The 288358-nt window shown below is 39.0% G+C and overlaps 7 protein-coding genes, 1 non-coding gene and 1 pseudogene across 17 annotated transcripts; 5 read left to right on the plus strand and 4 right to left on the minus strand.

Annotated features, from left to right (window-relative positions):
• The first annotated feature begins 43764 nt into the window (after positions 1-43764).
• Positions 43765-71332, plus strand: MIS18BP1 (MIS18 binding protein 1). Its single transcript, XM_087729089.1, has 17 exons — positions 43765-43853; positions 46529-47142; positions 48718-48849; positions 49882-50297; positions 51471-51562; positions 52741-52871; positions 53762-53852; positions 56709-56860; positions 58143-58309; positions 60814-60922; positions 65048-65933; positions 66266-66432; positions 67055-67197; positions 68218-68363; positions 68786-68870; positions 69540-69597; positions 70701-71332. The coding sequence occupies exons 2-17, from the start codon at positions 46575-46577 to the stop codon at positions 70790-70792; spliced, it is 3435 nt and encodes a 1144-aa protein (XP_087585215.1). The 5' UTR covers positions 43765-43853; positions 46529-46574; the 3' UTR covers positions 70793-71332.
• Positions 71333-77090: 5758 nt separating this feature from the next.
• Positions 77091-122276, minus strand: FANCM (FA complementation group M). Its single transcript, XM_087729100.1, has 23 exons — positions 121790-122276; positions 119455-119627; positions 116957-117034; positions 116139-116297; positions 112920-113051; positions 111440-111572; positions 109669-109785; positions 109068-109166; positions 107874-108058; positions 105832-106038; positions 103910-104141; positions 100905-101062; positions 99513-99665; positions 92453-94280; positions 90659-90735; positions 90497-90562; positions 88415-88549; positions 85209-85362; positions 84336-84442; positions 82028-82549; positions 80349-80700; positions 78009-78300; positions 77091-77302 (listed from the first exon to the last, which is right to left on the minus strand). The coding sequence occupies exons 1-23, from the start codon at positions 122274-122276 to the stop codon at positions 77188-77190; spliced, it is 5961 nt and encodes a 1986-aa protein (XP_087585226.1). The 3' UTR covers positions 77091-77187.
• A 1412-nt stretch (positions 122277-123688) lies between these two features.
• FKBP3 (FKBP prolyl isomerase 3) lies at positions 123689-131433 on the plus strand. The gene is made up of 7 exons (XM_087729144.1): positions 123689-123905; positions 125227-125328; positions 127596-127703; positions 128488-128623; positions 129174-129241; positions 129855-129952; positions 131218-131433. Exons 1-7 carry the CDS (start codon positions 123804-123806, stop codon positions 131270-131272), a joined length of 669 nt encoding a protein of 222 aa, XP_087585270.1. The 5' UTR covers positions 123689-123803; the 3' UTR covers positions 131273-131433.
• Positions 131434-131966: 533 nt separating this feature from the next.
• Positions 131967-156696, minus strand: PRPF39 (pre-mRNA processing factor 39). 4 transcript variants are annotated; one of them, XM_087729114.1, is made up of 15 exons: positions 156531-156696; positions 153425-153788; positions 150771-150896; positions 149994-150112; positions 149254-149421; positions 145947-146115; positions 144481-144588; positions 142056-142220; positions 141608-141734; positions 138410-138678; positions 135115-135299; positions 134755-134829; positions 133420-133525; positions 132850-132972; positions 131967-132670 (listed from the first exon to the last, which is right to left on the minus strand). In XM_087729114.1, exons 2-14 carry the CDS (start codon positions 153752-153754, stop codon positions 132892-132894), a joined length of 2028 nt encoding a protein of 675 aa, XP_087585240.1. In that variant the 5' UTR covers positions 153755-153788; positions 156531-156696; the 3' UTR covers positions 131967-132670; positions 132850-132891. The 4 variants fall into 4 exon arrangements, with proteins under 4 accessions (XP_087585240.1, XP_087585247.1, XP_013915414.1 ...); XM_087729121.1 differs by lacking the exon at positions 156531-156696 and adding an exon at positions 155594-156056; XM_014059939.2 differs by lacking the exon at positions 132850-132972 and having other exon boundaries at positions 156531-156694.
• On the minus strand, positions 138286-138369 carry LOC148049794 (small nucleolar RNA SNORD127). Its single transcript, XR_015695299.1, has one exon. It is a non-coding gene; the product is annotated as a small nucleolar RNA SNORD127 (small nucleolar RNA).
• A 2529-nt stretch (positions 156697-159225) lies between the features above and the next one.
• TOGARAM1 (TOG array regulator of axonemal microtubules 1) lies at positions 159226-196779 on the minus strand. Of its 6 annotated transcripts, none has more exons than XM_087729164.1 (22): positions 195501-196775; positions 191810-191861; positions 189903-190037; positions 188747-189043; positions 186797-187059; positions 186158-186390; positions 184979-185079; positions 184092-184259; positions 183198-183296; positions 182429-182604; positions 181209-181365; positions 180053-180130; positions 179186-179339; positions 178406-178511; positions 173919-174154; positions 172050-172208; positions 171044-171170; positions 170223-170338; positions 169117-169306; positions 166831-167050; positions 162420-162506; positions 159226-160388 (listed from the first exon to the last, which is right to left on the minus strand). In XM_087729164.1, the coding sequence occupies exons 1-22, from the start codon at positions 196632-196634 to the stop codon at positions 160135-160137; spliced, it is 4542 nt and encodes a 1513-aa protein (XP_087585290.1). In that variant the 5' UTR covers positions 196635-196775; the 3' UTR covers positions 159226-160134. The 6 variants fall into 6 exon arrangements, with proteins under 6 accessions (XP_087585290.1, XP_087585281.1, XP_087585296.1 ...); XM_087729155.1 differs by having other exon boundaries at positions 179186-179345; XM_087729170.1 differs by lacking the exon at positions 162420-162506 and having other exon boundaries at positions 179186-179345; positions 195501-196779.
• LOC148049795 (uncharacterized) lies at positions 163196-164913 on the plus strand (annotated as a pseudogene).
• A 522-nt stretch (positions 196780-197301) lies between the features above and the next one.
• Positions 197302-212872, plus strand: KLHL28 (kelch like family member 28). Its single transcript, XM_014059951.2, has 5 exons — positions 197302-197405; positions 199488-200386; positions 202605-203048; positions 206018-206226; positions 208489-212872. Exons 2-5 carry the CDS (start codon positions 199488-199490, stop codon positions 208650-208652), a joined length of 1716 nt encoding a protein of 571 aa, XP_013915426.1. The 5' UTR covers positions 197302-197405; the 3' UTR covers positions 208653-212872.
• A 6594-nt stretch (positions 212873-219466) lies between these two features.
• Positions 219467-233713, plus strand: TMX1 (thioredoxin related transmembrane protein 1). Of its 2 annotated transcripts, XR_015698472.1 has the most exons (9): positions 219467-219702; positions 221396-221511; positions 223639-223684; positions 226844-226972; positions 228485-228530; positions 228674-228775; positions 228864-228933; positions 230600-230828; positions 230986-233713. XR_015698472.1 is itself a non-coding variant. In XM_087729210.1 (8 exons), exons 1-8 carry the CDS (start codon positions 219512-219514, stop codon positions 230764-230766), a joined length of 867 nt encoding a protein of 288 aa, XP_087585336.1. In that variant the 5' UTR covers positions 219468-219511; the 3' UTR covers positions 230767-233713. The 2 variants fall into 2 exon arrangements, 1 of the variants encoding a protein (XP_087585336.1); XM_087729210.1 differs by having other exon boundaries at positions 219468-219702; positions 230600-233713.
• Positions 233714-288358: the final 54645 nt, after the last annotated feature.

Here is a 288358-nt window from a genome sequence, read left to right on the forward strand (position 1 = left end):
GTCATACTGACTATTAAATCGTGTCAATAAACTCAGTTTTTGATGGGCTTTCGAATGGTGTATGAATTATTTGTGTTGTTATTACAAGTGTTGCTGTGACCCCCTAGGAAAAGGTTATGCCCCGCCCTGTATGTATATATGTATATATGTATATATGTATATAGGTATATAGGTATATAGGTATATAGGTATATAGGTATATAGGTATATAGGTATATAGGTATATAGGTATATAGGTATATAGGTATATAGGTATATAGGTATATAGGTATATGCTTATATATATTACCCAAGACTAGGATTACATCCCTAATAGAAGTCACAACAACTAAACATTTAGCATGGTTATAAGAGACCGAGGGCTCTCTGTCAAAGCTAAATTGAAATGCTATCCACCAATCCTTGAGAAAGTCCATCTCTCTCTGCCTCAGCAATAGAATGATAGACAAAGTATGACATTGGATCCATTGAAAAGAGAGGGAGAGAGAGAATATGAGGGAAAATGCTACTTTAAAATCTGAACAAGTTCTGTAAATACAACTTGGTTGTCTCTGGTAAAGTCTGAAAACCAGATGAAAATGACTTTTTATGGTTAGCAAAAAAAAAAGTGTTTCTAGGTGCCATGGTTAAGTGCAAATGAGGAAAGGTCCTTGGGTACATTTTAGATAGCCTCAGACTTAAAACTGTTTAAAATAATTCAATTCATCTTGGAAAATGAAGCCCTGAGAGAAAAGATAATCTACAAAGCTAAATATAGTTTCTGTCAAAAACCTCCCTCAATATAGGTAATCCTCGAGTTGTGACCACAATTGAGTCCAACGTTTCTGTTCCTAAGTGAGTCTTAGCGCCTCCATGAGCCTCCGTGACGCTCCAGCTGCTCAGCGGAGCATTGCGCAGGCGCTGTACATGCCATGCACGTGTGCATGTGTGGAAGCGCTGAAGACTTGAAAGGAGCTTGGGCAGGCGGGTGGGCCCTCCGGAGCACTGTACCGGAACCATATCCAGTGCTCCAGACAGGCTCCGGTACGCCCATACTGGGGCGTATCTCCTGCAACCCACCACTGGTTTTGCCCCATTTTATAGCCTTTTTTTAACACAGTTGTTAAGTGAATCACTGCCTTTGTTTTTTATATATATATAATTTTTTAAAAATATTCTACTATTAATTTAACTAGTGCTTAATAAACATCGCGTTGTCTGGGTGATTTTGTTTGCTTAACAATACAAATTATGTTCCTAATCTTTACATCTTTTTTCCAGCCATTGATTAAAAAACCCATATTTGGTATTATTCTTATTATCTTCTTTCTGCTTAAGCTTCAATGTAAGTCTGTCCATTTCTGCACTTGTTAAGTTAGTAATAAAGTTGTTAAGTTAATCTGGCTTCCCCATTAATTTTCCTTGGCAGAAGGTCACAAAAAGTGATCCCATAAACCCCTGGGACACTGCAACCATCATAAATATGAGTCAGTTGCCAATTGTCTGAATTTTGATCACGTGACTGTGGGGATGCTGCAATGATGATAAGTATGAAAAATGGTCCCAAGTCATTTTTTTCACTGCCGTTGTAACTTCGAATGGTCTCTAAACAAACTGTTGTAAGTCGAGGACTCCCTGTATTATGTTGCAATAAAAGAAAAAGTGAAGCTTGTTGCCAGATGTGAGTTGACAACTTTTTGATAAGGGATGATGAGCTTCATTATATTACAGAACCTCACCATAAATCCTCCCCCAGGTTTCCCCCCTTTTTGTTTTTCCTAATTTCTTCTCTGTCATTGAATTTAGTTTCTATTCCTCCGATCTGTGCAGCAGACAGAAATTCCAATAATTAATACACCTCCCTCCAATCACAACGCACATTTCCAAAGGAAATTGATGCCATATTTGTGTTGCAAAATCTGCTGGAGTGATGTGCTAAAGGTTTTAGAACCAGACATCATGCACAAGCAGCAAGAATAAATGTGTTGCTTGGTTCTGTATTAATTTTTCACCTAATTTTCATTCCCCCCAGGAGATCAGATTCGTATCATTCACTGTTACCCTGTTTCAGAGAACAGGAAGAGTCTTGTCCTATGACTCGTGTCAAATTCTTTGCAATTCTATTTATAACACTTCTGAAATTCCAGCTGCTTTCCGATTGCCTGTTTTGTGTTAACTGGTTTTTCTGAAATCCACAAAGAAAACACATGGACCTGTAGCACAAAGTCATTTACAGCCATTAAACATGAACCGGCACACTTTAGATTTATTCATGATGTCAAAATATGCATGTTTTCGATTACCTGAGTTCATACAACAGACTCCGTTCTAAAGCTGGTTAAGCAAATCACTATTTACATAACATGCTAAGTCCAAACCAATAAATCATATGTTCGGTTCCAATATGCTCTATCATAATGCTTAATCATAAACTGTCCAAATCCATTTTAGCCTAATTTAATGTATTCTGTAAATTCATCACCGTGTACGGTACGTATATGTATGTATGTGTGTATATATTATATACATATACATATACACATATACATATATGGCACTAAGGGCAATTACTTCTTATATATTATTAATGTAATTATGGCACCTGATAATTAAATAAATCATTCTAGACCACCTACTGACTCTTATTCTTGCAAAAATATTGAATCAGGAAAGCAGAATCATATTGAGAACAGTTTTTCCCCCTAGGGGACAGTAAAGGTTCCACATATATAACACAGGCTGAGGGAAACTTGCTAGAGGCACTATGTGAGCATTACTACAGGAAATATCAATAATCTGATGTCAATTTCCACTTCCAATAACAGAACTCAAATCCTAGAACTTGGTAGACAGATTGTAGATGACTTGGGCTCATATTACTACTGGTAAATGTCAGGTCTGCTGATGTCTGCTTTCTGAGGTAACCTGAGGTAATCTAAAAAAACACATCCAAAAGTACTAATTCTAGCTTTATTGTAAGAATATATTAATAGAATCTTGCAAGTCCTAAGCACATCTCCCTTCCCCTCCTCTTTGCAACCCAAGAAATTAGAAAAAAGTTCCTTCTGAGATGTTGGCTACCCCCAATCCTTCTACAAGCTCAGCTGCTGCTTGTCTGACCATAGTCTAATCTGCAGTTCTTGCATGTCCTCATTTTGTAATAAACTTGGTTGTTAACGAATAGGTGGCCATAGCATATATTACTGAAAGTTGGTTGGGTAAAAGCGGTGATATTGCCCTCTTGGAAATCTGTTCAGCTAGTTTTCAGAACTGGCAGCAACCATGAGGTCAGGATCAAGGTAGTAATGTTAATCTTACAGAATGGCTTATTTATACCATTGTATAATGAGATATGAGTACCTGCATATTAAGTTAAAGGGAAAAGATAAGGCAAATATTCTGGTGAATCAACCAACCTGCTATGCAGGTTAGCATGTTGCATGGTCTGTTAGTTTTTGTTAACTTATAGTTTGAATTAGTCATACTCCCCAAATGGGTTAATACAGATTAAGTATATTATGTGAAGGCTCTTATGTCACCTAAAACCTTCAAATGTAAGGGGCTGGACAGGACCTTTGAGATCACACTGCAATCCTCTGCCTAGTGTCCTGGTAACTCATTCCTACATTTTTTGACCTAGTCTATAATTTCTATTTGACAACAATTTTAGTGATAAGTCTTTTGCTCCCCTAGTGAAATAGTCAAAATAGTTCCTTGCTTATATTGCTTTTTTTCTGCGAGTAATCAACAGTAGCTCCCTGTAAATTCATATCTCGGAATCAGTCATAACAACTTAACGGCAACATGGTGAAGCATCATTTTGAGCTAAGAATGTCATAACACCTGACCTTGAGTTGCTGCTAATGAAAATGAACTAGTTTAAGGAAGCGGCCAACTGGAAAGCTGCAACTATAATTTTCTGAAGATGCTGAAGATATAAGGCCTCAGGGGTAATCTTTTTGTCAGTTTCTGGGGTATAATTAACTGTCTTAACCATGATTAATAGATTTCAGATTCCAGAGGGACACCAAATTTCTTTTAGATGTCATGTTTTCAGAAGAGTAGATGTCTGCTTGAAAGGGGAAAAACACCTTCAAACAAAACCCACCAAAGTTATATTAGTTTGTTTCCTTTCTGTAAACAAAAACATATTCTGTACAATGTGAAGTGAAGCAGAACCAAACTTCTATGAGTCTGGATGCCAGATGTCCTGTGAAGGACCTTCTTTTAACTGCTATTAAGTTTCTTGTAGGGAAGAAGGGCCATGAATGTAAATAAAATAAAAAAATCTTTTGAGCTGTTCAAATGTAGGGCTTTGAATTTCTGTGGTAACAAAACAGAATTGTGACTTTCTCCTGAAAACAAAAGAAATTACTTCCAAATGCAGAGAGGTCCAGCTTCCTCATGCATGTAGGCTCTTGTCTCAGGTAGAATTGCAATTGTCAAAGAACTATAGTTTTTCCTTTCCTGAAACAGCACTTTTATATAACCAAAGCTCCTCCATTATATGCATACAGGTCTTGGCCTTTAGGGAAACTGCTTATGACAGGTAAAATGGACAAGGTTCAGATCTTCAATCCAGCTGAAGGCTATCATAGTGCAGAACTAGCTAACACATTGAAAATCAACTAGCTAACCTACTAAACGTACACATTAAACAGTTTGACAATTGTGTGACTTGTAGCTTTTCCATAAAAAATGAGGCTTTCCTATATGCCTGTCCTGATAGTGGGACTGGGGTGTTACCTATCCCACTGAGACAACCAATGGAAGCAAGCAGATTTAACTTGATAGGGGTAGGTGCTTCGAATTAGTTACCTCCTTACTTAATGATTTTATTGTCTGTGAAGATGGAATAGACATCTCACCTGTAAAATGTGTTAAACTGCAACTCTTAAGTCCCCATTTCAATCAATACACTCATTGGTTTGTTGGCTAGAGAACATGGGAGTTGTTATCCTGTACATCTAGAGCAGGGCTGTCAAACTCCCAGCCTGCAGCCTGTAGCAAATTATCCCGTGGTGAGTTGGCTATGACGAGTTGGCCATAGCGAGTTGGCTGCAGTGAATTGTCATAGACCCCATTGGAAGGGTTTAAACAGATGCTGAGTGGTGGATTCTTGCACTGGACAGAGGGTTGGGCTAAGCTAACTCCAATATCCTTCCAATTTATACATTCTATGATTCTATCAATGACTGTTGAAATTTGGCAAATTTTCCCATAGTGAGTTGACCATGGTGAGTAACTGTGGTGAGTTGGCCATCATGAGTTGCGGGGAGTTGTCATAGACCAGGGGTGGTATTCATTTACCCTCCCTACCGGTTCACAAATGTGAGCACATGCACCACCTTCATGCATACGAACAACCTTCCATGCATGCGCTTTTGGTGAAAAAAGGGCCTAAATGGGATGCCGTAGAGCCGGGGCAGGTGGGCAGGGCCACCCAAGATTTCCACTACTGGTTCGGACGAACCAGTCCAAATTGGTAGAATATCACCTCTGTCATAGACCCATGTGGATTACTAGGGCAGCCACAAAACAGGACAGCCTAATGTAAGCCTCATCATACCATTGCAATGCAAGCTCCACCCTTTGTAGAATGTTGCAATGTTGGATGCACACCCATAGATTGTAGCATGGCAGCACACTTCTACTTTCATCTTCTTGACAAAAGCAACAGGAGCCTGTGGACAGTTGTAAACCTGTATTGTATAGGAAAGGTGAGGAGTCAGATATGTTCCTCTGTGTCTCCAGATAACAGGACTGTAAATGTCACTCTACTGATACCTGGACAATGACCAGACTGGGGCCAATAGTCATCTCTGTTCTCAGACAGGAGGGATCCCAACGCTTTATTTGGCCATTATGTATTTTAACATATTGAGAGCACATCAAGGACACGATCCCAAAATATCTATCATAAGCAGAGTTTACCCAGTTTGTTCACAAATTGCAATCGTTTTACGGGAAGTAAGCTAGTGCTACTCCTTGTTACAGTTCTAGTCTGTTCCCTATTACTATAGCCTCCCTATTTTTTTTTCTAGCCAGGTAAGAATAATTCCAAGCAAAACACGAATTTCTAGCTACCTACAATTTTAAGTTTATATTACATATTATATTATACATACACGCAATGCTGGTAGGTGGAATTAATTTATGGCATATGAGTTTCCCATTAATTTATGGTTACTTTTAAAAAGTAAAGTTAAGAGGATTTGCAAGCAGCAAATGTGTCATTCCCAGATACCTTGGTAACTAGGGGCACCCACCCTGAAGCTCTAGAGATGACTTTTAAGCAAAAAGTCATGACTTTTAAGCAAAAAGTCAGCATCCTTCCCCCAGGCTGCCTACCATCTTTGTTTTTAGCTTTTCTGTTTAATTGTTCTAATTTTAATTGGTTTTCAGCAGTTTCCAACTTTTTATTATATTGTAAGCCATCCAGAGTCACTATATCACTGATATAGGCAGTATAGACATTTTACATAAATAAATCCTCCCTGCAAATTTCTGTTTGACATGGAATTTTAAACTATAGTTACTTACTAACTACGTACTTGCTGTAGTTTTATTTGTTTATAGTGTTTATCTCACATTTTCACTGGTTAAAAAAAAACGGAAGCAAAGTGGGATACACATGTTGCATGAATAACTATGTTAAAAGCAAAAGGAAAACACCTCCAGTGGGATCCAGTTTGATTCCAAAAAGCTAGGGAGAAGCAGAAAACGAATGGAAGCAGGCTGCCTTAGAACTAGGACATTGGGATGGGGAAGCAATTTTATCATCCTGAAGTCAGGAAGTATAAAACTGTGTGTATTTTCTGATTCCCTACACACAAATGTGTACACACACACACACACACACACACACACACACACACACACACACACACACACACTTATATAAGAATATAAGCACAGAAACAATGACCTACTGGATTGGACCTCTGGCAATCTAGATCAAAAGACTGTTCCCATTGTTTTCAACCAACTGCACAAAGAATTCACTAGTCTCACAGCAGGTGGCCTTCAAAGACTGTCCCATTGCCATCCAGGCTAATAACCATTGTTTGTTAGTTAGTTAGTTTATATCCCGTCTATCGTTTGCACAAATAATCCAAGGAGCCAAGCATATCGAACACATATCCAACCCTCCTCTGATTTTTCCCACAATCACCACCCTGTGAGGTGAATTGGGCTGAGTGAGTGTGATTGGCCCAAGGTCACCCAGCTGGCATTCATGCCTAAGGTGGGACTTGAACTCACCGTTTCTTGCTTTCTAGTTTGGGTCTTAACTATTAGAGAAACTGGTTATGCCTATGATTTTCATGAATTAGTCCAACTATTTTTGAAGCCATTCAAGATGGTAACAGGCACCACAACTTGTAGTACAGTTTTCGCCCTCCCAGAGGCTCAAGGAAAACCTCCAGAGCCTGGTGAAGGCGAAAATGCCCCCCCCCCATGGTGCAGGAGGCTGACTAGGCCATGCCCACTGTGGCCACGTCCACCCAGCAACTAGGCAGAGAATCCGTTGCTGAAATTTTTGAAGCCCACCCACGATTTCAATCATGTCTCCCTTCATTTGTCTTTTTCTTCTAGACAAGAAAGCCCCAAATATATTTCTTCATTGAGGAGCTGTTCCAGTCGCTTGATCATCTGACATGCTGTTGTCACATCAGCCCTTTCTAGATATGAGCCAGACTTCTAAATCTGGATCCTCAAAACTCATTTCCTTGTACCTTGTTTTCATCAAGATTGTGTCAGAAAATTTCTTCTCTAGCAAAGACAGTTTATTCCAAAACTCCGATAATATGCTAGGATAACAGATGGGCAGTGCAATAGGCTGAACCTTACATTACACAAACCTAATAGATTTTGGGTTTGAACACAGCCAGCAATCGTCCAAAATATCTAATTCTTTTCTATTACCTTCTCGGAGACTGAATTAGGACATTCTGTATGCAAAATTAATGCTTTAGCGTTATAATGCTGTCCTTCTCCATACAAATGATCTTTAGTAGGGCTTCCATTTTAAAGTTAATACAAAATACTCACTATATGCAGCCAGAAAAATCTTTTTTGTTTCTGTTTTAATTTTCTGTGGTGAAAAGTTCAATGTCTTTGAAAAGCTGACATATCATATTGTATGAATGTTGACTGATCCTAATTTCAGTCATTTTCCATTGTCTCAATGAATTTTCTTCTCTAGAGGTTAAGTGTTTTGAGCTTTCTCTTTTGTTTTTCTCTCTACAAGCCTTTAAATAAAAACATTTGCTGGAGGTGTTGTTTTTTTTTAAACCAACTACCGAACAGGCATTCATAGAATCCAAAGTTCTACCCCATGTCATTCATCACACATCAAGATGAAACTGGAAAAACTTCCAATTAAGAATCATTGTATTTTATGCTGCATGGAATCTGTGATGAATGAAAAATGTATTGTAACACAATACCCTGTGAATAAAAGCAGCTTAAGAAAATGTTGTAGGCTGAGGATATTAATTTTACTCTCAGTCTACTCTAAAAAATAAGTCACCAAACAAGGGAAAACAAAAATAAATTTTTGATCATGAAGAGATGAACAGGATCTTGGTGTCCTAATGGACAATCACTTTTTAATATGAGCCCGATCTGCTGCAGCTGCCAAAAAAAACCCTAGTCCTAGGCTGCATAAACAGAGAGATAGAATCAAGATCACGTGAAGTGTTGCTACCATTTATAATGCATTGGTAAGACCACACTTGGAATATTGCATCCAGTTTTGGTCACCACAATATAAAAAAGATGTTGAGAATCTAGAACAGGGGTGTCAAACTCAAAACTTCGTCTTAGAAATTCCAATGGTTAAGTTCATAAATATAGCAGAGAGGAAAATCTTCTGGACATACTGTAGGTATATATGCTTTTTCTCAGGCATTAGAGACTAGATGTGTAAAATCCTTTTTTGGTTGTTTGGTTACGTTGTTTGGTGACCATTTTATACTTTTTATTTCTTTGTTACATTGTTTATTTTTCCTTTTTATTGATGGCTTATTTTTTTATGCTATACATTGTCCAGAGTCACATTGTTAGAGTTTGTGTAGTGTTGTAAATTATATAAATAAAAATGCAAACCTATAAACTATTTTTATAGCCCTGTAAATTCCTGAAGAGGCCGGGACCAAACTTTCTATCTCTACTAAAGAATAATGGGATGCAAAGTACCCATTTCATTCATTTCAAATTTGGCTAAGAAAATTTAGTGGCACAAATTAATCATTACCTCTTACCTGCAATCCACAAGGAGTGTAGTGGCATATTGATAGAGAGAGTTCAGAATTTACTCTGTGTCCCTTCTTTATCTCTATCATTCTGATCATTCTTTGTCCATGGGATTGCTAATTTCAAATTACTTTCTTCAGCCTTTTTTTCTCCAGGCATAAATGCATAGAGCCAATGTGCCCTGATTCTCTTCTTGGTACAATATAGCTCCGTGATGACAAACCTATGGCACGCATGCCCAAAGTGGCACATGGAGCCATGTCGCCTGGTGCACATGGTGTCAGCCGTTCCTCTTCCGGGTTTCTGGAGCGCATATGTGCATGATGATCAGCTGGCCTTCGTGCATGGGGCAGTGCTGGAAACTAGAAGAGCCGGTCTTCTATTTTCCAGCATGAACATGCATGCCAGCCAGCTGATCGTCACGTGTGCATACACACCAGTAACTGGAAGACTAGCTGGCCAGTGTGCGTAAACTGGAAGTTCAATTTCTAGCAGTCGCATGCCCTCTGGACAGCTCCCCTTCTGTATTGCATTCCAGACGAGTGTGTGCACTGATACAACTGGTTAGGCACTAGGTTTAACATAACCCTGCAATATATTACCTTAAAATTACATTCCTTTCTTGGACCATTATAAAATTGTTTCATTAAGCATTGTTCAGGTCAGATTCTCACTCCCACCCAAATACATATATTTTAGTTATTTAAAACATTTGTACAGCTGCCCTTCTTAAAACTAATTCTGGCTATTTTATAAAGCAATGCTGTATATACAATTATAAAGCCAACAACAATAAAAGTAGAAAAAAAGAAAAATCTGATGCCATCACTGTGCTTCCCAAATGCAATCCACATTCTCATTTCACCCTGACATCACCCTTGTATACTGTATGGAAATCATGTACCAAATAAGTGTATGAGGGATAATTTCATATACAAATAGATGCACAGTTTAATGCATTCCTACAATAATGCAGAAATCCAACAGAATAGTCACACAGATCCAAAACTGATAGGTTTGTTCATTCCAATCTGTCTTATTATCATAATAACAAATAGCAATATATTATTTTAAAAATTCTGTTCCAGCACATGTCTCTACCGCAAAAGAAGATACAGTCAAGAATTGCCTGACTGCTTAATTGGTTTTTTCTCTATGAGTTCACCTGGATTACTGCCAACTCAATCAAAAATTGAGGGTTTTTTTTTTGGCACCATCAGTACTATTGCCCTTAAAGTACAGAAAGTCCTGTAGAATATTATATTTTATCACACTTGGTTTGGAAAGCTTTTCTGGTAGGCAAATCTTGTCCCTGTCAATGAGATGACTTTATTCAACTAAAAATAGAGCTTTTGAGGTATATTTTACACAAAGTTGGGTACCAACTCTGACTTGTTAAAAATGAATTTAGGCAGAAATGACTGCCTTCTCCATTTCTGGAGATCTCTCTAACCTCTGAGCTCTGATTGAAAAACTGTAAGTTAACGCATTCATATATTACAAGTGGAGATCTAGAACAGTGTCTTTCAAACTTTCCACCAGTGCACCATTAAATAAACATTTAGAAAATGATGGAACCACTAAGAATAGTGGAACCATTATCCAGAGACATGGGAAATTCCATTTCATTTGATGTGTTCAAACAAGCTAGATAGCATCTGTCAAGGATGCTTTCATTTGGATTTCTGTAGTGACTAGAGCAGGGATGTCAAACAGGCGGCCCGCGGGTCGGATGTGTCACATGCAGGCCATGCCCACCCCAGTTCCGCAAACGTCACGTGACGACAACATGATGCCATGAGTTTGACATCCGTGGAATAGAGAGTTGGATCCAGCCACCTAAATGAGCACCTGCAACTCCATGATTCTCTTTCTGAACTGCAGATTTCCCACTGTGAGATATATCAGATAGAAGCATTGGGACAGTCATAGCTTAGAGCAGTGTTTGTCAACCTCAGCAATTTTAAGAGATGCGGACTTCCACTCCCACAATGGCTGGGGGCTTCTGGGAGTTGAAATCCACACCTATCAAAGTTGCTGAGATTGAGAAACATTAGCTTAGAGAGCTATTAATTCCCCTTCTCTTGATGGCATCCATGCTGCAGGTAGATGGAGATCAAAAAAGTTAAGATGGGAGTCACACCAATATAAGTGAAGCCCTTCCTCTCTTTTTTATATATGTGTCAACATTGCATACACATACACATTTCACTCATGCAGTCACAATGACAATCTTGGGGATAGATAGATAGATGATAGATAGATGATAGATAGATAGATGGATGGATAGATAGATAGATAGATAGATAGATAGATAGGTGTAAGTGTATGTGTGTGAGTGACGTGCGGTGAGCTACATGGCCGGTGAGGCAAGCGTGAAAGCCCCGCCAAAGCCCCGCCACAGCATCTGCCATAGAGCAGGTCCTGGTCCCGCTCTATGGCGAACGCGGCGCCGGGACTTTAAAGTCCTGCCGCCGGGCCCTGCCGCCACTTTAAAGGCTCGCTTGCTCGCTGGGAGGCGCAGAGAAGAGCGCGAAGCCCAGCAAACACAGGAATGCAAAAATGAATGCAAGGGGAGCGAAGGAAACTGCCTGGGTCTCTGCTCCCTGCCTCACCTTTCTGGAGCCGCCAAAAACTTTAGATTCTGGTGGTGGTACTGGTTTCCTGCCACTTTGGCATCCCTGAAAGGCGACTCTGCATTCTCCCTTTCCTTCGGCCCTCCTCTCTTCAAAAGCCCCCCCCCCCCCAGCAGCTATATTCATGGCTGGCCCAGAAGGCATGCCGGCACTTTAAAGTGCATGCCGCCTCAGCCCTCCATAGAGCAAAACATGCCCTGGTTTGTGGCCGGGAGGCACGCTGGCACTTTAAAATGCATGCCGCCGCTCCGGCCATACAGCCAGGACATGTTTTGCTCTATGGCGGGCTGAGGCCGCATGGCTTTAAAAAATAAAAAATAAAAATAAATGTGCCAGCCCGCGCGACAGCAGAGGCGCGTAACACACACACACACACACACACACACAATAAAAACAAATTACAATTACTTACATTACAAATAATTTTGAATCCCCCCCTCCCTCCGTCCGATCCACATACCTTTTCCAGCTGTGGATTTCAACTCTCCTCTTGTCCGCCCGCCATGATGAAAGTGTAAAAAATTAAATAAAAAAGCAACTTATTTAGGCAAGGCTGCAAGGCATGATTTGCTGCTCCCAGATCAGGAGGCGGGAGAATCACGTGCCTCCTTTGCATAAGTAATTTTTTGCCTTTAACCCTTGCTTAACTCTGAGCTAGGGTTAAAAGGCGAAAAATTACTTATGCAAAGGAGGCCCATAGTTCTCTTGCCTCCCCTACAATTAGCACTAAGCAGACTCAGAGTCACTGTGACTCTGGAGTCTGGCAGCAACTACCTTGGCCTTTTTAATTATTTTAAAATTTCTTTTCTTTTCCTCATGACACTGGTGAGGCCCTGCCTCCCCTGACTGCATGTCCCTGGTGTTTGTGTATTCTTCTTACCCCCCCCCCCATGATTGTTACTAACTCTCCTGCTTTACATTATAGATCAGGGATGGGCAATTTATTTTCCCAAGGGGTCACATGAGAAATTGGGTCCAACACATTACTTTGAAGGTATATAGGTATGTATGCAAACACATATGTACATTAAAAAAAGCATCCACCTTCAAAATAGAAGTAATGCAGTTGTATTGCATGCATGGAGTACACTTATTTACATTTGATTTCTAATTTCCATTTGTCCTCATGTGGACCAGACATTATGCCATCAAGAGAAAGGGAATTATATGGCCCAAGTCCCTCCCATCATGATCTTGCTTCCTCCTCTTTGTTCCCAGGATCTATTAAACATTCCATAACATTTGGCAACTTTATGCTGTTCAGAGATTTTTGGATTATAGTTTTCACAGCCCCCTTGCCATTGGCTATATACCAGTGAAAAATGATAGGATTTGAAGGCCAAAATATCTTGAAGTCATTTGTTTTCTTATGTCTGCATTAAAACCACTCATATTTTCTTTTCTCAGTAGAACAGTGCATTCAAATTATAAAACAAATGCCCCATAATGAAGCAGCAAGCCATGTTGGGGGAGGGGGGAGCCTTTTGCCAGCCAAAACTATGTGGTAAGTTACAAGCATTTTACAGGAAAAAAAATTACTGTGTCCAATGCGCATTTTCCCCACTTACAAAAAAAAAATGAGATGCGAATATTTTAGTACCTCATTTTTGCAATTTAAACAAGGAGGCCATAAAAAATATGAATTAGCGTTGTTAGGTAAGCTCCTCATTGGGAGAGCAAGTGCGTACAGCAAAGCGTTGTGAGAGTTGTGTCGGAGAACACACAAACCAGCATACAGAGACACTGCAGTTTAAATAGGCTTTTACTTTTGTGGAAATAGAGGTATCAGAGTCCATAAAACAGTCCAAGTCATATACGGATAAGACAGTCAATCATCAATGTCTTTCAGTTAAGGGATAATCCAAATAACATAATCCATAATCATACAAATAGTTCAGTACTCAAAGTTTGCTAGCAGTTGCAAAACTTACAGTAGCTCATGGCACTTTCTAACAGCCAGCTTCCAAACCACTCAGATCAGATCAGCCCAGCATCTAACAAACAGAGAGCTAACAGTCATTCTGGCTCCCTCTTATGGCTGATTGAGGAAAACAGCAATCAATCACATTTTACAGTATGCTTTAAAGAAACAGGTACAACATTGTTACATGATTTATATATTGCCAACCCAACCGTTAGATTATATTCCTAACAAGCGTCATCCAATTCAGTATGAAGCTAAATCTTTCCCCAACCAGATAGCATTTCCATATTTCAACCCATAAAATGTAAGCAATCAACCAACACAATAAAGACAATGCCACAAATTATTCTTCCCCTTGCCCATTTTATGACCTACGCAGATTTTTTTTCCTTTTGCACACCTTGAAATTTGTATGAGTAAGCAATAAATCAGAATAATCCAAGAAAATATACTGCCAAATCATTGTACTCATCGTTATAAAGCTAGTAAGTTGGTCACATAGAAGAATCCAAAAAGCCAGAAATAATGAGGGTGCCAAACAAATCTCTTCCAGCCCCCACTATTGCAACAATGTGGAAGGAGTACAAATTGGTGCTGTTCAGCTGTGAGTCTTATCTTTTACTTATGGTAACTCATTTATTTCCAGTAATCACTGCTGAGCAGTTAGGTTGTTTTCCAAGAGGAAACTCTGGCTGAAGCCACAATAATGGAACATTAATTCATGCCTTATTTGAAGCCCCTGGTCACCTTTCCATCCAGGTCAGCATCAAAGATAGCCACTGCCAAATTCTTTTAGAAAAGTTATTCTCCAAGTTATGTCTTTCAGCTGATTTGCCAAAAAAGCCAATACAGTCCTAGGCTGCATTAACAGAGGGATAGAATTAAGATCATGTGAAATGTTTATACCATTCTATAATGCATTGGTAAGACCATACTTGAAATACTGCATCCAGTTTTGGTTGACACAATTTAAAGAAGATGTAGACACTCTGGAAAGAATGCATAGAAGAGCAACAAAGATGATTAGGGAACTGAAGACTAAAATATACAATGAACAGTTGCTGGAATTGATAGTTGCTGGAATTCATGCCACAATTGTTAAAGATAAAGGTTCCCCCCACACATATGTGCTAGTTGTTCCTGACTCTAGGGGGCAGTGCTCATCCCCATTTCAAAGCCAAAGAGCCAACACTGTCTGAAGATATCTCCATGGTCATGTGGCAGACATGACTAAACACTGAAGGAGCATGGAACGCTGTTACCTTCCCACAAAGTGGTCCCTATTTTTCTACTTGCATTTTTACATGCTTTCGAACTGCTAGGTTGGCAGAAGCTGGGACAAGTAATGGGACCTCATTCCACAATTGTTAATAAGAGACCAAAAAAAGTCTAGATAGTGAACATGGCAGTACCTGAAAACAGAACAGAAAGGAAAAATGTGGAGAAAATCACAAAATACAAAGACCTTCAAATAGAAGTAGAATGGCAAAAGAAAGCAAAGATAGTACGAGTATTAATAGGTGCTTTCCCAACTCCAAAACATCTGGGGCATCACTTGAACACCATCAGCATTGACTCTAGAAAGAGTACAGAGAAGAGTAACAAAGATGATTAGGGGATTGGAGGCTAAAACATATAAAGAACAGTTGCTGGAACTGTGTATGCCTAGTCTTATGAAAAGAAGGACTAGGGATTACATGATGATAGCAGTGTTTCAATATTTAAGGGGCTGCAGGGGTGGGTTGCTAATCCCGTTCCAACTGGTTCGTCTTAGCGCCTGCGCGATGCTCCAGCTGCTCGTGGAGACTCGCGCAGACGCTGTATGTGCCATCCAGCTGCTTGCGGAGAATCGCGCAGGCGCTGTATGTGCCATGCGCCTGCGTTGAAGCGCAGAAGCCTTCAAAGACCGGTAAGGAGCGCGGGCGGGCGGGGGGGCCCTTCGCCGTTCCCGGAAGTTACTTACTTCCGGGTTCGCCGACCAACCGGTTCGTGGGGACCGCCGCGAACCGGTTGAAACCCACCCCTGAAGGGCTGCCACAAAGAAGAGGAAGTCAAGCTATTCTCCAAAGCACTTGAGGGTAGGTCAAGAAGCAATGGATGGAAACTAATCAAGGAGAGAACCAACCTGGAACTAAGGAGACATTTCCTGACAGAACAATTCATCATTGGAAGGACTTGCCTCTGGAAATTGTGGTTGCTGCAACACTGGAAGTTTTTAAGAAGAGAAATGGCATAGGGTTTCCTGCCTGAGCAAGTGTTTGGACTAGAAGATCTCCAAGGCCCTTTCCAACTTTCTTTTATTCTGCTCTGATTTGGATGAAAGCTTCTAGCATGTCAAATCACTCCATTGGCTGGGAATTCTTAGAGCTGTGATCTAAGACCTACTACAAGAGCTAGAATTCCTTAGAGAATAATTTATCAAAGTAATTCTTTCCCAGTTGACACTTGACCCACTCACAGTATTCATAATTTTAATCCACAATGGTCATGGTAGATGAAATTATGGGCTTTGTCCACATATCTGAAAGGTATCAGATTGGGAAAGGATTTTATAACATTTAAAAAAAAACCCACAGTAATGTCACATACAAATCTCTTTCTTCACATTGGAATCTGGATTTCAGGATCCTACAAGGGAATATTATTGCTAGCATTACAAACTGCAGACATTTGTGCTCTGCTTATTTTTGTTTTCTGCTGTCCATGACTAAACTTCTAAAGGTAAAGGTTTCCCTTGAACATATGTGCTAGTTGTTCCCGACTCTAGGGGGTGGTGCTCATCTCCGTTTCAAAGCCGAAGAGCCAGCGCTGTCCGAAGACGTCTCTGTGGTCATGTGGCTGACATGACTAAATGCTGAAGGTGCACAGAACACTGTTACCTTCCCACCAAAGGTGGTCCCTATTTTTCTACTTGCATTTTTACGTGCTTTCGAACTGCTAGGTTGGCAGAAGCTGGGACAAGTAATGAGAGCTCACTCTGTTATGCGGCACAAGAGATTCTAACCACTAAACTGCCGACCTTCCTGATCAACAAGCTCAGTGTCTTAGCTATTGAGCTACCACGTCCCCATGACGAAACCTCTACACCACAGTTAATTTACTTGGTTAAAAACTAAGGGCAGCTTTTGAAATGGGTAGCTTTACATAACATTTTCTTCAGGTTGCCACTCTATCGTAGCCTTCTCCATTCTAGTGACTCAAAGTCTGCTAATTCCCCATAATCCCCCACCTAAAATGACTGTTGTTTTGGGAATCCTGGGACTCCTACTGCTCAGAGTCTAATTGAAATGGGCAATGAGCCCTGAAAATAAATAAACAAATACACCTGGATGGTACCAATTTAGGGAGCACTCACTGGGCTATGATGTATTTACAAGCAGCTGTTCCTCCAGGTGACTTCTAAAAATCCATTCTTTTTCAAAGTGATATGGTTCTGCTGGTTGGTAAAGAAGCCAACCGACAAAGTGAGAAGTGACTTTCTCCAATCATCAGAGCCTCTGCCAGGATAGGCCAATAAAGAATATGCATCATGATATCATGCTACAAACTGCATTATATCTTGCAAGCCATACTGCAGCACAGATATAAAGGGCAGAGCTTGTGCCATGACATCATGACACATAAGTGAACTGTTAATACTGCTTTATAATGCTTTGGTAAAGCCACACTCGGAATACTGCATTCAGTTTTGGTCGCCACGATGTAGAAAAGATGTGGAGACTCTAGAAAGAGTACAGAGAAGAGCAACAAAGATGATTAGGGGACTGGAGGTTAAAACATATGAAGAACGGTTGCAGGAACTGGGTATGTCTAGTTTAATGAAAAGAAGGACTAGGGGAGACATGATAGCAGTATTCCAATATCTCAGGGGCTGCCACAAAGAAGAAGGAGTCAAACTATTAAGTCACCTGAGGGCAGAACAAGAAGCAATGGGTGGAAACTAATCAAGGAGAGAAGGAATTTAGAACTAAGGAGAAATTTCCTGACAGTTAGAACAATTAATCAGTGGAACAGCTTGCCTCCAGAAGTTGTGAATGCCCCAACACTGGAAGTTTTTAAGAAGATGTTGGATAGCCATTTGTCTGAAATGGTATAGGGTTTCCTGCCTAGGCAGAGGGTTGGACTAGAAGACCTCCAAGGTCCCTTGCAACTCTGCTATTGTATTGTATTGTATTGCATTCAGTGGTGGGTTTCAAAAATTTTTGGAACCTCTTCTGTAGGTGTGGCCTGCTTTCCAGGTCCACTGGTGGAACCTCTTCTAACCGGTTTAGTAGATTTGATGAACCAGTTCTACTGAATAGGTGCGAACTGGTAGGAACCCACCTCTGATTGCATTGCATTGCATTGCATTGCATTGTATTGTATTGTAATTTGGCCTTCGGTGGCATGGTGTTTAGGATTGGAAACCCATACCATCATGGAAAGAACTGGGGTAGCTTAAAGGTTTAACATATTGACACTTGGATCACTAAGACAGGATACTGGGACTGGCTTAAATTTGTCCTTAACTGTTCCAGTGCTGAAACAGTGTTTTCCCTGTTAAGAAGCCAACAAAACATTGGTAATAATCTGATTATGATTATTAACAATGTGCTTCATCCATTATTTTATAGTGGTGGTATTAGGCAATCCCCTGGAGTCGTCACCCCAGCTCAGCTCCACTGCGCATGCGTGTGCCTCTTGATTGGCAGCTGATTTTCAGGTCAGTGCCACACATGCGTGGGGTTGGGGTACATGTGGGAGACGTACATGAAAGGGCGGGGAGGCAGGGAACCTGTGTGCATGCATGGGGGCGTGGGAGGGCAGTACCCCCCCCTGCCCATTTTTGGTCCCAGGAGGCTATAGGGAGGCCTGCTAGGCCCAAAACAGGGCATGGGAGGTTTGCATACATATGCATGGGGGGGGGGAGCACAAGTGGTTGCATGCTCATTCATGGGGGATGGAGAGAGTATGGGGGGTGTCACATGTGCATGCACAGGGAGAGGTGCATGGGTGGTGTCCTGCACTCATTGCATTATTGGTGTGTGTGTGTGTGTGTGTGTGTGTGTGTGTGTGCGCGCACGCGCTGTCGCACACTTTCGGCACGCGATGACAAAAAGGTTAGCCATCACTGCCCTAGGATGGGGTCGGCAAACTTAAACATTCAAATAGGCATTTGGACCTGTTTCCCACAGAAAAGAAAACACCGGGAGCCACAAAGATCCTAACCGGAAGCCCCTTGTTCAATTCTGGAGATGACCGGAAGTTCAGTTCCCCCACCATAGTATCTACCCCTAGAGCGGCATACTTTTTCCTCTGCCTGTCATAACCGAAAGCCCTATCAATTGTGGAGACAACTGGAAAATTCTCCCCTTGCCGTCTTCTCCTGGCGCACTGTACTTCTCTCCCCCCCACATCGGAAGCTCCTCTCAAAATTGTGGCACCAACTGGTGATGGAGCTGCAGTAGAGGGAGGAAAGAGCCACGTGTGGCTCCAGAGCTGCAGTTTGCTGACCCCTGCCCTAGGGCAACCTTGGTGGGGAAACTTGGCCTTTTATGACTCGTAGACTTTAACCCCAGAATTTCTGGGCCAGCATGTGACCAAGCTTGGGGTGTCAGGCAGAGTGAAAATGATGAGATAAAGCTGTCTTTCCTCTTTGCTTTTCTTTTTTTAAAGGCTGCTTTGTAACTGCAAGTTTAGTGCTCTTCCAAAAGACCACCAAACCCTTCGTAGCTTTTTAAGAATGAGTTTAGCACACTTTTGGAAAAGCATGGTGCCTGTGTTCAAAGCAGCCAACACAACTGCTAACAGGTTACCTAGAGGCTTGTCCACTCTGTAAAATAGCAAAGTCATCTCATGCATCCCCTCACCAATGCTTGTCCAGTTGTTGATTGCGTTTGTAATAAGATTTCCTCCAGATCTGCCCCCAGAGACGTGGCAGGTAAAGTAATCTTTCCCCACCTCTCCTTTGCTCCTTTGCCAAGGTGGCGCAGTGGTTAAATGCAGCGCTGCAGGCTACTGCTAGATCAGCAGTTCAGCGGTTCAAACCTCACCGGCTCAGGGTTGACTCAGCCTTCCATCCTTCCGAGGTGGGTAAAATGAGGACCCAGATTGTTGGGGGCAATATGCTGACTCTCTGTAAACCGCTTAGAGAGGGCTGAAAGCCCTATGAAGCGGTATATAAGTCCACTGCTATTGCTATTGCTTGCCATCTCTCTCAACTTCAAAGCTGATACCCAGGCTGGGAGAAGTGATGGGCAAAGGGATGAGCTTTGACTGATGGCTGTGATTGGTGAATGGCTGATGGCAATAAAAGAATGAAAAGATAGTACATGGATAACACCATTCTCTATGTGGGAAATGATACCATCCTCTGGTTACACAAGAATAGAAGGGATTGGGATTAACAACAGAACAGGGATAGGCAACCCTTTATGATGTATGGACTTCAACTCCCGGAGTTCTTGAGCCAGCAGGAATTATTGAAATTAAACTCCAGAGATCGTAAAGAGGCCATGGTTGTCCACCTCTGTAATAGGGGCACAAAATCTATGTTGATGGTATAATTTTGGCAGTCACACAAATGGGAGCCATGGAGAAGAATTCTTAGTGTGCTTTGCGAACTTAGCTAGTTTGATTAGTTTATGATTCAGTATACTACTATATGACTCATATTATGGATTTTTAGTTACTAAATGAGGTGAGCTCTGAGAGCCCAGCCTGTATCCAAAAATTGTAATCACACATACATACATACATACAGAGAGGGGGGGGAGGGAGGGAGGGAGGAATCTTTCTTCTGACTAGAGAAAAGATGTATGTCTCTGTCTTTATTGTATTTAGATAAAATATGAAGAATTTGCACAAATAAAGTATTAGAAGCTATATAGAAAAATGTGTATATGGAGGGGGTTATACATTTGCAGGAAATATACATACCAAATTCATTTGAAAGCTACTGTATTTACGATATTTTTGGGGGGAGTTCTTTCTTTAAAATGAGTCTTGAAGAAATAAGAACACATAGAAAAATCTATAAATACATGCAATACTGACACAGACCAAGCTTTCTACTGATTCATACATGCCCATTCCCGCACTTGATTGGATACCAGAGTCCCCAGTCATGAATATTAGAAGCAACTTAATTTGGATGATTGAATATGATTACAGAGCTTGGTTTTACTCAGGGAGGAATATGAGAGACACAGCCCAGAGCAGAGGAAATTCTGATGCAAAGGAATTCAACTGGACGTCAGAGAATAAATACGTCTAGTAGCTATGGCAACTCACACAGAGGTTATCCATTTCTCTTCTTGCCCTATTCATGCTTTTCAAGCAGCTGCCATCAAAGGATCATTATTAAGGCTGCCAGATCTGGGCTGCAAAAATCCTGATGACAACAGAATTTTTGAAATCTTTTTGGTGCCCTCTACCGTGTTTCCCCAAAAATAAGACAGGGTCTTATTTTCTTTTGACCCCCAAAATAAGTGCTTGGCCTTATTATTTTTGAGGTGCAGAAGGCGGCGAGCATGGTCATCTCGTGGCTGCTGCTGTGTTGCAATATTTTTGGGGATTGCTTATTTTAAGGGGACGGCTTATTTTAGCACATGCGCTCAAAAGTCCAATTGGGCTTATTATCCGGGGAGGTCTTATTTTTGAGGAAACAGGGTAGTTTTCATTTGGATTTTTGCACCCTATATTCGGCAGTCTTAATTACTGTCCATAAATCATTTCCAGTTATTGCTAATACAGCTTGAGAAATAATTCCATTACAAGATGTTCAAATTGTTTGTCAAGACTCAGAATGAATTGGACTTTAAGCCAGGCAATTACAACAAGAACTTTTGAATATGAATCTGCCTAGTGTCCATAGCTCAAAGCTGGAATACCCGCTCCGCATACAGGGATCCCAGATTCCAGTTGGGATCAGCTCATCGTCTTTTTAGTTTAAATGAAAATGAAAAAAATTGTTGAACTACCATCAGCTCAGTAAACAACAAGGGATACTGGGACTTGTAGTACAGAAGTGCCCTGGAGATTACAGGTTTCCCATTCTGACTTAAAATTAGACATTTTTAGATACTAGATGGGTACCCATGCTCCGCTACAAAACTGCTATATTTTTCAGAGTATATGACACTCAGAGTATAAAACGCACCTTAGTTTTTGGGGAGGAAAATAAGAAGAAAAAAATGCTGCCTCTGCTTACCAGCATCCATGGTATTCAGCTGACACAGGGTGACAAGGTCAGCCAATGAATAGGCATAGCAACTGAGTCAGCCAATGAGGGCTATTTGGACTCTGAAATTTGCTGTGTGAACAACAAGGAGACAGGAAGGAGCCTGGCTTAGCCTAGAACTGAAAGTGAAACTGCTTGTATTTTGCTTGCATTTACTGCTACCTTGGAAAACTTGCTTTTGGTAATGTATTGTATATTATTATTATTATTTTTAATCCTGCTGAATCAGTTTCTTGAGTGTGCTTTCTGAATGTGATTACCGCTGCAAACTCTGACCAGCCAGGTCAGCTTCAGCACTTATTGCAGCCTGATTCATCACAGCTGATTGACTGCCAGAATGCCCCCCCCCAATCAGCTGTTCCAGGCTCCAGGGATTGCCACAGACCATCACTGCTTCCATGCCTCGTGTTTTTGGCCTCGGGGTGGGGTGGTGGTGGTCTACATTCAGTATATAAGACACATCCAAATTTTCACCCTCTTTTTGGGGTGAAAAGGTGCATCTTATACTTGCCCCACAGAAGCATCCCCTATCCTATCCCCTTCTCTCCCTCAGGCTTGCCCCACAGAAACCTGTCCCACCCTATCCCCCTTCTCTCCCTTAGGCTTACCCAACAGATGGTTCCCCTATCTTATATCCTTCTCTCCCTCAGGCTTGCCCCACAGAGGCTTTATGGTTTTGGAGATTTCATGATGATGAGTGAGTGGTATTTTGCTATATATATAGATTTATATATAGTATATTGTCCAAACCCAGGTGAAGCATTTAATCTGAGGCTAATTTCCATTTCTGGCCTGGAGACTGTAAGATAAATCTGTAATCGAAAACTCACTCTAGCACAAAGTATCAATGTCAAGAAACATATAAAATAACTGTAATCTTTCAACGTTTTTAGGGAAATTACATAGTGCCAGAAAAATTGATAGCTGAAGGAAATCATATTGATACTTTACAATTAGGTCACTTTGAGATCACCTTTGCAAATGAATCAAAGTTGGATATAGAATTTTTGTTTTTGTTTTTCTTCTTCAAAGCTGGCAGCACAGTGGCTCAGTGGTTAAGACACTGGGCTTGTCGGCTGGAAAGCAAGCATCCCAAGGTCAGGGCCCGAACTCCATGCAATAGGGTGAGCTCCCATCCTCGCCCCAGTTCCTGCCAACCTAGCAGTTTGAAAGCATGCAAATCAAATAGATAAACAGGTAACCACTTTGGTGGGAAGATAACAACACTCCGTCATGTCATGCTGGCACATGACTGCGGAAATGTCTTTGGACAGCAGCCGCCCAATGGCAGTAAAACGGAGCATTGCCCCCTATAGTCGGCAACAACTAGCGGAGTAAAGTCTGCAGGGACTCCTTTACCTTACTTTTTACTTCTTCAAAGCCACTGATATTTGGCTTAGTCCAGAAAACCCTAGAGAATCTGTAGCACAAACAGAATGAGGGAAAGGAAGGCCTCTTTCATTTTAACATCAAGTCATCCAAAATGCTTGACTGCATATTGCTATGAAATAATGGCAGACAGAAGACTCTCAGATAGTGACCAAACAGAGAAGGGAAAACTTACTGCAACTGTTCTACTGAAACTGAAAACTTTCTGCATTTAATTAAACAGAGACGGAAATTCAACTGTAAAAGTTGTAAAAGAAAACAAGAGAGGGTGAGAAGTATCAATAAAGGAGAATGTTTGTAGCACAGGGTTGAAATGAGGGCTCCTTGGTGCTCTCTGAGCTTGTTTGTTTTCTTGCAGATGTTTCATTATGACTAGACTACCAGTGATGATGTTACCTAGGGTGATGAAACAACTGCAAGAAAGAAAGCAAACTCAGAGAGCACCAAGAACCCCTCAGGGTGAGAAGTATTATACTATGATTGTCCAAGAGAAAAATGTAACCATGCTAGTTGGTTATAGATTTTTATACATCTCAGAGACAGGTTACTTAATGCTGATCATCACAGCCCAGCAGAGGTTGGACTCAGTACCATACATCAGCATTTCAAACAAATAAAACACTTTACTGTAAAGCTTGCTTTAATAACATTGTTCACACAACATGTTAGACCATTGGTGGGTTTGCTGAAATACCCTGAACTATAAACTATCCAGTCCCTTTCTAGCTTTATCCAGCATCTTGTGAGAATTGAGAAATTACTGTGAGTCATTTCCGGTTTAGTTTGCATTGCCACACACCTCTCTGTCCAGATTAGAGCAAGCATACATGCTACTCAGTTCAAAATATAGCTTGATGTTTGTTCTTAAATACTGGCTAACTTCAGAGCACTGGGATAAAGGGCAGACCAAACACAAGGATAGAGAAACAGAGGTGAATATGCAAGAATTTAAATTATTCTTATTTCTCTAGATCAAGGCTGTCAAACTCATGGCACAAGGGGACAGATGCGTCACACCCACACCCAGTTTAGCGAAGGGGGGGGAAGTCACACTATGTCATGTGATACCGCCATGAGTTTGACACCCCTGCTTTAAATCTATCAATACATAGAAATTTTCGGAGCCAGCAGAAACAATACTATGGGCAATTACCAGGAAGTTCCAAATGAGATGTTGCTTTTGTTATTCCAGCTTTAACTCTTAGAATAGGGATAGCAAGCAGGATTCCTCCTCTGTTCTGCATCATGACATAAATCAGTGTTTCTCAAACTTGGCAACTTGAAGAGGTGTGAACTTCAACTCCCAGAATTCCCCAGTCAGCAAGTGGGGAATAGCACTGACATAACAATCGACATGAACAATTTGGTGAGTGTGATATGTCCCTCAGTGACATCCTCAGCCTTATTACTGAAAATGACAATTTCAGTTTCTTCCTTCACCTAAAAGGATCTAAATGCCCACTTTTTTAATTAGCATTGTTAATTTAGTTGGTGGTATGATATCCTGTAAATTAGATTTGGATAATCAAGGAAAGCTTACTTTTAATTAGATAAAAATCCAGGAATGAAGGTCTGTCTCTTATCTATTATAAAACAATTCTGCCACTTTGAAAAGGATTATCCTTTTTTGTTGGAGTAGAGTTTGGGTTAATTCCATCTTCAGTTACCATTGTTAAAAGACTGCTAATTAATACCAGTTTTTGCACCCTTCTAGGATTATTCAAAATTTTCATTCCATTCATAGGGTGTTTTTTTTAAAAAATGTGCAAATGAGTTTATTTGCCATCAAAACCAAGCAAATGTTATGTTTGAATGAGCTTGTCATTTTGTTCAGTTCCTTAAAGTTGCTTTGTTGATAAGAAACCATAATTCCATTACTTATATATTGCCACGATTAACACTGTCCTTTATTGATTTCATCAAATTTATGGAGCTGCCCAACTCAACGAACTGGGGAGCTTGCAATAAAAACAGCTAATATAAAATTCCATAATAAGTTAGCAAGAGCAGATAAAAATGTCAGGATAACAATCTTCCCAAGTAATGTAAATAATATTTATATGGGATATTTTGATATTGGCTTTTCAAAGCAAGGGAAGAGAAGAGTCCAGCTGAGTGGGCTTTCCTCCTTCTTTGTTGTGGTCAAAATACGAAACATCTAAAAATCATGATAGACATGGAAGAATCCTCAAGTTCTTTTTAGTTGTAGAAACTGTCCTGTATCAAATATTAAAAAGGTATATTTCAGTGCACACAATTCCTATTTTGGTTTGTGTCTTATCTGTGTACTTTCCATTATGCTATCTTATTTGGGGGTTAAAAACAAAACAAAACAGAAAACAAGAAAAAAAATAGAGCAAGATCAAATCTGGTTTGGTAACCAGGCCAGAGTTTCAGCTGAGTTTCAGACTCATACTGAAGTCCATCTTCAGAGAACTTCTCTCTACTGGATATGTGCTTTGGGCTATTCTGTGAGTATTTATGTGGTGCCTTCCTATTGTTCAATCGGTGTGTTGATGGTTGGCGGATTGGCTGTTGTTTCCTTGTGCTGCCAAGCCCTGCGCTCCTAAGTACCTGATAAGCTGATGATAAATCAGCACTCCTGTTGACTGATAAGGGGCCCATTTCCCAGGCTTTAATCATATCCTTGGCTATCTTTGTACCTGCCTGGCTAACAATCTTAGTAGCTGCAAAACTGAATGTATGTCTTTGTTCATTGCAATGTGAGGCTACCAACAAGTTTGGGTCTCCTTGTCTGACTGCTCGCTTGTGTTCTTGCAATCTAGTTTCCGCCCCATCTGTTCTACACAATCACAGGTGCAATCCATGTAACATTATCTTGGTGTAGGAAGTCAGCACCCACCCCTCTCCCAGGAAATATTAAAAGGGCAGAATATTTCCCCTAAAAGAGAGGCAGAAACCAATCCCCCCCACCTTTGTCAATGGGCCATTAAGACCTGAACCAGTCTATTCGACATAACAAAGATCTATCCCCTTCAGTTCCAGGATGATGGGATTAAGACATGGTCCTCAGGACATGATAGGATTAGTCCTCTATCCATCTAGCAACAGAACTCACCACATGGCACTGGGGCGATTACATCAAGATTCAACCAGGCTTGGGACACAGACAGCCTACAAAGTTAGTTAAGACCCCTGCCCCCTGCCCCCTGCCGCCAATGGGATACATTTCTTGGACAGGAACTGTTTAACATTGAATATTCTAGTCCCCAGTATGGTCATAAGTTGATACCTGTAGGATGCAACTGGTATTCCTGTTAGGAAGTTCTAGAATAGGGAAACTGTCCCAGGTTCTTCTATGTACAGTATACCTACATCAGTGGACTCCAAAGCCCAAGAGAGCCACCACAACAACACAGGTCCCTAGGCCTGACCATTTAATGTTTTAAAATACTATGTAGGGAACAAAGTGCCCTATATGTACAAAAAGTGTAAAGACTAATTATATAAGGCAACAGCATATATTAAACTAATAAGAAATGGACATGTATTATGCATATTTATAACTAGAATAGAATAGAATAACAGACTTGGAAGTTAAAGCATTTTTTTCCTGCCTATTCGCCCGAACCAACAGGAAAAAATGCTTTAAAAAGTTTAAAAAAAAAAAAAGCTTCTGGCAATCACGCAGCTCACTTTTTGCTTTTTAAAGCATTTTTTTCCCTGCCAGTTCAAGATAATAGGCACGAAAAAAATGTTTTAAAAAGTGAAAAGAGTTGGCCACGCCCACTCAGTCACATGACCCACCACCACCAAGCCACGCCCACAGAACTGGTGGCAAAAAAAATAGATTTCACCACTGGCCTCAACATCTTTTTTGCATCGTGGCGACCAAAACTGAACGCAGTATACAGTTACTATTATTGAGCAAGGTACCACATATACTGTACCTATGTGTTTTGTTTCACTTGCCTAAGTGTAGAACCTTACTTTTTTCACCATTGAATTTCATTTTAATAACTAACATAACCATCACAATGCTGCTCTTCCTTTTATTTATTTGAATGAATTAAACATATTTCTATAGATAGCAAATAAAAGACTCTCAGAGGCTTACCCGAATTTGAAACATCTCTGATAAAAAAGATTAAACAGCACAAAGTGCAATAATATTGTGAGACAGATCATACAACCAATTGCTGCTGAATAAAAAAAAATATTTCTCTTTATATGTTGGCTCATTGAACATAGAATTGTAATACCACAACCCTGGGCTCCCACAAAATGCTGAACTACCAACACTTACCCAGTGCCCTTTTAGTCTAGTGTCACTTGTTGTGTAAACCCATCTTTTAGTATTATGAAAATTATGTAGATCCCAGACAGTGTCTTTCTAATCCTCAAAATTTGAAGATGAATAGGAAAGGGATCCAACTAGGAAAGGAGAAGATCTCCATCTAGTGGTGGCAATGCAAAATATCTCCTTCCACTCTACCCATTAGCTTGCTGCAAATGAAAATACTTTTTATGGCACTGTATATTATGCACTCCATTCTTTGCTTTAATACTCCTTTGAGATCCGTATCCCCTTTTTTCTTTCTTTCTCGTTTCCAATTATACACAAATAACATGCACATAGCAGATTGGAATAAGGGACCCTTCCTCATTCTACAGCCATTCCTTCAGCCGCTTGAAGAAATGTGGCAAATGTGTGGAGGAGGGAAAGGCACTTTTACAGTTGGGAGAGGAAAAGCACTGGAGTAAAAAAACAAAATAGAGAGGAACAGGTGTCATGTCAATAGGCAGATCCTGGCTTCCCTAAAATATTTTTCCCCTTTTTTAGCAGTAGCAATAATACTTAGACTTACATACTGCTTCAGGGTGCTTTACAGCCCTTTTTAAGTAGTTTACAGAGTCAGCCTATTGCCCCCAACAATCTGGGTCCTGATTTTACTGACCTTAGAAGGATGGAAGGTTTGAGCAGGTCGGGATCGAAGGAATCAAACTCCTGGCAGTGTGAGCAGAGTTAGTCTGCAACAGGGACATGCAGTCAGGGGAGGCAGAGCCTCACCACTGTCATGAAAAGGAAAAAAAAATGTAAAAGGAAAAAGGCTGAGCTAGTTGCTGCCAGAGTCACAGTGGATGACTCTGCTTAGTATTTAACTGTTTAAAAAAGCCTCTAAAAAAGTGCCCTCTACAGGAGGAGGCAGGAGAACAAGATGCCTCATCTAGTCTGACTTTATGATCACTCGAGCAGAGCTAAGCAAGGGTTAAAAGTCAAAAAATTCCTGATGTAGATGAGGCACGTGGTTCTCCTGCCTCCTATAGACGGCATTTTTTTAGAGGATTTTTTAAACAGTTAAGCAAAGTCATCCACACGGTGACTCTGGCCGCAACTAGCTCAGCCTGATCTCAGCTCTTGCCTTTTTCCTTTTACATTTTTTTTCTTTTCATGATGGCAGGCAAGAGCAGAGTTGAAATCCTCTGTGAAACAGCTGGAAAAGGTACGTGTGTCGGTCGGAGGGAGGGGAAGGAATTCAAACTTCATCCTCAAGTGTAATCCCTCCCCAAGTGTAGTTTGATTGCATGCAGAGCTACGTTGCCTTCTCTCTCTCTCTCTCTCTCTCATACACACACACACGCACACACACACGCACGCGCGCGCACACACACACACACACACACACCCCTGGATAAAAGTATATAAGCCCAGCTTCACTGATTACAAGTTTGAAAAAGCAACGTGGCTCCACCTGCAATCAAAGGCTCGGATCGGAAGGCAGCAGGGGAATGGGGGGTATGGTAGAGGAGCTGCTTTCAAGCCATTGGAAAATATATCCAATCCAACTTCTGTGTTTGTGTTTGTTTGAGAGTGAGTGAGAGAGGGATCCAACTTCTCTGTGTGCGTGTGTCTGTTTGAGAGAAGGGGGAGGGAGGGAGAGAGGGAGGAAGGAGGGGGAGGGAGAAGAAAAAGTATGAAGGAAAACTTTTTTGCAAAGGAGAAAAACAAATGCTGTCGCTTTAAATTGGAACTGAGCATGCCTGGCTGTGGAATTCTGGGAGTTGAAGTCCACAAGTCTAAAAAAATTTGAAACCCCTGTGTCAGTGCCTCACCAGCCATAAACCTCACAGCACGTCACTGGTCTGCAATTACTGCATTCTAACCACCACGGCTCTTATTGCAACAGCACCTAGACTTATATACTGCTTCATAGTGTTTTACAGCATTCTCTAAGTGGTTTACAAATATCAGCATCTTGCCCCCAACAATCTGGGTCCTCATTTTACCAACCTCAGAAGGCTGAGGCAAGCTTGAGCTGGTGAGGATCAAACTCCTGGCAGCGAGCTGAATTAGCCTGCAATACCGCATTCTAACCTCTTTGTCTTCAAGATAGTCTGGACAGGTCTCTGAAATTTTCTTGGCAAAATTTCAGAAGTGGATTGTCATTATCTCCTTCCTAGAGGGGTGAGACTAACTATCCCAAGATCATCCAGCTAGCTTTGTGCCTAAGGCAGGGAAGAGGTGGGTTCCTACCAGTTCGCACCTATTTGGTAGAACCGGTTCGTCAAATCTACCGAACTGGTTAGAAGAGGTTCCACCAGTGGACCTGGAAAGCAGGCCACACCTACAGAAGAGGTTCCAAAAATTTTTGAAACCCACCACTGGTCCTTGGATATGATTATTCTACACTATCATGCTCATATTTATAAAACTCAGTGCCTCTGTGAAAGGTAAGGATGACTACTGCGTTTGTGGTGCAATCAGAACATTGCATGTGTTGAAGTTGTTTTAACGCAAACCAAAGATGCCTTTTAAAAAACAAGTTTACATCATATTCTTCTGCATGCCAATGCTGTGTGTGAAGTAATTTAAGGTGGTTCTGACAAGTGTCGTCGGCATCTTCATATCCGGTCACATGGGAGGCAAGCCACTCCCATCCGGTCACATGGGCGACAAGTCACTCCCACAAAGGAGGCCACACCCACAGAGTAGATTCGAACAATTTTTGAAACCCACCACTGAGGCAGGGCTACAGTTTCCCTGTTTTTACCCTGGTACTTTAGCCATTATACCAAACTGGTCCTCTTCCCAGCATTTAGGAGGGTTTTTTTTATTTTTCTTTATTATTTTAACTAAGTTTTAAAGCAGTTGAAATGAACTCATGAAGAAAGAAAATAATTTTACCAGGGGCTACCATCCATGTTACTGTAATGAAACTTACACCTTTCTGACATCTATTGTCAGAAAATTTCTTAAGTTAATGCTGTACTTTGTCTCAAGAAATAGCCGTAAAAGTATTCCAGGGCAGCATAAAGTGATGTCTTCAATATATTCCAAAATGCCTGTCGCTGAAAAAGAGAGTGAGCTCTTATTTTTTTTCCTGTAAATTGGGCTTATTTGTGATGTGAAGCAATCAGATGCAAATTGTGATTGTGCTTATAAGAACTCTTGCCCGAAGTCTCACAGATAAGATCAAAGCAAAGAACTTTATAAAGTTCTGATTATTAAAAGATTTAAATCTATTAACGGATTGATTTAAAATGTCTGAATACTGCTGCCTTCCTCTATGTGTGTGTGTGTGTGTGTGTGTGTGTGTGTGTGTGTTTAGGCTAAATTCCTGGGAGGGATGAATGAAGTACATTAGGAGTGCATGCCAAGGCTATATATATTTACAGCAGAGTCACCTAAGAAGTGAAGGTCATTTCAGGCACCCAACTAAAACAAGCATTCATCTACCGGTGTTTTGGCAAAAAGTGATGGAGGAAGATGATGGGGGCAGATGATCACTTAATGACAAGTTATTCATACTGTGTGGAAGAAGGTAATGACAAGGGGTTCTTAGTACTCTCTGAGCCAGGTTGCTTCCTTACAGAACATTTAAGTTACTGGAATGGAATGCAGTCAGTAAACAAAAAGTGTGTGTTTTGTACACTCTCCTTAATTTCACATGAGTAAATAATGCATCCAATACAGATTAGAGTCCTATATGAAATAGCAATAGCAATAGCAGTTAGACTTATATACCGCTTCATAGGGCTTTCAGCCCTCTCTAAGCGGTTTACAGAGTCAGCATATCGCCCCCACAGTCTGGGTCCTCATTTCACCCACCTCGGAAGGATGGAAGGCTGAGTCAACCTTGAGCCGGTGAGATTAGAACCGCTGAACTGCAGATAACAGTCAGCTGAAGTGGCTGCAGTACAGCACTCTAACCACTGCACCACCTCGGCTCAAACAGAGATGCCAGATGTTCAAGCTAGCTTCAGAACAGGCCAAGGAATGTGAGGCATTATTTTTGATGGACACTCAATAACTGAGAAAGTCAAAGAATAGTAAAAAGAAGGAATCGATTATAGAAAGGCTTTCCGTTGTGTTGATCATATCAAGCTGTGGAATGTGCTCAGAAAAATAGGAATCCCAGAACATCTCATTGTCCTCATGAGAAACTTATATACAGGTCAGGAAGCATGGGGAAACAGAGCGGTTCCAGGTTGTCCAAGGAGTGCAGCAAGAGAATGGGTAGAGGGCTGTTAGAGGGCGCCTGTCTCTTCCAGTGAACTGATCAGTCTAATATTAGAAGAAATGTCCTTCTGGGTTCACTTCCAAGTGGGGGAGAAAGACATTGGAAACATGGTAGCTGCTGAAAGATGGTTTTAATGGTGAACAGGATCACATGACTTGAAGATCTTGGGAGAAGAAAAAAAGAGAAGAGATGCTAAGAGATGTCTGGGTTTTATGCCCTCTCTGGACTTTTGAATTTGAGCTTGTATTCTGATTGATTGTCAGACTCCCATGAGGCCATGCAGGAGTAACTTTGTAGGTTGTGCTTTGAGTCCCAAGTTTGGTTGACTCTTGCTGGGTGATGATGTAATGAAAGGGCTTTGGGATTCCTATTATGGCTCTGCCTGAAGGCGGTAGATCTTTGTTATGTAGAATAGAATGGCTCAGGCCTTAATGGCCCACTGACAAAGCAGTGTGGTGGTGGTGAGTTTCTACCTCTTTTTTAGGAAAAATATTCTGCCCTTTTTAATGTTTCCTAAAATATTTCATTTTTCTAGGAGAGGGGTGGGTGCTAACCTCTTACAGTAAGATAAAAATAGATGGAACTTAAAGCAATGGAACAGTTCCAGAGGCCTGTATGAAATCTGAGTGTTCTTTATTATTTTTTAAACAACCGTGTTTGGTCCCAAACGTGTTTTTTCAACCCACAAGATTGCAGAACGAGTCTTCCCTCTCATCCTACACCCGAGCTACAGATATTCTCCACTAAAAGTCTTTGCCTGGCACTGTGATTTGAGTTCTACTACTTAAATGTTTTACTTCAATAGGGCTTCAAATGGAGCAAATACATTTGACTAACAAGTTTGAATAATCTACTAAAGTGAATTCAACGGAACAGTCTGTCATTAGTCTGTCATAAGAGCTAGAGGCATGGCTGGCATTCCCTACAGTGTAATTTAATCTTGTTCTTGGCGGCTAATTATATGAACAAACATATCTTCCATTAACTCTGCCCGATAAACTGCTTTGGGTGGATACCATCTGTAAGACAGGAGGCAAAATCCTACTTATTTTTTCTCTTTTACAAAAGAAAAATAGCTATGTATGCATACTGTATATGTATAAGCATGTGGTGCAGTGTCTTGTTGATAGTCCATTATTCTATTTATTCCCTTGAAGTCCAAGGGGATAAATAGAACAATGGTAAAACTATAATAGAACCAGAAAAAGTATCTGTGCAATTGCAATATTTAAGCCACAATTTTTAGATGCATTCAGGAACTAACCATTTATGAAGGTTAAAATAATATGACTTACACTCAGTTACGGCTAATGACCGGAAAATAAGTATAACTGGTTCCTTTCATTGACCAAGCAATAAGGCCAAGGCTGTACTGCAGAGTGGGACATATTTTGAACTTGGCTGATCAAAAGCCTGGAACGTGTTGTTTTTATCAGTCCATTAATGTTTAGAACTGTTAAGGACTTATACAATAAACTTGTTTAATTAGGCTTAAAACAAAGCCATTCAAGCATATACATAGATGTCTCCAGTTCACAGAGGGGTTAGAAAATTTTATATAGCTGAACACAAATGCTTGAGAAATCCCACATTTGAATGCCAGTTTTAACCTCTGTGTGAACCTATACTTTCATATCTCTGTTCAAGTATCCTTTCTGCATTATCATCATATCTGATATGGCCGTATTTTCCAGGAAGGAAGGCAGCCTTGAATTTAAGGTAACCTTCACCGGAAATAAGTAAGATCAAATTAAAAATATATGCATGTACCTGTGTGTATGTGTATGCATGTACCCATGTATGTGTGTATGTGTATGTATGTATGTATGTATGTATGTATACACATGTGCGCACACGCGTGCGCGCACACACACACACACACACACACACACACACACACACACCAGAGGTGATATTCAGCTGACCAGTTCTGGAGAACCAGTAGTGGAAATTTTGAGTACCGTATTTTTCAGAGTATAAGTCACACCGGAGTATAAGTCGCAACATGATTTTGAAGAGGTAAATTAAAAAAAAAAGATTTTGCACTCTGCAGGCCTCCCAAACCCTGTGCATGCCTCGTTTTTTGCAAAAAGGGGGGGCATTCAGAGCTTTGGGAGGCTTGTAGAGTGCTCGTGGGGGTTCGGGGAGCAAAAACGAGCAAAAAATGGGCCGTTTTTGACAAAACAAAATGGGGCATGCAGAGGCTTTGGGAGGCTTGTAGAGTGCTCCTGGGGGCTGGGGGGGGGAGAGCAAAAACGGCTTGTTTTTTGCTCATTTTTGCCCTCCCCAGCCCCCGGGAGCACTTTTCAAGCCTCCCAAACCCTCTACACGTCCATTTTTGCAAAGGGGGCGGGATTTTGGTAGGCCAAAATTGCTGTATTCAGTGTATAAAACGCACTCAGATTTTCACCCTCTTTTTGGGGGGGAAAAGGTGTGTCTTATACTCTGAAAAATTTGGTAGTTTGGAGAACCGGTAAATAACACCTCTGACTGGCCCCGCCCCCATCTATTCTCTGCCTCCTGAGACCCAGCTGATCAAGAGGAAATGGGGATTTTGCAGTAATTTTCCCCTGGAGTGGGGTGGGAATGAAGGTTTTACAGTATCCTTCCCCTGCCTCACACACAAAGCCATGCCATGCCCACAGAACCGATAGTAAAAAAAAAATTTGAATCCCCCCCACACACACACCAAATCATAGGATCATGATTTGTACTTTTACTTCTGACTTCTCCATTAATTTTGCTTGTTGGCTGTGAAGTTCACAATTGGTGATCATGTGACTGTAGAAAGCTGTCGTAATCACAAATGTGGACTAGTTGTGAAGCCACTGAATGGTAATCACATGACCATGGAATACTGCAAGAGCCATAAATACAAGAATTGGTCACAAATGTGTTTTTCTTTTTTTTTTTCACCTATTGTAATTTTGAATGGTTGCTAAACAAGGCAGTTGGTAAGCAAGGACTATCTGTAAATAAATAAATAAATGATTGCCCATACACAAATTTAACTGGGATGGTATAAGTCTCCTCCTTTGAACAGGGGGTTCAACTAGAAGACCTCCAAAGGCCCTTCAAGCTCTATGCAATCACACACAATTGTGCAAACCCCAAAGAAGGAAAGACTATGGGCATCTCATTCAGCAAGCATAAACAGTACATACTGTATTTACTCTGTAATATGTCTCATTGATTTCACTAACCCTTAGTCTTCAATAATCACATTAAGGAGTTATAGTCCTGATCTCTGTGTATACTATGTGCATTCTCCTATCTTTTCCCTCCCTGTCTACTGCAGATTGTTTTTGTCCATTTAAATCTTCATTAATGTGAGAATCTTGATTTCCACCCCCACCCACCCTCACAAGTTCTTATTTGCATGGCCAGCTTCCATAGGTACCAGCAATCAAACAGGGAAACTGTTTTAATTAGATAAATTGACTTTCTCTTTCTCCCTTCTTCCCCTTTTTATTCCGATTAACACAAATGTATGTGGATAAATAAACCAGTAAATAGTTGCACAGCTATTTGCACAATGGTAGCAAATGGAACTGAAACTCCAAACAGGTTGAACAGATAGTAATTTCTAACAAACTTATATTGTCGAAGTCTTTCGAGTGAGATAGTATCCATTCATTCTGAATTCCTATGTGTGCAAACAGATTACACTGACTGATTGTGTGTCAAGTTGGGTTTTTTTTATTCTTAGCAAACACAGAGTTTTTCTCCGTGACGTCTGACCCTAATCTGGTCTTTGAGGTTTTTCCAACAGTGGACTCACTGTCACTGTAACTGGGTTAATCCACCTTATGGCTTGTCATCCTCTTTTTCCCTTTCCTTTCACTTTTCCTAGCATTACAGCCTTTTCCAGAGAACTAGGTCTTCACATAATGTGTCCAAAGAAGAATAATTAAACAGATTGCATAGGTTTCTGAAATTGAGTTTTCATTCAGAGATGAGCAAGCGTCCTGGGAAATACCATGCGGCATCTCTTCACTCAGCAATATTTAAATGTTTGTCTGTCATCTGCACCTCTATAACTGTCTGGTTTGGTTCTGCAACCCAGACTTCAGATGATAATTAGAACTGCAGAAAAAACAACTATTGCTAACCTGCATTCCACTGGCAACCTGCACACTGCACGAGTCAAAAAGAGGGCTGTGAAAATATTTACAGACCCCTCGCATCCTGGACATAAATTGTTTCAACTCCTACCCTCAAAACGACACTATAGAGCACTGCACACCAAGACAACTAGACACAAGAACAGTTTTTTTGTGAACGCCATCACTCTGCTAAACAAATAATTCCCTCACCACTGTCAAACTATTCACTAAGACTGCATTACTATTACTATTAGTCTTCTCATCATTCCTATCACCCATCTCTTCCCACTTATGACTACATGACTGTAATTTTGTTGCTTGTATCATTATGATTTATATTGATATTGTTTCCTGATTGCTTATTTATACCCTATGACTATCATTAAGTGTTGTGCATATGATTCTTGATGAATGTATCTAGTCTTTTTATGAGAGCTCATGCACCAAAGACAAATTCCTTGTGTGCCCAATCATACTTGGCAATAAAGAATTATATTCTATACCATATTGGGCAAAATGCATAAATAAAATGAGAGTACAGATTTCTGTATCCCTTGTAAATTAGCATAATCATTTTACAGTCACATATATATTAAAGATATTCTATTCTATTTTGTAAGATTTCAGAAGAATGAAGCTTTTTAATATTTCCAAGCAAGGGTTGAGATTTTGGCATTAAGCTTAAAGATTTATACCCTTTTTCATAAAAAAAGCCATTTGTTTGATATATACAGTCAAGCTATCATGTGCTATCAAGTTATTTTTGACTCCTTGTAACAGCCACAGTAGTTAATAAACTATTGTTTGTGGTTTAGTACAATGGGTGAAGCCAGCTTTAAAACAAACTACAGGTAGTCCTTGACTTACAACCCCAATTGAGCCCAAGTTTTCTTTTTTTTTCTTTTTTTTAAAATATATTTTATTCATTTTTCACATTCCATTTGCAATCACTTATATACAGGGTATTTGCTATAAGAAAAGGAAAAAAAAGGAAATAAAACGAACAAATAAAAAGGAAACACAACTCATCATTCACAACCCCACCTAACCCTTCCATCCTCCATACACCCCATCTACCCCCTCCAACTTTCCTTTCTCCCTCTAACACTCCCCTCCTACTTCCCTTTCCCCTCAAGCCTTCCTTCTCCCCTTACTCCCCACACACCCTCCTTACATTCCCCTTGCTCCTTCCTTACTCCTCCCTCTTCTTTCCCTCTACCTCCCTCCTTGGTGTATGCCTTTATTCGAGTGTTGTTTGATCTGATAAAAGTAAAATGAACCAAGGAAAAAAAAAATAAAAGAAAAAAAGAACCACCGTATATAAATACATTCTTGTTCTTATTAAGACTATGTTAACACCCCCCCCCACAAATCCCCATCCCTGATCCTCCCGACTTCCCAGGGCCCACACCTGGCACTACCTTCTGTCTAAAATATCTTGTATACATATGGGTTAAAAAATAAAAGTAATATGTCAAAAGAAAGAAAAACAGAAAAAAAGAAGAAAGAAAAGAAAAGAGAAAAGAAAAAAAAGAGGGGAAAAAAAAGAAACCACTCTTTGTGTTGATCTCAGCCCCCCATCTTTATCTATGCTTAAATAGTATAGATCATTCTATCTATATTTTATTCTCGTCTCTTACTTCTTTGCTATTTACCCCAACCTTCTATAGACTCTCCCATTCCTCTTCCTAAACCTTATGATCCCTTCCGATAAAATTTAAGCAACGTGGTTCATGCCACATATTCAAATATTACTTTACAGAAGAGTAATCAAACTTTCCCTTCTAGTAAAATTTAAACAGCGTAAATGATCTTTCTTAACCTCCTTTTCAAACAGTAATTCAAAATAATCTAACCAAGCTTCCCCTTCTTAGTAAAGTTAAGCAGCGTAGATCAATTATTACTTTACACAGAAATCAATTTCTATCTTGAGATAATTCCAACTGACTTTCTCTTCTAATAGGATTTAAATAACGTAGTTCATTCCACATGCATTTTACCCTCATCCCTTACTTGTCTGATATTTACCACTATCAAATTTATGCTAACATTTGTTTAAAATCTAACTCAAAGCAATTTCAACCAACTTTCCCTTCTAATAAAAGTTAAATAGCATGGATCATTCCACATATTCAAATAATACTTTCAGCAAGAGTCAGTTAACCTTCTGTTTTAAAGTAATCCCTTCTAACAAAGTTTAAACAACATAAATCATTCCGCATTCTTTTTACACCTATCTTAAGATAATCCCAACCGGCTTTCTCTTCTATTAAGCTTTAAACAACGTAAATCATTCCACATATATTTTACCCTCATCCCTTGCTTGTCTGATGTTTACCACTATCAAATTTATGCTGACATTAATTTAAAAACTAGCTCAAAGTAGTTTCACCCAACTTTCCCTTCTAATAAGAATTAGTCCGCTTTTTCTACCGGAGAGAGGTCTCAAACCCCCATTCAGTCCTCAACTTTGGCGAATATTTTGAAATGTCTAAATTCTCGATCTCCGTTTTTCTGCTTCTCCGAGGGAGGAAAGGCTACCCCCTCCATCTTGCAGCCACATGGCCTGCCGCTTGCCTTCTCCTTCCGCTTGTCTCTCCTCTCTTCCAAGTGAGTCAGGAAGTCCCGCCTTCAAAATCCTACAATAGAAATCCCGAGCCTCCGAAACAGAGTTCAGACGAAATCTTTGATTCTCAAATGTAACCGTGATGCCGGCAGGGGCCTCCCATCTGTATCGAATCTGTTGACTCCTAAGCTCTTTAGTTAAAAAGGTGTAGTCCCTTCTTGCTTTCAACATCTGGAAAGGTATATCTTTGAAGACAATCAGGTCCTGGTCATCAACTCGGAGACTGTTATTATGAAACTTTTGCACAATCGCGTTTCTAGATTCTTTTGTAGAGAAATGTATAATTATGTCCCTCGGGAGCTGTCGCTGTTCCGCTATCAATGAGTTCTGGCGATAGATTTTCCGAATCTGCCAATCAAAGTTAAGTCCCGGGCTTCCCACCGCATGGCTAAAGGCTTCAGCAAAGGTCTGTTTCAGATTCTCTTGCTCCTTTTCACGGAATCCTCTGACTCTTATTGCAAATGCCTTCCTATTAAAATTTATCATCATAAGCTGTTCTTCAGTGTCCCTAATTTTTTGTTGTAAAATTTGAATATTGGTAGTCAAATTAAAATTAGCCTTCTCCAAACTTTCCAATTTGTTCTCTATTTCAGCAGAATAATCTGACAGGACAGACACGGCTGCAAACGTATTCGCCTTCATTTGATTAACTTTAGACTTTAAATCATCATATAGTTCCAATACAAATTCCTTAATTTCTTGTTTAAAATCATTAAACATTTTAAAGAGATATTCCTGTGTTAAAAATTCTCCAGTAGAAGGCATAGGAGACAAAGGTTGTGGTTCCAGTAAAAATTCTTTAAATTCTTTAGACACATTTGTAGCAAGGCGCTTCTTTGACCTGGGTGCCATAATAAATAAACAAGTAGGCAGCGCTTTGCTCCCCTCTGTTTCCAAAGAAGAATGGTTTATTTTGTTAAGGAGCGGTCTGCAGGAAGGTAAAACCGGCTAAGTACATCCACTATCAATCATCCACGGAGAGAAATCGCCATTTTGAAGTCCATTTAGACAAAGAAGTCTCTAAGACAAATGGTGCTGGTATTTAAGATAGTAATAAAAGCATAAATCTCACAGGAGTGGGACCCGCCCATATCAATTCTAGCTTGAAAAAACTTTGTTTTGTCCTGGGGGGGGCTAGCCTGTCTGGGGCTGCCAAAAAAAAAAAGGCAGCTGAGAAGAACTGGCTGGAGATAAAAGCTCCGCTCCGGCTGGATCTAATCTCTATCCACAGCCAAAAAAAGAAAAAGGCTGTGGCTTACGAATAGACCCTAGCCTACAGAGCTACTCCCTGCCCCTTTCTTAGCCAAAAAGGGGTGCTATCTATGATCTTATTTAGATATACAGACCAGATCTCTGAGGAGCTCGGTGGAGCCCTCCTCGGCAACAGGCCACGCCCCCAGGAAGTCCCCCCAATTGAGCCCAAGTTTTCTGTTGATACGTGAGACCTTTGTTAAGGGAATTTTACCCCATTTAAAAACCTTTCTTGCCTCAGTTGTTAAGATGTTAATCAGTGCAGTTGTTAAGTTAGTGACACAGTTGTTAAGTGAATCTGGCTTTCCCACTGACTTTGCTTGTCAGAAGGTTGCAAAAGATCAGTGGTTCCCAAACTTGGCAACTTTAAGACTTGTGGACTTCAACTCCCAGAGTTCTCCAGCAGAAGAGCTAGCTGGAGAATTCTGGGAGTTGAAGTCCACAAGTCTTAAAGTTGCCAAGTTTGGGAACCACTGCAAAAGATGATCACATTGTTCTTCTTCTAAAATAGCCAACGAAACCCCCTTCCAAAAGTAAGGAAAAAGTTCCCCTTGACAAGATCCTCCCATTAATAGGAAATCACCCAGAGCAGTTTTTGCATAAGCCAAAGCCCCTGTGAGTGGAAAATTTCTACCCATTCATAAAAGCGAATACTCTCTATGAATGGAAACTCAGTAACTGGACAGTTCCTAAACAAAAGCATTGCCACTTGCAGCCTTTTCATAGGCAAAGTGCTGCTGGCTACAGCCAGCACAGAGATACAAAACTTAATAGATTCCACCATGGTGTCTGGTCTATCTCAGAGGAAGAAAGGAGTGGGGGAGCTATAAAGAAGACTCATTTAAAGAGACAGAGTGCAGGAGGAATGGAAAATCCACCCTTGAGAATTAAAGTTAATTTGGAAAATTTTATAAGCCCAGGACAACATTATTATTTCATCACTGACATTCAGAGTCTAAAGGTGCCAAAATATCTTTGTCTGGATTTGCTTATGAAAACATTTGGTAAATTTATCCAACGAATGGCTACTGGACTGAGGAAATCTCGTTGTTGGAGGGACACAGGCTGACAGATGGGAGAATACAACTTAAAATTAGCTAAATCTGATTACTTCAATTTGTAATAGATATAGCTGAATAATGACTGATATGGATAGCAATATATATAATTTGGAACTGGCTGATAGATTGATGAATACAATTGAAAACTAGTTAAACCTAATTGCTTTTTCTTGTAACAGATATAGCTGAATAATAATTGATATTGATAGTAATGTATATAATGTGGAGTTGATATGATAACTAACAATTGGATATGAGAAAACATCTTTAGATCATACATAAAGAGTATTAACTACAATAATTATCACTATTAAAAAACTAAATAAAATACATACAATCAAATGTTAATCAATACTGGGAAAATGTTATGATATATGATATAATTAAATATTATGGATGTTCAGCTAAAATAGGATATGAGGATTTGATGATAATAGAGGATTTTACAAATAAGTAAATGAATTGTCAGCATGTGTTATGGATTATTTCTTTAGCATAGCTAAGGATGAAGGATAGTTAAATAACCATAGGTAATTAAAACTGGAGGTATAATGATGTTGATATGGTAAATATTCGAGTTAAGATATTTGAATTAATATGAATCAACGGAAGAGAAGCACCAAAGCATGTTGTAACCAGTTGATATACTTCTTTTTTTTTTAATAGACACCTGTGTTTTGTTTTGTTTTCCTGCCTTGTCTCTTGTCGTTTTTGTCTTTTTTGTATTATTTACTATTTTTTATTTTAATTTTTATTTTCTATTTGTCCTTTTTTCTTTTTCTTCTTTTTTTTGATTTTTTTTCCTTTCCCACCGGTGTGGGCAGGTATTGTTCAAGATTATTACTCTTACCAATATTTCTAAATAATAATTACAGTTAAATGAAAATGGATATATAATAATGCTTGAGTTAATATGAGTTATGCTGGTTGACTGTGGAGGAGATGTACCAAAACTTATCTGTAATTGATTGATACATTTTCTACAGATGTAAAGAAAGATGTTGTAAACTAAAATTAAAAAACATTTATTAAAAAAAAACTTAATAGATTAAGCATATAAAGACAGTGCCACTCAAATTTGTATCCCCCTCCACCCTCAAGGACAGGGCATGACCTCCCAGCCACAAATGAAACCAAGCCATCACAATTAGAATAAGCAAAGACATACAATTAAAACCCAACAAGCCCAGAAATTTCAATCACACAGCCCCCAAACAATATAAAAGTCTGTTCACTCACCAGACTAGCTGGCCAGCTGTCTCAGAACTGATTGCTATGTCACTTCGCTTCCTCAAGAAATGGAAACCTCCTTTCCAATTACAGTTTGACTCCAAATTCATTGCCTCCTGCGTCTTTCTCCTGGCTTGGAACCGGACCAGATTTTTTTTCCAACAGTCACAAATATCAATCAGTTGCCAAGGATCTGAATATTGATCATGTGGCTCATGGAGATGCTGCAACGGTTGTGTGAAAAATAGTCATAAGTCACTTTTTTTCAGTGCCTTTGTAACTTTGAACTGTCACTAAATGAAGTGTTGAAAGTGGAGGACTACCTTTATGCTTAATGAGATGGATGAGTCAAACAGAGATTGAAGAAATAACAAACACCCCAGGTACAAAGCAGATAAAAGTTTCTTAGGACACACTTCCTGAAGCTAAAAATTTAGTGTCTAGGAAATAGGGGCAGCATCATATTGCATAATAGCAGCCCTAGGAACTCTGCAAAGAATATATCTATATGTATTACTGAAATGTTATAGGAATGTTTATGCACAGATACAATGACCCAAATGGAGGGTATTGGTAGCTCAGGTTGAAATGAGTGGTCTTTGGTGCTTTCTGGGCTTGGTTGTTTTCTTGCATCATTACTCAAATGATGATATTGCCTAGTTTAGGTAGTAGCAATAGCATTTAGACTTATCCCAAAGGTGCATTTTTCAAGAGGCAAGTGGACTTTCTGCTTTTTCTTTGAATATGTTTTGCTTCTCATCCAAGAAGCCACTTCAGCTTTTCTTGGATGAGCTGAAGAAGCTTCTTGGATGAGAAGTGAAAAGTTTTCAAAGAGAAACCAGAAAGTCCACTTGCCTCTTGAAAAAAGCACCTTTGACCTGGATGTCTGAGAATCTCCATTGACATTTAGACATATATACGTTTCATAGTGCTTTTACAGCCCTGTCTAAGCTGTTTACAGAGTCAGCACATTGCCCACAACAATCCGGGTCCTCAACGAATAAAACGACAGCAACAAAACAACCAACTTCAGAGAACTGCCAAGATACAATGCACAATTGTTGCAATATTGACAATATGATCTTTTCACCACAGGCGAATCGCGTTGTAAATGAAATTAATAGTGAACTAACGGATAACGAACAAGCTATACATAGGTCTCAACTAACTGGATATAACATTGGTGAAAGTAATGTTATAACAGAAAATATATCATTGGTGGGGATTACAGGCTGCTGTTCGTTTGTTCCTTGCGGACTAGGCGCTGTATTTTCTTTTTTAAAGGTTCGCCCGCTACGTCATCCTAAAGGAACTGTCCTCCACCTGTCAATCTTTGCCGGCTTCCAAAATGTTCCCCCAAGCCAAGCGCCGCGGCGACGTTTGATGACGTCCTCAGGTTTTCCGCGCTCGTCGACCAATCAGCGGCAGGGTGGGCGGCGCGCGAGAAATTCGAACAGCGTGGCCGTTGACGTCTGCGCTGCGAACCGAGGGACTGCCGAACGAACGAAGGGAGGGAGGGACGGGCGGAGGGAGAGAAGGTGGGAGGGGGGGATAGCTACTCGGTGAGGGAGGGGGCTTTGTGAGTAGGGGAATCTTTTGCTTGCACTGCAACGGAAGCAGTTTTTCTCCCCGAGCTTCGAATGAGAACGCTGCTATTTCCATTAGGGTATTGGCGGGATAAATCCTCTGGTGGGTTCTGTTTAAAAATTGTTATTTCAACCTATTTTTTTATTTCCTCCGTTTGGGGCTGGTTAAGGTAAGGAGTCGAAACCTTCGCAAGTCTGCGGGGCGCCAGGTTTGGGGATAGCGATTTTAGGGCAGCCCCCTGAAAAGTAGGAGCCTCTTTCTGCCTTGGTTAGATTTGGGGGCGCTTCCACCTGTCACGTAGAGATCAGGCTGCCCAGCTATATGGCAGGGATATTCATCCTCCTTTGAGATGTTATCCACCCACTGTAGGATGAAGGCCTCTTCTGCATGTTTCCAACCCATCCGGTCCTGGGCTTTTCTTTGCCAATTGAGCCCACAATACTTGCTGATGTGGATCCATCTTGTTTTTGGTCTCTTGGCATCTCTCTCCCTGGTTGCTTATGTTGACACTCCAGAAAAAGCACAGAGAAGAGCAAGAAAGATGACTAGGGGATTGGAGGCTAAAACATACAATGAACGGGTTTACAGGAACTGGGAATGGCTAGTCTGGTGAAGAGAAGTACCAGGGGAAACATGATGGCAGCGTTTCAATATTTCAGGGCTGCCACAAAGGGTTTGTGTGTCAAATTGCAAATTACAAATTACAACTCTACAAAGCACCCGAATGCCAGACAAGGAATAATGAATGGATGGAGACTGATCAAGGAAAGATTCAGCCTAGAAATAAGTAATTTTCTGACAGAACACTCACAGCTTGACTTGAGAAGTTGTGGGAGCTTCATCACTGGAAGCTTGCAAAAAAAAAGACTGGACTGGACTGTCAGAAATGGTGTAGGGTCTTCTGTTTGGGTGGGTGGGGGGTTGGGCTAGATGACCTATAAGGTCCCTCCCAACTCTATTACTCTGTTCTGATGCTTTTTATCAAGTGGAATCCATTCTATGCCTTGATCCAGCTGCCATCAGTTCTTGCTATGTAACCAGCCAATTTCCATTTCCATTCTTTTACTCTTGATGACATTGTATATTTTCATTTGTTCTGTAATCCATGTGTGGGTCTTTCTATCTTGCCTTATGATGCTGAGCATATATCTTTTCATGGCTCTTTGCATCACTCATAGCTTTTGCATCGATTGTAAGGTTATTGTCCATGTTTTAGAAAACTGATTGAAAACTTTTCAGGCATAAGGGGAGGTAGTTGAAAATTATGCTTAGGGGCAGGAATATTGTAATCCATCAGTTTCTCTAGAGAGCATTTATTTTGGGAAGGTAGTTGCGAAGTACTGTACTTGCAACTTGACATCTGATGCAAATATGTTAAGTTTGCGGTTTTGTGTCATAATGTGTTTATCTTGTCATTCCTGCTCAATTTCTGCTCAATTTCTTTGCCAGTTCCAACCAAAGACAGGTAGTCCTTGATTTACAATTGAGCCCAAGATTTCTGTTGTTAAGTCAGACATTTGTTAAGTGAGTTTTGCCCCATTTTACAGCCTTTTTTGCCACAGTTGTTAAGTGAACCACCACAGTTGTTAAGTTAGTAGCAAGGTTGTTAAGTGAATCTGGCTTCCCCATTGATTTTCCTTGTCAACAGGTTGCAAAAGGTGATCTCATAACTTTGGGACACAGCAACAGTCATAAGTATGAGTCAGTTGCCAAGCATCTGAAGTTTGACCATGAGGATGCTATAAAGGTCATAAAAACGGTCATAAGTCACTTTTTTTCAGTACAGTTGTAACTTTGAATGGTCACTAAATGAACTGTTGTAAGCCAAGGACTACCTGTATGGCTCCACCCATTTAGTGGACTCACCTTCTCAAAAATTTTTATATCTCATCCTAAAAAGGAACAAACATGATACCGCTCTTGCTCTGTGGAAGAACTGCAGCTTTGGTGCGGCCTCTTTGTATAAGGAGGTATTTTAGCCTAGCATAGACAAATATCAGAAGAAAAATGGTAGAGCTCAGAAAAGCCTATGTCTTTTAATTTAATTCCTTACTTTGAAAAAGTGCCATGAGTTTCCTCCTGATTTTTTAAGTAATTTTCAGTAACTTTGAAATAAATATAATTAACTTCATTTGGGTTTGCTAAAGTGCCTGATGATTTGTTTATGCTGGTAAAGTACAAATATCTGTTACTTTTCTTGAATTTTGCAGACAAAATTAGTATTCTTTACATCATGGGCACCCAACATTTTGGCTTGTGTGGGCTGCATTGAGTGAAGAGGAATTTTTTGGACTGCATATAAAATATATAATATAATTAATGTATATAAAAGTTTACAAACTTGTGGGGCCACATTACTAGCTCTCCATGGGCCTCATGTTGGACATGCCAATGTTACATCATACATTATATATTCAACACTTCTATGGACTGATTGCTGACTCATATAATTCTGGTGCAATTTCTATGATGCAATAGCCTTAAATTATCAGAAAGAAAATGTCCTTTAATATTTTATAATTAAATTTTCAAAATTCCACTAGGGATTTAAATTGTATATAGTGTTACATAAAGTGTCATTATATGGTATTATATGTCATTTATAATTTAAGTATTAAATAATTTAGGGAATTTAAATGCATTTAGTATGGGGTATCACAGAGTTTGTGTTATACCTTTTTTAAATAAAAATGTAAAAATTGAAATTTATATTTGCAGATATAAGACATTTTTTAGTTTAAAAAAGCATGTATTATAAAGAGATTTTGTTTTTGCAGATGCTGTATTTTTTGAAAATTGAAGAATTTTAACAGGAAAGAAAAAATGTCATTGAAAGCAGTTTCTTTACAAAGTATCCCTGGTGGTACACCTTTAAAGGATTTTGTAAAATTCCAGGGGAATTGTACTTTGAAGTCAGCTAAAATTCCTCCTTCAATGGTTCTTAGTTGCCATAATGTTTGCTCGGGCCAAGAGACTAAAGGCATAGAGGTTTTCCAATCCACTTTAATATCTAGCAATACGCATATACAAGAATTCTTTGACATCAGTGAAATAAAAGCATCTGAAGGAATGCTGGGAAGGATTTCTTCATGTCAGAAAACTAAACATATGTCAAGGAGTGCCGTTCAAAAACGTAAAGCTTGTGAACCATTATCCCATGAATCTCCAGCAAAAATCTTCTCAAGAATGAAACAAAAAGCAGCTCTTGTCAAAGAAAAAAACAAGCCTCCAGAAGCTAAGTTGTTGGACACAAAGTGTACCGCAGATTATATTCTTACTCCTGAAAGGCAACCTGCTTTTCTACCAAGTTCAGAAAAAATACCAATAGTTGAAGATAAACAAAAGACAAAGCTAGATGAGGATTTTCTTGAAGAATCCAATGTAAAAACAGGTTGGTTATATAATTTCTTCCAAATTTCTTCTAGTACATACTTACATGCTTGAGATACAATTACAAAAATAACTCTAGGGCTTCTATCCAGCAATGATAAAAATTGGCCAGCCTGCCCCCTGCCTTATTAATTTAGACTCCCCTTCAGGATTGATTGATTGAATTTATATGCCACTCATCTCACTGTTCGGGGTGATTCTGGGTTGCTAACAATATAGTAAGAAAATTACAAAAGGTTACATACAGAGTAAAAGATAATGAGTTTAGAGCGGAGCAAAGGTGGTGCCTTCTCTGGTCACTGTACCAGCCACTTCCAGTATATACCATATTTTTGGGACTATAAGACACACTCCCCCCTCCCCAAAAGGGGTGGAAATGTTTGTGCGTCTTATAGAGCAAATGTTGCCAAAGCCCCGCCAACCCTAAGGCCCCCACCCTTCGGCTTCTGCCTCCCAGCAATTTGCCTCCTTACAGCAAACAGCCTAGTCAGCTTCAGCACAGCCTGATTTAGCACGAGTAGCTGATAGGCGGTTGGTTCTCCCCCTTCCCCCAAATACCACCAATCAGCTGTTCCAGGCTGCAGGGATCGTCAGAACTGTCACCGCCTATCGCCACTGCCACCTGTTGCCGCCTCCGCTTGGCCCATTTTCAGCCTCCAAGCGTCATGTTTTTGGCCCGTTCCAGGTGGCAGGGATATGCAGTGGCGATGGGTGATGACGGTGCAGATGGGTGGTGGTGATCCCTGCAACCTGGAACATCTGATTGGTGGTATTCCGGGAGGCAGAGCCACCTGCCAATCAGCTGCTCATGCTAAATCAGGCTGTGCTGAAGTTGACCTTGCTGTTTGCTGCAAGGAGGCAAATTGCTGGGAGGCAGAGGCAGATTTTTTTTTCCCCTCCCCAAAAGCTAAGTATGTCTTATAGTCTGAAAAATACGGTAGCTTCTCCATCAGGGACCAACACCAACTGGCAGAACCAGATGTTAAGGCTCTTCCTAAAGGTTCGAAAGGTGGTAGTTGATCTCATCTCCAGTGGCAAGATGTTCCAGATGGGCCATGGCAGAAAAGTCTCCTCTAGACTTCTAGAATTTCCACTAGCTGAATTTCCTTGACTGATGGGGTCTATGCTCTTTGCCAGAACAAGTGGGTGGGTCAATCCCCTTTGAGCAAGTTGGTTCCTCAGATACCTTGGACCCATTCCATAAAGAGTTTTAAAGGGGATGACCAACACCAATATTTTTGAATACACTGTTTTTCCCATTACATTTATTGCCTATTGCTTTTTTCTCCAACTTTCTCTTATTGTTCATTTTTATATGCATAAACCATGCAAGAGTTCCTTTAAACCACACTTGAATCATAGCAGCCAAGAAAGAGTAATGAGATAACCATATAATTAATTAATTGTCAAATTATGTATTGGGCACTCCTGAGTACATCTGAACTTCCTCACTTGTCTGTCATGTTAGTTGTATTGTATTTTGCCATGCACATATTAAATTCCGTGTTTTCTAAAAGGTTATTTTTCAATCTACCAGGTATCGAAAACTATTTATCAGTGGGTTTTGTCCTTTCAGTTTCAGTGACAGATTTTACTGCAGTGAACAAAACTACATGTACTACAGTAATATGTCCTCTACTTCTGGAATCCCCCAACAAGTTCTTCTCCCGGGTAAAACAGAGGTTACAGAAAGATTGGTTGCCAAAAGGTAATACTTTTCTTAGGTGATGAGAAGTTTTGCATATATTTTTGTCTTGAAATTCTGTCTTCAATTTTTCTACCTTTATAATTCACTTTATAATATTCTTGTAAAAGATGGAATATTCTGTTTATAATGACTAAACTTAGATAGCACATTGCCAAATAATTTGCAGTTGCTTTTATTCATTTACTCATCATTTGCCTTTAGTTTTTTTCAAACCTTTGCCCCATATTATTCTGGTATTGATTTTTACCTTATTTCATTTTGATTTATTTCATATTTAACGTTTTGTACCCCTTTTCTTGTTTGTAAGCCACCCAGAGTTGCTTGTAAGTGAGATAGATTGCATATAAATAAGTAAACAGAAATAGTTTTCAAATAGCATGTGCACCATTCAGCAAGTTCTTTGTTATTGATGCACACATACATTAACACACACACACAATAGCTATCTCTCTCTCTCATCATCGTATCATTTTATTAAGACATAGGTAAAAGAAAAATGTAAAGAAACATTAGGAAGAAAATAAAATAGTTAAACAAAATAGTAAACAAATTGCAGGTTTTATAACGGTTATAAACAAACTCATTATTACTCCTCCCTCTTGATATTACAGAAATATATTTAACCCCTTATTAAACCGTTTTTCAAATTGCTTTGCTTTGCTTTTTTCTATTATCAGCAAAATCTCTATTAAAAAGTATTTGTGGTTCTGTCCTTTACCAAATAACTTGGTTTTGCCATTTCTGCCAATTCTGGCATCTTCACAATCCATTCCACAATTTTGGGTGCTTCAGTATGCCTCCATCTTCATAATAATTATGTTGCAGTTACCATGTATAAAATTAGTTTTCCATCAGACTATTCTAGTTGGCTATCTATACATCTTAATGAAAAGAGTTCTGTCTTGTTATTGAGAAGAAGTTATTGTCTAAGAAGTTAGCATAATAATAACTCATCCTGAAACAATAGTTATCAAAAGAATATTTCCTCTAGGAGATGTTTCACAATTTAAAATGTCTCGTCTTTATCTACAGCAAAGCAACCTTTAATCACATCCCGCCCAGCAAAACAACTTAATAATCTTAATGAAGAATACGTAAGTACTACTGTTAGCCAGAAAGAGAAGAATATTGTGGAATCTGCTGAATTGGCTAGTGAGACTTTTACAATAATATCTAATCCTCCGATTGTGAGCGATGATCATGTTAAATCTAGAGAATTCGTGAAGAAAAGAGCATTTGGAAAACTTCTTCAAGATAAAGCAGTGGTGACTCCATCCAAATATATATGTGACCAAAAGGCAGGAGAAAATTTAAGTGTTTCGCCACAAAATCCTTCCCAACACCTGTGTGATACAATTTTTGCTACTCCAAAAGCCCATATACCAAGGAAACGACAGCCTGCTACCAAGGGGCTCTTGGAGGAACCTGACACAGGCACAAATGAAAAGGTAAAATCTTTTATTTTATTTTATCCATTTTTATCTTGACTGGCTTGAAAAACTGCACACCAGCTAGTCAATCACGATTAAACATAAAGAGGGCACCACAACTATCTTTTCTTGAGTTACAATTTGTTTTCCTTACTACATCAGAATGGTTAATCAGTATGGGTCATAAATGGTTCACCAGGATATTTTCTGTAGTTACTTCATTGAAAAATTGAAATGAGTAGACTTGCACAAAACTTCAGGTTCTGATTCAAAAAGGTATTTTTTAGTGTTGTAGCAAATGAGTAAGCAACTGTTTTGCTATTCTAAAATAGCTGCTTTTCTTGGCATCACCTGGCAGCTGTGGACAATAGATTACATTCTCAGCCCTAATTGCAGCTTAATTTAGCTTATCATTTATTTTCATGTTGCTCTTTTAGATGATATTTTTTAGAAGAATAATTTTGAAGAACCATACATTTTGAAAAAGCTCTCTTTAAATAAATATACTTTTTTTAAAAAATCCTGGAAACTACTAGCATCTTATTTACATTTATTTATGTATATTTTTTTATTAATAGACCGCCCATCTCCCTAAAAGAGGCAAGTCCATTTGTTTGTACCACTGTGAAGATCAGAGATCAAATAAATGATTCAGAGACATGCTATGTCCTTGCAATTTTTATTTAAAAAAATAATATCTGTTTTCTTTAAAGATGGTTTAAAATTTCTGTAATATAATAATGGAATTTTTATTTCTTTCAGAATCTCAGAACAATTTAAGAAACTTTTAGAAATTCAAAAAAAAAATCTGTAAACTTCAAGATTTTCCTGGATTCAGTCCTTACATTGGGATTGCTTATAATACTAACAAGATACATAAACAGGCACCCATGGCATTGTGCATCATTCTCTACAAATATTTCCTTGAGTGGTATAACATATATGTTAGGAAGGGTACATTAGCTATTAAAACTAGCTATGAAAGTTCTTTTCTTCATAAATTCAGAATAAAATATTTAGGTTCAAATCATAAAACATGGGCACAGTTTGAATTTAAATAGTGATCACAAATATAAGGAAGAAGTATGAATCTGAGAATGTCATTGAACTGTCGGTATACATTGTATGATTTTGCAGTCAGGTGCAAACCAATAATGGCAGAAATTATATTCCCTATTTTTTCTAATTTAGTTCTCAAAGAAAAAAGATGTGATATATCTCAATGAATGGGGAATCAGAGTGATCAATGACAATACTGCTGTGTGTCTGGAAGGAATACGGAGGCAAGTGACTGCTTTTCAGTTTTGTTCAAATATGTCTGCATGGTTTGTTTGGATAGTCCTTGCATTAGTCTTGTATTGAATTGATATTAGTATTGAATTATTTTATTGGATTCATTTCCATAAGTTTGAAGTTTATCTCTGAGGAGTGTAGAGCAATTTAAAAGAAAAATTATAAATACAGACGATCTCTCAAACAAAAAACAAAGGAAAGCAAAAAAAGCAAACTTAAATGGAGCAGTTGTTATGCCATAAATTTAGCAGTGGACAGCTTTGTTAAAATGAAAACTTCAGTTTGGATTGATTCCTTGATCTTATTTTCCAGGTAATGCAGGTAGTCCTTGAGTTACGAATGGAATGGAGCCTACCTATTCCGTTAGTAACACAAGTATTTGTGAAAGTGAATCTAGTACCTTGAACAAGATCACTCCCTCCTTTTGCCCACGCATTCACTAATCGAATGCGAGGCTCCTTAAGTGCACAAGAGGTATTTTGGGATGGGGAAGGCCAGGGGGTGGTCGACTGATGGAACAGGCCACCTGCCTAAGACCATCCAAGGCCTCTCTGACCCACTGAAATACTCATGCTACCCACAATTGCTTTACCCCCACCCAATCTGTTGCACCGGGTCACTTACCATGTGAAGATCCAGCAAGTAGTCTTATCTCCAGCCTTTCAGCCATATGCCTTCCTCTGCAGCTCCGTTTAGGCCTCTGGAGTCCTACCCTGGCACATCCGCCCTTCAGAAGCTTCATTTCAGCCTGCAACGTGCCAGGTGAAGTCCCCAGAGGTCCGAACGGAGGGACTGAAGCTTCCAAGAGTAAATTGAATATATTCCACATATTACCTACATCTTGAATAGACTGGTATATTTATCAAAATTTATTCGGTCTCATCCATCTTGTACCAGTTAAATAGAACAATTAACAAAGGCTTTAAGTCCTTTATAACAAATTCAAAAAAAAATGCCTGCAAATATTTCTTCATAAGGAAATTACTTGACAAGTCTGTTATTATCCACATAGTAAGATACACAATTCAAAATATAAAACACGTACATTGGGAAGTGAGTGAAATAAATTATAATGGGCTCGTGTTAATTTTCAAGCTGGGATCTTAAGGAAGTATAATGGTGAGATGAATTCTTTTCCAATTATGATACTATGTCCTTTTTATTTTAGAGATATGGATAATATCTTCTGGCATAGCAATGTAATTGTAGAACGCATTGCACGCAATCAAGTCAAAACCTTGACAGGAAATATCTACATGTTAGAAGGGCCTATTGATGCAGTTAATATGAAGAAAGGAGGTAAGAGAAAAGGAAAACCACAGGGGCAGCCTGGAATTTTTATAGGCTTCTTGTGAAAATGGCTTCTACCTTGCTGCTTCTTTTCCAACTGTTTATGCCGGCCTATTACCCAAAATACTGAAACTACGGGTACTTTATTACTTCCAGTTCCCTTCTGGTATTCAGTGATATGTCTGATCTGTGCTTGTCATATAAGGTTTAAAACTATACCACATTGCTAAATATTAATTTGTTTCAAATGATAGCTTGAATAAGTAATAGTGCAGGAAGAATATATATCTTTAATATATATGTGACTGTAAAATGATTATTCTAATTTACAAGGGATACAGAAATCTGTACTCTTAATTTTATTTATGCATTTTGCCCAATATGATATAGAATAGAATTCTTTATTGGCCAAGTGTGATTGGACACACAAGGAATTTGTCTTGGTGCATATTGCTCTCAGTGTACATAAAAGAAAAGATACTTTCATCAAGAATCATAAGGTACCACACTTAATGATAGTCATAGGTTACAAATAAGCTGCTTTTCATGTTTATATGCACCCTCCTCTCAAAATATTATTTTTCTTTTTTCAATTTAACTTAATGCTGATTGTATGATAGCATCAGCTTGAGTAGAACCTTTGATGTCATAATTTCCGCAATGCATAATTTCCCTCTATCTAGAAGTTTCCAGGATAACATTTGCATAAAAATAAAGCATTACAAAAAGTGAGAGAGGGTATAATACAGATTTAAGTTATTTAGGAATTTTCCTAAAATTCTGTAGTCCTGTAAGATTATCCCTGTTTTGATCTCCTCCAGTGGTTTGAAAAATGGGTATAAGAAGCACCCTTTTAAAACATAACAACTGTCCAAAGGCTATACCTTTGTTTCAAACAGGAATACCACCTACATTCATAAAGAAGTTTGGGAGAGGAATCCCAATAAATTGGAAAAGGCTTGTTGATGATTTGCTTCGTTATATGAAAAGGTCAGGGTCAGTAAAAAATATTTATGTTTTTGAGTCGTTGTGATAGCTGTGATTGTTGGTAAGAATTTTTCAATCAAAATATTTAAGACATTTTTAAAAAACTGTCTGCAACATTTATTTATACTTTGCATTTAGTCTATAGGAGCAGGATGGCTCGTTTAAATAGGGTGTAATTAGGGTGCTGGATTGAAGGTTAGCAAGCCCACGTTTGAAACCCAAGTGCTGGGGTGGGTTGAGCTCCTGACCGTCACTCCAGCTTTTGCCAGGGACATGAAAGGAGCCCCCCAACTGGGTGTCCCCAGGGTAATAGTGATATCAAAGTGAAACTAGAGTCTTGGATTTTAAGAGAGCTAATTGCAATAAACTTAGCAAGAGCTTGGGAAAAATTCCATGGATGAGAATCCTCAAGGGGAAAACAACTCAAGAAGCTTGGGAAATTTTGAAAAATGAGATTACAAAAGCCCAGTCTAGCACAATACCAATGAAGAAGAGAAATAACAGCTCCCAAAAGAAACCAGTATGGCTGCATAAAAAACTCTCTGACAAATTGAAAGACAAAAAAGATAAGTATAAAAAGTGGAAAGAGGGGGACATAACTAAGGCAGAATATCAGCAAATAGCCCGAGCATGTAAAGATGAAGTGAGGAAAGCTAAGGCTCACAATGAAGAAAGATACAAAAGTAAAAAATAACAAAAAAAGCTTCTTCCAACATGTTAAAAACAAGAAAAAAGTTGAGGAAACAATTGGCCCATTGCTGGGAGAAAGTGGCAAGCAACGGAGAAAGCAGAACTATTTAACTCATGTTTTGCATCTGTCTTTACACAAAGGGATAAAACAGTCCAACCTATCAAAAACAGAACCACAAAAATCAGATTAGGAACACAAGTTGAAATAGGGAAGAAAATGGTAAGTGAGCACCTGTCTACCCTAGACGAATTCAAATCACTAGGACCGGATGGATTACATCCCAGGGTTCTGAAGGAACTGGCAGACGAGATCTCAGAACCACAACTATATCTTTCAGAGATCCTGGAGCACCGGGGAACTGCTATAGGACTGGAAAAGAGCTGATGTGGTTCCCATCTTCAAAAAAGGAAAAAAAAAATAGATCCAGGAAACTATAGACCTATCAGCCTGACCAGGAAAGATTCTGGAAAAGATAATCAAGCAATGAATTAGCAAACACCTAGAAGCAAACAAAATAATAGCCAAAAGCCAACATGGGTTTGCCAAAAACAGATCATGCCAGACTAATCTTATTGCATTCTTTGAAAATGTGACAAAATTAGTGGACAAGAGGAATGCCGTTGATATAGTTTACTTGGACTTCAGTAAAGCATTTGATAAGGTGGACCATAACCTACTACTAGATAAAGTAGAAGAATTTAGGCAACAAAAACGAAATGCACAGATACAGTATAGGTGGTACCTTGCTCAACAGTAGTAACTGAAAGGGATCTTGGAGTCCTAGTGGACAACCATTTAAATATGAGCCAGCAGTGTGCAGCAGCTGACAAAAAAGCCAACACAATTCTAGGCTGCATAAACAGAGGGATAGAATCAAGATCACGTGAAGTGTTAATACCACTTTATAATGCCATGGTAAGGCCACACTTGAAATACTGCATTCAGTTTTGGTCGCCACAATGTAGAAAAGATGTGGACACTCTAGAAAGAGTGCAGAGAAGAGCAAGAAAGATGATTAGGGGACTAGAGACTAAAACATATGAAGAGCGTTTGCAGGAACTGGGTATGTCTACTTTAATAGAAAGAAGGACTAGGGGAGACATGACAACAGTATTCCAATATCTCAGGGGTTGCCACAAAGAAGAGGGAGTAAAACTATTTCCCAAGGCACCTGAGGGTAGAACAAGAAGCAATGGGTGGAAACTAATCAAGCAGAGAAGCAACTTAAAACTGAGGATGAATTTCCTGACAGTCAGAACAATTAATCAGTGGAACAGCTTGCCTCCAGAAGTTGTGAATGCCCCAACACTGGAAGTCTTTAAGAAGATGTTGGATAGCCATTTGTCTGAAACGGTGTAGGGTTTCCTGCCTAGGCAGGGGGTTGGACTAGAAGACCTCCAAGGTCCCTTCCAACTCTGCTATTGTATTGTATCGTATTGTATTGTATCACCGGCTAATCCTTTCAAGTCAGAAATGCTTCAATGCTTCTGACACCAGTGCAATGCAATTTAGTCTATGACCTCATTTGCTATGTACTAATTTTATCCTCTTTGTTCTCTTGATTAAATTTCTAGAGTATTTCTATTGACAGTTCCTCAAATTGCAATCAATAATGCCTCATGGAAAGACTGGTTATCCATGTCTCTTTGAAATAAGAATAAAAATAAACCACCTTATACTTTCCCCCCCCTTTTCTCTCTTTTTATCTGTATTCACCATTTTTTCTTAGATGTGAATTATTTTACTGTTGTATAGAATTCTTCCATAAAAGTTTAAAAAAAGAAAGAAAAAAGAAAGAAAATTCCACTTGAAAAGTTTATATCCTGGTTTTGCATCCAAAAGTTTAGAAAACTGCCTTCTCTAGCTACTTTAGGCAGAGACCTAGGAAACAAAGATGGTTCTCTATGGAGAGATGGGTGAAAGCAGGGCTTGGAGTTATTGGAATTGTCATTTTCTGTTGAAGACAGCCTTCTAGAACAATTGGGGTTCTGGATAAGTATGTCAGGCTTCACCTAATTCCTTGTATGTGATCTAAGTAAACTATTTCAGAAAAGAGCTGCTACAGCAGCATAATTACTGCTCCCAGCATTTAAATATTTTAAAGAAATTATGAAATGTGCTTAAAAGATTTAGGCAATTAATACTTATGCAAAACTTTAAATCTTTAGGAAAGAAGAAAGAGCATTTCCTGTAAGTGGTGATAGTGAAGAAATAAACGAATGCACAGAAGAATTGGATCTGCCCCAAAATATTGAGAAAAAATATATAACAAGAAATACCACTTATGATGTACTACCTCTTCAAAATGATACAATATATGGTATGCATGTTATTTTCTTTGTTTGGGGAAGATTTTGGTCTTTTCAAAAAATACCATTGTATTTATGATGTTCCTAACCCTAGTAATTTCCTATGAAATTTACTTTTGTTCATAATAGGAAACAGTAATAGAAATTGTGAACACTTACAACCAGATTTTTGTATGTGATGACAATGCATGCTGGACTGAGAATAATACTGGCATAGCTGTACAAGAGAAGTTTACCTAAATGAGATAGTAGCAGCCAGTGATCTTTGTAGTGGTTTTTGTTTCTCTTCCTCAGTCACATTTGCTTAGTAACCATTTCACTTCCAATTTAACAGATTGGTTGCTGAATGAAGAAAGAGTGTATCAGCTCAATTAATCCATTAACCCTGTTAATATTATGTTCCATAAACAATGATGAGAATGTATTCCATGGGTTGTGAAAGAGCTACCATGTTTCCCCGAAAATAAGGCCTATCCCAAAAATAAGCCCTCCACGCACTTCGTCCCATCGTCTGGTTATACAAGGTGGGACGAGGCACCTGTGTAAAATGAAGCTCGGGTGGGGGTGGAGCTGCCCCACGCGTCCCACACCCACTTACCTTAGGACCACCACAGCCAGACCTCCCACGCCCTGGCATCTGTCGTGCCACTGCCCAACTTCTGTGGCCACTTGTAGCCAGATGCAAGGTGATGCATTGCGCCATTGCCGCCAATCACATGCACAACAACGTCATGTGCCACACAGCCTCCTTCATTGAGTGGCAGCACTGGCACAATGAGCCACATAGCTTCTGGCCGCAAGCAGCCACAGAAGAGTCGGACAGCGGCACAATAGTTGTCGGGGCATGGGAGGCCTAGAAGCAGTGGTCCTAATTTAAGCAGGTAAGACATCTCCTGAAAATAAGACCTGGTGCTTATTGGCCAAAAGAAAATAAGACTGGATCTTATTTTCGGGGAAACATGGTATATCTAGATTAACCTAATGTTCAAATGCAGGTAAGTTATATGGCAGGGAACAGCCTTTCATATTAAATGTTTTTTTTTTTAAAAAAAAAAACAACCCAAAATATTTCCATTACCAATAACTGTTGCTTCTATAGACTCCAGTTATCTTAAGCTAATAAAAGTTGACTAAAGAGAATTACATGCTCAGTAGGGCTACTTCATCTTTTCCTTGGATCATTTATGAGGGTGCTTCTAGCTTTATGTTTACATTTACAGTCAATTTACCTTGATACACAGGTAGAAATTTGTTGTTGCTGAAGAATATTTTTGTTTATGTTTTCCTTGATAGATATGCAGATGAAAACCACTGATTTACAGAATGACAGTGAGAGAAGCTTCACCCGTAGTGGGCGGCTTATTAAGCCACCCATGCAGTACTGGTGTGGGGAACGGATACATCTAGACCAGGCATTAAATATCACTATAAACAAAGGAGGCGCCAACTACTTAACACCTGTAAGATTTCTTTTCTTCTCACCATATGTAAATTATTATTCTGGAGCGATGATAGTGATAGAAATTTTAAGCAGGTGCTTATAGATATTTTGGATTCCTACAAGTTGAAAGTATTATGGATTGAAAATTCCACTGTGTGTACAATTTAACTTGAAAATAATTGTACTTTCCCTGAGCTTAAAGGAATAATCTGTTGAGTAATCTATAGGTGGCAACTGGACTTCATTGGTTTTTTTCCTCTATAATGTTTTGCTTCTCATCCAAGAAGCTTCTTCAGTTCTGACTGAACTGAATGGAGCGGAGAATGGACTGATTTATATTCTTTGCCGCCATCTGATTGTTAACACACTCTGAAGGTTGTCATTAGCTCTCTGAGAGTCCTTGAGGCCACTTGGGATTTACCTGTATCCTCAGGGTCACTTGAATCAGAGTGCAAAAGGGTATGGAACCTTCGTGGGACTGTTGAAAGGACAGTGTTGCAGGCAGGAGATAGGTGGTGTTATATCCCTTCCCTTCTGTTGAGAGACGGCTGCCCAATTTTAACATTGATGGCCTCTTTCAAACCGGTGGGCCTCTCTCCCCAGAATGTGAATTTTGTTGTCTTCAAAAGAGTGACCTTTGTCTTTCAAATGCAGGTGGACTGCTGAATCTGGTCATAAATGCATACATAATAGGATAGCAACATTCAGAACATATTATGTTAGTTGTGTCTCAATTATACATTTGGTTTTAGAATTTCTAGTTTAAGAATGCTGGGTTTGAACTTTAAGGAATACAAGTTTTGCTTTGTTATTATTTTTAACTAAACCACAATTCTTTCTTAGTTTGCTTCTTCCACTTGGCTCCAGAAGGCTGAACCATTCTTGCATGACATCAAATGACCTAAATATTTCATAGTTATTATCTGTAATAGAGATGATTTGGGTTTCAAACATTCCCTGATACTTTTGAAATCTGATTCTTCTGAGAAATGTTCTAATTCTGTACAAAAATAATAATAATAATAATAATACACCAGCCGCGCATAATACACCAGACATCACACTGGTTGAGAAAAATAAGGTTACAATCATAGACATCGCAATGCCAGGTGATAGCAGGGTCGACGAGAAGGAATATGAAAAAAATCACAAAATACCAGGACTTAAAAATCAAAATTCAACGAATTTTGGCACAAAACAGCAGTAGTAATTCCAGTGGCAATTGGCACACTGGGTGCTATTCCAAAAGCACTGGAATTACATTTAAAACAGTTAAAAATTGACAAAATCACCATCAGCCAAATGCAAAAAGCCGCACTGCTTGGATGTGCACGCATATTACGAAAATACGTTACGACGTCCTAGCCCCCTGGGTGGGGCCCGACTAGTAACCAATGCCAAATCCGGCGAAACAACTGGCCGCTGTGATACAATTGTATAATAATATAAAATAATGCTAGAATATTTCTGATGCATACAAAGGATAGAAAGTTTTGACTTGAAACATTTTGAGCACTTCTCTCTGTAGACATTAGGAGCCTGACCAGGAAGAGTTTTGCAGTAGTGGGCCCACATTTATAGCATGATTTCCTCAGTAAATTTGGGAAGGAGGGATTGGAATTTTAAAGAGAAAACAATAACATTACTAAATTGCTAATTCTATTGAACTGTTGAAGGAACTTATAACTTCTGAGGGTTTTTTTGTTGTTGTTATTTCTGATGCTAATTTCAGTAGTGTTATTTTTTTAAAATAATTTCTGATATTGTTATTTTGAAATCTTTTATATTTAAAGTAGCAACTGTTACCTGAAAGATACTCTATATTCAGATTTTTAAAAAATTACAGTGCATAAGGCTTGAACTTAAATGAACTGAGAGTGTAACTTCAAATCCTTAAATCATAAAGCTGGAAAAACCATTTAACCCTTTGACCCTAATCTCCCCCTAAATTCAAGAAATGAAAATAAAATTTATACCTGAAGGGATCCAGTAAAGGGAAGACCAAAGGTTATTTTTTTAAAGAAAATTCCAAAGTGTTACTTTAGGGAGTTGGTATAACAGTCAGTTAGAAAATGTGTTCCTGTAAGAATTTACTTTATAGGTTAAGGCAGGGGTCTGCAGCCTGTTTTCCAAACAGGAAAACTGGTGGGCAAGCACATGCAAAACCACCCCCTCCCCACCCCCCAACACCTCCGCCGGTCCGCTGAGCTGGAAAAGTTGGGGAACGCTGGGTTAAGAATCTTACACTGTAAATGGTTGTGGCCATTTAAGTGAAACAACCTCAAGTAGTTGAAGATTGCCTGTCTATAATTACCCAATTGTCTTTTCTCAAGGCCAAATCTTTCCTTGCGAGACAACTTCTATGCCCTGATAATCCTCATTGCATTTCTTGCAATCTGTTCCAATTTGTCTGAATCCTTTTGAAAGGATAGTATTAAGAAAAGGAACACAGTCCTGAAGGTGCAGGATAAAATCGCATTTTTGAAATTATGTTTGTTTATATTAGTTCTTTTGTTCCTCAAGTCAATGAGCAGCCTGCCCCCTGTGAAGAGGCGGACTAACAAGCGTCCAAAGAAAAATGGTGAGATCCCTTTCAAAGATCATAAAGAAGTGCCTTTGAACCAAGCAAAAGGTAGAGAATATTTTAATTCACTTTATTCTTGAAATTATTGATTCAAAAATTCTAATGCTGAACAGGCTCCTTCACCTTTATTTGAGGACATGGTGACTAATGGACTAAACCCATGTTAAGGTCATAAGCGCTATTAGGTTGCAAAATATTTTTCTTCAGGTCAGGTAAGTACATGATCAGAAAGATCAACAGGTGGGCAGGAAGTGTGTGTATTAGTCTTCTTTATTTTTTTTACTTATTATCACATTTTAAAATAGTCTTCCTCCCTCGCGGGGATTCTGAGGCAGTATACAATAAAATATTTAAATATGTATAGATAGCAACTTTCCCCTTCCAATTTTATAAGGCATGACTTGTACTTTTCCATGTATATATTACAACAAAGCTGCAGTAGTTTACAATATTAATGCTGCATGAGCTGCTCTTGATTGCATTAAATGAAAGAAATGTCCCAAAATATTTCTCGTCTTCTCCCTTTCTGCTCTAAGACAAAAAAAGTCAGTTGGATTACCAAGATTCAGGAAGTGTTGTAAAATTATTTTTGCTCTTCCTTTCTCTTCAAAAGAGCCCCAATCATCATATAAATAAAAATTAGACAGTTAAATTATTGTAAAGTAAAACGTTCATTCATTCATTCATTGTAGGATGAAGGCATGGTTCCAACCATTGCGGTCTTCAGGTTTCCTTTGCTAGTTTGGCCTGTAATACTTGCTGATGTTGTCACTCCATCTTCTTTTAGGTCTCTTGTGGAAGCTTTTTATCAAGTGAGATCCATTCTATGACTGCCTTAGTCCACTGCCATCAGTTCTTCTTGCCCTATGACCAGCCCATTTCCATTTCAATTCTTTTATTCTCTTGATGATACTTTCGTTTGTTCTGTCATTCATGTGTGAGTCTTTCTATCTTGTTTTGTGGTGCCAAGCATATCTCTTTCCATTGCACCACTCATAGCTTTTGAATTGATTATGAGGTTATTGTCCATGTTTCACTGGCATATGTTAGAGCAGGTAGTACACACTGACAGAAAACTTTTCAGGCATAGGGGGAGGTTCTTGACAATTATGCTTAGAGTAGGAATATTGTAACCTGATAATACATCATTTTTCTCTGGAGAGCATTTATTTTGGAAAGGTAGTTGCAAAGTACTGTACTTGCGACTTGATGTCTGATGCAACCATATAAGTTTGCGGATTTGTGTCATAATAAGTTTATGTAGTTATTCCTGCTCAATTTCTGGTCACCTGTATCTTTGCCAGTTCCAGCCATAGCCAGGCAGTCCTCAACTTACAATTGAGCTGAAGATTTCTGTTGTTAAGTGAGTTTTGCCCCATTTTACGATCTTTCTTGCCACAGTTGTTAAGTGAATCACCACAGTTGATAAGTTAGTAACATACTGTATTTTTCGGAGTATATGACACACCCTTTTCCCTCAAAAAAGGAGCTGAAAATCTGGATGTGTCTTATACACTGAATACAGCATTTTTTTGCCTCCCGAAATCCCGTCCCTTCACCAAAATGGCCGTGCATAGCTTTTAGGAGGCTTTCAGAGTGCTCCTGGGGGCTGGGGAGGGCAGAAATGAGTGAAAAATGGGCCTTTTTTGCTCACACCCCCCCCCCAGCACTCTGAAAGCCCTTCATGGTATTGGACGTGGGTACTTGAGAGACCGCCTGCTGCCAATTGCCTCCAACAGACCTATTAGAACCCACAGATTAGGTCTCCTCCGAATTCCATCTACTGGCCAATGCTGTTTGGCTACCACCCGGAGGAGGGCCTTCTCTGTGGCTGCTCCGGCCCTCTGGAACGAGCTCCCCGTGGAGATTCGGACTATCACCACCCTTCAGCTTTCCGCAAAGCCCTTAAAACCTGGCTGTTCCGACAGGCCTGGGGCTGATGAATTCCCCGCCCCCGCTCGAATTGTGTGGTTGTTGATTGTTTTTAAATTGTTGTAGTTGTTTGTCCGTTGTCTTTCCTCCTGTTTGTATTCCCCCCTGCCCTTACTTTGGTTTGTGAGCCACCCTGAGTCCCTCTGGGAATAAGGCGGCATAGAAATGCAATGAACCAAACCAAACCAAAACTCTACAAGCCTTCTAAAGGCTATTCATGCCCCCTTGTTTTTTGGGGGAAAAAATAGGCCCGTTTTCAGGAAGTTTGCAGTGTGCAAAAACTTTTTTTTTTTAATTTGCCTCTTCAAACCTTGGTGTGTCTTACACTCTGAAAAATACAGTAGTTGTTAAGTGTATCTGACTTCTCCAGTGACTTTGTTTGTCAGAAGGTTGCAAAGATGATCACATCACCTTGGGATACAGCAATGGTCACAAAACTGATCAAAAACTTCTCAGTCATAGGGGGATGATGTTCTTGAAAATTATGCTTAACTTGCCAATGCCTGCCAACCACATTTAACATGCCATTCAATTTCCTGTTATTGTATCACCTTCCATTGAGATCCATTGGCCATAAATGTAAAACATAAAAACATTAAGCAGAGTATTAAAACTGAGAGCCAAACTATATTAAAAAAGCTGTAAGAAGATGTTCCATATGAAAATTTCTAAGATGGGATGAGTAATCTGCAGTTGTTTTAATGCTGAATTCTTAATACCCAGAAGCCCCCGCTAATATATATAATGATGGGAGATGATAACCATTATTAACAACTAGTAGAACATAGATTCCCAGCTCTATAGAATGTTTAGCTCACCTTTATCAGTGTGGCCCAAACTGCAGATCTGTCCTCTTTCAGAAGGACAGTGTTGGTGCAAGGGAATTGTGGAGAATTCCCCCTTCCCCAGCTCCAACTGCTCTAGTACTTAGTAATACAACAGGGTACAGCAAACTGGGATTGGAAATGCAGTGCCCACAGTCTGCAGTTCTCTTGATGATGTGTCGATTCTTCATAGTTTTAAGTGCAAGCTGTTGCATTTCGATGGCCAGGGCTATGCAGGGATAGGGTTTATCCCCTGTCTTCCCAAACTGGCTACACTAATCTTGATGTGGCATTAAATTAACCTTTCTCCTTGTACTGAACCTTGATCTAAAAAGCCATCTCCTCATCTTCATGGTCGGTCCCAACAACTGTTTCACTCCATATATCAATTTGTGCACACATTGGATTTGATGCTCTGTTTAGATTGATTTGGTAATCCAAAAGTGAGGAGCCCTGCATGTTAGGACAGATTACCCCTTGGTCAATTGGTGCAAGCCACAACAAAATATGGTAAAAATGATCCGGGCCAGGTAACTGATGAGTAATGGGTTTGAAAGGGATGGTAACTGACATTAAATCAAGACAAAGCAGTGATGCTGTTGGTAAATAGGAAAGTAGACTCAGAGATTGAAATGATCATTTTGGATAGAGTTGCAATGCCTTGAAACAGCATAGTTCAGAGTCTGGGCATACTCTGTGATCCTGAGCACTTACTGGACATGGCTGTCATGAGAAGGGTTTCTATACATTTACACATTACATGCCTGTGCAATCCTTATTGTACCAGGCACATTTCACATCATTTTCTACAACTTGGTGATCATGATATGACTATACAAAATACTTCCTGTAGGCTAGGCTTGCAAATTGTCTGGAAGTGCAAATGATGTTATATAGGATGATTTTGCTACTAACCAATGAAAGATACAGGGATCATTTACCTGTATTGAAAAGATACGCAGTGGTTGCACAATTTCAACTGTTGGGGCTTAAAGAAAAGATTGCCCTTATTTTACAAATTTGTCTCAGCCCTGTTTTCAGTCCTTCAGGAGTGGTTGTTTTGAAAATGCCCCCTCTATTTAATGCCCCCTGCCCCCCTTTTTGGCATGTAAGAGGATTTTCTCATGTTCCAATAGTAAGGATCACATTCCCTTGGAGCTGATTTTTGCTCCCTCTGTTAGTATTTTTAAAAGACACACATCTTTTGTTATGCTTTCAAAGGTTAATTTTAGTGCAGTATTTTGTATTTATTTTTACTTTTTAAAATGTTATACTTTGCTTTTGCTGTTTAAATCCTGTCAGCTGCCTTGAATACCTGCAGAATAGAAAGGTGAAGAAGAAATTAATTCTATTAACAAATTATTTCATTGATTTAGAACCTAAGCTAACTTGTATTTCCAAAACTAATTTTTACTAGGAAAAATTAATATGAAATCTAAGAATATAACCAGGAAAACCAAATGTAAATTGAAGCGACAGTCACAACACCTTATTTCAGACCCTGAAGAAAATGACACTGAATTCATCATTAAAGATGTTCACAAGAAGGAAGCCACTGTTATGCTGACACCTCTGAGAAAGAAAATAATGCAAGAAAAGCAGCACTCCAATAGCAGGCCCAGAAATGAGCAAAATGTGACTAAGGATTGTGGAAACATCACTTGCTGTGAAATAAACTTGGTTGATGTAGAATCAGACACTTTGAACTGCACGTTAAATTTGTTGAAACAACATCAACAAATTGAGAAAGTTGTGGAAAATGTTCCTTGCACAGATGAGGATGAATCTAATGAAGATATCCCATGTATTAAAAGGAAAATACGGCCTCCTTTCAAAAGAGAAATGTTCAACAAGGAATGTAATAATACACAAGGACCATCCCATGAGCAAAAAAGTACAGAGAATTGCGTAGCACCTTCTCAGAGCCAAAAGACAAAAAGTTCTTACTTTGTCCAGGAGGACTTGCTGGAAGTACTAAGTAACAAGAGTTCGTCTCCTGACTTGGATACCAGTTCTAAGCTAGAGAAAAGGAATAGACAAAAGTCACAGAAGGGGTTCAAGAGAGCCAGAAAGAATGCTCTTGCATCAGACACCGAAAGTGAAAACAGCATAGAGGCATTCCCTGTGGAAGAAAGTAAGATAACAATACCTACCAAGAGAACTAATGGTCGCATTTCAACTAGTCCAAAAGCCTTGCCTGTGGCTAGAAAGCCACACAAACAGAGCAAGTTAAGGAATGCTGCGAAGTCTCTTCCAGACACTGATGAAAACTGGACTGAAGAAGAAGTAGAAAAGATGTACAGGCAAGTAGGGATGGTCGGACCATAATTTTCCCTTATGCTGTAAGACGCTGTCTGTAAAGGTGTGACTTAACAGAGCTTTTCTAATGCAAGGATAACAATATCTGATTCCATATTAGTCAACAAAATGATTTGTAAGCTTTCTTTTTCTACTCTCCTACCCAATCCTGCAAATGACTTTCCTCCTACACAACTCCCAACATTTTCTTCTGCAAATTCCTGATCTTTTTTTCTTCTACCACCCTTTTTAGATTCTATTTAGTGTCTAACTTTCATACCATCAGCACCAAAGTTATAACATAATGTGGTTCACCCAGTGCTTCATATTTTTATAGGGCAGTGGCATCTTTTCCCAAATACAAAAGTGGTTTCTGGATGGCTGTGGCAAAGTCTGTGGGAACACGATCGGCTGAAGAATGCCAAGAAAAATACATGGCAGACCACGATGGGAAGAAATGTGTCCGAAAGAAGACCACCAAGCCTGGGAAAAAGGAAGAAAGAGGTACCTGACCTCTTCCATGCAAAGCCAGACACATGTCAAGGTTCTTGTTCTGGGGGCATGGAAGGGTAGGAGTCTGGGTAGACTTTCAGCAAAAGCATAACATTTTTCTTATTTGTCTAGGGCAGTGTTTCTCAACCTTGGCAACTTGAAGTCCACAGGACTTCAAGTTGTCAAGGTTGAGAAACACTGGTCTAGGGGTGCCCTTGAATTTTGCAAAATTAGGCAAGCACTTTTCTGTTTTAAGATGAATAAAGGCTTTTTTTTTTTTTTTTTGAATCTGTACCTGAGAATATTGGGATAACTTTTCAGAATTTTGGGGCAGATACCGAAGTAATAATAGGATGCTTATGTGTTATTTTTGTTCACTAATTGGAAAAAAAGTGACTGTGTACAAACTAATTCTGTCTTTAAAATGGTTTGATGAAGCTGTTTGTGTATGGTGTTGTTTAAAGTTAGTGTGGGGAGTGAAGAACAATTCCAATCCCAAAAATTCAGATTAAGGAAAGTAACAGGTTTTTTTTTTAAAGTGGCTTCTAACCTTTGCCTACAATTTCCATCCTCTTGCCAAAAAAGAAAAAAGAAAAAGAATGTCCATGTAAGTTTGTATCATTCTTGCTGATAGATAGGGGGACACAACAACAGCCGTTGGCAAAGGTGGGAACCCTGAAAAGGATACAGCAGATGCGGAAATTCCTTGAAGAGATGCCCAAGGATAACCACGATGACATCTTTACTTCCACACCTTTCCAAAATAGGATCACAAAAGTAAATATCATATCTGTTGTTTATATTAGAATATTTCTACCAGGGTTCCATCAGATAGGATGCTAGAAATGTTCAAAACAAAGATGGAAAGTTGTTTTCCTTTTCCTGGGATCTAACGGTGTGAAATAAACTCATTCTTGATTTTGTGCTGGTCTTCAGAAATACATTTATAGAATCGTGGCTTATGTCTAGATCTTGAGATTAGTCCAAAATGTATGTAACAGACATTCCCTAAATATCTGGTATCCATTGGGATTCTAGTTATTGCAGAGAGTTGCAAGTACACTGTTAGTTGTGGGTAATTAATAGAACAAAGTACAAAAGGAAGAAAATATAGAAAGAGTTATACCAACCCTATTACTTTACTCTGCTTTTCTAAGTGTTATTTATACGTGAACCATTCTCTGGAACTCAGTCCATCTGTAGCAGCAAACTGTTTGCCCTTTGAGAGATTTTTTTTTAAAAAAACTAAGATTTTAAGTTTTAAAAAATAGTTTTTTACTTTAATAGTATAGACCAGTGGTTCCCAAACTTGGCAACTTTAAGACTTGTGGACTTCAACTCCCAGAGCTGGCTGGAGAATTCTGGGAGTTGAAGTCCACAAGTCTTAAAGTTGCCAAGTTTGGGAACCACTGGTATAGACCTATTACATTAGGCATCTGCCTTTTCCATTTGCTTATCCTTTACTCAACTTTCTATCGGCTTCTGAGTCTTTTCCCCTTAAAAATCTTCACAACCTCGAAACTCTCTTAACAGCTTTACAATCATTACCCTACCTATGTGATTCATCCTATTGGTAAGGCCCACATCATCTATTAAAACTATGTTACTTTCACCTAACTAACTAAAAATTCTATCACAGCTTTAATTATGGATAATTTATAATAAATGCCTCATCTTCTAATTGCGAAAAAAAAGGCATGAAGGCAACATGAGAAAGATGCTCTTGGATGGGGATAATATAGTAAACTTACAGCAAACACCTTCTCTTTCTGGGGATAACCAAGATATGATCTGTAGTTGCCACAGTTCTGCGTGGCCCCAGAGGAAGATATTTTCCAGTTGAAAGAAAGTCAACCTATTACACCTGCGTCAGCTATTTTCCCCTGGTTGAAGACACCCCAATGTGACCACCTCACCCCTGGCATGCTGGAACCTCCGGATAGGTAGGTACTGTGGATGGATTCTATTCATTATTTTGAACGGCAAAAGCGACTGCCTTTTTATGAGCAGAACTCATTCTAGGTTCACTGAAGTCACTGCTGACAAGTGTGTAAAATTCACACATAAATATACGGTTCCAACAATAAGGATAGGACTGAGTCAAGCAACAAGGAAGTTGGATTATGTGGGCATTTCAGCATTCTGGAATGTGCTTTTTGGGGATGGGGGCAAGCACAGGAAGAGAAATAGAAAAAAGGAAGAGAAAAGAAGGATAGCGAGCAATAGATTCTTGGGACGGTGTTAAGACTAAACAGCGTGTGCTGCTACAGCCTGACAACAAGCAAAGATGTTGCTTCTTGGGAATAAGTAAGTGAGACACATTCACATATACAGATTCTCCATTTAAATTGTCTTTTTATTTTAGGGAAAGCTGTGATAAACATGTCTTCCACTTGCAAAAACTTATCAAAGGCAAGGAACGCACGTGGCTGAATGTAAAGAAGAAATCGGTAATGCCTTACCTTCATTTAGCACATATGAAGACAGATATCGTGCATCTTTAAAAAAATAATTCATGCATTTTCCTTCTCTCTGAAGGGATCTAAAGCTATTCATAGGACCTGGTTATTTTCTCAGTAACAATACTCTTTTCCCCCTGAACAAATAAAAATAGTTGTCAAATCCACTTCAGAAGCAAACAGCTTTATGAACAGCTAAAAATGGAAAACACCCCCCCCCCCAAAAAAAAAAATTTTTTTTATGAGACATGAAGCTGTCAGGACCAAGAGCCAACTAAGTTTCTTAATGAGCCTCCTCAGGTTCTTTGTGGTTCTGAGGTGTGTTGAACCACAAATGCCCTTGTTCTAAAGGACAATTCCTAAAGCCATTTTCCAGTAACAAGCTGCTATTTTCTATTTAGTCACAGCCTTGCCTTGAAAAAATAATTCTTGGCTGGTTACGCATTGACTAACCTAATGTCGAAATTTCCTCTGCCTGCATATAGTGCCTAGGAAAGTAGCACGACAGGATTACAGAGCTGGAACATAAAATGCGTATTCCATGGCTTTATCGAATCTAAACTGCAGTCTAGTGTTCTTAGCTGGCTTGTTTGTTTTGCCACGAAGCTTTTCTACAAGCTCTTTGCTTGCGGAAAGTAATGTATCTTTTGTTTCCATCAGGCTGCGACAGTGTTCACTACTCCCATGTCTCGAAGAACAAATGTCTTTAATTTTGAAGGTAGGCCTGTTTCACTTGCTTTATACGATGTTGTCAGGATTTAGGATTAGACTTGTGAGTCCCCAGTATGGCGCCATCAATGCAGTTAGTCCTCGATTTACAGTTATTCATTCAGTGACTGTTCAACATTATAATAGCATGGAACAAAGTGACTTACAACTAGTCCTTGAACTTATGACTGCCACAACATCCCCAGGGTCACGTCTGAGTGCTTGGCAACCGATATTTATTGTAATTGCAGCATCCTGGGTCATGTGATCATTGTCACCTTCCCGGGCAGCTTCCAACAAGCAAAATTAATGAGGAAAAAGCCAGATTCATTCAACAACTATGTCATTCGCTTAACATCCGCTGTGATTCACTTCACCACCATGGCAAAAAAGTTGAAATTGATTGTGGCTCACTTTCACAACGGATCACTCCTTGCTTAGCAATGGACGTACAGGCCCCCTATTGTGGTCATCAGAGGACGTTGTGTCAAACGGAGGTCTGGAAATTGTAGTCTACAAAGGAAGCCATCTGTTGCATATATGAGCGACATTGCAGTATGCAGTAATGAACATGGCATGTTTCAGGATTTGTAATTTTGAAAGTATTTTCTTCCGCACCATTTGCAAACCTTAACATGAAGCCAGCAGACAAAGCAGCTCATGAGGTTTGATGACTGCAGAGTTAAGAATTAGTTCCAGATTTAGGCACCCAATTTTACTACCTGTATTTTCCCTGAGTATATTTCCCAGGGTGGGAAATCTCAATTTTAAATGCAGATATTCAGAAATTGAAATCCATAATTATGAACGCTTGAGTGCCCCACACCAATTACAGAGGTAATCTGGTCCTGTGGACATTAAAATAATTTCTGTATAATTGTTAAAAGGTAAATTAACCAGTCCCGACTCCTGGGATTGTGAATACCTATGCATATGGTTTGCCAGTCTCTTTTTAACTTAGTTGGTTTGGGGTGGGTTTTCATGCAATATAGAATTTCTCTCCAAGACCAGTTCAGCTTTTCATGTTGACTATAAGATTGTATCTGAGGATGGTATTATATGGGACCATTTTGGATACTATCATCCCTGGGTTTTTTTCTCACTTTACTATAGATGTAGGAACTTCTACTGGAGTGAGGAATCTATTTGAAGTGGAAGAAGAAATGCAGTCTGATGAAGAGAATGATGTGTATTTTTCCACATAGGCACCTGATGAAGGTTCCAACTCCATAGCTCCGGATGTTTTTAAAGTACTGTGAACAGTTGAGTTTTGATTCCAGCCTGTTTTGAGTTGACTTAAGTTGTTCCAAAGCTCTGTACTATCAAGTGTTCAGAATAGAGAAAAATCTACCACACACACTTAGCTTTCTTTTTTAGAAGATACGATGCAGAGATTATGTAAAGAGGTAGCTGTGGTAATTACCTTTTTTAGTGGAAGTAAAATAATGTTTTCTAGAAGTTAATTGTACGATAAATGTCAAGAGTATTGTTTGTAATACCAAAGAACCTATATTTTCTGTTCCAACAGCAGTGCTTATGTATTTTTGTATTAAACTTACTTGCTTAGTACCTTTTAAATGTTTTTGACTGTAATTTGGCAATTACAGTGTAACTGAATACATAAAATATAACTAAAATGTGTATTAGCCCACTCTATGGTTAGTTTATGTTTGGTCTGTTGTGTGAACCAAGACCAACGAGTTCAATAAATCTGGAGTAATACATTATGTAAACACAGCTACTCTATCAATGTATAAACTAGTAGTATTACATTTTTAACTATTTAGAGAAGACTAAAGTAATAAAATAACTGTTCTGGACTTTCTATTTAAGGGAATAAGATTTTCTGAAATTCTGCCCTTTCTAAGTCAGTAATATTTATTACATATTTTATAACACACTGATAACACTCACCAGCAACTGCATAGATATTACAATTTTTTAAAAACACTTCAAAAAACTATACAGTACAAACTGAGCCATTGTCACTGCAGGCAATGGATAAGGAGGAGGGGAAATAATAGAAGAATCAATTCTCATTATTTTTTTTTCTCATGGTAGCTCTACTGAAAATAATTTTACTGTGCTGTATTTATTAATGAATATTACTGCTGGAAATCAGTATACATTTAATACCTGTGGTTGGCTATCATAGAAGTTATTTCAAGTACATAACTAACTTTCTTACATGATAAAGAAAAACGTTTAGTGATAAAAGTAGGACCAACCCTTCCAAATGTTTCACTACCAGGCTAGGTAAAATATTCTAAAATGTTGTGATGGGTCAGCTGTATATAATCTTATCACAAGATTCAAGAAATGACTCACTGATGACCCCTCACAAGACCCTCATTTGACACACTCACACCTGAACCCCTTATAAACAATAGCAATAGCAGTAGACTTATATACCGCTTCATAGGGCTTTCAGCCCTCTCTAAGCGGTTTACAGAGAGTCAGCATATTGCCCCCAACAATCCGGGTCCTCATTTTACCCACCTCGGAAGGATGGAAGGGTGAGTCAACCCTGAGCCGGTGAGATTTGAACCGCTGAACTGCTGATCTAGCAGTAGCCTGCAGTGCTGCATTTAACCACTGCGCCACCTTGGCTCTTAAAACTGACATCCCCTAAACTCTGCTGAAGATGTTACCTAACCAACGCACAAGCTGGAAGAATGAACCTTCATCCTCGTTTTGGGCTTGTGATCACGAGAGCTACCACCTGGAGTTACACTGACAGCATCGAGGATCCTGTCAAATCTCATCAGGTTCAACAGGACCAAACTGTTCCCAGATAATCACTGGGAACACTCACTAAGGCCACTCCACAGGCATCTCTAATGGACCTTTCGCTCATTTGGATTCTTACTGAAGTCTATAGAGTGAAATCTTGAATGTACAAAATCTTTTAGAGAATGCATTAAGTAACCCTGCATATTTGCTTACATTCCCAAACCTACAACGGATACTTTAAGAGCTTTAAAGGAATGTCCTTTATCACTTTTGGAACAAGTTCTGGCTGAGCTAGCAATATTTACTATTAATGGCTGTAATAGTTCACTGACCCGGTAATTACAGATTGCTTCTAGGCAGTTTTTACAGTAAAATCAATGTTTTTTTAAAAACCTAAGGGATAGAAAAACACAAGTTAGAAGCAGCTTTCACTACACTTCATAACAGACCAGATGCACAGCTCAATTTATTTCTACTTACTGAGAAAATTGCTTGTGGTTTTCCTAATTTCTTTGTTCTATCTTTTCTGTTCCTACTAATGTTATCTTAATGAGAATTTCAATAAGGCATTCGATGGCTAGCTCTTCTCCGCACACTGGAAAGAGACCTTGGGAAAAGAAATATGCAAAATACTGAGTTTGCAATTTACTCCTCAAGCCGCCAGTAATGAGAAAGGATCTATGGGAAGGAAATCATGTCTTGCTGCCATCCGCTCTTCCCACCACTAATAAGGGCAAATGGTTAAAAACTACCTTTTAAGTTGTTGGCTGCTGTTTCCTTGTGCAGGACAAAAGATATTGCAATGGATTCAAATACAGAATAAAATGTGCCAGAAGTGCCAGCCTATTCAGATGAACATCCCTTCCAGATGCCAGAGATCTTACAACTAAACAAAGGAAGGCATGTCCCAGGAAAATGTTGCAGGATCCAATCTGGGTTGGTCACTGGGACCAGTGTCTTCTGAGCTTTCAGACTTGTGCTGGAGGACATCCTAAGGGAACTTCACTGTGGGCTTTGGGCTGTTCTGTGTGTGGTGTTTATAGGGTGCCTGTTGTGTGCAGCTTTATAGATGTAGATTGGGGAGTTGATGAATGGCTATTAAGTTGTTGGCTGTTGTTTCCTTGTGCTGTCAAGCCCTTGCCTCCTAAGAACTTGATAAACTGCGGGCAGCCTCACATTGTAATAAACAAGGACATACATTCTATTTTGCAGCTACTAACATTGTTGGATGAACAGGCACAAAAAGAGCCAGGGAAATGATTGAAACCTGGGAAACAGGCCCCTTGTCAATCAACAGGAGTGCTAATTTACCCCCCAGCTTAACAAATATGAGGCAAGGGCTTGACAGCACAAGGAAACTAGCCAACAACTTAATAGCCAGCCATCAACTTCCCAATCTACAACTAAAAACCACACACAAGTACCATATAAATACCATACACAGAACAGCCCAAGCCCAGAGAAGCTCCCTAAGGATTGGCCCCAGCACCAGTCTGAAAGTTGGGAAGACAAAACCTCTGGTCCCAGTGACTGATCCAGATTAGATCCTGCTTCTTAATTAAATAACAAAAAAATCTTCACCTTAAAAGAGGTTGCTGCTTCCATCTGGATGCTGAATAAGCAGAAACCACAACAGCAGGGTGCCTGTCTCAGAAGGAAACCCAACTAAGTTTGCTTTCTTGGAATTCCTAGAGGACAGGCGGGGTGCTTTCAAAAGACAAAGACCAGACTTACCCAAAGGGCTTCTAGTGGAGGGCTCACCATGGCTTCCTTTCTTCTCCTTGAAGAAATAAACTTTACCTTTTTCAAGTACCGTATTTTTCAGACTATAAGATGCTCTCGGTTATAAGACGCACATTAACTTTTAAGAGGAGGAAAACAAGGGGAAAAATATCTGCCTCTGCGGATCGTTTGCGGCTGCCACAGACTGTTCGCTGTGACCCGTTGGCCACCGCTGTAGACCATTCGCCACAGCCTGTTCACCACTGATCGGCGCCTAGAGCAGCTGATCGGTACCACACCAACCCCCTCCCCCACCGCAATATTTGCGTAGACATTACCACCCACTTTGGGGGGCGGTGCGTCTTATAGTCCCAAAAATATGGTAATTCCCTCTGTTCTTTATTCTGAGCTTGGAAACAAACTTGGAAAGATTTTTTTCTAACAGATCCAGTGCGAGTTTTTGTTCAGCCTTGAAACAAAAAAAAAAAAAAAAAAATCCCACTCAAATACAAAACATTGCAATTTACATTGTTTCAGATATTTTAGCCTGGCTTGATTAATTTGTTTTCAAACACTTTCCAAACCAAATGCATAAGTTCTGAGAGGAAGAAATGGGTGAGCGTTCGAGATAAGAGCTCATATGCCACATTGGAGAATCTTTTTGGATGCTGCTGCTCAAGCATGAGTGAAGACTATAGACCCAAATGGGCCTTGAGGAGACTAATGGATTATTGGCAAGGTAACTGTTACATGACTATCCCTACTCCATCCTGCCTCCCATAATCTATTTAGTACACGGTATTTAAAGTCAAGCAATATTCTGACTGGTTAAGAAGAAAGCTTTAATTTCCCTTCTGCTTGCTTTTCACCCACCTTACAATTCTCTATCTTCTCAAAATAGTCACCATCTCTCCAAATGTTATTTTCAGATTCAGCTTTGGAAGAACTGTCTGAAAGTCTAGGGGGCCTTCTGTGGAAAATTGTTCCACAGAAGAGTGAGCGTTATTGAGAAGGAGAGAGTCTTAGCAGAGGTTCTCATTGGATGAGTAAAGTCAACTTGGAGAAGTGGGGCTAAGAGATAACCATACCCCAAATGCCCCAAACTGCAAATGCAGCTCCTATTCGCAGTGTGACATGAGCAAAACTAGGTGCATTCATAACTAGATAGGCACTGCAAAAAAACTTAGATGCAGTGATCCACACTCTCAATCCTTACAATGAGACCAAATGGATTTTTACTGTCAATGGTACAAAAGCATCTGAGGGATCCACCAAGACTTGAAGGATTACATTCCCTTTTTCGGTCCCAAAAGGTGCCTTTTCAGGAGGCAACTGGACTTCCTTGTTTTTTCTTTGAAGACATTTCGCTTCTCATCCAAGAAGCTTCTTTAGCTCTGGCAGGATAGTGTGTAGTTGGATGAGTTGAAGAAGCTTCTTGGATGAGAAGCAAAACGTCTTCAAAGAAAAAACAAGGAAGTCCATTTGCCTCCTGAAAAAGCACCTTTGGGACAACTATGACCTGGATGACTGAGAATCTCTACAGACTTTTTAGCTATACAATTCCCTTTTCCAAGTCTTGCCAAATGAAGGTATGTTCCAGCCGCTCAAGATTTAAAGTCAACCACCACAAGCTGTCCCACTATTTTATTCTGTTTATAGACCATGAACCATCCTATACATGTACGTATATTCTGGCTATGATGTTCATGGCCTATGTTGGTCTATTGTTGCTGACTTGTTGCTGAGTGTACTTCCTTAGTTCGCAATGGGAATTTTAGAAATGCATGTAAAAAAAAAATGAACTTGCTGACTTAAGATGATTGGTCGTATGTTTAGTACCCCTATCTATTTCTGTAGCTTTGGGAGAAAAGCAAGGGGATTCCCACTCTTATAAAGATCATTCAATGGTCTGAAGTTTGTTCTGCTGGAACACTCAAAATGTTTCCAAAGAAATTCTGAATGAATCTGTTTTATTCCACCTTTAAAATCAAACCTTTTGATGCCCATGCTATGCAGATTGCAGACATAAGGCAAGCGATCCTTTGCAACATGCATGAGTAAAGCACTTTTGCTCAAAACCCACAGCCACGTTAACCAACCACAGCCAAAGTTCAGCATAGCTGCTTCAACGCGAGCTGCACTGGCTACTGAGCGGTCTCCGGATATGCTTCAAAGTGCTAGTCGTAACTTATAAAGCCCTTCATGGTATTGGACCTGGGTACTTGAGAGACCGCCTGCTGCCAATTACCTCCCAAAGACCCGTTAGATCACACAGGGTCAGCCTCCTCTGGGTTCCGTCCACCAGCCAATGCCACCTGGCTACTACCCGGGGGAGGGCCTTCTCTGTGGCAGCTCCGGCCCTTTGGAACGAACTCCCCGCGGAGATTCGGACCCTCACCTCTCTCCAGGCCTTCCGGAAAGCCATCAAAACCTGACTGTGCTGGCAGGCCTGGGGTTGATGAGTTCCCCTCCCCTCTCGACTTGTATGGTTGTATGATTCTTGTTTATTTTAATCACGTGTATTGTGCTTTATGCTCCCTTTTCCCCCTTTGAGTTGTTCGCTGCCCTGAGTCTCTCCCGGAGAAGGGCGGCATACAAATAAACTAAATCTGAATCTGAATGTCTTTTTCCTTGGTTGTTTCCATATCCTTCCAGACCGTACGGCTACTAGTCTATTTCAACATTTCAAGGAGTGCTTCATTGACATGAATGTAGAACTTCAAAGTAAAACAACTGGAAGAACACCTAATATACACCCCAAAACAAGAGACAGTTCTGTGCATTTGACAAATTCTAACAATCCCCCTTTCTTTGAACATCTTCCTCTCCAATTATCTACAGCTGGAACAGGAGGACTACATACATGGATGGTTTTCAGAGTGTCAAACCTTTATCCTTTCACTGTGAAAAACAGCTGCCTTTAGAAGCAAGAGAAAGTGGAAAGATGTTTTTCTCTTCTCACACCAATGGAGTAAGGAACCTGTATCAAGGAAAGACACACTTGCTGCTTCTATGAAGGAACAAGACAACTTGCAATAGAGAAACGCGTTTTGTTTGAAGTTTTATTTACATATCTTACACTGAAGGAATGTAGTAATAAAGTGCTTCTTTTTAAAAGAGATGCCCCACTTAGGTTTATAGAGAGTCACGTGACAATCGTGGGCAACATCTGAGTGTCAAAGGTATAGTGGAGGTAGCGGTACACTTCCTCTGCTTTCTGCTGATTGACCCGAGTGCGGCCTGCCATCTCCTTTGGGGTACTGAAAAGGAAGAAGGAAAGGAGTGCTTCTCATTAAGGCACTAGTTGTAACCAGGATTCTTCAGCCAAAATACAAAGGGAAAGAATATGAAAATTACTAGAACAGACGGGATAATCAGAGAGGCTTCAAAAGGTCATAATGGTACTACCTACCTGTGTGGTTGGCTTAAATATTCTTGTCCTATAAATTCTTGTCACTACCTTTATTGATATTAACTCAATTTAAATTTAATTTATATGGTCACCCTTCCTGACTCTGGATGGGAAATAAAACAACGTACAAAATAACATCAAAATGAATGACATACAATCTCTCTAAGCTATGAGATCAACCTCATGCTTGAGCAGGGGGCTGTTCTAGAAGACATCTAAGGTCCCTTCCAGCTCTATTCTGATTCTAATGATAAATCCAACTGAAAATATTCAACTAGACTTTTAGAGAATCACTTTTTTTTTTAACACAACAGGTCCTAAATACAGTATCATTGGATTAATCATAAACTGTCAGATTAGAAGTTTGAAGTGGGGGGGAGGAGGAGGAGGAGGAAAAAAAGAAGGAAGAAGAAGGAGAAATGGCTTTTACCATGACAGTTCTATAAAGCCGTCAGATTAGAAAGTAAAAAACAAAATGTAGGCCACTGTAACCAATCTATCTGCTTGTATCCAACAAAGGGTCGAGATCAGAACAATCAAAGGGGAAACTGTACCTGTTTGCCATCTCTTTTAAAGAACCAAAATGGTGGCACAAGGCCAGAGCCAAGGTATAGCTGACGCAGGGAATGCTCAAATAGAAACGGAAAACATCCCGTCGGGGTCCCTCCACTTCTGTTGGCACCTGGATGGCTGCGTTCTTCCGCTGTTCCACCAAAGCTAGTTCCTTTAGCAAGTCAGCCGTTTCCACTTGGCAGGCACTGAAGAGCACTTTGATTCCTGCCTGAATGAATGCTGATAAGATGCCATCATAGTGCTTGGTTCTGTGGAACACTTTCCACGTCTCTCCTGTAAGATTGAAAAACAAAAGTTCATCATTTCCATGATGGCACAACACTCTGATACAGGAACAAGCTAATGATATTTTACCCTAGTCTTTTCTGCAGGCCCAGTTCCTGTGATTAGTTTATAGTTCAGTTTATTATGTGAGTACATAAAACCTGAGTTGAGTAAACCACGGTGAAGCAAAAATATATAAAAGAAGGAGCAACAGTAAAGGTAAAGGTTCCCCTCACACATATGTGCTAGTCATTCCTGACTCTAGGGAGCAGTGCTCATCTCTGTTTCAAAGCTGAAGAGCCAGCGCTGTCTGAAGACGTCTCCGTGGTCATGTGGCTGGCATGACTAAATGACGAAGGTGTATGGAACGATGTTACCTTCCCACCAAAGTGGTCCCTATTTTTCAACTTGCGTTTTTTAAATGCTTTCGAACTGCTAGGTTGGCAGAAGCTGGGACAAGTAACGGGAGCTCACTCCATTACATGGCACTAGGGATTTGAACTGCCAAACTGCCGACTTTTCTGATTGACAAGCTCAGAGTCTTAGCGACTGAGCTACCACGTCCCAAAATCAAATCAGATCTCAAACCAAATCTTATTACAGCCTGAAGCCCATAATATCAGTGAGGTAAAACCTATATGCACATACGCACGCACCCCAGAGGTGGTCACCTGGTTCAGACCGGTTCACCAGAACCGGTAGTGGAAATCCTGGGTGGCCCCGCCCAACTTCCCCGGCTCTATGCCGTCCTATTTAGGCACATTTTCAAGCCAAAGCACATGCACAGAAGGCAGAGCACGTGCATGGACGCACGTGCTCACATTTACGAACCGATAGCAAAAGTAAGTGAATACCAACCCTGGCACAATCACACACATACACATGTAGGTATCTGTGTGCGTATACACTAATAGTAAAATATAATGTAAGATATATAACAAACAACAAAATCAGAATACAAAGTAGTGGAGACAATAATGGTAAAGTAAAATACAAGTAGATAGACAAAAGTCAAAATCTTCACCTACAAACAAAGTGAGAACAAAGTGAGAGCAGCTTGGGAGAATATGAGACTCCCTATTAAACTCTGAATGTCTGAGTAAAATTTCTTTCACAGCTTTAAAAATGATCAGGTATGATAGAAAAGGCACATCTCTAATGTTAAAATATTTCAAAAATGATAAGACTGACACAGAAAAGGTCCTTCCTCTGATCCACAATCTGCTCCTCTCAGAACAACAGAATGAAAGAGTTGGAAGGGACCTTGGAGGTCTTCTAGAATCTAAATCAATCCCCTGCTCAGGCAGGAAACCCTATACCATTTCAGACAAATGATTGTCCGATTTCTTCTTAAAAACGTTCAGTGTCAGAGCATTCACAACTTCTAGAGGCAACTTATTCCACTGATTAAGTGTTCTGTCAGAAATTTCTCCTTGGTTCTAGGTTGCTTCTCTCTTTGATTAGTTTCCATCTGTTGCTTCTTGTCCTGCCTTCCAGGTGCCTTGGAGAATAGCTTGACTCCCTCTTCTTTGTGGCAGTCCCTGAGGTATTAGAACACTGCTATCATCTCTCCCCTAGTCCTTCTTTTCATTAAACTAGACATACCCAGTTCCTGCAACAGTTCTTCATATGTTTTAGTCTCCAGTCCCCTAATCTTTGTTGCTCTTCTCTGTACTCTTTCTAGAGTCTCCACATCTTTTTTACATCGTGGCGACCAAAACTGAATGCAGTATTCCAAGTGTGGCCTTACTAAGGCATTATAAAGTGGCATTAACACTTCACGGGATCTTGATTCTGTCCCTTTGTTAATGCAGCCTAGAACTGTGTTGGCTTTTTTGGTAGCTGCTGCACACTGCTGTCTTAAAGAGGCAGGACCGTGATGTAATTCTCTTGTTCCTTCCCAGTTTGTAATTCTGTTTCTAGTCCCACCTTCACCTCCTTGTGAAATACAGCTTTTGTTTCCTATTTAGCTATGAATCTCATAACCAGTACAGCTAAAAAGTCCACCTGAAGAGCCTCTGAATGTCAGAGGGAGAACTACCAGACAAGATACCCACCTGTCCTAACTCTTTCCTTCTCCACAATTATACAGATCCTATCAAACTTGTTCTTCAGCTGTTGCATCCTCTGGACCATTTTACTCTGATGTGTACTGTTGACCAATTCTGCCTGGCACTTCCTTTCCACCGCCAGACGGTTGCTGACAATATAATCACAGGAACCGAGAGAACAAATCTCAACCTTCACTCCGTGAACAGTTTTCAGGGTTGAAATAACTTCCGGCCCGGAGGAGATCTCATGGTTATCCACCAGAATGCACAGAGGTGCTTGGTTCTTTGAATTCCTTAGAGTCCAAGAGGAGGAGGAAGAGGAAGAGAGTCCAGGAGGGTTCTCCAAAAATGTTTCCGACTGCGAAGATCATAACACTGTATCAGTCAGCAGGCAAATAGAACAGCAAATATCTAAAGAAACTGGGGAACAATCTTTTAATATTTGTACCGTGTCAAAGTACCATATTTTTTGGACTATAAGACACACCTGAGCATAAGACGCACTAAGATTTTGAAGAGGTAAATTTTTAAAAAAGGTTTTTGCACTCTGCAGACCTCCCAAACCCTCTGCATGCCCTGTTTCTTGTGAAAAACAGGGAATGCAGAGTTTGAGAGGGCTGCAAAGTGCTCCTGGGGGCTGGCAAAAAACGGCCCATTTTTTGCTTTTTTGCCCTCCCCAGCCCTCAGGAGCACTTTATAGGCTTCCCAAACCCTCTGCGCATCCATTTTTGCAAAAAACGGGATGCACAGGGGCAGGGTTTTGGGAGGCCAAAAATGCTGTATTCAATGTATAAGACACACCCAGATTTTCACCCTCTTTTTGGGGGTGGGGAAGGGTGTGCCTTATACTCCAAAAATACCGTAACTATTTCCTGCAGAGTTACATAGAAAACGCAGGTCACAGTTGTCTATGGATATTTCTCAATCATGGTTGTCCCAAAGGTGCTTTTTCCAAATTTTAAAATTTAAAAATGCAGTTTCCAATTACTGATTAAAGAGACATTATTGGAAAAACTGTTGGGATGTTGGGAAGAAAAAAATATGGAAAAATGGCATTTTTAAATTTAAAAGATGGCTATTTTATAATGTTGCTATGGAAGAAATGTTTAGCCATCTCTTTAAAGTTTTATGTCCATATATGCTCATTTTATTAAATGCCAGGATAACCTACTTCTGTAATCTCATAGAGCCACACGATTGGAACAGGTCTTATAGCTTCAGCTTGAACAAAACCAATTAAGAATAGTTCACCAATTATTGGATAACCGTCTCGGCCTAAATTCTTACTGTTAGAAAATCTCCCCTACTTCAATTGGAATTTGCCTTCCTGAATTTAAATCTGTTATTCTGTGTTCTGGAACAAGAGAGAACAATTTTTGATCTTCATTTTGCGACATGCTTTCAGGTACATGATTCTACTGTACCCCTCAGTCATCTTTTCTCAAGGCTAAAGTTATCTATTTATTGCAAAATGAATCGACAAACTTCTCCGACCCAGCACAGTATGCTAATATAAGCAGAATTAGCAAAGGAGAGGAAAACTATAAAATCTTTTAATGAAGATTCTCAAGGGAAATGTGGCAAAGGCTTAAACTAATCATTTTTAAAGGTTTCTCCTGACTCCTTAATTCCACTATTCCAAGCTATCAACACACAAAAAGCAGTAATTTAAAAAACAGTCTTACCTTCGGCATAATCTGGAACTGTTCACCCACAAGCTCTGATTTGCACTGATATTTGCTTTGAAGATGAAAATTTGATTGTTCTGGCAAACAAGCTTTTGGTTCCAAGCGTACCTGAGCATGGCTTTCTTGGGGTTTTAGAACTGAGCATTTTTGGGGCAGAGTCCGGTCCTTAGTTAAGGAAATAGCATTAGAATCCTTATCAACTTTAACACCGACTCGTGATTTCATCTGCTCTCCCTTTTTATCCGTTTCCTCATCTTCACTAGATCCGTTAAGGATACGAACCCTGGTTAACCTCTTTGGGGCTAATGGAGTTGCTGTTTTCTGCTTCACCTGGCCTGCTTTCATTTTTTTCCTTTTACGGGTTTGGTACTGTTTTCTCCCGTTCACAAAGCTTTCTTCCCCTAAAAGGTCAAAATTGATGCACACATCTTCATCACTGGAATTGCTTTTGGGGTTATCCTCTTCATTGTCCTCAACACAGAAGCTGTCCTCTACGTAGCATTCATCTTGCTCTGGAATCTGAGAAGAAAGAAGGCAAATCCTGACAAATCCCTCTGCCTCATGAAAGAAAGAAGCAAAAATAACAGCTATAATTACATTATCCATAATACCCTGTTTCCCTGAAAATAAGACCTTCCTGAATAATAAGCCCAATGGGGCTTTTGAGCACATGCACTAATAAGTCCTCCTCCGAAAATAAGCCATCCCCGAAAATATTGCAACACAGCAGCAGCCATGAGGTGACCACGCTCGCCACTTCCTGCACCTAAAAAATAATAAGACCTCCCCGAAAATAAGGCCAAGTGCTTATGGGGGGGGGGAAGTAAGATCCTGTCTTATTTTTGGGGAAACACAGTATTTAGTTATACTGGCCATTATTGTTAAGAGTTCGTTGCAGAAAATCACTTCCAGAAAGCACACACAGATAACTGATTCAACTGGATTCATTAACTTCTTTATATACATATTAACACATGAAGATAAATGTACAATACCAATATAGGTTTTCTCCAATGCAGTAGTAGTTACAAGCAAACACAGGCAGCAGAACAGCACAGAGGAGTTTTTAGTTTCGAGTTCAGAGCAGACAAAGAAACTAGTTTCAGTTTCAGTTTCAGTTCTCAGCACAGACTCAGATCTGTTTAAGCTCACATTGGCTGACTTGGTTGCTATGCCTATTCATTGGCTGACCTTGTTACCATGTCTCTCCCAGTCATGAATATTCTAGCAATTACTGATCCAAATTCAGAGTTTTGGCGCTTAAACCCCCTCCCCTCCCCTTAAAAATCTGCCTGATTTCATTATGCATCCAAAAATACATTAAGATCTTCAACATAAAACCTTTTCTTGATGTCTGGCTTATCTTCTTAATAGTTAGACATCTCTCATGATGGAACTTGTGCCTTTATCCCACTTTGTTGACTTTTGACAGCTTAAAAAAAGAACTATTTTTCCCTAGTGCTTATGCGCTTTTATCTAGCTTTTGTCTGATTTCACAAACTTAAACAGAGAGAACCCCAGTTAATACTTGGATGGGAGGCGCTAAGGATGTGTCCACAAAGTCATCAACAATTGAAGGTGAAGGATCTTACTTTGCATATGTCAGGCTTTCTGCCAATTGTCTAAAACTAAGAACCAGATGATTCTTACTTTTCTTTAGCAATATTTACTACGATGGAAGAGGTAGCGGCACAAAAATATAAGCACGTAAGGTAATTTCAGTTGCTTCATTTTAGCACCAGTTTATCTCCAGGTATATTACAGAACAGATTTTTTGGTTCTCTTGCTTGCAGCCTTCCTAATATCTGATGAGGAGGCATTTCTCTTCGCTGATAACATGGAAGATTGTAACCCCTGATGTTCTTAGAAATATTGTATTGGAAATAACCAGCACTTTGAGGTAAGCCAGAAGTCTATTGGCAACCAATACAACAACTGCAGTGTCCCCATGGTCCGTTCCACAAGCAGGTTTCTGCTGCTATCAACCTGGTCACTCTATTTTATACTTGCTGTAGCTTCCTATTAATCTTTAAAACCTCCTGTGTTTGTAATAATAAGGGGTGCTACTTACCACTGACAGGTTTTGGCAGCTCAGGTAGGATTGAAAAAAACAATTCTTAAAATATTCTCACTTGTGATAGTTGCATTTGGATTGTTTTAGCTTTTTAATTAAGTATACCCCCGCTCTGATAATGTTCCTTAAAATAAAATAATACCTAGGCATTTCAAAGCATTTGCAGGTTCAGACTAATCTGTGACGTGGTTCCATTTATTACAGTATCACTTTCTTTGCTTGACTTTTTACCTGTGAGAAAACAGTTATAGGATTGAATTCTTTATGCACCATCTTATACTTGTTGCCAACAGCTGGACTGCGTACAGATTTCAGATAAACTGCCTGCATCTCAGATTCTAGGCAGAGAAAGAAAATAAACTGTCAGACAAAAAAGTAACTGAGAACGCACTCAATCTTGAATCTAAACATTTTGTTTGTCATATAAAAGCTGTAACCTTTAGAAAAAAATGCCTTATAGCTCCATTACAACCTTCAATGCACAAGTATCTCTGTGGGATTCTGGAAGGGAAACAGGGGTGTCAGACTCAATTTCATTGAGGGATGCATCAGGGTTGTGTTTGACCTTGGGGGGGGGAGTGGCCGGGAGGGCATCCAGCTCAACATTACTCATGTCAGGGGGCACCTGTGGTGACCCAGGTGGGGCTGGGAGGATCCACTTTGGCTAGTAGTGTGTTTTGCTAGCACTCTGCCAGCGAAAACGAATCGTAGGGGTTGATGCGTGTGGCCCTCCCGAGCTCTTTTTTCCCTGGCAGAGGCACAGCGGACCGGCCCTTCCCTGTTTCCAAGGTGGCCACGTGGGCCAGATCTATGCAACCATGAATTTGGCACCCCTGGTCTAGCAGATGAAGAGCAGCTTGTTTCCAAGGAAAGTAGCATCTTCAGGTATCGGAGAGAGGAATTATCAAGAACGTAATGGAAAATTTAACTCCCCTACCCGCACACACACATATAGACACTGCTATTTCAAAGTTAAAAACTAGGAGCAGAAATGGAAATATTTTATTCATATCTTATCTAAGAAAGTTATTTATCGGACTACAGATAAGTTCAAGCAGAATACCAACTGACTGATGGGAGGGGGAGACAATTTTCTCTGCATACCATTTAAATCTTGAGCGATCTGCGTCTCATCATCAAGAAACTGAACAAGGGACGAACTCAACTCATCTTCTGATTTTATACTCTCATCAGACGAAATGTCCACTCCATCTTCAGAAAGTTCTGCCTCCTCATCTATAAAGTGCTTGGCTAAATTCTACAGGATGGAAAAGCAAATTTTGGATACAAATCCATTTCAAAGAATTCACTTGCAGTAAACTATAATAATGGAAGATTGACCAAAAAATGGTCAGCTGGTACTAAGGATCTGGTTCCTAGGGGATTGTAGCAAATCACAGAGGAGGCCATACTCTAGCTGTTGATTCATGGATCATTCTTGGGATCCACTAGGTTTTTAAAGTGATTCAACTTCCAGCTGTCAAAGCTTTAAATTACTAAAATAGAATATATATTCATCAAAAGGAAAACAGGATTCTGACTGCTTAACATATATTACAATACTGCGCTATACAAAATTAATTGGACAGTTGGTTACTATATCAATATGTTAACTGCAGAAAATGTTCAGGTGCTAACCTGAATGGATTAAGCTAGTTTTCTATTTTTTTATTTTGCAAAAGTGGGAAATTTGACTCATTGGCTAGCTCCATTTGTATTAAAACACCTTTCCCCAGACATATATTCATTTATTAAGAAGTTGTGAATGCCCCAACAGTCTTGAAGAATATGTTGGATCGCCATTTGTCTGAAACGGTATAGGGTTTTCTGCCTAGGCAGGGGGTTGGACTAGAAGACCTCCAAGGTCCCTTCCAACTCTACTATTGTATTGTATTGTATTATTCATAATATGCTGAAAATGTTAGCCTGTTCCTGATTTCGTATGGCTTTTTTTAAAAAAAAGTAATCTTTATTAGTTATACACTTTTTAAGAGTAAAACATACAAATACAAATACAATTTTAAACATACAACCCCCCTCCCCCCCCACAGTGACAGTCATTCACAGCCCAACTTTTTTTTCCTTCCTCATTGTTTAGTCTCTAAGCCGCATCTTCTCATTACAAAATTCAGGGATCTATTACAATACCCATGTTCACTTTTAGTTCCCATTGTTAACAACTGCTATTTAACTTTCCCCATTTTAAGTCCCTGCTGTTCTCCTTGTCGCCCACATATACCATAGGTTCCAGCTAAGATAGTGTTCCGTTTCTCCTATGTCCCTCAGCCAACCCATCATTCTGTCCATTTCTGCACATTCATAGATCTTTTTAATTATGGCATCTTCCGACGGTATGGTAGTAGATTTCCAAAATTGTGCATAAGTTATTCTTGCAGCCACAATTATATGTACTTTACTCATGTTTTCTGGTTTTATGCTTAATAAAAAATTCTCGGGTTTCCATTCCATGCTTGCCCCAGTAACCTCTTTTAGCCATTTTTGAATCCTTCTCCAGTATTTCGTGGCCTCAGTACAACACCACCAAATATGGTAGAATGTGCTGTCCCTTCTTCCGCATTTCCAACATAGTGGAGATAACCCAGGAAACATTTTGGCTAACCTCATTGGGGGGAAGTGCCATCTATAAACCATCTTGTATATGTTTTCTTTAAATGCTGTAGATATTGTAAGTTTGATAGTCTTACTATATAGATCCCACCATTTGCCCATTTCAATCTCATAGCCAAAGTTTCTCTCCCATGCTATTAGAAGGCTTTTATCCATCTCTTCTTTAGCATCTTGACAGGTCAAAAATTGATAAATATTCGATAACATTTATTTATCTCCGCCAAGCAAAATCTTATCTAGCCCCTGAGGGTTTGGGTAGATCCCAAACCGTACCTTATCGCTTTTAAACCTGTTTCTAACCTGTAAATATTCCCACCATTTCAGATTCCTGCTCTGCTGCTCTAATTCCATCTTTGTTTTCATGTTGCCATCTTCTGTCATAATGTCTTTATATGTTATGTTTCTTGTCCAATTAAATACACTGGGATGCGTTAAGGCCTCTAACGGTGCCAACCAGCACGGAACTCTAAGATAGTATTTTTTCCTCATCTTTCCCCAGACCCCCATCAAAATCTTCCGAATATAATGTCCCATGAAGTACCTATGGGGGGTATCTCTTTCTTGCCAGAGGGAGGCATGCCATCCCTGGGGGAGGTCATGTCCCTCTATAGCCAATAGGCGCCTTCTACTCAACGTCATCCAATCCTTCACCCATGTCATAATTGCTGCATTATAATATGCTTCCCAGTTGGGTACTCCGAAGCCTCCCAGTTCTTTACGTTTTTGCAACATTTGGGCTTTAATTCGTGCTTTCTTGCCTTGCCATATAAATCGAGCCACTATTGTCTCCAAAGATTTTTTAAAAAAATTGTCCAAGTTAGTTGGTGCCGTTTGAAACAGAAACAAAAATTTCGGTAATACATGTGTCTTAACTGTCGCAATCCTGCCCATCAAAGACAGTTGTTTACCACTCCAATTAGTCATATCCTTAGATACCTGTTGTAGCAATTTCATATAATTATCTACCTTGATAGAGGAACATCTCTCTGTGAGCCAAATTCCCAAGTATTGTATTTTATGGGCCATATTAATCCCTAACAGGCTTTGTACTTCCCTTTTCTGGTTCAAAGTCATATTCTTAATTAACAGTTTTGTCTTCTCATTATTTATACGTAGCCCCGCTATCCTACTGTACTCCTCTATTTTACGTAAAAGTTGTATCCCAGAAGCCATAGGATCCTCCAGAATAAAAACAAGGTCGTCAGCAAAAGCCTGGACCTTAAATTCCTGAGCTTTAGCTCGTAACCCTTTAATTTGTGTATCACTATTCTAAGAAGGGGTTCTAATGTAAGGATAAACAATAGGGGGGATAACGGGCATCCTTGTCTTGTGCCTTTACCAATCTCAATATCACCCGCCTCTTCTCCATTTACCAATAATGTCGCAATTTGTCGTACATAAATTGCCCGAACTGCATTTAAGAAGTTTTCTGATTTCGTATGGCTTAATTGTCTGGCTGGCAAGAACTTTCTCTTGATTATAAATTTGGTAAAAAAAAAAAATTGTTTGCTGTCTCAATCACCAAAATAACTACAAAGGGACTCTTGCTAACCAAACATGTTCATTCTGAATATGCATATGATTCTAAAGGGGTTTTAATGTTACCAACTCAAAGGCGAAATATAGTAAGAAAAAGATATTCACATCAGATAAATCATCTTAATTAATTGTAACCTCCTTACCTTGATCAGAGGTTTATCTACTTGCTTCTGCCTTTTCGTATCTTGAACCGGTTTCTTGATATAATTCTTTCTGTCCTGCAACACTGGGTTTGATTTCTGTTTGAAATCTGTGCTTTCATCACTAGAGACATCTGACTACAATGTAACATAATTGTTGATTAAAATTAGAACAAAATTAGCATTTCCATTATAAATGGAAAATTAGCGTTTCTACTATAAATGCATATAGTGAAGCAGACAGGTTTAAAAATTAAAAATTTCAGATGAAATTTTTCAGATGAACTGGAATTCTTATTAGGACTTATGGAAATTAAAGTAGAAAAGGCTCATTGGCAATTAGTTTTATACAAATAGTCCTTGACTCACATCCATTTTTATCAGCATTTCCAAATTATGATGGTACTAAAAAAAAAACCCCTCTTCCCCAGTCCTTGGATCTATAACTATTTCAGTACCCCTGTGATTATGTGATCAAAATTCAGCTGACGTGTATTTATGACAGTTACAGCTTCCTGGGGTCCTGTGTGTCAACTTGTAAAGCATTTCCATATCTGTTATTGAGTTGTCATAGGGGGAAAGGTGGGACGGGGAGAGCATTCCATGCATACCTTTGGCTAGAGTCGGATCTGATTACTACAGCATCTCGTTGGATAATGTGATTTATGACAGAGCGGGGGGCAAAGTTCAGCCGTAATTTATGTGAAGTCAGATCTGACTGCAATGGGGCATTGCCAAAATGTTGTTCCTAATAAATGACTGGATTTCTTTTGAAACTTGGCTCAAAGCACTTTGTGACAAGTCAATGGGGGAAGGCAGGTTCACTTCACAACCTTGTTACTAATTTAACAACTGCAGTGATTCACTTAACAAACAGGCCAGGAAAATTCATAAAATGGGGCAAAACGTAATCCATTTCTCACTTAGCAATATAAATTTTGGGCTGAATTGTGATCGTAAGTTGAGGACTGCAGCAAGGTTATTATACATACATAAAAGGAAGACTACAAAAACACAGGTAATGGAGAGGATGAATTCTGAAGATGGCTGAGTTTGCAGAATTGGTTAAATTGACTTGTTTGATTGAAGCGGGAACTACAATTACTTTTTATGAAATACCAGAAATGCTTTATTGACTTTTTGCTGAAAATGGATAAGAATAAACTGCTGGTTTTGGAATTTATTGAGTGTAAAGCTTTGTTTATGGGGAGAATGAAATTATGATATGGAATATGGGATGCTGGGGACGGTAATTGCTATGCTTCTAACTGAAGATCAAAAGTCATTCTTTAGATATCTTCCTTTTTGTTATTCTTCACTGTTTCTTTCTACTCTTTTAACATCATCTTCTATTTCATCCATAGTTTTTAAAATCCTTGTAAAATCTTTTAATAAAAACATATTTTTAAAGGGTATCCTTTTCCTATCTTCGAGTCCATATCCCCCCTCATACTGAAGCTAAAAGAAATGATAGAAAGATTTCAGACAATCTATATTATAATAAGGTATTTAGATCAAAGGTCTGATATGGTATGAAATAACTTTCAACCTTGTGAATATATTTTTCCCTATACAGCAAAGGGATGTGTGATTTGGGGAGGCAAGGGGGGATGGGCTTTGGGTCAATTTTGACTCTTGGCAACTTCCTGGACAAATCCATAAACTTTTCATGGCAACATTTCAGAAATGGTTTATCTTCTTCCTGGGGCTGAGAGAATGATGGCCTTTGTATATGAGGTAGGACTAGAACTCTCAAGTCTCCTGGTTTCTCATCTGATGACTTTACACCAAATTGGCTCCGGTTTGACCTTGAATAGACCTTGCATATTTAAAACATACACTAAATAAATTCTTATGAGTTAGCAAATGAAACAATCCCGCCAAGCTGATGGAGAAACAATCCTGCAAATAGCTGATACTATTTAATTTTATTTGGATATGAGTATTCAAGCCAAATTCAGTAACACATGTTTTAGGCACATTCTTTCTACAGTAGTGGTGTAGGGTCTCCTGCTTGGGCGGGGAGTTGGACTACGACCTACAAGGTCCCTTCCAACTCTGTTAATCTGAAACAAAGAAACTTACGGCAATGAATGGACGTTTCCGTTTCTTGACAGCATGAATTGGTGACTCAATGTCACAGTCACTAACCTAAGAAAGAATGAATAACAAGAGTATCCATTAAGAAGTCCCAGAGAGGAACATTTGAGTTACTTAAAGCTGCTGAAGTGTAACTAAATTACTCACATCAGAAGTGCTCAAAATTTTTGTTTTTCTCTTTTTTCTGTTAAGAAAAGAAAACTCTTCCTTTTCACTGCTGTTCCCTACAGTGAAGAATTAATAAGAAGAATCTGAATTTTTCAGCATACAATGAACTTGTTGGTTAGATTTAAAAAAATATACATTTCAACTTCTAAAAATAAGTAAGGCGATTTCTTGTTTGCAAGAAATTCTCTAAAAACGCAAAGTTCATCCTAGTTAAGCTGGAACTGAAGCTTAAATGTTAAGGTATGATGAATTAATAGCTGGCCAGCTGCTGTAAGTCTGTAATCCAAGATGATGACAGGAGGATGAGTCAGCACAGTTACTGCCACTTTAAGAAGTTGTATATATAAGGGAGGCCACGTGAGAGCATCTCTCTCTCTTTCTCTCTCCTCCTGTATCTCTCTCCACATGTTCTATCTCCATTGTGGTTCCCCATGTATAGGTGAAGATTGCTTGCTTGGTTGGTATTTGCCTAACACGTGTATGTATGTATATATTAATCTTGCATATAAACCACTGTTTGAAAGACACAACCTCTGTGTACTGTATTTGCTCCTGGGTTGTCTCAAAATAGTAGTCACTATTATATTACTCTGGCATTAAATTAAAACAATATTTTCCATCATGGGAACACATAAACTAGCTCTGTTGAACAAAAAGCCATATCCAACTAGCTGAATTTCTGTATTTTCTTTCTCATCTAGCTTCCCTAATCAAGTGCACTATTCTTTCTTTTGAGGAAATAAAAAAATATACCAAGAATTCAGTCTGATATAATATTTCAAAAGAGCAAATCAAATTTTGGTTATCAATCTTAGGACGGCTTTAAAATATTTCCAAGATTCATTACTTTACCTATAAATGCTTTTGTGTTCATTTAAATGTACAAACGCAGTAACTGTACATCCAGGAAAACTGCAATAGTAAATAAAGGGATCTTATATATTCTCACATAAAGAAGATACACCATTGGAAATTAGGATCATTTTAGCTAAAGGTAAAGGACCCCCAACACATACGTGCTAGTCATTCCCAACTCTAGGGAATGGTACTCATCTCGGTTTCTATGCCGAGGAGTCAGCACTGTTCGAAGATGTCTCCATGGTCAAGTGGCTGGCATGACTAAATGGTGAAGGGGCACAGAGCTCTGTTATCTTCCCACCAAAGTGGTTCCTATTTTTCTACTTGCATTTTTTACGTGCTTTCGAACTGCTAGGTTGCCAGAAGCTGGGACAAGTAACGGGAGCTCACTCCGTTACATGGCATTAGGGATTCAAACTGCTGAACTGCCGACCTTCTGATTGACAAGCTCGGCGTCTTAGCCACCGCATCCCTCAATTTTTTAGCTAACATAACAGTAAACATTTACAAGTTTTATCATATCATGATTACATTTGCTACAAGTTGATCCTTAGTTTCATTACAGACCATCTAAAAGCCTAGCAGATGCTGAGCTTAAAACAGAATGAAATAATGAGAACCATTCAATATCCCAAAAGACAAGTTGCTCGGTCACTAGTTTCGTTATGTCTCCTAAAGCAGGGGTGTCAAACTTGCGGCAGATGCATCCCCGCCCCCGCCCAGTTTAGCAAAGGGGAAAAAACTCCCGATCTGTCACATGATGACGCTGTGATGACGCAAGTTTGACACCCCTGTCCTAAAGAGTGCAGTTTCTCAAAGATATAGCTGCATAATTGTTCTTACACACACATTTGTGCATTTGAAAATCAGCAGAAAGCCTGCTAAAATAATTTAGGTTTTCATTTTCAGTCTTACCAGGTTCAGGGGATGGAAGATCCTTTACTCCAAAAGATGATTTTGCCAAGACTTTAACTATGCTGGTCTTTGCTTTTCTTGAAACTCTCATATGTGAGCTTTCTTGATTATTTCTAGAGCAAGAAGTTCTCATATGTATCATTTGTCCACCTGTTGGTGTGGAACACACGGTTTTTACATGGTTTGGTGACTGGTAAAATCTCGGAGTTGCTGGTGTGAAAGGAGATGCCAAAGAAATGGCAGGGTCAATGGCTGCCAGACCAGGATTGTGGTTTTGCATGTTTAACGGTGTAGAAGATTTAGTCACATTATTAAAACATTCATTACTGGAATATTTATTTACCAAACTACTATTTGAGAGAGAGGCTTCAACCCTGTTGGAATGACCAGTTGCAGGGCTCCCTTTATTTTTCAAGGGGTTCATCTGCTCGAAGGCATCATCTTCTGACTCTTGAAAAGAAAATCCAAGATCAAAGTTAACAGAGAACATATCCTCAGAAGCATTATATAGCTGCTCATAATCTTGGGGATTTCCTTTGTTTCCATGATCAAGATCACCAGAGACTTCTGCTTCATCTCTATGTGGTGTCAATGATGTTATGCGATTTGTATTGCGAACATAAGCAAGTTGGTCAGGAAAACGCCATTCAGGAGTTCTTGGTTTGTTACTCTGCGTGTTGCCTTGACTACACAAGGCAGGTAATTCTGAAGGTGCCCCCATTTTTTCAACTGGTGGATGACTGCTCTGTGCATGATTTCCCAATAAATGTATAGAACAATCTTCCTCAGGGTTTGCGTTTTTTCCAGATGGTTTGAATGTTTTCCCGCAGCTTTTACCATTATTCTTTTTCAAAGAATTCAGCATTGGACTATCGTTTACTTTTGGCCATTTCTCCCCTTGAATTCCATTCTGTTCTTCAGTTTCAACTTCAAAAATGTCATCCCAGCTAACATCATTCATACTGCTAAGGAAAGTATCTGGAATGCAATTTGCTTCCAAAGGACAGTTATCCACTGAAGACAATTTACGGGGATTTAAGAGTTCGCAGCTGTTCTGAGGTAAAATGGACACATTCTTGAAGCATACACTTTTCTCTGGAATATTGTCTTTAGATTTGCTGGAAACACACCGCTGTAAAGTGCCAAGCGCCAAGTCTTCATTCACCCTCTTTTCCTCAGAAGCAAACCATTCATCCAGAGATGGCGGAGACTGTGACAGAAGTCTTGCTACCTCCGTCTGGATGTCTTTTTCACGGGAAAAGTTCTCATCAGCACTTGTTTCAGAAAATCTAAACAAATCAGTTTCTGGCACTGGTAGATAAAATAAAGATGAAAGATACGAATCATCTGCAAAACAGCCATAGCCAGAATCCACACACTGCCCGTTTTGTATACAATTTTCAGGAGCAGGATGAATTATTTTTGTCATAGCTTTTTCAGGATTGACACAAGCCCTCCCTTGAATACTTGTGTTGAGGGTTGCATCCATAGTTTCTTGATTCTCATCTGCCAAACTTTTCTGTTCTGTAGCTTCAAGAAATGGTGATAGGTTTGTTGAAAAACAATCTGAAGTGCTGCCATCCTTTTTCGCATGAACTGCAGTTTCTACATCAGTCACCTGAGGTCTTTTCGAGGATTTAAAATTGGCCACTTTAAACAGTGACATATATTCTGCATCAAACTCCTGTAAGGAATATTTTTCTTTTGCTGTAGCTGCTGCTTTTTTCCCAGTCATGGTGTCACATCTTTTGCTGGTCTGAACATTTGATGCATGAACATCTTCCCAATGAAAATAAGGTTGAATTTCCAGCTCATAACCACATACTCCCTAGTTAAGAGAATAAAGAAAGAATCCTCTTTAATTCTGAAATTTACAGTTGCATTCTTTAACTTCCACATTATTGGTATTCACTAAATTGCTGTTATTTTACAGAATGGAATTTGATAGAAAAAAGGAAGACTATGGTTCATTCAATGAACCCACTATCATTTTAGCTAATTAGTTTGAAATTCAAAGCTAATGCTATCAACTTGAGCATGCTGATTTGCTTTTTCTGTTTGAATGTCACAAATCAGAATAGAAATGGAGAAGTTGCATCATGTTACACTAATAAAAGTACATGTAGTCCCTGAATTACGACCATAAGGTACCCTGTCCATTAAAGTAAGTTATAAGGGTCTTATGCAGCTAAGCATAAGACCTTTACAACTTATCCAGCCAAGGATGAGATTTTCCAAATATTAATTGCAGCGATTTCAAATAAGCAGGAAATTATAACCATGGAGGAGTTTTAATATACAAATATTTTGGAGATGATTTTTGCCCAGCATGGACCTTCAGAAAAATTGCAAACTTGTGTTGTTCACAAGTTTCTGTTTTAGAAGCTAAATTTTAAGTAAATCAGATACTCTTTGATTTAATCTTAACCAGTAGGAAGGAATTAACTGTATTGTTACCATATTCTCATAACATTTTCAGGTCTTAATATGTACATTAACATCAAAAAGAACTTTCCATGATTTAAGATTCCTAAATGCACATAAGTTAACAGATCAGGTAAAGTTATAAAAAGGCAACTCTCTGAAAGAGGAATACTCAAATTTCACATCAATTAGCATAACCCCAGACTTGTTGAGAGTCGGACGAGATATGCACAAAAATGTAAAATCACAGCTGCCAGTTCTGGTGTTGGCCTTCGTACACATCAATTTGTTCCCAAGAACCTAGCTAGGAAGTCATATTGTATCAGCATAGTGCATGTGTGGATCCAAGCAGTGTGGGATTTTGTAATAGATGTACATTTTAAAAATTATTTTCTAAATTATTATTATTCAAAATGTCTCAATAAATCTCTATAAATAGTACAAAAAAAAAACTCTTTCAAGTTTAGTTTGACTCTAGATTACTAAACAGATGTAACCATGCACTATGGAATTAGTTTGCTATTTTCTCCACCCACACACCAAATCCATCCATTATCTATCTATTATCTATCTATCTATCTATCTATCTATCTATCTATCTATCTATCTATCTATCTATCTATCTATCATCTATTAATCTAGTTACCAAGTTTGAAATGTCATGATAATCTCCAGCTACTAACCAGGATAAAACCTGCTTAGTTATTTGAGTTCAGACAAAGCCCATCAGGTGTTGCTGCCTCCTGAATTAGACTGACAAGATTTATTTTCTTAGCTGTCCAGGAAACAACTTAATGTTCCATGGTAAGATCATTCCTACATTTTTTTGGATTGCAGTACTTCATTTTTTTAAAAAAAACCTTTTTAGAAACATTTATGCTTATTTCCCAAAATGGTTTAAAATAACAGAAAATGTAAAACTTCACAGTCGCCTCCATCAGCTTGTAAATTATATAAGAAATTTTTCTGTCTGTTCATTTAAATAATGAAAGTGATCTTAATTAGTCATCAATGAAATGTGTGTCTGCTAGAAAATGGAAATCTGTTTAGTTCCTCACAGTTTATTTCCATTACTAAGTTAACTATATATATATTCCCTATGATTGAATCACAATGAATGAATCATAATATATGAATCACACAATGAAAGGCAGTGTATGTTCATGTTCAAAATCAAAGTTTAGGTCAATTTTTCTACATAATAGTATATATTAATCTGAGCTGCTGGAGATATAGTCGGATGAGGGTCTGACATTTAGCATTATTGAGATTTAAATCAAAGAAATATGGGAGCATGAGAATAGCGGAAATCAAAAGTACAATATACAGCAAAGACACATTAGAAGTAGAATTCAATATTCATTTTTAGAGGTGCTATACAATGTAATTAAACACATGCCTAAGGCTTATAGAACCATAGAAAAAGAAAGTTGGGAAGGGACCGATCATCCAATCTCCTGTTCATTACTGGCATCCAAATTCTGTCAGGTATCTATCTAGTTTCTACTTCAACACGTCCAACAAAGGATCCCTCAAGGTAAATAGTTCCACTATCAAAACTGCTCTTAGGTTTTCCTAACATTGAGCTGGGAGCTGCCCCCTACAGCTATATATCATTCTATAGCCTTCTATAGAGTATAATAGAAAACAGAGATGTCATCGTCTCACAGAAATCTCCTTCGTGCACTTGAAGTGTTGTATGTCCTCTCAAACTCTCCACCAGGCTACCTCTACCCAGTTCCCTCATTTTCTCATAAGACTTAGATCTAATCCTTACATCAGTCTCACTGACCTTTTTATCTGTTCCAATTTGCCTGAATTCTCCTTAAAGCATGGTGCCCTGGACACAGTATATGAGGTCACGTCTGACTAATGCAGAACAGAATGAACTATTAGAACCCTGAAACTCAATACTTCTATTGATGCAGTTGAATATTGTATTGGTTTTTTTTTTCTTTTGAAATTATTTAGATTGATTTCAGCTACATACGTGGATTTTCATACAATCTCAAGCCAGATGTCCCATGTCGTGTTTCTAGATTTATTTTGCATTAATAACTTTGCCTTGAACAACTCCACTAAATTTCATTCTAGTACTTTCAGTGTACTTCTATAACCTAATTCTATTAAAAGAATAATTACTTTGAGTTTTGCATCAGCTGTAAATTTTATGAGTGCTGTTCCCCAAGCCATCATGAAAATCGTTAAGGAGTACCAGTCACAGGACAAAATACTAAGTACACCACATCCTCATTCTAGTTCAATAAAGAATTGGTAATCTTCACTATGCTTCCAGAAATAAATCTTGACAAGGTCCAGTACTTATTGTATCTGCTGTTTACTGTGAAATCCCCATGTCACTGACAGCACTTTTACTGTAATATTTGCTTATATTAGAGATTCAGATTCAACAGTACTGAATCTATCTGACTAAAGGAAAATAAATACTCACAAAACATTCTCTCATTTAGGGCCATTCTTTTTTTATTATTATTTTTATAATTGCTGCTGTAACAGTGCTATATTCACACCCCTGGACATTCTGCAGCATCTTTTGGAGATTAACTATGAAACCTTGCACAGCTCTGTTTTCTTTTTTTTTACAACATTGTGTCTGATTTAACAACTATAATTCAGCTTAAACATTTCCAGACAGAAAGTATACCATGTTCTAACTCATACCTTTATTGTGTTCTTTTTCCTAAGCACCAGGAAATGACCAGGAAGAAATTTCATCCTAGTTTTCTTTTCTTAACTAACTGTTAACTTGTGAGTAGAAACTTCTTCTTAGGGGCATGGAAGTGCATTCCCAGTTTTATGCAAGTTCTAGAACCTATATCCTAAGACCATCACAAAACTTAACCAGCACTGGAGATTTTAAAGAAGAGATTGGACAACCATTTGTCTGAAATTGTACAGGGTTTCCTGCTTGAGCAAGGGGTTGGACTAGAAGAATTCCCAGGTCCCTTCCAACTCTGTTATTCCGTTAACTAAAAATCAGAACATTGGCAAATGGCAAATAATAAAAGTGGACACACGGACAAAAGAAAAGTCTAACAACTTGGAGAAAAATATATTAGAGGTGTCTTTTATTCAAGGTACTTTCCTAAACTTTAATCCTAAAAAAATGCTTCTTTCTTTCTTTTTATTTTTTTTTCTTCTTTTTGGCAATTTGTTTATTGTCATTATCTTGAAGTGCTAATTGCATTGCAGTTTTGGTAACACTGAAATTCACAAAGTATAGAAGTGTTGTGGCTTTTTTTAGGAAACTATTTTCCCCATTCTCATCCACAATGTAATTAACAACTAGTTAAAAGTCAATGAGTAACTTTATGAGTCATTATCTGAAAAGTCAAATTAATTTCTAGTGAAAAAATTAGCTATCTGAAAACTTTGACTAAGCAATGAGATCAGGCAAAATAATAAGCTTTTAATAGGTTTCTTAACATCTTTTTAAAGAGAGGGCGTAATCTTCTTTGGTTTATTGTGTTGAATAAGAGATTCATAGAGAAATACAAAGTAACACATGCTTTCAGCATATTGTCTATTCCAGAATCCTATGTCACAAACAGAATCCTATGTCACAAATCAATTTAAATAACTAGTAAAAAGACTTGATTTAAATCAACATGATTTAAATCAATTTTTAAAGAGCAACTGTCATCTCTGTCCCTCAGCGGCTCCTCCTCTGACCCACTGTTGACTCACCGACAGTCCCATCATAACAGGCGCTGCCAGGATGGGTCTGACATGACATGTACCCTCTAATAATATATTTATAAGCTGCTTAGGAGGTTTCACTTTCATTTTTACTGCTTGCCCTTCCTCCTCACACTTAGAGCCTGCTGGTACAGATGCATTTCTCTTCAAACAATAATGCAGTTTGTAGTGTGCATAGATTTGCAAAACAATGGGATAAAGGAATATTCCTGAACTTTGTTTTATGATTTATCTCATGGTTACTGTGAAATTGTGTGAATGCTTCAATGCAGTGCATGTTATCTCAGTTTGCAGAGCTTGGATTCATTGAATGAGTTTACCAAAAATGTAAACATTGCAGAATATACAGCCTCATGCTACATAACTAAGCTCCTGTTCATGCTGAATAAACTAAATTATTAATGTATACTAAATAGAAAACTATCTTTAGATAGATTTTTACTCAAATAAATTTGAGGAAAGAGGGAAAAAATAGGAAACTAACAAAGAGAAGAAGAAAGATCAAGAAACTACAAAACAAACACAAAATTGCAGAATTAACAAGAAATGGAAATACAAGATAGTAGACTGTAGATAAAAATAGTATGAAATAAGAAACATAAGATGATCAAATGTATATAAAGGATAGGTATGGAATTAATAGAAAAGATATGTAAAATATGTATATATAGAGATAAATATAGTTAAATAAGATATATATGTATAGGTAAAAGGAAACGCAATGGATAAGTAAAAATGTATGTGCTGCAAAGACGATATTACTGTATAAACAAAATTAAAAATTAAAAAAATAAATTTGATTTTAAAAAAATCTGATTTAAATTTTTTATCCACCCTGGTCACAACCCAATAAAATGCACGTGGGAGCTTACAAAGGAGATAAAGGCTCTCCAGAATAGAAAACCGTTTTACCCACCTCTTCATGTCTCATTTGCTCTATCATTTCCATGACACTAATGAAGTGGAAGCAACGATCAGAATGATCCACCAGATAGGTAGGGAAAGGCCGGTTCTGCCAGACTGCCCATTCTGTCAGCGACAGTTCATGAACTTCTTCAGTTTCCAATTCCTAAGATTTCAAAACACAAAGAAAATAGAATGCTACCAATGCCAGTTGCAGCTCAGGCTTGTCAAAAGAGTAATCCAAATTAAAGATAAAGTTATCTTAGAACTAATTTAGAACTGAGGAGTTCGTGATGGCGCAGTGGTTAGAATGCAGTACTGCAGGCTAAGACGCTGCTCACTGCCAGGGGTTTGATCCTGACAGGCTCAAGGTTAACTCAGCCTTCCATTCATATAAGTCTAAGTGCTGTTGCTATTAGAAAATAATATTAACTTATTTATGAGAAAAAAATGTGGTTTTTTTCATACAATAAGCAAGCCTTTTATTTTTAGCACCAATTTACTAGTTAACAAACTGAGAATGTTGAAGCATTTGTTTCTCATATTCCACAATATTTCTAATTTTACACATATAAATCACAGCCTTGGTTTATTTAGTTATAGCAGCCATATCATTCCTCCCTGTTTTGTGCCTTTCAGTAAGTCTTGATTCTTAATTCCTGCTGTTTCCTTGGCAAGATTTTTGAAAGTGTCTGGCTGCTTTTTTTTCTGAGAGAATGACTGGCCCAAAGTCGGCCAGCTGGTTTCATGTGTAAGGTGAGAGTAGAACTCATAGTTTATGACCTGCTGCCTTAACCACTATGATAAATTCTTCTGAATTCTTTCATTGGCCTATTACAAAAAGCAGTATATTTGTAGGAAATTCTGATTTGTTAGACGGGAATCAATATTTACTATAGAGATCTACAATGGAATATTTATATATTTTTACAAGTGCTTTGTAAGCACTCTCTTGTGTAAATTAAATTTTAATTTATTTTCAAGATGAATATCTATACAAACTTTCCCCAATAAGTGCACTTCAAATATTTAAGAATTCTTAGCAATGACCATGCTGGCTGTGAATTCTAAGAGCTGAAGTCTACATAAAATGGACAACATTCAAATAAAAGAAGGATCAGATATAATCTATTAAGGATCACGTCTGATATATTTGATTGCCACAATTTATTGCCTTTGTTTATTTTGTATTAAATATCTGGAATTTTCTCCAATAATTTGAAGTTCTATTTGAATATAATGAATATAATTGTTAAAGACATGTATGTCTTTTCTATATTTATATCAAAGCGTATCAGTTACTGTTAACAATACCTCAATACATTTTTCTCCAGGCTTAAATAGTTTTTATCATGATCTTCAGCCAGACCACATTAAATTAACCTGAAGTTTATGTTTAACTTACTGTTCTTGTATCTTTGCATTCTAATGTTACAAACTGACTGCGTGGCATTATTGGCTTTTTAATTCCTTCACCAGCTTTTATTTTATATAGTCTATCCCATTTTTCATATTCCTCAGTTGTAAGACACCAGCTGTCAGTTGGACTGGCTTGCTTCGTACCTGGAAAATATTTGTGGAGAAGGAAGAAAGTTAGTGTGTGTGTGGCAAAAGTATGTGAACTTTTGCTTTCAGTACTTTGGACATCAATAATTGCAACTAAACGTTTCCAAAGATTAGTCTTACAAATCAGCTTGGCTTTGTTCATTCCGCCTTACAGAACAGCTTCAGTATAGGGATGATGGTGGATTTTCTTGTATGATTCATCTCCTTCCACTAAAGTCAGGAGTTTGATTTGCAAAACATCATCTTTTCTCTGCTTTAACCATCATTTAGTTATTTATGTGTTTTGGGTCATTGTCTTACTGCATGTCCCATTTTTCCTTGAGTTCAGTTCAGAGACCCTGATGGGCTGCAATGCTCCTATTAGAGAGTTGTGGCTTTCTCCTTGCAACCCTGGAATGCACATCATTGTTGTTCAGTGTTCTCGATAGTGGCATCATTAATCCTGATATTTGCCAATGCAAGAGAAGCCATTTGGACCTTAAATGGTATCCTGGGATTCTTTGAGAATTCCTGGAGTATTACACATGTTGGTCGTTGTGTGATCTCAATTTGTGGACTGGGTGGAGTCTAAGGTTTTTGGAAATAGTTTGGTAACGTTTTCCATCTGGTGAGCATCAGCAACTGTTTTTGGAAGTTCTTGGCCATTTCTTTGTTTGAATCATAGCTTTGAGCACTTCTCGATATATGTGTTGTGAAGTTCAGATGTCAATAGTGAAAAACCAGAATTCTGTTCTTTAAATAATTAACATCCCACTGATTGAAATAACTGACTCTAATTTCCCCTTCAAATGAACTGATAATTTTAGAGGTTCACTCTTTCCACCCACAAGTTTGAGGCGATTGATCATTTTCTTCAATAAAGAAATAAACAAGTATAATGTTTTTGACTCGTTTTTAATTGGGTCCTTGTTTTAGAAATTTTAAGGAGAATAGGTCATGTTTTAGGTTATGTTTATATAGAAATATCAAGAATCCAAAAGTGTTCCAAATTTTTTACCTTGTTTCCCTGAAAATAAGACCTCCCAGATAATAAGCCCAATTGGGCTTTTGAGTGCATGCACTAAAATAAGCCCTTCCCAAAAATATTGCAGCACAGCAAGCCATGAGGTAACCATGCTCGCTGCCTGCTGCAGCTCAAAAATAATAAGACCTCCCCGAAAATAAGGCCATGTGCTTATTTCAGGAGGAGGGGGTCCAAAAGAAAATAAGACCCTATCTTATTTTCAGGGAAATATGGTAGTATCATTATAGGCCATATTCAGATTATTACCCAGGTATACCAGATATGTTCTATGATGGATCCTGTGAGGGAGAACTGTGAATTGTTACAATCATATTCTCTCTTTCTTCGTGTCTTTGGTTGGTAATATAGCAACCTCAATTGATTGAGGTTTCTTCGTTTGCTAGGGAAAACTCTCTAGAAACAAGCTGAGTGACTTAAGTACGTTTTATTACTTGACCATTTGCTATAAGCATCCAACCTAAATAAATTTTTCAAAGCACTTTCTATTTTATGATTTTAAAAAATATTGGCATTTTTCCTTCTCACAAGCTCTGAAAAAAAAACACTATAAAAAAAACCAACAGCTGCTTTTATCTTCCTAGCCAATTTAGCCATAAGCAGGTCTTTTAAATAATGGTGTTTTTGACCAGACAAAATAATGGATCAGATTCAGTCTATAAACTTTAGATCTAATGAGCAGTGGAAGCAATACCATAGAAGGCTGTGCATGCTTTGAAATAATTTAGAAATAGTACTTTGGGACTTACATGAACACAGTATCTCTCTGCTATTCATTAAAACAAGGATCTTTTTTTAAAAAAAAGTTTGTGTTTGAACCTGAAAAAAGATGTTGCTCTATTATGAGTCTGATTTGAGCTATTGTGGCATTTTTTCAGGCTCACATATAGTTCTATTTTATCATACTCATCCACGTTCATGGAAAATCATATGCACATAATTATACACATGCACACACACACACACACACACAGAGAGAGAGAGAGAGAGAGAGAGAGAGAGAGAGAGAGAGAGAGAGAGAGAGAGAGAGAGAGAGAGAGAATTATTTGCTGAAACGAGTGATGATTCACGCTCCAAGGACATGCAATGATATTACTCTGATATCCTCTGTTGTCATTCCACCACCACCACCCCAAAAAAAGAGAAAAAGAAAGAGAGAAAGGGACAGAGGGAGGGAGAGGGAGACAGAATCTTTATAGTTCTGGCCTATTTCTAAAATAGATACTAAATCCTATATATGCAGAATCAATGCCCGCTGAACCACCTCAAATTTCTGAATTAATTAATTCAGAATAGAGCTAGAGGACTTCTAGTCCAATGCCCTCGTCAAGGAGGAGACCTTATACCATTCCAGAAAAGTGGCTGTCCAGGCTCTTCTTAAAAGCCTCCAGTGATGAAGCACCTACAACTTCTAAAGGAAAGCTGTTCCACTGGTTGATTGTGCTCACTGTTAGGAGGTTTCTCCATAATTCCAGGTTGCTTCTCTTATTGATTAGTTCCCATCCATTGTTTCTTGTCCTGCCCTCTGTTGCTTGGGAAAATAAATTGACTCTCTCCTCTCAAATACTGGAATACTGCTATCATGTCCCCCCTTGTTCTTCTTGTCTCTAGACTAGCCAGCCTTTGGAAAAGTATTTAAATTATTTAAATAAACAGCCATCACAGTATTTTTGGCAATGAATCTTGTTGACTATACAAAGAATGAAAGAACTCTTGTTGACCATGAATCTGCCAATCAGTTAGACTGGGCAACCTTCCTGTATGTGAAAGACAGTTTTGGTTTGCGTGATAACGCGAACTCAGCAGCTATCCTCCCTGCTTACCTGCATTGGCAAAACTGAGAAAATTATTTCGCCCCAAAATGAGGCCTTTCTTCTTTGAGCAGGCTGTGGAGGTGTCTGGCTCTTTCTCTGGAGGTGTAATCAGCATACGGTGCATTTTGGGGTTCAGGCCGTCTGGAATCATACGTGGGCTGTGCTGGTACAAATGGAGGCCTTTATGTTTAGAGAGAGTTTTCAGAAGATTTTTCCTGTTGGATTGGCTTTGGTTGTAAATCTACAAAAGAGAGAGAAAATTGGCACGTTTTTTTAGTAAAACTTTTTATCTGTTCCTAGTTTACTCATTCACAAATATGATTTACACTGGTTTACTATGATTCCTCTGGATATTAGCTCATTATCAACCACTTTGCTGTTTTTCACATGCAAACAAATGCCACAAAAATATCCTATTTCTCAATCTACAAAGTGATTTGATAATATTTTTAAAACCTGTCATGTCAGAACTTATTTGCAGAATTCAGATTATGTCCTCCCACTATTACCCCATGTTTGATAATGTTCTGGTGATTTTTAATATCTATTCATTGAATTTATATAGATAAAGGAAAGTGTTGGCCTAGCAAATAGTCTTAATTAAACCCATGTTAACATTTTTACTAAATGGCCATTTAATACAATAGCCCTTAAAATGTTCTGTGATGTATGCAATTATAAAAGATTCATCCATGACCAGGAACTCCATAAAGCTTATTGACTGAAGAAACATAATGCAAAAAGAAAGTATCATTAATGTAAGGTAGTCAGGAATTATTGGAGCAGAGCAAAAGAGCAGCAGCATAATTTTGACTCCACCAACATGTTGTTAAAGATCATGCTGTCCACAATTACTTGACTCCAATTCATAGTTTTAGAAATCTGATAATGATGTTCTTATTTTATGTACCTCTCTTTATTCTTGCCTAAAGGGGAAAAAAAAGGTCAAATCACCTCTCCCCACTTTTAAAATAAATAACATTCCTCCTGTTAATCTATTTATTTTTATCCCACCTTTATTATTTCTATACATAACTCAAGATGGTGAATATACCCAATACTCCTTTCTCCTTCTATTTTCCCCATAACAACAACCCTGTGAGTTGGGTTGTGAGTGAATGGCCCAAAGTCAAGCAGTCAGATTTGTGCCTAAGGCAGGACTAGAACTCACAGTCTCCTGGTTTCTAGTTTCGTGCCTTAACCACTAGATCAGTGATGGCGAACCTTTTAGATACCGAGTGCCCAAACTGTGCATGCCCAACTGAAAGGTGCACAAACATGCACATGCACAAACATGCACATGCACATACATGCACACATGTGCAACAGAGACCCAAAGACCAGCTGGCTGGCGGGAGGTGGGCCATCCCAACACCAGCAATTCAGCAATGCCATTGGTTTTCCATCATGGCACTAGACCAATGGAAACAGGTTTTCTGGATATAACCCTATGGGCCTCCAGCAACAACCCCTGTCCCAAGTCCTTCAAACATACTACTGCTAACATCAAAACCATCACTGTGAGCCATGGTGGTGCAGTGGTTAGAGTGCAGTACTGCAGGTTACTTCTGCTGACTGCTGGCTGCCTGCAATTTGACAGTTCAAATCTCACAAGGCTCAAGGGCGACTCCGCCTTCCATCCTTCCAAGGTCGGCAAAATGAGAACCCAGCTTGTGGGAGGCAATAGGCTGACTCTGTAAACCGTTTAGAAAGGGCTGTAAAGCAGTGTAAAGCAGTATATAAGTCTAAGTGCTATCACCACTAGGGCAGTGCCAGGATCTGTTAGTTCAGCTATTACTTTCTTTCAACTTCATTTGGTGGCAAGACCTAGGATTTGAATGGCGTTCTTGGAAAAAAGTAAAACACCAAAAACCCTATGCCTAAAATTTGTTAGACAGTGAGCAAAACTTGAGTTTGGAGTCTCATCTTACTCGTTCTTCCCTTCCTTCAGAAAGAATGACAACAATACGCCCTTGCCGTTTGCGTCCAGTTCGGCCCATTCGCTGCACAAGACGAATCGGACTTTTTTGAGCATCAAAACAAATGATGAGGTCTACTTCTCCAATATCCAAGCCTTCTTCTCCTACACATGTGGAGACCAATGTGTTGTAGCCGCCCTCCCGGAAATGCTTCACTACCTAAAGGAAAATGTAAACAAGTTTTAGCTTGATTCTGGTAGTTCTTAAGAAAACAAATCCATGTAGCAAGGAAATATTATGAGATCAGTAGATATCGAAGAATTTGAAATATGCATGAGATACAGAGAACTGAGGATTGTGTACCTCTCAAGGTAGAGAAAGGTATTAAAAATGGCATTAAGGTATTCGGTGTATAAGACGCACCTTTCCACCCCTAAATGAGGGTGGAAATGTTGGTGCATCTTATACACCGAATACAACCATTTTTGGCCTCCCAAAACCCCGCCCCACATCCCATTTTTGTGAAAAATGGGCTGTTTTTCACCAAAATGGGGGTATTTTTGTCTTCCCTGATCCCCCCAGAATCACTCTGCAGGATTCAGCAGGGCTGGAGGAAGGGAAAATGCCCCAGTTTTGGTGAAAAACGGGGGATTTTTTGCCTTACCCCAGCCCTGCTGAAGTCTGCAGAGTGCCCCTGGGGGGCGGAGAAGACAATAACTTTTTTTTCTTACTTACCTCTTCGAAATCTTGGTGCGTCTTATGCACCGGTGCATGTTATAGTCTGAAAAATATAGTACATGGAACAATTGAGGGTGGTTTTGTAGATAATAACCCTATGTAAATAGACAAGGTCAGTTTAAATTGTTCCAACTTTTCAGTAAATTTAGGAGCCTTATCAATTACTGGACTTACTGGACTTAATCTTTGTAAATGTCAACGTCCACAAGGCAGTGACCATTGCATTGTGAAGGCCAAAGGCAGAACGTCACGGATTACAGAGTTGTTTATCCGTGTGTTGTCCTGCCATTGGGTTCTCAGCTTGTTTCACGGTTCCGTCGCCACGGGAACCAACACTCCCCATTTATCCGGGCTTGTGACCGGCTATGGTTTCCCATTACTATACTGCTCTACTACAAAACATTTTGATATCTACACAATGCATTAGTAATTGATAATAATCACAATCAAAGATCCAAAGGAAGGGAGAACAGATATAATGTACTTCTCTCATTCGATCTATGCAGCTCTCTTAATAAGTCAAAAGTAATTATACTGTTGGTATGTCATGTGAACTCTCTAACCCATTTCGAGACAGGGTAGATGGGCTAATTTTATCCCAAGAAGTCCCAAAATAAACTTAACTAACCCAGAGTGAGAATGGCAGAAATCAGGAAGAAAATGTTGAGAGCGGATAGGCTCTCCTGATTCTCTAAGCTAAGAGGTCAAAGATGACTGGAGCACTATGTATTTTTAAACCCATGTTCCGCTTGGAGAGGGCTGCTGGAAAGACATGACAGTCATCTGGTTTCTTCTGTGGTGATGGAAGAACTTCAAAGGCCACTCCCTGATTTTCTGCATCCCTGGAACTTGGGAGCAAGACAAATTCTCAAGGAGCAGCTGATATATGAAACAAAGCTATGAAATTCTGCTTCTTATTACATCTTTATTTCTATAGGAAGAATAACTACTTTTTGTATAAAACTAAGAGGGAACAAGTTATTATTTGAAAAAGGCAACAATATTACACATCTGAAAAACACTTGAGAACTCAACAGCCAAATAATAATCACATGCTTATAACTATGAGCAGGGCAGTTTCTGAGTTTTATTCATTTCAAGTGAATTAAATTTGTATCGTGTGATTACAGCAGTGAAATTAAATGTTACGCAGTACAGCATAATTTAAGAATCATTCTATAGGCATTGCTATATTACAAATCCATTTTCTTGGCATCAGAAATCTGTTTGGGATGATAATTTACAAATACACTAAAGATAACATTCGTTATACCACGTAGGGCAATTTGTATCCCTGCCTCCACCCAGTTCATTACCTCAAGCTGTTCCTTCTGTGTAAAACCCTTTGTGTTTTTGCCTGTAGAATGGCCTACAAAAGTCATGACTCTCACAAGGGGGTAGTGATAGTTAAGCATCTCTGCAATTTCCTGAACACTGTCACGGAAGGAGGAGAAGATCATCACTCTGGTATCTGTAGGTGTGACTTCAGATGTAGTCTGATCTATGTAATAGAGAAAGCAAACCAATAAACTACACCTTGATGAATGCAAAGAGAAATTTGATACAAATTGCAGGCTCTCCAGTGAATCAATTTCACTGACCAGCATCCTAATCAAGACTAAGCATCAGGCTGGTAAAATGGAACTAGTAAAGTTTTAAAAAGTATAAAAACAAAGAACATTTATTTTTAAATGATAAATTGTGTCGGACTGAAAGCTGCATATACTGGTACACCAAATATTAGCCAGAGTGTTTTAAATAAGGACAGTATAAAATGAATCACAAAATATTAAAGAGCAAATAATCTATAATCTTAAATTTCAAAGTAGAAAACATCAGGGTATAGAATATAAACCCAACAAGGAATTTCCTGCGTAAAATTGAATCAGTGTTTTGAACAATACTATTTGATTACTTGCAGCTTTTTCATTAGCAGCCGAGTTACATCCTTGTTCTGACACACACACCCCTCTGGCCTGTGAGTAACGCAGACAAAGGCTTGGCTATTTGCCACTCTTTAATCACAGGAATTACAACTCCGTTGGCTGAAAGCCCAGACAACACTCTCATGCAAGAAGGGTTGCCAGCAACCCAAACCAAACAGAACGGAAATACAAAACAGACCAGACAAGAGTTCCTCAAGTCTGTTACGAACAGTTGTGTCTTGCAAAAGGACCCCTCCCAATTTCTCACTTATATACTCTCTTGGGAGGGGCCAAGTCACAACCACCTGGGCTTGATTATCTCTTATGAGTCTGCCTTCGTAGCTGCTGCTTCCATTTCTCCGCCCTTCTTTGCCTGACGTCAGGAACAAACTGCCTTGAGTCCTCCCCACTGCTCCATGACTTAGGCGCCTCCTGGTGGCCAACCAGCCTCTCTGGTCCCTGCTCTGAGTATGAACCCTGCCCAGGATCCTCCACATCTTCCATAGCAGACTCATAGGTCCTCACTATCCGAGTCCATCAGCAGTTCAAACGGATCCTGCTGGGCCACAACAATCCTATACGTACCTTGAGGTTTTCTCCAGGATCTGAAATGCTGTAGAACAACATCTTCTAATTTCTTTAATTTGGGATGGCTATAAATGAAAGTCTTCGACTTTTTGGTTCCTGCAAACCCAAAATTTTTAATTTTAGATATAAAAATCCAGACAGCTTTTAACTTTTAAAAAAATAAAAAATCTTTTCTGTGAAAAGTTATCCTTCAAAATATAATATAATTGTCTCCTTAATCCTATCAAGAGAAAATCCTGAAAAATTACCAGTTAGCTGAGAGATTGTCTTTTTCCAAGAGTCTCTACCCATCCAATTCAATACAGCAGATTGGGTATGCTGCAAATCCCCCCCCCCTCCCCCCGTCAAAGACTGCCAAATGGCGGGAACTACAAGATGGGACTACTCTGCTAAAGTCCCTGTGACGGAATATGTTAAGGCCCTGTTTCTTGGGTTAACTGTTAGCTGATTAACTATCTTCGTAGCTGTATGTCTTTTCTGAATGTTTTTACTATTTTATTGTTCTTAATATTTTAAACATATCCTTCAATCCTTAGTAGAGTCGCTTGCCATGCTGAACAAACAGCACTGCTGTATTTTGAGTAGATAAATTGCCAACCTAGTTCATTGATGTTGCCATTTGATGAAGTTGAATCCAAAAACATGTTTTCAAGCTGGCTGTATAGCATCATGAATTCCACATTACGCCCAAGTTCATTTTTTGCTCGAGTCATTCCTTAGAAAGAAAAGTAGTTGAATGTAAAAACATTAAATTTTAGATCTCTAACTTACATAAACTGCACATCAAGATAGACAGTTTTGTAGTGTGCAGTGAAAATTAATAGTTAAAAAAAAACCCACAGATAAGTGTCCTGGTTAATGACTGCAATAAGTCTTGTCTCTCAGACATAGATAAAGAATAATGCAGCATTACAACAACATAATTCAGTTAGAAAGGACATTAAAGATATTTTAAATCAAACTGTCATTGATGTAGCTACTCCACTACTATAGTTTCCCTAACAGGTTTCCATCCTCTTTTTGCCTGAATTCCTGTAATGAAGGATAGCCTCATCCCAGCTCCCTACTGGCAATTATTCTCCCATGACCGTGATGGGGAACCTATGCCACCCGTGCATGTGCACGACGTCCCCCTGCTTTTGACACGCCATGGCAAAAAGATTAGCCATCACTATCCTATGAAGTAACCAGTATTATGATGAAGTTTTAATTCAAAAATTTGAAGATGACTGTCAAAAAAAAAGGTGCTTTTTCAAGAGGTAACTGGACTTTCTGGTTTTTCTTTAAAGATGTTTTGCTTCTCATCCAAGAAGCTTCTTCAGCTCTGAGAATCTCCATAAACAGACAGACAGACAGACACAGACAGATACACACACACACACAACACATGCAAATACATTTTTAGGCAATAGAATAAAATATATTCTATACAGAAAAAATATGCAGAAAAACATCTATCTTGGATGGACTTAGGTGAACCCAGTTAAAGAAAATAGTAAGTTTGTGTTGGATGGACGCATTCCTCATATTCATGATGTGTGTCTATCCTTGTCTCTTTATTTAATGCAGTCCCATTTTCATTATAGCTAGGTAACAATTCTATCTACTATCAAAAATAAAAATCTCTGGAATGAACAATTATAGAAAAGTCAAGATATGAGACCCAGACAAAAGACTTGAAATATAGACCTTTTTATGCTAATTCTATCTTATTCAGCCTTACATTAAAAAGTACTTGGGAAAGCGTAAATATTAATTTTATTTACTGAATTTCAATTTCCTCAAGACCATCGGTCTTAGATCAGCTGGCGGGTACGGTTCAAGTCAACTAAAAAGCAGTACTTTCTATTTTGTCTCAGCTTTTTATACCCAAAGACAATCAATGGTGCTTCTGCCAGAATGGATGAATTATATGTTTTCCCCCTCTGGTAAGAACCAATTGAAAAAAAACTGAAATTATTGTCAATATATGGATCGTCTACATTACTACATGCCAATTTTTTCTCTTAAAAACATTTTGATTTTTGTAGTGTTACACTATTTTCCAAACTAAACAGATTTCATTCTGCCATTTTTAATAATGATAAACATATAAACGGAAGAACTTTCTGACATCTTTAGAAGCATTACAATATATAAATATATTTCTGGTTAATTTATGAATTAGGAAATGTGAAAACAATGCTTTATTCCCACATCTTCCACATGTCTAAATACATTTTATTTCCATCAGTTCAATTTATTGCAGTCGTAGAACGGGAGTATAACCAGAGATTTCTAATATTTCTTTAGAATACTTTAATAGATGTGAATAATACATCTAAATCCCCATGATTAAGTTGAAATGGGAGTAAAAACAGATTCCTTACCTTTTGATCCATCCACAATTCCACGTAAGAAGGCATGTAATGATCTCATTCCCATTTGCAGTAACAGTTCGTAACCATGATATAAACTAATGCAAAGAGCAAAATCTCCTTCTATTGCACCTTGCTGCATTTGCTGGGGAAGAAGATATTTCTGATTTCAGCAACAAAATTATAGTTATACAGATTCATTTGTAACAGCAATTTTACAGTGATTCTACCTACAATTTAAGTAAATAATAAAGTAAAATAGACTTCCACCTGGGTTACTATCTAAACAGTTTTTATTCCATTTCAAGCTTACTGGGGAAAAAAAATCAGATCCTTTGAAAGCTAAAGCCTGGATTAGATTTCTCTGTCATTGCACATCAGGGAACATATTTTTCTGTTGTTCGGAGACAATTGTATAACTGTTGCATTTATACGTCTGCAAATGTCGTTCTGACCAGGGAGCTTAAAACGCTACATAAATGGGATAGAAAACTGTAGTGAGAAAAATTCCATTTTTGAGACAAATAGCGCAAGAATCTGAATGTATTCCAATAAACGGATAAAGCCTTTTTCTAAAGTCCACAAAAATGTATAAACATTCCACTGGGCGGGCTTTTAAAAGAGTAGAAGACAGCGCTACATTGCCTTTTTCTTAAAGGCAGCATGGACACCTCTTTTTCTTAAGACATTGCAGAGTCAGATAAGGAATTCTGTAAGCCAATGGAGATCCAGAAAAAAAGTATATTAAATCAGTGTTGCCCAAACTTTCTGGCTCAGAGAACCAGCGGAGGCAGCAGTGGGGGGATGGTTTCATATGTGTGCACTTTCACAAATCCAGCTTTGCATGTGCGCACACTCCCCTGCCACTTCCACGGCACAGTTGCAAACACGCCACGGCCCGGGGTTGGGGACCCCTGCATTAAAGGGACATCGGAGGTGGAAGTGCAATTAGAACTTTGGTTTTCATTTTATGGGAAATGATTTGCTGTTATTTTGTGCTAACTCTGTGCATGCACATCGGTGCTGCTGGCTAAAGGAATAAAACCTGGACATCGTTTTAGGCCTTGTTTTCTCCTTTTCAACTCCCATTTTAGTACTTTGATTTTAGCATTCATGATAAACAACTTGGATTCTTACTGAAACAGCCGTTTTAATTCTGAAAAGATTTTAATCTAAACTAATCTAATCTAATTTCTCCCCACTTGATTAGGTACCAAAAGGGAGGAAAGCAGGAAAAAAACCATCACTTTATCTATTCTTGAATGCCACTGTGAAAAAGTGCCAGGTGCATCTGCTTTCCTGAAAAGGCTCTGCAAACAGCAAAGGAGGCTGTAGTAACAATTTTGAGAAAAGGTTGAGACCTCCCCACCCCCATGGGAAACAGAGGGACCAGTCCATCCATCACATTCCAGTTGTGCATTTAAATATGACCAATTACAAATCTGATTATACAGAAAAAAACCCAAATGATATACTTCTTGAGAACATGTACCTCAAAACGTGAAGCAGGGTTTTTCCTAAATTGATCTCGTGCTAGAATTATCTGATACTTTGTGAGAGAAGGTATTTCATGTCGTGGTAACACCTGGAGTCTAGTTAGCCGACTAGTAAAAATTTCCAAGACCTGAACATAAAACAGAAGACACAATTTTTGGAATGTCACAAGTGGTTCTGCATAGCATAGAGAAACAATTCTCAGTATGAGCTATCTCGCAGCAGGTTGAACCAAGTAGAGCTCAAGGCTTTGAAACAAGAAGTGATTTAATCTCTTACATTTTACTTGTTGAGAAATCAGAAAAACAAAGCAGCTTCCTGCATTTCTGCATGACCCCAGATGGTCATTCAGCAACTTTCTCAGAACAAAGGAACAATATTTTTCGATATGTTAATGGTGGGGCAGTGACATGAGAGCAAGAGAGTGATACTTTTGAGGCAGTGTTAAGCCCCTGGAAGACAAACTATTAGCATTTTCAATTTGTCACCATTTATTGCCTGAAATTACACTTACAAAATTCAGGCATTTTGTCACTGAATTCTGATGGCACAAGTGGGGAGAGTGGGTATGTTAAAGACTGCATTCAACTTGCAATTAAATGTTATGCATCCTGAAATCCATGAGTCCTTCTGCTTTAAAAAAAGTCAAAAAAGTCAAGGTTTCATTTGATGCATATTACTTCTTTAAAATCTACACACTGCACATAAAAACGTCTACCCACTCCATTCTAGCAAATAGGATAAATTCATGAATTTAGATACCTTAGGACTTCTAAACAATAATTGGATTCAATCTCTTTTTTGGGAGAAGGAGAAGTATTAGTTAAGGTCTTAGGTAATAGTTCTGCTTCTGTGTGCTCCCAGTCATGGAAATGAAAGAAGAACCACATATGAAATTGAAAAGAAAATTATAAGGTATCAGAATGGTGTATATTGTCTACCTTCCATTTAAGGCTGCTGTCAGAGCAGAGAAGATACAAATGTTCTATAGATAATCCTCAATTTATGACCACAGTTGAGACAGAAATTTCCATTGCTAAGCAATGTGCTTGTAAAGCGAGATCTCACATGACCACATTGCTTAATAATCCCAATCCTGGCACTCCTGGTTACTGTCATAACTCCAGATGTGTGGGACGTTAAGCAGAGGGAGGAGTGCCAGAGAGAGATGGGAGGCCTGGCACAGTCTGCATGAGAGATGAGGGATAGTGTAGCGAAACACGGAGATATTAGGGAAAGAATATTGCTGCAGGTCAGGGAATTCTTGGGGCACTGTGGATCTAAGGCTGCAAGAAACCTTGGCAATGAAGCATAACTCTACGGCCAGCCTTGGAAAGGACTCGGCCAATCCTCAGCTCAGTACAGCCCAGCCCAGCCACATTGTGATGCCCAGCTGACCTTTGCCATTTTCCTGCCCACTACTGACAAGTTATGTCTAACCTGACCATGATGGAATAAAACATAGGACCTCCCACCCCACCCCCCAAAAACCCCAACCCAACAATCAAGGCTCACTGCAGAAATCATTTATCCAGGACACACAGTGTTGAGCTTCAAAGTTTACTGATAGTAGTCACTAAACCCTGAAGCTCAATACATCCCATCACATGGCCACTATAAAAATCTACACCATTATTTTGACATAAACCTACAAAGCCATAAATAAAAAGGACCCAATTATTTGAAAAGATGCCTCCAACATTACTTAAGCCATAGGATAAGACTGGTAGAAAAGTCCTGTTGTTACCCCAAAGGTGGTCATGACTCATTGTATGCTGACCTGGAGTAAGACTTTCTCCTTGGCAAAGTCCGAGTTATACAATTCTCTACTGAGAATACAACTTGTTCCCTATCTCATTTTAATCTTTGTTGGACCAGCTTGTTTTTCCAGACACTTGCATGTTAACAACTATCCTAGGACAACACTTTTGATTTAATTCTTTACAACTGTTCTACTCCTTGTACAATTGTTTCATTTTATAGGAGTTCACTTTTTATTTCCTCTCCTCAAACTTTTTTCACGGAAGGATGTTTTTAATATTTTGTGTACCATTCTGGGCTCCTTTAGGACAAATAGTGGTATAAAAAGAAAGCAATTAGCCCTGTAATAATCAAACAGTAATTAAATGCATTAACCAAAACCAAGACTATAACTACAGAAGACAGTAAATCTGGCCTCTAATATAATGCATCGTTACCTTCTAAAATCAATTATTATTTTTTGAGACTAATGCTAAAGATTTGCTCATTACAAACATTTATAAAGCAATCATAATTACAGCTCATTGTAATGTGATCTTCACAGGGCCAACTAGAAAATGAAACTACAAGATCTCCAAATATCCCTTCTAAGTTCAACATCTAGTTAATTACAAAACTGTCCAACGCCAGTCTCTGAATTCTTCCAAGAATAAACCACAATCTTTGATCAGACATGCTAGAGTGATTTTAATGAGAAACTGCAGGAAAATGCAAACCCAATCAGGGTAATTCACCAACTGTTAAGCATTCTATTGTCAATCTGGTTTAATTACATATGTCACTGTTCGAAGTTTTAAACTACTGAAAAAATAAGTTCAGAAACACACCAGTAAATTCAGTGTTTTTATTTAACAGGCTCAATGAGCAGAACTCCCTTAGCAAAATGTAAAATAAATTTAATTATTAACTTGCATTTCAAGTTGAAGGACTCAGGCTGGAATTAGGAAAGTTTGTTGAAGGAATTGCTGAGACAGAAAGTTGCAGCTACATGAGTGTAACAAATGGTGAGACACTATTGCCTAACAACCAGAATGCTACAAGTCAGAAGGACATGGTAGAAGGATGCTACCTAAGGCACCTCTACTTTATTATAATAGTAAAAGACACACCCCTTTTGATAAGAAAGCTTATTAATATTAACATGTGATGTATGAAGAAAGAGCGTAAAGCAGAAGAAACGAATCAAAAGAAACATGTGCAAAGGAACCAATGATTTATTCTTAGGGTGTTAATTTTTTTAATCATAGCTGCATAAATTTTGCATTTATGCATGGTTCTGGGTCTTGGCTCCTTTAGCTGCTGAGACCCTTTTGCTGGAGTACTCCAATAAAACATGGCATCCTTCATGTCTGGTGGTCTTTATTGGGTACAACAAAGTGTTGACTGAATTTCACCTAATTCTTACATGTTGATTACTACCTTCATTTTCATAATTCTAAAACAGATTAAAACTCACCCGTATGTAAGAACTCTGAATTTCAGTCAATTCTTTCCCAAGTGGGACAACACATTTTTCAATTCGCCGCTCATGAGAATAAGGCTGAATATCAGGAGAATCTTCAGAACAAAGTTCTATGTGAGAAATTAACAGGTTGGTAATAACTTGCTGTACAGCCTGTTAAAAAAAGTTGCAAATAAAATTATGTGCTGCATCTCGGTTAGGCTCATGTTAGCATAATAAAAATCAGATATATTTGGACACAGAGTTTCAGAGTTAAAGTCTTTCAGATCCTTTACTAATCTTCACAGTCTGTAAATATTATAGACAAAAAAGAGAGAAATAAGGAAAAAAATCAAGTTGTCCTACCTGTGGGGTTTGCACCACACATATTAAGATTTAGCACCTAATTATCCTCCACAGAATTGTCTATGTAAGGCTGGCTGTGCATGTATGATTTTTAAATTTTAAAAAATGTTGGGATAATCTTGTGAGTGTATTTCTTTTAAGTTAATTTTAAAAGGTTTTCCCTCAACACTGGTTAAAAAAATTACCCCAAAACATAAAACACCACACTTCACTTCACAATGTACCTATAGAAGATCCCAATAGCTTCCAATATTTTATTAATAGTACCTATTAAGAAGTAGCTTTAGGCCCTTCGCTCCTGTCAGTTTAAACTGTCAGCTGATAAAGAAACTGCATAAGAAGGAAAACAACTTTGGAGAACTGAGATGTGCATTCAAGTATAGCAATAGTTTTAAAAATCAACAGAGTTAATGTATACCGTAATTATTAAAAAAATCTAGCTCCCTCAAGGAAAAGAATTGACTCACCTTTGCATCACTGCCAGGAGTTGCACTTAGAGCCAAAACTCGAAACTCTTTAGTGTATTTACATAATTCTTTCACAACCTGAAGGGAGAATAACTTTCATCACCACTAAGTTTATTCTAATACATCCAAAATAATTCTGATAAAATGCAAAATCTGAACAAAGCAAATTCTGAGTCCCAAATTAGTAGCATCTAACAGAAAATAAAAAAAAAATCAGTTTCTGTAAAATAAATGTATATCTTGCTGAGGTGTAAGCCTGTATTTGTAAACGTATGCTATGTGATAAAATCCATAGACAATATTTATTTTCTGGTTAAGAATTTAAATAGACGGAGTCCCCAGCACCATGAAAATGCACTGCTGAAACTAAACTGCAAAATGGCCAGCTTTCAGTGGGGCATATTTTTGCAGTCGTAAAAACCCCAAAAGGTGGAAGGTTTGAATTATAAACTTTAACTTAAACATTCCACTTTTGGGGGGAATGCCTATTCTAACTTCCACTGTTATTGGTATTGCCAGAAATCAGAGTTTAAATGATGAGATAGATAGCATATCTTCTATCAAAATAGCTGTTAATTTCTCTTTTTCCTTTTATTGCCCTAGGGTCAAATACTTGTTCTAAAAAAATCTTTGTTTTCTTTGCTAATATTCTTACCCAAATTATATTATTTATATGATGCCTCTTCTGCTATGTTGATGTGCAGAAAAAAAGTAGAAAAAGATTAATACCATATCAAAAAGAATCTGGAAACAAGAATAAAATTGAAAAGAAATGCATACTTGGGCTCAATGGCTACAGGTAAAATCGATTTTAAGATTTACTACTTATAACCTAGCCAAGATTTTCCATCTATAGGATGACATTTAGGAGCCACCTAGTGGCAAAAAAGATCTTGTGCCTGTAGGATGAAAAGTGGAATTTTTCAACTCTCATTCTAAAATCCTTTTCCTTTTTTTTTTTTTAATAAAAAGTTTTTTTTATTTTTAACATACATATAATCCAAAGTATACCATTACATCTTAACAAACTTTTTTTAAAAATATCCAATATTATGGTATATCAATTCCTCTTACCATCAAGCCACATCAACTTTCATTTGCTCTTCTGCTTTCCATATACCATATTATAGTCTGTTTTATCTTCAACCTTTCTCCTCTCCCTCTCTCCTCCTCCCTACCTCTTTTCTTCCCTCTGCCATCTCTCTCTTCTCTACTTCCCCTTACTCTCTCCCTCTCCACTCCCCCCTTTCCAAACCTTCCCTATATCCTTCTCTTTTCCTTCCTTCTACTTCCCTCTCTCCTGTCTCCTCTCTCTCTCTCTCTTTCCCTCCCTTCCACTGGTGTATTTCAGCGTCTGAGCAAGCTCCATTTAATATTAGTGGCATTAATAATTATATTCCAGAAAATATTTTCTATATTGCTAATTTTACAAACCTTGTCCTTTTAAAAATATACTTCTATATAGGTTCCATTTATCCACCCCCCCACAAAAAAACCCTCTCTTTTTTGGGCCAAAGTGTGAGCCGAGTTCAGGTTTCCAGCTATCCTCATAATACTATTACATAGTTATACCTCATTAAGCACCCATATTTTTAAAGTCTCGTGTTACAACTTTACTTATGTATTGTTAGGCGTATTTCCAAGTTCCTCCTCCATTTTTCCCCCTTCCCCCTGGTAACTTTTCCAATGAATACTTTTCTTATTTGTAATCCAATATAGTCATTTCACATTCCACCATTAATACATATCAACTGGCCTACTAACCTTGTTCACCTTAGTTAATCTACATTTAATTCCCTTTTACTTACAATCCTTTCTATACCATACATACATATTACATTTCAATTTAAGTTAATTGAAATACACAATAACATATGCCTCACAAACATTCTCCACACTTTTAAAAATCCTATTTCTTGATGCGATCTTTTTCAATACATTCACTGAAGAGTTTATATCAAGGGTGTCAAACTCAAGGCCCATGGGCTGCATCCAGCCCTCAAGATGCTTAAATCTAGCCCTTGGCCGCCCTGGAAATAGCAAAGGACCAGCCCAAGGGTCACAAGTGATGCCAAGAAGCCCCCGCCCCAGCACCCCAAGGTCAGACACAACCCTGATATAGCCCTCAATGAAATCGAGTTTGACACCCCTGGTCTATATAAATATACAATTCTAAATCAGTTAAAAATAGCCTAATGAGATTGTAAAGTGCTCATCAACATTTGGAAGACCCTTTAACAATCTCTAGAGCAGCGGTTTCTTGGTCCAATTTCAAAATCCCTGTTTAGAAATTAGTTTAGAACTTACAGAAAGAGCTGTTTCTCTCCAACTTGCTGCTTGTGAGAGAAAAAGTAAAAAGAAAGAATGAATGCCTACATCGATTTTTAGTTTGGACACACTCATTGTTAGCTCTAGACTAATATGTGCTCCCAACTAGATTGCTTTTTAAATAATAATCTATTCAAAGACAGAGTATAAGTTTGTACAATCCACACTACCTGACAATACGCATGATTTCCAAGAGCTTTATGGGCCTCATCAATAACCAGGCATTTAATTTCTGCTGCTGGACATGTGCCCCGAGAAAGATCATTTGCCATTATTTGAGGAGTGAGAAAGAAGACCCTTCTGCTGCGCCAGATTTCTTTCCGATCAACAATTTGGGTACCTCCTAGAGAAAAAGATAAGAAAAATTTGTATGTCTAAACATACATAACACAGCCATTTACTAGCAATTAATATGAGCTACATATTCTAGCAGAGTTTACATTGAATGCATTCTTATAAATTTAAAAATTAGCCTTCAGGTTTTTTCATTGCTAGCCAGAAAAACATTATAAGTGACAGAATTTCAGAATGATACCAGTAGTACTGTACTGAAAATAGAAAATTACTTGCATTTTGCATAGAGTACTGGTCAGCAATCATATTGTCACAGATCAAATTGAGGAAATTCAGTTGAACTATTTTTTTCTTTAAAATCCACCTAATCAGTTGAATTACAAATCACCAAATGGTTGCACTAGCTTGGAAAACAGAAAGTACAATTCAAAGTCCCAGCAAGTCTGATTCATTCATTGCAAGGTATCTGCTGTGCTTGGGTACTAGAAGCCTACATATTCACAAACAGACACACACAGACACACAAACACACATTTCATCTTGTAAAAAATTTACTCAAGATAATCAGGATTAAATCCTCTACCCATTTTAAGTATGCAGAGCAGTTCTTAAAATGGGATAATTACTCCCAAGGAAGTAATTTGAACATATCTTGGAGTAATGGCGTAACAGAGACAGCCCCTGCCAAAATACTTGAGTAAACAATAGTCAAATTTGTGGGAATAATTATATTTGAGACTAAGAAAAAGGATAATTGAATCAAACAATTTAAGAAATCCCACTCTGAAAGGATTTAATGGCTAGAATTAATCACATTTCTATTTTGGGTGGAAACAGACTTGTTGAAAGTCAAAAATTAGCACATAAGCAAGAATGCAAATAATCCATAAGGAAAAAACTAAGAAATACCGGTAACAACAGGTATCACAGCCTTTCCCCCTAAGTTATGCAGCTTTGTTCAGAAGACTGGATTTTGCAAATAAATATGTAACACATGAAAATAAATTAACAAGGATCTAACTTGTGTTGCTCCTAAAAGTCACAACTGTTACTCAAATTTATTTTGTGTAGAGAAATACACACAGCACTTTTTGGTGTTTATTTTTAAAAACAAGACTGTTGAATAAGGTACAAGATAAACCCTACAATGAAACCATTAACCCAGTCATAGCTTAATATATATGGGATGCCAGCCACATCAACAGGAATCAGGCTGCTTGGAAGTGCTGGTGGTATCGATCCAACCAAAACAGGCACGTAAAAAGGATTGTTGGAAGAAAAATCCAAGCTGGGAGAAAGACGCCGGAAACCACATGGAGGCTGACTGGGGAAAAAAGTTCATTGATAAACAGAACCACACACATAGACAGCAAGCAGTTCTGGGTCAGCAGGTGGATTTTTATTCCATCATAATATTAAAAAAATGATTATTCTTTATAAATATTTTATATAATTTATATAATTTTTACACCCTTTATACTTTACATAAATGACCTTTGCGATCATATCATAAGCAACTGCATTCTCTTCGCTGATGATGTAAAACTATTCAACACCACTGACAATGCTAGTGCCCTACAAAGAGACCTTGACTATGTGTCAGAATGGTCAAACAATTGGCAACTCCAAATCTCAACCAACAAATGCTCTGTCTTACACATTGGCGAAAGACATCAGAACACCAAATACAAGCTGGGCGAACATCACCTTGTGGATGACCCTCACTCCCATCCCTCACTCCATCAAGGACCTGGGAGTACTCATTTCTAACGATCCAAGGGCCAGAGCCCACTGTAACAGCATTGCCAAAAAGGCATTAAGAGTTTTTAACCTAATCTTGCAAAGCTTCTTCTCGGATAATATTCTATTTAAAGTAGAGCATATAAAACCTTTGCTAGACCAATTCTCGAATACAGTTCAACTATCTGGAACCCGCAATACATATCAGACATTAATACAATTGAGGGAGTCCAGAGATATTTCAGAAGAATCCTCCACTCCTCTGCTCACAACAGAATACCCTACACCACCAGACTTGAAATTTAAAAAGAGATAAAAGAGATGTCTTATTCTGGAACTTCTTTTCAACTTCAGTCTTACAGCTCTGCTCCCACCGCACTAGGGATCACACCCCACTTAGCTTCCCACGGATCAAAGACACTTAAGTCGGCTCATGCGAAAACACTGAGCCACAGGCAGGGGGTGACCCACCCGTCATCTCGGCCATATGTGAAGCGGGGATGCCCAGGAGGCGGGCGCACGCCTCCCGTTGCTGAGCCACCAAAGGCTTGGTCGGGGCCAGGAAGAGGATCTTGCCGCCGGGGAACCACCGGTAGAAATTGTACATGACCACGGCGGCTACCAATGTTTTGCCCAGCCCCGTCGGCAGGCAGAGCAGCGTGTTGGCCAGGAGCGCTTCCCACGACGCTCGGACCTGGTAGGCGCGCTCCTCCACGCAGCCGCCGGACGGAAACATCCACAGAGCGCCCGGCGCGCCGCCGATGAATCCCCGGGCAGCAGAAGCGCCTGACGGAGAGGTCCAGGAGGGCGAATCCGCTGCTTCGGCTTCTATGGCTGCAGCCAACAGCGCTGCCTCTTCTTCTTCTTCTTTTTCCTCCTCCTCTTCCACCGCCGGCGCTGGAGTCGGCTGCGCTCCCCATGTTTGGAAGAGCGTGGCCTGCCGGCTTCTGCCTTTCATTTCAGCAGCGCCGCCGCCGCCGATGCCCTCCCGCTGTTCTCCCGCAACTCCTCTCAATGGGCAGCGACGCCATCTTGAGGGCCGGCGAAAAACGCGCCAGCTCCGAGGAGGACCCTGATTGGCCCAGCCTAAGAAAGGCGGATCGGTCACGTGAACCATTATTCCGCCTTTTTTAAAAAAAACACTAAAGAAGGCGAATAAACGTGTTGCAGGATCCAATCTGAGCCGGTCATCGGGTTGAGAGGTTTTTGTCTGCCGAACTTTCGGATTCGTGCTGGAGCCCATCTTCTTTCTGGGAACTTCCAAAATTTCTGGTCCCGGTGACCGACCCAGATTGGATCCTTAACTTTTTTTTTAAATTTGCTTCTTAGAGAAAGAGAGGTTCCGACAAAGGAGGGACCGATCCCCCCCCCCGTTCATTATTGAAGCGCCTGCAGACATGAAACTAAAATGCGATCTCTCTTTCAACGAGTCACTTGCAAGACTTTTTGAAAAAGAACTCTTAGGAATATGACACGCCAGCATTTGGCTTTTTTAACTCTCAAAACTCTTTTTCCCGCTATGTATTCAGAATGGAGTGTGATTAATGTGTGGGTGTGGGTGGGTGTGAGAGAAAGAGAACCTAAGTATATGTGTGTGCATGTATGTGTATGGAAATATATATTCTTTTGAGGGCATCAGAATTCCATTTTTAATATGTGCCAGTATGCTCACAGAAGAAAGTGTCAATAAAGGTTATCTTATCTTAAATCTCCATTCCTTGATGTTAAAAAAACTTTGTCATTAACATCCACGCTTAAGTTTTCTTACAATCGCCCAAGTCTTGACGAAGCAGGAGACTACTCTTCCTAGCATACCTTGCGAAGATTTCCTGTTATTGTTGGATTCATTTCTCTATAGCTTGGTTTCGTGTTTTTAATTCCCAATGCACCACGCAGTCCCACTATACGAAGAAGTGGAAATATAAGGGAGAAGAAGGATTTTTAAAGGGAACAACCAACTTGTAACGAAATTCCATTTTAATGGATGCCGATTAGTGTACATTCAAAGTGACCATAAAGTTAGTTAGTTAGTTTCTTTCTTTCTTTCTTTCTTTCTTTCTTTCTTTCTTTCTTTCTTTCTTTCTTTCTCTCTCTCTTTCTTTCTTTCTTTCTTTCTTTCTTTCTTTCTTTCTTTCTTTCTTTCTTTCTTTCTTTCTTTCTTTCTTTCTTTCTTTCTTTCTTTCTCTTCCTTGCTTTTCTTTCTTTATATTTAGCAATCCATCCATCCACCTACTACAATAGCCAGCATGCATCAGAAATTGCTCCGCCGGTTTGGCTTTTGCGTCCACCCAATCACGTAACAGGAGCCTCTGCTTTCTCGGGTAGAACTACGCTATCCAGCATGCCCAGCGGGAAGAGACGTACGGAACCGCGTATGGATGGAGGCGGCGTGGCGCGCTAAGCGTGCTGGAATTGCATTTCGTGCTGTGAGGCTTGTGAGGGGCGGCTGAAGGGTTCCCGGACTTTCCGCTAGTAAGGCGATGTAATGGCGGACCGCGCGCGTCCTTGGAGCCTGGAGGAGCTGCGGAGTGAGGAACTGCCCAAGCGGGAGATTGTCCACTTTCTGCAGGAGCAAGCGGCACACAGGGTGGGCGGTCCGAGGCGCGATCTGACGGGTGGGCAGGCTCCATTCATATGTTCATGCGGGGCTATGTTGGACGCGTGTAGCTTTCATTTGGCCAGAAGATCTGTGCAAAATTGCGAAGTCCCCTCTGCTCCTCCTCCTCCTCCTCCTTTTTTGTCCTCGTTGTCCAATTTCCTTTACTCAGGGCTCCCTCTTTCTTTAACCCTGTCTCGCTCTTCGAAGCAAGCCATATAGACAGATTTCTTCGGAGGGGATGAGAGCCTTTCAGTGGGATCGCGTTGTCTTTCCTCCCCTTTTTCATTTCACGTGACTGCGGCATTCCCACATGCCAGCTTGGGTTGTGGTCGTAAGCATGGCGGCGGGGGTGGGGGGGACAACCTTCCCACGAGGTGAGGGGTGAGGCGAGAGAGGATAGGGATTGCTGATTCCATTACTGACAGGCCAGGATAAAGTAATTTATAATTATAGATAGGGCGTGCACTAATTCATCCTTGCACATTTTAATGCATTGATCCCCCCCCCTATTATTTGTTGATTGATCATTGGATGCCATTCACATACTTTGCCTTGAATTTCAGAGCATAGCAAAACATTAAAATAACCTCCTGCTGCCGGCAATAGTCTTTAATTTTTTGAAATGCAAGAAAACTGCCCATTGGCTAATGCATCAAAAACAAGGCCTTGGAAAGGATTTCCTATAGCCATTCATCTGCTTTCTGTGTTAACATGAAAGGAATTGCTAGGGGATTAAAAAAAAAAACCCTTCAAAATTTTTCAAATTGAAATAGTTCAGATGACTCCAGGAAGCTTCCAGTTTAAAGTGTATAACTGAAAGCGTCCTTCAGTTGTACAGTACCTTATATTTTTAATTTTAGCTAAACTAGATTTATGGACGTGAGATCATAGACATTTTTATTTGGAATACTGTGAAATTGTGATTTGTTTTTAAATTTATTTAAAGCTGATCTGCAATTTCATAGCTTACTTACATTGCAAATTAATTTGTTTATCTTCCATAAAATTGGCAGATATGAAAAATCAAGAGGAACAGGATTTTCACTGTGCGCTTTGCTCTTTTTCTGTCTTTATGATTGGGTTCTCTTCTGCAGTTTGCTGTCACCAATCTGAATGGAATTCTAAGTATAAGAATCACACGTTTTTAGATTCCAGGAGCAATAATTGGATTTATTTGATGCTACTAGAACCTTTAGAGACTTTAAATTTCCATATTGTAAGTGTAGATACTATTCCAGCTCACTTTGCAGTATACGAAAACTTGTCTTTTACCACAGGTAGCCGAACTAATCTTAAGTTTTGTTTGTAGTTTCTTGCAGAGCACAAGTTGCTTGGTCAGATAAAAAATGTGGCCAAAACAGCTAGTAAGGATCAGTTAATAACAGCATATAACCAACTCTTTGAAACAAAGGTAAGTCTTACGCTTGCTTACTTTACCAGTGCTTTATTTGTAAACTGAACAAGGATAAAAAGCTCAGTGGAGAGATCTAGTATTTTTTCTACAAAAGGTGCTGAGAATCTCTACTTTAAAAGACTGCTGTGCTGAAGAAATGATTGCCTTTGTTCTTTGACTGTTGTTGAACTTTCTGCTTGAAAGAAAAAAAAATAAAACTTTGATTTGAGTTTTGATTATTAAGTAGATCATGGTTATGAAAGTGACTAGTATTTACTATTTTAAATAAGTAAAGAGTTGATTTTATAACCACCATATTTTTCGGTGTATAAGATGCAATTTTTCCCCCTCAAAAAAGTGGGTGGAAGTGTCTGTGCGCGAAAGTTGCTGAAGCTCTGCCTACCCTCCAGCCCCCACACTTTGGCCTCTGCCTCCAAGCAATTTACCTCCTTGCAGAAAACAGCCTGCTCAGCTTCAGCCCAGCCTGATTTACAACAAACAGCTGATTGGTGGTTGATCGGCCTCCTGGAATACTGCCTATCAGCCATTCCAGGTTACAGGGATCGCCACTGCATGCCCCATTTTTGTCCTATTCCAAGAGGCAGGGATCCCTGCCGCCTGGAACAGGCCCTCTGTTCTGCCTCCACGCGCCCCATTTTTGTCCCATTCTATGAGGCAGGGATCCCCACCACCTGGAACAGGCCCTGTGTTCTGCCTCTGTGGGACCCATTTTTGTCCTATTCCAAGAGGCAGGGATTCCTGCCACCTGGAACAGGCCCTGTGTTCAGCCTCCTCGCGCCCCATTTTTATCCCATTCCATGAGGCAGGGATCCCCACCACCTGGAACAGGCCAAAAATGGGATACTTGGAGGCTGAACACAGAGTGCATGGAGGCAGCCATAGGTGGCAGTGGCGATGGGTAGCGTGATCCCCGCAGCCTGGAACCACTGATAGGAGGTATTCTGGGAGGCCAATCCAATCACCAATCAGCTTTTTGTGCTAAATAAGGCTGTGCTGAAGCTGACCAGGTTGTTTGCTGCAAGGAGGTAAATTGCTGGGAGGAAGAGGCAGAATTTTTTTTTCTGTTTTCCTCCCCAAAAGGTAGGTGCGTCTTATAGTCCGAAAAATACGTTATATTATGTAACTTACTGCACCAAATGAAGATGGAAATCACTTTTTGTTTTCTTTCTCCTCACTTTCTCCACTCTTTCTTTCTTCCCACCTTTCCTTTCCCTTTTTTTGAATTGTCTTTATTTATATTTCTATTTTATATTAAGTAAAAACTTTAAAAACTATATTTTTAAAGCAATTTTTGTTTAAATACCTATATTTAGTGCTTCCAGCCAGAGTAAGATGAGTGTATAAATATGGTCAAACTAGCTTTTAAAACTTGTGTTACATGAATGTTTTCTCCAGAATATTATTTCAATTAAATTTCATCGTTTTAATGTGGACCTACTATATAGTATTGATACATTTTATATGGCAGAACTATAATGACATTTTAGAGAAAGATTTTATGATTGCACCTATAAAATGTAAGTGCAACACCTTGAACATTCAAAATATAATAAGAAGGATTACGTTCATATTATTCAATATTATAATAATATATCAGGGGACAATAAAATAGAGCAGGGGTCCTCATCCCCCAAGCCACACCCTGGTAGCAAGCCCTGCTGCCGCCGGCTGTCTACAGAGAAGTTGGGGACTGCCGGAATAAAAAACAAAGAATTGGCAAAAATCACAAAGTGTCACGTTTCTTAAAATTGACGTTGAAAGGTTCTAGCAAATGGCTATGGTGGTACAAGTGATTATAGACACACTGTCTGCCATATTACAAAAAATCTTGGGTGGCACTTATACAAACTCCAGATTGACAAAAAAAAAAGTCTAATTGCCAATGGCCACGTTGCTTAGCTACATACATATACTACAATGATACATTACAACATCCTGCGTTCTTGGTAAGAACTTGGATGTTTACAAAGGTCAACAGCTAAAGTACTGGCAGCTGTGATTTCACATCATTGTGAACACATATGCTCAAATGGCTCCTTTGCTAGATGCACATTTTTAATCCCCTTTGTCTAGAGTTGTATAATTGTTTTTAATCATACTTACTTTTTAATCTGGATTTTATATACTTTATTTATTGTTTAATTGTTGTATATGACCTAAAATGTGTTTTGCGAAATGGGCAACTATAAAACTTGATTAATAAATATTCTTCATAGCGCTATTATAACTTTCTTAGGTAGATCACTAAAATGTATATTTCCCAGAGCTTTAAGGACACGGAGAGCACTGAACAAGTGGCAGAACAGCTAAAAAATATCAAGATTGATGAAAACCAACCCAGAAAGACAAAATCTGAAGAAGTTGTTGATGAGGTAAGTTGGGAAGTACCTCAATAATTTTTTTTCAATTTCTGCTAGGTGAGTAAATAAAAGAAACATATACAAATGAGAAAGGACATTAAATAATACAACTAACATAGTTGGGATATGTAAGACAAGTACTTTTCTCTATTGAAAATAATGCTGTAATTATAAAACATATTCTACAAAATAGATCAATACTGTATAGCTATTTAAATTTAAGTTCTGTGATAGTTGTTTCTGATTTTGAATTGGTAGTGATTCTATTACGATCATTTGATCTTTTGGAGTTCTCACTTCTGAAATCAGTTGCATTTTTCATATATGTAGCAACGTGATCAACTCAAATTTGAACACATACTTCTTTTAAAATAAAATTTATATAATCAATCTTAATGGCATATGTCACAAACTTCCATATATATTTTTAAGAATAAAGTTTATTGTAGAAGACATTTCTGGATATGTGTGTGCAAAATGATATCATTCTTAGTTTTACCCTTTTTGGGACCAGCTATAAAGCCATTTGGAAATAATTTTCAGTTCAATAGTGATCTTATAATTGAGCTATTAATTAGCAGTTTATCGAGATGCTAAAAAAGATACTGTTGCAAATAAATAACTCCTGCCATAGGAGGGACAGAATTCCTATAAAATGTATATTTCTCTGAGTGTATGAAAAGGAAAGTGGACTGTATATCATTCTAAAGATATACTATCTTTGAACAACTTTGAACATCTGTATTTTTAAAATAGTGAAGTTTTACTGTTTTCTTTCTTTCCACTTTTATTGCAGACTTCCCCAAAATATACCAAGTCAATTCTGAAAAAGGGGGATAAAACCAACTTTCCAAAAAAGGGGGATATTGTTCATTGCTGGTATACAGGCAAGCTGCAAGATGGAACCGTTTTTGACACTAATATTCAGTCAAGTAAGTGCTTAGACAACTCTTTAAAAAAAAGTTTGCAAAGCTTTTAAAGATTCAAGTAGTCTTCATTGAAGGGCAGGATGATAGAGCTGCAGTGTCTCTCAAACAATAAATTGGAGCCGAGTAAGAGTCTAAACGCTCTACATTTTGCATTTGTTCAACCCATCTTGGAAAAAGATGGAAAAGCTTAAAAATATATTTTATTCCACTTTTATTATTTTTATAAATATAATTCAAGGTGGCAAACACACTTGATATTCTCTCCTCCTCTGATTTTCACAATAGCAACCCTGTTTTAACAGTTTGTTAAAACTGCAAAGGGAGTTGGGCTGAGTTGACTTTCATGCCTAAGATAGTACTAGAACTCAGTTTCTTGATTTTTAGCCTGGTGCCTTAAAAATCTACAGCAGGCTTTAGGCTTTACTATTCTTGTAAATCAAGTCTGGTCTTCCCTACAGTGTATTTTGTAACCAGAAAGGAGAAAGATGCAAGATTTGAACTTGGTAAGCATTCCCTGTTAATCTGATAGTTTGCAACCAAATCTATCTTTCAGGTTCAAAGAAGAAAAAAGCATCTAAACCACTGAGCTTCAAAGTTGGTGTTGGAAAAGTGATTCGAGGTGTAAGTGTGCTAATGTGGGGTGACTGGGTGTGTCAGGTTCTCATACTCTTTCATTATTAGAAAATAGTTTTGGTTCTGCAGCTGTTCATCCATATGTCTGTTTCTTTCAATAAGAGGCAGCATTGGGTATATGTGATCCCATGAACCCTTTAGATTCTATCCTGCCAGGAATCAGAGAGAACACCATGGGAAGTCTGCCCATCATCTATTTCCTGCAGATCTTGGACCAGTGTCCAATTTGTCATAATTAGAGGTTTTGGGAGAGGGGTGTGTCATACATACATCATCACATCCATGATGTATATCATATATTGCAGATGTCACTTCTAATACTTTCCTTAGTATTAGAAGACAGAATACTGTAATTTTTAGCTTTGTAAATCTGTATTCATGACCTGTGATATTGCGGTCTCTGGGTCTAATTAATTGAGTCCAATCTACTTAATTTTCAGATGAATTTTGATGAAAGTATCTTGTACTACTTCTAAATAATATCTAGCATGTGTTGTGTGGAAATCTTAACCCAAAAAAACCCCTTCAGCAGCAATGGAGAATGAAAAAGAATCTGATTTTGTTAAAACTAACCAAAATATGTTTCTTTTCTATTTTTCAGTGGGATGAAGCCTTATTAACAATGAGCAAAGGAGAAAAGGCTAATTTGGAAATTGAGTCGGAATGGGCTTATGGGAAGAAAGGACAACCTGATGCCAAGTATCCTGCTGACATTTATCTTTATGTAGAGTGTAAAAACCATTTTTCCTATACAATAGAGATTAAGAGAGCATATTTTTTCCCCAACAATTTTACAGTGTTGCAGAAGTCCCCATTGTTGTTCATAATATTGTCTTAATTGACAGATACATCAGTGGGATAGATCTTCATTGACAGATCCCTAACTGTCAAAAGAACTGGAAAGACTTCCCAGGGGCGGGGAGATATGGAGGTGGGACAGAATAAGGCAAAGTTCAAGTGGTAATCCTCAGTACACTCAAAGCAGAAGGGGGGGGGGGCTATGTCTGATTTAATGATGTTATCTTGTTGCCTAATCTTCATGACCTAGTCAGTTATTTTTAATTGTCTACAGTAAAGATTTGATTGGGGAGAGAGAGGGAGGCTTCTTAAATTGAAGTATCTAAGGATTAATAGGTAGAAAAGAAAAAATGGGCATTGGTGGGTGGTTACCGTTTCCCTGAAAATAAGCCCTCCCCAAAAATATTGTAACATAGCAGCAGCCATGAGGTGACCCCGCTCGCCGCCTCCTGCACCTCAAAAATAGTAAGATCTGCCCAAAAATAAGGCCAAGTGCTTATTTCGGGGGTCAAAAGAAAATAAGACCCTGCCTTATTTTCAGAGAAACACAGTAGAATACTTCAGATTTTCAATTTCATGCTTAACATTTTCTAAGGGGCAACAATGCCTAGTTACTTTTCATTTATGATCATTACAGGTAGTCCTCGATTTGGGACAATTGAGCCCAAAATTTCTGTTGCTAACTGAAACATTTGTTAAGTGAGGTTTTCCATTTTACAACTTTTCTTGCCAGTTAAGTGAATCACTGTAGTTGTTAGTCAAACTGCTGTTAAGTGAGTCTGGCTTCACTGTTGACTTTGTTTGTTAGAAGGTTGAAAAGGGGAACATATGACCTTGGGACACTGCAGCCATCATAAATGAGTCAATTGCCAAATGTCTAAATTTTCATCATGTGACCATGGGGATGCTACAATGGTCAGAAGTGTGAAAAATGGTCACAAGTGACTTTTTTCAGTGACTTTTTTCAGTGCCTTTGTAACTTTGCACAGCTAAATTAACTGTCATAACTCAAGGACTATCTGTAATCGGTTGCCAAAGCTCCCTTCTGAGTTATACACTGAACAAGAATAACTTGCAACTTAGAAAAAAATTACACAAACATTTAACTATAGGTACATTTGCAACCACAATCTACTATATAAGAATTTCCTTAACTTCTATTTCAGGATTCCACCCAATGCAAAACTTTTCTTTGAAATTGAACTGGTAGATATTGAATGATGTATTGTCGCCTCTTCAGTCTTGAATATTTGTGAAGACACAGTACTTCCGATTTCAGGGAAATGCAAACGTGGCCTTTTATCTGATAGATGGAGGAGTCAAAAGACTCTTATTGCAATTACAGTACAATGTCTGTATTACTAAAAAGTAGTTTATACGTGGCTTTGACTGATGTTTTGTAGCAAGGACTTGGAAAAAATACTCTAATTTATTAAGCACTTTAAGACATTTTAAGGTCAGGGTTTCTGATTTGCTGGGTTATAATTTCTATCCCTTTCAACCCAAATTACCACATTTTACTAATTTATTTTAGTCTACCTGATTACAAAGAATGGGGGGTTACGTTTAAATCACTTATCTTAATCTTGCAGGCATACAATATCAGAATAGCATGGAGTAGGGTGGTAAATTCAACTAGAGCATACATATCCAGTCAGATGTACACCGTGTTGTATTCCAGGATGTTCTTATTTTGAAAGCAGATTAATATAAGAAAAGAGTACAATTAAGAATTTTTGGAACAAATGCGCCACTGGGCTTTTGTAACTTATAGTAACAACAATTTCCATACCTGCAAAATTTCAAAATCAATGCATAAAGGAAACCTGGAACTAAATAGCAGTACAGGTGAAACCATCAGAAAGCTATGTTCCAAAATAAATTTGATAACCAGACCCCTAAGGAAAAGCTACTGTTCAGAAAAATTCACAATTTGATTTTATTACAAAAAGGCATTTTAAACAAAAAACTAAACTTACACATGAAAATTCCAATACAAAATCCATCCTAAGACAGAGCATGGTTCTAGTAACACACTTCATTTTAGTCACTCAAAGAGATACCCTATACATTATGCATCCTCATCTGTTAACATTTTTCTAAAAGCTCGCAGCTTTTGGGTGCTGCAATTGTAAACTGGTAAAAAAAACAGATGCAGGAAAACGGATGTGGGATTTTGAAAATATTCAAGCACATTTTGCTGCAGAAGAAAAGGGAAGTATTATTTCCTGGCTTGGATAATATCCAAGATTGCAGGGGTAAAATTTGGTATTAATATATGTTAATTGTTGCAAATTAACTTTCCCAATGAATCATCAATACTACTTCATATAATCATTTGATAATTTTACTATTGAGAAAGTTAATAGCTCAGTAGATTTGAATACAGCAAGATACCAATATGAGTTTGTCACAAGAAAAATGTGAAAATCAACTCATCATACATGCAAAAAAGACAAGAATCACGTGACAGTTTGTTCACATCCCTATTTCTTTCTCTTTTACAAAAGAAAAGTCTTAAGAAAACATTGTGAAACTCCATTTGTTGTTAAATTGTTCTGCTCAAGTTGAAGATGATTGATAATATTGTCCATAATTCCATGCATTTGAGTAATTGTACTAAAAGGAAAAAAAAAATAAGAGAAAATTAATACTCTCTAGTTAATGCTGTAAACTCTAGTACTTCCCAGTATAAAACAGCTAGCAATTATTAAAATAACTTGAAAACTAAAATTCTCAAGATATAAAATACAGATAGCCCTTTCTTAATAAGATAATTTGAGATTCTGACAACTCACTTGATAAAGCTGGTGTCATGATGGCAGTTCCAGTTGCCATTGTTATGTGAATCGTGCAGTCACAGCATCCCAGGATTCCCATTTGTGACCTACTGTAAGTTTCCCCATTGAGTTTGTTGGAAACTGGCAATGAAGATTGCAGATGACAATCACATGACCTTGGGATGCTGCAGCCATTATAACTGCATGCTAGTTGTCAAGTATCCAAAGTGCAACCAGAAGGAATGGTTTCAAGTCCCCTCATTTAGAATTGCTACTACTTTGAAAGGCTGCTGAATGAATGATTGCTGAACAAGGATTACTACCACAATTGGGCTGTAAATCTCCAGGGAGCCATAGATGGCAGCCATGTGATACAAACCCTCTGTGGCCATCTATTGGTCATACATATCCTTACAGGCTGGATTTGGAAGCCCTCAATTATTGCAAAGCCTGTACTAAGGTATGTAGACCCACTCTTGAAGTATTATTAATCTGGGCTACATTTTTAAAATTAAATAATTTCAGTTGCAGGGAAACAGGCAGAATTTAAGTATTTAGTCAAAAAACTTCCAGATAAATGATGCTCACCTGGTACCAGGCATTGTAGGCTGCCTGATTTGCTTGCATATCTCCATCTGCTACTTGTCCAGACATATCATCACTGTGAACTCGTTTCTCATCTGGTTCTTCACAGCTGCAAAAATAGTTTGTGTCACTTCTTTATGAAGAAATACCCATGCAGAATTTTTTGGTTTTTCCCCCCAATGAGAAAATGCTATACTTTCCTGCATGTTGAACTTGGCCATACATTTCCTATTGCAAATTGAAAAGTAGTCACTTAATCAAAATGTAACCTCTAAGTGGAGGGTGCCAAATGCAGGGTTCAGCATTGAAGCCTTTTTCAGAGGCTTCCCTCAATCTCCAGTAGAAAGGTGGTGAGGTTTATTTGGCACAACATTCAAAGTTTCTCCAGAGTGTTACAAAATTACTGAATAATGAAATTTAAACTGAAGACTGGAATTCAATATCCCACACTACACATAAACTTTGTACATTAAATATATCATGCAACACTTAAAGTCTTAAATAGATGTCAAACTTTCTTTAATTTTCTTCAAGAAAATAGATCATTTTTACCAATTCAGTTGAAGAAATTATGGGAGGTCTTTTGAGTTTCCTATTTAATCTTAAATGACATCTGCAAAGAAGTCCAAATTATTATTTTTCCTTCAACGGAATTAAAGATTGTGTATGTAAAGGGCATACAAATACATTTTACTACTGCCTATACAATTATATGCTTAAGTAAAAATATCTTTAAAGTGTAAACTGTTCTATTCATTAAAATGATTATAGCAATATCTGTGATCGCATCAAGGAAAAAAAGTATTTTTCTTCCTCATTTTCTGAAAAAATGATAAGACAGTCCTTGACTTACAACAGGTCACTTAGATCCCAGTGAGCTACCTATGGGCTATTTCAAAGTTCTGACGGTGCTCCACACCTGTGGTCAGTTGACTACACTTGCTGGGCAACCAGGCTACATTTACAGCCATTTGCAGTGTCCTGCAGTCATACATTTTACAGCAGCTTTGTCAAAAACAAGCATTTTCAGTTTCCAGCAAAACCACATCATAGAAAACCATTGTTTTGCTTTAATGACTGCTGCAAAAAATAAAATCTAGTCATTCACGTGACCAACTTGTTTTATAACCATCACCAAGTTATAACCATGACGGGCAGGCTCCATTGTCATAACTCAAGGACCATCTGTGCACAATTCCTCTCAATATATACTTCATTTACATTTAATTAGCTCAGACATATACTGACATTAGTAAGGTTCCAAAACTATAACAGTAAATAACTGCTATGTTTAAAAAAGCAATCCAGAACTCGTAGCTAGAAAGAAAATACTTGTACCCATTCTCTGATTTTCTTTTTAAGCATTCTTGTTCCTTTAGAAGGGCTTGATGTTCTTCATAAGCATCCAAAAGCCTATCAAAAGGAAAGAAAAAAGGGAAACTGAGATTCCTACTCCAGACATATTCTGCAACAAACATAACTCCCAACACTGGTGTTTCATATACTGCTTTCACTTTCGGTCTATACAGCTGGGTTTTTAAAGTACTGTTATAGTCAGAGTAAAATGGAAAATAAATTTTAGGATTGGAATTTCTGGGAGAATGTATAAAGATTGAGCTTGATCATCTTGATCTCTAGGCGACAAACCATTCATTAACCCAAAAATCAAAGGCTGCAATCACTAAAAATAAATCTTACTTGTTCACATCCAGGCCAAAATCTTCAAGGAATTCCACTTTGCGCTGAGAAAATACAATCCTAATTTTTATAGGCAATGTTCCATTGATAGCGCTGTCAAAACACAAAATGATGTTCTCCTCATTCTGCTTTAGATCTCCACTGTACTCGATTTCCAACAAATTGAGATACAGTTTTGGATTATCCTGTGCAAAAAGCAATATAAATTAAGGTCCATTTAAGTTCCCACGTATTAACATAACATTGTGAATGGCCTGGTTTGTATTTTAACAATTATGCTTAATCTACAGGTTTCCTCCAATTTTTAAATGTACATCAGGTAACAAACTTTGGCAATAAACCTGGAAACATGATTTAAATTCTGGCTTAATATGTGTGAATGAGAATCTTGAGTAACTCAGTATTGTGTTGTTCATTTCATTTTGAAATGATTCCACAACTCTATAAAATTGACAGAATGTATCTACCGTAATTATCTTATGAAATTGAAAACATGGCTTGAGTTCATAAATCTTATCATGTATTAATTAAATTTCTATGCTGCCCGATTCCCAACACGTCTGGCAGTTTATGGATTAAATATATATATATATATATATATTTATATATATCCAAAACCAATACAATAATAAAACAAGGAAAAAAGAATGGCAAAAAATTGGTCATATTCAATACCCAGAAAGGTTTTCAATGATTTTTATTGAACAGTTATTCCAGGCCCTTCAAAATTTTTACAAATTTGGGCCATATTTTGTGCTATGTAAAACTAGGTGTAGGTTGCAACCATGATTTGCAACTTAACCATATATAAACTCAGTATGGTTTTTCAGTATACCATAGCTTATATATATGAACTCAGCCTAAGTCTCTGAGGTATGTAAATCCATTAGCTGTGATTCTTGGGGAACTGCATGTCAAAATGCCTGCTATGTTCCTGAAGAGTTCCTGCTCAATTCACGTTTTACACAAAAAGCAAATTTCCTAGTTCAGTTTCTCCAGTATGAGGAAAGAGCCGGATCAGACGCCAACAAAACAACAGAAAGGCAGATAAAGTTTATGCAGCCCTACGCTACTTACTAAGTGAAATTATTAGAGGATACAGTGCAAGAAGACAGCTTTGTGGGAACACTGCACAAATATGCTTTTTGCAACAGGTTTCAAAATTACAGTAACAACCTGAGGCTAAAATATTAGGTGTCTTAATAGTAGGAATGTTTCTTGACAACTGAGCCAATCCTTTGGGAATATGTATCCTAACAAGCCCTCTATCCTACTTCAGCAATTTAGAAAATTAAATGACTCAACTCATCAGAATATACCGTACTTCACTAAGAGAAAGCATACTATAGCAGAAATTCTTTATTCATTATAAATGTACACTTGCAAGAACTGGTTGATGTACCATAATCAAAACTTTTTTTAAAAAACCCTCCCTTTTTACAACCCTGTGTTCAGGATAAAGTCAAAGGTGACTAGATAGAACTGAGCGTTTACCAGTTGGATGCTCTGCTGCCTATGTGGAGTTTGCATTAGATTTTATTTTATTTTTTGCATAGGAGAAAAAAATCTGCTGCCATCTACAATTGAACTCTCAGCCTTCTGAGTGGGAGGCGAGAATTTTCACCATTAAGCCACCATGCTGCTCTCAAAATCAAAACATGGTGCCTACTGAAAATACAGGGCCTTGGAAGCTTATGTTTTATCCATACATGGCCACATGTATTGTAGCATCTGAATGGAATGCTGTGCATTAAATAAAGCTCCACAATATTCAACGTTCTAAAGGGAAATATCAGAGGAACTATCTCAAATATGGTCTCAAGGGCATAATATTTCATAGAATTATAGAAGTGTTTGGCTGAAAGGGATGTTGGAGGCCTTCTAGTCCAGCCCTCCTGCAACCAAGCCAGGAATCCTTATATTATATTATCCTGCACAAATGGTTGTCCAAAATTTTCTTGAAAATCTCCAGTAATGGAGCACCCACAACTGTGTTAGGCAAGCTGTTCCACTAATTGATTGCTCTTGTCAGAAAGTTTCTTCTTACTTTTAGGTTGAATCTGTGACTAGCTTTTGCCCATTGCTTCTTGTCTTGCCCTCAGATGCTATGGAAAATAAACCGGTGCCTTCTTCCCTGCGACAGCTCTTCAAGTTATTGGAAGACTGCTATCATGCCTCCCCATAGCCTCCGTTAGACTAAACACCCTTGTTCCCTTAGCTGTTCATCATATGCTTTAGCTTCCAGACCTCTTTATCTTTTTTGCTTTTCTTTGCACTTTCAAGGGCCTCAACATCTGTGGTAATCTCAACTGGACGCAATATTCCACTGGTACAGTATGGAGTGGTACTATCACTTCCCATAATCTTGATGCTATCCCTGTGTTGATGCAGTCAGGGAGTGCACTGGCTTTTTTGACAGCTGCAACACCCTGCTGGCTCATACTTAAGCAGTGATTCATCAAGATCCCTCTCAGTTACTACTGTTGAGCCAGGTATTTCTGATTCTATACATTTGGTTTTACCTCCCTAAGTGCAGGACCTTACTTTTCTTACCACATAATCCCACTCCAGTGGTGGGTTCCGGATCCTGTTGTAACCAGTACGCTGCAACGGGGCCCAGCGTCTACCATGTGCACGCATACCTACCCCGTGATGCTCCAGCTGCTTGGTGGAGCATTGCGCAGGCGCCATACGCTCTGTGCACCTATGCAAAAGCCCCAATTGGCTCAAATACAGAAAGGAGGGTGAGCGGGTGGGCCCTCCGGAGCACCATACCGGAATGATATCTGGTGCTCCCAGCAGGCACAGATATGCCTGTACCGGGGCGTACAGGTTGTATTCCACCACTGTTCCACTCTCTCAAGAACATTTCCTGCTTTAATACACTATATTGCCAAAAGTATTCGCTCACCCATCCACATAATCAGATTTAGTTGTGAGCGAATACTTTTGGCAATATAGTGTATGTACAGTTGCACTTTTATCTTGAAATCCGCATTGCTTCTTTTGAACACAATCACTTCAGGTGCAGTGATGTACCATTTTGGGCCACATTATACTACCAAGATATGGCATCACTATGCTTTCAATGCCAGGTAATTCCCATGCCAGAATACTTTTCTTTGGAAGGAAAGCCTGAAATTTAGGGAGAAACCAAACAAATGGTAAGCCAAGCAACATCAGGTTAGAGGGACTGTTGTCTCCATACTGCAGCTACACGCATTGCAGAGTTTAAAGGAATCATCACAGTTGCCAGCTATGATACATACAAATGAACAGTTGGGAAATTACATACCCTGTCTCTATCAATGGCTTCCAAAAGAACTTTCCTGGCTTTTGGAAGACTCTTCTGGATTTTGAAAAGGTGTCGAGCAAGCTTTACAGCAAAGAAAGAGGCTTCATAGTTTGATTTGGCATTTTTCACAGCTTCCTGAAGGAGGTGTTCAGCTTCCTCCATGTTTCCATGTCTCCGTTCTAAACTAACTCTTCGTAAACGAATCATGGCCAATCCTGAAACGTTCTCCTCAAAGATCTTCAGAATTCTTCTGGCTTCATTGATATTCCCTAAAAGTAAGAGAGAGAGGATGCATGGACTTAGAACTGCAAATTGACACAAGCTGATCAAATATTTTAGGATATCTCTCCATCTCAACATCAAGATTACACCTTGTCCTTTCTTTTTTACTCTTGATGGGGGATATTATACAATGCATATTAGTTGGATTTTCAGCAGTCAAGAATCTCTACTTTACAGAGCCACACGGGGGCTCAGAAAGAAGATACACAAATAAAGGAAGCAATGGGTACTCTAAGCTTGAATACAGAACCACACTTCATTTGTTAGTTTCAAAAACCTAATTTACAGAAATAGCCTTAACTGGAGCAGAATTTTAAGTAACCAAGTACAGGTAGTCCACAACTTACAACCATTCATTTAGTGATCATTCAAAATTACAACAGTGCTGAAAAAAAGTGACTTATGACTGTTTTTCACATGATGGTTGTGGCATCCCTGTAGCCACGAAACCGAAATTTAGACGCCTGGCAACTGGGATGCAGCTATGACATTTACAATGTGCCGGGGCCACATTTTGTGACCCTCTAACAAGCAATGGGGAAGCCAGATTCACTTAATAACCGTGCTACTAATTTGAAAACTGCAGTGATTCACATGACAACTGTGGCAAGAAAGGTCATAAAATGAGACAGAGTTCATTTAACTGTTTCTCAGCAGTGGAAATTGCTCATTTTGAGCAATTTGAGGTCAATTTGAGTTCAGTTATGGTTATAAGCTACCTGTAGTGAACTTTCTATGCAACTCCTTTTTCTACCCTGAAGGGTATTATCTTTGCTTAGGTTGCTCTTCCCATTGGCTCCGGGAATATTTTTTGTTGTTGCACCGAATAATAGGTCTATTTTTTGGCAACAACAGGACATGTGAAGGGTTTGGGGTCCGGAGAGGGCAAAAAGAGGACGCATGGGGAGTTCCTGGAGGCTGAAAACGGGACATGCAGAGGGTTTGGGAGGCCTGCAGAGTGCTCCTGGGGGCCGGGGAGGGCAAAAACTGGATGCGCAGAGGCCCAAAATTATTTTTTTGCTTATTCTCCTCTTCGAAATCTAGGTGCATCTTATAGTTCGAAAAATACAATACTTGTGGAGCAGAAATTGGAATTTGGTTCCGTTTCACATAGAATTAGTTTCATAGGAGGTTTCAGATGAGTTTTAAGAACTAAACCTGCAGGGTCTCAATAAAAAATTGATGGGGGATCATCTTGCCAACCTGCATATGTTGTTCAATATCACCTTGATTTAAAAAAAAACAACTAGCTACATTTCTTGTGGAATCAGACCCATTGGGGTCACCTTTTATCAATTAGCTAATCAGGTTCAGATTCACCTGGTAGTCACAGAGGGCACCTTATAAACAAAGAGAAGTGACTGGAATGATGGTGCCAGTCCTTAGTTCTTTTGAGGCAGAGTCTGACTGCTCTCCAGATATACAACCTGCAATACTGCTTTCTGTGATAGCACAGAAGATTTAGAGGAAGAAGCTCTGAAGGATATACTATAACCTGGACGTGAATGTGAGCTCTCTATCGAGGCCCATGGATTAAAGAAAAATCTGTTTGAATTTATGGCCATGAGAAAAGCCATTTTCCAACAAATGCATTTACTAAGCAGAGAAGTTGGAAAGGCCAATACACTAGTTGTGGGGTTATGAAGAGTTGTTAATCCTGAGAAACTGAAAGGATCCAATCCACCACTGAAATCTATGATGTAACGTGCTAAATAATTAATATCCATTTACAAAAAAGGCCAGTATCTAAAGAAATGATCTTTGTGCCACTTCCTTTTCTCTTTGGCAGAAAATGTACCAGGTGATTTCAAGGAGCTTGGATATTGATGCTCCATGGGAGGCCAGAGTGGTATGGATGCAGACTGAATCACAATCTAGAGTCTAAAAGAACTGTTTATTTCCACTGGGCAGTTATAACTAGCTCAAATCTGGATGAATCTGGCTCCTTGGCCACATTTAGTCTGAATGGTGGATGCAAGACTTTGACGGCAATCAATAGTTCTATGGAGTTCGTGTTTTAGAAGGTGTTTGGACCATGGAATTACTGTCAAGCAAAGAGAAAAGTGGTAGCTGTCACCTTGATTATTAAAGCACCAGCCCTTGAGAACATGGATCATTATGTTTGTCACAATGTGTAGATAATCTCTTTTGAGATCATAGTCTCTAAAACAGATGCTTAAGCATCCACTAATGGGGCCCTTAAACGATTTAAAAAAGCAAACAGAACTATAGCAGAAAATTCCCCTTGCAACCTTATAGTTGGTTCAATATGCTGAGGAGCAATAAGTACAATTTACTATCTATAGCAAATCTTTTGGTCCTGCTGGCATGAAAAAAATAAGGGGGGGGGGAGAATTACTTGACGGCATAGTAGAAATTAAAGATTTCCAACTCTCCCTGAACTTTCTGTTCAGTATACCAAGTTTAAAGAAGATAGAAACATTTATTTCATTTAAGGCAGCTGATGAGCAGCAATTACAAATATAGTTGATAACTTGAATAAACTTGTCTTATCACAGCTACGTAGGGAAAAAGCCAGGTCTTTAGTGCTTTAGACTTAGGAATAAAGCCAAACTTCAGGGAGAAGGGGGGTGTCTTAGGGCAGGGGCTGGCACAGAAAAGGCATGCTTCCTAGCTCCATTAGATAACAATGTTTAAAGAAAGGGACTAGGACTGTGTGCGCACTCCATTTAACCTGGTAGGATGGGTAGATGTCCTTAGGAAAGGCAGCCACACAGATAACCTGGCCTTATGATTAATTTAATTGATGCCGCTCAAAAACAAGGAACTTTGATAAAAAGGTTTGTGAGACAAGATATTATTATGTAGAAACATGCAAAGAAAGGGGAGATGGATAGTAAAAGGATGAATGAGTCCTTTCAAGAGAGACCTATATGGTCAGCAGCTACTCCTCACCTTGCTGTTCTTCAAAAGCAGCCCAGAGCAAGTGCACCATCGGTTTCTTCGAGAGGTGTATCGTGCAGGCTCGGCTGTATACGTGCCTCACCCCTTCAATGCTGTGGTTCTCCATATACTTGGCATACTGCATTTGAAGACAGAGCAGAGACTGAATGATTCCCAGCTTACTCTGGGTTGCTAAATACTTGAGAGAACTATAAAATTCTTGTGTTTTAAACCCACTCAGCACCTTTATTGAACCATTAGACTAGTTTCTGTAAGGAAGGACGAAGAGAGGCAACGAAGTTGGCATATGCAGCTGTCAAATCTGGTTGCAAGCAGACCATCTCCTAATGCAACAGATATAGTTATACATGAACAACATTCAAACAAGAGTACAGAAGGTTAGTCACTGATCATCAATGTTTGCAAAGAGTAGAACTGGCATAGGAGAAACACCCCTTACCTTGATCCAAAATTCTTCATAGAGAGCACAGGAGATCACGCAACGCTCAAAGAGAACCACTACTCGTTCATGAGTTCCATTCTCAATCTCAAAGTCCAAATACTCCTTCCAGTTCTTCAGCTGCGTTTTCTCCAGAGGTTTAACATGAAAATACGGTCGTTTTATCTGAAATGGACATGACATGGGAAGTCATGAAAACACACTTCATTTTACAGTGTGCTCATTACAGTTACTAAGAAGATGAATTATCTCAGCAAAACATTTTTTTGGGGGTCATTTAGGCTTTGGTCATTCTTGAGATCTTTATTCTTTGTCTCTTGTTGCTTTAAATTACTCTCTCTGGGAATTAGGGACATTTAATATTTTTAAAAATTATTACTTTCATAATTTTTTATATTATGCTCAAATAAACCCAGTTTGTTTGTTGAACATATCCTAACCAAATATATCCAATTTGGATATAGCTTTCTAAAAATAAAGGAAGAACAAGAATTAAAAAAAAACATTGTGTAAAGTGAACATTGGCTCCTAGACATTTGTTGTTTTTCACTAGTAGACTGTAAGCATCCGTAAGGTGGCCAGTTTTAAGAATATAATCAGCTAAGCAAAATAAACAGCTTGTAGACAAGCAAGGAAGTCACTCAGAAATAAAAATGGTTTGTGTAGATACAACAAAACCATTAAGTCTAAAGAAGCACTAAACTTTCAGAATATTGTGTATGATGGCAAGGAAAAAAAATTCCAGTCATTTAGAAAAAAAAAAGAAGATCTCTTCTACAAGACAATGTATGCCCAAAATCCTCTTTATCTTGTTTTGTGCTTACTCTGATCTAGCCAAATATTCTGAAAGTCAGAATTCTCTTCTTCCTTGAATTAAATGAAAAGCAGCATGCAAAGACATATCAAATAAATAAAACATGCTTGCTGTGAAACCTTGGCTTAGTAACTTAGCACACATAGTTTATGAGGAGAAAGAACAGAAAAATATTGGACATTTAAGGATATAATTTTTAAATGAAATATGAAAATAATAAAGTATAATGATTCAAGAATACAAACTTGTCTTTACTGTAAAGCCATTCATTAATATGTGCTGACTGCAAGAAGCTAAAGGGAGTACAAAAGGATCTGGAACCACACCTAGACTACTGAAAATTATTTATAGCATTTATTTGTTCTGACTCGCCCATTTTGAAGGATCAGGAAGACCGCAATGAATGAATCTCATTCAATTGACACTTTGAAACTCCAAGCATGTCTTCAAGCAGAATTTATGCAAGAAGCTAGACGTAATGACCTTGAAAAAAAAAAACTACTAGGGCTGGAGATCCCAGGGATAACAAAATAAGAGTTAGAAGGGACCTTGGAAGTCTTCTAACCTAACCCTCTGTGCAGGCATGATCTTATTCCTATCTGAAATATGTCCTATATGGTAGACAACATTTTAAGGGAGAAAAAATCACATTGGGGCTTTTGTGGTTATATGAAATCACATACGATAAATTGCAAGCAGTAGAAAATGAGCGAAGATGTATGCTCTTCCAACAAATACCCAATCTTTAATTAAATGCTTGAAGTGACCCTAAAATCATAGCATTTTACAGTTTTCTAGCACTGGAAATCAGATGAGCATGTGCTGAACTGATTGATAGGTGGGTAAGGGATCCCTTACATGGGAAACTGATTTCTAACTTCTCTTACTATAGTTCTTATCAGCAGGAGAGCTATCCCTGTCTGATGACTCTACCTCTATACATTTTAGGTCTATACTGTACTAAAGGCCATTTTGCTTGGAATTCTAGTACAAATCCATTTCTATGGAATAAAGACTGAAAAATTGGCCTAAAGCAACATAGGAAAACTTGGAAAAGTCCTGTATTTTCTTAAAATACTGAGAAAAAAGTGTGAATGAGGAGACAGTCTTTATTTACTATCCAGGTGTAACTTCTAATCTTGCAAAATGAGAACAGATATTATTTTTCCTCAGTGCCCTGTTTCAAATGCAGTTTAAAGTAAAAAAATGAAATACCTACATACATTCAACTTTGGGCAACCAAAAATATATTCAATGTTCTCATTAAATTGGCAGGTTTGTTAATTAGCAATGGTCAGATATTGTTTTATAAAGCCACAAACATGCAGCTGGCAACTTCCTTTATAAAAAATGTCAATGTACCATGTACCAATATACCATTGAAATGTACCAAGCAAATGGAAGAGCCAAGGCAATGTCCCATCAACTAAATAGCATGACATTGTTTTCACTGATGTATAGAAAACAAACAGAAAAACCTGCAATCTTTAAAGCTTCTGCAAAGCCACTAGCAAGGGGGCAGCCTAATTTCTAGAGGGAGTCTTTTATGCAATGCCATGAGAGAAATTGTATGAACCCTCAACTTTGACAAGATTATTCAAATGAACTTACCCCTTCTTCAAAAGTCCACCGCTTGCTAACTTCATGTTCATTGTGATTGAATATTTCTTGATGAATTTCAATGATTCTGTGACGCATGTTTTCTATTTCAGTGATAAGCTAAACCAGACATTGGAAGAGCATTAATAAAATTCAGGCAAGGAGGCATTTTTATTAGGCATTTCTGAAACAAATATCTACTTGGATGGGAATAATAATAATAAAAGAAACTATTCTAGTGGTACTATGACTATGGTGTATTCCAATAGAACTGCTGGTATATATTACAGATTAATATGAACAAAACCCCTAAAACTAACAATCGAGTCCCACAGCCTTTATCAAAATACGCAACCACACATAGAATGGAAACATCTATAACGCACTCTTAAGAATCCTAAAGAATAGTTAACTTGATAGTATTATGCTAGACGATTTGTCTGTCGCTAAAATATACTAATAGCAAAACAAAATGTAGTTTCTTTCTTTTGGGTCTTAAGTATGTTGCTATAAATGGTAAACCATGTTTTTATAGCTTTACATGTTTTGGAAACCCAGCTTCATATAGTTTATTCAATATACCATATTAATATTGTACTGCAATATCTGAAACAGAGGTATGCAAAAAGATGGGGAAGATGTTTTGAACTTGGAACAAACTATCAGGTTCCAGATGTTCTGCTGATCAAAAATTATCCTGTAGTTTTACAACAATTGATCCAATAGGAAGAAAGAAAACAGTACAGTAAAATCAGTACACCCTTCCACCCAGAATGGGACAAATTGCCAGAGCCAACTTACTGTGGCCAATTCAACAATTTAAGTATTCAAAATAAATAAAAAAAAATATTTTCTTTAATGATTCTATTCCACCATTTCTTTGATATTGGTGTTGGCTATGGTGAGTTGGCTGTGGCGAATTGTCAGACCCCCTTCATTAATAGAAAGTATCCCATAGAAAGTAAGCGACACATAAGCGTAGGAGGTGCATACCTCCACCTAAAGGTACTTGGAAACTTTCAAATAAAAGTACCAAACTAGGCAGAATTATTAGCTTAAAGAGTTCTAGTTGTGTGTATGAGTGTGTTAAATACAGCTACATGAACTAGTTTACCAGAACAATGGAACTGTTTAAAAATATTTCCCTGAACTATTTCTACACTAGTGTTTGCAATTGATAAGTTTCTATATAAATATGTGGGAAAATGACAACCTGCTTAAAAGATTGTGCACTAAAGCAGGACACTAAAATCATTACATGACATTTCAGAAATATCCAAGAACACAGAACGTATGAGTAAATGCACATACATTGGTGTTTCTGTACAGAAACAATTTTCAGAATACAACTTTTAATAGCACTTTCAACAAAAACATTTCCAAACAGCTGACTAAATTATAAAAAACTGCTAGGCCCAGAGAAATTGTCTACTGTACATTCCAAACTGAAAACTTATTCAAAAATGCTGATTGCTTACTTTAGCAGGGTCAGTAATATCTTCAATTCCAGAAGGTTGGTTATCCCTAGGTGGTTCATCCTCAACATTATGATTATTGGCAGTGGAAGCAAGTTCTCTTCGCAGCTGAATAAATTGTTCAGTAGTAAGAATGTCTCGAGGCAGATTATTCTGTACATGATCTTTGAATCTGTAATATATCAACAAAAACAAGGAGTAGAAAATCTTACTATTTTGTTCATTTCTACATAATATCAGGGTCAAGGTGAAATATTAGCTATTGCAAGCTTACTATACACACTCCAGAAGTTCATGCACAGTTGTGAACAGCTAAAAATAAAGCAAGTCAAACTTATACTCAGTGAAACAGCTCTGAAATCTCAAGGGGCTTTTTTTTAATCTATGAAAATAATTGATTTTGCATCTTCCAGATTGCAAAGATTTATTTCTTCTATCTGAGCTAGAAAATGAAGTAATTGGACTCATTTGGTGTTTTAACTATAGGCAACCAAAGTTAGCAGGAGCCACTAATTGAACATGAATGCCTTAGAGTTCCAAGAATATAAAATGCAATTGAAATTGATAAAGAAAAAAAATATTTAAATCAGAAAACATTAAAGAGAAGTTTAACAGGTCACAAGACTGAATACATAATTGGTCTCTGCATGTAGCTTTATAGAAACTTTTCCTAAATGAAGCTATCATGTGGTGAATTATAATTCTAATTTTGCTCAACTGGTATGGTGTTAACTGCAGTATGCCATGTTATGGAAAGCTGCAGCTGCACAACTGACCATGTAGAAATACTTTAGAAAACTAACACATTATGTTCTTTAACATGCTGGCAAATTTAAATATCAGTGTCATATATAATGTAAGTTTTAATAATAAACAATGAATTATGTGGGATAGATGTAGTGTAATATCCATTTATCTAATGAGATTATTCATTCCTTCCTCATTCTCCCTGATTTTCCAACAAGTTTCCAAATCTGTTAGAATATTTGGGGGGGGGGGGGAGACTGGAATGCAAGAGTGCTTAGAAAAGCAAGGTATTAATTTCAATAATCTATGGTTGGACAAATATAGTTGGATATAACACTCTATTAGTCCTTCAGATCTGTCTATTGAGTCTAGAACAATTTAACCCTTCAAAAGATTTCAGAATAGGTCAGGCCAACCTGAGACCCTATATATTTTCTCATGTAATTTACAGCAAATATCACCCAAATCTATTCCCAGTGCCACTGCAATCTCATTACATAAAAGGGTACATAACTTTGTTGGGTGCAATATTATCAAGTTCTCAAGAGCTCGCCCAAAAATTGATATGCAGGCTGCTTGAAGTAAATTTCATTAGAAACTAAAACACATTACGAGATAATAGATAATTTTTTATGCTTTCTTTGACAGAATGGGCTATTTTTTAATCTGTTTATCAGACCACATAAATACTTAAGTGGTCCTGGATTAGCATCACATCCTATACCCAAGAGTCAAAAGTCTTACACAGTAACTTAACTGTTCTTAAAATTGTTTTGGTAATAGTAGTAAAACAGTACTCTTTTTGAGAAGCACAAAAGCATTTTAAAAATGGCTTCAATAATACTTCAGTGTGAAAACATAGCTCATTTGTTGTTGTTATATACTTTATTCATTAAACATGAAACTCAGCCAAATGAACATTCAAATATGCATTACAAATACCAGTGACTGGTGCTAATGGTTGATACGGTTTGCTGCCAGTGTCCTAGGTTTCAACCAAGTACCTTCTTAAAATATGTTTCGAGTAACACAGTTTTTTGCAGTTCTGCTGCTGTTATTGCAGGAAGCTGCAATTTGTGGATGTATCTTGTAAAATTCTTGGGCATGGTGCCAAGTGCCCCGATGACAATGGGTATCACTGTTACATGCTTCATCCATAGCCGTGTAGTTTCAATTGCCAGGTCGCGATATTTCATTATATTTTTAGTTCTTTTTCTTCTACTCTGGCATCTCCAGGAACAGCGATATCTGTACACTTCGGCCTCTACAAGCGTGATATCTGGCGTGTTGTGCTCCAAATGACGATCCGTTTGTATTAGAAAATCCCACAAGATCTTCACCTTCTCATTTTCAATAACTTTTTCCACTTTATGTTCCCATGACTTTCTGGATACAGGTAAATCATATTTTTTACATAATGACCAGTGGATTGATTTAGCAACTCGGTCATGTCGAGCTTTGTAATCAGTTTGTGTGATTTTGCTGCATTCACATATTAAATGTGAAACAGTTTTGACTGTGTTATTGCAAAGTCGGCAGTTTGGGTTATCAGTGGATTTTTGTATCTTCGCTTTCATGGCATTAGTTTGTAGTGCTTATTCTTGAGCAGCCAGTATTAAACCTTCCGTTTCTTTCTTGATAGTTCCCATCTTAAGCCATGTCCATGTCAAGTTGTCATCACATTTTCCTTCAATGTTTTTCAGTGCTGTCCATACAAAGTTTTGGTTTTCCATCTATTTAATCTGTCATCCAGCTGTTTTTCTTTATATTCTGCCTTTGTTTCTGTTGTTTTTATTCTGATCTCTGTTTTCACAGCCTGCAGCAATTTTTCTGTACTTTGGTTCACATAATCATTCAAACTTTGTTTTTCTTCTTCTACAGTTTGATGGATTTGCAATAGCCCCGTTCCCTATTTTTCTTGGCAGGTACAACCTGTCAATGTCACTTCGTTGATGTAAAGCGTGGTACATATTCAAAAGTTTGCATGTTTTCCGGTCCAAGTTTTCCAGTTCAGCCAGAGTCCAGTTGATGATTCCAGCTGAGTAGCGTATCACTGGAACTGCCCATGTATTAATGGCTTTAATTATGTTTCCAGCATTCAGCTTTGATTTTAATATTTTGCAGACCCTCCTGATGTATAATTATTATAATTATATAATTAATTAATTATATTTATAATTATTTAATTTATATTTATAATTAATTATTAATTAAATAATTATATAACAACAACAACAACAGTAATAGTAATTCATCCTATTATATATTTGGCCCACTTCACAGCGGTGAACATACCTAAAACTCTTACAATCCCCACAACAATCCTGAGAGGTGGATTGGCTGAGAGATTTTCAATTCAGGAAAAATCTACAGAACAACATTGTGGAGTCTGGTTCTCCTTGCAATGTTGCAAAAATATGAATGGAGAGAACTTCAAAAACACTCAGGAAAGGAATTCTGCCTTGTTCTGTAGGTCAGATTATATTGCCATGTAATTGTAAAAAATCTACCATACAATAACACTAACAGAAGAACGCTACACAAACAATTACAATCCATATACCTTTGGAAATGATGACTATATAGCTGTGTTGGAATCCCAAGAATGCGATCAAATATAGTAGTCACTGCTCTCAGGTTGCCTTCCTCGTTTTCCCAATTGATATACATTTCCCAGAGTTTGTCTGAGCGGAAATCTGTCCCTGCAGCCAGCACAGCATGCTCGTATGTCCTAGGTTGTAAACATAATCAAATAAATTTTTCATCAGCACAAAATACATTACATAAATTAGCTATATTTTCTTCAGAAAAAAATGAAGCCCCTGAGACATGATTTTTGAGTATTTAGCACAGAATACCTTTTAGCTAATTAAAGCGGAATACAGTGCCTGCATTGTTTTTGACTGGAAAATTGGTAGTCTTACAACAGACAGCTTGTCTCAAATTTAATCCTTTTAGTATTTTGGAATTTCTTTCAGGCCCAATCAGGATATCAATGGCAAGCACAGATATGAGTTATAATCTGATGCTATATATTAGGCTATTAATTATTATTTTTAGAAAACCACATATATCATGCACACTTTTAAATCTCCCATCTGGCCTTCAGTAAACTAATAAACAAGTACACTTCAGCCTTATACATCAACCATTTCTGAAGAGCCTGCTATAAATGGCATTTCTAATTTCAAGCTTCTCCTTCAGGCCGAATACTAAGATGTCTTTTCATATGATCAAGTACAGCCCTAAGTACAATTCCATTACACAGGATATACACATTAAGATTCTTTTCAACCAACGTACCCTCTAATGGTCCCAATGGTTTCTACATCACTGGAATCCAGTGTTTCTTTGAGGAAATTTATATAATGAATCCAGAGATCAACGCTAAGAGGTATCGCCTGGAGTCCTCTCCGATACACCTACAAAGAGAACATTAAATAGTTATCCTTTGAACCTCTAGGTGAGTTATATGAGAGAGGCAACACTGTGTTATCCGGTGAACCTTACGAAATACTAATGTACTGGAATTTTGTTTAAATAATCTACCATTACCATTTGGGTGGAGGTTGGCTAGAACATGGCAATGCTCTGATCTCCACGTGCGGAGTCTTGATCTTCAAAGCGCAGCAGTCCCTGCATCTGACCAGGCTGTATGGGCAGGCTTTGGGGTACAGATCATAAGGCACAGACCCTTTAGAGCATCAAAGTCAGCGTCTGACCAAAAATGCAATAAGATGTAGCAATGGTGACCAGAAAAACCAACCACAGCGTTTGAATTTTGTGAATAAATGTATAATGTAAGTGACAGAAAAGCCCTGCCCTACTTGTTAAGCTGCAGTGTAATGCAGACGCTTGCACTGCAAAGCTTGACAAACTGTAGTAGAGGTTTAACGCACCTGCCAACAAAGAGAGAAGATATTAGCTCCAAAGGCCATAAGGAGTGACAAGTGTAAATAGAAAACCCTGAATGAAAGTGGCAGGTACTGGCAGCCAAAGAATTTCTTGCAACGCAGTAGTTTGGTCATCATTTGGCTCACAGAACCCAAGAGCAACAGCTGCATACCTCTATATACATACCTCATCTGACTGCTTCATGTTACTGTGCCGCTTCTCAAGGTCTGCATACTTCTTCCAGTAGCCATAACAATAAGGGTAATGTGTGAAAAAACTGTCAAAGGCTTTCCTTGCAGCTGGTAAATTGTTCTAGGAAAAAATACAGAGGATAGGATTTAGTAGTTTTAGATTGGAAGTAGATTGGATTGCAGTAGATTGGAAGGGGAGAAAAACCCCTTAATTTGTATCTGCCTTGCAATAGGAGTTCCCTCCCCTCAGTGAGTTGAAAGGAACTTCTCTAGTGGAATGCAGAAAAGAAACTAGGATCTGAAGATCTAAGCTTCATTTCTATAGCCTGCAGAAGGATGCAAAAAGGGAACTCCTCCGATGGGGTGCAGATGAGTCTTAAATCATGAAAATCTTAAGGCCCTTTCTGCACTCCACTAGACAACTTTCCTTCCGTGCATGGAAAAGAGCTGACATCATTCAGTGGAATGCAGAAAAGAAGCTTAAAATGTGAAGATCTAAGATCCCTTCCTTCTCCCCACTGGAAGAGTTCCTTTCTGTGGGTGGAGGACAGCTGAAATCCTTTCATGGGGTGCAGAAAAGCTTGAAATCATGGTGGGATCTTCACAATTTAATCTTATTTTTCTGCACCCCACAAAAGGATGTTAGTTATCCTCCATGCATGGAAGGGAACTCCTTTCGTGAGATGCAGAAACAAAGTTTACATCATGAAGATTCTAAGCTCCATTTCCGCACCTCAGAAGTTCTTATCTGTGTGCACAGGAGAGCTCCACAGGGTACAAAAAGGAAACTTTGATCTTCATGATTTTCACTGAGTAGGGAACTGAAAATAGTGATTTATGAGACTGAGGGCTTGTTCAGAAGTGAGAACAGGCTGCCAAGTCATGTGATGGGTGGTGGTGGTGGTGCTGTTGAAACATCTGATGAAGGCTGTAAAGCAACAATTCTGAAACCACTGTAACTATGTAAATGACAGTCATTTTATCAGGTAAATTGAAGACCATTTGTATTACATTTTCTCTGAAGGAAATTTTATTATCAGCAACCAGATTCGATTAAGGTAGCATTAGACAAAATAATTATTTTGATATTTTTTATTCTTGTTTTTGAAGAATATGGGACTGACTGGATTGCCCAGCTCAATCAAGAATTATCTGCTACCAAGATGCAAGGCTTTAATTGCTCTTCTAGATTCCACATGGTTCATCCAAACTACAATAAATCCTCACTTTATAACATTAATTAGGAAAGGAAGGAATATTTGCTATTGCCTATTGTCCAATAAATAAATATCAAAGAATATATATCATTTGAATTTATGTCATAAGAGCATTACATAAATAGGTGCAACTGACATGACTCACATTATTTGCATAAAAGTCTTCATACATAACATTCCAGTTATAACATTAAGGAAAAGTTAATATAAATTTAAATGCTTCTCTTGATCTACTGTGAATGCAAAGGACTAGTCTGCAGTTTCTGAGATGTCTGTACAGAAATCCTGAAGTTTGCTAAATATGGAGTTGGTTAAATCAAGCTCTCATTGTATTTTAAAATATACTTGCTAATATTTCATTATTACAAATATTAGACAGCTTTAGTATCCTATTTTCACATATGCGATGAAGTGGATTAGCTAAAAACTTTAAGCATATTAAACAAACATGTATCAAAAAGACCTTAAAACTTCAACAGATAGATTCTTGGGATTCATAAAACATATTGTAGCTGTACTCCTAATTTCTATAGTTTTGCACTGTGCAAAATTCTTTTTTTAAACCCATTAAAATCTTAAAATGTACATATTTCTAAAACTATGGGGTTTTTTTCACTTCCAAACATTTTACACAAAAAAAGCCCATGCAGGTTTTCAGGGACAGCAATTGTTTAACTTAACACTTGCATCTCCAACACCTACATATAGAAACTTATTATCTCTTCATACATATGGGAATATTTTATTTCAGTTCAGTTTTTCCAAGTTACAAATAAAGATAGTTGAACTCCAACAGCCAGAGAGTTAATGCATATATCCTAAGAGCCACAGGCAGAGAGCACTGTCCACTCCACATTTAATGGTCCATTCACTATTGTCTTCCCTTTCTCCACACTTCTAAATTACCTTACCCATATCATTATTGTCACTACTACCACTGCTACTGCTGCCACGCCCATTGTCCTTCCATATCTTTGCTATTTATAGACATTAACATTTTGCCTCCTAAAAGTTTTCCTACACTCCAATAAACTGAAAGAGCTACAGCCACTGCCCTTATTTTGCCTGTAAAACTGCTGCTCTAGGACCCTTCTCCATACTCTCTATACAAAAGAAATCTATCAAAAGAATTTTTGAATGAATACTGAGAATATTTTAAGAATGCTAGAACGTTCATTCATAATGTAGCGGAATGGAAAAAAATCATACATTAAAGATTATCTTATGGGAAAATGATGGGAAGAAGGGAAGAAAATAAATATTTTGAAATTGAAGAGCCCTCAGTTGTGTATTAATTTTCCACTCAATTCATCCATTTCTTACATGTGGGACACAAAGCATTTTAAAATATTGAATGTGATATATTAACATGACTTCACTGAAACTGAGGGATAATTGCTATAAGCATGGCCCAAAATATATAATTACTTACCTCTTGTTCTACAAACTGAAGGAGGTAAACCCAGCCTGTAAAATCTTGTGGGTTAGTTTCAACTATTTTCCAAAACTTGTCAAAGTCAGCAGGGAATGAATTTTCAGGATCAGATGTCTTTACAGTTTCTGTATCTGGTATTTCAGTGTCCTGAACAGTCTCTTCCTGGGAATTGGCAGCAGGAGAATTGTCGGGGGACTGCTCCATCTCCATGACACTCATGATCTCTGTGCTAAAGTCAGCTGGTTGCTCATTCTTGGCTTCAGTGTCCTTACCCATGTTCTCACTTTTCAAGTTGCTGTTGTCTTCTATATGCTCTGAACTCTGCATAGCGACTGACACCTTTTTACCTTTATGAAATAATCTGTAAATGCAGAAAACGATTAGCATCAGTAGTGTCTATTGAATTTTCATTAAACAGTATAGGCATCTGACTTTTTAAAATAAAGGTAACATTTGAGAAGTTTAAATAATTAAAAGTTAAAGCTGAATAAATGAGTCTTTCTAACATATAGATTGACAGCAAAAGTATAAGGCAAATATCAGAGTAAAAACAATTTCCCAACCCATTTTATCCCAATTAAACTACCCTGATTAATAAATGGCTAAAATTCTACTAATGAATAATTCTAAACAATAATTCATTAGTTTAGAATAAAATTCTAAACAATAATGAATAATTAACATACTATTTTAGCATACCTGTTCTGCACAAATTACAAGAAAAAGAAAATATTTGCATTGTATTTCATAAATTTAAATATCCAAATAAAGTACTATATTAATATATCTGGTCATTTCCCATTAATCTCTTCAGAATTCCAACTGAGAAGCCAAATATTTTTATATAAGCATCACCTTCTCTAGTTTCAATTACCAATCAAAACAAATGAATAAATTATTATTTTGATCCTGCTTCCTCACAGTCATAGTTCCACTGAAGCAAATTCCAAAAAATTCAAATGAATGGGGAGGGAGGGAAAGGTGGCAACTGAGCCTGTCATACCAATCATTGGCAGTGGCTTTCTTAGCAAAGTAAGATACAAAGGGCTAAATCAGTTGCCCTAACCTACAATTAAAAAGTGGCAAGTCCAATCACATCTCACTCCTTAAAGATCATGCATCAGCTCTGATAATCCCTACCTGGTACACAAAAATTCAAGGGAAGCATTACCTGCTAATTTCAGTCAAGTTGGAACTACTTAATGCACTTTGATGTGGTATCCTCCCACAATGCTTCTGAGTTTGTTGATACTAGTTAACAACTATAATCAAGATCTTTCTAGATGACAAATAGAGAAGTCTATAATTGGGATAATAGAATTATCTAAATTCCCAAAGTCATTCCGGAGGAAATGGATTTTAAGTATAACACTTTTAGAACACAAAGAAACCCAAAAGCTTTTTAACATGTCTGTGTTTACAGAAAAGTACTTGGTACTGAAAACATACATAACCAAGCTGAATGGAAATACACACACACAGCTTGGTTATATATATTTTCAGTACCAAGTACCTCTCTGCAGACACAGACATATTAACAAGCTTTTGGACCCCAAGGATACAGATTTACACATACACACACACATACTCACTACATACACACATATGCATGTATATTATATCTTTGTATAGTATGTGTGTGTAAATCTGAGGGGTTGCTTTCTGAGTCTTCCTGCAGGGTTTCCTTATCCAAACTTGGTAACATCATCATATAAAAAATCTGTCAAGATATAGTTACAAGGGAATTCAGACAGTGAACCTATTCACTACAACTGAGATTTATAGGAAATTAGCTTTGCCTTTTAGAGCAAAGATTTGGCTATTCAAAGGCTTTCCTCTCAATTCCTCCAAAATAGGAAAAATGTAAAATATTCATGGTTCACAGAAAAGATAAAATATAATACAAGTAACCATAATTCTCCTTACAATTCTCAAAATATTTGTTGTGCATTAGAAGTAAAACAACCATTTTTTGAATTGCATCCAGAAGCTGATATGAGGTGTAAGAGAAAGCAAGAATGAAGGCATAGTAAATGAATAATATAAGTTTCTTCTTTCCCTTCACAAAGCCCATTTTATTCCAGATGTCTTTCAAAACGCCTAGTTCATTTGTAAGACACTTTAGGCATCTGCAGCTGAAAACTCTTCTCTCTCCAATATAGTTACCTTTTCAGTGACAAACCCACCAGCCACAACGCCCTTTCTCCTGTGTGTTCCTTACTGTAACTTTGATCGTTGAAAACTGTAGCGAGGCGTTTAGAAAAATAATGTATCCGACCACTCTTAATTAGGTGGAGCGATGCAAGTATAATTAGGCCTCTTTTTTTCCATCATGCCCTCAACCAGCTTTTTCCGCAAAAGCTCCTTCTTCTTTTTTTTAAAGCGTGAGAGTTCACAGACCGAAAGCCACATGGCTGGAGATCAACCCGCGTGATTAGATAGAGGTAGGTAGGTCCAACACACACACACAAACACAGACACCGAAAAGCGCCAATTCGGGCAAAACAAAGCAATCCTAGTCAAGAGAGAAATATGGCTGGGAGAAAGTCGCTATATAGGCGGGACTCCTTGACTGAAGCTCCGCCGGTCATTCCGTCCCGGGACCGAGTGAGAAAAAGATTAAGAGCCGGCCGCCCTCCGGGTATAACGACGCCAGCAAATTCCTTCCTTGGTTCGCGTTGCTTCTTCCACCAAAGAGTAGCTGAGAAAAGAGCTGTCCCCCACCCACCACACACACACACACACACACATTCTCTCTCGCGCGCGCACTTGTGGTCCCCTTTTCTTTTCTCCCACCCCACTCACGCAAGCGCGTTCGGACCACCGGAGGAGGGGGGGGGGGGTTACAGCGTCGCCTCAGGCCGCGCCAAGCTCCAGGGAAGCGGGGAAAGTAGCCAACGGTGTGGAGGGACGTGGGTCGGCAACAGCGGGTTTCCCCTCCTTTTTTTCCTTGCTGCCCAACCGTCTCGCCTCAGAGAAAGCGTGGCTGGGGAAAGCGGTTTCCTTTTCAAAAAAAAATTTTTTTTTATTAAGCCTTTCCTCAGACCTCTAACAACGCACACCAGGAGGCTTCTCGTTCTTTCGCCCGTTTCCCTTTACAGACCTGGCGCGTGTTCTCGGCCATCAGTCCCGCTCGCCCTCGCCGTCAACTTGACTCTCTCAACGGGCCTCCGGTCTGCCCGCCGTCCGAAAAAGTGCGTACTACGCAGGCGCGTCGGTCCTAAGGCCTCTCTTTTTGGCCCAATCTGACTTGCGCCACCGGCGGGAAGAAGGAGGCGCATGCGTGGTGGGGCGCCCAGCCGGAGGCCCGGAAGATAACGCGTTGAAAGAACATGCGCCGGAAGGAGATCCGCTAGCCTTTCCTAGCGACGTGGCTTTTGCGTGTCTCTCAATGGTAGATAGTTCTTAACCCGCGAGTCTCTGCTGGATCTGGTTACGAGCCGTTTTAAGTTAATTCCTATTTCTAGCGACATCCTTAATTCTGCGTTACTCCAAATGTGGACACTGTGTCGTCCTAATCATGTTTAACTAAGATGGCGGCATAACCAGACACTAAAGTTCATCCAAACGCCCCCTCTGTCACTCTCTTCCCCGATAACGGTTTAATTTCTTCGGGAGCTGCAAACGGGCGATTATTTTGCTTGGTTCTGTGTGCAAACTGCAGAATTGGAGGGCATAGCTGACATGGGAAAACATAATTTTGATGCTATTGCCTGAGTAGATGAAGGAATGCGTCCTAAATTCTCTGTGGGAAGCTATTACTCTACTCCCGGAAGAATGAAATATTTTGGGAAATATTTAAAAAGGGCAGAATATTATATTTCAAAGGGAGAAATGGAGAAACGTGCTCTTAAAGAGAGAAAGCAGACTCGGTCTTTCTTAATAGCCCCCAGCAGATATTTTGTGCCCATTAAGAAAGATTGGCCCAGCCTTTTCACAAGACAAAAGAACTTCAGTTCCAGGATGATGGGATAAAGGACAGGACATTGAGAAAAATGGGGACAATACCTGCCCATGAAGAAAGGCAGGTTAGAGGTAATAGATAACAGGATAAAATGAATAACACGTGCCTGACAGAATTAGGACTAAGGAAGTGATAATTAATAATTTACTTGTCATGAGAAAAGTAAAATCAATGAAGTAATAAAAGCACAAAAGCCTCTACATTACAAAATGCTGTAAAAATTGAATAAAAAGCCCATGTAAAACCAAACCAGTTTGTCAGCTGCACCAGAATCTGTTCTGTTCGTTAATAAATTGAACTTTCCAATCAACCTCCAGCATCTGTTGTTTCCAGCATCTTTCTCCCAACTTGAAACTACCAGATGGATTTTTTCCCAACACCTCTAAAGGATTTAGCTGCAACTAGAAATGTGATTCTGAGCATCTCTTGTGCTACTGAATAAATACCTTGGAAAAACTGAAGAAGTACCTCTGCAAAGTTCAACCACTGCCAAAACAACTGTGCTCTAAATACTTGTTTCTGTCATTGTCATGTGCCAATTCTGAGTTACTTAAGAATGAACCTAGCTGATCATCATTTAGATTATGGTAAAATACTTTGCCAGAAGTTATCAAATTATGTACCAAACAGTCTCATCTGTCTCCTATGCTAAATGACTTCAGTCATTTTTTGTATCCTCTAAATTTTAGAGTGAAGCATGTGTAGGAAGTTATCACCCAGCCCTCTCCCAGAAAAATGAAATATCCTAGGAAATATTGAAGGCAGAATATTCCTCTGGATGTGAAAAGAAAGAAACATGTTTTAAAAGACAGAATAGCTGCCTGTAGCTTCCTGCCATCCCCACTTTGTCAATGGGCCATTAAGGCGGCCAAGCTAGTTCACTTTACATAATAAAGACTTCTCCACTTCAGCTCAAGGGGGGATGGGATTAAAGCATGATAATATTGGCCCCAACTCACCACATGGCATCTTGAGAACTCAACCAAACCTGCATTCAAAACACAGCCTAGAGAGTTGCCCCTGCATGGGCCCATGGGAGTCTGACAACCAATCAGAATACATTTCTTACACAGGAACAGGAAACAGAGAGGTGGGACTGAACAGGTTATAAAAAGCCTAGCAAGCCCCTCCCTCAGCCCTTCTTCTCCACCAACATTGAAGCATGTGATCACCTTTTCTGTTCAGGACTCAAGCCATGTGGCCCTGTCCACCAATAAATCATCTTTCCAAGCAGCCTCCATGTCTCCAGTGTCTTCTTCCCCACTTGGAGCCGAACCCAGAAGGACATTTCTTTCATCACATGGTTAACAAAGACAACTGATAAGTCTTGTATAAAAATACTTATAGATTATACTTAGGTGGCTGACAAGGGCCATTGCATAGCAGTATACGAAGAATGGATGCTGAGAACAAAAAGGGAAGGTTGATGAGAATCTTGGAGAGGGGAAGATAAATTTAAAGAACAAAAGAAAAATATATGAAATGCCATATGAATGTGATGAGACCAAGGACAGGAATAAATAGTATTGGTATAAAAAACTTTTAGCTGTGTTTCCCTTTCATATTTGTTTACAATTTCTTGGTCCTTTTCTGTGCAAACCACATGGAGTTCTAGCACAAAGCCAGCTGGTTAACTTCTGCCCACTCATCCCCTAGGAAGGAGGTGATGGCAAACCACTTCTAAAAAAAATTCCCAAGAAAACTATAGAGACTTGTCCAGGCAGGCTGTGAAAACTGGACACAATTGGATGGAATAAAAATATGTCAAGTAGTTAGAACTTAATGTTTCAAAAACAGTAATTTTCAAGACAAACAATCAGAAACGAAGTAAACATTATTTACAGAAATAAAGCCATTTATTTTTATAACTTTTTTATCTTTCAGATGAATACAGTACTTATAGGTGTCATATTTTGAGAGCAGAACTGGCACTATATTGCTGAGAATTGCACATAAGGTCAGAAAAGTTAACACCTTTATAAATTTTGGACAGATAAAATTCAGTAATATTTTTCACACTAAAATATGGAAGCTATATTCAACATGTGCCATCTCTTTTAAGACATGTTCAAAATCTGTAAAAAATTATTTTCTATAAATTTTGGTCAACATGCTTCATTAAAACCTTTTCCAAGTTTTACAACAATGTGCAGATAATTATGCTCAACTGTCAAGCAGATGTAATACATCAACAGCAGCAAAAGCAAGCTAACACTGCACAATCATGAGTGGGACTGATTTTTAAAATACATTTTTTTCCACAAATATCACACAAAACCCTGTTCTTCATGTCTCTCCGAAGTCCCTCCCCCCCCCCTTTTAAGGCTATATGAGAAGACATGTCATAACATGATTTCATGATTAAAACTATTTCTAAATTTCATCTTTGTTAGTACACACAGGGCACCATGCCACCAAGTCAAAAAGAGTGCAAAGAAGCAGAGTTGACTTTGCTTTCACAGACATCCAATCCCGATTCTACAGAATCTTGGAACAGCACCAGGACAGGAAGTACGTTTGCAAGTGCCATACTGATTTTGGTTTCAGCCTAGGACTTAAACTGGAGAAAAAAAGTCCTAAATGGTTGATCATTAAAAGCAGTCACTCCAATTTCATTCTGCTTGAAAAGCACAAACATAATAAAGGCAGGCTGCTTGAAAATGATCCATTCCAGCCCATGTAAAACCGTAATGCTGTTATCCAGAGCCTATAATAATCTTTTATGTCCATATCAGTGTCTGCTTCAGGTAGTTTGGTCAAGGAATTCTTCCAGAGTTCTTTTTATGTGTAGGGGCTGAGATGCAGCATGGATCAACAGATTCTGACCCATTTGTGCAAAAAGTGCTTTTGACAGTTTAGCAGTGGCTGCCCGAATATTTCCACCAGCTCCAGGTAAGGAACCGCTGTTTGTCATGTTGCCCAACAAATGCCATAAAACCATCAAGACTTTCTGCTCCACTGCATGAGGCTTCCGGGGATACAACTCAACAACAAGTTCTGAATGCAGGAAAAGAACCAAGAGTTATTTTTTATACAAAGATATGGTAAAATGCTGACTTCCCAGATTATATGTACTGCATACAAAAAAGTCAAAGGATCTTTTAGAAACATGGTAAATGTTGGAAGAACAAATACATTTCTACCAAACAAATTTGTACCAATAGAAAACAAATCTCTATTCTGATTTCAAACACTTCATTGGAATAGAATATTAACAGGCCATATTACATTTGCTTTTCAGTTTCCTGTATTGGCCACGAGCTTCAGACTAAAACTCCTATCTACAGTTGCAAGAAAAAGTATGTGAACCCTTTGGGATTACATGGAGTTTTGCATGAATTGGTCATAAAATGTGCTCTGAACTTCATCTAAGTCACAACAATAGACAAACACAGTCTGCTGGAAATAATACTACACAAACATTAGATGTTGACATGGTTTAATTGCACATAACATGTAAACATTTACAGTGCAGGGAGGAAAAAGTATGTGAGCCCCTAGCCTAATGACGTCTCCAAGAGCTAATTGGAGCCAGGAGTGAGCCAACCTTGACTCCAATCAGTGTGATGATATTGGATGTGTTGCTGACAGCTGTTCTGCCCTTTAAAATACACACAACTGTTGTGGGTTTACTGGTTTCAAGAAGCACTGTCTGATGTGAACCATGCCTCGCAGAAAAGAGCTCTCAGAAGACCTACGATCAAGAATTGTTGACTTGCATGAAGCTGGAAAGGGTTACAAAAGTATCTCCAAAAGCCTTGATGTTCATGTGTCCACAGTAAGACAGACTGTCTACAAATGGAGAAAGTTTAGCACTCTTGCTACTCTCCCTAGGTGTTGTTGTCCTGTAAAAATGACTTCAAGAGCACAGCGCAGAATGCTTCATGAGGTAAAGAAGAATCCTAGAGTGTCAGCTAAAGACCTACAGAAATCTCTGGCACATGCTAACATTTTTGTTGACACATCTACAATAAGGAAAACATTAAACAAGAATGGAGTACATGTGAGGACACCACGGAGGAAGCCATTGCTGTCCCAAAAAAATATTGCAGCACGTTTGAAGTTTGCAAAAGAGCACCTGGATGTTCCACAGCACTACTGGCAAAATATACTGTGGGAAGAACACACAACACTATGTGTGGAGAAAAAAAGGCACAGCACACCAACATCAAAACCTCATCCCCACTGTAACATGGCGGAGGGAGCATCATGGTTTGGGGCTGCTTTGCTACCTTAGGGACTGGACAGATTGTTGTCATTGATGGGGAAATGAATTCCAGAGTTTATCAAGACATTTTGCAGGAAAACGTATGACCATCTGTCCGCCAACTGAAGCTCCGCAGAGGATGGGTGATGCACCAGGACAATGACCCAAAGCATACAAGTAAGTCAACACAAAAATGGCTTCAACAGCACAGAATACACGCTCTGGAGTGGTCCAGTCAGAGTCCTGACCTCAACCCAATTGAAATGCTGTGGCATGACCTTAAGAGAGCGATTCACACCAGACATCCCAAGAATATTGCTACACTGAAACAGTTTTGTGAAGCGGAGTGGTCCAAAATTACTCCAGATCGTTGTGCAGGTCTGATCTGCAACTACAAGAAACGTTTGGTTGAGGTTATTGCTGCCAAAGGAGGGTCAACCAGTTATTAAGTCCAAGGGTTCACATACTTTTTCCTCCCTGCACTGTAAATGTTTACATGTTATGTGCAATTAAACCATGTCAACATCTAATGTTTGTGTAGTATTATTTTCAGCAGACTGTGTTTTTCTATTGTTGTGACTTAGATGAAGTTCAGAGCACATTTTATGACCAATTCATGCAAAACTCCACGTAATCCCAAGGGGTTCACATACTTTTTCTTGCAACTGTACTACCAATCCTGCAGTGGAAACACTTGAATAAAGACTCTTGAAAATACACGATAGACTTATTCAATGTAGATCAGTCTTACTGAGGGGAAAAAAAAAACATTGATGAGAAATAAAGACATGAAGCATAAATAAAACTGCTGAAAGTCTTACCAGCTAGCTTTTCAGTTATGTCTTGTTTGGCTTTTCCATTCAAAAACTGGGCCTTAGTGCAGAATGGCTGGAGAAGCAGGTAATTGTCTTGAAGCAAAGGAAACAAGGACATAAAACATAGGATGTGCTTCAGGAGATTTAGCTCTGAGCTTTAATAACAAGACTTTGGTACAAAACAATAAAGATGAAACAGAGTTTGGAAGATTGCAAGGGGATAGAAAAATTTAGTCTCATCTGGATGGTCCTTGGAACTGAGGTTACACGTGTAAGTAGAAACTGCAGCAATCTGCAGAAAATATTTGCCTGTCAGCTATTCTTTGCTTGCAGTGTTCCCAGGCATGTTCGAGGACACGGGATGAAACAAAGTAATAACTTGCAACATTTTATTCACTCATTTGATAACACTTGATTTACTCAGCTATTACAAGGTGAACGTTCTCACGAACACCAATGATGTAAGGACTAACCAATTATTGTGCCTTGGAGACTTGTTAGCCAATAATGATATAATACGTAAAGCTCAAAGAAGCTGAAAACACTATAAGAATGATGTTTCATGATTAATAGTTTTGCTGTTGATTCTCATGTTAATTCTGGATGCTCAATAAACTTTGGTTGATTCAGCTATCCGTGAGTGGACATTCCTTTCATCTTCAGCCTCGGGAACCCTAAATGCTACATTTTGGCGCCCCGAACAGGGACCTATACTTCGTCCAGGGAAGGACAGATGCGTCGTCAGGCCAAGGGCTTCTCAACCTATTAAGGTTTCTGTAAGTATGGGATCTTCGCTTTCTCAAGAGCAAAGGAAGCATGTTAATGAGTTGGGTTATCTTCTTAAGAAGTCTGAGTTATGTGTGTCACAAAAGGCTCTTTTTCTGCTGGTCCGTGAAATTGCTTTAAGTTGTCCTTTCTATCCTGTACAAGGCTCTCTGAAGTTGTCAGACTGGGAAAAAGTTGGCAAGGTTTTGCATTCTGAGCCTAGGAAAGATATAGATGTTTTGCATGCTTGGCATTTGTGTCGGTATGCTGTAGAAATGTTTGGTCAGAAAGAAGATTCTGTTTCTTTCTTATCATCCCCTCCCTCTCAACATTCTACTACTGTGATTTTTCCTCCATTGTCTGAAAAAGAAATTTCATCTTTTGATCTTAAATCTAAGTCTGAAATAACACCTTCTTCTGCTTCTTCTGACATTGTGTTAAAGCCTCCTCCACCTCCTCCTCCTATTCCCCCTCCTCTTTCTCTTCCTCCTATTCCTCATCCTTCTGCTAATATTCTTCCAAGGTCTGCTTTTCAGAAAATGGTAGAAAATTGTAAATCGGATGTTAATATTTCTGGAGAAGAGTTAGCTGAATTGTTGTCTGTGTGTCCGGTTCAATATCAACCAGGCCACAACTAGGTCAGCAGATTGCTGAATGGGAAGGTTTGCCATTTCAGATTTTAAGGGAGTTAAAAAAGGCTATTTCTGATTATGGAATTACTGGAAATTTTACTAGAGGTCTTTTGGAAGGAATTGAGAGTGGTTGTTCTGTGATGCCTCAAAATTGGAGGTGGATGTTTCTTGTGATTTTGACTTCTGTGCAGCGTGTTGTTTGGAAAGGTGAATATTTGTGTTATTCTCATGCAGCTGCTTGGAATTTTTTCAAATGTGGAAAATCAGGTCATTTTCAGAAAGATTGTCGTTCAACGCCAACTGGTGGTGAGCGTCCTATGAAGAAGTGTCCTATTTGCAAGAAGGGTTTTCATTGGGCAAATCAGTGTAGATTTCGTTTGGGTTCGGGAAACAACCAGGTGGGTGTGGCACCCACCCAGAAAACAAAGAGTGCCTTTCCCGTTTTGAGTCTCCCTCCCCCCTCTCTTGTTCCTCCTCCCTCTCTGGGGCCTCCTCGGCCACAGCAGGTAGTGCTGGGATCGATTTAATTACTCAAGCTAATTTGGATTTTAAATTTCCTTTAGAAGTGAAACTGGTTGCTTCTCAATACACTGGTCCTCTTTCTTCTGGTTTGGTTGGCATAATCTTACCACGTTCTTCTGCTCATAAATTGGGATGTTTTGTGGTTCCAGGAGTTATTGATTCTGATTACACTGGAGTGATTCTTATGCAAATTTGGGTTAACATTCCACAATTTCTTCCTAAAGGATCTTCTGTAGCACAACTTATTTTGCTTCCCTATAAGGTACCTAACCCAGGTACTGGAAATCGTGGTGATTCTGGATTTGGTTCAACTCTTACTTCTATAGGACTCCTGCAGTCCATTAGCTCTCATAGGCCACTTCTTACTTTGTATCTTAATGAGCAACCGTTTCAAGGTTTGTTGGACACAGGAGCCGGCGTTACTGTCATCTCCCTTTTACAGTGGCCTGTCCAATGGCCTAAACGTGATGTTAATTTCTTGTGGGGCATTGGTGGGTCTACAAATGCTTGGCAAAGCATTCATTCCATAACCATCACAACCTCTGCTGGTAAGTCTGTATCTTTACATCCTTACATTTTAGATATTCATACTAATATTTGGGGTAGGGACCTTCTTTCTCTTCTTAATGCTCATTTGATTTTGGATGGCGGCGCTTCCTCTTAAATGGCTTTGTTCTACACCTGTTTGGATTGAGCAATGGCCTCTATCTTCTGAAAAATTGATTGCTTTGCATTCCTTGGTACAGGAGCAATTGGCTGCTGGCCATATTGAACCTTCTATAGCAGTAGACTTATATACCGCTTCATAGGGCTTTCAGCCCTCTCTAAGCGGTTTACAGAGAGTCAGCATATTGCCCCCAACAATCCGGGTCCTCATTTTACCCACCTCGGAAGGATGGAAGGCTGAGTCAACCCTGAGCCGGTGAGATTTGAACCGCTGAACTGCTGATCTAGCAGTAGCCTGCAGTGCTGCATTTAACCACTGCGCCACCTCGGCTTCTACTAGTCCATGGAACACTCCTGTCTTTGTTATTAAAAAGAAAAGTGGAAAATGGAGATTTTTATCTGATCATAGAAAAATAAATGAATGTATTCAACCAATGGGGCCTTTACAATGTGGTCTTCCTAATCCTAATTTAATCCCACAGTCTTATAAACTATTAGTTGTGGATTTGAAGGATTGTTTTTTCACTATTCCTTTGCAGTCACAGGGTAAAGAAAAATTTGCTTTCACTGTGCCTGTTTTAAATAATAGTCAACCTACACAAAGATTTCATTGGTGTGTCTTACCACAAGGTATGCTCAATTCTCCTACAATTTGTCAATATTTTGTGGATCAAGCTTTACAACCTTTTCGTGATCAATTTCCTTCTTATCTTGTTTACCATTATATGGTTGATATTTTAATTGCAGGTTATTACTTTGTTTCATCCCGTGTCCTCGAACAAGCCTGGGAACACTGCAAGCAAAGAATAGCTGACAGGCAAATATTTTCTGCAGATTGCTGCAGTTTCTACTTACAGGTGTAACCTCAGTTCCAAGGACCATCCAGATGATTCACTGTAAAAACCCTACAATAGTTTATTTAGATTCACTAAGCATGGTGGTTAATGCAGTTGTGTGTTGTGAACTACAATGTTTGGGGCTGGGAGGGGTGGAAAAAACTCCTACTTTTTCATTGTTTTTAATTCTGAACATTCTGAGAAAAATAGCATTGCAGTGATATTAGAGAATGGTTGATAACTTTTTAAAAAGTATTTTTAAAATTGAGTTCTAATTGTGGCAGTAGGTTTATAGAAAGTAGGCAACAATTTACCACTTAAATTGAAGAGGGGAGAGAGGGAAACAGATAAAAAAAATAAAACTATGGTATCAAAAACTGCCTAAAGTCACCTAGGTGATTGAGACAGCATACAAATAGATAAAAATAAATACTGGTCACTACATTTCAGTAGCACCATCTAGTATAATTGGGAGCTACAAAAAATAGGAAAAGGTCCCCAACCAGTCCCACTTTGGACATGAAAGCCAGCTGAATGACCTTAGGGCAGTCATTCAGCCAAATCTCAATAGAATGTGAAGGGTATTATGTATGTTTGCTGCCTTGAGTTATTTATAATAATAATAAAGATTGGATTAATAAAATATTTAAAAAAAACACATGGGCCAATAGTTTAGTTTCAGTGGTCCTTTCTGACATGATAATCAACAATGGGTAACCCAAACCATGGATCAATATATGTGAAACCTATATGTGATTTTTCCTACATCTTGCCAAACTTAACTTCTTAACTTGCCCTAAAGTATTGTTGAAATGAGACGGGTACATTACAGGAATGTTTACACACTGAACAAAGCAAGCATTATTAAATCCACATTTGTATTATAAGCGGATAAATAAAAACATACATAAATTCTAAATTGTTTAGTCCCCTCTTTTTTGCAACACTACACCTTAAAGCTCAGTATAGCAGAGGAAAGAAAAATAGTCAGTTTACCTAAATGTTGACAAAGAGCCTGGATGACATTGGTGGCAGCAGCATAGATGCCTGGGTTCTTAGAATTCAGATTGTTATCAACCAAGGCAGGAATTAACATGTTGATAACAGGAGATAGTTTCTCTTTCAACAGAGGAATCAACTGGTGCATGGTCTCTAGAGCAACCTGATTGACTTTGCTATTTGAGTCATGTAAGCGAGACTTGAAGGCATCAAAGATCTAGATAGACACAATTACAATAGGTTGAATTATTTTCTTTGACCAAATATATATTTAAACTGACAGGTTTAAAATGTGGCATCCTATGAAAATGTGCTCAGGTCCCAACTGTTCTAGTAATTTCAATGTAAAACCAAACAAGTTCTTTTTTCTTTCATTTTCTTTCATATATTGCTGCACTGGTGGAATATACTAAATAATTGTTGGTCAGTCAAAGGATAGCAAATCCCATTGTAAATCAAGGACATACAACTCTTGTGACCAGTTTTAAAGTTCTTTAACCAATATTCTTCTTTGCTCAAGAATACCTAAACCCCCAACTATTAAAGGAGTTTGAACTCCAAGAGATATCCAATCCCTTAAAGAATATCTGATAAAGAAATATCACACAAAAGAAATATATAATAAACAATGATACTTAGGCTGATTGATCTGCTCATTTGAGGCAATTCATTTTGCAATATAATAGTATGGGTTTAACAAAATGCATGATATAAGGACATAATAGAAATAATTTGCATTAATAAAAATATATGAAGAAATACTATGACTGGGCTAAACTAGATTTAGCCAAATTTCTTTTGTATTTATTTCCTTTCCTTCCCCCCCTTTATTTCTCATTCATTTTCCATACTTTATGTAATGTTGCTTACACAACAAAATGCAATGGGCATGCATTTATATTTACGTTCCACCTGATAGTTATTTTACTTCACTGCAATGCTGACAAAGAGTAACCTGATTTATGTAGCTATCATTTTCTGTATAAGCACTTAATACTGCAATATAGATACATGGAAAATACTGACATCTTACTCATCTTATATTATGGTTTTACCAGAAGTTAAAAAAATGTACTTTAATGTGTTTTCTGACTAAATTGATCATCATATTATTTGAATCAACACAATTCTGCCAAAGCTGACAACAACAATCCTGATAATTCAAGTCCCAAATTTGAAAGTAACAACCACTCAGACTATATTATTCCAACTCCTGAAGATAACTTCGTTTTGCTTGACAATATTTCTAGTATCTGGAATCTACTGTATTTCCCCCAAAATAAGGCAGGGTCTTATTTTCTTGGCCTTATTTTGGGGGAGGTCTTATTATTTTTGAGGTGCAGGAGGCAGCAAGCGTGGTCACCTCATGGTTCCTGTTGTGTTGCAATATTTTCGGAGAAGGCTTATTTTCAGGGGAGGGCTTATTTTAGAACATGCACTCAAAAACATGATAGGGCTTATTATCCAGGGAGGTCTTATTTTGGAGAAATGGAGTATCAGGACACAAGAATCAAGAGTATACTTTTTGGAGGTGTTCTGTTTATCATTTCCAGGCATCTCTTCCTTTATTTTGTATTCTCATCATTATTAAGTTTGAAGTTTCAATATATTAATATTGTTTTAAGTATTTACCTTTTTTCTTCTCAACTATTTTGATATAGTAAAATAAAATATATTTTAAACATCTCAATTTTAGAATAACAATATGTTGTTTAATGTGCTCCAGGAAAAAAAACAAGGTACTGGCAAGTTTTATGCCTTAAGCTTAATCAAATATTTTATATGACAAATCATGCCTTAGTTATGTCAACAGTCTTTCTTATGTTGCACCTGCCATCTTGCAGCTACCAAGAATACATCCTGCAGTAGGGTTCTGTGTGACAAGATATATTCTGGACAGCTGCAGTATGACAGATGCAACACATGAAATACATTCTACATAATTCTGCTTTCTTAATATTAGGGAAGCTCAGGAAATAGAACTCAAAATAACACTCTTGCCATGTCGTGTTCTTGCTGCCAGAATAGACTAATACTGGGCTACATGGACCAATGTTCTGACAACATATAAGCCTTCTTTCTTTATCTTTGCTCCCTCCCTCCAACTGTAACTATGATTCTATCTACTGGGTTATTGATTTACTTTATTTTTCCTTATAGCCATTGTTTCTTGCATTTATATTACATTTTTTCAGGGTAAATAGCATAATTTATCACATATGTAATTTCCTGCCAATTCTAGAGAGAACACTGAAGATTCTGTTGTAACCTATATAACGTTACCTTCACAATGTTCGCAACAACAAGGTCTTGGTTGTTCTCTGTGTCTGCTAACAGTTGTTTAATTCCATTAATTCGATCGCGGAAATCTTTTGCATTCAGTAAAGTTGTTATAAACTTTACATATTCAGCACTTTCCAAAGCATTACGAGGAACTAATTTCCTGGATATGTCGCGTATTTCTCTAATCTCTCTGTTGAGAAAATAATGAGAGCATTCTGTAATTGTATAGTTCAATCTCCTGTATAGTGCAGTACATGTACAGAAAGATCCATAGTCCATGGATCTTTCTATATAAGTACTGTATTACTTTAATAGATTTAAAGTTATTAAGTTTATTAGCTTCTAAAAAAAACAAAACTGAGAGATCAGGTCGATTATAACATTAGTTTCATATGAACTAGAAATCAAATCCTGAAAATGTCTATTTGTAACATGAATACAAAGAAGTGTACTTACTACTGAGAGTTTAATGCAACAATAATTCATATAAAAATTAAGTGAGAAAGAGGGACTCAGAAATTATCAACTGAAAATCCAGAAAGCTCAGTACTAGGTGTATACAGTCTCAACTGAGAATTTTTCATTGAGCTGGAAAATATTTCTATCCTTCTGATCAAGTAGTGATTATGGTGAAACCCTAAGCAATTCCATTAAATGAAAAACTATCTACTGTAGAAAACTGCTATTTTGAAAATAATTATATTCCTTGGATGAATTTTTTTAACTTAGGTACAAGCTTTGCTTTTAGAGTGTCTCAACAGTGACAAACCAGATTGTTATTTTAACTTTTTGACTTCTCACAAACAAAATGCATAAAACCTGACAATTTAGTTATTAAAAAAGAAGCAATCATATCATGCACATAAGAAGAAAGTTCTGAAATGTTAATTTGGTATTTTCTTTTGTTCCAATTTTTCTACGCCTAGTTTACAAACACACTCCATGTTCAATTTTCGACTTATATTGAACAAGAGCAAGAAAAACTGTCACACCTATTTATACATAGCAACTGTATAATTTGTTTAAATAAACATTATTTTCTTTTAGATTTGCAACATATGAAACTATTTAGATGAAATCTTTGAAGCAGGAGGGCACAACCATACCTGTCACTAGCACTAAGTACTTCGCGTGACATGTTTGATCTTGAATTGTCTATGTTACCAGTATGAGAACGCCTTCCTTTGGCTGAGGGTGTAACTATTGGCATCTCCCCAAGTCCCTGAAATTATGTAACAAGAATAAAAAATGTTTATTTCAATTCCCTATATATTATCTCATATCTCTAATATAATAACATCATGAAAGAAGAGCATGTTTATCAAATATGGGTTCTTGTCTCAAAAAACTTCAAACCCTTGTAAATACATAAACACAGGAGAAAGTAGAGGAAAAGAGAAAATGTAAAATGTAAAACAATAAATGAAAAAATTGTCATAAAAACAGTTTATATGCTTCTGAAAAAAATAGGCTTAATGAAGTAATTTAAAGTTTCCTCTGTGCTAGAGGAAAGAACTTGATGGAGTTCCAAGATTCAAAACGTATTTTCAAATTGAAATCCAAGTGCTACGAAATAGGTGTTCAGCCTTAATAGATATCAAAGATTAACACAGTCTAATTAAATAACAAAAGCATAACTATATTTTAAATCAGGGACTTCAAAAGACATTACTTAAGAAAAGTTTCTCATAGAAATGTAATAGCATACATGTGCTAAAGAGGAACTGGAAAAAGAACTTTAAATTAAATCAAAAGACAGAGAGGTATAATGATACTTAAAATACCGCAATACATTTTAAAATACAAATGTAATTATAAATTTATCCAAGCCATATAGCATCATGTTCAGTTTTTATCACTCCCAAAATTAATAGGAATTTATGGCTTAGTTTTATTCAATCTTATTTTGGAGTCCTTTTTAGCATACCTTCTGACGCAAATTGCTGACTGTCTCTTTAACATAAGGCAAATCCTTTGGCAGCACATGCTTTTCAAGCATTTTATCGAAGTCTGTGTGTGTCATCAAAGTGAAAAGCATCTTTCGCCCATAGTATCTACAAACATCACAAAATAAGTTTTATTAATACATATAATCATGAAATTTAAAAAAATCATTACTAAATATACTTGCTTTAGGATGCAGTCATACAAAGCTTGGATACTTTGTTTTTTTCTAGATATAGATTTCTGCTTTCTGGAGATGCTTGAAAGCAGAAATCTGGAATATCTAGGGGAAAAAATTATGACGCAACATACTAACCAAATGTGAGTGATATGTGATTCTGTATCTCCCTACCATTCTTGCATACTTGAAAATCAACAGACTTATGTCGCTATTTACTAGTTTGTGAAATGAGAATAATAGTCTCCAATCAAATCTGTGAACACACACAGTAGTATCAGATGTAGGAATTTATATTTTAGTTCCATAAAAAAATATCTGATGACATTATTATTTCCCATAAATGTAACTGCTTAAGCAGAAGGACTTAATTCATTAATGTGATGGGCTAAAAACCAAATACGCAACTACTTTTCATTTTTTTACATTTTTCCTCACATCAATATTTTGGAATTTCTCATCTTTTGTCAACAAAGTTTTCATGTCTCCTTCTAGCATGTAAAACACCCTGTAAATGAGACATCCTGAATGGAGAACCAAAAGACCACTTTTTATAGAAATCTAAGTCAATAAGAAACTACAGAAACTTAAATCAGTGTTTTCCTGTATGAGATAAAATTTCAAACCTGAAAATGCCTTTTGGAATTCTTAGTTTTTCTTTGATTTGTCATGCAAGCTTGATATTTCTTCAAGAATTAAGATAGAAACTTGAGCTTTCATACAAAACAGAGTCTAAAACATGTTCATGTCCTTGCTTATTTTCAAAAATCATGCCATTCAGCTTTACCCCTCACTCTCTGCATCGGCTCACCTTGTTTCTTGTGAACCATCCTGGACAAATTTGGCCACAGCAGACAAAATCTTGTCAGTTATATCTTTAATTCCAGACAATATACGCCCTGGTCCCATGTGCTCTACAACATCTGACAAATGTTGGGCAGTGCATCTTCTTACTGCTGTATTTAAGTGGCTGGTAAGAATAAAAGGCATATACAGTTTAGAAAAATATATGATTATTATTTATTGCAACAGTGATGCTGAAAGACCTTTTGAAAATGCTTATGTATTTTATATCTGAACCAAGATAACAAAAGCATAAAATCCCAGATATCTGGAGCTAAATTTAATGCATTTGGCTAGCAGCAATGCAAGGCCCTTTATGTAGTAGACCCACTCCAAACAACAGAATTCCAGATTAAAATGCAGGTGTGTTGTAGTAAAAGGAAGTTAGCTAATGTCTTTCTTTTTGGTCATTAAAGCTAAGCAAATGTTTTAAATAAAAGAGAAAAAATAACAATAGAATAACTCATGCTAATAAGCATGCTTGAATATTTTCTTGGATAGCCATCACTTCCTTATATCTTGCCTTTCCACTATGGCTTCCAAAATGGATTACAAAAACGCTTAAACCAGCTTATGAACAGCGCAAGAAGGGAGTAAAAATAGTTTATTAAAGACATAAGGAAATATAGGCAAATCTAATTTACACCTGAACCATCCATTCTACCTTTCCATCTTTGATTCTATCATGTCTGTACACTGCCTCATACATTTTTATCTCTTTTTCAAGAGATAATCAATTCTATCCATCTATAGTATATGAAAAAAACCACTTCACCATAGCTTTTTAGGTATTGTTCAATCACTTTTATAGTTTATTCTCATTCATCCAGCATTCTTTCATTCTTGACCCTATTCTTGTTTTACCTCACACTTCTTGAGTACATCATACAAGAGTAACCGCTTATGTAGTCACAAGGAATGACACAAAAAACAAATCAGCTTTTCACTAAAATTAAAGATAGGTAGAGATCATTGCTCTCATCTGAATGAGAGTGGTTTGTGGCCTATACATATTGTGGACAAGAAAAAGAGATCTAACTGTTATTTTCCTATATTCCTGTTTGCAAAATATTCTATCTAACAATTTATCTAATTGTTCAGTTTTTTCACTATTTAAGTACAGGTTATTATACTCATTCCATTTTCTCTATTAAACATAGATATCTCAGTGTTTGCTACATAAATTTTCAATGCATCATGCAATCCACCGCTCACTGCATATATTTTATGTTTTCAGACAATAAAATATCACTTGCAAGTGAAAGTAAATACACATTCATATTCTCAACAATCATAACATTATCTTCATTATCAATAATCTTTATACATTTAACCTAAATTATTTTAAAAAATCAAGGGATTATCACACATCCCTCACGTATTTCTTGCTAAATTGTCCACTAATTCATTATTATCATGCATGCATTACTTTCATGATATATTGCTATAACCATATTCAGCAATCTTGTCTCAACCCAATATAAATGCAAAATGTTCCATAATTTGAACAGATTCACTTTACAATATGCTTTCTCTAGATCAAGAAATGTACATTTTATTTTTCCCATTCATACATTTCTCAATGTCTCACTCTAGAGGTAAAATATGCTCTATACTCTCTGTAGTTGGCATAAAGCCACATTCTACTTCTCAAATTTGCTCATTTTCATATCTCATACTATGTTTAAAGGAAAAGAAAATTCTCTTAGATGATTCTTTAGAACTATAATAAGCTGAGCTCACTTCTGATAATGGTTAGATTTGCTTGACAGTTCTATCTATTTTATTTTAAGCTGAGTCAAAAAAGCCTCTGAAAGATCATAATTCAAAATTCTACCTTTGACCTCCATTGATCAGAGAAGAAAGAGCACGTGCAGGAGTCACATTATTAACCATAGCTTTCAGTGCTTTGTCAACGTCTTCCTTAATGAAGGTGTTTGATTCCCCAGCCTTATGCAAAAGGACTTTAACTGTATTATCTAGTTCTTGGTCCATGCTTTTTTTCAGGTAGTTGAATAAATCTCCTAAACAAACAACCGCAGCTCGGGAAACAACAGAACGTAAATTTTTCACCTATGAAAAGAAAGACCTGAATCAGCAACAGTTGGAAAAACATTGATGATTTTGAATCCCCCCACCTTATCCCCCATCAAGCCATTACATTATATAAAAATATATGTGTATACAAGCATGTTATATGGGATATCACAATAAATGCAACAATATTGCATATTTTACATTAATACTATGTTGGCTTTAGTTGTTTAATTCCCTTCCTACAAACATGGCTGTCCTCTTGGAATTTACAGTCAGTCAGAGGAATGAGTGCTGAAGTGGGCCAGAAACTATAAATTGATGCATCATTGGCACACGGAGGCAAAAAATCATTTATCTGAAAAAGAAAGAAGCTGGCTGAAAAAGTCCCTCCTGAAATCCAAGGATTTTCTGGTTGGATTTCGGGAGAGGCTTTTATCAGCCAGTCGCCAGAAACCAGAGGGATTCCTTTTGGGTAGATGACAGTGGCTTGCAACCATTGCCTTTATGGGGAAGTCAGCAGAGATGATTGCACATGGTGACCAAATGATCATGGCCCTAAATATGAATGGGTTGCCAAGCACCCAAATCACAATCACGTGACTATCAGGGAGCTGCAATGGCCATACATAAGCCCTTTCATTCAGTGCTGTTGATAATTTCGTGACCCGTCAAAAGCGCGGACGACAAAAGCGCGATCGACAAAATCGCGCCTTTGACGTCATCACAGCGCGACGAAAAAGATCGAAAAATTCAAATAAAAATTAAATTAAAGCAAGCCGATTCACATAAAGGTAAGGGTTAGGGTTAGGGTTAGGGTAAGGGTAAGGGTAAGGGTTAGGGTTAGCTTTAGAGCGTTAGCGTTAGCGTTAGGGTTAGGATAAGGGTTAGCGTTACGTTTTTCGTTACTTTAACGGTTAGGTTTAGGGTTAGGTTTAGGGTTAGGTTAAGAGTTAGGGTTAGGGTTAGGTTTAGGGTTAGGTTTGGGGGGGTTAGGGGAAGGTTTTAGCTTTATTTTTACATTTTTTCGATCTTTTTCGTCGCGCTGTGATGACGTCACAGCGCGCTTTTGTCGAGCGCGATTTTGTCCTACGCGCTTTTGTGGTGGAACCGATAATTTCAAACACTTGCTTAACGAATGGTCCTTAAGCGAGGATTGCCTATATAGGTAGTCCTTGATTTATGATAGTAACTGGAATTTCTGTCACTAAACAATGGAGTTGTAAAGCATGAACGCACTGCTTAGCAATCTCTGTGATCCTGGTTGCCATCATTAATCAAATTTCACAGTTGTTAGGTAAGGCTGCTTCCTGCCAGCTTCCCACAACCCAAACAAAGAGGGTGTGAAGGGGTGTGTGAGCAGCATGGCGTGGGTCCCACCACTTGTTCAACGATGTCATAACATGGAATTGTTGTACATTTGCATTTGGGTCAATATTAAAGATTTGGGGGGGAAATGACATTGCCATAGGTTTATACTACAGGCCACCCAACCAAGCAGAGGAAGTAGATGAACTTTTTGCTAGTCAGCTAACTAAGGTATGTAGGAAGCACACCACAATAATAATGGGGGATTTTAACTAGCCCAACATCAACTGGGAAACAAACTCTGCACCAAGTGGAAGATCCAACAGGTTCCTAACAAACCTAGCAGACAACTTTGTTTCCCAAAATGTAGAGAAGGGAACAAGGGGATCAGCCATATTGGACTTAATTCTCACTAATAGAGAGGAAAGGATAGAAGGTGTTGAAGCCACAGGAGCCCTGGGGGCAAGTGACCATGCAATATTGGAATTCAACATTCAACAAGTAGTAGAACAGAGTCAAACTAGAGTCTTGGATTTTAAGAGAACTAATTGCAATAAACTTAGAGAGAGCTTAGGAAGAATTCCATGGATGAGAATCCTCAAGGGGAAAACAACTCAAGATGCTTGGGAAATTTTGAAAAATGAGATTACAAAAACTCAGTCTAGCACAATACCAATGAAGAAGAAAAATAACAGCTCCCAAAAGAAACCAGCATGCCTGCATAAAGAACTCTCTGACAAATTGAAAGACAAAAAAGATAAGTATAAAAAGTGGAAAGAGAGGGACATAACTAAGGCAGAATATCAGCAAATAGCCCGAGCCTGTAAAGATGAAGTAAGGGAAAGCTAAGGCTCACAATGAAGAATGGCTTGCCACAAAAGTAAAAAATAACAAAAAAGCCTCTTCCAACATGTTAAAAACAAGAAAAAGGTTAAGGAAACAATTGGTCCATTGCTGGGAGAAAGTGGCAAGAAAGTGACAAGCAACAGGGAGAAAGCAGAACTATTTAACTCATTTTTTGCATCTCCCTTTACACAAAGGGATAAAACAATCCAACCTATCAAAAACAGCACCACAAAAATCAGATTAGAAACACAAATTGAAATAGGGAGAAAATGGTGAGCACCTGTCTACCTAGACAAATTCAAATCACCAGGACTGGATGGATTACACCCCAGGGTTCTGAAGGAACTAGCAGATGAGATCTCAAAACCACTGAACTATATCTTTCAGAGATCCTGGAGCACTGGGGAACTGCCAGAGGACTGGAAAAGAGCTGATGTGGTTCCCATCTTCAAAAAAGGGGAAAAAAATAGATCCAGGAAACTATAGACCTATCAGCTTGACCTCAATACCAGGAAAGATTCTGGAAAAGATAATCAAGCAACGAATTAGTGAACACCTAGAAGTAAACAAAGTAATAGCCAAAAGCCAACATGGGTTTGTCAAAAACAGATCATGCCAGACTAATCTTATTGTATTCTTTGACAAAGTGACAAAATTAGTGGACCAGAGGAATGCCGTTGATATAGTTTACTTGGACTTCAGTAAGGCATTTGATAAGGTAGACCATAACCTAATACTAGATAAAGTAGAAGAATGTGGGTTGGACAGCATCACCACCAGATAGATTCGTAACTGGCTGACCAACCACACTCAACGTGTAGTCCTCAATGGAACTGCATCTACATGGAGGGAAGTATGCAGTGGAGTACCCCAAAGCTCTGTTTTAGGCCCAGTACTCTTCAACATCTTCATCAATGATTTGGATGAGGGAATAAATGGGGAACTCATCAAATTTGCAGATGACACCAAGATGGCAGGAATAGCCAACACTCCAGAAGACAGGCTTAAGATACAGAAGGATCTTAACAAACTTGAACATTGGGTACTATCTAATAAAATGAAATTCAATGATGAAAAGAGTAAGGTTCTACATTTAGGTGAGAAAAACGAAATGCACAGGTACAGTATAGGTGGTACCTTGCTCAACAGAAGTAACCGTGAGAGGGATCTTGGAGTCTTAGTGGACAACCATTTAAATATGAGCCAGCAGTGTGCAGCAGTAGCTGCCAAAAAAGCCAACACAGTTCTAGGCTACATAAACAGAGGGATAGAATCAAGATCATGTGAAGTGTTAATACCACTTTATAATGCCTTGGTAAGGCCACACTTGGAATACTGCATTCGGTTTTGGTCGCCACAATGTAGAAAAGATGTGGAGACTCTAGAAAGAGTGCAGAGAAGAGCAACAAAGATGATTAGGGGACTGGAGACTAAAACATATGAAGAACGGTTGTCCAGTTCCTGACAGTTAGAACAATTAATCAGTGGAACAGGTTGCCTCCAGAAGTTGTGAATGCCCCAACACTGGAAGTCTTTAAGAAGATGTTGGATAGCCATTTTTCTGAAAAGGTATAGGGTTTCCTGCCTAGCAGGGGGTTGGATTAGAAGACCTCCAAGGTCCCTTCCAACTCTGCTATTGTATTGTATTGTACATCAAGGGTTACCTGTATATGCCCACAAGGCTATAGCTTTAAGCTACAGATTTAATAGAAAATACGATAAATCAGAAAACTAAAACCTAGATAAATTTGGTAGGCCAGAAATGCTACAAGAAAATTTAGTTTATGAACCATTTTCTAACTAAAATCTTACTAAAATGAAGATACAGCCAAGTAAAAATGAATCGGTTGTGGGTTGTTGTTTTTTTGCATATTTATACTTTTTGTATGTCCTTTTTGTTAGAAGGCATAATCACAGTTAATATATTGGGAAATATAAAAAGCTGAGGCCATAAGTATTAAGACAATTAAGTTCCGGAAGCAGCAAAGTTCATCAATAAGGAAAACATTTAGAGTAAAATAAAGGGGATGCAAAAATTAAAGTACAAATTACCAAAAAAGCAACTAATAGCAAACATCTTGTCATTTAGTGCCTCCCCCGCAATGAGATCTGAAGAAACAAGGGGGGGAAACTTACTTCTTGCACAACAGCCAAACTAGTTTCATGTAGTTTTGCAGTTAGAGCATCGGAGTGATAGGCAGAAAGGCACCTAATTGAATTGAGGCCCTCAATTTTCTTCTCCCTATGTTGAAAAGAAAGATGAAATACATATATTGCACAGAATAGACAAACATCTCAGATTTATTAAAAATTATCAATTTACACATTTTATCACACTTCTAAAAAAAAAAAAACTAAAATCACCAGTAAAAAAAGGTACGTATTTTTCTGAGTATAAGACACAGCTTTTGCCCTCAAAACACGTGAAAAGCTGGGTGTGTCTTATAAACTGAATACAGCATTTTTGACCTCTGCAAAAATAGCCATACATAGCCTTTAGGAGGCTTCCAGAGTGCTCCTGGGGACTGTGGAGGGCAAAAATGAGCAAAAACGGGGCATTTTTTGCCCATTTCTGCCCTCCCCCAAGCCCAGGAGCACTCTACAAGCCTCCTAAAGGCTATGCATGCCTTTTATTTGACAAAAAAACAGACCCATTTTCATGAAAAACGGGCCATTTTTGGGAGGTCAGCAGAGTGCAAAAACTTTTTTTTTTAATTTGCCTCTTCAAAATCTTGGTGCGTCTTATACTCCAGTACATCTTATACTCCCCAAAATACGGTAATATTTTACATGAAGAGTAAAATACTGTGTCCTTTGCTTTTTATTTAATTGTGTCCAACAGGATTTTTTTTCCATTTCACCCCAAAGATGAAGATGATAATTTTTTTTAAAAAAAGATAAGACTGAGAAACTTACCAATCATTATCAGCAAGGTATTGCAAGGCTTCCAAAAGAGCAAATTCAGGCTTGGGGAAGGGTCTCAAATCTGAGGGTTCCATTATTTCAGAACTGTGCATGACCGATAACATCCGATCCTTAAACGGCATCTGTGGACCTGGAGAGTCTTCACCTGCAACTTCATCCATTTGATTATGCAAAAGTGACCTAACTCTGTGATGTGAATAAGCCATTTATTTATTTATTTATTTATTGTGTTTATATGGCCGCCCAATTCAGACGTGATTCTGGGTGGCGTAGAATAGCTCATCAAACAAAAACAAAAAAATCAAAGTAAAATTGTTAAAAATGGACTATGGCCATAAGACAGCAATCAGAAGTAAAGTGTAGTATAAGTTCATCTGTTGGGGAATCTGTTTTTCCCAACCCAAACACCCAGTGGGAAAAAGTCAGTTTTTCAATGCCCTTCCAGAAGCCTGCAGGATTGGGGCAAACAATATATTGGGTGATGAAGGAAACAAAGTTCCTATATTAGCTGAAAATATATTCTGCCAGCACATTGAGTGTGGCAAAATCTAGAAGGGACAGATTGGGCTTTACTACTATTGTCCTCTTTAGAAATCTAGAGAGGATCTGTTTAAGGTCCCACTTCTATAAGAAATGAATGAGAAATGGACTACAAAGCAGGCTGGTCTTTGAAAAACATGCTTTTCAGTAGAGCTTTGGATCCTAACATGATGAAGGCACAAACCTTTAGTTATATTATAAATTCCATCTAGTGTTTAATGACAATTAGAAAAGATTATTTTTGTTAATGTTGTATTTTAGAGGGAGGAGAGAAATATTCAATTAATCAATAAACAAACAAACAAATAAAATAATTACCTGAGTCTAACAAGATCAAAGGCTGTGCTTTTTTAATACTTGATGTTCTTTTCAACAAAGGACTGAAAGCAACATTTCCTTAAGGACAAAGAAACAAACAAAGGCCCTTTTAGAATAGTTTCATCATGCTCTCTGTAAATGTTCTCGTTAACCAAATAGAGGAAGCAACATTTTCTAATAGGTATTAGAAAAATATTATACATTATATTAGAAGGTTAAAGATAAACCTGATTATTGCAAACAATAACAATCTAGATAAAGGAACATTTTTATCTACATTTTTTTATAAAGTGGTATTAACACTTCACGTGATCTTGAGTCTATCCCTACATAAACAGAGGGATAGAATCAAGATCAAGTGAAGTGTTAATACCAATTTATAATGCTTTGGTAAGGCCACACTTGGAATACTGCATTCAGTTTTGGTCGCCACAATGTAGAAAAGATGTGGAGACTTTAGAAAGAATGCAGAGAAGAGCAACAAAGATGATTAGGGGACTGGAGACTAAAACATGAAGAATGGTTGCAGGAACTGGGTATGTCTAGTTTAATGAAAAGAAGGACTAGGGGAGACATGATAGCAGTGTTCCAATATCTCAGGGGTTGCCACAAAGAAGAGGGAGTCAAACAATTCTCCAAGGCACCTGAGGGTAGAACAAGAAGCAATGGGTGGAAACTAATCAAGGAGAGAAGCAACTTAGAACTGAGAAGAAATTTCCTGACAGTTAGAACAATTAATCAGTGGAACAGCTTGCCCCCAGAAGTTGTGAATGTTCCAACACTGGAAGTCTTTAAGAAGATGTTGGATAGCCATTTTTCTGAAAAGGTATAGGGTTTCCTGCCTAGGCAGGGGGTTAGATTAGAAGACCTCCAAGGTCCCTTCCAACTCTGCTATTGTATTGTATTGTATTGTATTGCATTGCATTGCATTGCATTGTATATCTAACAACCATGCTGTTAGATAATTTCTTTTTTAATTGTATTTCTTATGGTATGTCTATCTGCCTGCAGCAGAATTTAATAAAATCACCCTCAGAACTAGGAAGCAGCACTTAAAAAGAAATCAGGAATACACCTTGTGTGCATGCTACAGAACCTAAGGTGGCAGTCATTTTGGTAACCATATTAAAGAATCATTAAGGAAATAATGGATTACTGCTGTCGGTTGTCATCTTTTCTGATTCATTGATCTTGAGCAATTCCCAAGGATTGGATTCCTTTTTTCCCAGATCTCTAATTTGCTGGTGCTCCTTCTCCTCTCTCTTCTTCTGTCTCATCTTTTCTCGGGCAGATTTGGATAAGGCAACTTTCATCTACAGCAGAAAGTAAAATACATTCAGTATGGGATGAATAAAGAATGTAACACTTGAATAAAAAATAACATAACCAATATTTCTCCTTCTTTTGAGACACAAGATGCAAATCCATGCAAATATTTCACCCGATGCTCTTAACCACAATACATAATCAAGACTGATTATGTGCCAACAAGGCAATGTCAACTTTTGGCAATCATATAGATTTCAAATATTTCAATTATGATAAATGCATAGGAATTGCCCTTTGGTGGTATATACACATTTAGAATGAAATGGAAATGAGAGGAGCCCAAACCAAGAATTCTTAGGAAACTTAATGGAGTAAGATTAAAATGATGACATAATATGTGAGACTAAATTAAATACCCATCAACTGTCCTGTGAAAAGGATTTTAAACATTTTTAAAATAATAATTATTGTTTTGTCTAAAGATTGAAGACAAAAGAAAAAAGAGATGGCAGAGGATGAGATTGTGTCACTGACATAATGAATATGAATTTGGACAAACAATGGAGGTCAGGGCATGCTATGGTCCATGGGGACACTACAGTGACTGAACAATTGTTTTCTTATTATTGTTACCTCGTAACAATAGTAAGTTGTATTAGAAATACTGTAATCCTAAATATAAGAATGTAATAAAAATGAGTAAAAATAAAAATGAACAGTTTGCATTTGTTTATTTGTTGGACTCCCTTAGAATAAAACACAAGAAAATATACGTTTTTGTTAATGTGCTATAGCAAACATCAGGAACTAGATGCAATTCACTCTCGAAAGCCCATTATGATACACATAATATGTGTATTTTTTGGCCATGCACACCAAAGTGAGATAAAATTAATGCCTGGCATGTCAAATTGTATATTTCTGCTTTCTCATTTGACTAATGTCTGACATCCTGAAGATACATGCTTGATAATTATATAATATACTTTGAAACACATTCACATCTAGCCCATACTCTTATAGGTATACTATATTATGAAATCTGGAAAAAAAACAATATGCGAGTTGACTGCCCTCTTTCTTAAATGATGGACTGTCCATTCTTACATCTCTTTCATTTTCCACATCTAAGCAAGGTGCAGAGCTTTGCTGCTGGACGGCTCTCCCATAGATGCCAGAAAGTGATTCCATTTTTGGTTTGAATGAAGGTGCATCTCCATTCTCCATGGAGAAGATTATGGATTGACCATATGTAGGAAGTGAAGAGGGGCTTTCAAACATTCCTGAAATGCACAATTCATTGGATTAACAAAAAGGAAAAAAAGGAAAAAGGAAAGATTTGCCTGTCTCATTGTGTCCAATTCTAAGGCACAGTGCTCATCTCCATTTCTTGACCAAAGGAGCCAGTGTTGTCCAAAGACATTTTCTGAGGCCAAGTGGCCAGCATGGCTAGTATCAAAGCTTAATTTTGTTCCATATCTGTATGCAAGGAATCTAATTAAAATGTTGTTTAAAAAGGTAAGTTTTTTTAACTGAATTAACCAAAAAGGAACAGTACGATGTCTCTTCAATGTGTACACGTCCTTTGTCATTTTTTAAAAAAAGGTCCTTTTTTAAATATTTAGTCTTCAACAACCAGAATGCTGAAATGCATATAGTGCACTAACCAGTAAGGCTTCAAGATACAAAACAGATTTTTAAATGTTTAATTTCTAACTGCTTATCCACAAATAATGCATACTTCATCAAAGTCATATAAGAATCACCGTTCTATTTTGATTATATTTAATGTTTTCTCATAAATGCACTGATCATAGTCACTGAAAGGCAGGATAAACAAAGATATAATAAATATAAATGTAATTGTTTGAAATACCTTTTCCAACAATAACTACAGAGTCTTCTGACAAGGCACTCGGTGAAATGTATTCCAGACTATTCAAATGATGTAAACTTGAAGAAGGTCCTATAAATCCTTTAAAAAATTATAACACCAGAATTATGTTTTTCCCAAATAAATTATGTTTTTTCCTTCACAAAGTTAAAAGAAAAAGAATGTTGACATTATGTCACTATCATCCTGATACTATATAAGTTAGTATCACAAGAAGATTTCTTATATGAGCCAACTGAAAAAAAATCATCTTCTAAACAACTCAGCAGCTAATAGTTATTTATATATCAGAGAAATGAAAAAGAAAAAAATCTATTTATTTTCTATACCAAACAAAATTATTCTTGCCAAATATAAATAGCATATATTGATAACTAATTATTTAAGTAAAATGCTAATCTGAAACTTCCTTCAGTAAGTAACAACTGAATGTTCCGAAGTGCAAAATGAGAGGTTACTATTGAAACTGCACAGGAAAGGCTGATTTGATAACAGTTAACTGTAAATTCAGTTCTAGTAAAATCTTTAAAAACAGTAAGTTATTTTAATAATTTTACAATGGAAAGCTCTGGATTATCATTAAATACTACTGCCTGCAAACAGCATAGCTCTAATTTGTGTGATTCTTTCCTCCATACTCTGAAGCTAATTTCATTTTAATTTTAAAACAGACACCTGGATTCTGGTGCTCCTGAATTCTACTTTACTTTATAGAACTATGGCATGTAGTAATTACAGAAAGTGAAGGAAAGGAGTGGAAAGGAATTAGGCAGATATGGTCTCTATCCAGAAATGTAAATAGCAATTCATTAGGTTACAGCTCCATAGTCTCCCCTCAATTCTTCCTCCAATTCTGTGACATTCATAATTACTTACCTTTTGTGGATTTACAATGCATTTGATACTCTTTGCTCTGCCCTTTCAGACTGGCAGGAGACAAAATTTTCTGTTTATCATCTTCATAATCTCCTGATCCATTTCCACAGCTCAGATGCTGGCCACTAACACTTACAAAGGAAGTTGCTTTTTCATGAAACCTTGTTCCTGAAGTATAAGTAAAAAATCACCGGAAAATGTCTAATATTGCACCTGTACAATTATTTCACACAAATTATGTCCATTAGATACAATATATATCAGCATCACACTTCTAAAGTTTGCCTCCTTTCTTTTTGGAGATATGCCTTCAACTATTTTCTGATGAGCTTCTCTATTAATTTCTTCTATTTTTTATTTCCTACTCCTTGTTCATTCAATCGATATTATTATGAATAATCCTAATTTTGTGCTACAGAAAATGCAGAATTTTCTTAGTAAAAAACAAATAAAAACCCAACTGTGAAATATATATAATTTTCTTTGGTAGTGGTTTTGAGTGTTTCCTCAGTGATATAGCACAGTTAATATTCTCTTTATCAAGATTCAAAAACTTGACATTAATGTACTCAAGTACATCTGCAGATACAAAACAGTAAAATATAAATATATATATGTGGGTGTCTACATATGCATTTATACCAGTGGTGGGCTGCTAACCGGTTTACTACCGGTTCGCTCATGCTTGCACACGGCTGCGCTCGTGCAAAACGCTTCTGTGCATGCGCAGAAGCGTCAGGACGGGTGGGTGGAGCCGCCCCATATACATGTATATGCATTTATATTTTATTTGATTGAATATACTAGAGATATATGGTATATTACAAGCAACTAAAATGTCTTTATTTTACTAAATCTAATATTTTCTCCTATTCTCAATACCATACCTGCACTGGGATTCTGTTCCACAATGATAGAGCTTCGATTCCGTGCAGGTGAGAGCTTTGTGGGGCGGGAATTACCTCCAGATAGAGAAAAAATATCTGATCTATAAAAACAGAAAAATGTTTAAGATTAACATAGACCAACTTTGTACAGACATGCCAATGCTAACTATCAAATTATTCTGAACAAGCTATCTTGCCTGCACAACAAAAAATTACTTTTTCAAAAAAAAAAAAATTAAGCTGACATTAAGATGGTAAGTTGAAAGAAGTGCTTTCAATTAGAAATTCAACAAAGTGAAAAAAGTGATTCTTTACAAGATTCAATGGGATTAGGACAATGAGTTTTACACTTATTATTTAGTCATAAAGCCAGAACAGTTGCATTAATATGTTCCTCCCTGTTGTGTAAATGGGAGGAATGGGGAAGTTGCCACAGAAACACAATTGGCATATTAAAATACCTAAATGTGTATTATAATATTCTTATCTTCAAAGTTTTAAATTCAAGGACCATGGCTAAGTGTTAGATTAACTGCTTTGTATACATAGGTAAGGTTCAAAATATCCTCATATGAAATCCTAAAAGGTTGCTGCTGGTTAAGGTAGACAAACTTAACTGAATTAATCATCTTCCTTAGATATGGGATAAATAGCTATGCTTCACCAATAATTGGTGACATTGACAAGTAAAGCTTTTGCTATCTCAGTGGCAGATAGTTAAAACATTTTGAGGGGTTTTACATTATTCCAAATCCAATGCACAAGGCCAGTGCATATACTCCAAAAGTAGCAAGTGTAGCCAAGACAAAACATTACTTTTTAAAATAGGAATTGTGTTTAATTAAAATTAAATTCTTCTATTTACTCAGAAGGTGCTATAATTTCTTAACAAATATTAGAAATATCTGAGGGCTACACACAAATTGGCCCAGAGGTGATTAGGAGGACTTAGCGCTATGCTCCTCTGATCTAAATAGTGTAAGAACACTTCCAGATCGGTCCTTTCCAAGTAATTGACTGCTTAGTTGAAATCAAATTAAGGTAGCTAAACAACACTAAGGTAGCTTAGTGGAAACAATGATGAAGCACAATCTTTTCCCACATACATACATACATACATACATACATACATACATACATACATACATACATCACTTTTAACTTCTGAATAAAACTCACATTGTTCTTAACCCTTGGGGTGCTGTAGACAGTGGGGACGTTACAGACTCAAGACTATAAACTCCACTTTCACTGTAAGAACTAGTACTTGGAGATGACAAGCAGGAAGGTGACTCTGAAGTTAGATCAAGCTTCAACACAGAATCAGGGCTTTCAAGATCAGAAGTGCTGCCGTTCAACTTTGCTCTCTTCTTAGCTGCACTATTACGAAGAGACCGAAGAGAACTATGCATCTAAAGACAAGGAACAATACATAATCCATGCTGTAAAGAAAAGCATAAATCCACACAATGTCTATTACTTCCCCGTTGTAGGACATTTGAATGAATAGAACAATTATTTGGTTATAAGGTTCAATTCCTGTTGATGTTCTTCTGCTATATGGTAATATCTATTTTCTAATAAACAAAAATTCTAAAATCATCTATAACATGACTTTCTAACAATGACTGTAAAAGATAAAAAAATAGGTATAAATTACCCATCAAGTCACTTGATAGTAAGATGAGTGGCATATAAATTTAATAAATGCAATAAAATAAATAAAGGGCAAAAACATCATGTCAACCATGTAATTATACTACATAAGGAGTCCATGAGAATAAAAAGAGCAAATTTACTATTAATCAGTACTCCTACCTCTTCCTCATCAAGCTCTCTTTCACTGATATTTAACTCTGAAAGATCAATGGCCAATTTCTTATCCCTTTCATTTAGCCACATGTCTTCTGGCTCTCCATTTTTTTGTCCCATTGAACTGATTTCTGTTTTATCAGGCAAGGGGCTCACTCCCCTAGGGATTGGAGGCACTGGCTTTGTTCCACTCAGGCCTCTCCTTGAAGCTGGGGTCCTCACAAAGGCAGGTTTTAGCTGAATAGGAGGAGTATCTTGAGGTTTCATGTCTGTATGAAGAGATTATACAGAGCATTTTAGCAATGTGCTGTGATGTCCTAATAAAAGCACTTACTGATTAGTACAGAATGGAATAACTAGACAGATATTGCATTATGTGCAACAGATTCTAAAGGTTTCAATTGATTTGTTTTTGCTCTGGAACCTGTCTCAAAGAACTGGGAATATCACCACACCACATCCAGCTCATTTAGTCATTGTACTCTGACCAGGCAGCCAACTGTAAGAACGGAATATGGAGAAACAAAATAGTTCAGGATTGAAAAACACACTCAACAAAGTTGCATCCTGTCACTTACACTATTCAACATGTACACAGAAATAGTTATGATAAATTCACATTTGGAGCAATCCAGCATTGGGGTTAAAATCAGTGATAGGAATATCAACAACCTCTGATATTCAGATGACACATCATTGCTCACGGAAAGCAAGGAGGAACTGGAGTGGTTAATCTTGAGAGTCAAAGATGAAAGTGAGAAATTTGGACGGCGCATTAACATCAAGAAAACAAAAATAAGGACAACTGCAGAGAACACAGAAGTCAGATTGAAGATTGACAATGAGACAGTCAAAAAAGTGAAGGAATTTATCTTCTTGGGCTCTAAAATTGACCAAAGTGATGACTGCAGCCCTGAGACAAGAAGGCATATAACACTTGGAAGAACTGCAATGTCTGGCATGAATAACATCAGAAAAATAAAGATATCCGCCTCACAACCAAATGCAGATTAGTTAATGCAATTTTTTTATTTATTTACTGCTTATGGCTCCAAAACATGGACTCTGAAAAAGGCAGATAGGAGAAGGGTGGGTATCTTTGAACTGAGGTGGTGGAGGTGACTATTACGGATCCCATGGACTGCAAAAATAACAAAGACAAAAGTCCTAGACCGAACCTCACCAAAAATATCACTTGAAGCCAAAATTGCCATACAGAGGCTGTCATATTTTGGTCATGTTGTCAGAGCTGACTCACTTGAAAAGTCAATCATGTTGGGAGTGATCAGCAGAAAAAGGAGAAGGGGCTACCTTAATGCTGGACTCTATAAAAAGATGACACTGGGATGACCAGGGAGGATCTGAAGGAGGTGGTGTGAGACAGAGGGGCATGGAAAATGCTAATGCATAGAGTGGCTGAGGATTGGACATGACTGAATGGCTGACAACGATAATGATGATTATCCCTAGGCATAAGTGGAAGAATCTTTTTAAGCATGCTCCCTGAAACAAATGCTTACCAGTTTTTAAGCTTGATTCCCATGAAATGTGTTAAATCCTGAAACCAGTACTTCTCTTAAAAGCAGTTCAAGACTACTTTAAAGAAAATACAATAGACTAGAACAGCAATATATAATTGTATGGTTTTTATTTGTACAAATTCTTATAAATTGGTTGCAAGCTGAAAAAATGTCTAGTGTATCAAAATTAAATTAGTCTAGTACCAGACTTTTTGTTTGTTACAAAGAAAAATAAGATAAAATTGACATTAGGTGGTAAACAGTATTGACATAGAATGTAAATTACTGCCTTAGAAGAAAAGTTGTTAAAGCTTAAGAGGGAGTTGACTGCTAATGTCTCTCTTATATCTACTTTCTTTTTCCCTTTCTTGGTATCTTATTTCCAGATTTTGTGCACATTATTGGAAACAGCACAGATTATTACCAAGGATGTTACCTGCTTCCTCTCCTGATATTGGGCTGGAAAACTTCTTCTGATGTGTAGGTTTTGGAAGCCCTTCAAAGCTCTTAAGAGGCCAGGAATTAGAGAAATTAACAGCATGGTCTTGTGATTTCTTAAGTGAATCTGTTGGTGAAGAGGTGTGCTTTGGACTGTGCCTGGGTGATGAAAATGGGTAGGATGGAAGAATGAATGCTCCTTGACTAGTGTGACAGCCCAGGAGAGGAGAAGTATGCTCAGGTGGGCTACAAAAGGTCCGCTGAGGCTTGTTGGTAAAATTGAGGCTAGTACACACTGGAAAAGACATAAAGTAGACAATTTGCATAAAATAATCCTGGAAAAACAATACCATTGGCAATCATGTCTGATCATCAAGCTGTAAGGAGAAGAGCATGGAAGATTTTTATTTGAGCTCCTAATTCTATAAAGAAGTGTTTTTAGTACTTGTTAATCCATATATTAAACCAGGTTATGCTAACTTTTCTTTCCCAGAACATTTTAAAGGGGGGGGGGGGATTGGCTCTTCAGATATTACAGCATTATAATTCTCATAATTATTCATAATGGCTAAGCCTAATGGCAACTGGAATGTGGCTACATGTGGAACACTACAAACTGCATTTCCCTGATCTATGTAACAGGATAGATATAAGACTATTTAAAAAAATAAGTATGTTTTCCCAACATAGGTCATAATGAGCAAAAATAACAGAGTAATTAAGCATTAAATTAAAACATAATTTAGAAATTTGAAGATTAAGAGAGAAGCAGACCAGAAACCAATCTGACATCACAAGATTTTCTAAGAACAGAAGTCCTGCTTTAACTTGGTGGTTATGCTTAGCACAGGTAAAGTCAATCTGATTAAGGATTTTAATCTGCAGTGCAGGGAAAGAGTTATGTTATCTGTACCCAGCTAATTAGGCTAAATATTGAAATCTGTACACCTTAGTACTGTATTGCAATTATGTGTATGGCTAATGTAATCCTATCATAGCTGAAATATTGCTGGAACACCTTATTATCCACAAATGTGTCTATGAATTCTAGAACCATTATGGAGCAGACTGAAGTAGAAAAGTAATGAGGAAAAGTCTACTATCACTGAATGTTGAATAGTAGTAGAATCCAGGAAAATCATGCTCTTCAATACCTTTATCTTGCCATGGACTGCTAAGTCCTAGAAATTGTAGGTCAGAATCCACACTACCACTTTTCCCACGGCTATGAGAGAAACCAAGTAGGTTGGATTTTCCTGAAATATGTGGCTGATGAGAGGCCATCACACCTTTCAAGTAAAAAACAAAAGATAGCCAGATATGTTTCCATGTCCCATTGATAGTAACAAGTTTAATTCAAATTTTAAAATATATTTTAGTGTAGAGAGAACAGCATGAAAGAAAGCTGAAAAAATCAAATCTGAATATTTTCTAGCAAAGGGTTTTTATAAGACAGAATAATACATCCTATACAAAACAGAAAAGACAGAACCCTTTTCCCTCATAGCATATCAAAATGTTGTTTAAATATGTTTTAATCAGATATATATAGTTTCCAGAGTAGGAGATACGAGAAATCTCCAATACAATTTTAATGATAATTAATAACATTTATTGCATTGGTAATAACTGCTCACTTTATTAAATTCTGCTTGGTTTACAAAATCAGAAACAATAAAAGCAATTAAATGTACATAACCACAAAGAAACATGCAACATTGACTAAACCAATCAGAAAGATAATTGATATAGATACAATAGGGACATATATATATCAATAAGCATATTAACATCAAGCCTGAGAACAAAATCACATGAGCTGAATTATGGTCATAAGTCGAGGGCAACTTATATATCACTATAAAGATCTCATTGTAAACATTTATCTTTAAGATGCTATGCAAAACATATCAGCTTTAAATTTCCTCCCCAGTACTACTTGCCAATTTAAATTTACAGCTTCTTGTCCTATTTAGCAAATTCAGAGTAAACTGTAAGAAATGTCCTTGACTAGATTTGTTCTTATAAAACTATCAACTGATAGTAAAAGTTTTTGTAGTATTTTACTTCTAGATACCTCCATTGGCTCCCAAGAGTGGTAGATGGAATTCAGTGATTTCTGGGAGTTGTAAGCAACAGGATATTAGAATATACAAGCCTTATGTAACATGTGAATGTATACATTAATAATTATATAATTAATTGCATTTTCCTTCAAAGACTACTGTTCCACTGCTGGGCCATTTTAATATTTACAATTTCCAGTGGTCCTATATCAGTCTAACAAGGATGGTAAAGCTACAAGTGTTTTAAAAAAATACTACTGTAAGAGTTTAAAAGTTAAATTAGTTATATCAATATACTAAATACAAATCTCATATTCATTCCCATTCTTCACTGGCTCTTTTTTATATCTACAAAACCCACCTGCCTTTTGGTTCAGTTGTCACTCAGAGATGGGGAAAACAAGAAATATAGTATTAAAACCAGCTGCATTGCTTATTAAAACAAACAAATCCCATAGTGCTATTTTCCAAATTAAAATGTCAGTTGATTTTAATTCTGTATTTCTTTGGAATATTCCCTGAATCATCTTCTCCTACATCTTTCTATGCAAAAAAAATGTTTTGATTAAGTTAGCATACAAACTGCAAAAATATTCTCATATTTTCTAATACCTAGGCAATCAATGCAGTAGAAGTTCTTGTCATCTCAGTCTCATTCTATTTTCGCTATTTAAATAAAATGTTTTCCCAATATTTTAAAGATGACAGTCCGAGTATTGGGGGAGGGGGGGGGAGAAAACATCTACCGGTAATTCTTTTGAGCTATGACTGAGACAGCTTCAAAAATGCTCAATTGCACTTCAGAGTAACTTAGCAGTGCTTTGTTCTGCCTTACTCTGGCCCCACAATAAAACAGAATGGAGGAGACAGCAGAACAGGCACCTGGGATGGCAGAACCCTTTCTGTACTGTACCATTTATTATATCATCTTGTCACCATGAATGACTCTGATGTTCTTAAGAGCTCTATACATTCTTAATATTTCACTGACTTACCTTGAGAAGCTCTTAATTTAGGAGAGTGAAGAAAATCATTTGATGTCAAGCACTGGAACAGAAAGAAAAGACAAATAGTACTATGGTATAATGTAATTTACATACATTTCACTTGCAAAATTAATAGGAAAAAAGTACACTGACTACACAGAATGTAGACCCTGGATATAATATGAGAAAACATTTGAAGTTTTCAAAAATAATATTTTAACTAAACTGAATTTTTAAATAATTTTTAATTATTAACATAATTTTTGATAGCCACTTTAGTCTGGCCATAACTCCACTCCTCTACTGTTCTTAGGACAGAGCAAATTTCAATACATACAGAAATGAAAGTCAACTTAAGAAACCATATAGTCTACTACAAATATTAGTCTTTATCAAGCAAATACTATTATTATTTTGAAAAATCACTACAAAAGACTTATTTCTGTACCTGCTGGTTTCCTGTATTGGTCTGTGCTATTACTGACCTCCTATGAACAATACTGACTTCACAAATTCCTTTAACTGCTGTGGGGCTACTTAGGTTAATCTGTAACAAAACTGAGCTCATTGGAATGTATCTAAATGTAATTATTAATCTTCTTTAAAACCTGAGAAACCTTAGCTAAAAAAATTAAAGACTGTGAAAATTATGTTCATTTACTTTTCTTTAAACTTATCCTAACTTAAATCCAAAAATTTATCTTCAATACTCAATATAACATACTGGCTTGACCATTAGGAAATTATTCTGAATGGTTTAAGACACTTGCATCTTATGACCTTTCTATTTAGAAAGGCATTGTTCAAAGTCAATATCAGTTTTACCTAATTGTGTTATCTACTGAATTTGATATTGAACTTTTTTTCTTTTTAATTTATTTATACATCATGCTTATATAGCTTCCCATTTTACAAATGTTAATAGGTCTGAAACAGATGAGGAAAATAAAAGGGCATCATCATATGGAAAATATATACTTGCAATATAGTGGCATCACTTCCATTATATTACACAAAAGAAATGTCCAGGGATGAGGTCTAATAAAGCAGGAGTCCCCCAACTCCCAGACCATTGACCGGTACCAGTCTGTGGCCTGTTAGGGACTAGGCTGCATAGTCGGAGGTGAACTGTGGACGGGCAGGTGAGCGAGCGAGCGAAGCTACATCTGTATTTGCAGCTGTTCCCCAACGCTACCATCACCACCTCAGTTCACTAGGCATTAGACTTTCATAGGAGTGTGAACCCTACTGTAAACTGTATATGCAAGGGATCTAGGTTGCATGCTCCTCATCACCACCACCCAATCCATGGACAAACCAGTCTCTTGTGCCAAAAAGATCGGGGACTGCTGTAATAAAGGATGGACATGTATAAAACTGCTTGAAGAACAGAACTGTACAGAAAATTTAAACAGCAGCTTCATCACTTCATTCAAAAACTTTCAGAACACTTTCCACATATGAACAATCAAATCTTGATTAGTCTTAACAGCTTCAATAAATCTATCAAATTCAGGCCCTGTAGTCTCCTGAAAGTTAGTTGCTAAGTCCAAGTTCTACATGTGAACCATTAAGACTAGATTTTTTAAAAAAATTGGGTCTGATCTAGCATCTCCTCTTATCATGATTCACTAATATGGAATACAGAAGTCAGAGTATCTGATAGCTTTCAATCTCCTTCTTCATAGCACATATTCAAGACATTGTGATTATACATTGTCAATTTTTGTTGCACCATGCTTCTATGCAGAAATTCAGAAGGAAACATATGATAGAATTTAAACCTTAACTAATCTCCATGATAATTCAGCTTTCTGTCAATGCAAATATTCCTCCCTACATACAACGGTTAAGTTCTGCATGAAAATAAATTTTGAATAAAAGACCACAGTTTGGGAGGATAATGCAAATACCCAAATCATGTAACTGAAATTCATCTATTTGAGTTTTATTTGAGTTCTTAAAGTCTGATAATTCATGATGAATCACTTTAGCCTGGCCATAACAATACCACTCCTCCAATGTTCTTGAGAAGTACAAATTTCAATAGATACCGAGTCTTCCAAATTCAAGATACGACTTGTGCAAACCTTGACAAGCTACAAGTATTCGTTGACTTAAAGACACAATTGTAACCAGAATTTCCATTGCTAAGCAAGGTGATTGTTCAGTGAGCCATGCCTGATTTTATGACTTTTTGCCATGGGTGTTAAGTGATTAAGTGAATCATGTGGTTGTTAAATGAATCCTGCTTCTCCCATTAACTTTGCTTGTCTGAAGAGGTTAAGAAGGTTGCAAATGGTAACAATGAGACCTTGGGTTGCTCAACTATCATAAATATATGCAGGTTGCCAAGTGCCCAAATTTTTATAACTTGATTGTGAAGATCTAGTTCAAAGTGACAGAGGAGATAGCTGTCTCCTATATGTCGTATTACTAAACTAGTAGTTTGAGAGCATCATCAAAAGGATGCCTCAGCATACCTTAGTGGCAGAAAAACTTCTTAACAGTGAAGCAAAAGGTCTTAAAAAGAGTACCAGAAAGTCTGCCCAGCTAGCAGCCAGCAAGTGGTGCAGATTTTTCAACATAGGCAACAATCCTCTCTAAATGTCATATTTTCCACTTTGTTTCCTTTAAAAGCCATCAGATCATTAAAATGACTAATTAACTATGAAGCATGGTAATCATATTCAGCAAATACATTAGAAAGTATCGGTAGCTAAGAGGATTAAATCAGGTGATCAGACAGCTAAGTCTTGAGGAGCTGGGTGAAAGAATAAAATTAGAGTTATGTCATTTTTGATTTATTTAATCATATCCCCCTGATATTGTACTATGGCCCTAAGACTACCTTCCAACAATTAAATCATAATTATGCTATTATAGCATTAAAGTGCAAAGTCTTAAAATATTATTTAAAATACAAGCCATACAGTATTAAGAATATCTAAAAGTAAGTTCAATTAGCTCACTCAAATTTCTGGGAATGGTAGCATGAACTTCAGCTAAAAAACAGAGCTAGAGTTTCAGTCTTCATTCTTTAACAGAATACAAACTATTTTCCCCATACCTGATAACTAAGTTCACTCCATATCCTTTCAGTTCTACACAGCGAAGTTAATGCAAATCCTAGCTGGTGGAAGACACCTGGAGGACACCATATAGGACAGTGATGGCTAACCTTTTTGTCGTAGCGTGTGTGATACTGCGCCTGTATGCCTGCAGCCATAATGCAATGCACTTGTGACACACACCCCCGTGTTCTGCTCCCTTGCGCATGCACCACCATGCATGCGTGTGCGACCCACCCACACTACCCTGTCCCCCCGCACATGAGCCCTGACCCTCCCCTCGCCCATTTTTTTGTTTCCAGGTTGGTGCAGGAGACTTTCCAGGCCCAAAACGGGATGCGCAAGGCCTCCTGCACCAACATGGAAGCAAAAACGGGGCACGGGGGCACTGCGCAAGACCCCAAAATGCAATGCAAAATCCCCTGCATGCACCCCACCCCCGCGCAGCAGAGACCCAAAAACCAGCTGGCCAGTGGGAGGCAGGTGTGCATGCCTGGTGGAGCTGGGCTGGAGTGATGGCTGGCATGCCCACAGAGAGGGCTCTGCGTGCCACCTGTGGCATGTGTGCAATAGGTTCGCCATCACGGATATAGGAGAAGAGCAGCAGACTTTACAATGATTTTACTTACCGGTTCACTTCCTTTTGCAAAGCAAGTTTGGTTCCCAGGTCGTTCGCTCTCCCAAGGCAGTTTTCCTTTCCCAGCACTTAAAACACGCCGGGGACATACTCCTTGGTCCACAAAAGGGGTAAAAGACCCAGCAGTCTCTCCAGAGTAGCTGTGGGCACTCTGGATACGGTTGCCCTCCAGGAGCCAATCTGTGTCCGCTCCATGAGGCAAATGAAAGCCGCGCCCGTTGGCCGAGGAGGGCAGGGGGACAGCATACTCCACAAACCACTGGTCGGTAAGCTTGGGTAGAGTTTTTCTGGCCAACCGAGCCTGCACGGCACTCATGACCCCTTCGCAATTGTCCTGAAGTTCAACCACGTCCACTGCCTTGAAGATGAGGCTGGCGCGGCCGGGCCCCAGGGCCGAGGCTAAGACAGCAAACGCCTCCAAGGCGGCGTGACGGACCCGGCGCTTGCTATCGGCCAGAGCCGGAGCAAGGGTGGCCACCAGCTTGGGCAGCTCGAAGTCCTCGCTGGGGAAGGTGAGGAGGGCAGCAATGGAGATGGCCAGGACCACCTCGCGGACGCGGGAGTTGCGGTGCTGCAGGTGCTCGGGGCGCAGCAGGAGATCCAGCACGGGCTGAGGGCCGGCGGCCCGCATCAGGCCCAGGAAGAGTTGGTGGTACTCCTGGCGGATGGCCAGCTTGGCGTCGCCCAGCACTTTGGCTGCGGCCGCCACCAACGGCTCCAAGCGGCAGCGGCTCCCCGCCGCCGGGCCTAGGCGGACGGCCAGCAGGCGCAGCCCTTCCAGCGCCCCCAGCGCCACTTTGAAGTTCGAGTCGTCCAGCAGAGCCCGCAGCAGGCTGAGCAGCCCGAGGAGGCTGGGCGGCGGCAAGCAGGCCAAGGCCGCCCCCGGAGCCTCTCCCAGAACCCGCTTTAGCTGCTCCATGGCGCCCACCCGGCCTCGGTAGTCGTGCTGGTCCAGCAGCCGCGCGTGCAGTTCCGACGGGACCAGCCCGAAGCGCAGCGGCGCGACTCCCGGTTGCGAGAGCGGCGGGACGCGGCCTGCAGGGAAAGAAGCGGCGGGCGCCTCCCGTTGCTCCCCGCCGCCCCCTCCGCCGGAGGCGCCCCCTTCCTGCTCTTCCTCTCTGGCCATGCCCCTCTCCAGGGCTTTACCCGGCTGCCCCGCCAGCCCGCCCCGAGGCCGCCGCCGCCGCCGGGCCCCTCACAGGGGAGCATCGCCGTCTCCAGGGAAACGCGTCACCGCCGCTCCCGCCGCCTCCTTCGCCGCCTCGGCCACGACGGAGGCCTCATTGCGCGTGCGCACGGACGCCCAGCCGAGGGAGGAGAACATCGGCGCCTGTCAATCGTTTTGATAGGAAACGTCGAAAGGAAGCCGCGAAGGCTGGCCAGAACGCTCAGGCGGGTCTCGCGGGCAAAGCATGCGCGGAACGCCTCGGCGCGCAGTGCGCGCCGGGTTATGTAGTCCAATCCCCTCATGAAACAGGGCCAAAGGCCTAAATCAAGGGTCCCCAAACTTGGCAACTTTAAGACTGGTGGACTTCAAGTCCCAGAACTCTGGGAGATGAAGTCCATCAGTCTTAAAGTTGCCAAGTTTGAAGACCTCTGGCCTAAATGGTGCTATAATTATCTACCCACCCAGGGAAGGTTTATTTTTGCTTTCTTTCAAATGTAAAATTGGAATGTACAATTGTGACAACTCCTCTCCCCGTAAGCGGTGAAAAGGCTGCCGGGGGTCGAAATTTTGGAGGAGGAGGGAGGAGTCTTTGGATCTTTAGCGGAAATAACGCAGCCAGCCGTCGCCTCTTTCCCTTCTCCTCTTCCGCTGCCTCTGGCTGTGTTGTTGTGCCTGGAAGGAGCCCGCTGAGGCCCTCCCGCCCGACTGATCTGCCGTCCCCTGAGTCCGGTGAGTGACCCTTCCCCGCGATATTAATTGTGAGGGATTGGAGGAATTTGGGCGGGAAAGAACGTGGCTCGGTTACGTGGGGGGTAAAATTCCAGCATAATACGAGACGGAGGTTGGAAGGGATGACTGGCTGGGGGAGGTTTTGTTTTTATTTATTTTGGTTTGTCAACATGTCTGAGAAAACAAGTAGAAGTATGCATATAACATATAAACATATAAGCATAAGTGTAATGTCCTTGTTTTTCTCGTTCCTCGCCCTCCTTTGCAAATGGGTGTGATGGGTATTTGTTAAAAACGTTTTCGGTTCTTCCCTCTTGGCAGGTTAAGGTACCTTTGTCGTCTTTACGCGCTCGGCAACTATCCCCCCCTCTCCCCCAAATAGTATTGGGAACAGTTGGCTGGCAGTTGGGGTTACTAGACCTGAATGCAAGAACAGAAAGTGATTGACTTGGTTTTCAAATGAATTGATAGCAATTTCTGTCATGTCTAATATGTCTGTCTTGAGACAAGAAAATTCGTGTTAAAAGTTGATCATTTGCCTTGGACCGAGGTTATCATAATCAAGTATAAAGGTAAAGGTAAAAGTTCCCCTCGCATATGCGTGCTAGTTGTTCCCAACTCTAGGGGGCGGTACTCATCTCTGTTTCAAAGCCAAAGACTTTGACAGCCAGCACTGTCTGAAGACGTCTCTCTGGTCATGTGGCTGGCATGACTAAATGCCAAAGACACATGGAACACTGTTACATTCCCACCAAAGGTGGTCCCTATTTTTCTATTTGCATTTTTACATGCTTTCGAACTGCTAGGTTGGCAGAAGCTGGGACTAGTAACAGGAGCTCACTCTGTTAGGCAGTGCTAGGGATTCGAACCACCAAACTGCCGACCTTTCTGATCGATAAGCTCAGTGTCTTAGCATCTGAGCCACTGTGTCCCCTATAATCAAATATACATGCTGTAAATTGCTGGTTTTCAAATGTAGATTTTAACTTTTTTGTTGTGGGAGGGGAAGAATAATGTAGGGACCTGTGGTGGCTCTGGAAAATTCACGTTTTACTAATTATTGTGATGAGGACATCCAAAGTAATATTCGCCAGAAATGAATGAGCATTCCCATAGTCATAACAATTCAAGGAGCTTAAAGATAAAGCACTTAAGAGTTTGTTGTAAAGTTTTATACTTTGACACAGAAAGGTTACTTTAATGACTCACTAGTTGTTTGCTTTTCTGTACATTCTAAAGCAGCTTTTTGGGGATTTTAAAGTGTTGCCCTGCTTAGTGCACATAAACCAAACAGTATAACATAGAGAATATCTAACCATACTGTGGTTATTGTCTTACTGCTAACTTTAGGCAGACTTGTTATTTTCTGCTCCATACTACTAATGTTTCAGACTCAAACTTTCTATTTCAGTACAGTTCTTTTTTATTATTGTTATTCAAATCAGTAAATCACTGCAAATAAAAAGTAGTTTTATGTGTGTATATACACATACATATGTGTGTGAAAAGAATATAATTTGGGTTTGTAGAGAGAATATGAAAACCTCTTTACAATAGAGTTTCAGTATTTCTATCCAAAAAGAAAGCAGAGAAAGATAAAGATAAGCTTGGTGATTTTTAAAAATAGGAATGATTTGAAATAAAATGCAGAGAGAATAATCTGTTGACATTCATAATCTCGAGAGAGGCTATTTCATAATGCTAATACCGTATTGGAAAACAAGCACATTCTGGTTCCATTCACTTCCTATGAAACTTTTGCAAGAGATCCTTGAATGGGCCAAATCTGGTTGGAATACATAGGAGCCAAGCCATATAAGTCAAACTAGACTTTAAAATTCACCTAGAAATCCATTGGTAACCAATGCAGAGTTCACAAAATTAGTATAATGTGACTCAAGTGGCTCAATAAACAGACTGTTGCATTTTGCATCAGATGCAGTTTTTGAGAAGTCTTCAAAGTTTCCCTATATCAAAGACATTGCATTGTGATAAGGGCACGAGTCCTTATATTGCTTTGTATGTATCAAAAGTATATTAGTTAAAACTTTATGAAAATGTGTTTTAAATTTATTTTAACAGATGGACCAGTCATCTCCAACCTATATGATTGCTAATCTAATTCCCCTGCATTCAGAGCAACTCCTGCAAGGCCTGAACTTACTCCGCCAGCACCATGAACTTTGTGATGTCATCCTTCGGGTTGGAGATGTCAAGATCCATGCCCATAAAGTTGTGCTTGCTAGTATCAGTCCATATTTCAAAGCCATGTTTAGTGGCAATCTCTCTGAAAAAGAAAACTCTGAAGTAGAATTCCAATGCATTGCAGAAGCAGCTCTGCAGGCCATAGTGGAATATGCCTATACTGGGACTGTATTCATATCACAGGACACCGTGGAATCACTTCTCCCCGCTGCCAATCTCTTGCAAATCAAGCTTGTGCTGAAAGAATGTTGTACCTTTTTAGAAAACCAGCTGGATCCTGGCAATTGTCTTGGTATCTCCCGTTTTGCAGAGACTTATGGCTGCCATGATCTGTACTCGGCTGCCAATAAATATATTTGTCAGAACTTTGAAGATGTTTGTCAGACAGAAGAGTTCTTTGAACTTACCCATTCTGAGCTGGAAGAAATTGTTTCCAATGACTGCTTGAATGTGGTTACGGAGGAAATGGTTTTTTATGCGCTGGAATCTTGGATCAAATATGATGTGCAGGTGCGTCAGAAATTTCTGGCGCAGCTACTTCACTGTGTACGACTGCCTCTGTTGAGTGTTAAATTTCTCACGAGACTTTATGAAGCCAATCATCTCATTCGTGATGACCATACCTGTAAACACCTGTTGAATGAAGCCTTGAAGTACCATTTCATGCCTGAACACAGACTTTCATATCAAACTATACTAACTACACGTCTTCGCTGCCCTCCTAAAGTGCTCTGTGCAGTGGGAGGAAAAGCTGGACTCTTTGCTTGTTTGGAAAGGTGAGAATAACAGCCACAAGAACAAAAAACACCCTGGGTTTAAGCAGGCTTGTCTTGCTAACCTCTTCTGTTCACAAGTCAAAGAAGCTAGTGGAGCCTATCTCTGAAGAAACTATACAGGTTTTGACAACCTTCAGTGGCTTCTCATGCCATAGTAGAAAAAGGGGATAGTCTGGAATGCAGAAGCCTTAGAAAAGGATATAATTGACCAGGGTGTTATAATTTTGAATATTCTTCATTTTTCTGCTGCTCTCACTATCACAGCCTGAATTATTAACAATCTTTTAGTCCAGGAATTTATTTATATCTTAATCAAATCAGTCTATTTATCCCATTTACTAAAAAGGAACAGAAGGTTCCCCACACACACACACATAATTAAGTATAAAGTGGAAGTATAAATAAGAACTGCAAATCTAACTTCTGTTCTGTTAGACGTAGGAATGGTCTTATAATGTTTCTTTGTCAACTGTCAGAGTTGTTACTACAACAAAGAATATATTGAGGTTAATTATCCGGTAATCAGTTTCATTGCCTAAAATTGCTAGCTGTAAAATATATGACAGCTCATATTTAGAAAGTCAACAACTCACTTATGACCCTGCCTCACCTTTTTGCTTGACTATATTACCTCCAAATGTTGAGTAGTAGTTTTATTAAAGCACCATGGAATGGATAGAATGGATATTGCTGTTAGTTTAAATTCCCTTTCTTCCTTGTAATCCTTTTGCTTAGGCCACTCTAAAGATTTAGGAAATCTTGCAGAGTAGATTTTGTGTGAACTGTTTATACGTTTAACCTTCTTTTACAGCAGCAGTAAATTGAAAGACTATGAAAGATAGATGGAGAAACTAGCTAGGATGGCTTCACTCCAAATTTTGCCAATTATCTGAATCTAAGTTTATGTATTTACTAAACAAATTTATATAGCCACCCAATTCATACACAGGTGACACTAGTGGCTTTATAACATTTGAAAACACCCACCACATAAAACTTATAACTCATAAAAAATTCCACTCTCATGACAACAGCAACATAATCAAATCAGCCTTCATCTCCATTAGTGACCATATTTTTAGGGCCTTTCAGTTCTGGTGAGCAATCTTTTCATTAGTTTCAAAGTTTAATAACATTTGTATGCCGGCCAATCCCGTAGGACTCCGGGCGGCTAACAATATAATTAAGGAGGTAAGTTGTTTTTCAAAACAATAAAGCTCTGTTTTGATAAATTTTGAATGATATAAAGTGTTGTGATCACAAGAATCCTGTGTGATAGTATCCCCTATGTCCGTGATGGTGAGCCTATGGCATGCGTGCCACAGGTGGCATGCGGAGCCATTTGTTAGGGCATGCGAGGCGTTGCCCTGTCAGCTGCAGCGCATTGGCCAGCTGACTTCAGTCATTTTTCTTCCTCCGGAGGCTTTAGTCCCCAAACTTACGGTTTGCATGTTGGCTTATTTTTCATCCTCCGGAGTCTTCAGGGAAGCCTCCTGAAGCCTCCGGGGTGGGGGGAGGCCATTTTCACCCCCCCCCCCCAAGCTCTTAGAAAGCTTCTGAAGTCTGAGGAGGGCAAAAACGGGTCCATCGCGCACCAAAAGGAGGGGGAGGGCAGGAGTCACGCCTGTATGTGCGGGGGGGGGTGTCGTGCACATAGAATTATGGGTGTGGGCACACTCGCCCGTGCTCTCCCCGCTTTTGGCATGCGATGGCAAAAGGGCTAGCCATCACTGCCCTATGTGTTCTCAGAACAAATCAAATAATGATAGTTTCATATAAATAAATATTGCAAGTAAAATTACTTTTAATATTTGTTATCCTGAATTTCTTTCCAAATCTTATGATTTAGAGACTGGTTACATACCTCAAACTGAGCAGCAGTTTGTTTATAATTAGTTTGATGAATATGCTACAGAGATCACACTTAGCTGCTAAACCATCAGCTATTATTTACAAGCCACAATGACTTAGTTTACCCAAAGCATTAAGGCTAAACCATATATGGTTTAATACAAAACATTAATTCAGTTACAATGTTTTTGTCCGTAGGGGTCCATTTAGAAGATGGGTTCAGTATCAAGCAACTCAAACCAGCATTAAAAAAAATATGTTGGAAATAAATAAGACATGGGATAAAAGTGTTTAAATTCCAATGGGGATATCACCTTTTGATATATTGAACTTTTTGCCTCATGATTGTTTTTTTTGTCTTCTTCAGTGTTGAGATGTATTTTCCTAAGAATGACTCTTGGATAGGCTTAGCACCTCTGAGTGTTCCTCGCTATGAATTTGGAATCTGTGCCCTTGATCAGAAAATCTATGTAATTGGAGGAATTGCAACCCACATGTGTCAAGGCATCAATTATCGGAAGCATGAAAGCTCTGTGGAATGCTGGGACCCTGATACAAATACTTGGACATCGATTGAGAGTATGAACAAGAGCCGAAGTACACTGGGCGTAACAGTTTTGTCACGAGAAATCTATGCCTTGGGAGGTTATGATGGACAGTCCTACCTGCAATCTGTGGAGAAATATATTCCAAAAGTGAAGGAGTGGCAACCTGTTGCACCAATGAACAAAACCCGGAGTTGCTTTGCTGCAGCTGTTTTAGATGGAATGATTTATGCCATTGGGGGCTATGGTCCGGCTCATATGAACAGGCAAGTGCAAGTTTAAGCTTGGCAGTTTATTATTGTAGTTGTTGTTAAACATTTATTGATTTGATCTGATCATATAATTATATGGGCATCCTCTCATGGAAAACCACTCTGGGTGCTATACAGCAAAACAATAATATGCAGGACCCTCTACCTTATTAATTATTCCCAGTGTGACAATGCCTTCATAATTCATGCTTCAGGTAATTTGTCCAAGGAATTTCTTGGAATTGTTTGTTAAAATTATTCTTGTGGGTTCTTTTTTCCAAAGAAATTACATATATTTGGTTAGGTCTTAAATCATACTGTGGTACTTATTGGTTATGTGCACACACATGTCAGAAACCAAGTGTTCATTCTAACTAAAAACTCCCTTTATGAGAGCAACTGGTTGATGATGTAAGATTAATTATATGATATCCCAGGCTTGTACAGAACAACATAATTTCATTACTGTAGCCTGAGGTTGTATTCCTGACATAACCGTACACTGAAATGCTAACTACATTTTTTGCAAGTGTGTTGTGTAAATGCGCTTGGGGCTAATTTATTGTTGAGTGTGCTATGTTAATGCAATTTTCTAAAGTGTTAGGAAAATAATAATTAAATTAACTATGGGTAAGAACATAATGTGAACACGGCCTGGTAATTTTTCCCTATATGTCTGCTGGTTTAAATTAAAGCAAAAATTCCCCATATTAAACACATACAAAATTAGAGTGCAACTTGCCTACTACAGTAGAGGTTTATATCATTTCACTCTAACCCAATCCATTCTGCAGACTTTTAATGGGCAATCCTCATTAATAAAAAGTTAAATCTGAAATTAAAAATTGTCCTAAAACTTAATCAAAACTTGGTTATGCAAAGACCATTACAAACATGTAATAACACTGCTGTAGTATAATGTTCAAGTCTCTTTCCTATTATAGAAAAATAACACCACAATCACCTAACAGCACAAATTAGTATGTAATTTGTATGTGATTAATACTAAGGCAGCTTGAAAGTTCTTGAATGAAATGAAAGAGCCCCTGGAAGCCAATGTTTTAACTTAATTTATGGTCTGTTTGAAGAAAGAAAGGTTTGTGTTTCCCAAATGCCAAGGTTTTTTTTTTCCTGTGGGGCGGAGTGGGGTTGCCAGCATTATAAACAGATCATTGGCTGCATTTAAAAAAAAATTGGGGTAGCATTAGCTCGTTGAGCTATTTTTGAGAGCAAGAGAATGCCAAGTGTTCTGTCCTAGGCTTCCTGATCCAGTAAAATGCACACAATTAAATCCAAAAATCCTCTTTTTATGTTCCAAATAGTAGTAAAGAGTTCTACAGGAGGCTGCCATAAGCACCCACCTTTATCTTCTTTGAAAACACTGCCAAAGACTTAATTGGCAATTTGCTTGACAAGACCACACAGAGCAAAGAGTCCAAACGTATTTTCAGAAGGTAAACTGACCTGCATAAACCAAGTTGCTTCCTGCGAAGGCTCATGTGCCTTTGCTCCTCCTTTATGTCCTATGGGAGGGGCCAATCACCTCCAAACATGCGCACACAGGGAACAGGGAGAAATTTCCTGACAGTTAGAACAATTAACCAGTAAAACAACTTGTCTCCAGAAGTTGGGAATGCTCCAACACTAGAGGTTTTTAAGAAGAGATTGGACAATCATTAGTCTGAAATGGTATAAGGTTTCCTGCCTGGACTAGAAAACCTCCAAAGTCCCTTCCAACTCTGTTATTCTGTTCTTCTTTTCAAAGATCATAGGAAAAAAGGTAGTCCCTTTTCATTCCTTCTGGACTTTTATAGAAACCCAGTGGAAAGGCATTTAGAAAAATGCCCTGTTTTTTTGCAGTTCAGAGAAATTTTGCAGGAAGAAGGACAAAAGAGAGTTGTGGTGCATATGACTGCACAGGTGTTTGTTTGTTTGTTTGTTTGTTTGCCGGGGGGGCGAGGTAATCTAGGAAATGGATTTACAGAATCCTATCCGTGATGGACTGTCTGGCCAAGTGATGGATGTAGAGCAAAACCAGGCAGCCCTGTTTGCTTGAGCGACATCAGATACAAAATTTTCCTGCCTTTACACTGCTACAGGCAAATGTTTGAGTCTTTTGTTCTACATTTACTACCTTTTTACGTAATTTTTTAGCTCTATTTCATACTTTGTTTGCTATATGTGGAAATGTCTGTGGTACAGGTAGTCCTTGACTTAATGACAACAATTGATCCCAAAATTTATGTTGCTAAGCGAAACTGTTAAGTGAATTTTGCCCCATTTTATGACCTTCCTTGCCACCACTGCACCTGTTAAGTTACTAAGACGGTTCTTAAATGAATCTGGTTTCCTCGTTGACTTTGCTTGTCAGAATGCCACAGACGGAGATCACATGACTCCAGGACACTGCAACCGTCATAAATATGAGTTAGCTGCTAAGCATCTGAATATTGATCATGTGACCATGGGGATGCTGCAACGGTCATAATTGTGAAAACTGGTCATAAGCTACTTTTTCAGTGGCATCATAACTTCAGACGGTCACTAAATGAACTGTTAGATGTCAAGGGCTACCTGTATTTTAATCATCAAAAGGACACACAACTCAATCCCATTAAACTAGGGTTAGGGGGTATTTTTTGTATTGTGGCTAGATGCTATACTTCCCTTTATCTCCTCAATTGTATAATTGTCATACATTCATTGATTTAAAAAATAGTTGGTTTGTTTTATACCTTAAGCCATATTCAATCCTTTCTCTCCTTTTGCTCCCTGATTTCTATCTTGACTGCACAGTTTTATGTGCTATCAAAATACCTTGACTATAACTTGTATTATAGACTATCTCAAGAGGCCATTGAAGCTGCTTTCATGTGGGAATTGCAATTTGCTGGTTATTCCTCATGAAAGCAGCTACAGTACTAACTTGCAGTAATCAGTAGAAATTCTGCTCATTAAATGCTGTTGTTTGTTTCCATCTGCAGTGTGGAACGTTATGATCCCAACAAGGACTCCTGGGAATCAGTTGCACCCATGGCAGACAAGAGAATAAACTTCGGTGTTGGGGTTATGTTGGGCTTCATTTTTGTAGTTGGAGGGCACAATGGTGTTTCTCATTTGTCCAGCATTGAACGATATGATCCACACCAAAAGCAATGGACTGTTTGTCATCCGATGAAGGAACCCCGAACTGGTAATAAACTTCTCAGTTTATTATCTAAACTCCTTCTGTTCAGTTGAATTTTGTTGTTCCTTTTTTCATGTCACTTTGGGAGCAATTAAGTCTTACGGTTAATAAAAAAAAAAATCATCACTGAGTTCCCTCTTACTGTGCTAATTCAGTGCAAATGGGATATCGTGTAAGAATGCTCCAAAGTGCTATTCAGTTGTCTTTTCCTAAAAAACAAACAAACTTATCCTTGCTAGGATAAATATATATATAAAAAAAACCTGGAAAAAAGAATATGGTGATTATATTAATAAAGATGGTGGCACAAAACATTGGATCATTTAGGATTTCAGAGGGCTTCCTAGCACAAAATACATTAAACTTAGTTTTATGGGAATGTAGATAGACAGCATGTCAATTCTAGAGTTAGACGTTTTTGTGGTTGAGTAGTAATATTGCTTAGATATTCATTTGATACTATTCTAGATCTTATAGCTGTTAATGAATCCAACTAAGCTGATTTTTTTCTTACTCTTCTAGTAACTTCTATTTTTACAGGATCCTTTCCTGTGAGGCAGTTATCTATTTGGGAACTACTACATATTTTTGAATTTGCAAACATAACTTTATGTGTATAATATAGAATCACCCTTATTTCCATCCTGCTACTTCATTATTTGGCTCAGGTGTTAGGGTCACAACAGATCTCTGCAAACTATAAAGCCCAGTCTGCAAAAGTAAATCTTCCTCTGGAAATTCCACATTCTCTTCTCCTTCTTGTCCTGGGCTTGCAGCTAACAGGCATAGCGCAGGCAAATTTTGCAGAGTCCAAGGAGAGGTTGAGCTTATGAAGAAATAGGTACACAAGAGAAATGACTGGAGAAAGGATGACATAAGGAATAGGTGGCTGTCCTTGTGAGGTTTCTGATGTTCACAGCTGAAGCATTTCTGGAGAGACAGCCCATTAGCAGCCATTTACTTATGAGGCAAACATTTTGATAGAAACAGGACTTCCCTCTCTGTTCAGCCTGATATCCAGTTTAGCAGAAAAAGCTTCCAAGCTAAGTGAAAATTTTTAGTTGATCAATTCACACACTTCTCAAGTATCAATGACCACACCAAACAAACATGACACACAGAGGCCCCTCCCATGACCTCTGTTTCATTCAGTTTAACAATGACAACATCCTTTTCCCAATGTCTTGAGATGGCATTTAAAAAAGAAAATGAGAAAAGATAGAATCTCAGACTAACCAGAACATATACTCTCCCAAATCCCATCAGCATACACATGCAGTCTTCAATTCCTCAGTTGCACCTAGGAAATCATGTGGAGGAATTTGTCAAGGATATAGCAGACAAAATTGCTTGGATCCGTTCTCAACTGGAAACCAAGCTTGGAGCAGATCCATTGCAGGCGTGTCAAACTGGCAGCTTGCAGGCCAGATGCGTCACACGCAGGCCACACCCACCCCAGCTCCGTGAAGGGGAAAATGTGATATGTCACATGACACTGAGTTTGACACCCGTGCATTAGAGACTTACCTGATTATCTTGGAGCAGTTTGATTCTATTGGATCTGAGGAAGTGGACAAGGTCCTCAGAGCTGTTATTGCAACTGTTTCTTAGATCCTTGATTCTAGAGAACAGAGCTATTTCAATCAAATTTTCAAGGATAAATTGCTGCTTTCTTCCTCAGCCAAAACTCTTTATGGCAGTAAAAGCATAATCTAGAGACCAAGAATTTGTTCCAGAAAGCATTTTCTGCCTAACCTATTTTCGTGATATTGGAGTAATATTTGGCCATTTCTGTTCTGAGTTTCCTGTACTATTGTCTTTTGCTAGGCTCTATGATAGAGAAGGGCAGTGAAGAGATGAGTTGAAGGGAGAATTTTATAGGTGTTCCCCCCTCCCTCAAGAAAACACCTGCTCTTTGGACATTTTCCACCCTCCACATTACAGCATTCATGATGATGATGATGATTAGGTTTTTACTTGCCGTATATATGTGTGTGTGTGTGTGTGTATATATATGTATATGTATATATATATATGTATATACACACACACACACACACACACACATACATATATACATATATATAATCTGAAGATGGTGAATATACGTAATACTCCTGCATCCCATTTTCCTCATAACGACCACAAGCTCTTTAACACTTATTTAAATTGTGGGGTTTTTTTTAGTTTGCATGTTTGTCCTATGAAAAGGACTTGATTTTGTAATGTTAAATATATAAATATATTTTCTTTTTTCTTCCCCAATAGGAGTTGGTGCAGCTGTAATTGATACATATCTGTATGTAGTTGGTGGACATTCAGGGTCGTCTTATCTTAATACCGTACAGAAATATGACCCTATATCTGATAACTGGCTGGACACTGCTGGTATGATGTACTGCCGTTGTAATTTTGGCTTGACTGCACTTTGAAGAATAGGTTTGAGGATGCAAGTAGCACTGAAGATGCCCGACCTGTACAAAGCAGAAGCTGTATTTCTTCAAGATGGGAGAAAGGAGGAATGACTTAATTGTAATGCAAACAGGTGAACCCCAAATGAGAATTGGATATTGCTGATAGGAAAGAAAAGGAAGGAGGGAATATGGAACTGTCTTTTTAACGGGATCCAAATTGCACACTGTTATTGATCTGAAATAATTTACCTTGATAAAAGAAGCACTGTGTTGCCTGCAATAGGCAAAAAAACCTCCCAAACTCAGAGCTTTGATCTTTATCTTCCTGTGACTGGAATTGCTAAAGGGGTGGGATTATTTTACTGTGTTGCACAATCTTTCTAGATGTCTGTCTCCATATTTACATAGAGACCATGATTGCTTCACTTTTTTTTATGAACAGTTAAAGGGCTGCCTTTTCCCTCCACACATTACACAGGTTTTGTAAATATCTGATACTGTAATTTGTTTATCTGCACTTAATACGCCTCCTTTCAAAGTGGAGAGATAATTTACTGGAGGATAAGAATGGATAGCTATTTTCAGCGCAATGCATTTAAAGTTTTATTTTTATTCTTCTACTATGTACAGATCTATCTGTACATCTAAAAGGTAACCATTCTTGCCCTTTATCTGAAGGCCTACAGCTTTTTAGCTGGTAGGGAAAGCCCATGTGGCTTGGATTTTATTAAAATAATGTGTAATGATATGCCAGCACCTATGTAAATGTTCCAGAAAGAAATATCTTCCACCTCTGTGCATACATTTATGGCATGTAGCCAATGAGTGACTACAAAGAATGTACAACCAAATTTTCAGTGTGTACTGACTTTGACATGGTGCTAAACAATTAGATTGCTGAGATTGGTAGAAATGTTAAGAGAAATTGATTGAATATGAACAGGATTGAATTCAAGGCAATTTTTTGACTTTTTTGTCATTGGTGATCTGGAAGATATATAATGATAGCTACTAAATTGAAATATAACTCTATTTTTCTTTTCTATTCCTGTGAGATTATCAAGCTTTTCTTATGCTAATATTTCTTAGATGAGCATGTTTGGTGAACAGAAGAAGCCTGAACAGATTAGAGAATGAAGGGAGTATTGATTTCCTTAGAAATAGTTCTCCTTTAAAAATGAATTAGATAACAATACTGGATATTTATCTCTGCATTCTTAGCAGCTCCCCCAAACATTGCTTTGAGATATCCTAGAACTCAGCAGAACTTTTTAGTAATGATTGGATTGTTCTGTAATAGGACAATTCCTCTAATAAATTGAACTTTGGTCATCCATAGATCACCCTGAAACTCACTGTTAAGGCTCTAAGAGAACAAAGCATGACCCTATTTTTTAATATTATTTAATAATGATAACTGAAACTGTTTCTGCAGTTTTCTCTTTCAGGTACTTTTCAATGTATATTTCTGTTTTGTTGAAAGAGTTGTACTTCAATTCATTCTTGTCTGCCTTTTCTCCCTTTGAAAGTACATTTCTCCTCATCTCCCTTTAGCATGATTTTTGGTAGTGTTCACAAACATGCAATAATAAGATGTTTGGCTAACTTGTATTTCGAGCCTTTTACTTCTGTCTACACGAAAGGGGAGATTATGGACTAATAACTTGTGCTCTGTAATAAGAATGGCAGCTAATCAAGCTGCAAAAGCTCTTCTTCTTCCATGAGCTAATCAATGTTCTAATTAAAACCAGAAGAGCACACTTCTTAAACTACTTAACATCATTTTTCTACCAACACTTGAAGATGTTATCAAATCCTAAAACTCTTGTTTAGGTGTTTGTGGAGTTAAGCAGAATGTTGAAGCAACTAACCATGAAACAAAGCAATTTGTAATATGCTAGTTGATATCTGTTATGCAGCAATAATATCATAATGCAACATGTACATTGATTTTTTTTAATGCATGGAATTGTGTGCTTAGGACATTCTCATTCATTTCAGTGAAACTCGTTTGAGAGATCTGGATTCTGAAGAAAGCAATCATATGTGACAGAAGGAATTGCTTGTTGTGGATCAACGGCTATTCAGTTTGCATTCACAAAAAAAAGCATATATAGATATATATATATATGTCTTAGGTCTTTCTTCAAGCTGCCTTTGAATTTAGAAAAAATATATTGATGCTTGGTACTTGTTTGAGAAGTTGCTCACATAGTGAAAATCTGGGAATCTGACAGAACAGCTCTAAACAAGGAGAGAGAGAAAAGGGATCACAAAGTGGAAAATGCTTTTAAAAAATTCCCATTGTAACTGAAGGACTTAAGAAGAGTTCATCTGATTATCTGCCTTGTTCGTGCATGTTTTGCAAAGCATCCACTCAAACTGCTTTGACTGGCAGATCTGAACATCAGAGTTAAGGACATGTTTTGCTTCTGTTTTAAAAAAGGAGTGCAGACCGTGACATTTGATACTCTTCAGTACCCCTTTTGGGTGATGGCATGTACCCAGTAAGAAGTCAATTACTCTAAATATAGCACTTTTTGAGTTATTAGTAATCTCCAGGCAGTTTGAAGGTAGCCCTCATTGTGCAGTTCAGCTAAGGACATTGTTGATTTAGTTGAGTCTGATATTTGTCCATAAGGAGATTTGATTGATTGCTTTAATTGTGTAGAGCATCTGTATTAACAATGACTTAAGGCACAAATAGCTATTTTAGTCACAATTAGATTAATTCACTAGTGCAGTAGATACTATCTCTGTAGCAAGTACAGGGAATAATACTATATTTAAATAAACTCATCATAGTCACTTCTCTTTCACCATTCACTGAACTGCTCAAGTATAGATAAATTGGACAACCAATTTTAAAATTTGTAGGCTGCAATAAGCTGCTTATAGCTCAGCATTACAGAGAAAGCCTTTCCTAAAATAGTACTTACCTTAACATCTAATTCCACAAAACCATTCAAGTGACTTACTTAATGATTAAGCAAAAGCACTTTAACGTTTCCTGGCTGTTTATTTTTAGATTTTTTTTCTTTGGTTTGGAAGAAAAATAATCCACAGCTTTGTACATAGGTAATATAGGGTAGCATTATATAAGTACGGTAATCCTCAACCTCACGACCATGATTGGGATGGAATTTCCATCACTAAGTGAGGCTGTTGCTGACTGAGGTATGCCCAATTTTATGATCTCTTTCTGCTGTGGCCATTAAGCAAATTGCTGCAGTCATTAATTGAAGCTGGCTTCCCCCATTGAATTTGTTTGTCAGAAGCCAGCTGGGAAGGTCTCAGATGGTGATCATGTAACCGTGGGATGCTGCACCCATTGTAAATGAATAGGAGTTGCCAAGCACCCAAATTTTGAGCATGTGACCATGGAGACACTGCCACAGTCCGAAGTATGAGGAACGGTCATAAGTCACTTTTTTCATCCCAGTCATCACTTTGGTTACTAAACAAATGTAGTTAAGGACTACCTGTAATCTTGATTGAAAGCACAACTCTAGAACCAGACACTGGTTCCAGTGCCAGCATCTATTGTTATAGAATAATTTTTCTTCTCATAATACACTTTTCCATTCATGATAAATGAATATTTATGAGAGATAGTTGGCACCTTGGCTGGGTCTTTTTTTCCAGTCAAAAAATATTAAATGGAATAAAAGGGTTCCTGGAGATATGTCAGTAGGATCAGAGCCTCACAGTGATTAAATATTTTTGTTATGTGGCAAACCTAGGCAGTCTTCTATTTCTATTTTTTTCTTCTCTGTTTTGTCTTCTACCCCATCTACCAAGGTTCATTTGTTAACTCCTTCCATTCTATAACAGAATACGAGCTCACTCTCCTACTTGCCTTAAATCCCCTTTCATTCATGAAAGAACTGAGAAATAATTCCTTTTCTTTGCCTTACATGCTAATCTGTGTTTTCACTTCTGTGACCCAATTCTAAACCTCCATACACAGTAGCTTTTGGTAAGATTCTCACCTGCACAGAGGGATTTATTGTGGATGTTAGGAGATGGGCAGTGTTGTTTTATGTTGTGTTCTCCTACCAGCAGAGTTTCATGTTCTTTCTCTCTCTGCCAGCTTTCTTTACAAAGATGGTAGTTGAGTAAGAAGCCACCACATAATTTTCTCCTTTGTTTGCTAAATGTGGTCATGTTCTGTTGTTATTGCTACAGCATTTCATTTGAATGTGCACTGTTTTACTAAATAAATTAATGAAGACAAAGTTTGGTTGTAATTTTTTTAAATATCTAACTTGATTATCTTCATCTTTAAATACCACAGATAAGCCAGAAATATTCATTGGTAAACACACTTTTATTGGGAGGGTTGAGGGATTTCAATCAAGCTCACAGCCATAATGTGGCCTGTAATGGACATAAGATCTGCAAAAGCATCACTTTCATAATCACAATTGTATGTAATCAATTTAAAGTTAAAGAGAAAGGCAGGATGAAAGAACATACTTTCTGGATAAAGAATGATGGTTCAGTTTCTGTCGGATAAAATTGCTCGGATTCGGACGGACCTGGACTCCACTTGGACGGTACCAGCCGAGGTGCCGGGGGAAGGTCTTGATTGGATTTTATGGAGCGAGTTTCAACTTGTCGCTTCTGAGGAAGTGGACAAGGCCATGGGAGCGGTGAGTGCCTCCACCTGTTTACTGGACCCGTGTCCCTCCTGGCTGGTCTCATCCAGCAGGAAGGTGACATGTGGCTGGCTCCAGAGGATTGTTAACACCTCTCTTCGGGAGGGATCCTTCCCGCACCCCCTAAAGGATGCGGTGGTGAGACCCCTCCTTAAGAAACCTTCCCTGGATCCAGCCATTTTGAACAACTATCGCCCAGTCTCCAACCTCCCCTTCGTGGGGAAGGTTGTCAAAGGTGGTGGCCTTTCAACTCTGACGGACCTTGGATGAAACAGATTATCTGGATCCCTTTCAATCGGGTTTCAGGCCTGGTTACGGCACCAAAACTGCTTTGGTCGCGCTGATCGATGATCTCTGGCGGGCCAGGGATAGAGGACATTCCTCTATCCTAGTGCTTCTTGACCTCTCAGCGGCCTTCGATACCATCGACCATGGTATCGTTCTGCGACAGTTACGGGAGGTGGGAGTGGGAGGCACCGTCTTAAGGTGGTTCTCCTACCTCTCGGACAGGTCGCAGTCGGTGTTGGTTGGGGGACAGATCAACCCCTAGCCCCCTCAAATATGGGGTGCCGCAGGGTTCGGTCCTGTCCCCCCTCCTATTCAATATCTACATGAAGCTGCTGGGTGAGATCATGCGCCGGCACGGGATCAAATATCATCAATATGCAGACAATACTCAATTGTATCTGTCTGCCCCATGCCAACTCAGCGAAGGAGTTGAAGTGATGTGCCAGTGCCTGGAGGCTGTCAGGGTCCGGATGGGAGCGAACAAGCTTGCACTCAATCCAAACAAGACCGAGTGGCTATTGATGTTGCCTCCCAAGGATGGTCCAGACATTCCACCTCTTAGCCTGTGGGGTGAAGTTATATACCCCTCGGAGAGGGCCCGCAATTTGGGTGTCCTCCTGGATCCACATCTGACGTTAGAACACCATTTGTCGGCTGTAACCAGGGAGGCCTTTGCCCAGGTTCGCCTGGTGCACCAGTTGTGGCCCTATCTGAACCGGGAGGCACTTCTGTTGCAGCAGATTGAGGTTTGCAATCTACTTACGAAAGACCAGGACTCGAAACCACAAAGGTGCGAGAGAAACAGGTTTATTGATGCATCGAGTTCAGCGTGCTAACACACCAAAATCTGAACTGCCTGGGCTCTGCCCAGGATGCTACTTTTATGCCGTGTTCCACACTGTGCATTCTCAAGGCATTTCCATACACGAGACAAACATGACATTTCGAAAAGGAGTTCATTTTGGAAGGTTACAAACAGAGAAGTACATAGGAAAAATACAAAAAGAGAAGTTCTTATAATGTCTTAAGCTATCAGCTGTTTCACCTCTGTTCTATCTTACACCCACACCTGGCTTCCTGTGCCCCTCCTTTACAGCGTCTTGCCACACTGTTCCAGCACTATTTTTAATACTTAGGAGGAAGTTGGAGAGAAAGTTCACTCAAGCTAAAGATCAAGCTAATATGAAGTCATAGTTTTCAGCCTATTAGGACCACCTAACCTGGCCAGCCACTGGTGGGTTTACCTGTGCATCCCCTCCTGCATCACTTCGAATGGTCACTCACGCCCTCATCACCTCAAGACTGGATTACTGTAACACGCTCTACATGGAGCTGCCCCTGAAGAGTGTTCGAAGACTGCAGCTGGTCCAGAATGCCGCTGCGCGAGCGATAATGGGTATACCTAGATACACCCATGTTACACCTATCCTCCGCGAGCTGCACTGGCTCCCCATTGGTCTATGGACCTGCTTCAAGGTGCTAGTTGTTACTTTTAAAGCCCTACATGGTATTGGACCTGGCTACCTGAGAGACCGCCTCCTGCCATTCACCTCCCAATGACCAATAAGACCGCACAGGTTGGGCCTCCTCCGGGTGCCGTCGATCGGACAGTGCCGGCTGGCGGCCCCCCGAGGGAGGGCCTTCTTTGTATCTGCACCGGCCTTGTGGAACGAGCTACCCGCAGAGATCTGGACCCTTACTACTCTCCCGGCCTTCCGTAAAGCGACCAAGACCTGGCTGTTCCGGCAGGCCTGGGGCTGTTGATTAATATCCAGCCCCACTTGATTGAATGGATGATATATTAATTTTAATAATTGTATTTTTAAAATTTTTATATGTTTTTATTTTTGTTGTGAGCCGCCCAGAGTCCCAAGGGAGTGGGCGGCATACAAAGCTTATTAAAGTTAAAGTGTCATTTTAGGTGAATGTATCCAAATGGAGAAAGACAAAGCCAAAAAAAAAAAAAAGGTTGGGGCCTGCTTTTTACTTTCCCTCTTATAACTGAGACACTTTAGTTCCTGGATTACAAAATTAGAATGACAACTAACAGATGAGCAGGAAAAACAAGAGAATGGAGGAGGGGATTGTTAGCACAACTTATAGAAAGAGGAATTAGACCAGAATTGCTTCAGAAAATATTTGAGGATTTACGCAAAAAGTTGTTTGCATCACTTAGTACTAAATGAACAACTTTGGAAGAGAGAAGTGACCAGACATGTAAAACTAATGATAAAGAATTTTTGAAAAGTAAGATAAAAGTTATTTATGGAGAGATGAAAAGATGAACATGATACAGAGGCCAAAAAAATGATAAAGTTCATAGAATTTGCAAAATTAAAAAGTGATGTCCTGGTGCATTTTGTTAAGAAGACAAGTTCTGTACAAGCATTGTAATGCAAGATTGAAGAATAATATAGATGCATTTGTTCTTAAAGGAATTCAATTAAAATCATGTTTGTCCATCGTGTTTGAAGAGGACCTTGACATCTAATGGGTTGTGGGCTGTTCACAGTGTGTCCGCAGGCGGCTGGTAAGACCTGTATGGGCACGGAATGTTCTGCCACTTGTTGGGCAAACATGTGTGGGCACCATTGTTGCAGCATTTGCAACTCTTGCTTTGTAGAGTGCTCGTTTCTCATGCTGTGGTTCTTCTGTCTTCAAATATCTGACATTTAATTAAATGTCAATTAAAATACTGCATCAAAGAAAACAGTGCTTCTTTCTGACTGATAGACGTAAACAGAAAAATAAACTATATTTTTGGGAGTATAAGATGCATTAGAGTATAAGATGCACCAAGATTTTGAAGAGGCAAATTAAAAAAAAACATTTTTTGCACTCTGCAGACCTCTCAAAAATGGCCTGTTTTTCACAAAAACAGGCCCATTTTTGTCAAAATAAAGAGGGCATGCATAGCCTTTAGGAGGCTTATAGAATGCTCCTGGGGGCTGGGTGGCATAAATGAGCAAAAAACGGCCCGTTTGTTGCTCATTTTTGCCCTCCCCAGCCCCCAGGAGCACTCTAAAAGCCTCCTAAAGGCTATGCACAGCCATTTTTGTAAAGGGGGTGGAGTTTCGGGAGACCAAAAAGGTTGTATTCAGTGTATAAGACACACCCAGATTTTCACCCTCTTTTTTGAGGGAAAAAGGTGCATCTTATACTCCGAAAAATACAGTATTTTGATGGAACAAATTGCAAGAATGGTTTTTACTTTCAAATAACAGATTTTAACTGAATTCTGTGCAGGAAGCAAGAGAATATTTAGAATAATTCAAAACACGAGACAATACAAATGCATGTGACAGGATGAGTTTACACAAAAACCTCTATACATGCAACTGGAAAATGAAAGCGATAGTCCTGAATTGGGTATAGCTGTTGACTTTTCTAAATTTTTAGCCTCATTATGTGATTACAATTGCTTAATATGGAATGTAAATGAAGTACATACCCCTTAAAAGAGAAAAAAACCATTATTTAAAAGAAATGAAACAAGTTATAATTTGATTACAAATACATATTAGATAATAGGATATTAAATATTTGACTTACAAAAATTTGGGTGAATGATTTATCTCAGTAGGAACAAAAATTTCTAAAAAAAGAATTTTTAGATACACGAAAATACATCTCAGAATAGCAAGCCTTCTAGGTAAAAGCCAACTTTCATTTTGTACTAGAGGTAGTCCTCCACTTACAACCACAATTGAGCCCAAAATTTCTGTTGCTAAGTTGTTAAGTGAATTTTGCCCCAATTTTACCAATTTGTTGCCAGGATTGTTAAGTGAATCACTGCAGTTGTTAAATTGGTAACACAGTTGTTAAGTGAATCTGGATTTCCCATTGACTCTGCTTGTCAGAAGGTCACAAAAGGGGATCACATGATCCCGGCAACCATCATAAATACATGCCCGTTGCCAAGAATCTGAATTTTGATCTGTGACTGTGGAAATGCTGCAATATTGTGTGAAAAATGATCGTCACAATTTTTAGTGCTGTCGTAACTTTGAATGGTCAGTAAATAAACTCCTGTAAATTGTGGACGATCTGTATTGCTCCATAATAAACTCCTATCTACTATAACAAACTGTCTCTGAAGATGAACATTATTTACATATTTTGGGTGGAGTGCCCAATTTAAATGTCTCAAATTAATTTCTTACAATAATCCCTTACACAATCTTCTTGTTGCAACCACATCTGGAATTATTAGCAACTCAATTGTTAAGAGAAATGGTTCATAAGTCAAACCATGACTCTGTTTATGATCTTGTTTTAGTTTTAACTGCAAACCGTCCACCTAGGAGGCAATCATTAAAACAACAACCGTGACCCGTCAAAAGCGCGGACGGCAAAAGCGCGATCGACAAAATCGCGCCTTTGACGTCATCACAGCGCGACAAAAAAGATCGAAAAATTCAAATAAAAATTAATAAAAATTAAATTAAAGCAAGCCAATTCACATAAAGGTAAGGGTTAGGGTTAGGGTTAGGGTTAGGTTAAGGGTTAGGGTTAGCTTTAGAGCGTTAGCGTTAGGGTTAGGATAAGGGTTAGCGTTAGGTTTTTCGTTACTTTAACGGTTAGGTTTAGGGTTAGGTTAAGGGTTAGGTTTAGGGTTAGGTTTGGGGGGCTTAGGGTAAGGTTTTCGCTTTATTTTTACAATTTTTCGATCTTTTTCGTCGCGCTGTGATGACGTCACAGCGCGCTTTTGTCGAGCGCGATTTTGTCCTACGCGCTTTTGTGGTGGAACCAACAACAACCTGTAGAGGTGTATAGTTTACTTCAGTCTAAGTTCCTAGTATCTTGCTTTGTTCCATTTATCTCTTACACTGAAAGTGCGATGATGATACAATATGAAACAGAAAGCTGCCTCCCTGAACCTTTTTAACCCTGTCCAAACACATTGGGTAGAATATCACTCAATGAATATCTTGAATATCTCAAGCCTATATGAAGAGGAGATTCCAGTTAATTTGGAAAAGGGGGATTTTTTAAACATTGTTCTGTGGCACATTAGGATCCTTCAATTAAGGTCCCACTTACACTTCGGAGAAGGAATTTGGGAGGGTTCTGGAATTACTCCATTTTTACTACCATTGGGAAGGAGATATAGAAGCATAGCCAGGCGCAAACAAGCTGAAGAACAGTTTTTATCCCTGAGCTGTCAGACTCCTGAATGTGAAATAACATCATTCATAAGTAAGTAGTACGATGGACTTACAGGGCCTGGGCAAGGTATAACTTGTTCACACTGGTGTAATGGAACCGGGTGTTTGTTAATATGATCTATTGGATTAGTGTTTTTTTTTCCTTTTTGTCTTCATTATGAGTTGTATTGTGTTGGGGGGGCGCACTGAGGAAACTCAACCAATCTCATTGTACATATGTTGTGCACTGACAATAAAAAAAATATTATTTACAAGCCATAACCAAGCAAGTGCCCTATTCATCGGGGAAGAAATGTCATGCCTAACGCATTTAAATAAACAAAAAACAACACGGGAAATATTTTTAAAACATGTCGTGTTTTTATTATTCCTTTGGAAAGAAAAAACAAACAAGCAATTCTTGACTCGTTTTAATTCGCCTGGTGCCGGAATTCCGTCGCCTTGAAAAGTCGGCGAATGAGCGACACCGAGCCTGTCATGAAAGCAGCTCCAAAGCTGAGGAAACAGAAGAGAGGGGGGGGGCGGAGGGCGGGGCGAAAGGATCCAGGCGAGGCGTTGATTGGTTCGCTGTTCTCCAAATCAATCAAGAGCGGGGAGGAAAGGACCCCCCCGGTAACCACGGGCAACGGAAGCAAGGAAACGCCTGCGCGCGCGCGCCTGGTCTCCCCCCCCCTCTCTCTTTCGGGATGAGTCGCCGCTTTTCCCGGCATCCTTTCTGATTTGGCTTCCTGGCGCCCTGCCAAGGCGGAAGTCGTCCGAGATGATGGCGGCCGTTATTCCCTTCCGTGGCTCCTCAGCGAGGTCTGCCTGGACACCGCTCGCCTCGATGTTGCTGCTGCTGCTGCTGCTGCTTATCGTGCCGGGACCCGCGTTGACCAGAAGGAATCGAGTCAAACTACTGACTGACGGAGCGTGGCAAGAACTGCTGCAGGGCGAGTGGATGGTGGAATTGTGAGTCGTGGCGGGCGGAGAAAAGCGGCTCTTCCCCCCCCCCCCCAGAAGTGCCGGAGCAATCGTAGGATGGGGAGGGTACCGCAAAGATCATCTAGTCCAGCCCTCTAGAAAAGGAGGACTCTGTATCTGTTCAGGGCTAACTCCGCTCCCGCCTTCGCTTGTCAGGATGCCCTGACCCTCCACTCTCTTCCTTAGCGGCTGGCTGTTTAATGATTGGGAGCGTTAATTGTTTGTAAATATTGGGATATAACGACCCCTTTACTCTCAGAATTCCCAGCATGTTGCTGGAAATAGAGTCCATGCATCTTAAAAGTAACCATAGTTGATGGAGATGCATAAGTGCACCTCCCTGTCTTAATATTCCCTTGTAATCGTATTCATTTCATGTATTCATAATCATGTTTATATTTATATTTGTTATCTAATTCATGCTTGACGAAATAAATAAATAAATAAAAATAATAAATAGACATGGGCCATGCGGAATTTTGCATTCTTGATTTGGTAATCCCTAAAGTGTAACTAGACTTTCTGGTTTGGTTTTTGTTTGAAGATGTTTAGCTTCTAATCCCAGATGTTTCTTCAGCTCCTTGATGTGGTAATTCTTTGGGGGAGGGAAGCTTCTACCCAGTACAAACCGGTATGTCTGAATGGGAGGAACTGTGCTGTTTCATGCCAGCCACTTTTCCAAAACTGAAAGCAGAAGCACCTAGTTCCAACTTTTGACTGAAACAAAAAATGAGTAGGCCAAAACTGGTGTGCAAGTCACAGTCTCACAAGTGTGTTAAACCTTAAATGCCCTATTTTCCCCATGCTTTGTTTAGTATATCCCATTAGTCCATCTTCCACTTTTCCAGTGTAGTATATCACATTTTTCTCCCTCAATTCAGCCACTGCCAATGTACTGACATGTGCATCTAGGCTGGGCAATTAAGAGGAGTCCCAACCTCCATCAGCACCATAGTATTTGCTTTCCCCCCTGACTCCCAATGACATCTGACCACAGCAAAACATGGATATGAGTTTGACACAAATCACCTAAAGCTAGCTGCTTTGTGCTTGAAACAGTTAATGAATGGAATGCTTTATACCTCTCTAGCACTTGGTTAGTGAGATACTCCATGAGTATTCAAGAGCATTATGCCTCCTGTTATTGAATTATTGTAATTAGTAAGGTTAATTAATTGTCATATGAAGTAAGTTAACATAATAAAACAAGTTCTGTGTGTCATAGAATCCAGTGAAGTTGATTGATCAAGATTTTATGACTGCAAGCTGCTTTATATTACTGAGTTAGAACCTCAGTGGTTTGTTTACTCCAGAATATTACCTCTAGTTGAAGATAGTTGTTGAAATTCTTAAGGAAAGAGGCTCTTTTAGCCATCACAACTTTATATCCATTGAATTAGAAATACCAAGGAACAACCTAAGAAGATTTTGTGCGCAGGGCATAGATTCTTCCTTTAAAATTTTGCCCCTTTTAATCTTGAATATTTCTTATATTGTAACCAGTTTTGTTCTACTTTCATAAATATTTGGCTGCAGTTTTCTGTAGTTTATGAAAACTACAGTTTTCATAAATCATATTAACATATAGCAGGTATGTACTCCAAGACACCTGCAGCTTTTATTCTCAGAAAATGGTTTTTTTTTCTGTGTAACAATTGGTTATATAGCATTTATTTTTCAGCTATGCTCCTTGGTGTCCTGCCTGTCAGAATTTACAGCCAGAATGGGAAAGCTTTGCCGAATGGAGTGAGGATCTTGAAGTGAACATTGCCAAAGTGGATGTAACAGAGCAGCCAGGTAAGTTGTTCTTCCTATGTGAATTGAATAACGTAAAATATGTTTCATTGCTTTAGAATAAGTTACACACAATTTCAAAGTTGGGGTGTGGTGGCTCAGTGGCTTGATCATGTTAGAGATGGTCTCTGTTCCATTGGTTCAAGCCCTAGCACTGTACAGTGGGATAAACTCCCATCAGTTAGCTTCTGCCTACCTTGCAGTTAAAAAAAGGATGTTCTATGCAAGTAGATAAATAGGAGATGAGTTGAGGCAGGCAGTGCAGGCAGGCAGATTTCTACTGGCCCTGAACCTTCCCTGTTGCAATGTCCCTTTGTGAAGCAACTCCAGAGAAGGGAGGGGGAATCGGATGTTGCAGCAGGAAGAGCTGCTTATCTTTCTGGTGCAAAGCCAGCCTGCTCTTCTGTGGCGCACCGTGGGTAGTGTGCAAGCGTGTACCTGTAGAGCTGGTAAATAAGCAAACTACTACTCCTATTAGCATTGCAGTCTCCTAGTTAATGTAACAATGCCATATGCTAATAATAATAATAATAGTTGCAAGGTTTTTCTCCAAACTGAAATTTCCCTTCAGTACTTTTATTTATTATTGATTGATTTATTCAACCTATATCCCTTCCATAGGGGCACAATGACTCAGTGGTTCAAGATGCTTACCTAGGTTTGAGCATGATGTGGTGAACTCCCATTACTTGCCCCAGCTCCGGCCAACCTAGTCGTTCAAAGCATGTAAATGCAAGTAAATAAATAAGTCTCACTTCAATGGAAAGGTAACAGCATTCCATGTGCCTTGGCATGACCATGGAAGTATCTCTGGACAACACTGGCTTCCTTGGCTTTATCTCTAACAGAGATAAAGCACACATGTCCCTACAGTTGGACTCCACTGGATAGGGAAATGCTTTAGCTTTATATGCTGCCCATTTTTCCTGATGCCAACTGTAGGCAACTTTCATTCAATGTACTCATGATACAGTTTGTTTGTAGCCTCAGGCTTTTCCCATCAGATAGCTTCAAGCTGCGTTCTGAGGATCCTGATAATTCTTCAGAAACTTTTTGGGAATTTCTTAGTGAGAAGTAAATTAATGTTGGAAACACTTTCAGGAGTCAGATTGGACTGCTAGCATGCCTACACTGAAGGTAGATAAAATAGGACTATATATTCTCCACTTTATCCCTCTGAGCCCTCTGCTTAGTTGACAAACAGATGAGTAAAGAGTTTTGGAACAAAAGTCATTTAATGAGATACATAATTTAGTAGCAAGGGTTATAGGTGGAAAGTTTTGTATTCAAAATTATTCCTCTGTCATGAATTAAATAGCCTGGAGCAAATTACATGGAACTAGGCACTCCCAATTTTAGTTGTGATAAATAATAACTTTTGGTTTGCTGAAACACTGTGCGGGCCACTATTGTTACAACTTTGAAAGATATGTTTGACCTGGGAAAATTGAATAATGTAATAGCTTGGTAACAGAATATAGCACTTCAGTAGCTTGTTAGAAGCGTAACGGCTGACAACGTGTTTGAAAAGTAAAACATTAATTAATGGAAAGTTCTGACCAATTCCATTTTTGTCTGCCTGTTGAATTTTTCATAAAAATAATATAATTAATAATAATATATAAGAAACTGATAGTTTTTACTGATCGAGTTCTGGGTATGGCTGTTGGTAATATATTGTTTGTAGGATGCTGAGGATGGGATGAGATAGCGTGGTCTTCAGTCACGTTACTGATAACCTCTGTCTTTTTTTAAAAAGTCAACTGCAATTGTACGCATAATTAAAATGAGGAAATTTAACTTAGCAATAGCAGTTAGACTTATATACCGCTTCATAGGGCTTTCAGCCCTCTCTAAGCGGTTTCAGAGTCAGCATATTGCCCCCACAGTCTGGGTCCTCATTTCACCCACCTCGGAAGGATGAAAGGCTGAGTCAACCTTGAGCCGGTGAAATTTGAACCGCTGAACTGCAGATAGCAGTCAGCTGAAGTGGCCTGCAGTACTGCACTCTAACCACTGCGCCACCTCGGCTCTTTGAGCAAAGTTAATGTATTTGTGACTTGATTACCCTGAAATACATCTACTATAATAAACACTTGATCCTCATTTTCTTTCTGGATCTTTATATAGGACTAAGTGGAAGGTTTGTCATAACAGCACTTCCCACCATTTACCAGTAAGTACTTTAAAACCAATTCAGTTGCTATAACTCCTGTGGTTTTTGCCTCAAAAGCAAAATAGGAAAATACTTCATCTCATGTTTTTTCTATTGTAGTAGTTTTAAACTTTAGTGAAGGCAACTATTTGGAGGATGATAAAAGACCTAGAATTTAAAATCAATTAAGGGAATGAAACAAAGTAATATTAGTTCCATTTTGTCATTAATAATCTAGAAATAGATTATTACATAATCAGCTTTTCCTGTCGGCAGTAAAGGAAGGAGATAAGGTAGAGGGAGATGTGTGGTTAAGAAGTAAGAGAGAGAGAGAGAGAGAGAACAAAAAAAGGAAAGAATTGTGGTTTATCTTACTTTATAAAGACCTTTTGCAGAAGTGAGAATAGATTTATAATTTTACCTATGTTTTTTGTCCCTTAGCCAGCTAAAGTTAAATCACAATATCTCATTTAAACATTTGGAATCAGTTAGTTAGCTTGTTTTAATACAGTTTCGTCCTTAAAAGGATCAGAGTTGTTGATGGACATAATAACATGGCATTGCAACTCATAACAATCAAAACAAGGACACTACAATAAAACCAATTAAAAGGAAGGTCAAAGATGGCAAGAATGACAGACCAGATGGAAATGAAGGAATCGGTCTCGTTCTTCCTCAGTTTCTTTGAACAAGGCAAAATAAAATGAGGAAACCAACAATTAAAGGAACACTTTTGGGACATGCTTAAAACAAACAGTTACTCAAGAATGAAATCAAAACCAAACTGTCTTCTTCATCCTGGTGCCATCTGACTGATTGAAGATGAATAGCATAAGTCTGTGGGGGTGAACCTATGGCACGCGTGCCAGAGGTGGCACTTAGAGCCCTCTGTGTTTTGTCACGCACGCTATCATCCCAGCCCAGCTTTATTGTGTTTCTCTGTTGCGTTTCTTGCCGTCATTTGCAGGGAAACAAAGGTTTGTGGGACAAAACAAAAAAAAGTTCAATCAATTCCAACTTCTCACGAAAGAAAAAGATCTCGTGAAGTTGGAATTGAAATTTAGCATGCTTCACAATGGAGAGATGGGGTCCCTTCCTCCTGGAGCCCATTACAGCGCAGAGCCACAAAGCGACTTGGTGTTGGCTTGCTCGCCTCTCAGTTGCTTTTCTTGCAAAGCTGCTGGTATTATGATGCGCTGCCGGGCAGCTGGTCTTCGGCGCGCTGCTCCTGGGCTCGTTGGCCTACGGACTTCAGATTCCCACCACCCGGCACCAGTTCAGGGATTCTCCCCCCCCCCCCCGGCGGGGGGAAGAGAGAAAGGAGGGAGAGAGAGAGGGAAGGGAAAAGAGAGAGAGGAAAAAAAGAGGGAAGGGAAGAGGGGAGGGAAAGAGAAAGGGAGGGAAAGAGGGAAGGAGTGGCAGAGAGAAAGAGAAAAAAGAGAGGGAGGGAAAGTGAGAGAAAGAGATCGGGAGGGAAAGAGAAAGAGGGGAAAGAGACAGAGGGAGGGAAAAAGATATTGGGATGGTGGGAAGAGAAAGAAATCAGGAGGGGGAGGGAGGGAAAGGAGAGAAACGGAGGGAAAGAGAAATGATATTAGAAAAATTTGTCTTTTTCATTGTTGCTAATTGTAATATTTCAAAAGCAGAAAAAAATGAAGGGACATAAAAATGCATTTTTCTTAGAACAATTAGCTGAATTCCGTCTTTATCATTATTTTAGGTAGTAAAACCTCAGTATTCAGGTTAAATTGCCATGTTGGCACTTTGCAATAAAAAAGTGGGTTTGGAGTTGCAGTTTGGGCACGGTCTCTAAAAGGTTCGCCATCACTGGTATAAGTTATAGATGTCTAGAAAGAGTTTGGCTGGAGAAGAAAGCTCCCAAGTATCACCTCAGCTGATCTACTAAGGTAAATTAATTAACTTCTTGCTGTGCATGAAGAGGGACATCTGAAGACTCAAACCTCCCTTCTCAAACTATCTGAATCTCAACAATTGTCCCTGTCTCTGCTTTGGGGTGATAACTTGGTAGCGCCCAATGTTGTTGTCTATTTTCTAGACATTCACCTAGCACCCTCCCACATACCCTCATAAACTGTGATGCCATTCTTGGCACTTAAAAATGTCAAAAAAGAAAAATGGGTAGGGGAGAAGAATTTTTATAATTCCATTTCCCAATCTTTAGAGGTTTGCCCCTGTGAAATAGGCCAATCTAAGATGAGATAAATTTTGTGTGTTTATTTAAAAAAAGTGAGGCTGGAGATGCTTAGAAAAATTACGACATCTGAAAAGGATATGGGGAAAATCTATCTTCCTATATGCAACCTAACATATAATTCAGAAATGACATTAATCACAATTTTCAAACAAAATAGGAAAAGATGGCAATAAGGCTTTAGTAGAACACAGAAGCAGAGTTAAACCTGGTAAAAAGTAAACTAAAAGCACATTGTAGTCTCTGTCTAAATGTTTTTACTTTTACTTTATTTTACTGAAATAGCAAATTTTTGAAGCCAAAATTCCTTTTACTTTTATGCTTTATTGTAATGTCATTGATTGTTGTGAACTGCTCAGAGCTGTTAAGAATTAGGCAGCATACACATTTAATAAATTATTATCATTATCACTTCCAGCTTTCGGAGAAGATTCCTCTTTAATTGGAGGCTTCTGAAAGATGGTAAAGCCACAGATTTCTGTCTTCATAAACATGGTTATGCCCTTTAAAAAAAACTTGCCTATCTCAGTGGATTGAGATGTTAGGGTAATATGACCAAACAAGTTTCACTTGAGGTAATGTGAAATGAAAGTCTATCTAGTAAGCAGATTGCATTCAACACAGGTGTATTGGACCAAGCATGGTAATTGAGCCAATAATTCAGACACCAAGCTAGAAACTTTGAGACCAGGATTTATAGTCCCACCTTAGCCAAGGAAGTCAGCTGGGTGACTTTGGACCAATTGCTCCCTCAGTCCAACCTACCTCACAGGGTTGTTGTTTTATAGAAAATAGAAGGAGGAAGGAATATTAGATGTTTGTCACTTTTAAGTTGTTTGTAAAAGTAATAAAGGCAGAACAGTCAATAAATAAATCAAATAAATTCATCAGGTGACCTTGTCTACAGTGTTGCTAAGTGAGACATTATGAGAATTTTAAGTGCTTGACATGGCTCTTATTTTGAACAGTTGTAAAGATGGAGAATTTAGACGGTACCAAGGTCCCCGAACTAAAAGTGACTTCATCAATTTTATCAGTGAGCAAGAATGGAAGTCTGTTGAGCCTGTTTCTTCATGGCTTGGACCATCTTCATTTTTGTAAGTATCAGCAGAAATGTTTCTGCTCCCTAACAGGCTTGGGAAATAAATGCCAAAGCTTGAATTCTGACTTTAGATGAATCCAGTTAATTTACAGATCGTCACTGTAGTCATCAGCACTGATTTAGGCAAGTTACCTGGGAAATTTTAATCCTGTTTGTCTGTCTCTATTTCTCTCTGTGTGTCTGTTTATCCTATCAAGTTTAATCATTTATGAAGCCGAGATCAAGTTAAGACCTAAACTAATGATTTCTGAAAACAGTTAACCATCTCAATTGAGTCTAGTTATTTCATATTTTCATTATTTTCCTATAAGAAGCTTAGGGTAACAAAATAGATCATAGATAGTTGTTCCATTTAATCCGGCACTGGTCCACTACCACCTCATGTACTGGGCCCAGTTGTGAGCACCTCAGTTTGGAAAAAAAATAGAATATGTTCAGAGAAAGAAAGTCAATGAATATGATCAGGGGGACTAGAAATCCTTTGAAGAGGAGTTTGGGTGTGTTTAGGTTTGAAAAGAAAAGAACATTTGAATGCTTTGCTAAGGTTAGAGTTCACTATGTCATATCCCCAGTGCATTAAGTAAGTAATTCTGTCAATAAAAGACATGAATTTAACTTGGTTTGTATCCAAGCCATACTGTCTCTTATTAGTTATTACATATCTATCCACAGCTCACAAATATACTGTTTAATAGTTGGAGAATCCTATCCAGTAAAACATCAAATTGACACATCTTTAATTTCCTCAGTTCGTCTTCCCCTCCTTGTTTGAAGATAGGGCCATTTTCTCTCCTGCAGCCTTTTGGGGTGGGGACCTCACATTTTTCTCCAGGAACTCTGTAAATATCTTTGCCATACTTTGAATGCCAAAAACATAATTTCTCTGGCCTTGGAGATTTTGAGTTCATTTAAATGTTTCTCCTTGTATATCTGAGTTGCTTCTCCTTCATTTCACTAGTAGCACGATCATGGCCAGCAAGGACTTTGTTTCCCTTTGGAGGGGGGAAACTAAAATCTTAATTAAGATAGTTTACCTGTTGCCTAATTCATCCCTTTCTCTTCACAACAGTTAGAATCTATTTCTTCTAACATACCCCTAGCCCCCTTAATGTTGTTATTTTGGGAAACTTGTGTAAGCTTCAAGCTGATCATGTGATTACCATATTTTCCCCTTTGATTATAGGCTTCTTCATACTTCTCCTATGCAGGCCCTTTTTTTCTTTTGAGCATCCCATGAAAACTGATTGCTTCTACATTGACTTCTTTAGATGTCTCCCACTTTTTCTTCTAATAGGAATCATTTACAATTGGGTTTCATTTATAGTTGAACATGGGAATTGATTCCGTTGCAGTCAGATGAAAATTGCATGAGCAACCTTAATAAAAGTTGAATGCTAAATCTCAAATGGGCTGCTTAGATCACTGAACTCCATTGAAAACTCTTTAATTGTAGATTTTATTTTTTGCCTCTTATCCCTTATTTTTTTCCTTATGTGTTTCTTTGCAGGATGAGCAGCATGTCTGCCTTATTTCAGCTTTCCATGTGGATTAGGGTACGTGCCACATCTTCCTCTAAATCAGAAGGGAGATTAAGTTTGTTTAATCTGGCTGCCCAACTCACTCATGGTGATTCCAGGCAGCTTACAGAGTTGCTGTCCAGCTAATACTCAAATGTGTGTTTTTTTCTCCCTTTCAGCAATGTCACACATATTTCACAGAAAACCTTGGTATACCAAACTGGGGGTCCTATGCAATTTTTGCATTTGTAACTTTGTTTTCGGGGTTGCTGCTAGGCCTTGTAAGTAAACATGTCTCTTTGCACTCAGAATTAAAAGGAGAAGGTAAAGCTTGAATGCAGTGCTGAAGAATGTTGGTTTTCTTTTCAGATCATGGTATTTCTGGCCGATTGTGTGTGTCCCTCTAAAAAGCAAAGGCCATACCAGCACCCTCATCAGAGTAAGTATATTGCTGCATGCCAAGTGCATTTCTTCTCGAACTGAGACAAGAAAAGGGAGCTTTAAGCATTGAGCCAGTCTTGGAATTATCACCTTCGTGTGGTTTTATCTTTTGCTGCCTTATGATGTTACCCAGAGCTTTTCCAAAATTATAAAAATCTGACTAATTAAACTACCTGTTAATTAAATAATGGCATTTAACTGTATTTCTCTTAGGTCTGCCCACTTTCAGTAGTACCTTTCAGTGGTCAATTGTACCTCTCTGCTCCATCCTAGATCAGGGAGAACAGAGCAAGAGCAGAGTGAGGGAGGCTCTCTTGTTTGCTTAAAAGGAGATAGAAGTGCTATTATGTCTAGTTGGGTGTCTTAAATAGCAGTGTAAGGATTCAGCAAGAGCCGCAGAAGGTTTCTGATTTTTGTCTGAAGATGTGTTAATGAACGCGGATAAGGAATGAGTAGTTTCACCTAAGTTTCATAAAAATTAACACTTAATTTTCTGGTTCTAGCAATGTTATGCAATTTTAAACAGTGATTCTCTGAGGCCTAAAGCTCATATTCCTCACAAAATAGAATACAAAGTCAGAAGAAGTAAGGGAATTTCCTTGGGCGGGACCCAGTTGGGGAGCAACATTTTAGCAAGTGTCAGTCTTACAGTAAATTTCACCTCCAGGAAATCATGAGGGGGCTTTAGCAACCAGTTCTTTTCTGCCTCTTTTATGTAGGATTTACATTTGTTACCTAGCCTTGTAAAATTCATGTCAGAATCTTACCCATGCAGTAGTTTGAATCCTGACTTGCTGCTCTGTTCACAGACAAAACCGAGGGGGAAGTAATTTGTTTATTTCTTAGACTTGTATCCTACTTTTCCTCCATGAATTCAGTACTTGGGAATCTTAATTTTATGTATGAAGCAAATTATCGGAATTCAGTGGTGCAAAAGAGATTGTCCCAAAGTCGCCCAATCCATAGTTCAGGATAGATTTGAAGCCTAATTATGCTCCAGCCACTTGACTATTATAGCAACTGTCTCTAAAGCCAAGAGCATGTATTTTTCCCTCTCATTTACAGAGGGGAGACGAAGCCACTTTTATTTTCTCCTTTATAACTTCAGGACCTCTATTGTAAGGGTCATCCAACTCTCCGGTTCTAGAGTAATTATACAAAATTGCAGAGAGAAATGAATGAAAATCGATTGTCTTCAATCCATTTTTATCAGTGGAAATGCCCTACGAGTAGATTTCCACTGGCATATGAATTTAAAACCAATGTTTATGCTCTGCTTTAAAAACACTTATGGTACTCTGCAAATTTCTTTTTGCTGCATGACTTCTGTAGAGCTGGAATGTAATAATACTTGCATTAATGAAGCTAAAATCCCACACAGATTTTGTTTTTTAAAAAAATTGCTTTTAAACCCGGGCTCCTGATTAAGTTGGTTTGTTACCTTCCACAGTCCTAACATAAGATTTGCTAGTTGATAATTGCAATCCAACCTTTTTGTTAAAAGGGGGCAGCATGATTTCTGGGAACTCAGGAGATACTATTAAAGGTATTTGAACAGAATGGATAGTAGTAGTCACTTTCATACCACATGTGCAGATTGTTCACCCTACTTCTTTACCATCTAAGGAGATAAATGGCAATGCTGAATTTTCTTCTCTTTTTAGGAAAGCTACTAGAATCTGCTCAGCATTCGAAAAAAAAAAGTGAAGGACTTGAGGGAGTCAATCTTGATGGTGGAAGGGACCGTGGAGATCCATGTTACCCTGTTCCTCCACCAAATCCTGTGAGGCAACGCGTCGCAAAGCCAGAGTCTGAAGCAGAGCAGTCATAGCTCTTGCCAGCAGGTTCATCTTCTGGAGATCCTGGAGGGATGCCTAATGATCAAATATGCAGGTGGGCAGGAGAGGTGGGGAAGTCCTCCTCTTCTACCTCCCAAGAGAACCAAGACTCAGAATCGTTTTGAGATGGTGAAAAATTGTTTCTGAATCTTTCAGTGGGACAAATTTAAAGCGTGGCGATGGAAATGCTTTTCCCTTTCTCCCTGGAACAGGTCCGGGAGGTGCAAAGGATTAATTTGCCTATGGCACAGTGAATTCCAGAATTTGGATGAGTTGCCAATCTGCAATGACAGGACAAACATTGGGCCCAAAACCAGATGATCCCGTCTGGGAAGCCTTTCTCTCCATCCAGAAATAAACCAGGAGGAAAAAAAATGCTTTCTTCTATTACTTGTTTGGATCCTAACTCAAGAGGGTACTTCTACAGTTGGCTTGCTTTTTACAAATACAAAATTACAAAAATCCTTTTTGCGTTCAGACTAATAATAATAATAATAATAAACCTTCTGGCTAATTTTGAATACCCAGCAAGAGTTGAAGCCCAGATTTTTGAACAGCAGTTAATTTTCTCAAAAAAAGTTGGATCCCATAGCAAAGAGGGTTTTTTTTTGTTTGTTTGTTTGTTTCTGTTTTAAATTGCTTGTTATGTGAGGTTGTTACACGAGAGGCTATTGTTTAAAAGCGAATGAACCCAAGTATCCCTTTTGCCTAGCCTGAACTCCACCCTGTTCCCCAATGTTACTTGATTAGGGTACATCAAACTTCATACGCCACTATTTGGCAGGAAAAAGAAGTAATCATGTAAAGCTTGTTTAGTTATCTTATTCCTAATAGCTTAAAGACTAAGACTTAGAAGTTTATTTGATAATCCTGAAGTGGAGGATGCCACTGTTAGCATAGTTGTCAGTTTCTTTCCCTGGGGGGAACTTTTGCTTAGATTTTCAATAAAATCTCATTTTTATCAATATTTCAAGGCATGTGGATACTTGTAGCAACTTCCATCAGCATATCACAAAGCCAAGAAATCCTGCCCACTATCGTTTTTCATCTGTTTCCTTTCCTTTTAGTTCTGTTTCCTAAGAGACAATATTCTCACAGAAAGTTTTCTGACATTACATTCTTTTTGTACCACAAAAAGTCACTTTGCCAATCTCAAGGAGGAAGACCCAATAGCCACTTGACATAGCTGGCTAGTCTGCCTTAACCACCGATTATGTTGACAAACTACACGTTATCTGATAAGTTTGAAAAGCTTTAATAAAATACGTTTAAGTTTGAAAAGCTTTAGAAAAACAGGATATTTCCTTGGAAAGGCTGGGTAGTATATGGCCTTAGCTGATAAGTAGAATACAGTTCAATTGGCTTGTGAAGCAGGCTTAGAGCAATTTAGTTTTGTATAAAGTATCTTTTTTCCCCCTTCTTAAAGCTTTCTTTATATTCTCATGAAAACTAGGAATTACTTGCCATTCTTTTCTGAACGCTGCCCAGGTTTTGATGTAGGTAAAGGGGAGACTCACAGACCATAGCATTGCTTGTTTTTCCATTAGCATTTTCTGTAGGAGCAAAAAAAAAATTACACATTTTCTTCCAAAGATGTTAAAAGTCAGATGCTGGCCCAGTAAGCAGCCATTTCTTCCTCTGCTTGCTTGTGGTTTCCCTGTTTCCTTAAAAGGTCTTCCAGCCATTGGGAATCCGGTTCTTTGGCTCTATATAGGTGTGCTTGCCTCTGCCACAGAAAATTGACTCGGTTAATATTTCTTCTCTTCCACCCCCTGGTATGGTATGAGTATGAGCATGTGGTTAAGAATGTTTGTATTGAAGAGCCATGGTGGCGCAGTGGTTACAATGCAGTATTTCAGGCTGATTCTGCTGACCTCAGGCAGTTCGATCCTGACCCTCTCAAGGTTGACTCAGCCTTCCATCCTTCCGAGGTGGGTAAAATGAGGACCAAGATTGATGGGGGCAATAGGCTGACTCTGTAAACTGCTTAGAGAGGGCTGTAAAAGCACTTTGAAGCGGTATATAAGTCTTACGTGCTATTGCTACTGCTATTCAGCTCTAAGGATATGCAGAAAAGTCATTCTGTTGGTTGATTTGTCTTATATTTAACCAGGACTGTGTTAACTGATTGAAACAAGCTTCTCAGGCACCTGTTCTTGTTTCAACAATGGCCACATGCTGACAAATGGGACTTCCATACTGAAGCCTTGGAATGAAGGCATATTTGCTTTGACGTGATCTGTATGGAGAATCAGTGGGTGTCCTTGAAAGTTCATTCCGTGCAGTCCAGTCTATGGGAAATTGCTGCTAACCTCTAGGGCTTTCTGCTAAGCAACTCGTCTGCTGCTATCTGCCCCGAAGAGCTTCTTTGAATCTGGAGCTGGTTTAGGTTTTCTTGAAATGGAGATACTTCTCCTCCCTGCAGGCAAACATCTGGATTTTATTGTTGAGTTTCTCTGCAACCATCTCTCTCTGGTCAGCACAACCTTCACTGAAAGAAACCTTCAGGCAGAATAAGTTGTCACACAATGGGGAGGATAAAGTTCTAAGCTTACCTGTTCCTTGTTGTGCTCTCCTTTTGCAAAAAGGTTTTTTTTTTAAAACAGAGCAAGCAATACACAAGCAATCTAAAGTCAAAAAGTCTTTTCTTACAGCTTGTTCAACATTTGTGGGCTGGCAGTTAAATAACCTTTAAAACAAATTCAGATACGCAGGAGAGAAAGGGTGAGACGGGTCACGCTTGAGGACTATGCTGTGCTGAAGGAATTATTCTTCAACCTGTTTAGTCTTTGAATAAGCCAGTTTAATTCTCCAAGGATGTAAAAGCATGTTCAGTATTCAGCTGTTAAGCTGATGTGTTTATTATAATTGGTAAGTGTTTTTTGTCCCCTTAAGGAAACATTTCCAAGTAATAAAGTTATCTCCATGTCTGGAATTTTATTTATTTGTAGCTTGAGTTGTTCTTTAAAGTCACTTTCGGTATCCTCAGTTGGATAGTTGAATGAAGTACCAAGTTTTCCTTTGACACAATTATCGGTGAAAAGGTTTGAAGCATCTCTTGAGGAATAATATGAATATTGAACTAATTCTGTAGTTCTCAAATAGTTGATTATTCTTAGGGTTTTTTTTCATACAATTAAAAAAAAACATTTGTTTCAGCGCAGATGTCAAAAATAATGGAAAGGCATGTGATGCATGTAGATTATCTATTTGAAACACTTTCTAGCTGAAACCTCATGAGAAAATGTGGGAAACCAAGATCCAACTCTTTCTTTAGTTAGAAAATTCCTTGGTGCTTTTCCACGAACTCCCCCAACCCCAATTATATTTATTATGCAACACTTGAAAGCAGTTGCATTTTTTCTCCCCAAAATTATACTGCAGCTGCAGAAGAAAACCACACACTGCATATTTTCTAAATTATTTCCAAAGCGATATACGCCCGATTAATCATGTCAGTAACCATACAATTCCTCATTTGCAGTTTATGTTCTGGCTCAATTTCTGCCTTATTTGTATTATACAGTATTATGCAATGCACTAACTTGGCCCCCTCTATTTCAAACTTTCCTCTTTATTTTTTATTCCTGTTTATGAAATGTTACTGTTAATGAATTGCCATGTAAGTATGTATAAAACCACATACAGTATGCGTATATAGACACATACTGTATATACATTTATGTATTGTGATTAGTTTCTAATTGGTTCAAGAGTTGCTTCACAGACTAGGTGCTATACACTACTTAGATTTAAACTGATTGATTGATTTGATTTGATTGATTTTATTATACTTATATGCCACCCTTTTCCCCCGAAGGGGACTCAGGGCGGCTCACAATTCAAATCAGGGAAGGGGGGTACAGACAAAAAATAAAAGACGAAACATAACAATACATAATTTAAAAACACACAGCAGTCATACCATTCGAGACGGGGGCAACAGCTCTTTAGCCCCAGGCCTGTCGGAACAGCCAGGTTTTAACGGCTTTGTGGAAGGACTGGAGGGTGGTGAGGGTTCGAATCTCCACGGGGAGTTTGTTCCAGAGGGTCAGAGCAGCCACAGAGAAGGCTCTCCTCCGGGTAGTCGCCAGTCGGCATTGGCCAGTGGATGGAATTCGGAGGAGGTCTAGTCTGTGGGATCTAATCGGTCTAGTGGAGGTGATTGGCAGCAGGTGGTCTCTCAAGTACCTATATAATATTCATATAATTTCCTATATGAAGGAATTCATGGTAAATTGTTCTGAGATTTGGGCTGTTGGTTCACCTAGAAATTTAACTTCTTCACTATGGGTGGAACATTTTTAACTGTCTATTTGAGGAGAGTTAAAATTCTCTGTTAACATGTAAACATATACCTCCCCAATATTTTCCCCCCAAACCTCCAGAGTGAATCAGAATAGAGTTGGAAGGGACTTGAAGGTCTTCTAGTCCAGCTCCCTGCTCAAGCAGGAGATCCTATACCACTGTCCAGTCTCTTCTTAAAAACCTTCCATTGATGAAACACCCACAACATCTGGAGGCAAGCTTTTTCCACTGGTTAATTGTCCTCACTGTTAGGAAATTTCTCCAATTCCAGGTTGCTTCTCTCCTGGATTATTCCATCCATTGTGTCTTTTTCTACCCTCTGATGCTTTGGAAAATAAATTGACTCCCTCCTCTGTGGCAGCCTCTCAAATCCTGGAATACTGCTATCATGTCCCCCCGCTAGTCCTTCTTTTCTCTAGACTGGCGAAACCCAAATCTTGCAGCTGTTCTTCATATGTTTTAGCCTTCAGGCCCTTATTTATCTTAGTTGCTCTTCTTTGCACTTTTGCACATTTTTTTTTAATGTGATGAAACTGGATGTAGTACCGTGTTTTCCCGAAAATAAGACAGGGTCTTATTTTCTTTTGACCCCCGAAATAAGAACTTGACCTTATTTCTGGAGAGGTCTTATTATTTTTGAGGTGCAGGAGGTGGCGAGCATGGTCACCTCATGGCTGGTGCTGCGTTGCAATATTTTCAGGGAGGGCTTATTTTAGCGCATGCGCTCAAAAGCCCCATTGGGCTTATCATCCGGGAAGTCTTATTTTGGGAGAAAACAGGGTATTCCAGGAGTGGTCTTACTAAGGCTTTATAAAACGATACTAATACTTCATGTGATTTTGATTCTATGACTCTGTTTAATACAAAGGATTGTATTAGCTTTTTTGGCTTCTGCCACACACTCCTGGCTCATGTTTAAGTGATTGTCCACTAAGACTCCAAGGTCCCTCTCATAGTTTCTGTTTTTGAGCCATGTTTCACCTAATCTGTACTTGTACATTTGATTTTTTTTTCCTGCCCAGGTGTAAAACCTTGTTTTTCTCCACATTAAATTTCATTTTGCTGGATAGGGCTTGAGGGCTTAGCTATCTGTATAGGTTCTGCTTCAAATCATGACCTAGATTATTAATTGTGTGAACCCATCCCTTGTAGCTCAAGAATCATGATTTATCGAGCAGAACAGAATGCTTATTCTTTGTTTCCACCCTAAAGTGCTATTGTGAGGTGCATTAAGCACAAGGATAGAAGCCAAGAAATTCATATTAATAAAATCCCCTTGCCCGGTTTTCCTTGGCCGGCTTGCTGATTAAAAGATGGAATGTGATGGTAAGGCAGCAGGTGGCAGCAAAGCTCCATAGCCAAACATAATCTACTCTGAGGGAAGATCTGCAAAAACACTTGGAACAGAAATGCAAACAGATCATTGCCATGTAATACCCAAAAGGTGACACAGCAGCTTTCCTAATGATCCTTGGGACAGGCAGTATAAACCGCAGAAGTTTCCAGTAGGGCATCAGGAATGAAGATGAGGATGGGGGAAAAAATATTTCTGGTTATGCAAAAGGAAATAAAGGTCAATCTGCACAATTGCTACCTAGGCAAAGAGATCAACACGAGAGACGGGAAATGAACCCATTCGAGATGTGTAGCCTGCAGACACCATATCATCCAGACTTGATGCCCTGCTAGGAGTTTCCGCATCTGCATCTACTCTGCTACTGGGAATAAAACGCTGCACGAGCTGTATTTGTGTGTAATCCAGCGAACTGCTTATTTTCAAATCTGCCTTCCCCTCTTTTGTTTTGATGCCAATCAGTTCTGCATCCAGCGTGTCAAACTCCCGCTGAGGAATGAATATCCAGGGTTTCCTTGCTTATTTGTTCATTTAATTCAATTAATATGCCCACCCAGCTCAGCATGATAGCTCTGGGAAGCTAACAATAGTTTTTTAAAAGACATCCATAACTGACAGCCAAGATAAAAGAAAAACAAAACTACAACGAATAGCCATCTCACAGGCTCTGATTGACAATCCAACTATAGCAGAAGTATTGAACTCAAGGCCCGAGGGCCGGATGTGGATCTGGCCTGCAGAGGCCCCCTGGAAATAGTGAAGGACTGGCCCGGGGTGCCTCTGCCAGCGAACATGGAGCTCGTGGGGGCCCCACGCACCCCACCAAGCTCCGTTTTCATTGGCAGAGGGTTGCAGGAGGCCGTCACAGCCGAAAACGGAGCTGAGGGGCCTATTTTTGCTGGCAGAGCACTCGGGCTACCACAGACGCCCCCTGACACAAGTGACGTCATGCTGGCCACACAGACATACCGCCCCTCCGAGGTCTAACACAACCCTAATGCGGCCCTCAATGAAATGGAGTTTTGACATGCCTGAACTATAGACATGTCCTTGTGAAAGGCCCACAAGAGTTGGTCCATTGGGGAGAAGATGTTCTACAGGAAAGGCACAAGGACAAAAAGTCTCTCTTCATGGTCCTGCCAGGTGACATTTCTTGATTGACAAGCCGTGCAACATGCCTCTGCCCAGTGTAATGGGACAGGTAGAAACAAGGAGAGGTGGTCCCATAAGTAACCCAGTCCTATGGCATGATGGGATGTATCGATGAGCACCAGCACCTTGGATGTTTCTCCAGTATTTGTTCCCAGTTGATTCCTTTTTGCTATAGATCAAGCGTCCTAAAAAGATTTCATTTATTATAGTTCATAATTAGTAAGTCTTTTTAATACTATTAGGTAGAAGTAGTGTAGTGCCCTAGAGGCTGTGAGTTCAATCCTAGGTAGAGGCAGATATTTCTCTCTGGGCACACCGAGAATATATCTGCTGAGCAAAACTCCGCATTGGCGACAGGAAAGGCATCCAGTCATTAAAAAACTCTCCTAGCTCCATTCAGTTGCCCTCAAGGGATTATGGGGTTGTTAAAAGGAGGAGATGATTAATATTATTGGGTACTTGTTGACCTGGAACCTGATTTACCCACTTTGTATATATGGACCGTCACTTGAGGTTTAAGTCACCCTCTGGAGTAGTATAAGTAGCTTATACAGGTAGTCTTCAACTTATGACCACAAAGGCCAACGACCAAACTTTCTGTTGTTCTGTTCATTTGTTAAGTGAATTCTGCTCCATTTTACGAATTTTCTTGCCACAGTTGGCAAATGAATCACTGCAGTTGATAAATTAGTAATCTGCTTGTTAAGCGAATCTGGTTTGGGGCACAGCAATGGTCGTAAGTATGAGTCAGTGGCCAAGCATCTGAATGTGGATCACATGACCATGAGGATGCTGCAAAGGTCGTAACTGTGGGAAATGGTCACAAGTCACTTTTTTCAATGCCGTTGTAACTTTGAATGGTCATTAAATGAACTGTTGTAAATCAAGGACTACCTATATAAAACAAAACACACTTTCTCATTGATCAATTTTCAGGAAAGGAGCTGAATTTTACTGGTTTCTGGTATCTTATGACATATTTATTAACTGTACCTTCCTTTGGAACCTAGATGGTCTGAATCTTTACTCAAATGTGACAGTACCTATCCAAGCAGTAGCAATAGCACTTAGACTTATATACCACTTCCCAGTGCTTTTACAGCCCTCTCTAAGCAGTTTACAGAGTCAGCATATTGCCCCCAACAATCTGGATCCTCATTTTACCCACCTCGGAAGGATGGAAGGCTGAGTCAACCTTGAAGCTGATGAGATTCGAACTGCCAAATTGCAGTACTGTTGCTAGGTCTCAATCAGAAACTTATTCATGATAGATCAAAGTATAAATGGCAACACATAATAGTTAAATGTGCTACTGTTTTGTACTAGATCAGCTTTTTCCAGTTTAGTCCCCTTCCAGATATGTTGGATTAAAACTTGCAAAATTCTCAGCTAAGAATTCTAGATGATGCAATCCAATGCCGAAATGGAATGGGGAGATTTATTGAATGAAATTCATTCAGTGAATGCATTTTACGGGAATTTAGTGCTCCTATTTTTCCAAGTGTGTGCCATCACACCACGTATAGCAATAGTATTTATACTTATATACTGCTTCACAGTGTTTTACAGCCCTCTCTAAGCAGTTTACAGAGTCAGCATATTGCCCCCAACAATCTGGCTCCTCATTTTACCTTTAGAAGAATAAAAGGCTAAGTCAATCTTGAGCCTGGTGAGATTCGAACTGCCAAATTGCAGGCAGCCAGTGATCAGCAGGAGTAGCCTGCAGTACTGCACTCTAAACACTGCACCACCGCAGCTCTTAAAGCAGCTGAAAATCAGGTTTTACAATGACTTGGATGGATTGGCTATAGCAATGCACTCAGTTTTTGGTGCAGTCATCCTGAAAAGCAAAGCAAATGACAAATGCGATATTTTGCCATTTAGCTATTTTTCAGGGTAACCGGCACACCTTTTAATCTCAGCCGACAAATGACGGACTGGACACCTCTGACAATAAGTAGCTTTGGGATAAGTGAGTAGAAGCAAAGGACATTGATTTTCACTGGCATCTGCCGATCTTTAAAGGAAGCAGGGCCTGGACAGCCTGAGAGATATTGTTCTACTTTGATCCCAGCTTGATATTCATTCTTGCTGCTGTTTTATTAATCTTGTTATCTGATCATCTCTTTAGATGTGTGCATGTATGCACAGAGGGAAGAAATGGTTATCAGACATTCAAACAAGTATCTTGAGTTTTGTCTCAGCCCTTTGAGGTTGCCCTGATTAGGAAACAGAGTAGAATTCTTTATTGGCCAAGTATGATTAGACACACAACAGTGGTGGGACACGACCAGTACGCCCCAATACGGGCGTACCGGTGCCTGCTGGGAGCACCAGGTACTGTTCCGGTACAGTGCTCCAAAGGGCCCACCCACCCGCCTGTCCTCCTTACCTGTATTTGAGCCAATCGGGGCTTTTGCGCACGGGCATGGAGCGTACAGCACCTGCGTGATGCTTTGCCAAGCAGCTGGAGCGTCGCAGGTAGTAAGTACGTATGTGCACGCCAGGGGTGGGTTTCTCACCCCGTTCCAACCGGTTCGGTTGGAACGGGGCTGGCGGCGTCCTCGTGCATGCGCGCTGTGCACGCATGTGTACTAGCATCTGTGCGATGCTCCAGCTGCTCCTGGAGGATCGCGCAGGTGCTGTATGCATCCTGCGCATGCGTGGAAGCACAGAACTCATCAAAACCGGGAAAGGACCGCGGACGGGCGGGTGCGCCCTTCGCCGTTCCCAGAAGTTACTTACTTCCAGGTTCGCCAACCAACCGGTTCGCAGGGACCGCCACGAACCGGTTGAAACCCACCCCTGATGCACGCTGTGTGCTTGCTGCGCGTATGCACATGGTGTACGTGGGACTCTGTTGCAGAATACCGGTTGCAACGGGATCCGGAACCCACCACTGACACACAAGGAATTTGTTTCCGGTGCGTAAGCTCTCAAACAGACTTAAAAGGATTAGAAGTGAGCTTTTTTGAGATAGTCTGTGGGTAGTCCTTAACTTACGACCAGTCGCTTAGTGACCCTTTGAAGTTACAACAGAGCCCCCCCCCCCAAGGATACAGGTAGTCCTTGACTTACAACAGATCACTTAATGACCATTCAAAGTTACAACAGCATGGAAAAAGTGACTTAAGACCATTTTTCACACTTACAACCTCTGCAGTATCCCCATGGTCACATGATTTACATTTGGATGCTTGACAACTGACTCATGTTTATGATGATTGCAGAGTCCCAGGGGTCATGCAATCCCCTTTTACAACCATCTTTTAAGCAAAGTGAATGGGGAAGCCACATTGCCTTAACAACAGTGTTACTATTTTTTTGTGTGTGTCATTTTTAATTATTTTTTAATCCATAAACATTTTGAATACAATGTATTGTCAGGGTATATCATGTACAATAGAAATACAAAGAGAGAACAAAACAAGATGTTAATATGTATATTAGTAACAATAGTAATAATATAACTGAGTAATTTTGGATCAGTTTCTCTTTATATCAGCTTATTCATAACCGTGTTAATTATATTAGCATGTTTATAAATATAAACCATCTTTATATTTAATTCATAGCAATAATATTTCTTCATCTAATTTCTACCTTCCACTCATAAAGTCTATTCCATGTTAAGTAATATTCTGCATCTTCTTTGTCTTTTATTTTTAAAATCAATCTATCCATCTCTGCACAGTCTAATATTTTTCGAATTGAGTTCCTCCCGTCCTCTCTTCTGGTATGTGCTCTTAAATTTTTTAAATGTGAGTTTAATTGTGTTTTTCCTCCTCTCCCTCTTATGTAAGGCGATCAAAGCGGTCAGTCCTAGAGGAGATCAACCTGACTGCTCTTTAGAAGGCCAGATCCTGAAGATGAAACTCAAATACTTTGGCCACCTAATAAGAAGGAAGGACTCACTGCAGAAGAGCCTAATGCTGGGAAAGATTGAGGGCAAAAGAAGAAGGGGATGACAGAGAATGAGGTGGCTGGATGGAGTCACCAAAGCAGTTGGCGTGAGTTTAAATGGACTCCGGGGGATGGTAGAGGAAGGCCTGGAGGAATGTTGTCCATGGGGTCGCAATGGGTCAGATATGCCTTCGCAACTAACTACAACCCTCTTATGCCTCCAGTGAATTGGGAAGGAGCCAGCCTCAACTTCTTCCGATAAGTAGTTTTCAAGTGACAACTATAATGGAGCCTGCCCATCATGGTTGTAACTCATGAACCTTGTAAAATGGGTTGATTACATATCTGATCCAATTTTACAGCTTCTGCAACAGCTGTTAAGTGAACACCATGGATGTTAAGTGAACCAATCTTTTGTTATGGGAGCGTTTTTTTTTCAAAAACCAGACACAGATGCTGGTTTCAGCAGGACATTTGTAAATTGTAGTCATTTGACCACGGGACCCTGCAAGCTGCTGTAAATGTGCTAAAAGTGCATTTATGTGATTGTGGTGATGGGAAAGGTGACCATCAGAACTTTGAATCCAGATTGTAAGTACCTCGTCGATAGGTTTATCAAAACTTCGAACAATGGCTAAGCATCCAGTCTTAAGTAAAGGACTGTAATACTGTCTCCCAGGCATAAGGAATGATTCTGCCCTTGGGATCTCCACTAATTACATTAAATTAATCATCCTGTGGTCAGCATAAATCTCAGGGATCGTGGCACAGAAAGACAAATTTCTGTGGATTATAACTAGTATCACAACAGAGGCAAAAGTTGATCTGGGAAAATCTGCTATTTATAGTTACACCTTTTTCTCTATTAGTGGATTACAGCCTTCATTACAGGGTAATCAAACTCTGGAATTCACTACCATGAGAAGTGATGCAGGCTACTAGCTTTGCTGGCTTCAAAAAAATTGGACCAATTCTTGGAAATTATGAGAACCTAGGGCTATTTGCCCTTTTTGAATGTGACTGCCTCTGAAAGCCATCTGCTTGAAGTTGTATTCTGTACTCTTGCATACAGCATTTTCATAACTTTGCTCAGTCATTACTGAAATGTTTTAAACAAATCTGTAATTTTGGCACAACAATAGTTGGGAGATACACTAAGTTTCTAGAGCAGTGTTTTTCAACCTTGGCAACTTTAAGTCCTGTGGACTTCAACTCCCTGGGGAATTCTGGGAGTTAAAGTCCACAGGACTTAAAGTCGCCAAGGTTGAAAAACACTGCTCTAGAGGAAAAACGACCTTAGCCCATTTTGTTGCCAACTAATCTTTCAAGGCCTAGCTAGCAGTAGCAAGATCAGAGATGGGTTCCTACCAGTTTGGACCGGTTCTCCCAAACTGGTAGTGCTGCCTTCAAAAAGAGAATGAACCGGTTCTCTGTTTTTTAAAAAAGTGGGCCGCCCGCTCGCCCCTGGGCTATATTTACCTTTATTCCAGCTTCCGAAGCCCAGCTGATCTGGGGCGGCAGCTTGAATTGCTGCTCCTCAGTTGTTTTCCTTTTTTTCGGAATAATTTTCATTCAATTGCACGCACATGCACTTAGCAAACTGGTAGTAAACTGGTTAAGAACCCACCACTGAGCGAGATAGGATGAATCAACATATTTTAGCTCCATCTCTCCCAATTCTGCCTCGTTAGTGGATTTCCACAGTTACTACAATTTGGAATAGAAGCCTTTCAGCACAAGAATGAAGTATCCCTTTCTTAATTCTGATGCGCTGTAGTATGATATGGACCATATATTTGTAAGGTGGCAAATTCACACAACCATAGCATCATTAGACCGAGTTCTGGTGTAAGTCATATTCCTGCTGGTTGTCTTCCCTCCTACTCTGTTATATCTGCTACTCTCTGACGCATTTGACAGACTACACTGCTAAGGAAAAGAAGAGGGGGGAAAGACTCTAGTGAACAATGTGGTTTTTTTCCCACCATACAAAGCTTCTAGAACTTATCTGTTCAGGTTTATAAAATTCTAGACAACCGTGCCCTGTTGGATTAGCGTTTTAGAGATATTTCCTTCCCCAAATAGAGAAACTAAATCAGAGTAACAAAGTTGGAAGGGACCTTGGAGATCATCTAGTCCAATTCCCTGCTACAGTAGGAGACCCGTTGTGGCTCGGCAGGAGCCTTTGGAGCTGCTATCAGACTCTGACAGCGAGGGGCCCTATGAGTCAGCCCTGGAGGATGCGGAGGACCTTGGGCAGGGTTCTGACTCCGAGCAGGGTGCAGAGAGACTAGTTGGTCCCCAGGTAACGACTGAGCCTTGGATCAGTGGGGAGGAGACAAGAGAAGCTGACACAGAAACCTCCTGTGAGTTGTTTCGGGATGCACGCAGGAGAAGGGCTGACCATGTAAGGAACAATTGAGGACTCACAGGAGATGATGAGCAGCTGTTGCTTGTTAGGATCTCCTGCTGATAAAAGAGACTGATGGTGCCACGCCCTGGTTGCAGAAGTCAACGTTCCCCGTTCACGTGCAAACATCGAGAAAAGCCTATTTTGATAAGTGACTTGATTTATATAACCGTCTTTTGCAGTAGTTTATGAGTTATAGGACTTTTGCCAGAGCAATTATCTGTGTTTATTTTGGGCTCGCAGCCAGCAAGAGCCGGGACTGATAAAAACATTTCTTTGAATGTTCTGTTTGGCTTTCATTTCTGAACGGACAAGGTGGGGGTCAGAACAGAGACCTGTACTGTTTCTGATATATGGCTGTCCAGTCTCTTCTTAAAAACTCCCATTGTTGGGGTACCCACAAACTCTGAACGCAATTTGTTCCACTGGTTTATTGTTCTCATTGTTAGGATTTTTCTCCTTAGTTCTAGTTTGGTTAGGTTTCCATCCAAAGTTTCTTGTCCTGCCTTCAGGTGCTTTGGTGAATAAGGAGGGGTTGGTCTACTCTCCTGCCCCTTACATGGGCTCAGCTGAGTAGTAAATTATTATTTTCTCCAGTTGAATACATCATGTTTACCAGTTGGGCTTCATCTCCTATCACCATCATCATCTGCAGCCAGAATTATAGGAGTTCAAATCCAACATAACTGGAAGGGCCCAGGACATGAGATACATTCATAGCCTCCACAATGGTTGTCTTTTGTTTTCGTGCATAAGCATGGACTTTCTCTGGAAGTGTGAAAATGATTGCAATTATTTTGGAGTAACTGTACAATCTCCCACACATCTGTGAGCCACTCTGGGGTCCTGTGATTTGCTTGTTTGCAATCTCCCACAAAAGAGAGAAAGGAATTTCTGCGAGATACAGACTTAAAAGGGCGATATATTCATCTTGGAAGCAAGGGTTGCTTTTACTTGTTCATCAGGGAATGCACCGAGAAGCAGAATTTAATTAATCTGAGATTAATTAAAACTTCACAAAAACAATCACCTTCATTAAAGCCAGGGTTTAAAACTTAAGGCGACTCTGGATACAAGTCAACATGTTGCAGTCTCTAAGGTACATAGGCAGCCTCTGAATAAAGAGTCATGTTAAAACCTCTGCATTTGGGAACAGATTATCAGGAAATCTGCAAACACCTAAGGCTTCTGTTGAAAAAAGGAAGCACTCTCAACTTCTGAAGGCCAGGTATTCCACTGGTTAATTGTTATCGCTGTTAGGACATTTCTCCTTAGTTCTAAGTTGCTTCTCTCCTTGATTCGTTTCCATCCATCTTTTCTTGTCTTGCTCTCTGGCGGTTTAGAAAATAGGTTGACCTCCTCCCCCTTCTTTGTGGCAATCCCTCACATTTTGGAACGTTGCTATCATAGTCCTATTCACTAGTCTAGACATACTCTATTCCTGCAAACTATGTTTTCATATGTTTTCGCGCCCAGTTTCCTAAGCGTTTTTGTTGCTCTTTTCTGTACTCTTTCCAGAGTCTCAACATTTTTTTTTATAATGCAGTATTGCGACCAAACTGGATGCAGTATTTTAAGTGTGGTCTTACTAAGGCTTTATAAAGTGCTACTGGCTCTAGTACTTCACATGATCTTGATTCTATCCCTCTTTTAATACAATCTAGCATTGCATTGGCTTTTAAAGCTGCTGCTGGTTCATATTTAAGTGATTGTCCGCTAGGACAGAGTTCCTCAACCTTTCCGGCCTTGCGGACTGGTGGGAGGGAAGGGGGAGAGGGGATGGTTCCCCATGAGCGGCCAGCAAGCATGTGCATCTCCATTTGTGTGAGCGGCATGCATACATACATGCGCTTGTGCATTCCTTGCATGTGGGTATGCACATGTGCTTGCCCGCTGTTTGCAAACAGCCTGCAGCCAGTTGCAAACATCTTATACCCCACTAGTAGGCCACGGCCCAGAGATTGGGACCCCTGCACTAGGACTCCAAATCCCTCTCATAGTTATTGAGCCAGGTTTCACCCTGGGGTGAAATGCTACCAGTTCGGGCCGGTTCGCCTGAACCAGTATAAAAAATGCTACTGGTTCGCAGAACCGGTAGTAAAAAATACTAAAAAAAGTATTGCACTTTGGAACTTTTTCTTTTCAAGCTTTTTTTTACTACTGGTTCTCTGGAAACACCAGGGGGGGTTGATTTTGCTCCCAGCAGGCTTCCCTGAGGCCTGCTAGGCCAAAAACAGGAGGGTGGTGGAGAGTGCTGAGAAAGAGGGGGAAGGAGGGAGGGAGTGAGAGAAAGAGAGGAAGAAAAAAAGGAGAGGAAGGAAGGACTACAAATCTGACACTAGAAGCAGCTTCAGAGGATAATCCAGGGCTGCAAGGGACCTGGAGGTCCTTTAGTCCAACCCTGCTCCAGCAGGACGTTGTTAAAGTGAGTTTCTGTCTTTTGATCCCCCAGTTACATGACTACATAGTCACATGACCCCACCAAGCCACAGAACCAGTAGTAAAAAAAATAGATTTCACCACTGGTTTCACCTAATCTGTACCTGTACATTTGGTTTCCTTGCCTAAGTGTAAAACCTTACTTTTTTTCTACATTGAATTTAATTTTCAATGTAGATAGAGTCCAGTGTTCAAATCTGTCAAGATCCACCTAGATTCTGTGCCTATCTTCTGGGGCTTGGGCTATTCCTGGATATTTAGTGTCATCTGCAAATTTGAGGAGTTCCCATTCTATTCCCTCATCTAAATTGTTTATGAAGATGTTCAAGAGTACTGAGTCTAAGACAGAACCTTGTGGTATACCACTGCATGTTTCCCTATGTGATATAGTTCCATTAAGGACTACACATTGAGTGTGGTTTGTTAGCCAGTTACAAATCCACCTGGTAGTGATGCTGGCACACATTTTTTTTAGCTTACCAAGAAGTAAGCCTATTTTGTCAAATGCCTTACTGAAATCCAAGTATATTAGAAACAGAATAGAGCTGGAAGGGACCTTAAAGGTCTTCTAGTCCAGCCCCCTGCTCAAGCAGAGGACCCTATACTATTTCAGACAAGTGACTGCCCAGTCTCTTCTTAAATTTTTAAGAAATTTTTTAAATTTAATTTAAATTGAAAATTTAACTTATGTCCACTGCATTTTGCTGCTCCACTAATTCAGTCACGTTGCCAAAAAATGAAATAAGATTTGTTTGGCATGATCTGTTTTTGACAAACCCATGCTTGAGGTTCTAGTTATAATTCTGCTTGCTTCTAGATTGTCACAGATCTATTGCTTGATTATTTTTTCCAGGATCTTCCTAGGTATTAGACTGATTGGTCTGTAATTTCCTGAATCTGTTTTTGTTTTTTGGTGGGGTTTTTTTTGAAGATGGGAACCACATCAATTCTTTTGTAGTCCTCTGGTAGTTCTATGGTGCTCCAGGATCTTCTTAAAGATATGGATAAGGTCAGGGCCAGCTCTATTATTAGGTAGAATTATATCAAATGCACCCTTTGGCTATTTTGGACTTGTTGTAGTCTGCCATATTGGATTTGAAAGTCATTACCTGCCATCAGGGTTGAAGTGAGATTTTAGTGTCAGTCCAATCATCTTGTGTAGCTTGATTGAGGAGAGGGTGCCACATTGTTTTAAATTGCAAACTATCTAGATCTGAATCTGAATAAGTTTTTAATTGTGCACCTCAACACTACAAGCAAGTGGGGAATGATTGGATTCCTACCCACCCACCCAATATCATTCTCTGCTAGGAACAGAAGGTTAGAACTATAATGGGATTATATGCAGAATCTTCTAAAGCATTTGTTTCTATGTAAATGGAAATAGATTCAATGAGGCAGTTCTACCGCTCCTTCTCACTCTGGTTCTCCATTGTCAATGAAATAGGTTATTTCATCTGTAAGTCCATAGGAAGAGTCTGATGCTTGTAAGAGGTGATCCTCTTTTGCCCAGGAGTCCTTCAACCCTGGAAATTACCTGCTGGGCAGTATCAAGCAGCGGGAAATCAAAAGGTCCAGGCAATTCAAATGTGTATAAAGACTTATTACAAGCTTAAGCTCTTTACAAGAATCTGAACTACTAATGGCCAAAGGAAATCGGCGGTAGATAAGAGTCAATGGAATTCGAGGTGGGCTGGACTTCTTGTGGGCACGAAGGGATTCAAGACTGATGATACATTTGACCCCACCCTTGGGCTCAGCCTGGTTATCTCCTACAGGTACCAAGCATTCGTCTATCAACCAATGGTTTGTAAAGAGAGAAAGATTGTCTGATTTTCTGAATATAAAGGAATCTACTTCTCGTCCCTTCCCATGACTAATTTCCCTGCATCATTCTGCTGAACTATGTTTATGTCAACTGGGGAGGAATGTGTTTGGAAGAAGATGGAAGAAAGTAATCTCCAGGTAAATTGGGCCAGGGGGTTGCCTGTACTTCTCACTCTTCTTTTAATATGGGACTTTATTTTCTCTCTCTCCCCTCCCTCCCTCCCCCCTTCCCCCCCTCTCTCTCACAGAAGTCTTGTACTGTAGCAGGCATTATGGCTGATGTTGTAAGTAAGGATAGGTGAACCGTCAATTTCAATTTCTGTCCATTTTGAAAATACATCAAGTTTGATTTCTGCTTTGAGTGAAATTTGCCTGTATTATGGTGCACAACTCTCCAAAGATGGAGAGGATTATTGGTTTGGGTATAGGTTCAAAAATACAAAATTAGATTGTTTATATCTGAATGCAAATCTAAATAAATTTCTCTCCCATCCCCATTCCTAATCATAATTCATTTGGCCCTTTTCATACCACTGCCTGATCAACCCATTGCAGCAATTCCTTTGACATGTAGCTAAACAAATGTACTCCGGGATATTCTTTTGAAAGCCTAATATTTCTTACTCCAAAAGACTTTGTAATATTTCCTTTGTCCTGACAGCAGCTAAGACATCTCTTCCTTTCAAGGCAAAAAAAAAAAGTTGTTTTGATGGTATCCTAGTAAACTGGCAATATTTTTTTTTCGTTTGACTATCTTTTTTGGGGAGAAAAAATAAACAAACCGAGGGATTTAACCGATGGTTGTATTTACTGGTGCTGATAAGAGGCACAATAGTGAATCTCTCAAGCTTGATGTATTAAATGCTTCAAAAGATACTTGAATGGCATAAACAAATCTTCGCCCACAATACTAAAAGCATCAAGGCCACCTCGTTGCTATCCAGAATTTACCCCAAACTTTTTATTGCAGTAAGCATGCACAATGTTTTAATTGCACCTCTATATCTGTCTGGTTTGGCTCTGCAACCAAACAAGCTAGACACAGATTTCAACCAATAATTAGAACTGCAGAAAAAAACAATTGCTACCAACCTGCCTTCCCTTGAGGATCTGTATACTGCACAAGTGAAAAAGAGGGCTGTGAAAATATCTACAGGCCCCTCACATCCTGGACATAAATGGTTTAAATGTCTATCCTCAAAATTACATTATAGAGCATTGCACACCGAACAACTAGACATAAGGACAGTTTTTTCCTGCATGCCATCACTCTGCTAAACAACTAATTCCCACAACACTATCTATTTACTAAGACTGTATTACTATTCTTCTTCTCATCCTTCCTATTACCTATCTCCTCCTACTTATGACTATAACCTTGTTGCTTGTATCTTTACGATTTATATTATTTATTTAGTTTCCTAGTATGATCCGATTGCTTATTTAGTATCTTATGACTATCACTTAAGTGTTATGTACCTTTAGAGCTTATGCACCAAAGACAAATTTCTTGTGTTTTCAATCATACTTGGCCAATAAAGAATTCTATCCCATCCCATCCCATCCCATCCCATCCCATCCCATCCCATCCCATCCCATCCCATCCCATCCCATCCTATCCTATCCTATCCTATCCTATCCTATCCTATTATGCCAGAATCATGGTTGTTCACATGAAACCGTAGGAATAACTTCTTCAGATCAAGAATAAGTAGTTACTTTTCATGGTGGGCATATGGGGCTGACTTGATTTTCTTTTGGCTTAAATAATAAAGAGCCAATGAAGGTCAAAGTTTAGGAAGAGTTGGAGTTGGAGAATCACGCAAATTAACCAGAAAGTTCAAAGAATACAATAGAAGAGTGAGGATAGGGTCTACAGCTTGTGGTACAGTTCAAAGAAATGGTCAGAGAAGCACCCGTAGGATTCATTCTCATGTCCCAATAGCCACAGCAGAAACATCTTCCAGTGACCATTTTTAAATGACATGATCTCATGACACTCACTGGGGGACACTTAAAATTGATTTTAGCTGTTCCCTCTTCTCCCAACACAGTGTTTGTTCTGGGCATGATCTAATGTACTTAATTGACAATATCCTTACAATATGCTCAGTGTCTGGGGTGTGCACAACTCCTGATGACACCTCTTCAATCACCAGGTACTGTCTCAAAGATGCTTTTTTCAGGAGGCAACTGGACTTTCTTGTTGTTTTTTTCTTTTGAAGACATTTCGCTTCTCACCCAAGAAACTTCTTCAGCTCTGACTGGATAGTGGGGAATGGGAGGATTTATACTCCTTGCAGACAGCTGGACATTTGCATCCTTTTAGAGGGTCGTTGGAGCACTTGGAGGATTATATGTGTCCTCAGGGTCACCTGAGTGGTGCTCCTGGTTCCTGTAGTCTGCAATGTTTTTCCTCCGGAAAGCCATTCCTACTCCCAGACTATTCATCCCAAATTTTATAGCTAAAAGTCTGTAGAAATTCTCAGGCATGACCTGGATGACGGAGAATCTCTACTGACTCACCAGGTACTCCTTTCTATGGCCAATTTGAAATAGGAAACACAGAGGGAGCAATAACTGCAGTGAATGTGAGGTTGGAGACGAGGAATCAGCAGTGATGGGCTGATGTTCTCTGGTCTCAGCTATTGGCTTATCCAGCTGAGCAGTCATTGGATGTAGCAGTGTCCACAGACTGGAACAAGGGGAGTGTTGTGGCATTGCAATGCAAACCTTGTCTCTTTATCTGTGTTGCTACACCACATGCATCCCCCAAAGAGGCAGAGCTTGCAGTGTGATGGCACAAAGCTGCTTTCATCGTTCTGACAAAAGCAGCATAATCCTGTGAATGCCACTTGGATGGAGGCCCTCTGTGTGAGCTGCAGACTCCCCGCCATATGGATGAAACCAGTGTAAAAGCATCAGTGATTCGCAAGGCAATAGAGATGAAAAGCAGATTGGAGGCAAAGCACTTCGGGAACTCTTTGCAGATCAAATGTGCTGTGTAGAGCACACTTCCTTGTATCAGCTCCACAGGGCCTCATCAGAAACAGGACTGTCCTATTAATAGCTTCCAGATGTGGCACATATAAACAATCAGGTAAGATGTGGAAGAGAAACTTGCACTGCAGTAAAAACAGAAGGTACCTTCAAGGAACTGAATTATCCCAAGGACATTATCACTTGTCTCTGTTGCTCTGCAAAGTGCTTAAGAACGTATCAATAAAACTATTCAATAAGCGGATGCTTCTGGATTTTTCTAAGATGGTGGATCTAAAATGAGGGGACAACTCAGAAAAAGGCCCAGATGTCAGCCCTGGAGCCACTTTCCCCTGGCCCCTTCGGGGCTGCCAAAGCAGAGATAAGTCGAGCTGTGTGAATGGGAGGGAGGATGTAGAGATAGCTGGGGGATTGTAGGCAAAAATAACATTCTTTCCTCTGAGAACCAAGGACTTTCCCAGCAGGTGCAAGACTCTGACCTGATTGGACCCTGTGATGAGAAAGAAAGAAAACTTTACTTTTACCTAAGGAGAAACCTGAGGGGGGTTTATAGTCGGGGTTTCCCCCGACATGCCAATACAACATGCCTAATTTATCTATACTTTGAGGAATATGCCTTCCTTGGAGTTTTGATTCCATTGGTTGTGTTACTTGGAACCCTGACACCAGATATGAGTATCCACACAGCCTAATCCTCTTAAGCCCATGATGGCGAACCTATGGCAAGCGTGACAAAAGTGGCACACAGAGCCCTCTCTGCGGGCATGTGAGCCATCAGCCCCAGCTCAGATCCAACCTACATGCGCATGTGCCTACAGCCAGCCAGCTGGTTTTGGGGGCTCTGCTGTGTATGTGCGGTGGGGGGTGCATGTGGGAGATGCACACGCATGTGCAGGGGTGGGGCACATGTGGGGGTTGCACATGCATTCATGGGGGTCATGGGGTGCACGGGAGTCACACGTGGGAGGCTGGAGGGTTGTGCACACATGCGTGGTGAGGGGCATACAGGGGGGGTAATGCACATATGTGTTGGGGTGGGGGTAGCACGCACTTTGCATTATGGGTGCGTGTGCGTACTTTTGGCATGCAAAAACAAAAAAGTTAGCCATCACTGTCTTAAGCAGTGGGCCATACAATATGTCTCTCCAAACAATAACACTTATTGACAGCATCATATAACAAGACTTCAGATGTCTTCTTATTAAACTATTAGTTGCTTTTTAGAAAAGAAACATTATTTTGCATTCTGTTTGGAAACAGGATCGGGTATGGCTGATCCAAACCTGTCCTATGTTGCCAATAAAATGTTTGCTTCTGTTTCTTGTACTAATTCATTTTCAAGCTCTTTCAAGGTAGGCGGGAAGGGCTGATCTGGATCATTTGATCCCCACTTCAACCGATCAATATCCCTCAGGTGTCTTTAGGCTGCTGAAAGACTCCAGTTTGAGATTTGATTTGATGACAATTTCATCCACTTTCAATCAAAATGAGTTTGGTTCCTGGTTGCCAATTTGGGTGGAATCATCCAATTAATGTGACCTGATCTATAAAAAATGTTTTTGTCTAATTAATTTCATGCAATTTCCTAAATTAAGCACTGAATTCAGTCCTTCTGACTGTATGCATGATAGAGTAGAACACCCTGAGCTTTATTAAGAGCTCTACAGCCAGTGGCAACTTTTGATTACTACTGTTTAAACACACATAAGGTGTGAAATGGCAAATGCATAAATAAAGGGGAAAATGATATCCAAGTCATGGATTCTTTTCATTCCATGTAACTTCCTCTATGTCTGCATTGTAGTTCTCCTCTGCAGGCCAGTGGGGAGAAGGATGGGATGGATGCCTCCTGCAGCCACTGCCAGCCAAAACGGGGCACAGGGTGCACATGTGCCCCCCCATGCCCCATTTGTGGTCTGGATTGCCTCCTACAGCACTTTGCGAGCCAAAACAGGGTGGGGGGTGCATGTGGCCCCCTGCCCCTCGTTTTGGCCAGCAGAGTGCTCCAGGAGGCCGTTCAGGCTGAAAATGGGGCACGCAGGAGCTCCCTGTCGCCCCCGTGCCCCATTTTCGATAGCAGAGGCACCACAGGCCAGTCCTTTGCTATTTCCAGGCTGGCCCATGGGCCAGATGTAAACACCTTGAGTTTGACACCCCTGCTCTATGTTATTCTGTCCCAAACAATCCCAAGTCTGAAAGCTTCATTACCACCTCATTCACTTGCAGAGCAAAGTCAGCCCCAGGTGTGGTGGAATGTGGCCTGGATTACTGTTGTAATATAGTTACATTCAGCAGAGCCACGCTGAATCACACAGGAGAAAACAAACTCCTAAAACGCCATAACATCCTGATAGTGCATAACATAACATTCTGAGATGTGCCCTACCATTGACATCCAGGATTTGACCATATATAGACAGAACTTTCCTGAAGCAGTAGATTAGAAATTGTACTTTTACAGGCTGTTTTTAACCACATGCTATTGCTCCTCCTGCCTTTGTCCTATTTCAATAAAAGGGGCTCTCAGACCCCCAATTGGGGTCGTCGCTCCATCTCGAGAAAGTTCGTGTCCTGTCTTTTCTCAACATTGGCCTCATGGGCGAACCACGGGAACGTTACAGATTACCAGAAGGGAGGGGCTGCATTCCAGAGAGCAAAGAGACAGTGAAGTACAGAAAGTTTGATTGTGGGGAAGAGAGTTAAAAAGGCTTCTCTATCAATTCCCAAAATATTGCTATAGTGATGTAAATAGTTATTTTGACTTGGCAAAATTTCTGACTATGGGTGAGGAACAATAAAAGTAACCTCTCAAAAGTAACACCCTCAGCCTTTCTTGGTTCATGGGGCCTGAGTATCTTGCAAAAGTAAAGCAACTATTTGCATCAAATAGTCTAAAACACCAAAGAATTGAGGCCTTTGAACTATGGTACTGGAGAAGACTCCCGAGTCCCTTGGACTGCAAGGTAATCAAACCAGTCAGTCCTACAGGAGATCAACCCTGACTGCTCCTTAGAGGACCAGATTCTGAAGATGAAACTCAAATACTTTGGCCACCTAATGAGAAGGAAGGACCCACTGGAGAAGAGCCTAATGCTGGGAACGATTGAGGGCAAAAGAAGAAAGGGATGACCGAAAATGAGGTGGCTGTATGGAGTCACCAAAGCAGTCGGCATGAGCTTAAATGGACTCCAGAGGATGATAGAGGACAGGAAGGTCTGGAGGAAATTCTCCATGGGGTCGTGATAGGTTGAACATGACTTCGCAACTAACAACAACAAAAGATATACCCTGGGAATCTCTAGGGAGGAACCTTCTTAAGTCTCTTTCTCCCAGCCAAACTTTCCATGCTTTGCTGCCTCTTTGCTCTCTGGAATGCAGCCTCTCCCTCCTCAGAATCCAGACTACATTCCACCCCAGGCAACAAAATAGGAAAATTCTCATGATGATCCCTGCACAAGCCCCTCCTTGAATCTATTGCAGGCAGGATTTGGGTAGTCATGTCACTGTCCATGCTCAGATATTGTGCAAGTTAATCTGATTCAGTGGTGGGATTCAAATAATTTAACAACCCGTTCTCTGCCCTAATGATTTCTTCCAACAGCCACTTCACCAAACTGCTCAGAAAGTTAACAACCGGTTCTCCCGAACTGGTGCGAACTGGCTGAATCCCACCACTGATCTGATTCCTTGCTAATGCTGGTAAAGACCAATCCAGGCAGCCTGGTTTCTGTGATAATTGTCCATTCTGATTGGCATCTTATTTCAAGAAAAATTAAAATATTTTTCAAAGTGAGGGCACTCTCTGGTTTATTTATTTTTCCTGAGAATTACATTATGCAATTGACTTCATTGGCTATGGTGTGGAGCAACAGAGAAGAAGCCAAAAGAGAATTCAGAGGGAAGTGCAGTGTTGTGCGAGGAATGAGCAAAGAGAAACACAAATCCTGCTGTAGTATCAGGTGGATAACAGGGACTAGGCTGGTAGATTACACTTGATATGCACATTTGTATGCATTTCAATCACATTATTCATAGAGGTCATGGTGGCAGAAGCTTGAGGGATGCCTCTCTTTCTCTGGGCACTTTCACAGATATCCCTGTGAAATTGAGAAGTCAGTGGCAAATTCCGCTTTTCCATGATACGGAAGGCAGACGGATCTGAATCACGTTGAGCACAATTTACAGCCATTACAGAAAAGGACTGGAAAAGTATGATAAAGGGAATCTATATTTAATATTACATGTCTTTACAGAAGCAAGAATTGTATATGCACGGCACTGGAAAAATGAGGATGATGTAATTAAAAAAATTAGATTGTGCAGAAATGGATAGATTGACATTAATAGTAAAAGAAAAAGAAGATACTGAGTATTTTCAAACGTGGGATTTGTTTTATAAATGGTTGGACAATAGAAATTAGGAGTGGGAAAAGTATTATGGTATAAAATAAATTGATCCAGACAATACTCTGTTCACTATGGACTTATATATGTAATGTGAAAATATATAAATGAAACATTTTAAAAAAAATGAAAAAGGAAAGGGCTGGAAATCATCGTCCAGATTAGAAGCTGATTCGTCAGCTTTGGAGGCAACCTGAGTCTGCAATTGGAAGGGAGCTTGGCTGTCAAAGCGCCGTGTACTAATTTCCATTTAACATGCAGAACACTTCGGATAAACTCTGACCCACTTTCAGCCCATCCATTATTCATTGGGTGCCCTTTGAAACAAACCGCTTTCGATATGATCTTCCACGTCTGTCCCTGGAAAGGCAGAGCAAAAAAAGTGTCAGCGAAGCCTCCTAGGCAACTCCGCAAGCAGGATTGTTGCCTGCTGCATCAGTAGCTCAACAGGGCTTCACTGGAGGAGAATTAGGTACTGATGCTGATGGCAGCAGATCCCATTATCGGGAAGTTGCTGTTACAGGTAGTCCGTAGTCCTTGACTTAATGACTACAAATGAGCCCAAAATATACACTGCTACACAAGACAGTTGTTTCTTCCACTTTATAACTTTTCTTGCCATCATTGTTAAAGGAACCACTGTGGCTGTTAAGTTAGTAACACAGTTGCTGGCTTCCCCATTGACTTTGCTTGTCAGAAAGTTGCACAAGGTAATCACATGTTGCCCTGGGGACACTGCGACCATCATAAATACCTGCCAATTGCCAAGCATCTGAATTTCGATCATATGACCGTGGGGCTGTTGCAATGGTCACAAGTGTGCAAAAGGATCATAAATCACTTTTCTCAGGGCTGTTGTAACTCCAAACGGTCACGAAACAAAAACAGTTGTAAGTTAAGGGCTACTTGAACTTCCATCTTCACTGCAGCGCATTGCATATACATATGTTGGCTGTACTTCTGTCATCCTTCCTTTGGCAATCAGTTCAGATTCAGAGTATTTGCAAAGCAGGACAGTTTCTGAGGTTTCAAAAACAACCTCCAAGATCCCTTCCAACTCTGTTATTCTATTCTATTCTATTCTATTCTATTCTATTCTATTCTATTCTATTCTATTCTATGCTATGCTATGCTATGCTATGCTATGCTATGCTATGCTATGCTATGCTATGCTATGCTATGCTATGCTATGCAATTTGATGCTATGTTATGCTACGCAATTCTATGCTGTGCTATGCTATGCTCTGCAATTCTATGCTATGCAATTCTATGCTATGTATGCTATTCTATTCTATTCTATTCTATTCTATTCTATTCTAATCCTTTGATATAGAAAATGAAAACCACATCAAGTTTTATAAAAATAGGAGAATTATTATTTTCCTTCTCTCTGTGTCTTTTCTTTAGAGGTAGTTCTGCAAAACTCTACAGGCTTTTTACTCCTGAGTCAGGAGCAGAAGATAAGTTGCATTCTGCAGGAATCTGCATGGATTGTTTTGATGACAGATTCAGATGTAACGATCTGTTTAGAAAAATCAAGTGAGCTATGGAGAAAAGGTTCTGCTTTCAAGGCTCCTTGGCTTCCTCTTCCTCATCCCAACCTACCTCATAGGGTTCCTGGTGTGTGTGTGTGTGTGTGTGTGTGTGTGTGTGTGTGTGTGTGTGTTGTGGGGAAGACAGGGGATGCTGCATAGATATCCTGGGAACCCTAGACAGGAACAGCTTGCAATGAATCAAACTTGCATACACCCCAGCTGAATAGAAAAAGCTGATTGAAAGACAGAAGCCCTGTTTCTCTTTTAATGAGCTGGCAATGTAAACCATGATCATGATCACAAACCAGGCTGCAATGAGATTGGTGTCGCTGGTGTATTTGCTGGCTTCTTCCACAGCTGAGTAAACAGAAAAAAGCCTATCAGCAAGTGCACAACAGTATGGAGGCCAGCTGTACCTGCCATTGTTTGAAAAAAATCCAACAGTGGGAGATGTCAGTTTGTTTTCTTTTTCCTCCTAGTTTTGAATTCCATGTGCTCTTTCCATGCTGTTTGAGCAGTGATGAAAAGAAACAGGAAAACAGGAGAGATTATATGTTCAGATTACATGACTAACAGGCAAAGCCTTAGAATACAATATTTGTAGCTTAAATTATGGGGCTCTTAGTGCTGTCTGAGCTTGGTGGTTTTCTTGCAGATGCTTCATTACCAAACCTGGTAACATCATCAATGCTGGTTGGGAGCAGGGTTTACTCTCATTTTATGTACTTTTAATTACATACTTTTATATACTTTAATTGCACAACACGTGGACAGGCTTAATTATAGTTTCAATTGGGAAATTGTGAGCATCCTAGACCAAGCCAAAATCCAAAAATACTAGAGAATTCCTGTAAACCTGGCACACAAATCAACCATCAACAGGAACATAGACATAAATGACATCTACATACCATTCAAAAGAGACAATCAAAAAGCCAAAAGGGAAACAAGTAGACCAAAACACCTCCTCACCAGCAATCACTACCTCAATGAACAGAGATTAACACCAAGATTAACATTACATCAACAATCAAAAAGCAAACAATAGTCCAATCAAGGAACTGCCAAACAAGCTAACAATAAATAGCTCAATCAAGGAGCCATAAGACCACTCCTACCAACAATGAGAGGGCAAACCACCAGAAAATAAATTGATAACGTTGCCCACTCCCAACCTGCACTGCAGAGGTAATCTAGTTTGGTAATGAAATATCTGTCAGGGTTCCAAACAACACCCCCAACAAAAGAAGACTCTGAAGCTTGAGTTTCCTCAAAGTTCCATTTTATTAGAGATGTCATATTGGCACTTCTGGGAAAACCCAAATCTGAAAGTTTCCAGGTTTTCCCCACCCAAGTAAAAGTTCCCGTTCCTGCCCAGCACCCATATGTCCACCATGTGATCCAATCAGGCACTGTCCAAAAACTGGTGATGCTTCCCAGTCACATCATCACAACTGCAGGGCAAGGTGTCCTTGACTCTCTGAGAAAAGAATGCTATTTTGACTATATCTCACCCATATTCCATATAATCCCCCCTCCCATTTTCCCACAGTAGAAATTGTGGCAGACCTGAAGGCCCAATGTAAAAGATCTGACAATATCTATAAGAAAATCACCAAGCTCAGAGAGCACCAAGGACCTCGCTGGCAAGTTCTTCTAAGAAGTATGTTCCTGTCATACTGTAAGTTTAAAAAGTGAATGAATTTGTTGCTAAATATAAAACCATTCATTCGCTGCAAATTCTGGAAGCCAGGAGATAGATGTATGAGTGGGTGGATGGAAGGAAGGATGGATGGATGTTGTGTTAGGGTTCCAAGTAACACCCCTAACAAAAGAAAACTCCGGTGCAAAAGATGGCTTCCAGGCCTGACAGGATGGATAGATGGATAGATGAATAGATGGATAGATGGATGGATGGATGGATGGATGGATGGATATCCCACCTGCCAATGCCTGGCTGTGTAGTCATCAAAATAGGGGGGTTCTTAGGAGGAACACTGAATAACAGTGGAACTGTGTGCCTAGAGTATGTAATTTCAACAGGGTCAAAAGGTATGAAAATCATTCTAGTTGACCAGTTAAAGCAAGCAGTCACCTATATAGGTGTAGCCATACAGGAAGATGCCAGAGATGATCACTTTACTAGTAATAGCAAAGGCATTGTTTCATATTGTGTGGGAAAAACCACTCCAAGAAAACCACACAAGTAAACAATATAAAGCAATTGAGAATATAGTGTCAGAGGTTGGGCTCTTCGAATTAAATGGCACTCAATCCCAGAAACAAGGAAAAGGTTCAATTATTCTTATCAGGACTGCACAAACCCTCTTCTCCCTTCTGTGCTGCCTGGCTTGACTCAACCTACAATACAGGTAGCACTCAATAACTGTAATTGAGCCAGGAATTATGGTTCTAAGTCATAGTTGTTGTTAAGGGATCATCAAGCGACTGTGCCTTTTTTTTTTTTGTGGTGGTCATTAAGCAACACTGCCATTAGTTGTGTGGCAGGAGACCATTTTGCTCTTCGTTCTGCTACAAAACAGGAGAACACAACACCACTTTAATTCCACAATAGAGAAATGGGAATGAAATCGTTTGAAGCATATCAGTTCAGGCTGGATACTTTATTTAACAAAACACCATTGTTTGTGATACACGTAAAATTCTTTTCCCACCAAATTCTCTTTTTTGCAGTTTTTAAGTTGATTCTTTTGACCCCAGAAAAGTTTGTCACAATGTTTCCCAGAGAAACCAAACACATTGATGCAGAGATGGTATTCAGCAGGTTCTGACCAGTTCCTGAGAACCAGTAGCGGAAATTTTGAGTACTTCGGAAAATCAGTAAATACCACCTCTGATTGGCCCCCTCCCCCATCTATTCTCTGCCTCCCGAGTCCCAGCTGATTGGGAGAAAATGGGGATTTTGCAGTATCCTTACCCTGCCACGCCCACCAAGCCAAGCCCACAAACCACGCCCACAGAATTGTAGTAAAAATCTTTGAATCCCACCACTGCATTGATGCTCTTAGGATATAAAAAAAACATCAAAAGAAAGATCCATTCTGATAGCTAGCCCATTGGTTCATGTGGACTAGCCTCGGTGACCCAAAATGACACCAAATCTTTAAGGTTACTGGAGAAAATAAATTGGTGATGGGGTAAGATAGGAAAGGCTCCCATTGTTTCTTTCACCAAGCTGCTAGAACATCCTGTTTCCACATACTTCCTTTTCAAATGACACCTTCCATTATGTAAGACCAGTATTAATATCTTTAGCAGGTCTTTCGTATCTGCTAAAGACTGCCCATGTTTTCATCTTCAATTTTCTAAGGTATCTTGCTAGAGGGAGTGTTTCCTCACCCCTTTCCTCCTCTCTTCATGCTTTCATGAGCCGGTATGATATATTTCCACCTGAAACTGAGTAAATGCACTCATTTTTCATTCTATTTTACTTTCCATCTTCCTCCACTGAAGGCCATTTCTCTGAAACCGTTCATGCCCATTCCAGCCTAAGCCTGTCAGTAAGCAGATAAGAAGATGTGAACCTAGGAAACATTTTACACAGCTGCTCTCCTGTTTGAACTGGGCTTTTGGCTCCACTCTGTTCATAAAGTTGGGTTGTGTAGAGCACTGGAAAGGATCCTGAAAAAGTGCTTCACCACTGGAAAAGATGCAACTGCTCTGAAGAATGATAATGAGAATCACTTTTGCACTTCTTTCTTCTCTAAACCTTAAAAAAAAAACCACCACAATCCAGGGGTGTCAAACAGGTGGCCCACAGGCCGGATGCATCACACACAGGCCACACCCACCCCAGCTCTGAAAAGGCAAAAAATGTCACGCTATGTCACATGACATCATGTGACGCAATTGAGTTTGACACCCGTGACTAAATCACTATGGAAGGCACATCCTAATCTAGACTGAGCATCATGAGATTGAGCCACAGTTCCATCTATTACTGAAATTTTACGTAAAAAAGAGTAAGCTTGAAAAATGAAGGAGCATGATGGATTTCACGGTTAAATGAATTTTTAATCTCAGATGTATCACTGAAAGATATTGATTACTGATTACAAATCCTATTTCAAACAGAAAGAAAATGGGTGGAGATAATATGATAGTCAATGCACATTTCCTTAGCTACCCTACTTATTTGCCTGAATATTATTTTTATGACATTAATTTTCTTGGGGTAATATGATATTGTTTGCAGTTTTTTTTTTAAAAAAACCAATTAACTCTATATCTGCCACTTTTTCCTCTCTCTCTTCTTAAATTTACTGAAAAAAATTTATACTCTTAAAACTTTTTCGCTGTAGTCTATTTAAAAAAAATCATAACTTCAATAAACTGGAGACTATATATATATAGTCTGGAAGTAGTGATCTTCCTCCCATATTTGGGCATACCGGGAGTTGTAAAATATAAATATAAATATATATATAATTTCTTTTACAACCCCCGGTATGCCCAAATATGGAAGGAAGATCACTACTTCCATTCTCTGTCCTTCGGCTCGTCACAAGAGACCATCCAGGCAGAAACCCAATATTTTTACTGTTGCCTTTTTGTTACATTTTGGTGTATTTGTGCTGATAAATAAATAAAGGGAGACTAGTATAGATCTATTTCAAGCTATTTAGCTCTCATCAGCTAGCCATACCCTTACTGGGATTTGAACCTGGGCTATATTACATACTAGGCAGACTTCTTAGCCATTAGGCCACAGGCTCTTATCCATTATCAGCGGAGCCAGGGTGAAAGGTATCTATTAGATTTCTTTTACAACCCCCGGTATGCCCAAATATGGGAGGAAGATCACTACTTCCATTCTCTGTCCTTCGGCTCGTCACAAGAGACCATCCAGGCAGAAACCCAATATTTTTACTGTTGCCTTTTTGTTACATTTTGGTGTATTTGTGCTGATAAATAAATAAAGGGGGACTAGTATAGATCTATTTCAAGCTATTTAGCTCTCATCAGCTAGCCATACCCTTACTGGGATTTGAACCTTACTGGGATTTGAACTTATATGTTTGTGTGTGTGTGTGTGTGTGTGTGTACACACACACACACACACATATTAAGGCAACATTTCATAAAAAGTATTTTCTTTGAATCCTCTTCAGCAAAATCAATATGGGTAGGATTATTATTATGTACATTTTGAACTGTTAAAGAGAGAGAGGGTCTTTCTCTCAAAAATGTTGGGAAAGAACGCAGGAGGCCATTTTGTGTCCAAATGGAATAAGGGAGGGATTGGGTAGCATTGGATTGGAATAGAGTTTCTCTAGTTTCTATGGCAACCAATCTAAATGAATGCTTCATTGCAAAAACGGATGTTCAAATTCAGAGATAAATACAAACATTAAAGAAACTAACCAAAATCCTCTCTCTCCTCCATCAGCATATTTATTAAAAAGTTAGGAAATGAAAGCAAATAGTATAAAAACAAGGAACTACGATATTCTGATAAACAAGCTTACTATTATTGGTGGTACTAGGGACAACAGCATGTGGGGAGGAGAAATTTCCAAAAAGTGAAAATGATGACCCCAAAGTACATTCTATGTATTGAAAAAAAGGACTAGTGTTTTAATTCCGTGGTTATCATTTTCTTTGCCCTTTGACATTTCCCCGCTCCTCCAAGTGATACTGAAAATCAGAATTCTTGAAGTAACGTATGTTCTCTGCTTTGCCAAATCACAAGCTTTGTTTAATATTCCAAGCAGAGAAGTGGGGGAAAGTTCATTTATTTTGCATTTTCAAACCAAAATAAGAGGTGAAACCTAGTTTTCATTTGAAATTCACAGCTCTCTCAATTTTGCAATGCCATTAGTCACTGATTTCTAAAAAGTTGATTAGGGAAATATCTGTACAAAAATGCATATATTCATGGAAATAATCATGTGTGACATGAGGGAAAGTTTCAGGCAAAAATTGTATTTTATACATCCCTGGAAAAGGAAAGGTCATGAAAACGCATGCATATTTTACAATTTTAAAAAGCAGGCTTGACAATCAGAACCTTATAGTTTTATAAAAATGAGAAATTAGAAAACAAAAATGGACAAATTTGCAACAATAAAAAACTGTTGCCCATTCCTGGTTTTAAGTCCTTTTCTTGAATAAATCTACTTTTCTTTTTAGTCTTAGAATTGATTTTATTTTATTAGAATTGATTTTATTTGTAGGCCGCCCTTTTCCCTGAGGGGACTCAGGGCGGCTCACAGAAAACCAGGGAGGGGGGAATACAACACTAAGACGACAACACATAATAAAATAATAAGCAACATGCATACAACATTCGGGCGGGGTAATGGTCCTTATCCCCAGGCCTGACGGGTGAGCCAGTTCTTCAAGGCTGTGCGGAAGGCCTGGACGGTGGAGAGGGTACGAATCTCTACGGGGAGCTCGTTCCAAAGGGTCGGGGCCGCTGCTGAGAAGGCCCTCCTCCTTGTAGTTGCCAGCCGACACTGGCTGGCCGATGGAGTACGGAGGAGGCCTAACCTATGAGATCTTATAGGTCGTAGGGAGGTAATTGGCAGAAGGCGGTCTCTCAAGTATCCAGATCCACTGCCATGTAGGGCTTTATGGGTGATCAGTAGCACCTTGAAGCGCATCCGGAGATCGACAGGTAGCCAGCGCAGCTCGCGGAGGATAGGTGTAATGCGGGTGAATCGGGGTGCACCCGCGATCACTCGCGCGGCTGCGTTCTGCACTAGCTGAAGTCGCCGGATGCACCTCAAGGGCAGCCCCATGTAGAGCACGGTAGTCTTATGGTATTTTGCCTAGATTCATCTCATCTAGCTCTCATTTGTCTTAATTGTTATGTTTTATAAGATGCTTTATAGCTATCCAGAAAGTGTATTTCCCCCCCAAAATCTAAGGGTCTTTGTTCAACGCCTCAGATTAATTTTTTTGATCTCCCTATTTTTGTAATTTATTTGTCATTTGACTTTTTCTTCTTCTTGCCATCCATTCATATCCCACTTTTTCCCACTCAGTCTACTTTACAATCTAGTTGTGGTACTCCAATCTCTGCTGTTTGTGTCTGTCTCACACTATTAACTTGCAACACCCCGGTCTTAAATTTGTCTAACTGGATGAGAGAGAAACTCATCCAATGCCATTCTGCAATTCTGCCATTCCTTTCCATTTTCAAAACTTTTTCTTCAGTGTTCTATTTCTTTACAGACCTATTATTTATACGACAGATATGGATACTAAGATTCAAGATCTAAACTAGGAAAGGAAACGTGGTCAGCCAAGAGGTTACCAACAGGCTATATAACCAGAAAAGACCAAGGTCTACTTGCAGTTCCCATCAAAGGTCCCTTAGAGTATTTCTGGAATAGACTTGGTTCAAGCATTTGCTATGTTTGAGGACCTAAGAGACAGAGTGCACAGTTTTAGCCCTTGTTTGGATGTTGAAGGGCCGACATTTAAGTGACAAAAATGATTCTTTCCCACCTATTGAACAACACTGTACATGGGGATATAATTCTTAGTAGTGAATTAGTCTTCTTGGATCTTAGTTATCTCCAGATGTCAGGGAATGTTAGTAATCCCGGATGCAACATATACTTCAGCCTGGCTTCTTCAGGCTTAGCAATGCTCAAGTGGCTGTTAGAAAGAGAGCTTCTGGTTGGTTGGGGCAATTGGTTGCCTTCCTAGTTCTCAAACTAGCAAAGTATATATTGACAGGATGCCTACAAAGGAAGGGTCCACAGATTCAAATGTAGATCATATCCCACTCTGTATCTTTCTGGAACATGTTCCCATGTCTGTTTTGTGAGCCAAAACTCAAACTGAGAGATTGAGTCAGGAATGACTGTTGACCCCTAGGGCACAGACAAATGTTTTCAAGCCAGCTTTTGTTGCAAGAAAATGAGAAAATACCTTTTAGAAGGAAAACTTGGGGAAAGGAATATAGCACTTGAAAGTCAAAGTGCCTTGGTGAGAACGCTACAGAGAAGCACCTTGAAGCTGGAGGAGACTTTTACCTCTTTCAAAATGGCTCTGAGCCAACTTAGTATTTTCTGTTCTGTTCAAAAGAAAGAAGATTAAATTGCTGCGCATTCTCTTTTCAGAAACATTGCCCTTTGTAAAAGTAGCATTCTTCCCACCCACACCTTCAAATTAAGAATACTCTATGTTCAAGTGACTTCTGCCTAACTATATCATTGATATGTCATATACCTCTCTTTAATTTGTGCCAAAGTATAAATTGTACAGGGCACAGTATTGAACAAAGTGATCAAGCTTTAGATGAAGTTTTTGTTTTACTGCTTTGTTGCTTAATGCCTTATTCCACAGCAAGAAAAGTTGGACAATGTTCTATGTCTATAGAGATTCTCAGTCATCCAGGTCATGGTTGTCCCAAAGGTGCTTTTTGACTGACTGAAGAACTGAAGAAGCTTTTTGGATGAGAAGTGAAATGTCTTCAAGGAAAAACAAAAGTCCAATTGCCTTTTGAAAAAGGATCTGTGGGATGGCCAGCATGATACTTAACTGATAGGCACCATTATAGTTGCCTTCATATCTTCTAGGTTTTTTTCCAGATGGAACCCACAGGAAAAAAAGGAATATTTTCCAGAGGATAGTATTATGGACTATTATAAGTTCCAGTAGTAAAACTATTTTTAAAATCATTTTCAAAGTCTTTTTGTTGGGAAGTAGGGATCCATTACATTCTGATGAATATGCAAGATGATTTGCATTCCAGATTGAATACGTTCAGTTTATTTTTATCTTTGCAAAGCAGATTTCTTTCTTTGACAGATTTATGTCTGGAATTTTAATAAAATACCTGAACATAAATTAACTGAGAATTTTAGGAGCAAAGAGGGGGTTTACTTATTTTTCAAGGTGATCGAGAGTGTTGGTTCTCCCACTCGTTCCCCCATTAGCAAAGTCACTACAAGCAGTCACAGCACTGGGACTTTCCCACAGAGATTGCATCCACTATACAATATTTCATGGAATAATGTCTGAGCATATCGTATTTCTTTTCGTAAGGAAGAATTGGTGCGTTGTTCCTTCTAGCATTTATGCCACCACGAATCCACCAGAAATCATCAACATAATTTGCTCCCACTAAATCCAAGATAATATTTTTAATATCTTTCCGAGACAGACAGAGTTTAATGTAATGATTTAAGATTTCAGATGAAAACTGGAATACCTAGCTCAATAGCAGCAACTGTGAGAGGGATCTTGGAATCCTAGTAGACAACCATTTAAATATGAGCCAGCAATGTACAGCAGCTGCCAAAAAAGCCAACACAATTCTAGGCTGCATAAACAGAGGGATAGAATCAAGATCTCGTGAAGTGTTAATACCACTTTATAATGCCTTGGTGAGGCCACACTTGGAATACTGCATCCAGTTTTGGTCTCCATGATGTAAAAAAGGTGTTGAGATTGAAGAGAAGAGCAACAAAGATGATTAGGGGACTGGAGGCTAAAACATATGAAGAACGGTTGCAGGAACTGGGTATGTCTAGTTTAATGAAAAGAAGGACTAGGGGAGACATGATAGTCATGTTCTAATACCTCAGGGACTGCCACAAAGAAGAGGGAGTCAAACTATTCTCCAAAGCACCTAAGGGTAAAATAAGAAGCAATGGGTGGAAACTAATCAAGGAGAGAAGTAACTTAGAACTGAGGAGAAATTTCCTGACAGTTAGAACAATTAATCAGTGGAACAGCTTGCCTCCAGAAGTTGTGAATGCCCCAACACTGGAAGTCTTTAAGAAGATGTTGGATAGCCATTTATCTGAAATGGTATAGGGTTTCCTGCCTAGGCAGGGGGTTGGGCTAGAAGACCCCCAAAGTCCCTTCCAACTCTGCTATTGTATTGTATTGAGACCCAAGTTCAAATCCCGATTCAACCAATGAAACTGATTGGGTGATTTTGGGTCAGTCCCTTTCTCTCAGGTCAGCCTCAAAATTTTGTTATGAAAAGAAAATTGAGGAGTGACTATCACTTCAAATTCCTGGAAGAAGGGTGGGATACAAATTTAATAAGTAGATTTATTTATAAAATTTATTGGCTGCTCATCTTACCAGAGGGTAATTTTTGTGTATCTATGTTTTATAATAAATACAATATAAAAGGTAAAGGTTCCCCTTGCACATATGTGCTAGTTGTTCCCAACTCTAGGGGGCGGTGCTCTGTTTCAAAGCCGAAGAGCCAGCGCTCTCCAAAGACATCTCTGGGGTCATGTGGCCAGCAGGACTAAATGCCGAAGACACATGGAACACTGTTACCTTCCCACCAAGGTGGTGGTTCCTATTTTTCTATTTGCATTTTTTAACATGCTTTTGAACTGCTAGGTTGGCAGAAGCTGGGACAAATCTTTTGATCAACAAGCTCAGCATCTTAGTCACTGAGCCAGCGCTCAGTATTTAAATACAATAAATACAATGCAGACATACACAAAGGCTGACACCGTAGACCTGCCATATCAAAGCACTTAGCTTCTTTGAAGGTGTAGTTTTCTAATCAGTGGACTTTTTTCCTTGTTATCTTTCTAGGAAAATTAAAAGTGAAAACTAAAGAGGCAAAAATAAAATTAATGTCCCAAGGGGTCTATAAGACACAATCATCTATATTTGGATTCTATGTGCCATGACTGCTTTTTATTGATCATTACGATATAATGTTCAGAGTAGTTATTTCATATAATTTCAAATAGCCACACAACTTTGTTGGCTGAGTCCATTTGGACAGTCAAACTTTGGCAATTGAGTGTAAAGGCAATGAAGTGTTGCAAAATTGAATGAAGAGCAAGCTATGTGTACCAGTTCTGGATTGCATAGTGCCTAAGTCATAAAATATGTTATAACTATAATGTAGTTCTCCTGAAAATCCGCCTGGTGTAGCTGTGGTCACAAAACCAGCAATCCAACATGCCTGGAGGGCATCAGGTTGAGAAGGGCTGAATTAATTGACTCATCTTACAGAGTAAGATCAAATTGTTTCCAACTCATTTTTAATAAACCCAAAGTGATTATTTTTTAAGTATGACTCTCACTGTTCTATAAAGTAAGATTTATTGAAATGAAAGGGATAGAATTACAAGAATCCAAGCAGCTGAAATATTCCCAATTTTTGAGAATATTTTAACTAACATATCCCCAAGTACATTGGAGCATAGATTTTTCTGATTCTTTTTCTAAAGTTTTCCCGTGATGCACTGAGCAGGCAGTCTTTCACTGATTACAAAGAAACTTATAGCTCCCTGTTTTCATAATAGCCTCTTGAACTAACTAGTATACAAGTAGGTTATAAAAAGAATTATTTTGGTTTGTTGTCCTCTATTATTCAGCAACGTCCTTCTTTTGTATTAGGAACAATTAGAAATATGGACTAAAAGAGACAATTTGAAATAAAATATGAGTATTGGATGCAGAGATTCTATATCTCTGCAATTTAAAAAGTTGGACTTGTCCATTATCAGTGTAAAAAGTTCCCCCCTGGGCCCCCTTGCCTGGGTCTTTACTCATATATATTAATAAAAGATCTCAAGAATACAAGTGGCCTCCCACTTGCCTCAGGGATTGTACCTGGATTCTTTCCAAAGTTTGCTACAGAATACTAATTTTTAAAACGATGGAAGGAGAACAAAATTTAAATTCATGATAAATAATCATATAAACTCTGTTTAAATTAATTTAAATATAAGTAGAGCCGTGGTGGCACAGTGGTTAGACTACAGTACTGCAGGCTAACTCACTGCTCACTCCAGGAGTTTGATTCTGCTCAGCTCAAGGTTGACTCAATTTCCCATCCTCCCGAGGTGGGTAAAATGAGGACCCAGATTGTTGGGGGCAATAGGCGGACTCTGTAAAACTGCCTAGAAGGGGCTGTAAAGCACTATGAAGCAATATATAAGTGCTATTGTTATTAAATATAATTAAATATAATGTTTAATATTATTAAACATATTTAATAATATGGGGCGAGGACTTTAGTCCTTAGCAACTATTCAAACACCAATTATTCAAGACAACCATTAAATCACCCCAAATTGTATACACTTAAATAATTCAGGCTAGATGGAGCAATAGTTTGATCAAGACATCTGTTGACAAGAATACAGAGAAGTGAAACTTTTTTGGGGGGGAACCCTTATACAACACTCATTATTCTCATTTGAGATATGATGCATATGCATACAGATGGGGGGTTGAACAATGGGCCCTATGGTGCAGCTGCAACAATCTAGAACTGAACACACTTTAAACTATAGAGATGATAGTAGATTTTAGGAGAAGCCCTTCTACTTTACCACCTCTTACAATATTAGGCAACAGTATCAACAGTAGAGACCTTCAAGTTTCTTTGTTCTACATTCTCCCAGGACCTGAAATGGACATTTAACATTAGAACCATCATTAAAAAGGCACAACAAAGAATGTTCTTCCTGTTCCAACTTAGAAAGCTCAGCCTGCCAAAGGAGCTGCTGATACAGTTCTGCAGAGGAATTATTGAGCCTGTCATTTGTACTTCTATAGTGGTCTGGTTTGGTATAGCAACTAAACAGGACAGTTATAGACTTCAGTGGATAGTTAGGACTGCAGGGAAAAAAAAACAATTGCAACCAGCCTGCCTTCCATTGATGACCTGTATATTGCATGAGCCAGAAAGAGGGCTCAGAAAACATCTACAGACCCCTCACATCCTGCATTTAAACTGTTTCAACTCTCCCCGCCCCCAGAATGCTGCTATAGGGCATTGCACACCAAAACAACTAAACCCAAAAACAGTTTCTTCCACCATGCCATCACTCTGCTAAAAACCCAGTTCTCCCAGCACTATCTTATGTCTGCGGCAGTGGTGGGATTCGAATTTTTTTACTATCTGTTATGTGGGCATGGCCTGGCTTTGTGGGCATGGCTTTGTGGGTGTGGCAGGGGACAGATACTGCAAAATCTCCATTCACTTCCCACCCCGAGTAACCTGCTTTCCAGCTCCATTCTGTTCAGGGCAACAAAAGAAGTTCAGCTGGGAGGCAGTGGGAGGTGGGGCCAGCTTATTTGCCGGTTCTCCGAACCACTCAAAAATTCCGCTACCGGTTCTCCAGAACCTGTCAGAACTGGCTGAATACCACCTCTGGCCTGCAGATATCTAATCATATAGTAGAGCTGTATTATTATTATTATTATCCTTCTCATCTTTCCTATTATCTACTCCTACTTTCCTGTATCCTACTCCTAAGATACTCCTACTGGTATCTTATGCCTATCACTTTGTTGGTTGTATCTTATGATTTATGATTTATCACTTTGTTACTTGTATGTATACTGAGAGCTTATGCACCAGAGACAAATTCCTTCTTGGCCAATAAAGAATATTCTATTCTTCAACTCATAATCAGATGAGGATAGTAGGAACTGTTATCTGACACAGACAACAGTTGCAAGAATTCAGTCTAGATTTGCTGGTAGTAGATCTCCAGGGCTCCAGATGAAGCACAAAATGTGGCAATCATGCTATTAGCCAAGGTAAAAGAAATCCAAACCTTCCTGTGGAGAGGAACTCATTTTTATGCCTTGCATATCCCTTCTAACCTTGCTTTCCAAAATCAAGGTTGATGCGTCCCATGCCAAATTAAATCAAAGAAGTATGCAATAATGAAAAGGGTAGCATTCCATGAAAATCACCACGTTCAGTTAAAGGAGCGATGGTTTGTTAAATATGCAGAAATTACAATGTCAATGTAACTTTGCAAATATGGTTCCCTTCCCCCTTTCCTTTCTTCTTCCTGAGTGCTTCAAAATTGCCTTGGAAAGCAAATACAGTTTGGAGGGTTTTCCTTCACAGTGTGTTACCCCCTCTCTCATAGTCTGCTGGATGAATTTAGCCCTGTTAAGTAGTAAGTTGGACAAAGCACAGCTTCTGAGATAATGGAATAGCAAGACTATAAATACATTCCAGAATATAAGAATATAAGTACATTTTTTGGAATAAATTTGTTTCCTTAATCTTTTTTACCCCTCTGCAGTTTTAGCTGTGAAAAGAAAAGAAAAAAGAGTTGGTTAGTTGAAAAGCTGTAAATGGCTTAGGGCTGGTTAGTCTTGATAGAAATAGAGAAAATTTATTTCATGGAAATAAGGAAATTGTGCTTTAGAAATAAATGTTGGGACTTTAAAAATACTCATTAAAATTAGTCTTAGCAGAAGCGGGCATCATTTTGAGCTGTGTGTACCTGCCAGTCCTATTTTTGTTTCGCCCCAGAAAGATGAATAGCACAAACATTATTGGGGGTTATTTTAATCTTAAAATCGGTGTATTCTTACAGATCCATCTCATCCTGGCGGGGGTGGGTTCCTGCCAGTTCTAACCTCTTCTATATAAGAGGTTCCACAAATCTACAGTGCCATTTAGAGCCGGTTCCAGCTCCCTCCCCCTGCCTGTCCGCACCTCATCAAGATGAAGAGCGAGAGGAGGAATGCTGGGTGTTGAAGTCCACAAGTCTTAAAGCTGTCAAGTTTGAACACCCCTGGGTTTTTTTTTCTAAAGGGTTAGGGGTGCAAGTGTCTTGTAATTTGACAGCTTTAAGACTTGCACACTTCAATGCCAGAGTTTCTGAGCCAACATTTTGGTTGCTAAGCAAGAGCATTGTTAAGTGACTTGGCCATGCCCATCTGGTCACATGGCCGACAAGCCACTCCCACAAAGCAGGCCACACCTACAGAAGAGGTTCTAAAAATTTTTGAAACCCACCACTGTATCCTGGGCACACTTTTTTTTGAACTGGCAGACGGCACAGGATAATAAAAACAAGGACAAATAGGCTGAAAAACAGCTTTTATCCCAGAGCAGCAACTATATTGAATTTTACTGTATAGTGCAGTGATGGGTAATCTTTTTGTCCTCATGTGCCAAAAGCATGTATGTGTGTGCAACAGTGTGCATGCACGTGCCCACACCCATAATGCATTGCACGTGCGACCCCCCCTTGCACGCCCTGTCTCCTGTGCATGCACGCATGATTTCTTTGCGCCCCATTTTGGGCCTAGCAGGTCTCCCTGAAGCCTCCTGGGACCAAACATGGGCATAGGAGTGGTGGTACACTGCACTGCCCCATGCTCCCCCCACCCACGTGCATGGACATGCAACACCTCACACACATGCGTGCACATCTCCCACATGTGCGGCAGAGACACGAAAATCATCTGGGAGGCACGCACGTATGTGTGGTGGAGCTGAATTGGGCGACGGCTCACATGCCCGCAGAGAGGGCTCTGTGTGCCACCTCTGGCATACGTGCCATAGGTTCACCATCATAGGTATAGTGCAATATTAATGCAACATCAGGGGTTTCCAATTCAATTGTATAGAGTGTTAAGGATGTGTGTGTGTGTGTTTTATTTTTATAGTTATGAAGGTGGCATTCAATTTTGTTGTACAAAATGACAATAAAGTAAACCAACTAACATTAGATTTTCATTGCTGTTAAAGGAATTAGTTTGTTTAGGGTATAAAGGGTGTTCCTCACCCTTTAATGTTACCATTACATCACCAATGTCCCTTGTGGCCTCAGAGGAAAAGAAGGGTGAAAAAATGGGAACATCTGCTAAAAAAAGAGGTTCACTTCCGTCTTCTAAAGCCAGACAAGAGCTGAAGTCTAAAGCATAATATTCAGCTAGGGTGAACTTTCATTTCCTACAAAGTTCCATTTACGGAACCAAACTATTTCAATTATAATTCAATACGATTATATAACGTATTAATAGAAATTGACTCAGAAACAGAACTAGTTAAAGACTGTATGATTAAATGGGCTCAAAATGTTGAAGAACCAATAATGTTGGATACATGGGAAAAGATATGGGTGAGAAATGTAAAATTTACACAGTCCCAAAACCTGAGAGAAAATTTTTATAAGATGTTTTATAGATGGCATTTAGATCCTAAAAAAATGGCTTCTATGTATTTGAACTTACAACCTAAATGCTGGAGATGCTACATATTTTCATATATGGTGGACTTGCAAAAAGGTTAAGGCATTCTGGATAAAAATATGGTGGATAATACTACAAAGTTCCATTTACGGAACCAAACTATTTCAATATTCTTCTTCCATACTGATCATTCATTTTCAATCCATATCAATTCATCCCAATCCAATTTCTACTGCATTCAACTTACTTCTCTTGACATCCAACTTTCACTTCTTAAAATGAAGTCATAACTAGTGTAGAAAGCTAGCACCCATCCCTCCCAATATTTTGGGAAATACTATATAAAAGGCAGAATATTATATTTCCCTAAATGAGAAACATGCTCTTGGAAAGCAGCCCCCACCTTTCTTAATAGCCCCACCAGTTTATCTATAGGACAAAAGACCTTTTCAGGTCCAGGATGATGGGATTATCCTTGAGGGCAAAGCCATTCAGCCACAATAGGAACTGCAGTGTATCAGCCCATATTTCAACCAAGCTTGATTCAGAAAACCTACAAAGTTAGCTAAGACCCCTGCATAGCCCCATGGGAGTCTTATGGCAACCAATAGAATAGATGTCCTTGCCACAGGAACAGGAAGCTCAAGGGCAAGACCCAAGAGAGGGTATAAATAACACTCACTCTTCACTCCATGTGTTCAGCTGCATCAGGACTTCAAACCCATGTGGTCCTGTTCATCAATAAACCATATTCCCAATCAGCCTCCATGTTTCCAGTATCTTTCTCCCCTCTTGAAACTGAACCCAGATGGATAGTTCTTCCAACACTAGCATGTTTTCTTAAAAAAATCCTTGTATTGCTAGCTATAAATGCTATAAATGCTAAATAAAATCTAAAAAATAAAAAATCTAAAATCTAAATCTAATTTAGAATTTGCAGTTTGGATACTGAAGCAGGAGGACATTACAAGAGGTGGCAGGATTGGTTATTTACAGTGGCACTGGCCTTTCATCCATCAACCACAGTGAACTGAAGTGAGGGGGATGGTCTTTGGAATTCCACTAACAAAAGGGTTACTTTCATTGGGCAAATTTTATAGCCCTGCAGTCTCCCCCCACCCCCCAAAGTTGCTTAGCATCAGCAAAGAAGGGCTACGTATTAATGAAGATTAAGTGCCTTTCGGGCAATGGGTGCCTGCTAGGACAAAAGAGGAAAGTAATTATCTAATTGGGGTTAGAGCTTGAAGTAGCTATTTCACAACAGGCAGGAGTAAATAGGAAGAGCTCCTTTGTTTAAGCAGCTTCTCTTTCTGCTGTTAATTAAAAAATCTGAGTGAATCCATAAGACTCACGTGTCCTTATATACAGTCATGTTATTTTCTTTTACAAACATTCGTGTCTTGGAACAGGTCACTAGTAATCTGCACAAAAGTTCAGCAGTCATTTCTGTTAGGTAAGCTCTCCGTTGGGAGAGCCAGTACGTTCAGAGAAGCGTTGTGAGAGTGTTGTTGGAGAACACACAAACCAGCATACAGAGACACTGCAGTTTAAGTAGGCTTTTACCTTTGTGGAAATAGAGGTATCAGAGTCCATCAAACAGTCCAAGTCATACACGGATAAGACAGTCAGTCATCAACGTCTTTCAGTTAAGGGATAATCCAAATAACATAGTCCAGTATCATATAATCAGTCCAGTAATCAAAGTTTGCTAACAGTTGCAAAACTTACAATAGTTCACGGCACTTTCTAACAGCCAGCTTCCAAAACACTCAGATCAGCCCAGCATCTAACAAACAGAGAGCTAACAGTCATTCTGGCTCTCTCTTATGGCCGATTAAGGAAAACAGCAACCAATCACATTTTACAGTATGATTTAAAGAAACAAGTATAGCATTGCTATATGATTTATATATTGCCAACCCAACCGTTAGATTATATTCCTAACAATTTCTCTGAACTCTGCTTCTGTTTCCTCTTCTAAGATAGTGACTTGGTAGTTTCATAGCCAGCATGGGTCTAGGACAGTGATGGTGAAACTGAAGTGCCGAAAAGGATGCATGTAAGCATTGTGCACGTTCATCGGGGCCATGCTCTGGAAAAGCTGAACGTCTTGGTTCTAGTGTGCATGCGTATCCAATGATCATCTGGCTGGTGCGCATATGCAGGCCGGTTTTTGGCACTGCTGCACACGTGAAGGGATCGCACTCCAGAAAAGCTGAACTTCCGGGTTCTGGCGCGCATGCACACCTGACAATCAGCTGGCTGGCATGCATGCATACACAGGTTTTCAGTACTGCCTCATGCGCAAAGGACAGCTGGTTGTCACATGCGCATGCACGCCAGAAACCAGAAGACAAATAGGCAAGGCCACATGTGCCGGGCAACATGGTTTTGTGTGCCACTTTGGGCAAGTGTGCCACAGGTTCGCCATCACGGGTCTAGGACAACTCACCATGGCCATCTTGCCATGGGATAATCTACTGTGGGACAAGAGTTACACTAATATCGAAGAAATGGTGGAATAGAAAGGATGCAAAAGGAGGGACAAAATGAAATGCGAATGACAAAAATTAAAATGTTTTAAAAATTATTTTAAATGATTGAACTGAATTGTTGAGCTGTCCTGCGGCGAGTTCTCCCATGGTGAGTTGGCCGTGGCAAGTTGGCCATGACCTGTTGGCTGCGGTGAGTTGTCCTATTCAGGGCTAGCACTTCTTCTTCTTCTAGTATCACTAACCTCCAGTGTCTGAGAAAAATGGGGCTCCTACCTCCTTCTGCCGTTCTGGTAAGTAAAAACGTAAACCTGAAATAATGACATTATTGTTATATTGCTGTCTCCTGGCCATACGGCACGTAGAAATCATATTGGAGATATCAGTTCTTTGTTGTGAATATGTGGGGCTGCAGCATATAGAGATGCCCAATTTACAATATACAGCAGCTGACAAATGGATTACAGATTACAAAAGATCCCCAGAGACCACAAGATGGCACTGATTTGCTATGCTTCCACCAGGTTCTGAGTTTTACTGGAATCAAATAATTTATCAGGGAATAAATGAAAAGAATTATCCTCATGCACAACCTGGTATATTTTATTTTATTTATATATATGAAATTTAGGGACCACCTCTCTCACGCATACTCTGTGCATAAAAAACTGAAGCGTATATGATCACTGAGCTTGTGCCATGATATAAAAAACAGAAGTGTCCACAGTACAAAAACATAAATAAATTTTAACATAAAGGTAAAGGTTCCCCTGCACTTGCATGCTAGTCATTTCCGCCTCTAGGGGGCGGTGCTCATTTCCGTTTCAAAGCCGAAGAGCTAGCGCTGTCTGAAGACGTCTCTGTGGTCATGTGGCCAGCAGGACCAAATACCGAAGATACATGGAACGCTCTTACTTTCCCACGAAAGGTGGTTCCTATTTTTCTACTTGCATTTTTACGTGCTTTCCAACTACTAGGTTAGCAGAATTTTAACATAGCTTTTGTCTATAATATTTACCCATTTTAAAGAATCTGGATCCCAACACAAAGTCTCCTTACTTCCTTGCAACTTCCTTACCCTACAGCAGTGGTGGGTTCCGGATCCCATTGCAACTGGTAGGGTGCAATAGGGCCCGGCGTCCCCCACATGCACGTGCACAGCATGCGTGCACAGGTGTACATGCATAATTTCCTTCACGACACCTCCACAACGCCTCTGCAATGCTCCAGCTGCTCAGTGGAGCGTTGCGCAGGTGTCGTGTGCTCAATCCACATGTGCGGAAGCGCTGAAGAGCTCAAATACAGGTAAGGAGCTCAGGTGGGCAGGTGGGCCCCCTGGAGCACCATACCAGAATGGTACCTGGTGCTCCTGGCAGGCACCATTATGCTGGTACCGGGGCATACCGTCTGCAACCCACCACTGCCCCACGGTACTCCTTGACTTAGAACCTGTTGGCTTAGCGACCTTTTGAAGGTATGACAGATCCCCCCAAATGGGACTTACAACCCAGTTTTGAAGTTCCAACATCTGCCTTCCACCCCAGCATGTGACTGCCATTTGGGTGCTCAGCAACTGATTCACATTTGTGGCCATTTACAGTACATGATTTTCATGTGATTGCAATTCATGATTTTTTGCCGGAAACCTGTTTATTTCTGGTTTCCAGCAAACAGTGCATTCGCTTAATGACTGTAGCATTTGCTTAATCACCACTGTAAACAAACGATAAATAAATAAATAAATAATAATAAATAAATAAATAAATAAATAATCTTTTTGGTGATATGGTAACCCATTTTGCAACTAATATGACTTACGACTGAAATTGTGGACTCAATTACAGTCATAAATTGAGGACTATTTATATAGGGATTATTACAGCAATTTATTGGAGGTATTGGGAGACGATATTAAAGCATATTAAATTTCATCTCTATTTCTCTATATAGCTAAAAGGATTTAAATTGTTTAAAAGAAATAGACTAACTAAAGGAGGAGGTGGAGTTGCACTATATATAAGAAATAACTACATCTCTACAGAAATAGAGCACAACAATGATGAGAACTATCTTGAATGCATTTGGGTCAATATTAAAGGTTGAGGGGGAAACGACATTGCTATAGGTCTATACTACAGGTCACTAAACCAAGCAGAGGAAATAGATGAACTTTTTGCTAGTCAGCTAACTAAGGTATGTAGGAAGCACACCACAATAGTATGGGGGATTTTAACTACCCCGACATCAACTAGGAAACAAACTCTGCACCAACTGGAAGATCCAACAGGTTCCTAACGAACCTAGCAGACAACTTTGTTTCCCAAAAAGTAGAGAAGGGAACAAGGGGATCAGCCATATTAGACTTAATTCTCACTAACAGAGAGGAAATTATAGAAGGTGTTGAAGCCATAGGAACCCTGGGGGCAAGTGACCATGCAATATTGGAATTCAACATTATGCAAACACAAGTAGTAGAACAAAGTCAAACTAGAGTCTTGGTTTTTAAGAGAGCTAATTTCAATAAACTTAGAGAGAGCTTGGGAAGAATTCCATGGATGAGAATCCTCAATGGGAAAGCAACTCAAGAAACGGGAAATTTTGAAAAATGAGATTACAAAAGCTCAGTCTAATACAATACCAACGAAGAAGAAAAATAACAGCTCCCAAAAGAAACCAGCATGGCTACATAAAGAGCTCTCTGACAAATTGAAAGACAAAAAAGTTAAGTATAAAAAGTGGAAAGAGGGGGACGTAACTAAGGCAAAATATCAGCAAATAGCCCAAGCCTGTAAAGATGAAGTAAGGAAAGCTAAGGCTCACAATGAAGAAAGGCTTGCCAGAAAAGTAAAAAATAACAAAAAAAAGCTTCTTTCAACATGTTAAAAACAAGAAAAAAGTTAAAGAAACAATTGGTGCATTGCTGGGAGAAAGTGACAAGAAGGTGACAAGCAACAGGGAGAAAGCAGAACTATTTAACTCATTTTTTGCATCTGTCTTTACACAAAGGGATAAAACAGTCCAACCTATCAAAAACAGCACCACAAAAATCAGATTAGGAACACAAGTTGAAATAGGGAAGAAAATGGTAAGTGAGCACCTGTCTACCCTAGACGAGTTCAAATCACCAGGACCGGACGGATTACACCCCAGGGTTCTGAAAGAACTGGCAGATGAGATCTCAAAACCACTGAACTGGGGAACTGCCAGAGGACTGGAAAAGAGCTGATGTGGTTCCCATCTTCAAAAAAGGGGAAAAAATAGATCCAGGAAACAACAGACCTATCAGCCTGACCTCAATACCAGGAAATATTCTGGAAAAGATAATCAAGCACCGAATTAGCGAACACCTAGAAGTAAACAAAGTAATAGCCAAAGGCCAACATGGATTTGTCAAAAACAGATCATGCCAGACTAATCTTATTGCATTCTTTGACAAAGTGACAAAATTAGTGGACCAGAGGAATGCCACCGATATAGTTTACTTGGACTTCAGTAAGGCATTTGATAGGGTAGACCATAACCTAATACTAGATAAAGTAGAAGAATGTGGGTTGGACAGCATCACCACCAGATGGATTCATAACTGGCTGACCAACCGCACTCAACGTGTAGTCCTCAATGGAACTGCATCTACATGGAGGGAAGTATGCAGTGGAGTACCCCAAGGCTCTGTTTTAGGCGCAGTACTCTTCAACATCTTCATCAATTATTTGGATGAGGGAATAAATGGGGAACTCATCAAATTTGCAGATGACACCAAGCTGGCAGAAATAGCCAACACTCCGGAAGACAGGCTTAAGATACAGAAGGATCTTAACAAACTTGAACATTGGGCACTATCTAATAAAATGTAATTCAATGGTAAGGTTCTACATTTAGGCAAGAAAAACAAAATGCACAGGTACAGTATAGGTGGTACCTTCCTCAATAGTAGTAACTGTGAGAGGGATCTTGGAGTCCTAGTGGACAACCATTTAAATATGAGCCAGCAGTGTGCAGCAGCTGCCAAAAAAGCCAACACAGTTCTAGGCTACATAAACAGAGGGATAATCAAGATCACATGAAGTGTTAATACCACTTTATAATGCCTTGGTAATGCCACACTTGGAATATTGCCTTCAGTTTTGGTTGTCACGGTGTAGAAAAGATGTGGAGACTCTAGAAAGAGTGCAGAGAAGAGCAACAAAGATGATTAGGGGACTGGAGACTAAAACATATGAAGAACAGTTGCAGGAACTGGGTATGTCTAGTTTAATGAAAAGAAGGACTAGGGGAGACATGACAGTAGTGTTCCAATATCTCAGGGGTTGCCACAAAGAAGAGGCAGTCAAACTATTCTCCAAGGCACCTGGGGGTAGAACAAGAAGCAATGGGTGGAAACTAATCAAGGAGAGAAGCAACTTAGAACTGAGGAGAAATTTCCTGACAGTTAGAATAATTAATCAGTGGAACAGCTTGCCTCCAGAAGTTGTGAATGCCCCAACACTGGAAGTCTTTAAGAAGATGTTGGATAGCCATTTGTCTGAAACGGTATAGGGTTTCCTGCTTAGGTAGGGGGTTGGACTAGAAGACCTCCAAGGTCTCTTCCAACTCTGCTATTGTGTTGTATTCTCCAAAGGGCTGCCTTTTAAAAGAATGAATCCTTTTCTCCATCTAGGTGTGGAGGTACTGTATTTTTCATAGTATAAGATGCACCTTTCCCCCCCTAAAAGAGGGTGAAAATTTGGGTGCATCTTATATACTGAATGTAGCCCCCCACCCCACCCCCACTTTCCCCCACCCTTTGGCCTCTGTCTCCCATCAATTTACCTCCTTGCAGCAAACTGGGAAAATAGGGCTTGCGGAAGCTGCAATAGGCTATAGCAATGCCTGAAGCCTGAAACAGCTGATGATCAGGAGGTGCCCTTAAACTGAAAGTAACTTGCTGTTTGAGGCAAATTGCTGGGAGCAGAAGCAGATTTTTTTCTTGTGGTAATCAGGCTGTTTGCTGCAAGAAGATAAGTCAATAACTATAAATACCTATAGAATGTTCAAATTATTAGACTTATTTTTAAAGGCTGCTTTATTATTGTTCTAGAGAGCTTAACAAAATGAAGAAGCTTTTTAAAATAAATGCTTGATCTGAAGAGGCCCAGTGCTGTTGTATCTTCTTTTAAATAGCAGAGAATAACTATACTTTCAGAAATCCACATCATTTTTAACAGCATCTGTACAAGTATAATCTGAAATGTAACACTACAAACAGTGTATATTGTCTGTATTGTTTGCTGTTTGTCACAAGGTCAAGGAGGCAAATTGCTGGGAGGCAGAAGCAGATTCCCCCCCCCACCTTGTTTTCCTCTCCAAAAGCTAAATAAATCTTATACTTTGGAGCGTTTTATAATCTGAAAAATATGGTAATTTCCTGGGCTTATGTGCTAAAACCCATGGCTGAGAAAAAAATGTATATTCGAATTAAATACTGTACAGCATTTAGACTGGCAGGGAGGCTGAGATATTGTGACTGCTGCCTGGCAAATTACAACAATTCTGTTCTTGGTAAAGAGAAGCAAACCTGGTTTTTGACACTTTACTTTTCAGATACTTATTCCTTGTTCCATTATATAATCTATTTAACATGTGCAGGAAGACATTCAGTTTCTCGGCTACCATTTTCATACAAACCTATATTTATATATTTACGTCTTCAACCAAGACATCGCTAATATCTCATCACAAGCTTTCCTTGGACATTGTGTATCCTTGTCATTGATGATGTGCCATCAATTTTTTTTTAATCCTAGTGATCTCATAGATAGATTTTCTCCATAAGAATCTAGCACATTTAACCATTATGTGTTGCCATTTATACTCTTTATCTACCATGAATCTGATTGAGACCTTGTTAAAGTACTCCGTTGTATATATGCCCAGGGATTTTTTGGTTTCCTTCAATTATAGGCATTAAATCATAATCTAATCATGGCAATAAGCAATCACTGCAAAAATAGAACACAGATCCAAATATGAACATCATAAGAACCCATTAAGGAGTTAATATTAAATTCTTGATAGTTATTACTATCTATTACTGTGATAGTTATACTATCATTAGCAACTAAAATAGGCAGGAAATAATGTTCTCAGGATTTGCTACCGAATAAAGGCCACAAAAGGGTCCAGAGGTTGCAGGGAGTCCACCAGCTGCAGCCTATTGATATTGTTTTAGTTTTTAAATGAATGCAACATGGAACATGATCATGATTGTTAACACAATTGTGGGAAATTTAAGGAAGCTCTCTTTGTTGGCAGTTCTGCTTAGAGCCCTGTGTTAAGAGCTCCTAAAGAGACTACAGTTCTAGAAATTATCATTCCAAGATACCCAAATAGTATCAGTCTAAACATGATCAGAAAGTATGAAAACAAAATTTTAGGGCTGCATAAACTGCAGGTGAATTTCAGGTAGAATTTTCTTCCTGAAAGAAGGACAATAACACATTCAGAAATGTTGGACCTGAAGCTGGAGCACATCAGGCTGTAGTGTGCTTGCTTTTCTTAGCATCTTTCTTATTTTTTTCCAGCAGCCTCCTCCCCCCACAAACACTTTTCTTCCAGGAGTCATTTGAAAACTCAGCACATCAGAACAGTCATAACAAATAAACTTATGTCCATTAACAATTGCCAAGAGCGTAGCAGAGGAATAGGGCAGATCTATCAATTACCCAGGTGGAAAGCAAACCTGCTTTTGGTGATAACAGCCTTCTCCTTTAGTCTGTCACCGGGGACAGCAAAAACATCTCTTCTCCTGAAAAGGTTTAACCTGCTTTCCCCCACTGGTAGAAAGCTGCCTGCAGGCCTCCAGGGATGCCGCTATTGTGAAAGCTGTTGCAAAGAGCTTGCTGGAGATGGAAGAAAACGGTTTTTCGATAGGAGTTGGATGTGGGGTTGGTGTTTTTTTTGTGCATCCCTATTGATGTGGCCCTCATTGTCAGCACAATTTGGACATTTGTGTCCACATATTGGGTGTTCTCCACAAACCCTATTCAAATGGTACAGATGGGTGTATAACTGATAAAGAGTGAGCAGTGACTTCCCCCTCTAGATCATGCAGGTGATGTCATTGAAGACCTGGTACAGCACGATTGGTACAGCACGATTGTCTGCAGCAGAGACTCTTTGCAGAGGACAATCCACTATCAGTTAGCACACACGCATGTGTGTATGGGGTGGGGCATGGTAACCTAGTGGAGAAGATACTCGCTTTCCACTTGGAAGGTCAAGATTCAATCCTAGGTTGGCAGCAGATGTTTCTCTCCTAGGCTGCAAAGAAGAAAAAATCTTTTGTGAACTCCATGTGGCATCAGGAAGGGCATCCAACCAGTAAACTCTCAACTCCATCCAGTCACCCAGACTCTCTAAGGGATTGCAGTCCTAAAAAGGAGTTTTATCTATCTACCCATCTATCATTATCTATCTATCATTATCTTTCTATCATCTATCTATCTATCTATCTATCTATCTATCTATCTATCTATCTATCTATCTATCTATCATCTATTTATCATCCATCCATCCATCTGAATAGAACAGAACAGAATATAACAAAACAGAACAGAACAGAATTCTTTATTGGCCAAGTGAGATTGGACACACAAGGAATTTGTCTTTGATGCATATGCTCTCCGTGTTCTTTCTGTCTGTCTGTCTGTCTGTCTGTCTGTCTGTCTGTCTGTCTGTCTGTCTGTCTGCCTGCCTACCTACCTACCTACCTACCTACCTACCTACCTACCTACCTACCTACCTACCTACCTACCTATCTATCTATCTATCTATCTATCTATCTATCTATCTATCTATCTATCTATCTATCTATCATCTATTTCTATCTATCATCTATTTCTATCTAAGAGTAGACACTGGCCATCTCACTAAATGACTATTCTTTATTTTAAAAATAAACTGCCTCTGTTCATTCTCAATTTCTCCACTCTTCTATCATTATAATTGATTTCTCATGTTGGAGAGGCCAGTCACCCCAGACATGTTTATTGACCTGAAGTCATCAAAATTACACATTTCCTTGGCATTATCTGTTCATCAAGAGATATGGAATAAAGATGGAAGTGTTGAGTCTTCTCAACTGTGTCAAATATAGGAGAAAGAAAGCAGCATGGCCAGTCATTGGCTGCATTCAGGAAACATGCCAAACATACCACACTAAGCCACAAAACCAAACAAGATGCAAAATTATCAGGCTTTGCACTACTATGGATAACTGACATAGTTGGGCTTGTTATGTGAATGCAATCATTCAATATATTACAATTGAACATATTTTTCCATATATAGTTGCTGCTTTTTTAAATTATTCCTACCACAAGTAGACCTCAATTTATGACTGGTTGTTTAGTGACTGTTCAAAGAAACAACAGCCTTAGAAAGGGTGCTTTAAGGACTATAAAACATTTCTGGACATCACAAAACATTGTGTCTATCACCCTCTGTTACATGGTCATGGTCTGGGTACATAGCAATCTGTTCACACTTATGATCGGTTGCCAAGTACCTCACAATCATGCGATCACCATATGCAATCTTCTCTGCTGGCTTCCCCAGAAAATCAATGGGGAAGCCAATGGGGAAAGTTACAAGCTGTTGTCCCCTGCCAAAAGGACTCGTTCTCATCTCTGGAGGCTGACTGAAAGAGTTGCCTACCAAGGAAGCTGAATTCCTTCAGTGGGGAAAGGAATCCATTCATCTTGATGTTTTGAACTCCATTTCTGCACCCAGCCAAAGGAATTCTCTTCTGATTATGGATGAAATGCTACTGGTTCTGGCCAGTTCACCCGAACTGATAGTAAAAAATGCTACCATTCACCTGGACTGGTAATAAAAAATGCTACCATTCACCCGAACTGGTAGTAAAAAAATGCTACCATTCACCCGAACCAGTAGTAAAAAATTTGACCATTCGCCCGAACCAGTAGTAAAAAAATGCTTAACAAAGTAAAAAAAAGTTCTGATGATCAGCTGTGCTGTATGGTGGTAGGAACTTTTTAAAAACGTTCTTAGCATTTGGGGTCCATTTTGCTCCTAGGAGGCTTCCATGAGTCCTGCTAGGCCAAAAATGGGGGGTGGGCGGGGTGCTGTGAAAGAAAGAAAGGAAAAAAAAGAAAGAAATGGAAGGAGGGAGGGAGGGAAAAAGGAGACAGAGGAAGGACCACAAACCTGGCACTAGACGCAGCTTCAGAGAATACTTTGAAGGAGCACAGCAATCCAGAGCTGGAAGGGATCTGGAGGTCATCTAGTCCAATTCCCTGCTCCAGCAGGACATTGTTAAAGTGAGTTTCTGTCTTTTGATCCGAAGTCACATGACTACATAGCCACGCTCACCCAATTACATGATCCCACCACCAAGCCATGCCCACAGAACTGGTAGGAAAAATTTCACCACTGGATTACATCCTTCCACAAGGTGCAAATATGGAATTCAGATCCTGAAGACATGGGCTCCGTTCCATCACCCTTCCATGCATGGAGGGAAACTGGCATCTTTCGGCTGGCAGCTCTTTCCAGCCCCTAGAAACTAGAAGGCACTGAAATCCAAGCAGAGACTAGAATGGCAGTATCATTTAAGGAGCATGGGATGCCTCAGAGGCATAAGGGAGGCTCTGGGAAGTCAGGTGCAGGCCATGAGTGAATGTCTCTCTCATTCTTATGGTTAAAAAGTCTCCTTGGATTTCAGCAGGGAGGGTTTTCAGCTCCTGAACAGAGCCTCTCAAGGTCTCTCCCTCCCCCAAGGCATTCCTTGCTCCTCATCTGGGATTCCCTTTGCTTAATGACCTCTATGATCATTTAACAACAGCAACCAGGAGTGCTGAGATTGCAGTCATTGAGTGAAGCAGTCAAGTAGGCAATCAGGTGAGATAGCAACTAAAGTGACTATTTTATTGATGTGAATACTAGGGCTTAATGCCCCTATCAATCATGAATTTTCCCGACATAGTCATCAACCTGTAACAGGCCTATTCTGCAACTAAGAATAGAGTCATTTCTAAGTTACAGCTAAGAGTGGAGTAATCTCTAGGTACATGATGTAGGTACTCCCACGAGAGAAAAATAGAGATTCATTTAGAATTCACCCTCTATTTACCATTTAAAATAACTGTGGTTTAAGCTAAACTTTGAAACTAGAATATGCTTTGCTAGGCTAAAAAGCAAAGCTGGGAGAATCCTTTGTAACAACAAATGCTAGGTTGGGTCGACACATTGTGGTTTATAACCTGAATGAGTTAATGGATTTGTGTGATAAACTCAGGCAACTATGCTTTATTCAGCAAGCCATGGTTAAGTTTGATGGGAAAATAAAGTCTTTCTCTCTGTGTGTGGATGGATGGATGGATTGATAGATAGATAGATATAGTTGTTGTTGTTAGTTGCGAAGTTGTGTCCAACCCATTGCGACCCCATGGACAACATTCCTTCAGGCCTTCCTGTCTTCTACCAACCTCTGGAATCCATTTAAGCTCACGCCTGTTGCTTCAGTGACTCCATCCAGCCACCTCATTCTCTGTCATCCCCTTCTTCTTTTGCCCTCTTCTTTTGCCCTCAGTCTTTCCCAGCATTAGGCTCTTCTCCAGTGAGTCCTTCCTTCTCATTAGGTGGCCAAAGTATTTGAGTTTCCTCTTCAGGAGATACATATGCATATACATATACATACACATACACAGATACAGACACATACACATACACATACACACAAACACAAACACAAACACACACACACATTGCTAACTGTGAAAAGAATTTTGAGACTAGGATATAGTTTTGGTCTCTTTTCTATTGAAAATTAATATTTTATTCACATTTCACAAGCAATCCAAGCATGTAATGCTTGCTTTGGATGTAGCCAAACTATGAATCTATGAACCCAGCTCTGTTCTTAAGTGAGAATGACCCAGACAAACCCTGACAGCTAGGAGGTTACATCTTGTTCTTGGCTGGATATCTTTACATGACATTCTCTGTTTTTTTTTTATTCTACTTCAAACAGACATTTTTGTGTGAGAGAACATTATCTAATGCATAGGAGGGCAAAAACACCTCTCTATTTTAATTTCAGAAAATGTTTCTTGCCTTTTCCCTAGCCAGCTTAGCTCTAGCTCAAGATAACAAAACAATGAACATATTGCTTCTTCTTCATTTCATGCAATTTTGAGCATTGTCAAGAAATCTAATCATTTCCCTTTCACACCCTGCTATTCCCACATCGCTAAGGAAAGAGCTGCGTGACTGGCAGAGCAAACTCTCTGGAGGGCTTTTTTTTTTCTTCCTAGAAAAGACAACAACTGCCAAAGATTTCCAAAGAAACTTCAGCAAAAGTCTGATTGTGTTGGGATAAGCCAAAGTGTGGAGGTTTACATTCATGCAGGAGTGATCCATGCAAGACCATTGATGGCGCAGTGGTTAGAATGCAGTATTGCAGGCTAATTCTGTTGACTGCCAGCAGTTCAATTCTCACTGGCTCAGAAGGTTGACTCAGCCTTCCATCCTTTTGAGGTCAGTAACATGAGGACCTAGATTGTGAGGGGCAATATGCTGACTCTGTAAACCACTTAGAGAGGGCTGTAAAGCACTGTGAAGCAATATGACAGGGTTACAAGTAACACCCCCAATGAAATAAGACTTGAAGTTCCATTTTATTAGAGATGTCATATTGGCACATCTGGGAAAACCCGAATTTGAAAGCTTCCAGGTTTCCCCACCCAAATGAAAGTCCAAGTTTCTTCCCCTGCACCCACATGTTTGTCACATTGCCCAATTAGACACCATCCCAACTGGAGATGCCTCCCAGTCACACGGCTCTAGGTGCAGGGCAAGATGTCCTTGACTCTCTGAGAAAGGAATGTTATTATGACTATATATCTCCCTTACTCCACATAATTCCCCCTCTCATTTTCCCACAGCACGAAATGTGGCAGGCCGGCAGGCCCAATGCAAAAGATGGCTTCCAGGCCTGACATGGTATATAAGTGCTACCCATAACATTTTGAAGAAGGAATAGAGTAGATTACCATTTGTCCTTTTTTTTCCAGAATTCCATAGCTTAAAATTGATTGCAAGTTCAGGGGTCATGAAAGGGAACCCAGAGGGTTATAAGAATTTGGTTGAGAAGTTCTAGGAGAAAGTCAAGCTGTGCTAAGAACAAACAATAAAATTCTAGCCCCATTCTTTTTCTTTTTTCACACTCTTTCTTGTGAAGCCCAAAAACTGGAGAGGGTGTCAGTGGGAGGAAGACTTAAAAGGAAACCTAACATTGTATGAACACCTGGAATGTGCTATAAATACTTGTTGTAAATTGCCTTACTGTAAATAGTTTACAAAAAAATCACAAAAGCCTCCACTGTCTTGTTTTCTGTGTCAATTGCCATCCTTGCCAGAACACAACACATCTCAAGTTTGAAAAGAGGTCCACCACACTGTGACACACTATCACAACCATGGCCCCCAGCATAGAGCAGATGAATGTAAATTCCACATGTGGAATAGTGTTTTCTTATGTATTGTTGGGAACAGGGGTGATATACACTTACCTTCCCTACCAGTTCGCAAATGTGAACATGGGCGCTCACTTTGCTCACGTGCAGCCCCTCCGTACAATGCGCAGATCCTACTGTGCATGCACTTTTGGCAAACAATGGCCTAAATGGGACGCCATAGAGCCGGATGTAGGTGGGCAGAGCCACCCACGATTTCCACTACGGGTTTGGGCAATCCGGTCCAAACCGGTGCAATACCACCTCTGGTTGGGAAGCACCCAAAAGATTACAGACTTTGCCTCTAGACTTAAAAAAACAAAAA

The sequence above is a fragment of the Thamnophis sirtalis genome, unplaced genomic scaffold (assembly GCF_051295495.1).
Source record: "Thamnophis sirtalis isolate CommonGarterSnake01/CBP01778 unplaced genomic scaffold, rThaSir2_p1.2 scaffold_1, whole genome shotgun sequence".
Taxonomy (NCBI): Eukaryota; Metazoa; Chordata; class Lepidosauria; order Squamata; family Natricidae; genus Thamnophis; species Thamnophis sirtalis.

Excerpts from the sequence above, each read along its gene's own strand:
- KLHL28 (XM_014059951.2), top strand. The coding sequence starts at position 199,488 with ATGGACCAGTCATCTCCAACCTATATGATTGCTAATCTAATTCCCCTG. Across the intron at positions 203,049-206,017 it reads GGTCCGGCTCATATGAACAG|TGTGGAACGTTATGATCCCA; the intron begins GCAAGTGCAAGT and ends TTCCATCTGCAG. Across the intron at positions 206,227-208,488 it reads GATGAAGGAACCCCGAACTG|GAGTTGGTGCAGCTGTAATT; the intron begins GTAATAAACTTC and ends CTTCCCCAATAG.
- TOGARAM1 (XM_087729155.1), bottom strand. The coding sequence starts at position 196,634 with ATGGCCAGAGAGGAAGAGCAGGAAGGGGGCGCCTCCGGCGGAGGGGGC. Across the intron at positions 190,038-191,809 it reads TAAATTAAGAGCTTCTCAAG|GTGTGATGGCCTCTCATCAG; the intron begins GTAAGTCAGTGA and ends TTTACTTGAAAG. Across the intron at positions 169,307-170,222 it reads GTACTTAGTGCTAGTGACAG|AGAGATTAGAGAAATACGCG; the intron begins GTATGGTTGTGC and ends TTTTCTCAACAG.
- FKBP3 (XM_087729144.1), top strand. The coding sequence starts at position 123,804 with ATGGCGGACCGCGCGCGTCCTTGGAGCCTGGAGGAGCTGCGGAGTGAG. Across the intron at positions 123,906-125,226 it reads AGGAGCAAGCGGCACACAGG|TTTCTTGCAGAGCACAAGTT; the intron begins GTGGGCGGTCCG and ends TTTTGTTTGTAG. Across the intron at positions 127,704-128,487 it reads CTGAAGAAGTTGTTGATGAG|ACTTCCCCAAAATATACCAA; the intron begins GTAAGTTGGGAA and ends CTTTTATTGCAG.
- TMX1 (XM_087729210.1), top strand. The coding sequence starts at position 219,512 with ATGATGGCGGCCGTTATTCCCTTCCGTGGCTCCTCAGCGAGGTCTGCC. Across the intron at positions 223,685-226,843 it reads GCACTTCCCACCATTTACCA|TTGTAAAGATGGAGAATTTA; the intron begins GTAAGTACTTTA and ends TATTTTGAACAG. Across the intron at positions 228,934-230,599 it reads ATACCAGCACCCTCATCAGA|GAAAGCTACTAGAATCTGCT; the intron begins GTAAGTATATTG and ends TTCTCTTTTTAG.
- FANCM (XM_087729100.1), bottom strand. The coding sequence starts at position 122,276 with ATGAAAGGCAGAAGCCGGCAGGCCACGCTCTTCCAAACATGGGGAGCG. Across the intron at positions 113,052-116,138 it reads TTCAGAGTTCTTACATACGG|GTCTTGGAAATTTTTACTAG; the intron begins GTGAGTTTTAAT and ends TTTTATGTTCAG. Across the intron at positions 109,786-111,439 it reads AATTGTGGATGGATCAAAAG|GAATGACTCGAGCAAAAAAT; the intron begins GTAAGGAATCTG and ends TTTCTTTCTAAG.
- PRPF39 (XM_087729114.1), bottom strand. The coding sequence starts at position 153,754 with ATGCAGAGTTCAGAGCATATAGAAGACAACAGCAACTTGAAAAGTGAG. Across the intron at positions 138,679-141,607 it reads TGCTTTTGAAGAACAGCAAG|GGAATATCAATGAAGCCAGA; the intron begins GTGAGGAGTAGC and ends TCTTACTTTTAG. Across the intron at positions 133,526-134,754 it reads AAAAGAAAATCAGAGAATGG|CTGTGAAGAACCAGATGAGA; the intron begins GTACAAGTATTT and ends CTATTTTTGCAG.
- MIS18BP1 (XM_087729089.1), top strand. The coding sequence starts at position 46,575 with ATGTCATTGAAAGCAGTTTCTTTACAAAGTATCCCTGGTGGTACACCT. Across the intron at positions 56,861-58,142 it reads TCAAAATGATACAATATATG|ATATGCAGATGAAAACCACT; the intron begins GTATGCATGTTA and ends TTTCCTTGATAG. Across the intron at positions 68,364-68,785 it reads ATGCTGGAACCTCCGGATAG|GGAAAGCTGTGATAAACATG; the intron begins GTAGGTACTGTG and ends TTTTTATTTTAG.